This window comes from Salvelinus sp. IW2-2015, linkage group LG15, assembly GCF_002910315.2.
Source record: "Salvelinus sp. IW2-2015 linkage group LG15, ASM291031v2, whole genome shotgun sequence".
NCBI lineage: Eukaryota > Metazoa > Chordata > Actinopteri > Salmoniformes > Salmonidae > Salvelinus > Salvelinus sp. IW2-2015.
In genome coordinates, this window is record NC_036855.1 from 24,037,774 (window position 1) to 24,296,908 (window position 259,135).

General features: G+C 43.3%; 8 protein-coding genes and 2 long non-coding RNA genes across 15 annotated transcripts; 6 read left to right on the top strand and 4 right to left on the bottom strand.

Moving 5' to 3' along the window:
- Positions 1 to 2,682: 2,682 nt before the first annotated feature.
- LOC111974203 (RILP-like protein 2) lies at positions 2,683 to 9,064 on the top strand. Its single transcript, XM_024001853.2, has 4 exons — positions 2,683 to 3,237; positions 3,462 to 3,613; positions 7,489 to 7,617; positions 8,068 to 9,064. The coding sequence occupies exons 1-4, from the start codon at positions 2,833 to 2,835 to the stop codon at positions 8,087 to 8,089; spliced, it is 708 nt and encodes a 235-aa protein (XP_023857621.1). The 5' UTR covers positions 2,683 to 2,832; the 3' UTR covers positions 8,090 to 9,064.
- A 159-nt stretch (positions 9,065 to 9,223) lies between these two features.
- Positions 9,224 to 16,567, bottom strand: LOC111974204 (N-lysine methyltransferase KMT5A). Its single transcript, XM_024001854.2, has 8 exons — positions 16,410 to 16,567; positions 15,771 to 15,871; positions 15,480 to 15,630; positions 12,129 to 12,327; positions 11,895 to 11,982; positions 10,912 to 10,971; positions 10,636 to 10,826; positions 9,224 to 10,173 (listed from the first exon to the last, which is right to left on the bottom strand). The coding sequence occupies exons 1-8, from the start codon at positions 16,417 to 16,419 to the stop codon at positions 9,963 to 9,965; spliced, it is 1,011 nt and encodes a 336-aa protein (XP_023857622.1). The 5' UTR covers positions 16,420 to 16,567; the 3' UTR covers positions 9,224 to 9,962.
- A 1,111-nt stretch (positions 16,568 to 17,678) lies between these two features.
- On the top strand, positions 17,679 to 27,269 carry LOC111974835 (cyclin-dependent kinase 2-associated protein 1). The gene is made up of 4 exons (XM_024002865.2): positions 17,679 to 17,844; positions 18,527 to 18,624; positions 19,753 to 19,879; positions 26,920 to 27,269. The coding sequence occupies exons 1-4, from the start codon at positions 17,778 to 17,780 to the stop codon at positions 26,985 to 26,987; spliced, it is 360 nt and encodes a 119-aa protein (XP_023858633.1). The 5' UTR covers positions 17,679 to 17,777; the 3' UTR covers positions 26,988 to 27,269.
- An 806-nt stretch (positions 27,270 to 28,075) lies between these two features.
- Positions 28,076 to 32,834, bottom strand: LOC111974836 (uncharacterized). 2 transcript variants are annotated; one of them, XR_002878729.2, is made up of 3 exons: positions 32,631 to 32,834; positions 31,724 to 32,363; positions 28,076 to 28,413 (listed from the first exon to the last, which is right to left on the bottom strand). It is a non-coding gene; the product is annotated as an uncharacterized lncRNA (long non-coding RNA). The 2 variants fall into 2 exon arrangements; XR_002878728.2 differs by having other exon boundaries at positions 31,724 to 32,834.
- A 3,416-nt stretch (positions 32,835 to 36,250) lies between these two features.
- LOC111973985 (membrane-associated phosphatidylinositol transfer protein 2) lies at positions 36,251 to 110,925 on the top strand. 5 transcript variants are annotated; one of them, XM_024001465.2, is made up of 26 exons: positions 36,251 to 36,880; positions 84,828 to 85,044; positions 89,600 to 89,814; positions 90,682 to 90,803; positions 91,465 to 91,698; positions 91,957 to 92,295; positions 93,276 to 93,371; positions 96,321 to 96,425; positions 96,569 to 96,633; positions 99,387 to 99,631; positions 99,727 to 99,916; positions 101,192 to 101,311; positions 101,564 to 101,778; positions 102,025 to 102,200; positions 102,371 to 102,541; positions 104,063 to 104,215; positions 105,356 to 105,520; positions 106,605 to 106,907; positions 107,879 to 108,027; positions 108,130 to 108,246; positions 108,353 to 108,469; positions 108,712 to 108,860; positions 109,038 to 109,187; positions 109,317 to 109,497; positions 109,733 to 109,861; positions 109,976 to 110,925. In XM_024001465.2, exons 2-26 carry the CDS (start codon positions 84,967 to 84,969, stop codon positions 110,333 to 110,335), a joined length of 4,344 nt encoding a protein of 1,447 aa, XP_023857233.1. In that variant the 5' UTR covers positions 36,251 to 36,880; positions 84,828 to 84,966; the 3' UTR covers positions 110,336 to 110,925. The 5 variants fall into 5 exon arrangements, with proteins under 5 accessions (XP_023857233.1, XP_023857236.1, XP_023857234.1 ...); XM_024001468.2 differs by lacking the exon at positions 106,605 to 106,907; XM_024001466.2 differs by lacking the exon at positions 104,063 to 104,215.
- A 3,752-nt stretch (positions 110,926 to 114,677) lies between these two features.
- On the bottom strand, positions 114,678 to 120,995 carry LOC111974643 (uncharacterized). The gene is made up of 3 exons (XR_002878711.3): positions 120,639 to 120,995; positions 119,735 to 120,049; positions 114,678 to 119,117 (listed from the first exon to the last, which is right to left on the bottom strand). It is a non-coding gene; the product is annotated as an uncharacterized lncRNA (long non-coding RNA).
- Positions 120,996 to 123,310: 2,315 nt separating this feature from the next.
- LOC111975204 (bifunctional methylenetetrahydrofolate dehydrogenase/cyclohydrolase, mitochondrial) lies at positions 123,311 to 129,064 on the bottom strand. Its single transcript, XM_024003434.2, has 8 exons — positions 128,886 to 129,064; positions 125,296 to 125,480; positions 124,942 to 125,064; positions 124,583 to 124,735; positions 124,369 to 124,476; positions 124,103 to 124,195; positions 123,793 to 123,918; positions 123,311 to 123,671 (listed from the first exon to the last, which is right to left on the bottom strand). Exons 1-8 carry the CDS (start codon positions 128,963 to 128,965, stop codon positions 123,523 to 123,525), a joined length of 1,017 nt encoding a protein of 338 aa, XP_023859202.1. The 5' UTR covers positions 128,966 to 129,064; the 3' UTR covers positions 123,311 to 123,522.
- A 14,786-nt stretch (positions 129,065 to 143,850) lies between these two features.
- LOC111974229 (MOB kinase activator 1A) lies at positions 143,851 to 149,851 on the top strand. Its single transcript, XM_024001885.2, has 6 exons — positions 143,851 to 144,058; positions 144,645 to 144,811; positions 145,070 to 145,163; positions 148,500 to 148,633; positions 148,742 to 148,905; positions 149,167 to 149,851. The coding sequence occupies exons 1-6, from the start codon at positions 144,045 to 144,047 to the stop codon at positions 149,242 to 149,244; spliced, it is 651 nt and encodes a 216-aa protein (XP_023857653.1). The 5' UTR covers positions 143,851 to 144,044; the 3' UTR covers positions 149,245 to 149,851.
- A 1,897-nt stretch (positions 149,852 to 151,748) lies between these two features.
- Positions 151,749 to 161,998, top strand: LOC111974672 (TRAF-type zinc finger domain-containing protein 1). The gene is made up of 12 exons (XM_024002586.2): positions 151,749 to 151,965; positions 152,340 to 152,376; positions 152,475 to 152,610; positions 152,754 to 152,807; positions 152,904 to 153,345; positions 153,542 to 153,841; positions 154,044 to 154,108; positions 158,422 to 158,676; positions 158,943 to 159,081; positions 159,698 to 159,905; positions 161,248 to 161,314; positions 161,406 to 161,998. Exons 2-12 carry the CDS (start codon positions 152,342 to 152,344, stop codon positions 161,442 to 161,444), a joined length of 1,740 nt encoding a protein of 579 aa, XP_023858354.1. The 5' UTR covers positions 151,749 to 151,965; positions 152,340 to 152,341; the 3' UTR covers positions 161,445 to 161,998.
- Positions 161,999 to 164,073: 2,075 nt separating this feature from the next.
- Positions 164,074 to 251,273, top strand: LOC111974013 (smoothelin). Its single transcript, XM_070447043.1, is given in 21 exon segments — positions 164,074 to 164,565; positions 188,778 to 188,941; positions 190,603 to 190,681; positions 190,930 to 191,008; positions 191,574 to 191,653; positions 202,206 to 202,254; positions 202,257 to 202,307; positions 207,223 to 208,088; positions 209,072 to 209,117; positions 215,808 to 216,452; positions 222,326 to 222,399; positions 240,489 to 240,683; positions 240,964 to 241,039; positions 241,407 to 241,439; positions 242,403 to 242,585; positions 242,712 to 242,774; positions 242,895 to 242,964; positions 243,098 to 243,253; positions 243,340 to 243,466; positions 243,751 to 243,902; positions 247,670 to 251,273. Coding segments are annotated over 21 exon segments (3,411 nt in total). The 5' UTR covers positions 164,074 to 164,514; the 3' UTR covers positions 247,842 to 251,273.
- Positions 251,274 to 259,135: the final 7,862 nt, after the last annotated feature.

Consider the following 259,135-nt stretch of genomic DNA (forward strand, 5'->3'; position numbering starts at 1 on the left):
TTGTTGCCGATAAAAATCAGTGCGTGATGACGTAGTGCACACATATTATTATTTTTTGCTTACATTTTAATGTACCAAATACAAATCAAAAGTTCAATGTGTTTATATCGCATTTTCAACTCTACCAATAGTTTTGTCACAAAAACTGTTGTGTTAAATAGCACATGTCTACTCTGGTCTTGGTACATGAGCTCTAGCCAACAGTTGGCAGATACAGTGCGGGTAGGCTAGTCTACATGATGAGATTATTATGGGTAATATTTGTATTTCCCAAACGGCAGTCGTGCAACAATCATGTCACCAGAATAAGACCCTCGATATTTATTGGAAAAGAGCATCAAGCTCATCACCATGCACTTTCACCACCCTGTCAAATTAATTATAATCTATTTAATCTGTAGTTTAAGAGGACCATACGCCATATCATCGCGTGACTCCAAATGTACTTCGATATGATGGTTATTATATCAATATTTGTGCATAAAAGGCGTTTCCACCACAATTTCTTGCATTTTGCACTTAATTTTACCAACACAAAAAGATGCTACTATGTCGAACGAACATATTTTGTGTGTGCATTTATAAAATTGTACCGAAACTTCCTGTTTCCATCACAGCTTTCGTTGTATTTTATTTTTATACTGTATGACTACTCGCATAAAAACTGTGGATGGAAACGTGGTTTCTGACCAGTAAAACAAACTTCGTTTCACCAATGCTTGTTTGGAGTGAACCTGGATGAAGTTTCAGCACCCTTCTGTGACATGACATTTTTCAACTATCATAATCATTTCATGAAGGTAAATAAAAAAGTATTGTAAAGCTCATGAAGGGGAGACAAATTACCTCACTCCACAAACAAATTGTGATGGATGATAATGATTATTTGAGTAGCTTACTTCGTTTTGGTCTGGCTCGCCTACCTCGCCAACCTGAGTGTTGTAAAGAAGTCACATTACACCACAACTCTCAATAGTAATTTCACTTATGTCTCCGTCTGTGCTTCTTTGGACAGGATATTCACTGCAGTAATGCCGATGGTAGCAGCAGGGTTGATTGCAGACGAGCCAACGTTACAGCCAATCAGAATATTATGTCCTTTGTATGAACTTTAATTGTATTTTCTCAAATTTTTTGATGTCATTGTTCTTGAGCCAAGCACCTCCACTGTACCAAAGCACAGTACCTCATGTAATCTCAAATGCAATACTTCCTTGTGATCATGTTTGCATGATGTGTGGTGGGAGTATTCTTATTGGCTGATAATGTGTAGATCTTAATTCAGATCTTTAATCAGCTCATCATAATAAATATTTTCAACTCCTTTGCCAATATACTAATCAAGCAACTCACTATTACTACCTCCATCTTCCATTCATTTTAGAAGGGCACATGTGCCACAAGCCACAAATCCACATGCATGATGTCCTCCCTGGAGAACTCATTGTTCTCACTTCATGAACAATCTTAAGTGTAACCAAAGTATTGCTATTGATCTCAGTAGTAGTATTGGCATGGCTAGGACATTTATTGGCAGGGTGTAACCTGAGTTTTTAATTTCTCTCATTGCACCTCTCCAGGTTCAGCATCTTCTCCGGAGACATGAGGCGACCAGAGGAGGTGCCAGATATGTGGAAGAGAGGAGATTATTTGCACACGAAGCAGGCTCAGGAGGCACTGAAGCATCCATTAGCTGGGACCTATAATGTCCCGTGCTGGTGGTCTCCAAGTACAAACAGTACAGGAATGGGCTTGTGGTCCGTGCACCATCAATTGTCATGGGAGTCCTTGCACCAACAATTGTCATGGGAATGTCCAACAGCCAGTTACCACCAGAGGGTGTAGGGGAGCGCCAGAGGGTGAATTGTTGGAGTACTGGTTGAATACAGTACCAAAAATATGTGCTCAGGCTGGGATAGTCAGATGACTCATATTCAGGGCGTAGTTTGACAGGAGAGCTTGGTGTTTTGAGGCCTAAAGTGAGTAAGATGAACCTATGAAGAAAGTCATAAAAAGCATTATGCCAAGTGGGATTGTCAGGACAAAGTTGTCCTGATGGGACAATGAGAGATTCATTCTGGAGAGAAGAATGTGCTATCTGAGATATCCTGTGCCTTTTCAATAAATATTTTGTTGTACAGATATGGTGCTTTATACTAGCAGTAAGTAGACTGTATTACAAGCTGGCATATTGTTGACTACCTGTGATGTGAATATGATCAGAAGCTATTTTTTCAATAGATATGGTTTTCAACCCAGTTTCAATGTTTGCTCAATTTTCGACACTCAAACATATAGAATTGCAGTGTTTTTAATGTGATGTGACTATGATCAAAGGCTATTTTTTCCAATAGATATTGTTTTCAACCTGTTCTCAGTGTTTGCTCAATTGTTGGACACTCAAACATAAAATTGCACAATGTTTTAATGCCTGTCAGTTCTAGCATATTTGTTTGCCTTGTTAATTCTGATGATTTTATCGCTGCTTTTTCAGGGATCCCTTCAAGCTTTCTGATGCCCACAAGGCCCTCTGGTTGACGGAATGTCAATCTAACTTCAGACATTGAAGTTCCAAGTACAAAGTTGAAAATAACGGGGAAACATCACGTGCTGTTTAGCCGATTATGCGCATGGCTTCACGGTCGCCATGGAAACGTTGCTCTCTTGTTACAAGCGGCGGAACAGGCTATCACTATTGGCTTATTTGTATGTCACTATACTCTGGTCAACCATTGAACATTTTCAAAGAGGATGGTCCATTCAGTTACTAACTTGAAGTGGCTACTGTAGCTCGCATGGAACTACATTTATTACAGTTCATACGTTTATTCTATGTTAAATGTCATAACGGTGGATTTGAGAAATCGGTCCCACCGGTTGAGAAAACATATTCGTGTTTCTTTCAACTCAATTCGGTGCGTTTTTGGAACACGAGAAATGGAAGAGTTGAACGAGTCCAAGTCCTCACCCGCTTCTGCGTTCGAGAAGGACGCATTTGGGCTGACAGTGGAAGATGTTTATGACATTTCATACGTCATTGGCAGAGATTTGTTGAAAATAATTAATACRGGCGAGGAAGTCTCAGATTTGCAATACAAAATTGTTCGTGTTTTGGAGATGTTTGAAACGTTAGTGAATAAGCACAACCTATCGCTGGAGGAGTTGAAAATGGAACGAGACAACTTGAAAAGTGAACTGGATAGAATCGTGAGAGAAAGTTCTGTCGGTCAGGAAGAGGTGAGTTTGATGTTTTCAGACCAGGAATTTTTAACAGTTGTGGACAGAATCGATACATTTAATTTCCCATAACGTGGTCATGTCTAACTGGACTAGGTTCTGTCAGGGTATGTAAAGGTTGTTTTACGTTTCACTGGGTTGYTATACACTCTACTTTGCAACACACAGTTGTGTGGACTCCTTTTTGTTATGAGTTTATCCCTTTAATCAATACCTTCTCTCAGCAAACACTAGGACCAAACAAACTGGTGGTAGACATGAAAGATCCCAACAGACCACGCTTCACAATGCAGGAGCTGAAGGAGGTGCTTCAGGAGAGGAACCAGCTCAAGGCACAGCTATTGGTGGCCCAGGAAGAGTTGCAGCTCTACAAGAGGTAGAATACAGAGCCAGACCTGACCAGTCCCCCCAACCAACATTTACACATATTTAAAGGGGAACTCTGTCTAAGAAGTGCCTAAACCTCAGACTTAAGTGTTGGACTGTGTCAAAGTGCATACCTCACTCAGGGAGAGTGAGGTAGAGCTAGATCACAAAGTTAGATATAACTTTGTGGAATACAGCAAATCTATAGGGAAAAAATAAACGTTCTGTTACAGTGAACATACCAAAGCCCAATCAATTGTGAGATACGACATATACATTTTGTGTGATAGATTTTTTCAAAATACATCACCCAACAAAACAAGCCTTTTACTATAGGCATAATTGTCAGAAACCATTTATTTCTTTCAAGGCCTTTCTCTGTAGCCTAAAGCAAGCAGAAAATGCCGGAGTCCAGTGCAACTTTAGTGCTCGGGAAATGTATACTGAAGCAAACATTTCACCCACCTTTTTATATAAGAAAGTCTAATAATTCCACAGCTTTTGTCTTCATAAACTTTCACTCACATAGCCTACTATGGGATAATCTAGACAGAGATTATCCCATAGACAGAGATACAGTTTCCAAAATAAAGGAAACACTCGAGTTAATGAGGGATACAAAGTATATAGATTTGGTGACTGAGACGGCCATGGCATATGGCTTACATAGTTAGAACTTTCATAAAAGCAATAAGTGACAACTTTACCCTGTGGATGGGGTCATTGTCATTGGAAGATAAATATTTCACCATAGGTTGAAGGTGATCACTCAGAATGGCTGTGTATTTATTGGCTTTTACCTTGCTCTCTAAGGGGTTTATTGGACCTAAGCCATTTCAGGGAAATGCCCCACACAGCCATAACAGAACCACCAGAACCCCTCACCTGCTTTCAATTTACTTTGTATGTCTGTCTAGAACAGGGATGGGCAACTGGCAGCTTTTGTAGGCCCGTGGATCAATTTAACAAGACAAACAAATTTACTCAGTCAGGGTCTCAACTTACTGTTGAGAGTTAGAATAGTAGAATACACAAGGTGCAATTTTGAAATTTGGTTGTGCATCAGCAGTTTTCCTGCTGACCGTCACTCAATTAGCCCATGTCAGCTAACATTTTTTAGATTGATAAGTTAGTCTAGCAGCCAGCTATTTAAACCTGTAGTAATCATGTTCGAATTACTGACTGGGGGGCCCCCATTGACTTTGTTAGTCACTCACTCAGATATCATATTAAAAACTGTAAACATTTCTCTCCACCCTATGGCAAAATTAAAAAGCTCTCACAATCTCACTGTAGAAATAGACGTTTATCCACGTTTCTCCAAACGTCAGATTTTAAAGTGTTTTTGACACCCTGGGTTGCTCCTGCTGCTCTGCATCGTTCCATTTCTCCAAACATCACATTTCTAAGTTAAGTTTATGCACTCATTCCCGAATGGTTAAGGTAAGGGTTGGGATAGGGATAAAAAAAAGTTTTTAAAAAAAGTGTCCACAACTGGGATCAAACACACAACCTTCTGATCCAGAGTCATGGGATTACACCCATCTGCCATCCCCGTAACAAAACTCAAGCCTACTTGATGGTAATAGCACACATTTGCCCCTAGTGGCCGGTTTTGATGGAATTTCCCGACGTCCTCAGGACATGGAAAGACATCCAATTTCAAAGTCAATCTTGAACGATCTCCCTGAGCCAAATGTATAGAATTGCATGGAATGAGTTATAAAATTGCTAAATAGATTTGCAGGAAATTAACTTTAAAACACTGTAGAGAGGAGGGCCRCTAAACTGTTTTGCTCGCAAGGTGGAGGGGAGACCCCAAAACTAAATTTCACTTAAGGCCCCCAAAAGGCTAGGGCCGGTTCTGACCGCACGTGTGGGTATGGATGTGGGTACTCAGACCTGTGAGCCACTGCGGCCCAGTATCATACATTCAGATTTTTTTGTGGCCCCCACCACCATCAGTCGCTCATCCCTGGTCTAGAAACTGGACTAGATTTGCTACCCCATAATAGGCTACGTGAGTGAACGTTTATGAAGACAAGCAGATGGTTGACATGACAGAAAGGTATGCAGAWATATTCTTATCTAAAAAGGTGGGTGAAATGTTTGCTTCTGTATACATTTCTCAAGTGAAAGTTGTGTTGTGTTGCACAGGACTTGCGCATTTTCTGCTTGGTTTAGGCTACAGCGAAAGGCATTGAAAAAAAGAAATAGCTTCTGACAATACGCCTATATTAAAAGGCTTGTTGGGTGATGTGGTAAAGTCTGATGTATTTTGAAAACTGCCGGTGACAGTGTTGTTTTAAGAGTTCCCTCATTCGTGTGTTGTTGTATGTGCAATAAACCCACGGGCTGCTGTTCCCCTCTTGCTTGGCAGAGATCTCAGAAAAGGTCAAAAGTTGTGAACCCGTGAATGTTTGTGGTATATTAATCAATTAGGCTTCCCGAATTTACACTGAACAAAAAAATGCAATATGCAACAATTTCAAGATTTTACTTAGTTACAGTTCATATAAGGAAATCAGTCAATTGAATTAAATTATTTAGGCCCCACTCCTCTTCAATGGCTGTGGGAAGTTGCTGGATTTTGGCGGGAACTGGAATACGCTGTYGTACACGTCGATACAAAGAATCACAAACATGCTCAATCTGTGACATGTCTGGTGAGTATGCAGGTCATGGAAGAACCGGGACATTTTCAGCTTCTAGAAATTGTGTACAGATCTGTGTGACATGGGGCGATGCATCATCATGCTGAAACATGAGGTGATGGCGGCGGATGAATGGCACGACAATGGGCCTCAGGATCTCGTCACGGTATCTCTGTGCATTCAAATTGCCATCAATAAAATGCAATTGTGTTCATTGTCCGTAGCTTATGCCTGCCAATACCATAACCCCATTGCCACCATGGGGCAGTCTGTTCACAACGTAGACATCAGCAAACCACTCGCCCACATGACGCCATACATGCTGTCTGCCACCTGCCCGGTACAGTTGAAACCGGGATTAATCCGTAAAGATTACACTTCTCCAGCATGCCAGTGGGCATCGAAGGTGAGCATTTATCCACTGAAGTCGGTTACGACGGTGAACTGCAGTCAGGTCAAGACGCTGGTGAGGACAATGAGCACGCAGATGAGCATCCTTGAAACAATTTGACAGTTTGTGCAGAAATTCTTCGGTTGTACAAACCCAGTTGTCAGCTGTCCAGGTGGCTGGTCTCAGACAATCCTGCAGGTGAAGAAGCCAGATGTGGAGGTCCTGGGCTGGCATGGTTACATTTGGGCTGCGGTTGTGAGGCTGGTTGGACGCGCTGACAAATTCTCTAAAACAACATTGGAGGCGGCTTATGGTAGTGAAATGAACATTCAATTCTCTGGCAACAGCTCTGGTGGACATTCCTGCAATCAGCATGCCATTTGCATGCTCCCTCAACTTGAGACACTTGTGGCACTGTGTTGTGTAACAAAACTGCACATTTTAGAGTGGCCTTTTGTTCCCAGCACAAGGTTCACCTGTGTAATGATCATGCTGTCTAATCAGCTTCTTGATATGCCACACTTGGTAGGTGGATGGAGTATCTTGGCAAAGGAGAAATGCTCACTAATAGGGGTTTAAACAAATTGAGAGAAATAAGCTTTTAGTGCGTGCAGAACATTTCTGAGATCTTTTATTTCAGCACTTTACATGTTTCATTTATATTTTTGTTCAGTGCATGTTCGCTGACAGAATGTAATTACTGTCAGTAGATTTGCTGTTTTCCTCAGGGGAGAGGCACTTTGAGATAGTCCAACACTAATTCAGAGAAGTTTAGGTAGTGAGACAAATTCCATAAATTTGCTGCTGTTCCCCTTTTAATGAAGTGCTCTGTTCTTGCAGTGGGATGCACTCACAGGGCAAGCATGCCATGGTAAAGGCTGACCTGGAATTTCCATCCCCTTCGGTTCCTGACACAACAGATGAGACTAAAGAAGAGGAACCAAAAGAGGAAAATACCATCAGAAAGCTGTAAGCAATGAGCTTTTTTCACAAATGAAAGTTGCATAACAATTTAACATCCATAGTGAAGTGTGTGAAAAGCATGTAGTTTGAAGAGGTTGATTTACACTCTGAAAAAACATTAAGTATTTCAGAGCCATTCATCATGGTATCACAGGATGGACAACCAGGGGTAGTTTGTTCTCACAGTCCATCTCTGCCTTATAATGACCTGCTTGTGACCGGCTGGCTGTTTGTGCTGATGCTGTGTGATTGAATGAAGAGAGAAAGCAGATGTAACTGTTGCTGACCACTTCGAGGCCAGCTTGGCTGTTGTGGTCAGCATTGTTATGGTCTGCACTCCCCCTTCACCTCCTTTGTAAAGACCAGTAGCTTCTAGGAACCTAAATTGTGTTGGCAAAAAAAGATTGCAGAGCAAGCTTTCTCAAATGCATTCTGAACTAATGTCTTTATTTGTAGGTTTTCATTCAGGCGGAAATGAGGACAACCGGTGTGAGAAGGACCTAAAGCATTAATACTAACTAACGATAAACCAAACATTTTTATGCACACTTTTCCCCCCTATGCTTTCTTTGTATTAGAATAATTTTAMATTTTTTAATGAATTAATGGCATTTTTAAACTCTAGAACAATTACGCCTTTTAAAAGTATCTCGGCATTGTTTTTATAGATTTGTGTCATGTCATTAATAGTTAAGGGAAAATTCCTATTTCTGCACTATAGGTAGATAACATGGTAGATGCACGCCAAACTCATGTTTCCTTGAACTTTGTACAAAAATGAGCTGTAACAGGATTCCTTTTTGGTTGAACATTCGCTATTTGGCTCAAACTCTGGATGAACAGATGGAACCTTGCAAAGACCAACATTCAAGCCGGGGGGTTAGAGACAGGACCTCCAAGACTACATGAGCACCCTACTGCCATTGGAATGTTTTAGCAAATAGTTAATTTTTTGAATGTACACTGAGTATACAAAACATTAACACCTGCTCTTACCACGAGACTGACCAGGTGAAAGCTATGATCCCTTATAGGTGTCAATTGTTAAATCCACTTAATCAGTGTAGATTAAGGGGAGGAGACAGGTTAAAGGATTTTTAAGCCTTGAGACATGGATTGTGTATGGGTACCATTCAGAGAGTGACTGGGCAAGACCAGTACCGTTGAACGGTGTACGGTATTAGGTGCCAAGCGCACCAGTTTGTGTCAAAGAATTGCAACGCTGCTAGKTTTTTTTCCCACTCAACAATTTCTCATGTATATCAAGAATGGTCCACCACCCAAAGGACATCCAGCCAACTTGACAACTGTGGGAAGCATTGGAGTCAATGTGCCAGCACACCTGTGGAACGCTTGACACCATGTAGAGTGTATGACATGACAAATTTAKGCTTTTCTGAGGGCAGGGGGGCACCACAAGGTATAAGAGTCTATATAAAAAGTGTTGACAAAATTGTTCACCCCGAATTTTTTTAATGCAAGTTCTGGACATTTTCTTTGCTTTTTACTGAGTGATTGAACATAACTTTTATACTAGCGCAAAGGGCTTCTGAACTCTACCATTTGACCTCTCAAACAATAGAGCACCTGTAAAGAAAACCATTTAAAAATATTACTGYTAGAAAATCACACCAAATATATTTAATCTGTTGCACGTTGTGAAATACTCATACAAGGATGCTGGACTGTTGCACGTCTGAATATTAATAAGCTTGCCTTTCTATGCTTTGCAAACTGAGCTTCCATGCTAGCCAGATTTATGAAAAGATTTGTCTATGTACACAGTTCATTTATGCTCAAAAAGAGCAACTTACATTGTATTCAAAATTCATTAGGATGTTTCACCCATTGCAACAAAAGCTACATTTTCAAATCAAGTATAAGCTGTTCTCCCCGAAGCCAGGACATTGACGCTCATATGAAAATTGTTGCGTCAACTAGTACCATACATAGCTTGATAAATGAATCACTTATATAAMAGCAACCTAAAAACAATAGCTAGTATGTTAAAAAATATATTTCACACGTCATGGACACACTGGCCTAAATATGTATAAAAACTCCATCCAAATCCAGCAATAAATTGATAGTTTTAAAAACAAATTTAACCCATGTGCAATCTTAAAAGGATGTCCTCTACCTTGTTCATACTGCCACTGTTTTGCCCAAAAGTAAAGCTTGAAAAAGCAGAAGACAGAAAAACATCAGGCGCACTTAATTTGTCTCACCGGAAAGCAGTTTGCACCTTAGGGCCAATGGAATGGATTTTTAAAAAACAAAGAGAACAGGTTCTCTTTTTGAAGAAATTAATGCACCTAGTCATTCTCTTGAGAGAATACTCTGGTGGCACATCAGTATTTGAGCCATGGGTGAGCACATATTGATTCCTTGCTACGGTCTCCGTAGTCATAAACCAGCTCTTCCTCTGCCACAATGTCCCTGGAAGCCACCAGTATGAGATGAGGTATTCCATCCATGTCATGGAGCTTGGTCTGGCAGTTGCCATTTTTACTGTGGTTTAGCAGCCTTCCCAGGCGAGTTGATTCTTTTGTAGCATCAACACTGTAAAGGAAATGAAAGATTTGAAAACATCCATGAGCTAGCTGACAATATTGTGGCAATACATACACCGAGTATACAAAAACATTAACACCTGCTCTTTCCATGACACCAGGTGAAAGCCATGATCCCTTATTGATGTCACTTGTTAAATCTACTTCAAAAATCATTATATATATATTTTTTAAACCCTCTGTGTAGAAAGGGAGGAGACCGGTTGAAGAAGGATTTTTAAGCCTTGAGACATGGATTGTCATCTACATGCCATTCGGAGGGTGAATGGGCAAGACAAGATTTAAGTGCCTTTGAATGGGGTAGGGTAGTAGGTGCCAGGCACACCATTTGTGTGTGTGCGTGTGGGAGTGCAACTCAATATTAGGAAGGTGTTTCTAATGTTTGGTGTACTCCGTGTATGTCAGGGTTACTTAATATAAACTGAAAATTAAGTTTGTGTAGATGACTTACCAGTAGGTTTTGCTGAGATAGTGAAAATAGTACATGTAGCAGCCAGTCCCAGGGTCTTGGGCATACAGAGCCTCTCTCTTCTTGGCATCAGTCAGATGCAACAAGTCACCATGATACTCAATTACAAATTGACCCTTCTTGAAACATCTGACGGCAAACACTCCTCTTCCCTTCCCCTCTATATTTTTTACCTATTGGGGTTTAAGTAGGTAAAAATCAAATTCCAGGTTCAGATGAYCAGGGTCAGTAAAATATGACTTTCATTTCAAAACCAACCTGCAGTCCTTCTTCAACTCCATGTTTTATCAGGTCATCAAGATGTCGGTGTTCTTCGTTCTGTTGGCAGAGTGTGGTTTTTAATGAGTAATTATAGTGACTCAATAAATATTGAGGCTGTCAAACAATACAGATATGTTTTTAATTGACTCTGTAGTTTGAATTTGCGCAAATTAGACCCTAAAGAAAGATTTGTCCATTTTAAAAAGCAGCGCATTGTGTTGCTCGCGAGTGGCGCAGCGGTTCAAGACACTGCATCTCAGTGCAAGGCATCACTACAGTCCCTGGTTCGAATCCAGGCTGTATCACATCCGGMCGTGATTGGGACTCCCATAGGGCGGCGCACAATGGCTCAGCGTCGTCCAGGTTTAGCCAGGGTAGGCAGTGATTGTAAATAGGAATTTRTTCATAACTGACTTGCCTAGTTAAATAAAGGTTACATTTACAGGCATACTATGCTCCGATTGTAAAGGAAGGATCAATGTTCTTGAAGTTTAACACTTGCGTGAACACAAGTACTCTAAGCTTCAGGCGTTCTAAATGATCCTCTCCCAAGTTCGAATTGGAGGGTTTACGATAAGAAAAAACATTTAAACCTGTCCAACAATTATGAATTCCACAGAAGACAATCCCTGATCAGCCAGGTCTGAGTTCATGTATGTAATACAGCTATTAGATGTAGCCTAGGCTACTTATTCATAACCATGTTCTTCAACATTAACTAGTTCAAGCTGCTACTACTAGAATTGAGAGCATTTGCTTAAATTCTGACCCGAGAATTACATTTTTTAAATATATTTTTTTACTAAAAACCACCACACACTAGATGAATGGATGTCCTGTTCTGATTAAAATCATTGTAGGAAGTTTAGCGTTCAAGAGGCATCCATCTACTACACATTATTCAATTCTGAGCAATACTTTTTTGTGGGGGTAGTATGGGTGATCCTAAAGCACAACTCACTTTGGCATTATATACTGACCTTCAATTCAGCTTTGCTTTTTCTGGAACTCTGTCTAATCGGATAATAATCTGTGACCTTCCTGTTTTGGGCAGCACTGCCTTGTGCTCTGGATGAAAAGAGAATACATTAATCCATTCTGAAACAAGCGTATGCGCCAATGGTCAGATGATCTGGTCACGAAGTGCTGGCCTGACCAACAAATACTGTTCTCCATTTAAACAAATATTTTATTGACGTGTCAGCACTACTTACTTTTTGACTTTTTGACTAGCTCCCCCCTTAGATTTGGGCATGGGGACATCTGGCGCACGCCCTGGGTTGGGGTGCGATTTAGGATCCTCCTTGATCTTCAAGGTAGTTGTTTCTCTGGGTCGAAGAGCCAAGCAGGTCCTCACTTTATTCTCCTCTTGCCGAGACACGCCAGCTTGAGAGTTAACTTGATTCTGTCTCACTGAATAGAATAGTTGGGAATGAAGCACAATGTACATCAGACCTGGTTTCATAAGCAAAACATACTGCCTAAATAAACAATTAGTTGTGTCATAAGACATAGGTCAGTGGACACTGCTGCTATGCACACACAGGAAATTATTCTGAAGGTCACTTAACTTCGATCTCCTGACTATCAAAGAATTTAGAGGTAAACAAAACATATGGAGCGAAATCGTTGCATGGCTCGAGGCCCTGGGTATGAACTCCGCCCTGTGCAACTGGGTCCTGGAYTTCCTGATGGGCTGCCGCTCAGGTGGTGAAGGTAGGCAACAGCACCACTACACTGATCCTCAACACAGGTGCCCCACATGGGTGCATATTCCACCCCCTCCTGTACACCCATGACTGCGTGGCCACGCACGATGTCTCCAACTCAATCATCAAGTTTGCAGACGACACAGTGGTAGGCCTTATTACCAACAACGACGGTGAAGTCCCTGGCAGAGTGGTGCCATGAAAATAACCTCTCCCTCAACAAAACAGCTGATTGTGGACTTCAGGAGACAGCACGTGGCCATCGACGTGGCTGCAGTGGAGAAGGTGAAAAGCTTCAAGTTCCTCAGCGTACACATCACTGACMATCTGAAATGGTCCACCCAGACAGGGTGGTGGTGAAGGTGCAACAGCAGCCCATAAGACCCACAAACTTTTACAGATGCATAATTGAGAGCATCCTGTCTGGCTGCATCACCGCTTGGTACGGCAGCTGCACCGTCTGCAACCACCGGGTGGTGCGGTCTGCCCAACGCACCACTAGGGGCACACTGCCTGCCCTCCAGGACGACAACTACAGCACCCGCTGTCACAGGAAGGCCAAGAAGATCAAGGACCTCAGCCACCCAAGCCATAGCCTGTTCACCCCGCTACAATCCAGAAGGCTAGATCAGTACACATGCAGCAAAGCTGGAACCGAGACACTGAAAAACAGCTTCTCTCTCAAGGCCATTAGACTGTTAAAGTCACCACTAGTTGGCCCCTGCCCTGAACTTCTGTCACTAGACGGCTACCACCCGGTTACACTACCATGCACAGTAAAGGCTGTTGCCCTATGTACAGTCATGGAACACTGGTCACATTAAATAATGCTTACAGTACACACTGTTTTACCCACTTCATATGTATACACTGTATTCTAGTCAAGGCCCATCCTATAACTACCGCTGTACATATACTACATATTCTAGCCCTATAGTCTATTCATTCCATCACACGACCAAAAGTATGTGGACACCTGCTCGAACATCTCATTCCAAAATCATGGGCATTCATTTTTTTTTTATTTAACCAGGTAGGCCAGTTGAGAACAAGTTCTCATTTACAACTGCGATCTGGCCAAGATAAAGCAAAGCAACGCAACAAAAACAGAGTTAAACCTACAGTCAATAACRCAATAGAAAAAAAATCTATGTACAGTGTGTGCAAATGTATTAAAGTAGGGAGGTACGGCAATAAATAGGCCAGAGGCAAAATAATAACAATTTAGCATTAACACTGGAGTGAGACACTGGGGTGCAAAAGAGCAAGAAAATAAATAATGTGGTGATGAGGTAGTTGGGTGTGCTATTTACAGATTGGCGGTGTACAGGTACAGTGACCGGTAAGCTGCTCTGACAGCTGATGCTTAAAGCTAGAGAGAGATATGTTTCCAGCTTAAGTGATTTTTGCAATTCGTTCCAGTCATTGGCAGCAGAGAACTGGAAGGAAAGGCGGCCAAAGTAAGTGTTAATATGGAGTTGGTCCCCCCGTTTCTGCTATAACAGCCTCAACTCTTCTGGGAAGGCTTTCCACTAGATGTTGGAACATTTTAGTGGGGACTTGCTTCCATTCAAMCACAAGAGCATTAGTGAGGTCAGGCACAGATGTTGAGTGGTTAGGCCTGGCTCGCAGTCGGCATTCCGATTCATCACAAAGTTGTTCGATGGGGTTGAGGTCAGGGCTCTGTGCAGGCCAGTCAAGTTCTTCCACACCAATTTCGACAAACCATTTCTGTATGGACCTCACTTTTTGTATGGGGGCATTAGCAAGCCTAGCCTGAACCTTGAAAAACAGCCCCAGACCATTATTCCTCCTCCACCAAACTTTAGTTGGCACAATGCATTGGGGAAGGTAGCGTTCTCCTGGCATCCGCCAAACCCAGATTCGTCCGTTGGACTGCGAGATGGTGAAGCGTGATTCATCACTCCAGAGAATGCGTTTCCACTATTCCAGAGTTCAATGGCGTCGAGCTTTACACCACTCCAACCGACACTTGGCATTGATCATGGTGATCTTAGGCTGTGTACGGCTGCTCGGCCACACAAACCCATTTCATGAAGCCCCCGACAAGCAGTTATTGTGCAGATGTTGCGTCCAGAGTTAGTTTGGAACTCAGTGAGTGTTGCAACCGAGGACAGATGATTATTTTACGCGCTTCAGCACTAGGCGGTCCCACTCTGTGAGCTTGTGTGGCCTACCACTATGAGTCTGAGCAGTTGTTGYTCCTAGACGTTTCCACTTCACAATAACAGCACTTACAGTTGACCGGACTGACTTGTTGGAAAGGTGGCATCCTATGATGGTGCCACATTGAAAGTCACTGAGCTCTTCAGTAAGGCATTCTACTGCCAATATTTGTCTATGGAGATTGCATGACTCAATTTTAAACACCTGTCAGCAACAGGTTTGGCTGAAATGCCCAAATCCACTAATTTGAAGTGGTGTCCACATACTTTTGTATATAGTGTAGCAGAAAGTGGGGGGGCAATACCAAATTTAAGGCCCATGATTTTTGAATGAGATGTTTGATGAACAGGTGTCCACATACTTTTGGTCATGTAGTGTATACACACACTGCTCGTTCTAATATTTATATTTCTTAATTCCATGCTTTTACATGTGTGTATTAAGATATTACTGCACTGTTCAAGCTAGGAACACAAAACAAGTATTTTGCTATACCCGCAATAACATCTGCTAAATACGTATACGCGACCAAGAGAATTTTATTTGACATCTGGTGGGTTTTTAAGGTCTTATTCAGACGATAATCAATATTGTATGGTTTAGAAAACGAGATGGTAAAAGTCCATTGTCATTATTGGTGGTGGATGGGAAAAACAAATGGTGGGTTACCTTTCCCTTGCTTTGATTTCTCAGTTTGTAGAGTCAATTTCTCAGGCACATTTTCCTCTTGGCTGAGAGAACTTGAGTTGTTGCAGAGAGGAGATTTAGGTTTGCTGGGACTCCGAAGACTTGGTAACGTGCTCTCACCATTACCTGCATCCTGCAACACATTAATGTTTCCATAATGGGTGAATGTATGCAACATGCAGTGGTGTAACTTAGCTAGCTAACACCTGAAAAGTATTGATGACCAATACCAGCCTGTATTAGTGCTATATTTCCAACACAATAACAAGTTACCCCATTCAATTCTGGTTTATTTTCCTTTGTCTCCTTTTCGACTTGTTTGGGCTGAAGGGTTCCCTCGGGTCCCTTGTTGGTGGTCAGCATTTTTTTCTTCCCTTTGAAGGCAAACATGTCAGGAGGTTAGCTAGGTTGACCTTGATATAGCCTACCATATCCAAAGTTTATTTTAGCTAGCTAGTTAGTCCCCAAAAATTGGGGACAAATATAAACAAGTCGGGCACGAGAGCAGAGCACATAAATACAAAAGCCACCATACAGAAAAATATTAATAAAATGAGGACAGATCGCATTTCATCATACATCAAATATTATTTGTACTGTACAATGCACTGTTACTAGTTATGTAATTTGAGGCAATTTAGTAAAAACTACAAATTAATCGTTACTTGACTGAAGCCTTGAAATCTGGGCATCTTTGAAAATGTACATTTATGAATATATATCTCAAATGTAGCTTGTCAATTTTATCAAAATAAAAAAACATTTAACGTCTCTCTCTAGCTTACTTTTGTCAAATTAGAGACGCAACGTGCTACGACTGTACTAAGTAACGTTAACGTCTTTGGCTAGATACAGTAACGTTGGATAACTAACTAAGTTAACTTCCTCAAAACTCCCTGTTTCGCTACTTACCTTTCGCCATTTCAAATCTCCAACAACTAGACAGTATATGCACGAATTTGCGTTATAGGTTTTGCAGTGTTCCTCGTTACACTAGCTAGAAAACAAACGCATAACCAGAAACCGACTAACCAAGTCACCACCACGCACTGTGCCCACAATAACAACTATTTTAAAAATCTAGCTACTGCGTCCCTGATTGGTTAAACACTACTCTAGTAGCATGTGATTGGCATGGCGCGAAACACACGTCAGAAGCCAAAATGTATCTAGTTTCTATGAGTTGTCTGTCCTTGACTTGATTTTAAAAAAGCACAAATTTGTGCATTGCAAATCTATTCAAAATCTCAGTAAGCAAGTAGGCTACATCATGTTTCGGTTTTCCCAATATGTGTCAATTGATATATATTTTCATCTGATAACGATAAATGTTACCTATGTTACCAATGTTACCTATCTGGTTTTCCCAATATGTGTCAATTGATATATATTTTCATCTGATAACGATAAATGTTACCTATGTTACCAATGTTACCTATCTGGTTTTCCCAATATGTGTCAATTGATATATATTTTCATCTGATAACGATAAATGTTACCTATGTTACCAATGTTAAAATGTCAAGCAAAGTAGTTCAATGCTTGTTATTATTCACATTTTATAAACTGGGTAGTTCGAGCCCTGAATTCTGATTGGATGAAAGCCGTGGTATAAGATATATACCACGGGTATGACAAAATATATATTTTTAATGTTCTAAATATGTTTGTAGCCAGTTTATAATAGCAATAAGGCCAATATACCACACCTCGTAACTAATTGCTTAATAAGTATGTCATGATTATGTAGCGTAAATGACGTAAGAGTAGGCCTACGCCTAGGATATATTTTTTCATTATTAAACATTATACTGTAACAACAATATGTGTAGGATAATACTTATTTAATTGTAATAATATCCTTATTACATTGCATAGCAATATTTTTTGAGTTACGTTATCCGTATTACTAGCACAGGCTACAGGAGCTGTATGGTCAGTCATCAATTTTTTTTATTCAGTCATCCGAGTTTGACATGAACTTTTTTATATTTTGCCTTAAGACTATAACCCAATACACTATAACAAAAAGCTTAAAGAAAAATAATTGAATAAATCGTGTATTTTTTAAAATTAATTTTGTAATAGTTATCGTAAGAAAGTAGTTTTTGGTGTCAAATAAGAATGTATTTGCTATTGTGAGGATATATTGCATTGTGGGTGTCAATATAAAGTGACGGCCATATTTGCCGGTGCTGCTCTGCTGTAAACAAAAAGTGTCTGAGGGAGACAGAGACGCTTCATTGGATTTTAGGACGATTTTTATTTCTTTAATTTACAATGTCTTTAGGAATGTCTTACAAGCCCAACCTCCATCAGCATGTTCTCGGAACTTCCGTGAACCAAGGTGAGGAGGACATTTCAGTTAATGTTTAGTCTTCACTCTGTTTTGTCGGTTGTAAAATTCGATGTTGTAATGAATACCTGGGGGAAGCCCGTGACTGTAGTTTTTGTCCAGTTATATGTATAGGGTCAGATCCTGAGAGCTGATTCATATCCGCCATTATCACTAATCATAAAACCCTTTCCCTCTCGTGCATCCGTAAAGTTTATAATTCGGTTGTTCACTCGTCTACCAAAACAGAACATGCGTACTCTATTGTCAGATTTTCTGTCAGGTTGGATGCTGTAACAGTGTATATTAAATGTATCACTTTGGCTTCTTAATTCTACCCGTACGGCTTCCTCCATGATTGTTTCACCAAGGCTAATGATTGATCTGGATGTGGACCGTTCTTTGACCCTTTGGTGACACCCAGTGTTCTCTGAGCCTCATTGCATCTCCATCTCACCCCTCCATACAGCCTCCATTAGTCTCCATGTATGTCAAGTTAAAATGGACAAAAGTAATGCAACACACTCATTGAAACAATGCCGTAAATAATAAATAAAAAAAGTCTAACGTTTCAGCCACTTATTCCTGGTCAACTTTAAATGATTCATTCCAAATCAATTTAATAATGCATGCATGTATTGCATGTGGCATATAGTATACTGTATATCTTTTAATTTTTTCACTCCTTCAACAGTTGCTGTTGTTCACTCTACTTCAACAAGCATATCAACACTACAATCTTACAGGCCAGTAGTGAATGACTATGGACCACCATCTTTCAGCTTTTCACAGGTAAAGACTGAAATTGTAAAATATGTTTTGGATGATGGCAATGCATTATCTAATGTGATAGATTATACCACACATTTTAAATGTTGCCAAATGTTTTTTTGCAGCACAAAGCATGAATTTCCATAGAATATTTCTGGTATCATTTACAGTCAGTGGCCAGTTATTATATACACCCATCTAGTACTGGGTTGGACCTCCCTTTGGCTCCAGAACAGCCTGAATTCTTCTGGGCATGGAATTGTTGCTCAATTGGTATCAAGGGACCTAACGTGTGCCAGAAAAACATTCCCCACACCATTACGCCACCAGCCTGTACCGTTGACACCAGGCAGGATGGGGACATGGACTCATGCTGCTTACGCCAAATCCTGACTCTGCCATCAGCATGACTCAACAGGAACCTGGGATTCATCGGGCCAGGCGACGTTTGTCTACTTCTCAATATTGTCCAGTGTTGGTGATTGTGTGCCCACTGGAGCAGCTTCTCTCTTTTTTTAAAAAATTATTATTATTTTTTGCTGATGGTGTGGAACCCGGTTTGGTCGTCTGCTGCAATAGCCCATCCGTGTCCAGGACCGACGAGTTGTGCGTTCCGAGATGCCGTTCTGCACACCACTGTTGAACTGCACCGGTATTTGCCTGTTTGTGGCAAATACCGGTGCAGTTAGCTTGCACGATTCTTGCCATTCTCCTTCGACCTCTCATCAACGAGCTGTTTTTGCTCACAGGGCTGCCACTGACTGTATGTTGTTTTGGTTTGTTGCACCATTCTCGGTAAACCCTAGACACTGTCGTGCCTGAATAGCCCAGGAGGCCGGCCGTTTCTGAGATAATGGAACTGCCTGGCATGATAAATAAAGGCAATTTTTTTGGGGAAATACTACACTCTGTCTCTGAGGTCACTCGTTTTGCCGATTCTAACGTTCAATCGAACAGTAACTGGATGCCTGTCTGCCTGCTTTATATAGCAAGCCACGTCCATGTGACTAACTGTCTGTAGGAGCGAACCATTTTCATGAACGGGATTGTGCACCTAATAAACTGGCCACTGAGTGTATGTTGGTGACTAATGTAATTGACATAAGTCACACTGTTTCATTTTCAAACCATTCTTTCATTGTATCACAGAGTTCAAGTGGAAGTCAAGTGCCTCAGAGTAAATATGCAGAACTGCTATCCATTATTGAAGAGCTTGGGAAGGAGATAAGACCAACTTATGCTGGGAGCAAAAGTGCCATGGAGAGACTAAAGCGAGGTATGTGCTTGCCTATTCATGCACTGTAATGCTAGCGCCTTAGTCCGTTCACAAAATTATCTGCCCGTGCGGTGGAAATGCCCAGACACTCTGACAAAATGTTAATCTTCGCTTGCAATATGGTTCAATACCCTCGCTTGCAATACTTTTTTTGACATTTTGAAAATTCAACTTAATTATCATCCAAAAATAACTGAAAGTTGGAATCTGTAGCGTTGAAACTGCCACATCCGTTTGCGATATTACAACAACAAAGATGTTACTTAAAACAACAAATATAGTTTTTCTTCCCTCTGACATCATTGCACACCATTGCACGCATGGTAGAACAGTACAGTATGTATGTACTACAATTTTTTTTTTTTTTTTACCACAATGCAGAATGCACCTCTGCCCCGTTTTCAAAAATATTAACAAATGCGACTGGTGCGACCAATGGCGATGTTTCAACAAATGCAGATCTCCGCTTTAAACGCCAAAGAGCTTATGATTTGCACAACTATTTAAGTCAATAAGTGATCGTTTTAGTCAAAAGTATGATATATTTGGGCTTGAAGTAGGACTGGGACGATACCAGTATTGCGATATTCTTTAGTGTCGTGGCAAGGAAACAAAGCACGAAGCGGATTAAACTTCTTTAGGAAAACGGAAAATGCTGGAAACGAACATCACTATGTTGTCATCCAGTCACATTTATTTATTTTCCAATATATTACATGCAGCAGGTTTTTAAAGGATCAAATAGTTTGGTCTGCTTCATGTTGTAATTTTTGCCATAGAAAAAATATTGCAATACTGGTATCATCACCACTCTAGTTTGAAGTGACAAATCCGAACTGCCCACTTCGTGCAAATCCGTGTGAATGCGGTGTCTTTTCCCATGATATGTAATACAAATTATTTCCAACCTACATCTAATTTCAGGGCTGGGTTTTATTTGAATGTTACCACCCACCAGTGTGGCGTTGTTTATTAATCAGAAACCACTGCAAAGTTAATTCTCTTTGCGACTGAGCCAAACCGTGTCCACTTGGCCGCCTGAGCCATCGAGCAAATTAAAATAGGGGGAGCAAACTTATGTTTTTGCACCTCTTATACATACATATACACACACACACACATAAAATTATAATTTTTATACAGACTAGCTCAAAATTAAGTGAAAATTGACACATTATCCAATGCATTATTATAATTATTCCCCCCCAAAAAGTGGAGGTGCAAAAACATAAGTTTGCTCCCCCTATTTTAATTTGCTCGATGGCTCAGGCGGCCAAGTGGACACGGATTATATACACTGCCTCAAAAAATAAAGGAACACTAAACAACACCAATTAACTCCAAGTCAATCACACTTCTGTGAAATCAAACTGTCCAATTAGGAAGCAACACTGATTGACAATAAATTTCACATGCTGTTGTGCAAATGGAATAGACAAAAGGTGGAATTATAGGCAATTAGCAAGACACCCCAAAAAAGGAGTGTTCTGCAGGTGGTGACCACAGACAACTTCTCAGTTCCTATGCTTCCTGGCTGATGTTTTGGTCATTTTTGAATGCTGGCGTGCTCTCACTCTAGTGGTAGCATGAAGACGGAGTCTACAACCCACACAAGTGGCTCAGGTAGTGCAGTTCATCCAGGATGGCACATCAATGCGAGCTGTGGCAAAAAGGTTTGCTGTGTCTGTTCAGCGTAGTGTCCAGAGCATGGAGCGCTACCAGGAGACAGGCCAGTACATCAGGAGACGTGGAGGAGCCGTAGGAGGGCAACAACCAGCAGCAGGACCACTACCTCGCCTTTGTGCAAGGAGGTTGCACTGCCAGAGCCCTGCAAAATGACCTCCAGCAGGCCACAAAATGTGCCATGTGTCTGCTCAACGGTCATAAATACAAGACTCCAATGAGTGGTATGAGGGCCCGACGCCCCACATGTGGGGTTGTGCTTACAGCCCAGCACCGTGCAGTACGTTGGCATTGCCAGAGAACACCAAGATTGGCAAATTCGCCACTGGCGCCTGTGCTCTTCACAGACTGAAAGCAGGTTTCACACTGGACACATGCAGCACATGTGACAGACGTGACAGAGTACTGGAGAAGCCGGGAGACTGTTCTGCTGCCTGCCAAACATCCTCCAGCATGACCGGTTTTGGCGCGTGGCAGTCATGGTGTGGGGTGCATTCTTTGTGGGGCCGCACAGCCCTCCAATGTGCTCGCAGAGTAGCCGACTTGCCATTAGTCGTGACCGAGATGAGATCCTTCAGACCCCTTGTTGAGACCATATCTGACATATGCACATTTGGCCTGCTGAGTAGGTATTTGCAGGGCTCATGGCAGTGCAAGGCCTCCTTCTGCCACAAAGCGAGTATGTCCTGCTGCCCGGGTTGTTGGCCCTCCTTCGGCCATCCCTCCACGTGCCCCTGATGCTACCTCGCGCCTGTTCTCCTTGTAGCGCAACTCCATGCCTCGGACACCTAACCGTACATGACACAAGCAAAAAACCTTTTTTCCACAAGCTCCGCCATTGATTTGCCCTATCCTGAGATGAAACTGCAACTACCACCTGCACCACTTGTGGGATGTTGTAGACTTCCGTCTCATGCTACCACTAGGGAGTGAGAGCACCGCCAGCATTACAAAATCGTGACCAAACACTATCTCAGCCAGCAAGCATAGGAACTCCGGAGCCAAGCTGCTCTTGTCACCACCTGCAGAACCACTCCTTTTTTGGGGTCTTCTTGCTAAATTGCCTATAAATTTCCACCTTGTTGGTCTATTCCCATTTGCACAACACAGTGAAATTTAGTGTCAATCAGTGTTGCTTCCCTAATTGGACAGTTTGATTTCACAGAAGTGTGATTGACTTGGAGTTAAATTGTGTTGTTTAAGTGTTCCCTTTATTTTTTTGAGCAGTGTATATATAGTGACTTTCTAAAGTATTCAGTCCCCTTGACTTTTTCCACATTTTGTTACGTTACAGCCTTATTCAAAAATGTATTAAATTGTTTTTTCCCCTCATCAATCTACAGACAATACCCCATAATGTCAAAGCAAAAACAGGTTTTATATTTTTGGGGCAAATCTATAAAAAACGGATATTATATTTACATAAGTATTCAGACCCTTTACTCAGTACTTTGTTGAATCACCTTTGGCAGTGATTACAGCATAGAGTCTTCTTGGGTATGACACTACAAGCTTGGGGAGTTTCTCCCATTCTTCTCTGCAGATCCTGTCAAGCTCTGTCAGGTTGGATGGGGAGTGTTGCTGTAGAGCTGTTTTCAGGTCTCTCCAGAGATGTTCAATCAGGTTCAAGTCTGGGCTCTGGCAGGGCCACTCAAGGACATTCAGAGACGTGTCCCGAAGCCACTCCTCGTTGTCTTGGCTGTGTGCTTAGGGTCGTTATCCTGTTGGAAGGTGAACCTTCACCTCAGTCTGAGGTCCTGAGCGCTCTGGAGCAGGTTTTCATCAAGGATCTCGCTGTACTTTGCTCCGTTCATCTTTGCCTCGATCCTGACTGGTCTCCCAGTCCCTGCCTCTAAAAAAACATCCCCACATCATGATGCTGCCACCACCACGCTTCACCGTAGGGATGGTGCCAGGTTTCTTCCAGATGTGACGCTTGGCATTCAGGCCAAAGAGTTCAATCTTGGTTTCATCAGACCAGGGAATCTTGTTTATCATGGTCTGAGAGTCTTTAGGTGCCTTTTGGCAAACTCCAAGCGCGCTGTCATGTGCCTTTTACTGAGGAGTGGCTTCCGACTGGCCACTACCATATAGGCCTGATTGCTGGAGTGCTGCATATATGGTTGTTCTACTGGAAGGATCTCCCATCTCCACAGAGGAACTCTGGAGCTCTGTCAGAGTGACCATCGGGTTCTTGGTCACCTCCCTGACCAAGGCTCTTCTCCCCCTTTTGCTCAGTTTGGCTGGGCGGCCAGCTGTAGGGAGATTCTTGGTAGTTCCAAACTTCTTCCATTTAAGAATGGAGGCCACTGTTCTTGGGGACCTTCAATGCTGCAGACATTTTTTGGTACCCTTCCCCAGATCTGTGCCTCGACACAATCCGGTCTCAGAGCTCTACGAACAATTCCTTCAACCTCAGGGATTGGTTCTTGCTCTGACATGCACTGTCAACTGTGGGACCTTATATAGACTGGTGTGTGCCATTGCAAATCATGTCCAATCAATTCAATTTACCACAGGTGGACTCCAATCAAGTTGTATAAACATCTCAAGGATGTTCAATGGAAACAGGATGCACCTGAGCTCAATTTCAAGTCTCATAGCAAAGGGTTTGAATACTTATGTAAATAAGGAATTTCTGTTTATTTTGATTAAATTTGCTACAATTTCAAAGTACCAGTCAAAAGTTTGGACACACTTACTCATTCCAGGGTTTTTCTTTATTTTTACTATTTTCTACATTGTAGAATAATAGTGAAGACATCAAAACTATGAAATTACACATATTGAATCATGTAGTAACCAAAAAAAGTGTTGAACAAATCAAAATATATTTGAGATTCTTCAAAGTAGCCACCCTTTGTCTTGATGACAGTTTTCCACACTCTTGGCATTCTCTCAACTAACTTCATGAGGTAGACACCCGGAATGCAATTCAATTAACCGGTGTGCCTTGTTAAAAGTTCATTTGTGGAATTTCTTTACTTCTTAATGCTTTTGAGCCAATCCGTTGTGTTGTGACAATGTAGGGGTGGTATACAGAAGATAGCCCTATTTGGTAAAAGACCAAGTCCATATTATGTCAAGAACAGCTCAAATAAGCAAAGAGAAACAACAGTCCATCGTTACTTTAAGATATGAAGGTCAGTCAATCCGGAAAATTTCAAGAACTTTTAAAGTTTCTTCAAGTGCGGTCGCAAAAACCATCAAGTCCTATGATGAAACTGGCTCTCATGAGGACCGCCACAGGAAAGGAAGATCCAGAGTTACCTCTGCTGCAGAGGATAAGTTCATTAGAGTTACCAGCCTCAGAAATTGCAGCCCAAATAAATGCTTCAGAGTTCAAGTAACAGACATCTCAACATCAACTGTTCAGAGGAGACTGAATTAGGCCTTCATGGTTGAATTGATGCAAAGAAACCACTACTAAAGGACATCAATAAGAAGAAGAGACTTGCTTGGGCCAAGAAACACGAGCAATGGACATTAGGCCGGTGGAAATCTGTCCTTTGGTCTGATGAGTCCAAATGTGAGATTTTTGGTCCCAACCGCCATGTCTTTGTGAGATGCAGAATAGGTGAACGGATGATCTCCACGCATGTGTGGTTTCCACCGTGAAGCATGGAGGAGGAGGTGTGATGCTGTGGGGGTGCTTTTCTGGTCAAATCAATGTTTATTTGTCACGTGCACAAAATACAACAGGTAGACCTTACAGTGAAATGCTTACTTACAGGCTCTAATCAATAGTGCAAAAAAGGTATTCGGTGAACAATAGGTGACACTGTCAGTGATTTATTTATAATTCAAGGCACACTTAACCAGCATGGCTACCACAGCATTCTGCAGTGATAAGCCATCCCATCTGGTTTGGGCTTAGTGGGACTATCATTTGTTTTTCAACAAGACAATGACCCAACACACCTCCAGGCCGTGTAAGGGCTATTTGACCAAGAAGGAAAGTGATGGAGTGCTGCTTCAGATGACCTGGCCTCCACAATCACCCGACCTCAATCCAATTGAGATGATTTGGAATGAGTTGGGACTGCAGAGTGAAGGAAAAGCAGTCAACAAGTGCTCAGCATATGTGGGAACTCCTTCAAGACTGTTGGAAAAGCATTCCAGGTGAAGCTGGTTGAGAGAATTTTTGGTTACATGATTCCATGTGTTATTTCATAGTTTTGAGGTCTTCACTATTATTCTACAATGTAGAAAAAAATAAAGAAAAACCCTTGAATGAGTAGGTGTCCAAACCTTTGACTGGTACTGTATATGACCGTTTTATAAATGGTTAAATTGCGTGATATGATAGCAATATGATTGCAAACTCGCTCCACCGTCACGCCAAGATGAATGGTTTTGACCACTAAAGTTTTGCTTCACTACACGCTCCACTGCTTTGATTGGTGTAAAGTTAGCTAGAAACCACAAGTATCTATCCAGATAATGAAAAGTCACCCGTGAAATAAAATTCTAGGAATTATAGTTACATGTAATTTGTGGCATTCATGAGCAAAGTCATTGTAGCCTGTCATTTCACTTCCCCTTTGAGAACCATGAGCATGTGCTGCCTTGGCATTGCTGTACCGCGGCTGAAGCCTGCCAGCAGCCTACCTACCAAAGTTTGGACCGTTACAATGTAGAAAAATGCATATGAGCTATCTTTCAATAGTTATCCATATTACCGGAGCTTCATCTTCTAATTATTTCTATGTCGGATTCGCAGCTGCAATTTATGGAAGATGCCAAAACTTTGGAGATCACAATAGAGGGTGAAGTCAAATATGCAAGTGGTTTCCATCTGTGGCAAAGTTTTCCCCAAATCAATGCTTAAGACAAATCCAGGTCCTTAAAGGTAACCAGTAGAGGTACACTTAGTGTTAGCTCATTTACTACATATTCCCACTGAGATTTTTGGTGTAACACAACTTCAAGCCTTTTTTGGTCCCTCCTGAGTTTTCATTAGCTTATGAAGTGTCGCACAAAATGTGCAACACAAAACACCTGTGGGAATCGGTTTTAAAAAGGAGTACAATAAGTGTATTTTTGGTATTTTCTCTTTTCTCTGTGATGTGAAAGTTCCAAAGGTGTCCATAACGATATCGCAAGCAGGGGTTATTAACATTTCTAAACGTTAAAACAGAGCGTCAGGACTGTAATACATATTGGCCCAGCTGTGGTCCATATGTTTGACTGAGAACCCTAGGGAGGGCTGTATGCCCCCTTTGGTTCTCGAGAGCTAGTGCTTACCTTGTGGAACCTTACAATGCACCATTGGGTTCTGTAAAGTTATAATTTGATGTTTCATGGACTCCAGCAGTTAATTGTGTTTTTACCTTTTCTATTGTTTTTATTTGAAGGTATCATTCATGCCAGGGGGCTTGTACGTGAATGCTTGGCAGAAACAGAGAGAAATGCAAGATCCTAACAGGCAAAGTGCAATGTTATTGAATTTAATTGGACCAACTCTCCATACTGAAGATCTACAAGACTCAAAAGACAAAGCTCTTAGTCAATACTTTTATTGGACCGATTAAAAACTACAAGTTTTTTTTTTTTTACTGCGATGGCACGTTGGGCTTTGACCAAAAAAGTGACCTATGAGCTGTACTTGACATGAATTTCCTGGTTTTATTTGTGCTCCCCTTGGAAATGCCTAATTTCAATATTACTTGTATGAATAAAAAATTATGAAAACAAACAAAATGCATGTTATGTAGCAATGCCCCTATCATTTAATGAAACGTGCATGGATTTTATAGTGTAAGGCATTTTGACAATGGATGAGTTCTACCTATAGCTAATATACTTAGTAGCTACTAACTATATTACTATAGTAAATATAACATATACTATAATAGTTACAGTATCTTTTTACTATAGTAGCTATAGCATCTTTTAAACATATTTAATGAGTAACAGCAAAAGGGATAGGTGCTTTTAGCATGTATTTACATACACGTTGCTTTTAATTGTATTTGGTTGCACAAAAACAGTCCGTGGGAAGCCAGAAGTTATCCATTTCATCTTACTGCCGGTGGGCAGGACTGTTGGTAATTATGGCGGGGGTATTTTGAGACAAACTATCTAATGGATGGTATTATTCAATACACTTTCTGGGGGACTTTTTTTATTTATTTTTTTAAACATGGGGTAAGCAGAGTTAAGTGGGTCTACAACAGACACACGTTTGGAAAGTCTGTTTAATAATACGATTTAGATATTTTGTTTAAACCCCCAAATGACCAAAAGACCAAAAGTCCTGTCCACCGGCACAGTAAGTCTGGCTTCCCACAGACGATTGTTGTGCAACCCAATACAATAGCGTTGCTTTCAAGTGTATGTACAAAAGGAATAGTGCCAACCACACTGTTACACACCACATTATGGATAAACTATTGTACTAAAGTCATTGTTTGCATCTTTGTATTTATTGCTCAGTATAATACAACTTATTTCCATTAAAATGATAGAAAATACTGACATCATTCCTCTTAGACAGATTGAGAAATATAATTGATTTCAATAGGTGCTCTTTATTTACAACACAGATCACAATGAGGTAGGACACATTTGTTGATCAGTCTGAATTTTATGTTCATGCATCCTTTTCATCCTTTCACAGGGTAAAAAAAAAAAGAAAGCCTTTTCATCCCTTGGTTTGGAATCTGCTAACAGTGCCTCTTTGAGCAGTCTTCAACTTCTCTTTTGCCTTTTTCCTCGTCTTGTTTCCTTTGTATTGACTCCTTCTTCAGAAAGTCACGCTCTTCTCCCTTGTAGGTGACCTCAAGATTCTCGCTCATTATCTCCCGAGCTCTTTTCCGGTTTGTGACCACAGATCTGGTTTGATGACACTAAATTAGGAGAAAGGTATGAGAAATAAAAATGACAGATTATGGTACCTCCTAAATGGTACAATTTATGGGGGACATAAAATAACCCCATACATCAGATGCCCATGGCTCAGGAAGGATACTGCTAGGTTTCTCCTTGTTTTCCATATGTAAGATTGGTTGTGTTATGGTCATCATGAACTAATACTGTACTTGCTTGTATACTTTGGAAGTATTGGAATTAGGCCAAGACTGTAGGCCTATATCTAAAAGAAATATCAATGGCGAACTTAATCAAATGTCTTTAGAGGTGTCGGCAGATCTGACAGTTTCTGAAACACAAACAATTGCTAACTGTTGTCGACATGTAAACAGATCGTTTGAATTCAATAATGTTTTGCATTTACTTTCTCCCTAACCTAAAACTGCCTCCGAATTCTGAAATATTGTCTATTCAAAAAAATACAGTAGGCCTACTTAGTGGTAGCCTATACGCTTCAATGCAAAATACTACTGTATGTTATAAACTGCACTCCCCTTCAGATACATAGAGAGAAAAAAAAAAAAAAAAGAATCTAATAGGCCCAATTAAATGAAGGATGCACATGGTAATTTGTTGGTTGTATGGCTACTTTGGGAATATTAACTCATGGCCAAAAAGTTGCAATGGTTATATGTATTATGTTTACAAATGAAATGTCTAGGCTACTCGGGATTTGACATTACAGTATTCGTAGCCTACAAACGTAAAAAGTAAGTCTGTTCTACAGTTAAATTGTGCATCAGATTGGATCACATAGAGCAAAATACTTTAAATACCCATATCTTTTTACTATTATACAATTGGGGGGGGGGGGGTCTGGACTATATCTTGTGGAAGGATGAAATAGTATGAATATATTCATCAACATTTATGGGAATATGTCAATCATTATTTGAATATGTTGGTAACCCTTTGTATAAAAGTGATAATGCCTTTGAAGCCGGTGTTTGGAGGATAATATTGGCACCAAACACCATCTTCTCGGCCATTATCACTTAATTATATGTGTGGGTTTAATCCTGAATGCTGATTGGTTAAAACAGCATTTCCGCCAGTGTCTTATTCCATAAGTTATCACGGGCTAAATCTATGACGTTAAAATGCCTATTTTCCATCTGACTGCGCAATCCACTGTCTCATCAGCCCAGCCAGACAATTTATAAACTTGATCTCCACCATAAAAAGCATCTAGACATCTMACATTTCTGCTGATTCATGATTTCAACGAGCTGAGAAACACTGCCTGTCTGTCTCTTCCTAACAGGTTCATTACTATGGGATAGCTGGAGATCGAATTTGAATATTGAAACAGTGTTGCAAATGTCAGAGACAGACATCAAAGTTTATACAAATCTCTGCTGTTGAAAATTAAATGTTAGTTTAAAATAAATGTGAGCTTTTGTGTTTTATTGATTATGCTGAGCCGCAGGTCATCGGTCTATGGCCCATGAAGTGTCCGTCATTTTGTCAACAAGGTGCATCGTCCAAAAACATCCATATCTTTTCCATAAMATTTTGGAATTTTCAAACTAGTTTTCATTGGGACGGCAGATAAAGCGTTATCAAAAGTAATCACTTTTCCATGTGAACACAATCCTATTCATTACTCCACCTGTTTAATTCTATCACTTGTTTCTACATTACATAATGTATCACATGACACTGTTTGTTTCTATTTGAAGGTTTATTTTCTATCAAAAGGATTGCCTTTTCTCATATAGTTAAAATTTGAAGGAAAATGAAACATTTTCACATTTAATGACTGCAGCTATTTGTATTCTAACACTTCTATTTTAAACTACATTTGAGTAATTTAAATAAACATTGATTATGTTGTCCATCGTGTGGTGGCAGAATTTGGGTGAGCTGTTCTGTAGCCTATTCTGTGTTGGACTGTGATATGCCTTTCATAGACCCATGTTATGTCTGCACCCTAACACAAGGCCATTGTGTTCTGGAACTGTTGCTTGTATAAATAACTTGTGTAACAATAGGATTGTATTATTACTTCTCACTATATAAGGGACATGTAACCATTTACTCTTCGAGTTCTTCCCTGTGAAAGCAGAGATCTCCCCTGCAGCTGCTTGATTAAATATTTTTCTATTATACAATTAAATAATCTACCTGAATCTTTGGATCAAAATTTTCACAACATTAGTAACCAATCAAAATCAGCCAATTGGTCTCATTTWGCTGCGACCACATTTAATAACACTGCAGCAATTTAGAATTACTGGACTAGACAGTTATTCCTCGCGACAGTATCAAGCAGAGGTATAAGGATAACTCAGCCATAAGTAGCAGCACATAGTTCAAAACAGATGCATAAATATCTTGTCCATTGTCTCGATGGCTGCTCTAAGCAGTGTCATATCCTGCTCTGTCAGTGGGCACTCCACTGGTGGGACCACAATTCCCTGGGCATGCTCCTCCGGGAGGCAGGCATTGTCCCCGTCCAAGTTGTTTAAATACTAAACATGGAAAATCATGCTAATTTACAAACAACCACTTTTTTTATTTTATTTTTTAGATAAGACTTAATTACATTTTCATATTAGCTCCTTTAAATCTATACCTCTACATTGCCACGGAAAGTGACAGGATTCTGTGCTTGTCCCATATCCCACAGTTGGTTGGGGGTCAAATTTTGCTCAGTGTGCAGAGAATGTTTATCCCATCCATTGGTAAAGGTGTCTAGCTCTGCTTGGCGGCGCGGGAGGAATACATAGTGCGCACAGAATAGGTGAAGGCTATTTGACGGGTCAAGGGAGCCCTCATCTTCCAAACTGTGTAGAACATTGTAAAATATGTTTGACATGGTCATCCACACATCCCGCCATAACTGTTCAAAGTGGGAGTCGTAGTGGGAGGACCACACAACATACTGTATCATCGTGTGACTTCAAGTTTACTTCGATATGATGGTTATATCAATATTTGTGCATATAAGGCATTTCCACCGCCATTTCTCGCACAATACATTTTACCAGCAAGAAGGTCGCACCATGTCCAACTAACAGTTATGCATGAAACAGCACAGCTTGTCTTCTCTACTCAGTGTAGGGATTAGRATTTAGGCAGGTGGCCTACACCTAACTATACTCTAGAAAGTATAGTACCGGTGAGTATGCCACCAAATATTACAAAGCCATATCTGTTGAAAGACCGTTTTGTATACTTGCCAAATCAGCAATCTTGCAGTAAAATACAACAGATGCAGCATTGTATGGGCTATGAGTTATATGACTAAATGTGTACCACTGAGCTGAAGGGGTCTTAGCTTACCTGATCAACTTGTGGTTGGTGTCCACATGTATGAGTGAAAGACGAACAGAGTATGTTCTTCTGACAACACATCCAAGTTGTGCCATTCTTTCCTGTGCCATTCTTTCCTGTATTCCTGCATCATCTACACGATGCACTGAGTCCCACACTCGGGTCCACTGGACTCGATGACCCAGTGCTTTCAGACGTTAACTCACCATCCTAATTGTGGTGAACTTGTCTTGATTGTGTCCACCAGATTGTCCAGCTCCTCGTCTATCATTTGGCTGTATGTTCCCCTCACCATGATACCRTATTCCTGCATTCTACGTTAGTCAGTTTTTGATGAGATGCCAAGCAGTTGCAAGGTACAGGCAGATCCATTTCAATCACCTGTCGAAGGTGCTGTTCTGACACAATCAGTTTAGGACGTCCCATTTCACCATCCAACTCAACAATTGATGGGGCACATCTTTCTTCCATTTCAGCATTGACTAGACTATATAGGTTGGAAAGCTCTGCACTACCTTTTGAGGCAAGTCTACTTGATTTGCTAGTGATCTGATAGTTATAATCTCAATGATGCTGGCAAACTAATCAAAAACCAGAGGAAGGTGTTGCATTGCCTGCTGCAATCTGTTGAGGAACTTCTCCATAACGCCTGTGAGGACATAAGACACATGCATGTTTCTCTCTCTAAGACACACCTTTCACTACGGCTGGCAGTGGCTAACTGTAACGTTACAGACATGCAGTCTTGCGATTCATTCCACTTGGCTACCTGGTCCGACACCAAAGCCAGCCAACTAAGCTAACGTACTTCAAAAATTGTCAGTCACGGGTCAATAATGTACGGATATTAGATGCCTATCTATCTAATACATTTAATGACAAAACATGTAACTACTTAGGTAAACATATTAATTACCTTTTGCCCAAAGTTCGGCGYAGGTGTTGATAACTGTTTAGTACATGGGGGAAAGATTTGGCGGGTGGTAGTGGAGTCAGGCCGTCTGGTTAAGTAGCCAATAGAAAGAAAATCCTGTATATCATGTTCATTGATTGGGTTAGGATGAACCGTCACTCCAGAACTAGTGGACCAATGGAGACTCATTGTCTACGCCTCCCTCTAAACCCCGCCCTTCACGGAAAAATAATGACACAACTCGGTATTGAAAACACTGGGAGAGAAAGCAAAAAAACAGACATCGAAAGCAAAGATATGAGTAACGTAACCAAAATGTAGTAAATGCAGGCAAGAGCGTAGGCAAAATTGATTCAATATGATTGGTTGTTGGGAAAGTTAAACTGAAAACGATTTTGCATTCATTTTCAAATATTTGTTTTAATCATTTGTCATAAAGCTTAGCTCTCGCTTTAAAATTATTTGCCTGCAAGTTTGGAGGTTTTGCTTTTGATGTCATTATTTTTGTTTACAAATCTATACATTTTGCTTTTAATTATTCGGTTTTTGATTTCAACATCCATTATTTCACCCTTCCTCGAAAATATACTGTTTGCATTTTCAACTTTATTTTTCATGTTTACGATTTATTTTATTTTAAATTCAATACATATGGCGTGAAATTGGCTCCATACTGTTGCGCACTATCGCCACCACCTGGAGTCAGACGGACCAACACATCAGTCAAAGATTTGTATAACTAACCCAAGATAGACCAGAGCCTGTCGTTTCCAACGGGAGCAAATGTATCATAGTGGGCCGAACAAGCAAGGAGGTTGGCAGAACCAAACACGAGCTAGTGAGAGCCTATTGGCGCGTGCTGACATTTATTTGCATATTTCCCTTAGGGGAACGGCTACTCTGTGCGCAATAACTTCTAAACAATTTTTGAAACTTTGGCAAAGGGTACAGTCTACAAAACGCAGTCCACTCGGTTTGTTACAGATTCTAGTTTTGGAAACAGAAAGAAAACTATTCCATCGATGAGAAAAGGTGCAGAATGTTGGCCAAAATCCATCTCGGCCCATTTTTTCCACTAGCGGCCACTGGGCTTCCTCTCATCACCATATTTGGTAGTGGGTGGAAACGCCACCCGGATGCTTCACATTTACACATCTGGTGAAATATCTGGCTCATTGTTCTATCTGTGCCTCAGTGAACGCTATCATGGCTTACATGATTTCCTTTTGCCCCTTAAAAATATTTTATAGAGCATAATCAAATGGTAAACAGGATCTGTTTGGGAAAACAGTAAGACAGCACCCTCCATATGCTAGAATTTGTTGACCTATTCACAATCAAACTTTGGTCTGTGAGGGAAGTAGATCTATCTAGTGTTTTTGTGAATGTGTGATGAACGTATAGATAGTAGTAATAGGCATTATCGCTCACATAATGGACAACAGAGCAGCCTGGGCTTGATGAAGACTACAATGCACATTCCAGATGTTGACGAAGCATATATTTTAGATTCTTCAAAGTAGCCACCCTTTACCTTGTTGAACAGCTTTGCACACGCTTGGCATTCTCTCAACCAGCTTCACCTGGAATGCTTTTCCACACATGCGGCGATCATCCATTCACCTACTCTGCGTCTCACAAAGACACGGCGGTTGGAACTAAAAATCTAAAATTTGGACTCATCAGACCAAAGGGACAGATTTCCACCGGTCTAATGTCCATTGCTCGTGTTTCTTGGCCCAAGTAAGTCTCTTCTTATTATTGCTGTCCTTTAGTAGTGGTTTCTTTGCAGCAATTCGACCACGAAGTCCTGAGTCACGCAGTCTCCTCTGAACAGTGGATGTTGAGATGTGTCTGTTACTTGAACTCTGTGAAGCAATTACTTGAGCTGCAATTTGTGAGGCTGGTAACTCTAATGAACATATCTTCTGCAGCAGAGGTAACTCTGGGTCTTCTTTTCCTGTGGCAGTCCTCGTGAGAGCCAGTTTTAACATAGAGCTTGATGATTTTTGAAACTGCACTTGAAGAAACAAAGTTCTTGATATTGTCCGGATTGACTGAGATTCATGTCTTAAAGTAACGATGGACTGTCATTTCTCTTTGCTTATTTGAGCTGTTCTTGCCATAATATGGACTTTTACAAAATACGGCTATCTTCTGTATACCATCCCTACCTTGTCACAACACAACTGATTGGCTCAAACGCATTAAGAATTAAAGAAATTCCACAAATTAACTTTTAATAAGGCACACCGGTTAATTGAAATGCATTCCAGGTGACTACCTCATGAAGCTGGTTGAGAGAATGCCAACATGTGCAAAGCTGTCATCAAGGCAAAGGCTACTTTGAAGAATCTCAAATATAAAATATATTTTGATTTGTTTAACACTTTTTTGGTTACTACATGATTCCATATGTGTTATTTCATAATTTTGATGTCTCCACTATTATTCTACAATGTAGAAAATAGTTCAAATTAAGAAAAACCCTGGAATGAGTATGTGTGTCCAAACGTTTGACTGGTACTGTATATAAAGGTCTGTCTACAAACAATGCAACAACATCTGGCCGCAAGGCCCTACATTGCTTTAAAGCAGTGATCACCAGCCAACATAGTAAATGTAAATATGTCTCCACCATTTTGCATGATATGTTACGTTTTATATGGCATGTATTAATTTGTGGACGTCCATCATATATTTCAAATGAAACGTTACGAATTACAATTAGTACAAATTTGCTATACAAATGAAGTGATATGTTACGAATTTCAATTACTTGTTGTTAATTGGCTAACGGTTACATTAGCTAGGCTATTATAAGGGTTAGGGGAAGGGTTGACTAACATGCTAAATAGTTGCAAAGTAGCTAAAATGCTAAAGTTGTCCATGATGAGATTAGAACACGAAACATTTGCCGCGTTCGCCTTATATTCTAATAATAACAAAGCAAGTTTATTGGAACACTTTGCTATACTCATTCATTGCAGCTGTAATGCTGGTTGTAAACGTGTGCAGTTTATGGCTTATAAAACGTATAGAACAAAGTGTTGACAGTGGTGCTGACTAACAATTTAAACATGAATGTACACATAAAAACAGCACCTATTTGATGTATTCGTTGAGTCTCTCTCAAGTCATGGTTTGAAAAGTTTTGAAATCCCACAGTATCAACTTTGCTGTGCTTTCGAGGCTTTTAACAGTCTGTGGCTCAAGGAAACTGTGCCGACACCGCGATCTGAGCTATCTGATTGCCCATCGTTAACCTGTAGGTGCACCTGATTTGCTCTCTGGGCCTGCCGGGTAGGCTGAGTACAAGCTTCAGATACATTAAATGGTTCAAAATAGGAAGAATTTGCCTTCCCGGCACTCGGGCTGCTGAATCAAGTGCATCCCCCGCAATGCGTGAAACGAATGAAAAGCAATAGGAACGCAAGGCTTTATCGTTGGGTTTTCTATATTTGGTGATCGGAATGCCTTGAAGATCGACCGGCTGGTGATGTTATGAGTCCAGGTTGATTGTATAGCTATAGCATTACCACTGTCATATGCACAACCTGAAATTTTCCTTGACGTCACTTTATCCTTTCATAAGAATGCATCATATTGCTCTGTTTGCGGAAATGGGTTGTGCACGATCATTTGGCCAACAGGAGGCGCATTCCATTTGACCTGAGCGCGAGAGGGAAGCAAATGCATAGCTGTGGTTCACGAATAGCGAACAAGATTAGACGGCTCTCCGAAGCTCAGGATGGCGAGTCTCTTCACCATATACTCTTGATTCAGGAGGATATACGAACTTCTCTTTTACCAGTGTTTGAATCCGCTGCACTATCTGAGCGTCTCTTTCGCTTGAGGGGGAACTGAAATGAAAGCAGAAGGCAACTCGTGTGTGAATTACTATTGGATACAGTGAAGTCAAGGACGTTCAGTACATGGCTTTTCCGTCGGTGTACTACCATAAAGCTTAGGGCCACCGTAGTTATTTGGTCAAGGAAATGTGAGGACTTGGATGCAGCTCGAGACTGATGATCAGCTGTCCCTAATTCCTGTTTTACATGAAGTCGTTAAACTATCAAACGGCCTCAAGACAAAGGAAAGGAAACTGTCTCAATTAATTGTGGGGTACATTGTAACATTTCAAGCTGGTATTAAATGCCACCCTGTATTGTATTTCTATGTCTGCTGAGTAGAGGAATAAGCACGCGCTCTTGAAAAAACAGAGGGAATGGGCCAATGAACTTTGATTTTGGGTGAGTGCTATAGTATTCTATTTCAGCGTACTGGTGTGCATCCTTTTTATCCAGGGTATGCGCTGAACATTGCAATCCATTAATTTGTGAATATAATGCCGTGATGTTGCTAGGTAACTGACTTGGTGTAAAGATGGTGGGTTTACTTTGGATCACAGTGAAAATCTAGGAACAATGTCAGTCCTTTCCCCCCACAGAGAACAGCAATTCAATATCCAATTGCAAATGAAATGTTCACTATGTTCTCATCATAGCTCATGATCAGATGTAAGTGTGTGCCTAGTAGGTGGATGATGCGATGCGGTAACGGGGAATTAGGGTTTGATTCCGGAGAGGGAGCCTGAGAAACGGCTATCACATCCAAGAAAGGCAGTCAACAAGTCACTATCAACAATGTCTTCATCAGCACACTAAAGAGATCAATTAATGCACGAGAGAACTAATGAACTACTCTGAATTTGTTGAATGCTGTTGAAAAGAGACGCATTATAGCACTTCATTCCCTCAATCTTGTAATTGGTTTGGGGAATGGTTTCATTGTTGCCTCAGCCTGTCACTTGTAGTGGTGCTTGTTATCATCTGAAGATTGTGTAACATGTTGCACATGTGAGGTGTAAATAAATTGGAACACTACCTTTTAATGTCTTGAGAATCTGCAGCTATGGATTCAGTTCTAATTCATCATGCACATGCATAACTTAGCCCAACCTATGCTTATCTCTAGAACAGTGATGGGCAACTTTGGGCCACAATTTTTTTTAAACTCATCCTGAGGGGCTGCTGTGGGTCTGTGTACCCACACATGCAGTCTGAGTCGGCCTGAGCCTTTTGGGGGCCCTAAGTGAATTTGCTACAATTCTACCCGTTTTGCCATGGGGCGTAGTGAAAATGTTGCCGTTTTAAAGCAAGTTTTCTGCAATTCTACACATTTTGCCTAGCCTGACGACTCACAAAAAGTTATGTCGTTTGCTTTATACTTTAGTCTGAGACTGTCATAATTGAAGTCGATTGTGGTGAGGGGCACAAGGGGCATGGTACAAAACGGTGAAATCAGCTATTTGGATCATCTCGAACCAATCGGAGTATCAAAGCCAATGATGAATTTTCAAACTACCGCTTTACCCACGTGGCTCTGGCTCAACCCATCGGTTTCTGGAACAATCAGACGGGCCCGAAATGCGTTCGGTGAGGGGTCAGGGAGGTACTCAGGCTCATTACGGAGAAGGAGCTAATGTCCTTGGGCGTGGCATAGCATTGGCCAGAGCAAGGAGTCTGGGTAGCCAGTCAACATTTTGCTATAAGGCAGAAAGCGAATGTGGAATTTTACAGCAAATTTCCTTTAATTCTACACATTTTGCTATAGGGTGGAGAGAAATGTTTGCAGTTTTTAATGATTTTTGAGAGAGAGTGACAAAATAAATTGGGGGCCCCTGGTCTGCAATTAAGCCATGATTAATACAAGTTTAGATAGCCCATGTCAGCTGCCTAGACTAATTGAGTGACTGACATGACGAGAGAAACTGCTGATGCACAGCCAAACTTTTAAGAATTTTTGGGTAAGATTTTATTTTATGAACAATACAAATGACAACATCATACAAACATCAACTACAGTATGTGACCAAACGTATGTGGACACCTGCTAGTCGAACATCCTCATTCCAAAATTATAGGCATTAATATGGCGTTGGTCCACCCCTTTGCTGCTATAACAGTCTCCACTCTTCTGGGAAGGCTTTCCACTAGATGTTGGAACATTGCTGCGGGGACTTGCTTCCATTCAGCCACAAGCATTAGTGAGGTTGGGCACTGATGTTGGGCGGTTAGGCCTGGCTTGCAGTTGGCATTCCAATTCATCCCAATGGGGTTGAGGTCAGGGCTCTGTGCATGCMAGTCAAGTTCTTCCACACCGATCTCGACAAACCATTTCTGTATGGACCTCACTTTGTACACTGGGGCATTGTCATGCAGAAACAGGAAAGGGCCTTCCCCAAAGCTGGAAGCAYAGAATCGTCTATAATGTCATTATGTCTTTTGTGTTAAGATTTCCCTTCGCTGGAACTAAGGGGCCTAGCCCGAATAATGAAAAACGGCTCCAGACCATTATTCCCGCTCCACCAAACTTTACGGTTGGCGCTATGCATTGGGGCATGTAGCGTTCTCCTGGCATCCGCCAAACCCAGATTCATTCGCCAGACTGCCAGATCACTCTAGAGAACGCGTTTCCACTGCTCCAGAGTCCAATGGCGGCAAGCTTTACACCACTCCAGCCGATGCTTAGCATTGCACATTGTGATCTTAAGTTTATTTGCGGCTGCTTGGCCATGGAAACCCATTCAACAAATCTCCCCAATGAGCAGTTCTTGTGCTGACGTTGCATCCAGTGGCAGTTTGGAACTTGGTAGTGAGTGTTGTAACCTGAGGACAGATGATTTTTACACGCTACGCGCTTCAGCACTCGGCGGTCCAGTTGTGTGAGCTTGTGTGGCCTACCATTTCGCGGCTGAGACATTGTTGCTCCTAGACGTTTCCACTTCACAATAACAGCACTTACAGTTGACCGGGGCAACTAGCAGGGAATAAATTTGATGAACTGACTTGTTGGGAAGGTGGCATCCTATGACGGTGCCATGTTAAAAGTTACTGAGCTTTGCCAGTAGAATGGCCTTACTGAAATGTGTGTCTTTGGAGATTGCATGGATGTGTGCTCGATTTTATACACTTGTCATCAACGGGTGTGGCTGAAATAGCCAAATCTACTAATTTGAAGGGGTGTCCACATACTTTTGTGTATATATAGTGAACACCACAAGTGCACACAACCGTATCTCCAGCGCACGCATCACTTTCTGCCACATGGCCTGAAACTGCACCATTTTGTTTCTCTCTGTAGCCCACACACTTTCAATATTTCAATAATAAATCATTCGATTTTTCCATTGTGTTAAATGATGGTAGATTGATTTCTTAGTTTTTAGTAAATGTTTTTTCAAAATGAGTGATGAAGAGAATAGTCCAACCTATCGTGTATCTACCTACATCCCCATATTCTACTATTCTAACTCTCAACAGTAAGTTAAAACCCCGACTGAGTGGGCGCCGACAGTTTCCCATCCCTGCTCAAGAATATTGAGAGCAGTAGCAGGAAGGCCCTGTTTGTTGACCTTCTGTCTTTTAGGGTGTAAATATTAGTCAGTTATCTCCTGACACCGTGACACATCTTGGTCTCTGTGTTCATATTTTGTCAACTGCTATTTTCACAATGTATTTTACAATATAAGTTGTGCAACTGAACCGTTTATGTTATGAAAAGGAAATAATGATATTGATTAGATCAGTTATACATGGTAGCCTCTTAGACTGATCTTGTGTTTTTCATCCAGGTTTTGTAATGGTCTCATCAGTCTTTTTAATAATTTGAATTATTAAGCTCTGACTGCAGCATCACCTGCATGTTTGTTTCGCTTGATTAGTCTGCCAAACTGAAGAGTGATGTGCTATCCATCAATTTTTGTTAGTACTATGTTGTGAACTCCTGACCATGTCTCTTCATGCAGCTGTCAGTTTGGTTAGGTTCTGTGGGCTTCCATGGTGAGGTGCACTCCCCACTACAGGGTGACTCATTCTCTAGTGCTGAAAGGGGGCTGTGGCCACTGCTGCCCAGATGATGGTTCTGCACTGAAGGGCAGACTTGATGCAATGCCACTGTTCTGATGCTCTACCACAGGGGCACTCAACCCAAGGTTGCCCCTTCTCCCAGTGGCACCGTACTGAAAGCATGCACACTTTTTCAGGAAATGTATGATTGTCGGGCCAAAAGGCGCACGTTTCCCTTTATTTTGTTGACAAAGTAGCTGACCCCCCCCCTACTGTAGCCGGTTGTGAAGACCCTCCAGGCTTGTGCAAAGGGCAACATGGCGTCTCTCAAGCCACACAGCTTCAACACACTGATAGAGCGGATGTTCTCCTCAATGACGTCAACATTGCATGTCTATTGCCAGAAAAGAAAAGAAAGGGATTAAAAATGCTTAAGGGGTCGTTCCATTGGATTTAAGTCACTTTTTGGCTGCACCCATTTTGATTAGAACAGAACTGTCCATACATATTTGCCCATGGTAGAAGTAATCAGAAAGTTACTTTTTGGATGTAAAATGCCAAAACATTCAGGAGAGGTGTGGCATATCAAGAAGCTGATTAAACAGCAAGATCATTACACAGGTGTACATTTTGCTGGGGACAATAAAAGGCCACTCTAAATTGTACAGTTTTGTCACACAACACAAGTTTTGAGGGAGTGTGCAGTTGACATGCTGACTGCAGGAATGTCCACCAGAGCTGTTGCCAGAGAATTGAATACCAATTTCTCTACCATAAGCCGCTTCCAATGTCTTTTTAGAGCATTTGGCAGTACGTCCAACCAGCCTCACAACCGCAGACCACGTGTATGGCTTCGTGTGAGCGAACGGTTTGCTGATGTCAACATTGTGAACAGAGTGCCCCATGGTGGGGTTATGGCAGGTATTCAGTCAGGTGATCTTGTCCAGGGAGAGAGAAACCTCCTGCACATACAGTACCAGTCAAAAGTTTGGACACACCTACTCATTCAAGGGTTTTTCTTTATTTTTACTATTTTCTACATTGTAAAATAATAGTGAAGACAGCAAAACAATGAAATGGCACATATGGAATCATGTAGTAACCAACAAAGTTTTAAACAAATCAAAATAGATTTTAGATTCTTCAAAGTAGCCACCATTTGCCTTGACAGCTTTGCACACTCCTGGCATTCTCTCAACCAGCTTCACATGGAATGCTTTTCCAACAGTCTTGAAGGAGTTCCCACATACTGAGCACTTGTTGGCTGCTTTTCCTTCACTCTGCGGTCCAACTCATCCCAAACCATCTCAATTGGGTTGAGGTCGGGTGATTGTGGAGGCCAGGTCATCTGAAGCAGCACCCCATCACTCTCCTTCTTGGTCAAATAGCCCTTACACAGCCTGGAGGTGTGTTGGGTCATTGTCCTGTTGAAAAACAAATGATAGTCTCACTAAGCGCAAACCAGATGGGATGGCGTATCGCTGCAGAATGCTGTGGTTGCCATGCTGGTTAAGTGTGCCTTGAATTTTAAATAAATCACTGATGGTGTCACCAGCAAAGCACCATCACACCTCATCCATGCATCACGGTGGCAACCACACATGTGGTGTTCATCCATTCACCTACTCTGCTGGAACCAAAAATCTCATATTTGGACTCAAATTAGGACAGATTTCCACTGGCCTAATGTCCATTGCTCGTATTTCTTGGCCCAGACAAGTCTTCTTATTGGTGTCCTTTAGTAGTGGTTTCTTTGCAGCAATTCGACCATGAAGGCCTGACTCACGCAGTCTCCTCTGAACAGTTGTTGTTGAAGTGTGTCTGTTACTTGAACTCTGTGAAGCGTTTATTTGGGCTGCAATTTCTGAGGCTGATAACTCTAATGAACTTATCCTCTGCAGCAGAGGTAACTCTGGGTCTTCCTTTCCTGTGGCGGTCCTCATGAGAGCCAGTTTCATCATAGGGCTTGATGGTTTTTGGTTTGGCGGCCAGCTTGGTGGTCCCAAACTTCTTCCATTTAAGAATGATGGAGGCCACTGTGTTCTTGGGGACATTCAATGCTGCAGAAATTTTTTGGTACCCTTCCCTAGATCTGTGCCTYGACWCAATCCTGTCTYGGAGGTCTACAGACAATTCGTTCGACCTCATGGCTTGGTTTTTGCTCTGACATGCACTGTCAACTGTGGGAACTTTATATAGACAGGTGTGCCTTTCCAAATCATGTCCAATCAATTGATTTTACCCCAAGTGGACTCCAGTAAAGTTGTAGAAACATCTCAAGTTTGATCAATGGAAACGGGATGCACCTGAGCTCAATTTCAAGTCTCATAGCAAAGGGTCTGATTTTAATTTTTTTCTAAATTGGCAAAGTGTCTGTCTTCACTTGTAGTCTGTGAGAAAGACCCGATCACATGATAGAGAGCCATGTGAGTGAGAGGTGCTTCAGAGCACGCAGCATTCAGGGAGAAAGGAACAACAGCCAAAAGGCATGGATTTTTTTAGGGTGCATTACGACCACACACAGGGGATGGTGCCGGGAATTTCGAGGCACTATCAAGTGTTTTTCAAATTGTTTATGAATGACTGATTTAAGTGTGTACAGCCTGCGCAAAAACAAAGCAGAGCTCATTCTTTTCAAGCAACTTTTTTTGAAATCTTCAGTAGTTGCATCATGCAGCCTTAAAATTGATTAAAAATATAGCCCAACATTTGCAGAAACTAAAGTTTGTAACATTAATAACTCTAAATTAAGCATATAGGAGTACCTATTTCTYTGTTAACCGCTTAACGCAGAATAGCCGCATGTGCACACTCCCTCAAATCTTTTGGAGAAAATATCCTTTCTATTTTATTCAGCTTTGTTCAATTGTATTCTTCATACTATCAAATAATATAATGCCACAGAATTGTAACCAAATCTTCTCTGCTAAATGAACTAGTGTAGCCCACAGCCATATGGTATAGCCAGATCAGAGTATGCTATTCTGTTCTTCTGAAATAGACTACATTTTCTCCATATCATGTTTCTTTAGAACTGTCTAAAATAAATAATAGATTTATTGTGAAGATGTAGGCTATGTTACATGGATTTATTAGACTTTTAAAAATGTAGATGTTCCAAAAGGTCTGCATCAGTGGCTTGTAGGCTATGTGTGAAGCCAGGAGATGCTAAATGTGTTTGTTAATTAATGGTCAATTGCCATGAGACCGACAGCTATTTGCTTGAGAATCACCGGCTGATGAAATTTCGTGACAGCCAACAGCCCTAGTTCTCACACAGCAGTYATGCACAGATGTGTAGTGCTAGGATCCTTTCTCCCTCAGGCAGTGTTAGTCTAATCTCGGTTAACCCAGAACTAAAGTTTTGCGTAGTTGGTTAGGTGCTCAATTAAGTTCAGGGTCCATACATGTTAAGACTAGAGATTGAATGAGGATCGGAAACGAAACAAAGAGCTCCACCCTCTCGCTTTGCAAGTTACGGGCAAGTCTATGGGCCAAATGTCCCCTCCCCTTCTAAAATTTGGAAGATGCTAACACCTGCGAAATTGTGATTTATCCAAATAACCAGTGACGAAAAACCCGATCCACGAAACCAATACAAGTCGATCTCACGGATCATGTTGTATTATGACAGTTCTATGGTACCGTTTACGTAGTATGTCCACTAGAGATTAGTGTTTGCCACACCCCTCGGAGGCAGTCTTAACCTTTAAAACTCAAGCCTTTCAAAATCCTGTCTATGCAGTTTCTGTTTTGGAGATGACAGAAGCATGTCTGTTCTTTCTCTATTACGCTGTGTACACTGAACTGACATGCATGATTGTTGATGACACTCCGATGTTCAGATGAAGGGAATGAAATAGTCTAATGCACAGCACAGCGGAGCTTAACTTCTTAACTCAGACAGCGGTGTGTAGTTTGCTGTAGCTGCTGGCAAAGTAATGACTACATCAAGCTTGTGACTCTATGCATTTGCTGTTTGTTTTGGTTGTGTTTCAGATTATTTTGTGCCCAATAGAAATTAGTGGTAAATAATCTATTGTCGTTTTGGAGTCAYTTTTATTGTAAATAAGAATAGAATATGTTTCTGAACACTTCTACATTAATGTGGATGCTACCATGTGGTTAATGATGAGTGAGAAAGTTGCAGATGCGCAAATATTATACCTCCAAGACGTGCTAACCTCTCATTACAATAACAGGGGAGGTTAGCACTTTTGGGGGGGTGGGGGGGTATGATATTTGTGCGTCTTACTTTCTCACTTATCATTATTCAGCCTACAATCAGAACACTTTTTTTCCTCAGAGTGCGGGCGGAGCTGGAGAGAGTGGCTCGCTCATCACAACAGCAGGCCACAGCGAAACAGGCKCATGACAGACAGGTGGAGGGCAGAGACTTTTATTACAGGAATAAGTGTTTGACCAAATCATGGTTTTAGTTTGGAGTGAGGTGACCATGTAGAATGTGCAGCTCGCACCGATGCGACCAATTTAAAAAAAAAAAAAAAAAAATTTTAAAATAAAATTAAACTAGCACAACCATATCAAAGGGTCACAAAATGTGAGTAAATGGTCAGTCTGGAGACACACATACACATACGCACACACAGAGAACAAGTTCGGAGTAAGCAAGGAGTGTGATAGGCCAGTGGTGAGGAGGTTGAAACTTGAGAGCTCCTTCACCCTGAGGTGTGTGTCCAGCGTATCCAGCACAGTGGAGCATCAGGGCCCTGGGTCACAGCATGCCTCTCTTTTTCCACTGCACTGAGTGGGATTCTGGGTGGGAGAGGTGGACAGGAGGCTAATTGTGTGTGCATTCGTGCGTGCTTACAGGAGCTCATCAGACATTTCTCTTTTCTTGTTTTTGTTCCGCCTGCAACAGGGAGCTCATGTTTTCTTAATTTCCTTTCTGGGAGAAACAAACGGAAAGAGCAGAAGCACGTTTGTGTACAACTCATATTCATCATTGACCAGATTTGTTTACACTTCATATTACAGTTACTGTGTGTAATGACTTAAGTTAATCATTCATTATATTATTATTAGCCATTCATTCATCATGACACTTGATGATGTCGATACTTACCATCAGCAATTAGGGATATGTTTGCAGAAAATGACTGGTATCCGGCTGCAACCACTGCCAACATATAATCGTTTTTATCTTTTTAGGGGGGAGATCAGCTTTAATATTGCAGATAGATTGTAGCTTCCATCAATGTAATCACTTTCAATCCCCTTAACCTTTTTTTGCAAATGTGTGTGTAATGTTATATATATATATATATATATATATATATATATATATATATAGTATATATATATATAGATATACTCATTCAAAAATAGAAATGTCCTCTCATTGTCAACTGTGTTTATTTTCGCAAATTTAACATTTGTAAATATTTGTATGAACATAAGATTCAACAACTGAGACAAACTGAACAAGTTCCACAGACATGTGACTAACAGAAATGGAATAATGTGTCCTCTGAAACAAGGGGGAGTCAAAATCAAAATAACAGTCAGTATCTGGTGTGGCCACCAGCTGCATTTAAGTACTGCAGTGCATCTCCTCCTCATGGACTGCACCAGATTTGCCAGTTCTTGCTGTGAGATGTTACCCCACCCTTCCACCAAGGCACCTGCAAGTTCCCGGAATTTCTGGGGGAATGGCCCTAGCCCTCACCCTCCGATCCAACAGGTCCCAGACGTGCACAATGGGATTGAGATCCTGGCTCTTTGCTGGCTATGGCAGAACACTGACATTCCTGTCTTGCGGGAAATCACGCACAGAGCGAGCAGTATGGCTGGTGGCATTGTCATGCTGGAGGGTCATGTCAGGATGAGCTGCAGGAAGGGTACCACATGAGGGATGAGGATGTCTTCCCTGTAACGTAACAGCTTTGAGATTGCCTGCAATGACAACAAGCTCAGTCGATGATGCTGTGACCACCAACCCAGACCATAACGGACCTCCACCTCCAAATCAATCCCGCTCCAGAGTACAGGCCTCGGTGTAACGCTCATTCCTTCGACGATAAACGTAAATCCGACCATCACCCTGGTGAGACAAAACGCAACTCTTCAGCGAAGAGCACTTTGTGCCAGTCCTATCTGTCCAGCGACAGTGGGTTTGTGTCCATAGGCGACGACGTTGCCGGTGATGTCTGGTGAGGACCTGCCTTACAACAGGCCTACAAGCCCTCAGTCCAGCCTCTCTCAGCCTATTGTGGACAGTCTGAGCACTGATGGAGGGATTGTGCTTCCTGGTGTAACTGGGCAGTTGTTGTTGCCATCCTGTACTTGTTCCGCAGGTTTGATGTTCAGATGTACCGATCCTGTGCAGGTGTGTTACATGTGGTCTGCCACTGCGAGGACGATCAGCTGTCCGTCCTGTCTCCCTGTAGCGCTGTCTTCGGGCTCTCACAGTACGGACATTGCAATTTATTCTCCTGGCCTTATCTGCAGTCCTCATGCCTCCTTGCAGCCATGCATAAGGCACATTCACGCAGACGAGCAGGGACCCTGGGCATCTTTCTTTCTGTTTTTTTCAGAGTCCGTAGAAAGGCCTCTTTAGTGTCCTATGTATTCATAACTGTGACCTTAATTGCCTATTGTCTGTAAGCTGTTAGTGTCTTAACGACTGTTCCGCAGGTGCATGTTCATTAATTGTTTATGGGTCATTGAACAAGCATGGGAAACAGTGTTTAAACCCTTTACAATGAAGATCTGTGAAGTTATTGGGATTTTTACAAATTATCTTTGAAAGACAGGGTCATGAAAAGGGACTTAMATTTTTTTGCTGAATTTATATGTATGTATGTATATACAGTTGAAGTCGGAAGTTTACATACACTTAGGTTGGAGTCATTAAAACTMGTTTTTCAACCACTCCACATTTTTTGTTAACAAACTATAGTTTGGGCAAATCGGTTAGGACATCTACTTCGTGCATGACACAAGTAATATTTCCAACATTGTTTACAGACATATTATTTCACTTATAATTCACTGTATCACAATTCCAATGGGTCAGAAGTTTACATACACTAAGTTGACTGTGCCTTTAAACGGCTGGAAAATTCCAGAAAATTATGTCATGGCTTTAGAGGCTTCTCATAGGCTAATTGACATAATTTGAGTCAATTGGAGGTGCACCTGTGGATGTATATCAAGGCCTACCTTCAAACYCAGTGCCTCTTTGCTCGACATCATGGGAAAATCAAAAGAAATCAGCCAAGACCTCAGAAWWRWWWWTTGTAGACCTCCACAAGTCTGGTTCATCCTTGGGTGCAATTTCCAAATRCCAGAAGGTACCACGTTCATCTGTACAAACAATAGTCTGAAAGTATGAACACCATTCGACAGCGCAGCCGTCTTACCGCTCAGTAAGGAGACGTGTTCTGTCTCCTAGAGATGAACGTACTTTGGTGTGAAAAGTGCAAATCAATCCCTGGCATTTGGAACAACAGCAAAGGACCTTGTGAAGATGCTGGAGGAAACCGGTACAAAAGTATCTATATCCACAGTAAAATGAGTCCTATATCTACATAACCTGAAAGGCCGCTCAGCAATGAAGAAGCCACTGCTCCAAAACCGCCATGGGGACAAAGATCGTACTTTTTGGAGAAATGTCCTCTGGTCTGATGAAACAAAAATAGAACTGTTTGGCCATAATGACCATTGTTATGTTTGGAGGAAAAAGGGGGMGGCTTGCAACCCGAAGAACACCATTCCAACCGTGAAGCACGGGGGTCGCAGCATCATGTTGTGGGGGTGCTTTGCTGCAGGAGGGACTGGTGCATGTCTTAAAATAGATGGCATCATGAGAAGGAAAATTGTGGATATATTGAAGCAACATATCAAGACATCAGTTAGGAAGTTAAAGCTTGGTCGCAAATGGGTCTTCCAAATGGACAATGACCCCAAGCATACTTCGAAGTTGTGGCAAAATGGCTTAAGGACAACAAAGTCAAGGTATTGGAGTGGCCATCACAAAGCCCTKAMCTCAATCCYATAGAAMATKTGTGGGCAGAACTGAAAAAGCKTGTGYGAGCAAGGAGGCYTACAMACCTGACTYAGTTACACCAGCTCTGTCAGGAGGAATGGGCCAAAATTCACCCAACTTATTGTGGGAAGCTTGTGGAAGGCTACCTGAAACATTTGACCCAAATTAAACAATTTAAAGGTAATGGTACCAAATACTAATTGAGTGTATTTCATTAAATAGTACCCGCAAAACACCAGTCTCAACGTCAACAGTGAAGAGGCGACTCCGGGATGCTGGCCTTCTAGGCAGAGGTCCAGTGTCTGGTATTTTGCCCATCTTAATATTTTATTTTTATTGGCCAGTTTGAGATGTGGCTTTTTCTTTGCAACTCTGCCTAGAAGTCCAGCAYCCCGGAGTCTCCTCTTCGATGTTGACGTTGAGACTGGTGTTTTGCAGATACTATTCGATGAAGCTGCCGTTGAGGACTTGTGAGGCGTCTGTTTCTCAAACTAGACACTCTAATGTACTTGTCCTCTTGCTCAGTTGTGCAACCGGGGCCTCCCACTCTTTCTATTCTGGTTAGAGCCAGTTTGCGCTGTTCTGTGAARGGAGTAGTACACAGCTTTGTTCAAGATCTTCAGTTTCTTGGCAATTTCTCGCATGCAATAGCCTTCATTTCTCAGAACAAGAATAGACTGACGAGTTTCAGAAGAAAGTTCTTTGTTTCTGGCCATTTTGAGCCTGTAATCGAACCCACAAATGCTGATGCTCCAGATAGACAACTAGTCTAAAAAAGGCCAKTTTTTTTATTGTTTCTTTAAATCAGAACAACAGTTTTCAGCTGTGCTAACATAATTGCARAAGGGTTTTCTAATGATCATTTAGCTTTTTAAAATGATACACTTGGATTAGCTAACACAACGTGCCATTGGAACACAGGAGTGATGGTTGCTGATAATGGGCCTCTGTACGCCTAAGTTGTAATTCCATTAAAAATCACTGTTTCCAGCTRCAATAGTTATTTACAACATTAACAATGTCTACATTGTATTAATGATCAATTTGATGTTATTTTAATGGACAAAAACAAGGCAATTTCTAAGTGACCCCAAAGTTTTGAACAGGTCAGTGCGTGTGTATATATGAGTACGACACACCCACTTATTCAAGGGTTTTTCTTTATTTTTACTATTTTCTACATTGTAGAATAATAGTGAAAACATCAACTAGTAACCAAAAAAGTGTTAAACGAATCAAAATAGATTTGAGATTCTAGWAGCCACCCTTGATGACAGCCTTGATGACAGCTTTGCACACTCTTGGCATTCTCTCCAYCAGCTTCATGAGATAGTCACCTGGAATGCATTTCAATTAACAGGAGTGCCTTGTTAAAAGTTAATTTGTRGAATCAGCTAATCAGCCAATCAGCTGTGTTGCGACAAGTTAGGGGTGGTATACGGAAGATAGCCCTATTTGGTAAAAGACCAAGTCCATATTATGTCAAGAACAGCTCAAATAAGCAAAGAGAAACAACAGTCCATCGTTACTTTAAGATATGAAGGTCAGTCAATCCGGAAAATKTYAAGAACTTTGAAAGTTTCTTCAAGTGCAGTCGCAAAAACCATCATGCCCTATGATGAAACTGGCTCTCATGAGGACYACCACAGGAATGGAAGACCCAGAGTTACMTCTGCTGCAGAGGAGTWATCAGCCTCAGAAATTGCAGGCCAAATAAATGCGTCAGAGTTCAAGCAACCGACACATCTCAACATCAACTGTTCAGAGGAGACTGTGAATCAGGCCTTCATGGTTGAATTGATGCAAAGAAACCACTACTAAAGGACATCAATAAGATGAGACTTGCTTGGGCCAAGAAACACGAGCAATGGACATTAGGCCRGTGGAAATCTGTCCTTTTGGTCTGATGAGTCCAAATTTGAGATTTTTTGGTTCCAGCAGAGTAGGTGAATGGATGATCGCCACGTGTCGTTCCCACAGTGATGCATGGACGAGGTGTGATGGTGCTTTGCTGGTGACAGTCAGTGATTTATTTAAAATTCAAGGCACACTTAACCAGAATGGCAACCACAGCAATTTGTCCTTTGGTCTGAAGTCCAAATTAGAGAATTGGTTCCAACCGCCGTGTCTTTGTGATCTCTGCATGTGTATTTCCCACTAAAGCATGGAGGAGGAGGTGTTATGTTGGGGGGTGCTTTGCTGGTGACACTGTCAGTGATTTATGTAGAATTCAAGGCACTCTTAACCAGTATGGCTACCACAGCATTCTGCAGCGATACGCCATCCCATCTGGTTTGCGCTTAGTGGAACTATAATTTGTTTATCAACAGGASAGTKACCCAACACACCTCCAGGCTGTGTAAGGGCTATTTTCCAAGGAGGAGAGTGATGGAGTGCTGCATCAGATGACCTGGCCTCCACAATCACCTGACCTCAACCCAATTGAGATGGTTTGGGATGAGTTGGACCGCAGAATGAAGGAAAAGCAGCCAACAAGTGCTCAGCATATGTGGGAACTCCTTCAAGACTGTTGGAAAAGCATTCCAGGTGAAGTTGGTTGAGAGAATGCCTAATGTGCAAAGCTTTCATCAAGGCAAAGGGTGGCTATTTGAAGAATCTCAAATATCTATCTATTATAATATCTATTTTGAGTTAACACTATTTTTTKGGGGGGTTGCTACTTGATTCCATATGTGTTATTTTGTCGTTTTGATGTCTTCACTATTATTCTACCATGCAGAAAATGGTCAAATAAATTAAAACCCTTGAATGAGTAGGTTCTAAAACTTTTGACTGGTAGTGTATATATCACTATGGCCAATGCATGTTTACTTAAAGCAATTTGTTATAAGGACCTGTAATAAAACATGGCCAAACAGCATTGTACTTGTATTCACTCCGTTTAGCCTAATAACACAAATAATGTTCATACGCAGTTTATAAGAACACCTTCCAATACAATTATCTGATTGCCTTGTTAAAAGTCATCAACCTAAATTGTTGCCATGCTCATGTTTGAAATAAGCCTTTTGCCTAATTCATTCTACTTTTGTAGCTATAACATAAGTCTACATTCTTGACGTAATTTGAGTCAATTGTAGTCAAAATGCATTAAATATCACTCCCACACTAAGCCTGTCTAGAACACCAGTGTTTTCTACATTACTGGCATAATCAGATTTGCGTTCAGGAAACAAAACAAGACACACTTCCTGTCAGTTGATATTTTCGAGACTTTCAGGGCTGTGCGGTGCTTGTTTTTGTTCCTTTTGAACCTGTATAATTTGAGTTGATTAGATACAAGATACCATGAGATCACTGAGCATGGAGAGCAGAGAGACTGATGAGCATCGATCGCAGTAGATGGCAGAGTGCACAGACTTAACACAAACGAGCTTACAGCCTAAATGCTCCTTCTTGGGGGAAACTCCTTAGATGGTTAATAAGAGGTGCTTCATGTTAAGCGCATCAACCTTATGTACTCTGTATGTGCACAACTGGTGTCAATATTTGTCCTAATTGTACTGAGGTAAAATTGTTAATTGTCTTGACTCGGCGACCTTTTACTGTTCTATGTTCACTTTTTTCATCTGCTTTGGCTTGTCAGAGGCTATCACTGTAACTGAATCATTCTCAAGTAACAACCCCTTCTCAGTCACCAGGTCCACATCAATAACTAACTAGGCTGTGTTTGTGTTCCTGTTTGTTTGTGTGTGTGTAGGTCTGTGTCTTTATTTGCTTGTTGATTTGTGTGTGTTGGGTGTTTCTATGTAGCCAATGGGAGACAGGGTAACCTGGAGTGCCTCTTAATTCCTTGAGTGTATTTCTGGCTTTGACATGTGGAATTTCACCCTAGCACTTATGCAAGTTCTATTTTGTACCGGAGCAAAAGAACGGTGAGAGGGGCAGGAGAGCGTCTTGGCCTGACCATACCATCCTCAGATGACGTGAATTTTAAGGCAGCCCCCCGCACCTCTCTGAGGGTTTAGGTAAAGTGCGGAAAACACATTTCAGTTGAATGCATTGTTGTTCAACTGACTAGGTATCCCCTTTCCCTTTCCTGAGCCCCACCCTCCCCTACTGTCACACTCTCCCATGCTCCGCCACTCCCCCTGGAGGCTGCATTATCTCTATGGGCCAGATAAGATTCAGTGCATAGTCTGAGATATATATACAGGGATTTATGTAGCTAGTTGAACTGAAAGGACCACTATGTCACTTTTATGACCTCTGATGTGTCCACTTTCCATGCATTCCTCGTCAACCTTATTGACCGACGTCTGTGGCTCTATCAATTTTGCATGGTGCTAGTCAGCAAAGATGTTATCTACAAGCAATGATGATGATGATGTCATTGGCACATGGTTCTTCTCTTACCACAGTTCATTATCTGCTGTGTAAGAAATAAAGTGCATTGTTCTACTTGTTATGAGTTGAATGAATATCTGCATGTTCCTCAAGACTTCAGAGACGGGCTGCTTAGTAATGTGATTATGACGATGGACCACAGATTTAGATACAGTTTCTTCCTGTGTACTGTTTCTATATATGTGCTGTTGTAAGTGACATTTGCGTTTGTGCCTCTGAGTACCAGAGTTTATTACAACAAGCCTGCTCGTTTTAATGTAACTTTTACCATGGTTGGTCCTTGAAGTGGTTGTCTTGACAATATTTTAAATGAGCCTTCATCATTTACTTGGCTGCCAAGTCCTGAATGGAACATTGTGCTTCGGCACATTTACCATGGCAATCCCTGTCTACTGTACCCCCCCACAAACTCTGTAACCCCCCCACAAACACAGCCGTTCCCTGCCTGCTCCCTGTCTCACCTCCCTTCAACAGAACAGGCGATGCTGGTCTGGCGCACTCAGCCGATGACGGAGACTATGGTAGTACAACCTGTCCCCACGCATCCCTGATGAGACCACTGATTAATGGCACATCACTGCTAACGCTCCCACAGAGGTGCAGTCTGGGACAGGAAGAAGGTGGGGTGTTGGTGTAGGAGAACACTGTTCTGCCTTCCCCCTCCTGGGTGGTGGTTGTTCCAAAAATGGTGAGACGGGGCTCCTAAACTAAGGARGGCTCTGTTTAGCCAGGTCTCCTTCCCCACTGAGTCTATGGTGGARGGGTGTCATTATTTTTTCATCCTTCACTGTGTAGTCCACATCCTCTCTCCTGGGTCGTTCCATTTCATTTCAATCACTTTTTAACTGCACCCCTTTTGATTTGAACATAACTTTTTAGATTTATATTTGTCCGTGGTAGAAGTGGTCAGAAAGTAACTTTTTGGACCTGAACGCCAAAACATTTAGGAGATGGAAGTGCATAAATTCACCTATTTGCATACCCCACCCTACCATGAGACAATTATAATTTTTGTAATCAAAATTGTCATTTTTTTCACCTTTAAACGTTAGTTATCTAATAACGTGTGTCATGATGTTTTATGGAACCTGTTACAKGTTATCCCAGCTGAAAAAGAAAAGGTTGCAGAGGTATCTGGTGAAAGTGTCCTTTGTTCTGTGAATCCTGCAGTTTGCYTCTCTGTAGTGTTGTTTTGCCCTAAAAGGTATTGAGTGTTAAGTTTGGGAGGTGGGGGTGTGTTTTGCCTTGTCYGACTTTTAGAGGCATCTATGCTTCATGTTTTGTGGGGTAGGTTCTTGTCAAATTTGCAGCCAAATCCTTTGTGGACGTGAAGTGTCTTGTGCAATGAAGCTGTGTTATRTGGTGTCATTCTAAAGGGCTGGTTGGAGAGAGGTGACGAGCCCAGAGACTCTGGGACCCACCATCTCCATCAGGGAAGTGCACAGCTATTAAAGCAGAAAATGCAATTATGCCTGCTCAAACGAAGCAAGGACCTCAATCCCCTGGTAGATGCTGGATTGGCAAATTTAATCAGCAAGTTCCACGCTCTGCTTAAAATTAATGTTGCCGCCCCCCACTCATCACACCGTTCTGTGGTCCTCCTGTGCCAAGGCCTATCTGTCACCTGAGTGTGTTTTATTTGTGAGGCTGTGCGTTAGTGTGAAGTAGGCCTTCACACTAACTCACASCCTCACAAACAAAACACACTCGTATTTTTTTAGATTTGTATATTGGATGTTGTTTATGTATGTGTCCCTCTCTCCTTTACTGTATATGCCTGACTGTGTATGTCTGTCAGTTTGTGTCTGTGTTTTCCCTCTCCCTGTGGAGTGTGCCTGTCGGCGCTCTCTGACTCACAGGGATCATGTCAAATAAGAGCGACAGCGCTGCTTCTTGTCACTTTACCCACGCTCCTCGTTCTTTTCCACTGGCCACAGACACCTGACTTCTATGTAGCTAAAAATAGACAGAACCCACCACCAGCATCTCCTCACCCCTCACCCCGTCCTCCAATATTTTCCCTGTGCGTATGCTGCAGTCGGAAGTGTMCACATTATCCCCTCTCTCCCTGTGCCACAGGGCCCTCTCTAGAGAGTAAACAGTTTGACCACAGCACAGAGGCCCGATGAATTGGAGTTACTGGAGTGGGAGAAATTCCGCACTACACGGAGTAGTACCCTTCTGGGAAGACTGTGACCACATCATTAGTGCATACTGGCACAACGAAGTGCATGAGACATCACTCAGACACACCAATCTCCCATTTGTCCCTCTTTAGTTCTTTGGTGGATGCTGCCTGGAAAATAAGCCATAAGGATTGTTTAAGCATACACCTTKTGAAGGTGAACAGTTTCCTTGTCTGAAATGGCTTATAGTTTCCCAGATGTTAAAATGATTGAAGAACATGGTTCTCCATTTTTAATATTCTACATGCTTGCCAAAACCAGTCCATATTTCTGCCATTACTCTCTGTCTGTGGACCTCTGTGTATCTCTCTGTATCATAGACCTGTGGATACCGGTTTTATTGTTAGACATTTTTTTATTTGAGTTTGTTCAGACATGACTACAATGTAATTTGTAGATGTATGGAGCTGTGTGTCATATAGCCTACACTCAGTCAACCATGGTTTCTATGCAGAATAAGACTGTTTATGTATAGGCCTTTGCCAACTTGCCAAGACTTATCTAACTAGGCCTAAAAGTAAGAGGTTTCTATTCGGGATGCACGATATGTCGGTAAGCATATCGGAATCGGACGATATTAGCTAAAAATGCTAACCTCGGCTTTATGTATTGTTTAATGCCGATGTGGAAAACCGATGTCAAAGGTGACGTGCATACCTGGATAACGTAGGTAGATGACATAATGAAGCCACGAAAAATACAGCGCTACACGTGCAACACAGCATTCCTAACCTAACCCACAATGTCTGCTGTGTGGATCTATTTTGAAGTTTCAAAGGAAGATAACAAAAAGCCATATGCAATGTTTGTGCTGCTATTATTTCCCGAGGAGGGGAGAAAGTGAAATCGTTCAATACCACAAACCTAATTACTCATTTGAAAGTGCATCACCCCCAGACGTTCAGCGACTACTGAGAACAAAAGCAGAAAAAAACTAAGCGCACACTTCCAACAGCTAAACAAGTTCAAGTCCAGCAGTCGTTTGAAAGAGTAAGACAATTTCAGCGAGACAACTCAAAGGCGAAATCCATTAACGGCAAGATAATGGAATTCATTGCCCTTGACAATCAACCGTTCTCTGTTGTGGATGATGTTTGCTTTTGCCGACTCGTCGAGCACCTCGAGCCCCGGTACACACTACCAAGTAGGCGCTAGTTTTCAGATGTTGCCCTACCGGAGTTACACAGTATTGTTGAAATGCACATCCATGAGCTACTTGCTATGGGCGTCACTGCTATTAGCTTCACGCCTGACATTTGGACCAGCGATGTCAGCCCCATGAGCATGTTGAGTCTGACCTCACAGTGCGATGACGAGGAGTTCGTACTGAGGAAAGCCGTATTGCGTGCTCAAGAATATGCTGGTTCTCATACCGCTSCTGCCATTTCAATGGCATTGGAGAACATGTTTGAAACTTGGAAAATCCCCAAGAACAAAGTACACGCTGTGCTACGTGATAATGCACGTAACATGACAATGGCTTTGGAAGAATGCGGAGTCGCCAGTTTGCCATGCATGGCACACACTCCTCAACTGGCTGTGAACGAAGGTGTTTTGGCCCATTGCAGCATATCTGACACAGTGGCAACAGGTAGGAAGATAGTGGGTCATTTTAAACACTCACAGCTAGCATACAGCTGCCTGCAAGAAACAGAGTTTACGTGAAATGTTAGATACAGCTGGACAAGATGGAAACGGACAGTGACAGTGCGCACCATGGAAGAGCACCCACGACAAGAGGACACGGATGGACAGAGCTGAAACGTCACCGCTTGACATGTATGATGAAATCCTGGTTAAGAATGAAATGACTGAACAAATGAACAACGAAACAGCACAGCAAATAAGTGAAAGAAATAGGTTATGTTTTACTGATAATGGGAACATAYGTATATGGCAACAAAATAACCTTTTGGTCAGTGTGTGTGTTTAAAATATTTAACTGTACTAGAATGCTTAAAAGGCTGCTAACATTGTAAAAATCGTTTTTTTGGCAAGGAAAGGATTAAGTATCGGCCAAAAATGTCATATCGGTGCATCCCTAGTTTCTATGTCAAGAAATTGCTTTGCTCATCTCCTGAGGAGACCAAAAATACCCAGGTAGAGATGAGCACTCATTCTCATTCTGTGTGTTGCGTGGAGATGAGCACTCTTTCTCATTCTGTGTGTTGTTCCTTGGTTGAGTATTAATCGGGTGGAGGAGTGTGCTAGCCTGTTGCATAAGTGGCCAGTGGGTTGTTGTGGTGCTGCTGCTGCTGTGTTTTGGTGCAGCAATGCCGCTCCAGAACCTGGGAGCCCAGTGAGGGGAGCAGTGTTTTTAAATAGCCCTGAATAGTGGCACACTGTGGGGAGCTCCGAGCTCAAATCCCTCAGGATGAGGGCTGATTTACTGCTGTAATTTATAAATGAAGAAGTAAAAGAGGCATCTCTCATCTCTATAAATAAACCAGCATCCACCCTCCTCACCCACCCCTTGCTCTCTCTCTTTCTCTGACGGAGGTCTTGGCGTCACGGCAAGATGTGCTCTCCTGTCTTTCTCTTCCTTCCCCTCTCTTTCTCCCCTTATCTGTTTCATTACTTTCTTTTGTCTGCTCTCTCTCTTTCTCGCTATATTCTATTGATTTTTCTGGCATTTCCATCTAAAAAGACTCATGAACACYAACGTGAAGTTCTTAGGAGCATATCAAATTGGGTGTCAAATGAAAGCTAAGAGTCTATTTTTGATCAATTAAGGCATATATACATTTCAACCATTTTCCATCCTAACAATTAGGAATAAGCAAAGGCTTTGATTTCTGGTCAAACAGATGGAAAAGGGKTCTTAGACAACMTCTACGAGAGAAAGTCTTAAAAGAATATTGGAAATACATCAACACAAGATAATGAAATAAAATGTTATTTGTCACATGCGCTGAATACAACAGGTGTAGTAGACCTAACTGTGAAATGCTTACTTACTAGCCCTTAACCAACAATGCATAGTAAGAACATATTTGCTAAATAATCGAAAGTAAAAAAAGTAACACTAATAATAACGAGGCTATATACAGGGGGTACCGGTACCGAGTCAGTGTACGGGTTAGTCGAGGTAATTGAGGTCATATGTACATGTAAGTARACTCGGCAAAAAAAGAAACGTCCCTATTTCAGGACCCTGTCTTTCAAAGATAATTCGTAAAAATCCAAATAACATCACAGATCTTCATTGTAAAGGGTTTAAACACTGTTTCCCATGCTTGTTCAATGAACCATAAACAATTAATGAASATGCACCTGTGGAACGGTCGTTAAGACACTAAGAGCCTACAGACGGTAGGCAATTAATGTCACAGTTATGAATACATAGGACACTAAAGAGGCCTTTCTACGGACTCTGAAAACACCAAAAGAAAGATGCCCAGGATCCCTGCTCGTCTGCGTGAATGTGCCTTAGGCATGCTGCAAGGAGGCATGAGGACTGCAGATGTGGGCAGGGCAAAAAATTGCAATGTCCGTACTGTGAGACGCCTAAGACGGCACTACAGGGAGATGGGACGGACAGCTGATCGTCCTCGCAGTGGCAGACCACGTGTAACAACACCTGCACGGGATCGGTACATCCGAACATCACCTGGGGGACAGGTACAGGATGGCAACAACAACTGCCCGAGTTACACCAGGAACGCACAATCCCTCCAGTGCTCAGACTGTCCGCAATTGGCTGAGAGAGGCTGGACTGAGGGCTTGTAGGCCTGTTGTAAGGCAGGTCCTCACCAGACATCACTGGCAACAACGTCGCCTTATGGGCACAAACCCACCGTCGCTGGACCAGACAGGACGGCAAAAAGTGCTCTCACTGATGAGTCACGGTTTTGTCTCACCAGAGGTGATGGTTGGATTCACGTTTATCTCGAAGGAATGAGCGTTCCACCGAGGCCTGTACTCTGGAGCGGGATTGGAGTGGAGGTCTGTCATGGTCTGGGGCGGTGTGTCACAGCATCATCGGACTGAGCTTGTTGTCATTGCAGGCAATCTCACAACGCTGTGCGTTACAGGGAAGACATCCTCATCCCTCATGTGGTACCCTTCCTGCAGGCTCATCCTGACATGACCCTCCAGCATGACAATGCCACCAGCATACTGCTCGCTCTGTGCGTGATTTCCCGCAAGACAGGAATGTCAGTGTTCTGCCATGGCCAGCAAAGAGCCAGGATCTCAATCCCATTGTGCACGTCTGGGACCTGTTGGATCGGAGGGTGAGGGCTAGGGCCATTCCCCCCAGAAATGTCCGGGAACTTGCAGGTGCCTTGGAAGAGTGGGGTAATATCCCACAGCAAGAACTGGCAAATCTGGTGCAGTCCATGAGGAGGAGATGCACTGCAGTACTTAATACAGCTGGTGGTCACACCAGATACTGACTGTTACTTTTGATTTTGACCACCCCCTTTGTTCAGGGACACATTATTGCATTTCTGTTAGTCACATGTCTGTGGAACTTGTTCAGTGTTTGTCTGTTGTTGAATCTTGTTATGTTCATACAAATATTTACACATGTTAAGTGTGCTGAAAATAAACGCAGTTGACAGAGGACGTTTCTTATTTTTGCTGAATTTAGGATTAAAGTCATTATGCATAGATAATAAACAGCGAGTAGCAGCAGTGTAAAAAAGGTGGTCAATGAAAATCATGATGCATTGACTCAACTAATATCAACTAATATCAATACTTTTATATTTAGTTTTGGAGAGATTTTTTTCCTTCTATAAATGTAAGAAACATTGCCTTGTGCCATTACCAAAAACCCACATCTTTAAGATGTTTTCTCATTTCTYTCCCTCGGGAGGGAAGATAATGAAAGTTCACAGAAGTAACAAGTGAAGTTAGACCTACCAATTTAGTTAGTGTTTTTACTGATATCAAGTTTATGAATTTAAGTGATTATAACTCGTAATTCTGTTACCAAATCGGTAAYGGAATTACATAAATATCACTAACGGAATTACTGCAATTAAATTGGTTACAGTGGGAAATCCTAGTAGTCACAAACCACAGTTGGGTCACTTGCTACTGTCCTCCCTTCCACTAGCTTACTGTTATGTTCAGCTCTTAACTGTTTTGTTTCTCTTTCTGTCATCTGGTGGTCAAACCAAGAGTGTTAAAACAGTCTGGACAATCTCTCTCTCTCTCTTTCTCCTTTCTCTCCAGTTAATGTCACCTTTACCAGCTCTTACTGACACCTACCCTCTTTCCATTTACTGTAACAAGCATCCTCATCCTTTATTAGAATTTTTTTAAATGTACCCCTTTTTCTCCCCAATTTCGTGATATCCAATTGGTAGTTAGTCTTGTCTCATCGCTGCAACTCCCGTACGSACTCGGWAGAGGCGAAGGTCGAGTGCATCCTCCGAAACACAACCCAACCAAGCCAAAATGCTTCTTGAAACAATGCCCACTTAACCCGGAAGCCAGCCGCACCAATGTGTCGGAGGAAACACCGTACACCTGGCGACCGTGTTAGTGTGCACTGCGCCCGGCCCGCTACAGGAGCCCGGCTCGCCACAGCGAGGACAGTAGCAAGGACATCCCTGCCGGGCAAGCCCTCCCCTAACCCGGACAATGCTGGGCCAATTGTGCGCCCGCCCCATGGGTCTCCCGGTCGCAGCTGGCTGCGACARWGYCTGGACTCGAACCAAGAATCTCTAGTGRCACAGCTAGSACTGCGATGCAGTGCCTTAGACCACTGCGCCACTCGGGAGGCCAGGTCGGACCAAATCTGARCCAGTCATAGACTTCTATGTTTCACATGTTTTGACAGCACAGTGGAAGAGTACAGTAAAGAAAAGTAGAGCACACTAGAGTACAGTGTATTGTACGCTACTGTAGAAAACCTATCTACTGTACTGAACTTTACTGCGATGTCCAAACTTGTGAAACCGATGTCAATGATTGTTTCAGATTTAGTCTGGTCCGGAGCTCATTACAATAATAGSCACTGTGTAGAATRCCCAAATATGCAAAAGAAGGATATTGCATATTTCTACCTTTTTTGTACCTATTCAGGATACATCACCATGAAGAGAATGACATTCATATCCATAATTATGCATTTCTGTATTGTACACTTCACGTACTGTAGTTCAATAACCAAAATAATGTTTTTCAAACTCAAGGTGTCATGTCATAGCTGACATCCCATTCTTTCTGCAGACATCTTTGAATCTTAATTCGGAGCAGATATTTAAGAGTTTTTGGAAAACATGGTATAAAAAAACTGAGGGAGATTTTACTGTAATTATGTTAACAAACTTTGCATCTGCACAGTTCTTCCACTACATGTTTGTAAAATGTTCTGTCTACATTTTTCAAAGTAGTCCTTGTGCATAGAGTTTATTGGTTTATTGAACTTTGAAGTCATTTGTTTGTTTRGCATACATTTCAAGGTGAATAATCTGACACAAAGGTATTACCCTCTCCCGTTGCAYACTTTTTTTTCTTGTTCTCTCCCTCTGTCCCCATTGCAGGAGGACAGCCAAACTAACTAACGCTTCACTTTACCCCTTGAGTCTACATCACCATCACAGGCTTTTTTCTCTCTGTCTCTCTGTTTGTGTGTATGCTTAGCATCTGGGGCGGCAGGTAGCCTAGCGGTTAAGAACATTAGGCCAGTAACCAAAATGTTGCTGGTTCGAATCCCCAAATCGACTAGGTGAAAAATCTGTCTATGCCCTTGAGCAAGGCACTTAACCCTAATTGCTTCTGTAAGTCGCTCTGGATAAGAGCATCTGCTAAATGACTGAAATGTGAAGTGGTCAAGGATAACCTATCAGGTTTATGTGCTTACTACGTGTACCAGTGGATGAGATCTATTTGCTTGAAATATTGCTTGAAGTAAGTACTTGCCTACATTCAATTATAACTTATATTTTCAGACAGAGATGGCAGGACATGCTTCCCAACAAGTTACATAATCACCATAAAATCAATCAAGTTATCGGGATCATCCTAGTCGTCTGACTCATACAGTGCCTATCTCTCCACGACGAGAGAGACACCATGGTACGTCTAGTGCAGGGGTTCTCAAACGTTTTAAGGCCAGGGACCCCTTTTGTGATCGAAAATTCATCAGGGGACCCTCCCATAATCAGAAAACTTCTGAGTGAGATAAAAATAGCATATAAGGAGTTCTACTATGATTTTGGCAGTGYATGGCTGGGCAAACCAAGTCCCTGGCGTTGGGAAGAAACATTTTAAAGGCTCGTCTCTTGGCATCGGAGAGAACATTTTAGCAGTTTTCAAGCTAATTTCTTGCAGTTCGACACATTTTGTCATGGGGCAGAGATGTTTTGTTGTTGCACCTTTAAAGCTAATGTCCTGCAATTCTACACATTTTGCTATGAGGCAAATTCTCATAGTTCTGACTAGCTCATGAACGCTGCATAAGAACAAATTGAAGATTCATAATATTACATTCTATTGTATTACACCCTCTAAACTTATTCCACAGATCCCTTGGCCAAAATTGGTTTAATATGTTACATAAACTCCGAAGTTTGAGAATCCCTGGACTAGTKGTTAATATTTTCTATTCTTAATTTTGTACAACAAATAGGCCTACATATATGGTTATATTTGTGAAGTTATTACCATGTTATAAAACACAGAGGGAAATTGCATCGTGTGGATTTACATGATGTGGACTACACTGAGACCAAGACACTGGCTTCATAGCATAGAGGAATGTGAGAATCCTACTGTATACATTTACACAACATAGTAACAAGAGGGAGAGGAAGGAAAAAAGTGGGAGAACATGGGAAAATGGAACTGATGCACTATTAGGAAGAATGGGGAAACATTATATATATATATATATATATAGTGAGGGGTAAATCAAAAAACATTTTATTTGTCACAAGCTTTAGAGGGTAGAGAGGGAGGAAGCTCTGGCAGTCTGGTCTCCACTCTCCTCTCTCTCTGACTGCATCCCAGCAGCCAATCATGACAGAGCCTTCTATGTCTCCATGGTAACCTCCAGTTTAAGCAGTGACTGAGAGGATAGACTGGGTTTAGGGGCTCAATGTAGAGGAGAAGAGCAATACTTCCCGCCTCTTCAAAAACCATTGGCCAAAAATCACACAGAATATGCACGTTGTCTCTCCTCCTCCTACATTGTCTGTATAGTAGTAGATTTCATTGCCAGGACACAGCAGCAATATCATTCACAACATGAGTTAGGCTATAGGTAGCAGAGGACCTCGACTCAAGGCAACAATGAATACATGAGAACTGTGGTAATTCACACACCTTTTGGTGGTAAGTTAGTTTTTTAAGTCTAAATTATGGAGTGAGAGACATTAATTAATATGTAATTCTATGGAAATGGTCTCTCCCAAACCTGAAGGTTTTTGCTTGACTTCATTGTAAGCACATTACGAGGTGTCTAACACTGCTTAGCCGGTTGTTTTTCTTTTCTGTTTTGCTATGATGTACTGCTAAATGACTTGAAGATGTTTGGAACTTTTACCCGTGGGGAGGAATGAGGAAGAGTAGGGATGTTAAATTACAGGCTAAAATACAACTTTGGCATGGGTACAGGGAAACCATTAGCAGGACGAGACCTGGTCTGGTTGGACTTGCAGGGATGAACTGAGGGTCAGAAATGGTGGCAGCAGGGGTGTTTTTCCCCTCCGTCTTTGAGTTACGTAAGGCCGTTCTCTGTTACGCAGAACATTCCAGCTCTTCGAGCAAGCTACCCGAACAGAATGTCACCAATGGGAGTTTTCATTCTACCTCGGCACTTAACTGATCAATTCAAGTGTGATTTACATACAAGGTCACCTCACCTCATCCAGTGTTTCAGGTGGCGGTATGGTGTTGATTTGAGTGACGGGCCGAGTTTAGAAAGAGACCCTGTGGTTTCTGGCCTTAACAAGGCAGGACAATGGCTTGCAGAACATAGCCTAAAACAAATGATGCCCTCTTACTGTAGGCTACTAGTACAGTATTGGYGTGCAGGAGCTCACTGTAATCAATGCCTGCACTCCAACATCTGTTTACTATACACTACACCAATGACAACCTGGCGGCCTGGATGCTGGTCCAATAACTAATCACAGTGGTCTAATCATCAGTGGCTATCCCCTTCCTCCATTGTAAAACAATTTAGTCCTGCACCCTTCTACTTATTCATCCCCTGATGTTTACAGCCGTACTTCATCTAACTAATCAGAGTAAGGTGAGTTTTACATTGGGGTACTGCAGCTGGTTTAGCAACAGGATTTGATGTGCAGTGAGAGATCACGGTCGGTGGATAATTAACAACCTACTTGTTGCTCAACTTGAGCTGCGTATCATGGAAGCGTTCAGTAGCTCAACACGTACACAAAGTTATAGGCGTATCAAGAAGTTATAGGAGTATCAAGAAGTTATAGGAGTAGCAAAATCCAGCTCTGTTTCTTTCTCTCTGATTAAACTAGGGTCAGCTGGAGGAGGAGGTACATGATGGAAGAGATGCTCGGTGGGTGTAGAGTATTTTTAACTCTCTCCTCGTAGCGGAATGATGAGTAGAGGACAGGGCCAGGGCAGGTTGTGCTGTGCATCCCTCCTGCTCAGCTTGTGGAGGGGCACAGGTCAGGGGGAGGCCATGACTGATTGCTCCATGGCACACTGTCTGGACCATGGGAGGCTGCCCTGTGGGGATGGCAAGAGCCCGGCCCCTGGGCTGCCATGGTTGTTAAACAATATTTATACATTTTCCTACTTGTTTTTTTCTAGTCACGGTATGTCCACATCTGTTTTCCTCCTATCTGGTCATGGGAGGTGGGTAGAAATGCTGGCAATTCTTACCACGAGTCACACAGACTATTGGCCTAAGCCTTTGACATTTTAACTGGATTGGGAGATAAGCCCACAGAGCCACTTATGGGGTTCTTACTATACACTGAGCTGTGTTTGGAGTGGTTGTCATGGCTAACGTTGTTCCTGCAACGTCAAGGCGACTGTGTGAAAGTGATATGTGGTATTTTAGGCTGACCAGGGCCCAACATTTTTCACTTGTATTTAAATGAGTTTTAGTATTGGTGCATCATGAGGGAACCCTCCCAACTCTTCCATTACAACCCTCCCCAGCCACTCCCCCTCGTAGCCGTCCTCTCAGAAACGGGGTTATATTTCATTAACAGAGACCGGTAAAATGCCTCCTGTGACTCAGCACCTCCCTCCCAGGATTCCGCATGTCGCCGTGACGACAGCCAGCACCAGCTGTTCCGCACTGCTCCTACTGCCTGTTTGTGAGATGTGTTTATGTACAGTAAATGTTGTGTTCACTATGATACGAATTATGTGAAGAAAGAGGTCAATGTTATTGTTTAGCTTGTTTTACTCGTAGCTTTTGCTGCTATTACGTGAATAGCCCTTCCCTAGTAGGCCTATTCCTCCGTGGGAGTTGAATACCACAGAATAGCCACAGAGCGCTACCTGGAAAAAATAAGTGGGGTGTAGTAGAGGGTGTTAAACGGGAAGATTGTGTGTGTGTGCTGTTACCCATCAGTCAAGATGCACAGATGTTTGTGTGTTTACTGATCCTGTCCTGCTGGTTCCAGTAGTGCTAAGCTTCATGTTATGTGAGGTTTAAGCCCAGGATCTCCAATTGTATTTATCACATGTGCCGAATACAACTGGTKTAGACTTTACAGTGAAATGCTTGCTTACGAACCTTTCCTTATGATGCAGAGTTTAAAATAAAATACACGAGGAATAAAATACACAAAAATGAAACTCTATACAGGGAGTACCAGTACCAGATCAATGTGCAGAGGAACSAGGTACTTGAGGTAGATATGTACATGATACAGGGTAAAGTGACTAGGCAACTGGCTAGATGATGATGATGATAAGAATAAATTAAAGAACAGAGTAGCAGCAGCAAAGGATGAGTGTAAAAATGTGTTTGTGTATGTATGTGTTCTGCGCATGCGTAGTAGTATTTGAATGTGTGTGTGTATTATAAAGTTTAGTGATTGTGCTGTCTCGAAGCCTGTTGGTCTGAGAGCCGATGCTCCGGTACCATTTGCCGGGCAGTAGCAGAGTGAACAGTCTATGGCAATTTTTCAGGCYTTCCTCTGACACTGCCTGATATAGAGGTCCTGGATGGCAGGGAGCTAGTCCCCAGTGATGTACTGGGCTATACGCACCACCCTTTCTAGCGCTTTGCGSTCAAGGGCTGTGCAATTGCCATACCAAGCAGTGATGCAGCCAGTCAAGATGTTATTGATCGTGCAGCTGTATAACATTTTGAGGATCTGAGGGCCCATGCCAAATCTTTTTAGCCTTGTGACTTTTCAACACCTTCACGACTGTGCAGGTGTGTGTGTGTGTGTGGACCATGTTAAGTCCTTAGTGATGTGGACACCAAGGAACTTAAAGCTCGCAACCTGTTCCCCAACAGCCTCGTCGATATGGATGGGGGTGTGCTCTTCCCTCTTTTGTCTTATAGTCCAAGATCTGCTCCTTGGTCTTACTGACATTGAGGGAGAGGTTGTTGTCATGGCACCACACTGCTAAGTCTCTGACCTCCTCCCTGTAGGCTGACTCATCACCATCGGTGATCAGGCCTATCACCCCCGGGGTGGTGTTGAAGTCGTGGGTGAACAGGGAGTACAGGAGGGGACACACCCCTGAGGGCCCCCTGTTTTGAGGGTCAGCGTGGGGAAGGTATTGTTGCCTACACTCACCAACTGAGGCTGACCCTTCAGGATGTCCAGGATCTAGTAGCAGAGGAAGGGGTTCAGTCCCAGGGTCCTTAGCTTGGTGATGAGCTTGGAGGGGACTATGGTGTTGAACGCTGAGCTGTAGTTATTTCCCCCCTTGTCCAGGTGGGAGAGGGCAGTGTGATGTGCAATTGAGATTACGTAATCTGTTGGGGCAGTATGCAAATTTGAGTGGGTCTGGGATGATGGTGTTGATGTGTGTCATGACCAGCCTTTCAAAGCGCTTCATTATTACAGATGTGAGTGCTACAGGGCGATAGTAATTTAGGCAGGTTATCTTGGAGCTTTTGGGGAAAGGGACAATGGTAGTCAGCGTGAAACATGKTGGCATTAAAGACTGGGACAAGGAGAGATCGAAAATATCTGCTTTGAGAACGCGCCCGGTAGCCTTGTGATTGTTAACCTGTTTAAAYGTTTTGCTTACATCGGCCATGGAGAGAGAGATCACACAGTCATCCGGAAAAGCAGGGGCTTTCACGCAAGGTATAGTGTTATATTCCTCGACGAGAGAATAGAAGGCATTTAGCTCGTTTGGGAGTTCTGCGTTACTGGGCAGCTCATGGCTAGGTTTCCCTTTTGTAATTCGTTATCGTCTTCAAGCCCTACCACATACGACCAGTGTCTTGGCCGGTGTAATAGGATTTTACCTTCCTATGTTGTCCTAATGCATGTTGGATGTTTCGTCTGCGGTTATAGCGGGATTTCTTGTATGCGTCCATGTCCGTGTCCCGTTCATTGTAAGCTGTAGCCTTTAGCCGAGCATGCATGTCGGATGAATCCTGTAACACATATCCCAGTCTGTATTAGCAAAACAGTAGCCTCGCATCTGCTTCGTCCGGCCACTTTCGTATTGAGCACATCACTGGTACTTCCTGTTTGAGCTTTTGTTTGTAAACGGGAAGCAGGAGAATGGAGTCATGGTCAGATTTGCCAAAGGGAGGATGAGGGAGGGCATTTCTGTGGATAGAATAAAAGTGGTCTAGAGGTTAGTGGCGCAGGAGACGTGTTGGTAGAAGTGCGGTAGGACGGTTTTAAGTCTTCACGCATTAAGGTCTCCACCCACCAGAAATGCTGCCTCTGGGTGAGCGGTTTCTTGTTTGTTTATGGCCCCATATAGTTTGTTGAGTGCCAGAGTGGTGTTGGCCTGTGGAGGAATGTAGACAGCCATGATAATTACGGATTAGAACTCTGTTGGTAGACAAAAGGATTTGCAGTTTACCATAAGGTGTTCTATATCGGGTGAGCATGAGCTCGAGATTTTCTTCACATTCGAAGCAGCACACCAGTTGTTATTAATGRAAAAAAACACACCGCCTCCTTTCGTTATCCCTGAAGCCGCCGTCTTATCCTGCCACTGCATGGATAATCCACCGAGTACTACGTGCATTGCATCATCATCCAGCCACGTTTCAGTAAGACATATAATAGTGCAGCTTTTCAAATCTCTGGACATATGCTAATAGAACGGAGGGGAGCACCATTCGATTTTCTCTTCGCCTCATTTTCACTAGGACTCAACGTCATGTCCCGCGTTTACGCCTGCAGTGTTTTGGTAGCCCGTGGATCAAAGGAATAGGGTCTGGTATGAACAGCTGAGTTGAAATTCTTTTCGAAGTTGAAATCAAGGTTAGTAACTGTCGATCTGTTATCCAGAAGTGCTTGGCGGTCATATGTGATAATAGTATGAACATTCTGTACAAAAAAAGTTAAGATAAACAAGATAAAAGTCACTATCTAGCAAAATTGGGTTGGAACTCATAAGATGTTGCCTGTCTCCGTCGACGCCATCTTTCATCTCTGGAACCATGGAAAGTTAAATTTAGGGTTGGGCAGTGTCATACCGTCCTTCTCTCATCCCGGGATTCACGGTATTACCAGGTTAGTACACAAAAAACTCAAAGCACATTGGACATCTATTACCAGAATGCTAACAAAATTAGCACTAGTAATAGTAAATTTCCATGGAAGCTGCTAGCTAAATATGCTAACAAGCTCAAAGAAAAATAAATTAATTGCAGAGACAGTCAATCCAGCTCATAAAGTTATACATACACTACATGACCAAAAATACAGTGGGGAGAACAAGTATTTGATACACTGCCGATTTTGCAGGTTTTCCTACTTACAAAGCATGTAGAGGTCTGTAATTTTTATCATAGGTACACTTCAACTGTGAGAGACGGAATCTAAAACAAAAATCCAGAAAATCACGTTGTATGATTTTTAAGTAAATAATTTGCATTTTATTGCATGACATAAGTATTTGATCACCTACCAACCAGTAAGAATTCAGGCTCTCACAGACCTGTTAGTTTTTTCTTAACGAAGCCCTCCTGTTTCTCCACTCATTACTGTATTAACTGCACCTGTTTGAACTCGTTACCTGTATAAAAGACACCTGTCCACAACTCAATCAAACAGATTCCAACCTCTCCACAATGGCCAGAGACCAGAGAGCTGTGTAAGGACATTGAGGATAAAAATTGTAGACCTGCACAAGGCTGGGATGGGCTACAGGACAATAGGCAAGCAGCTTGGGAGAGAGGCACAACTGTTGGCGCAATTATTAGAAAATGGAAGAAGTTCAAGATGATGGTCAATCACCCTCGGTCTGGGGCTCCATGCACAGATCTCACCTCGTGGGGCATCAATGATCATGAGGAAGGTGAGGGATCAGCCCAGTACACCGGCAGGACCTGGTCAATGACCTGAAGAGAGCTGGGACCACAGTCTCAAAGAAAACATTAGTAACACACTACGCCGTCATGGATTAAAATCCTGCAGCGCACGCAAGGCCCTCCTGCTCAAGCCAGCGCATGTCCAGGCCCGTCCTGAAGTTTGCCAATGACCATCTGGATGATCCAGAGGAGGAATGGGAGAAGGTCATGTGGTCTGATGAGACAAAAATAGAGCTTTTTGGTCTAAACTCCACTCGCCGTGTTTGGAAGAAGAAGAAGGTTTAGTACAACCCCAAGAAACACCATCCCCAACGTGAAGCATGGAGGCGGAAACATCATTCTGGGAATGCTTTTCTGCAAAGGGACAGGACGACTGCACCGTATTGAGGGTGGATGGATGGGGCCATGTATCGCGAGATCTTGGCCAACAACCTCCTTCCCTCAGTAAGAGCATTGAAGAATGGGTCGTGGCTGGGTCTTCCAGCATGACAACAACCCGAAACACACAGCCAGGGCAACTAAGGAGTGGCTCCGTAAGAAGCATCTCAAGGTCCTGAGTGGCCTAGCCAGTCTCCAGACCTGAACCCAATAGAAAATCTTTGGAGGGAGCTGAAAGTCCGTATTTGCCAGCGACAAGCCCCGAAACCTGAAGGATCTGGAGAAGGTCTGTATGGAGGAGTGGGCCAAAATCCCTGCTGCAGTGTGTGCAAACCTGGTCAAGAACTACAGGAAACATATGATCTCTGTAATTGCAAACAAAGGTTTCTGTACCAAATATTAAGTTCTGCTTTTCTGATGTATCAAATACTTGTTCTCCCCACTGTATGTGTACAACCTGCTCGTCGAACATCTCATTCCAAAATCATGAGCATTAGTTGTGATACAAACATTAGTGTATAAAAACATATAGCCTAAGGCTGCTCTGTTTCTTGCACAGGCTGCACACACTTCATCAGTCTCTCATTCACATTTTCACAAACACTTGATAATATTATCACCCATCAGACTATTCTCAATTTAATCTGGACATTACATATACAGTGCATTCGGAAAGTATTCAGACCCCTTCCCCTTTTCCACATTTTGTTACCTTACATTAGCAAAAATGTCYAAACTTGTTTTTGCTTGGTCATTATGGGGTATTGTGTGTAGATTGATGAGGAAAACAAACAATTTAATTAATTTTAGAATAAGGCTGTAACGTAACAAAATGTGGAAAAAGTCAAGGGGTGTGAATACTGTAATGAAACAGGCAGGGAGTTCTCAAACCCTCAATCTTCTAGCCCGAAGTCGACTGTGCTCCAAAAGCATGCTCAAGCGGCAGAGTCGATATCCGCGCTTATAAACCCAGGGTCGTTACACAACTCCCTCCTTTCAAAGAGCGTGCCCTCGTGCTAGCTTGCGACTCAACGTCTTATAGGAATGCGCTCACTGGCCAAGCACACGCGCGTTCGTGGATGCAAGGTCCAATCACTTCTGACACCAATGTAATGAAACAGGCTGGTCTCATACCCTCAACCTTTTAGCCCGAAGTCGACAGCCCCAAAAGCATGCTCAAGCGGCAGAGTCGATATTCGCGCTTATAAACCCAGGGCCGTTACATTAGTAGGCTACAGTGCATTCAGAAAGTATTGTATGTGTGGAATCATTTTTGATTTTAGAATGGCACACAAAAAAATGGAATCCGTAGCCTACACTCGAATAGTGATTTAGCTTATAAGAACACATATTTCTGTAGGCTATGAGCTTACCAACCGTGATCCAGGGGTCTTTGGCCTACAGGCCACTTTAGTTGTGATACAAACTGTAAGAAAGGTCATGCCTGTGCACTTGACTTTCCCCACAGTCCTGTTTTCTCCCTTTCTCAGCTGTCTATCACGGTCTCCTGGTTTCAGCCAATCGGTGTGCCTGGATGGACATTTGGACTCTCCCACTCTAGCTCAGAGTAGTTGTCGTCTTCAGCCAATGAGGACAGAAGTTTGGCTGGGGACCAAGTTTTCAGTGTGTTTTCTAGAAAAATGTGTGCGTGCATTTGCAATAACCACAAGATCACTTCTGATGAAAATGTGTGTGTGCAACTGTGTGGTGGTGACTAACAGAATAAAAGTCTGGATATGGACACATCTGCCTGGTTCTTACCGGACCCCCTCTAGTGGGGTCAGAGCAATGTAGAGACTGCTTAAGTAACTAGCGGGTAAGGGCTCAGAAGCCAACTGCTCAGACAGCTCCAGCTAGCCCTTTTTACATGGTCCTTCGTATTGCCGGATTCTGACCTGCTATAGTTGAGGTGCTCCGAAGAAGAGTCTGTGAGTCATGCCAAGAGACGACTGTCACCACCCACCTCAGCCTACACTGTCACACAAAGCCGTCATGCACCTGAGGAAGATGAGCTGCGAGGCGCTACACACCTCTCTCATCTAAGAGACTACCAGCCCTGCTCCAGGCCCTGTCTGTGGTCATGGAGTGACCACACCCTCTCCAGTTGGAAGCTGCAGAGGGAATACRAGGACCTGYGTCATGAGCAGGAAGAGCTCAGGAGGGCGTACTCTAGGCCCTCCTGGCCTGAGTCAGTTTGTTTCCTGCCTACCTGGTAGATGTGAAGTGTTAAGGTTTTGAGTGTCCTTCCCCTTAAGTAGGTTTAGCCTATCCTGCCCCCATGGTAGATCTAGAGTTCCCTGCCTTCCTGGAAGGTTCAGTCTATCCTCCCCCAGTAGGCTCTCGGTTTCTGTCCTTACCTGGCCCTCAGTCTCTGGCCCTAGTTGCAGGCTCACACTGTTCTGGCTTACGTCCCTGGCCTGCTGCATTACTACTAAGGCCCCAGTCCTCTACCATTCTGTCCACAGTCCCTTGCAGTAGTAGCATCTAAGTTTGCTGCTCTGTCAGTCTCTAGGTATCCTACCAAGCTAGGCCCTGCGTTTGCTTTGCTTGCTCGGTTCGCGGGCCCCTGGCTTATCGGGTATGCAGCTCCCTATCCCACCAGGCTTGGAGCCCTCTGCCATGCTAGACCTTAAGTTAGCTGCTCCGTCTGCAGTTTCCTGCCCTGCTTGGATATGGACACATCTGTCTGGTTCTTACCAGACCGTTTCTAGTGGGGTCAGACCAAAGTAGAGTSTGCTCAAGTCACTAGCAGATGAGAGCTCAGAAGTCAATTGCTCAGACGGCTCCAGCTAGCCGTTTTTACACAAACCTTATCAAACATGTAGGTCTATTGGCTAGGCTACATGATGCAAGCATCTGTGATTTAAAAAAATGCATGCACTGTTTCTTGCCCATGCTGGGCATCATTCACAAGTGATAATATTCTCACCCATCAGACTATTCTCAATTTAATCTTGTCTTTACAAATACAAAATAATATGTGTCAAATTAGTTTGGATTTATAATGGGCAGTTATCATGCACCTGTCGGAACAGGGGCAGGGTAAAAAAAATGACGTCATCCGTATGCGCTAGAATAGCGAATGAAGGACGCTTTTCCAACGGTTGATTTTCATGCCAGCCGGGTAGGCTACTCCGGTTATAGAGCGAAGCAATATGCTTAATATTAGGAAAGTTGAGTTAAGCCTAGCCTATAGAAATCTGATGGGATCCTCTTCTTTTTAATAGAGGCCATCAAAACTCTTGTTTTCTCACACAATTGCATAGTCTATAAAATGCTGTGCAACATGGGCTTAAAGGAACACTTATTTAATTCCATGCATCCACCAGCTATGAGGAGCTGGCTCTCACTGAGCAACAGGTGATCCTATTCTGCTCAAACTCTGAATGTCAGGGCTGTCATGAAGTGTTTGATTTGATTTTCGATTGCATTTGCATTGATGTCAGAGTGATTAGAGGGACAATAGAGCGCTGAGTACTTATCAAGTGGTATTTGACTGTGGTTATAACTCCTGTGTGGTGGTAATAAGGTCACCGTAACAGCCCTAGTTTTGAATGACCTCCCTAGGTACCTGGGGCYTCAGGCTAGTAGCGGACATTGAGGTATCAGTCTCATTGCAAACGCAGCCTGTGCTCTTCCATGTCTAACATTATGAAAGGTGTATTCACAGTCAGCAGTGTCATCCAGGATTTTCACAGGTATGTCAGGGGGAAAAGAGATGCTGTGTCAGTACAGTGTCAGGGGTTTTGAGGAGGGTTGTTTGATGTCCTGCTCATACTCTGTCTTGGTTAGCAAGACCTACAGCAAGACCATCCACAAGGCAGAGGTCAGTGTGCCACCTGAGAGGGGAGCAAGTGATGGCACAAACTTGTGCTCAAGCAATCACATGGAGGATTTTCAAGTTAGCAGTACAGAGAGGTTAGCAGGGAGAGATCTGGGTGCAGCACATATCAAGATGTTACACCAGATTTTACTCCCTTGCTGCTGGCCACCACTAATCAATTCATTTGAATTCAAATAACTTTATTTATAAACCCCTGAGAAACCCTTCAGATAACACCCATCCACATTGGTTCAGTAGACTAGTTTTAGTAGAAAATCCTCAGCCCACCAGATAAGTGCTGTGAGGTCGCTGTGTGCTGCTATTGCGTCACTACCAAGGGGGTGGCGGAGACTGTATTTTTAGAAGGGAATGGGCATATTCTAAACTCAGCAAAAAAAGAAACGTCCTCTCACTGTCAACTGAGTTTATTTTAAGCTAACTTAACATGTGTAATTATTTGTATGACCTCGGTGGAACGCTCATTCCTTCAACGATAAACGCGAATCCGACTATCACCCCCTGGTGAGACAAAACCGCGACTCGTCAGTGAAGAGCATTTTTTGCCAGTCCTGTCTGGTCCAGCTACAGTGGGTTTGTGCCCATAGGCGACATTGTTGCCGGTGATGTCTGGTGAGGACCTGCCTTACAACAGGCCTACAAGCCCTCAGTCCAGCCTCTCTCAGCCTATTGCGGACAGTCTGAGAACTTATGGAGGGATTGTGCGTTCCTGGTGTAACTCGGGCAGTTGTTGTTGCCATCCTGTCCGTAGTGCTGAGGTCGGATGTACCGATCCTGTGCAAATGTTGTTACACGTGGGCTGCCACTGCGAGGACGATCAGCTGTCCGTCCTGTCTCCCTGTAGTGCTGTCTTAGGCGTCTCACAGTACGGACATTGCAATTTATTGCCCTGGCCACATCTGCAGTCCTCATGCCTCCTTGCAGCATGCCTAAGGCACGTTCACGCAGATGAGCAGGACCCTGGGCATCTTTCTTTCTGTGTTTTTCAGAGTCGTAGAAAGCCTCTTTAGTGTCCTATGTATTCATAACTGTGACCTTAATTGCCTATTGTCTGTAAGCTGTTAGTGTCTTAACGACTGTTCCGCAGGTGCATGTTCATTAATTGTTTATGGTTCGCATTGAACAAGCATGGGAAACAATGTTTAAACCCTTTACGATGAAGATCTGTGAAGTTATTGGGATTTTTACAAATTATCTTTGAAAGACAGGGTCCTGAAAAAGGGCCATTTAGTTTTTTGCTGAGTTTATGAACGTACTGCGTCAAGCGCTCTGCTCGCTTGAGTATGCTTGGATTATTGTGTCCATTCTATTTTTAGACTTAGTGTGCATGAGAGGGGGTGTTTTTTTTTCTAGGTAAAGCGTGGCGCAAGCGGTCTATGTGAAGGTTGCTGGTGGTACATGAGTGACGGGCATCTGTATAATTGTCAGTTGATTCTAGTTGTTGAAAGATTACCGATTGTTTTCTGTTATGACATTTTCTAGGTAGCATCTTGCAGGAAACTTGCTTCACTCAATCTGGGAAAACTACTAAGCCATTATTAGAAAGATTATGGTGTTCGGTTGAGGAACAGTACTGATTTACACTGTTCAGTAGAAAAGATGGAGTAAAAAAGACTAAGAAGAGTAATCGAAGTAATTACCTGTTTGATGGGGAGGTTTGCTAGGATGCTGTTCTCCGTTCCCCTTAAGTACCTGTGTCAACCATCAGTGCACCAGACTAGAGCTGTGGCGGTCACGAAATCTTGTCACGGTATTTGACCGTTAATTAACAAACACATTTGGCATCTCCTGGCTTCCACACACAGCCTACAAGCTACTGATGCAGACCTTTTGGAACATCTATGTTTTAAAAAGTCTAAATCCATGTAACATAGTCTACATCTTCACAATAAATCCATTCTTTATTTTAGACAGGTCTAAAGAAACATGATATGAAGAAAATGTAGTCTATTTCATAACAGAATAGCATACCATGAGTTGTCCTTCTGTTTGTTCCTGATCTGGCTATGCYATATGTCTGTGGGCTACACTAGTTCATTTAGCAGACAAGATTTGGTTAGAATTCTGTGGCATTATTTTATATTATTTGATAGTATGAAGAATACAATTGAACAAAGCTGAATAAAATAGAAAGGATATTTTCTCCAAAATATTTGAGGGAGTGTGCACATGCAGCTATTCTGTGTTGAGCGGTTAACAAAGAAATAGGTACTCCTATATGYTTAATTTAGAGTTATTAATGTAACTTTAGTTGTTCTACAAACGTTTGGCTACATGTTTAGATTTTTAATACATTGTAAGGCTGCGCGATGCAACTCTGATTTGAAAAAAGTCGCTTGAAAGGCATGAGCTCTGCTTTGTTTTTTGCGCCAGCTGTACACACTTCATCAGTCTGTCATTCACATTTTGAGAAGCACTTGATAATGCCTCGAATTTCCCGGCGGCATCCCCTGCATGTGGCCGTAATGTACCCTAAAAAATGGTATGCCTTCTCCCTAAATGCTGCCCGCTCTGAGGCACCTCTCATCTTACTCACACAGCTCTCCATCAAGTGATTGGGTCTTTCTCACAAGCACTAACCTATGCCAATCTACTATCCCCCATAGTACAAAAGTTGACCTATTCTGTGCAAGAAATAAATATTCCAAACATAGTCTGAGACAGTTGTGGGATGCGATAGATCCCAAATTATTACAACCACAAGCATAAAAAAAAGTTTAAAAGCAATGAGGCTTAGCTTTTAAATGTTGGTAAACTATTATGCTATTTTTTTTACATTATAAGCGCAGCAATGCTCACATGGCAGTAGGCTTTAAGCGCAAATGTTCCATTAGCGGGAAAACAGCATTATCAAAAGTGACCACAAATGCCATTATACATGTAATTATTTTATTATAAAGGTGCATTTTTATGGTGAAAACTATCTTTCCCAAACTTGAAGCTCACGCTCAGTATGCCAGTTAGGCTATACACTCGTCGTAAAGCAGATGAATGTGCTTCATTTAAGAAGTTATTTGGCTACTTTAGTTCTGATACAAACCTTTTATCAAACATATAGGCCTATGGGCTAGGCTACATGAGGTGTGCGACTATGATTACAAAAAGTCACAAACAAAAGGCATTGTTTCTTGCATGTTTCTTGCATGGGCATCATTCACAAGTGATGATATATAATTCACAAGTGATAGGCTAATATTGTCACCCATCAGACTATTCTTGATTTAATATTGTCTTTACATATACTAAATAATATATGTGTGAAATTTGTATTTATTTAGGATGGACCATTATCATGCACCTGTCCCGAAATAAGGGCAGGGGGGAAAATACATCTCATCTCTGCACTTAAATAGTGAATGGAGGATGCTTTTCCTGTGGTTCATTTTCATGCCATTTAGGTAGACTATACTCCTGTTGTTAAGATAAGCAATGTGCTTAATATTAGGAAAGTTGAGAAATAAATATACACTGCTCAAAAAAATAAAGGGAACACTTGCCAAAACATTGTAACTCCAAGTCAATCACACTTCTGTGAAATCAAACTGTCCACTTAGGAAGCAACACGATTGACAATAATTTCACATGCTGTTGTGCAAATGAATAGACAACAGGTGGAAATTATAGGCAATTAGCAAGACACCCCCAATAAAGGAGTGGTTCTGCAGGTGGTGACCACAGACCACTTCTCAGTCCTATGCTTCCTGGCTGATGTTTTGGTCACTTTTGAATGCTGGCGGTTCTTTCACTCTAGTGGTAGCATGAGACGGAGTCTACAACCCACACAAGTGGCTCAGGTAGTGCAGCTCATCCAGGATGGCACATCAATGCGAGCTGTGACAAGAAGGTTTGCTGTGTCTGTCAGCGTAGTGTCCAGAGCATGGAGGCGCTACCAGGAGAACAGGCCAGTACATCAGGAGACGTGGAGGAGGCCGTAGGAGGGCAACAAACCCAGCAGCAGGACCGCTACCTCCGCCTTTGTGCAAGGAGGAGCAGGAGGAGCACTGCCAGAGCCCTGCAAAATGACCTCCAGCAGGCCACAAATGTGCATGTGTCTGCTCAAACGGTCAGAAACAGACTCATGAGGGTGGTATTGAGGGCCCGACTCCACAGGTGGGGGTTGTGCTTACAGCCCAACACCGTGTAGGACGTTTGGCATTGCAGAGAACACCAAGATTGGCAAATTCGCCACTGGCGCCTGTGCTCTTCACAGATGAAGAGCAGGTTCACACTGAGCACATGTGACAGAGTCTGGAGACGCCGTGGAGAACGTTCTGCTGCCTGCACATTCTCCAGCATGACCGGTTTGGCGGTGGGTCAGTGATGGTGTGGGGTGGCATTTCTTTGGGGGGCCGCACAGCCCTCCATGTGCTCGCCAGAGGTAGCCTGACTGCCATTAGGTACCGAGATGAGATCCTCAGACCCCTTGTGAGACCATATGCTGGTGCGGTTGGCCTGGGTTCCTCCTATGCAAGACAATGCTAGACCTTCATGTGGCTGGAGTGTCAGCAGTTCCTGCAAGAGGAAGGCATTGATGCTATGGACTGCCGCCGTTCCCAGACCTGAATCCAATTGAGCACATGGGACATCATGTCTCGCCTCCATCCACCAACGCCACGTTGCACCACAGACTGCCAAGAGTTGCGGATGCTTTAGTCAGGTCTGGAGGAGATCCCTCAGCGAGACCCCGCCACCTCATCAGGAGCATGCCCAGGCGTTGTAGGGAGGTCATACAGGCACGTGGAGGCCAACACCACTACTGAGCCTCATTTTGACTTGTTTTAAGGACATTACATCAAGTTGGATCAGCCTGTAGTGTGGTTTTCCACTTTATTTTTGAGTGTGACTCCAAATCCAGACCTCCATGGGTTGATAAATTTGATTTCCATTGATAATTTTTGTGTGATTTTGTTGTCAGCCATTCAACTATGTAAAGAAAAAAGTATTTAATAAGAATATTTCATTCATTCAGATCTAGGATGTGTTATTTTAGTGTTCCCTTTATTTTTTTGAGCAGTGTAGTAGGCCTAGCCTATAGAAAGCTGATGGGATTCTCCTCTTTTTAATAGAGGCCATCACTCTGTTTTCTCACACAGTTGCATAGCCTATAGAAATGTTGCGCAACATGAGCTGATGGGCTCTCAGGAAGTGTTTGATTAGATTTTTGATTACATTTGCTTTGATGTTAGAGTGATTAGAGGGACAAGAGAGGGCTGAGTACCAGGCAGTTAGCAAGTTTGGTAGGCTACTAATGACCATCAGCAGCATCAGAGCATGGAGAAGCCTAATTACTGTGACTAAAAAGTAACGTGGAATTTGACTGTCTTCATGACTCTTGACTGCCGGTTTGGCGGTAATACGGTCACCGCAACAGCCCTACTCCGGTCTCTCTCCAGCCTGTCTGTTTAATGCACAGAAAGGTTTTAGAGGAGTTTGACCTTACTGGTGTGTTAGTTCGTGAGTGTGTCTTTTGCAGGAGGCTCTGAAAGTTGGGTAGAGACTGAGAGAGCGCCATAAATAGATTATCGAAAGAGACATTGACAGAGGGAGAAGATGGGAAGGGAGCAGAAGAGTAACTGTGATAGAGGAGAGGCTTCCCTCTCCCCCATCTCTGAGTGGTGAARCGAGAGGCTCATGAGTCTTATATGTTGATGGCTGTGTGGCAGACAGTGAGGCGGGCTGGGCCATATTCGCAAGCGTCAGCACAATCCCTTTCTGCAGCGKCATCATTGCTGCCCACAGGCTCCCGTCAGGTCTCCCTGGACAGAGCGACGCCGTGACAGTGCACCGGCGTGTCGGAATCTCTCTATCCATCTCTCTTTCTCTCATACACTCATACACTCATCACTCACTCACTCACTTTTTCTGACTCCAGAGGTCTGTAGGGACAAGGACACAGGGGCCTTTCTCTCCTCTGTCTTGACTGCTGAACAGTCAGCAGTGTGTTTTTGAGCATGGCAGAATACTGTATGTTTCTGTCAGTGTGCGTGTTACAGTATTCAAGACTGCATTAGCATCTGTGGGTGTAAGAGGGTGTGTTTCATAAAATAGCACTAGAGAAGTAGGCCTAAATTTGTCCATTTGGGTGGTGATGCAATTACTTAGGCTGCAGTCCAAACATATTATTTTTACCCCCTCAGCCCTTGCCCATCCACTTTCCCTTGGGGGAATCCCCATCAAAACCGGATGCAGTTTGATTGCCATCTTAAGTGGAGGTCCAATTTACTAACGTTGCCCCCTCAGCCCTCGATTTAGCCCGAGGGAGCGAGTGAACAACTTTGGTCACTTGCGGGGTTAATATGACCCACAGTTCAAATATGACCCACAAACTGTAGTCACATGTCAAACTCTGGTGGCTGCGAAGTGTCAAATTTTATAAAAAAGAATGCATTTTCGGCATGTCAGGAAAAAGTATGAAGCTAGCTTGCTAAAAAAATGTATATATACATTGATTTTAGTGTTGGAAAATTGGCTTAGTCTCATAGTGAGGAGACTATAAAACGTTGCTAGATTCATTGGAATAAATTACCAAACTATAAAACTAGCTAGCCAGCTATGGGTAACTGTATCTATCTACCTGACATGAGTGATAGCTAGATATGTTAGCTTACTAGGTAACATTACATTAATAGCTTTAGGTTGGTTGTTTTTAAGGTCACTTCAAGGACGTTGCCTCTCCGATCATCACTCTCCCTAGCTTGGGCAAGGGACATTTAAGGTACACTCGGATGTGACGATGTAAAACGTAATTCAAGGGCTGAGGGTTTAGAGCCGAGGGCTGTCTACTTTGAGTTTAAAACGCAGCCTAATCTTTCACACACTCTCTCTGTGTAGATTTCCCCCTGTTCCACTTCCCCTAGATAACATCTAAACAGTGTCTGCCTTATTCTGCCTCTAAACAGCAGGAAACAGATTGTACAGTCAACTTTCCTGCCAGTTCTTGACTATGGTGACATCATTTACCAGAATACAGCAGCCACGAATCTTCAACCTCTGGATGCCGTCTACCATAGTGCCCTTTGCTTTATCACAGGGGACAGTTTTAATGAGCATCACTGCATCCTGTATCAAAAGGTTGGCTGGTACTCATTAAAGTCCCATAGATCCCTTCACTGTTACATTTTTGTTTACAAAGTTCTACTACACAAGCTTCTGACTTACCTAACTTTGTTGTTGAAGTATGAAAACATGAGTTACCAAACCTGTTCAACTCTTGAGGTTCCTTGGGTCTGGACTGCATTGGGTAAGTCCGCCTTCAGTTTTAATGACCCCAATTGTTGGAATAACCTGCAGAACTCCCTGCGTCTTGATTCCCTGGTGCCACTAGGGCAATTTAGAGTCTAATTTTGAATTTGTTAAATGAGAATACATTTGTTTTGATCAAATATCAAAATGTATTGTGTTGAAATTGTAGTTTTTAGAAATTGTAACCTGTAGTTTTTTTATTATTGGAATGTTCGTGTTGAATTTGCCCCATTTTGAAAATTAGACCTGGTCTCAATGAGCTACCCTGATTAAAAAATAAATATATATAAAATAAATATTTTTACCAGTATGCACCCTCCCTTGCTATAGGCTATTTAATTAATTATCTTAAACAAATGCTCTCACAACCCCAATCATTATCCCGGCTTGTGCCTGAATTGAATCAGTCCTGCTGCTGCTGTGTTGACCGACATTGATCGCAATGGACCGTTTCATCATTATGAGTTTGACTATAAGAGCACTAGAGCATGGAGTTATGAAAATCGATTTCACAATTTTTGTTTCCACATCAATGCTCAATATTACAAAGCTGCAGGGATTAGATCATGTGTTTTGGCACAGTGGAACCAGGCTAAAGGGTGATTGAAAGGTAGTGTTGGGCAATTCCACAGTAACGGAATTGCGCTGAAACTTTTTGTTTTTATGAGCGCTTATGTCCGCTTTTGCACTTAGATTTTTCACTTTAAAACTTAATGCCAAACAAATAACATTACTTTGAAAGTTTTGGAAGAAGAACTGTGCAGATGCAAAGTTTGGTAACAGAATTTAGGTAAAATCTCCTTCAGTGTGTGACCACGTTTTCCAAAAAACTGTTAAATATCTGCTAAGATTAAAAGATGTCTGTAGAAGGAATGGGGTTTCGGCTATGACATGTSACCTTGACTTAGAGAAAATATATTTTGGTTATTAAACTACCTTAAGTGAAGTGGATTGACACCCAGAATTGTGGTAACAGAATTTCATCATAGGTCTCTGATCTGTACTACASAAAAATGTATAATTATGTATATGAATGTCATTCTCTTCGGTGACGTATCCTATATAGGTACACAAAGGTATACAGTGCCTTCGGGAAGTATTCTGACCCGTTGACCTTTTCCATATTTTGTTATGTTACAGCCTTATTCTAAAATGGATTAAATAAAACAATTTCCTCAGCAATCTACACACAATACCCCATAATGACAAAGCAAAAACTGGTTATTAGAAATTTTAGAGACCTGAAAATAGCTGTGCAGCAACACTCCCCATTCAACCTGACAGAGCTTTAAAGGACTGCAGAGAAGAAGGGGAGAAACTCCCTAAATACAGGTGTGCAACGCTTGTAGTGTCATACCCAAGAAGACTCAAGGCTGTAATCGCTGCCAAAGGTGTTTCAACAAAGTACTGAGTAAAGGGTCTGAATACTTATGTAAATGTAATATTTCAGTTTTTTTTTWAATATATAAATTAGCAAATATTTCAAAAAAATACATTTTTTGCTTTGCATTGTTGAAATTGAAATTAAAGCCGGGGTGGAACGTGCCAAAAAACGACTTTGGATGTTGAAATCAAGGCCAGATGTTTTCTAAGATTCCTTTTTGAGCCGTTTGACCAGAAATCAAAGCCTTTGCTTGTTCCTTAACATTAAGGATAGAAAATGGTGAAAAATGTATGTATGCCTTATCTTCAAAAATATAGATACTCTTAGCTTTTATTTGACACCAGATTTGACATGCTCCTATGGTTCACATGTTGGTGCTATGGGTCCTTTTACATTGAAATGACCTGTTCAGCTTCAGGCGTGTCAGCATGATGAGTGGTGGTCTGTATTCGATTCTCTATCTACAGTAACGTTATCTCTTCTCCAAACAACGTGGGCATGTCCTTCTGCACCCCCCCGGGCTCCCTCCTGTGCCCCTGCCTCCTCTGTAGCCCTCTCTAGCCTACTTTTATCTCCAGTGTTTCCCAGGAGAGTGGTTATTTTAAGCGGAGCACGATGTTCCRCTCTGCTTTTGTGGATGTGTCGTCCCATCTAGAGCAGGCCGCTGTGTGGAGAATAGAAAGAAATAGCGGAGGAGGAAGAGATTTAAAAACTGCACAACTCCACCGCCCTCCCACACTGTTAGCCAGTGTTGCCTGCCTCTCAATCACTGTTAAGTGTTGATGTAGAAGTGTTTATGTCGACCTGGATGGGTCCCCTCCATGTCCTCTGTATTCTAGTGGTGCGTCACTCACCTTTTAACGGGTTAAGTGGAGGGAGGAAGGGGGGGGGGGAGCTCTCGACAGGTCAAGGACCTGAGCGTGGCAGGCGGCGTCACTAGGAGCCTCTCTCAAAGCCAGCCTTTGTTCAGTGGATGAGTGACGCAGTGGGAATATTAGCGTGATTAGATGGAATGGCTGAGAGCCAGAGAGGACCACAGTTGCTGCTATTGGGGGGATTGCTATGGTTATGCAATGCTGGGGTAATCACTAGTGGATGACCGTGGGCTGCCAGTGTCAGGCCTGCACTCTGCTCTGTGCTCTGCTCTCTCTCTCTCCCTAGGTTAGGTTTCAGGAGAATAGGGAAAAGGGATTGGATCAGTGGAAACAATCTAAGGCAGTGAATACAGATCCTGGAGACTAACTGGAGGGTATGATAATACATGATAATGGTATGATAATACAGATCAGTGATTGCATTACATAGACAATTTAGTTACAATTCAGTTGGATTATTGACACATGGTTGGCAGTGAGGACCTGGAATGAGGAAGTGTGTTTTGACCAGAGCTCAGTGTTCTGTTTCTGTGTAGTCATCAGGTGTTGTTCTGCCCTATTGGTCCAGGTAGATACAGTACACTCTGTCTCAGTCTCCGGTCATATTGTTAAAAATTAACATTATGATATGCATAATTCCACATAGTAATGACTGTTAAGCAGCATACATGCATAAGGGGCTCTGAGGAAGTTTTGCAATGCCCCCCACCCCCAGCGGGTGTAATCCTTCTTATGCTGAATGAGCCTCCTATGTGATCGAGCAACAGGTCTGGGAGAGTGGCTGGCTCTTGGCATGTGGTGCTGAGGTGACTGTTGCTGTGGCGTTTAGAGGCTTGGCTGTTCTCCACACTCTGGTMCTGTGTGGCGTTCAGGTGCGTGCCCCCGCCCTCTGGCTCTGGGCTGGGGTATATAAGAACTGAGCCCAGGGTTGGGGGGGCTTTCCTGGGATCTGAGACGTGCAGAAGGACCACTGTTGGATGGAGTGGAGTTTATAATCTCCCTCAAAAAGGAGCTGTGGATCTGAGCGAACGACACCGGAGACTCCATCTTTCCATTCATCCATTTCTGTCTATCTGGGTGTGAGCCAGTTGAGAATGACATTTTATGTACTTAGTTGTGAAAATAGAGGTATTTCACTGCCTAAGGCAAAGGACTGTTTTTGAATACAGGAAAGTTTTGGTTAGGATTTAGAATTTTTGTTCTTTGCAGCCACACTGTTGTAGCCTTGAGGCATGCGGAATGGTTTTGTTATTTGTGGATTAATTCTGTGGAATCTGCTTTAAGAACGTTCCTAGGCCGTGGATTTCATTTTCTTTGTGTTTTAAGAGGTCTGTTTTTCAAGACCCACTGCTGGCTAACTTTACCCACTCTATGACCAACTACCACCTAGAAGCTGTTGATTTTATATTTGAGTAATTTAGCAGACGCTCTTATCCAGGGATAAGCAGACGCTCTTATCCAGACAGTAGTGAGTGCTTACGTTTTCATACTTTTTCGTACTGGTCCCCCGTGGGAATTGAACCCACAACCCTGGCGTTGCAAGCGCCATGCTCTACCAACTGAGCCACACGGGACAAGATCATCAGTTGCTGTTAACTGTTCATCTATGTTACCATTTATGTCTCTCCTTTCATCCACAGGCATCACCGATGAGGACGCCAGCAGTGAATTGACGAGCCACACATAAAGTCCCCCAGTCCCTCCCACCTCCAGCCCCCCTCCCCTCCCTCTGTCCCTCCCCCCTCCTTCTGACCCCTCTCCCCCCACCCCAGACTCACCATGCTGATCAAGGAGTATCGGATCCCAATGCCAATGAGCGTGGACGAGTACCGCATCGCCCAGCTCTACATGATCCAGGTGTGTGGACTTGTACTAGACATGTTTTAATTGGACTTTATCAGAGGAAGGGCTTTGACACTAGCAGGAAGTCAGGCTGATCAGTTATTTCTAACGAATGGGGTTGAGCTCCAGAGCCATTGATTCTGGGCCAGTGCCGTAAGCACATTGTAAACCTCAGCAAAGTGAACAGAGAGGTAAGCCACATGGATGGGTTGTTAACAATCTGAGGCAGGCAGGAAAGGGATGGAGGAGGGATGGAGGAGGGATGGCGTCAAATTGTCCGTTTGGATCAGTGACCCATAGTTACGTGTCCCCCTGACCTCAGCCTTCTCTGTGCTGCCTCGCTCTCTCGCTGGTGTGAAGTTTCCGTGACCATGGTAACCATGACATCAGCAGCGTGCCGGCAGTCAGGTTTTGTTCGAGAGAGAGTTGGAGAGAGTAAGGCGTGAGAGAGAAGAAACAGTGGGGGGAAAACAGGGGAAAAGTAGGAGAGAGATACAGAGGGGGAGAGAAGAGTGAAGAAACGGAGAGAAAAATATTTTGGAGAGAGTAGAAGGCAGTGTGGATACCCTGTCTTCATTAGTGTATGTTGCTAGGACAACCCCAGGCAGCATGCTGGTCCCTGACTCATCCCCAGTGTAAGCATAGTGGCTCAAGCCTGCCTGGGCCTCTCAGTTCAATTTAAACTCTTCTCTGTACTGTATGAGTATCGTCACTCCAGCCGGCCAGACTCCTCCTGACTCCATGTTCCACACTGCTGTCTCTCATTTATCTTCATACCTAATCACGCTGCCTCCTTAATTGATAGTTAATTGTGAGTTCATTATTGCGACTTAAATTTACAAAGATATCACAAATGCAGGGTGTAAGTGAAATTAAGTCGGCACTCTCTCTCGCTCTCTTCCTCCCCCCTCCCGTGTTTAATCACAACCCATCATTTTGCTCTTTCAGAAAAGTGAGAACCTTCTCAGCAGGAATTATGTCTCCCTGATTTGATACCATATGGCATGTACCAGGATATAATGCTGTCCTCCAGTCAATACAGCCAGCCATGTAGTTGTGAGGAAGCTGAACAGAAAGTAGAGCTGAGCGATTTAACCAACATTTCGGTTATTTTTCATTTTTTAAACAACTAATTGACTGATGTCGGTTAAATTATTTGAATTCAATTATTTATTTTTCTTCTGTGAGCTCAATGTGCACACTGGGCTGCAGTTTCTGTAGAGATAAATCCGATCATGCCCGAACTGTGCGATGTAGTAGGGAGCTGTAGTTTCCAACAGGCCAATGTTCTACATAGTTTAGCACAGAAAACGTGATCATTAACTACTATGACCATAATCCATAATCTGCGGCTACATGTCCGGCCTATGTTTATTTTACGCTTGCTACATAAGAGGCAGAAGAATGCGAGATCAAGAGGGGATACGTAGAGAGCAGTTGCTTTGCAAGGTATTGGTATTCAGCAGTCAAAATAGTAGGCTTTATTTACTTTGAAGAACTACTAAAATAGTGATTTTTGTCAGACAGCAGCTCTATGGAGATGAGATGATGACTTGGAATGAAATAATAAAGTTATCAAATACAACAAATACAATATTTTATCAAGGTAGGCCTTCAGTAACATGAATAACTGATGGTTAATAAGTGATAACCAGTCATGGGCAGTCATTACCATCAGGGGACTTTTTAGAATTGTTTTATTCTGTGTTACAGCATTCAACCCACGTAATGCATAGTGCATTTAATGTAAAAATAATTATAATAATACTGAAACTTACATCAAAAAGCACAAATCACTCTGYACCAACAGATAGTTTAATGACAGACTGTCCTCTATATTTAGTCCTTCCTGAATAGCTTCATATAATGTAGCTTCCTTCCTTCCTGAATGTAATTCTTCCTTACATACTCTTTCTGTTTGGGTTTAACTCCTGGAAGCCTGTCAAAACCATGAGGAAAGACACTGAAATAGCAATGAATTACCCCTGCCTGCATTCCCTTCCTCTTCCTTTTGCTTTGTTTCAGTTTTGTTAGAGACCCTTTATGGTTGACACACAGATCCAACCAGAACATTAGGCCTATTTCCACTTGGCACTGACGTCTGTTCAAMGTCTAGTTTTTACATTTGGTTGAACTGTCAACTAATGTGAATTCAACGTCAAATCAACTAAARGATTCACCGTGTCATTGGATTAAGGTAAAAGGTTGGGTGAAAAAAAGACAATTCCCTTATGCAAGTCCAATCAGTTTTCCATGTTGATTCAACGCCATCATATTGAACGTTTCAGTTGAAATGATGTAGAACCCATGTTGATTCAACCTGTTTCTGGTTAATGGGTTCCTTCAGCTTTACATTTCAATTTGAGTCATTTAGCAGACGCTCTTATCCAGAGCAACTTACAGGAGCAATTAGGGTTAGGTGCCTTGCTCAAGGGCACATCGACAGATTTYTCACCTATTCGGCTTCGAACCAGCTCCCTTTCGGTTACTGGCCSAGCGCTCTTAACCGTTAGGCTACCTGGCAGATTTTTTTATCTTCCTGATGGTTTCTTGTGAGATGCAGAGCACCAAGAGCCAACCTCTAGCAGGAGAGCAGGATTGATACTGGCCAGTGGCACACAGGCTCGCAGGCCACAGGCACCTGTCAGCAGGCTAATGAAGTGCCTTGCAAGTGTGTGTGGGTGTATAACACTACAGTATGTCCGTTTGTGTAAGCGTCTGGCTGTGGGCGTGTGTGTGTGCAGCTGTGCGTACATTGGCCTATACTGTATGCTTTGCGGAGTGTTTTTGAGCTTCTGCTTGTTTGTGTGTGTGTGTGTGTGTGTGTGTGTGTGTGTGTGTGTGTGCACTGAGTGTACAAAACATTATGAACACCTTCCTAATATTGAGTTGCACCCCCTGTTGCCCTCAGAACAGCCTCAATTCGTCAGGGTGTGGACTCTACAAGGTGCTGAAAGCGTTCCACAGGGATGTTGACTCCAATGCTTACCTCAGTTGGCTGGATGTCCTTTGGGTGGTGGGCCAGACTTGATACCCATGGAAACCCTGTTCAAAGGCACCTCAATCTTTTGTCTTGCCCAGTCRCCCTCTGAATGGCACACATACATAATCGTTGTCTAAATTGTCTCAACGCTTAAAAATCCTTCTTTAATCTGTCTCCTCCCCTTCATCTACACTGATTGAAGTGGATTTAAGAAGTGACATCAATAAAGGATCATAGCTTTCACCTGGATTCACCTGGTTAGTCTGTCATGGAAAGAGCAGTTGTTCAGTCAGTGTCTGTGGTGCTGTGTCTGTGGTGCTGTGTCTGTGGTGCTGTGTCTGTGGTGCTGTGTCTGTGGTGCTGTGTCTGKGGTGCTGTGTCTGTGGTGCTGTGTCTGCGGTGCTGTGTCTGCGGTGCTGTGTCTGCGGTGCTGTGTCTGCGGTGCTGTGTCTGCGGAGCTGTGTCTGCGGAGCTGTGTCTGGCTGTTGAGAGCAGGGTGGGTGGCTAATGAACGACCTGTCAGAGGTAATGAGGGCCGGAGGGCTGGACACCTCACACACCATCTCATCTCCCCACCACACCACTGATTTACTGCCTGCGCTCCTTCACTATCCTGCTCTCCTTCACTACCCTGGTCTCCTTCACTACCCTGCTCTCCTTCACTATCCTGCTCTCCTTCTCCATGCCGGAAATGCTGTCTGTAATTAGTCAAGTACATGTATCAGAGTTTCAAAGTGAAGAATAGAAGTGGCTCAGGCATTACATTTACATGTTGACTCTATTATTAACTCAGACTCTCTGGAAATGTTGTACTGTAGTCCTTGCCCTTTGCTCCCAAGTTTTCAGCGTCCTCAGCACTTGGACTCTGTTACCTAGTGTACCTTTAGCACTCCTGTTTCCCTCATTTTTACATCATGAAGCCTCTCCCTGGTGGATCTCACTGCGTTCTGTTTGAACAGTAAAGTCATCCAACCATTTAGTCCCCTATGACGTCTCCTTTCAGCCCCCCACTCTCCCCCCCCTTTCTGTGGTGTACCTGGAATGTAAATATGGGAAAGGTGTTTTTCACTGAGCTGGCTGGGTAACTCTCCTGAGTAAGCAGTGTAGGTCATACCTGGATGCAATGGTTATTGTCCACACATGAGTCATGACATGGTGTGTTTACAACTGTCAGCTGTCTGGAACTTTACCAGCAGGGTAGAGTTTGTTCAAACATTAGTTTTATGGCAGAAAACCTTTGTGTCGTCTATGGAACAAGTGAAATAACAGACCTGGTGCTTTCTAGACCTACTAGAAACAGCCTTGAGCCTAATGGAATCAGGTACTCAAGCAACATCATGTCTTGGTGATTCACTGATTTTGTTGATGCTAAATGACCACGTCATCTGTGTTTTAGATTCATAAAAACAACATTTGTAGCAGTTGAATTGTTTTGGGTTTAGGGGGATGCCACACTTGACTTGTTGTCTTTCCAGCAGTGTGCTTCTCCTGACCTCCCTTGTTTAACCTCATTTCAGTCCTCAGTTGACCTTTGACCTATGCTTCCTCACCTAACCCTACACTGAAAATCTATTCTGATCTGAACAGAAAAAGAGCCGGGATGAGACCTGTGGCGAGGGCAGCGGAGTAGAGATCTTGGAGAACAAGCCGTACGATGACGGCCCAGGGGGAATCGGACAGTACACCCACAAGGTTTACCACATCGGCATGCACATCCCCAGCTGGTTCCGCTCCATCCTGCCCAAGGCAGCGCTCCGGGTGGAGGAGGAGTCCTGGAACGCCTACCCCTACACCCGCACAAGGTGTGAGACTACTGCCACCTACAGGAGTACCACCCTTACACCCCCACGCACACAGGCGTACCACCCTTACACCCCACACAGAGAAGTACTACCCTTATACCCCTATACAGTCAGGGCGCCTCCCCCACTTCCACAGGAAAAGCTTAACATGTTGAGACGGCAACCCCTTCAGTATAGTATGATGAGACTGTTTCCCCTAAGCTTATACTCAACGTCAAACCTTATCCATAAGGGAGTGATTGTTTATCCAATCTGTCCCTTCAGGAAAATACTGTTACTAAGAGCCAAATAAAGAGCCAAGCAAATCTCCCAGAGCAGTTGTCAGAACACTGCTGAGCATGCCAACCAAGACATGGACAGTCTTCAGGTCAGCAGCTCTGCTAGCCAGCCTGTCATTAAGAGTTGATGACCCTCCCCAGTCTTAGTGTCTGTCTGTCTGGGGCCTGGGCAGAGCCGCAGGTGTGAGGCTGCTGAAATGAGAAGCGCCCCTTGAAAACACTGTCAAGGTATTGATAGACTGGAGCCATCTGCTGACACATTTATCAAAGCAGTGACAGCTCTGCTGCAGACGACTGAGAGATGGGCAGGGCTAGCACCTCTACACCTCGCCTGGAGCCAGAAACAGAGAGAGAGTGCGGGTGAGAAAGATTGAGAGTGACAGACAGAGACAAAGACAAGCAGTAGCTAACTCTTGCCATGTAGGCATATTTTGGGCCTGCCCATCATTTAACAAAGAACCCACTCAATAACAGAGACATCAAGATGTTTCCACCAGTCATTTCCCTGTGAGTATATAGTGTGGCCAGGTCACCATATTGTGGTTATTTATTACTGTGACCTCTAAGCTTGCTGTCCTTTCTCCCCCAGGTACACCTGTCCCTTTGTTGAGAAGTTCTCCATTGACATTGAGACGTACTACAAGCCAGACACAGGGAACCAGCCAGACGTCTTCAACATGTCTCCAGTCGAGAAGAGGCTAAGGACTCTGGGTAAGAACCTGTGGTGCCAGTCTGGGACAAATAGTGGGAGATTAGAAGGACACTATAGCCTGAGACCATAGTGTTTAAATTGACAGCACTGTTAGATGGTGAAGATTTTTCCTCACAAAATGACAGACCTATGGAATTGGTCTTGTTTTAAATAGTCATGATTAGTATTGAGGGCTTCCTGACGCATGACCTCCACAAGGGTTAGAGGGAAGCTCCTGGGCTCACACAGCAGCCAGTAGAGTAGAGGCCCACTGGTGGCCGTTTGCTACCACTGCAGCTGTTTTCCTGTTGTTGGCGGCAACAGAGAGGCTGTCACGCTGCTCAGATGCTCATGGTTTGAGGGCATGCAGTGACCCAATTTACACAATTCATTGCCAGTGTTCCTGATATGTCATGAATTACATTTTTACCCTGGTTCATCGCAGCTGTGGACCGAAAAGAGAAAAGGTTTATCCTAGAAATACCAAATCCAGTGTGTACTATTAAGTGTCCTAGATTTAATTAACGTGTCAAAATAACTTGGTTGTTAAACAATTTTGTTTTGACCAACAGCCATAAACGACTGGCTATGTTATATAGGAAAATGTGGACACCCCAACAACCCACCTGCTCATATGAACATGTTATGTTTGGCACGTGTTCACATCAGACTCTCTTGCAGACCCCATTGACATTGTCAAAGATCCCATCCCCCCACATGAGTACATGCAAGAGGAGGACCCTCGGATCTACAGGTCAGACAAGACCAAGAGAGGCCCTCTGCAGGAGGACTGGATCGAGGAGTACAACAACAACCCGGGGAAGACGCCCATCATGTGTGCTTACAAACTGTGCAAGGTGGAGTTCCGCTACTGGGGCATGCAGTCCAAGATTGAGCGCTTCATCCATGATGTAGGTGCGTATGAGATGCGATTAGGCGTTGAAAGAGTACTATGAACAGTACCTTAATATATCCCTTCCCCGGTGCTGGCTATATGAGTGCTTGGTCCAAGAGAAGTAGTGTTTCCATACTACAGGCATGCTGCTGCTGACTAGTTTAGCTAGCAAACTTCAGCTGAAATCGTGTCAAGATGCTGGAGGTGGTGGCCAGGTGGGATGCATTTATGTTTTCCAGTGCTGTCTGTCTAAAACAATCTCCCCTCCCCTTCCTCAGGGCTGAGAAAGGTGATGGTGCGGGCCCACCGGCAGGCCTGGTGCTGGCAGGATGAGTGGTACGGCCTGACCATTGAGGACATCAGACAGCTGGAGCTTGAGACCCAGCTGGCCCTGGCCCAGAAGATGGCCCAGTTCAGCCAGGCAGAGGAGGCCACCGAGGCCAATGGTGCTGCTTCATCCCCAGACAAGAACCAGGAGGCCAAAGATACCATTAGCTCCTTAGAAACTGAGGTGGTCAGTGCAGGGGGCGGGGGAGACACGCTCCAAACAAAACGAGCAGGGCTCACCAAGCAGTGGTCCACCTCCTCCAGATCCTCCCGCTCATCCAAGAGAGGAGGTGAGATGTTTGAGCCCAATCATCTGTATCCGTGTGGAGATATTGGACTGTTTAACAAGCAGGTGGTGTACAGACATCATGTGTTATTGAGTACTGTCTCTGCTTTATCCAGATTTTGTTTACCTGCCTGTTCAATATACAGTCTAAGGACAAACCCCTCTCCTACAGACAGTACAACCCCCATCCCCACCTTTACGCACCAATCAGAATCCTGCCTGCCACCTGGAACCTCTCTCTCYGCCAGTCAGCCTCATTTCACCCCTTATTACCTAGGACCGGGAATTGCCAGGGACTTCACAATGCGATATTATCACGATACTTAGGTGCCGGTACGATATGTATTGCTATKTGGTACTGTGATTTTATTGCGATTCAATGTTCCAAACATATTGCTCACCATGTGTCTGCTGCAGAAGTACAAGAGAGAGCCATGAGAAAACGAGTTTTGGTGCAGGTACAGCCAGCTAGCGCAAAAATAATATTGCGTTTTTGTCAATACGTTACGATATATCGTCAAAGATAATATCCCGATATGTAACTGTATAGAATTTTTTTCCCCCATTACTACTATTATCCCCCTCTACTGCACTCTCCTGGGCTATTTATAGCAGCTGTATTGACATCACAGGCTAGAGGAGGCGGACTCTCTTCACACTGACCCTCCGCTCCACCTCTGCTGCTCCCCTCTCTGGGTTGACAGGCACAGCTGCGCTCCCTAGCCCATGAGCATCCAGCATGGGCCAGCCAGGCTTTCAAAGAGACATTTCTGTGTGCTAATTGACTGTCAGTGTGTCTGTGTTATGTTGGACTCCACTCTTCACGCCCCCTCCTGACCACTGAGCAATTGATCTGTGATTAAGTCAAGCATAACAGAGACTGTGCGTGCGTGCGCGTGCGTCAGTAGGAGTGTGCATCAGTGGGAATATGATGCAGTTGGGTCTTAAAATAACAGCAGTACGGTTTGTTCCCCTCTGTTTCAGCGAGCCCATCACGCCACAGCCTCTCTGAATGGAGGATGCAGAGCATAGCACGAGACTCCGAGGACAGCTCAGAAGAGGAGTTCTTTGATGCTCACGGTAAAACCACCATTTTGATATAGTCCTCTTAGAGTCCTAGAGTAGGTTACAGTAGACAACACTAGTAGTGTGTTCCATTCCCGTAACCCTACTGTTGCTTCCTCCTTTGACTCTGCATGCGTCTCTTCAACACAGATCAGTTCTTAAGCTACCCAGATACCCAGCATGCTTTTGGCCTGCGGTTGAAATAGGTGGGTGTAGCTCAACACTTCGGTTCATCTGCTGGGTGAGCCCAGGAGAGGACTCACCCCGGGTTTTGGCTTGTCCTGAAGAAGTGCTGAAATCATCACCCTCTACCTTCACCTGTTCCCCATTGACAAAACTATCTCACCCTGCCGTCCTACACACACACACACAACACACACCTTTACGCCCTTTACGCCCTATTGCACTTATCAGACAGTTCGTAAAGACTAAGTCTGTACTTCATAAAGCTCATCACCTCCCCACATCCACCACACATTGCCTGTTGAGTCAATCATCCCATCATGTCAATCATCCCATCATGTCAATCCACAAAATGTTATATTACCTGTATGTGTGGAAGCATGATTAACTTAGATTTGTTTATATGACATAATAAAGTAAGAAGTAATGAAATAAGAATAATAAAGCGATGCATGTTTCCTTAGCATCAGTATCATTTAAATAAATAGATACAATGTGGATTAAATCTGTATCAACTGTTGAAACTGTTCATGAGATGTCATGAAGTAACTGCATTGTAAATGTGCATTTACCTGCATGTTCAAATACATATAGCTGTATGCTTTTGGTGTTTGTGCCATTATTTATGTTCACAATGAGATGGTAGCTGTTTCTGGTGAATATATAAATTGTTGTTTCATCCCTGGATTCATCTGTTTTTCCACTAACCATCATACAGTGTGGTATGTATATACCATTAAGCACACCCCAGTATGTGGCTATCGGGAGTCTTCAACTTTTCATTGAACACCTGATTAGTAAATTTCAAATCAATTAAAATGTGGAAACTAAATGCTGAAACATAATAAAATAATACTTCACTGTAACTATTTTATTATACAAGCAACCCTACTCAAACTCTTCATGAATTAATCCCTTGATAATGAACTCTGAAAACATTGCCATAATGAGCAAGGATTTCTAGAGCAGCAGTTTGGTGGGGTTTGTAATGTAATAGGACAGTAAGTACTGACATTGGTTCCATGGAATCTTTTCCTCATTACATTTTCCTTGTGAGTAGTACAGTAGCATATCATAAGAGCTGAGAACACCCATGCCTTGTCCCTGTATGAGCCGTTCATTAAGATTACCATGATCAGATGGTGACACAATTTATAGAGATTACAAGGATGACAATAGCATACATACAGGCATATGTAATATGCATAAATATGTCTGTAATTAAATTGACAGAATCAAGTCTGATAGTAGGCATATAGCTGTAACATTCCGTCATCGTAGTGCCACAGTACTTACACTGTATCCATTCATGACCATTGCATGTCAGATCATGGAATGATTAAACCAATGTGACACATGAATGCTACTGCTCTGTAGCATCATTTGAATAAATTCACGCTGAAAAGTATTTGAGCGTACTCTGATAAATGCTCCTGCTCATGTAGCAGTTTTTATACTGCTCAGCTTCTTTACCTGGTCTGAGCTTCTCCCTGATCTGTGCAACTGAGGACCAGCAAAACATTGTTTTGGAGGTTTGAGTGGTGACCTTTCGATAAAGCAGACGTGCATAGGCTACAGGTTGTGTAATGTGATTTCACTGAAAGATCCCAGTGGCTTGGTGATTTGATTGAGGAGGCTATGCTATTCCAAAGCCACTATGGTTTCTAAAGGAACACATACAATTCAGGGTAGTAATTACTTTATCAGTATTAATATTTATCTACAATGATTGGCCACATAATATCCTATGGTAGAGATCAGGGTGTACTGTATGTTTATCTCTATCTGTACTCAGCCAGTACACGGAAGCCCATTTCACATTTGTGAACATATAAATGTCTAAAAAGTTCAGTGTTCCTTGTCACAGAATGTTTGAGAATGATCTGTGACTGGTCATCTGGGCCCAGTTTTTCAAATGTTATCTGGATTTCGCCTCTAGGGTAGGATTAAATGCATAGAAATATAATGAAAAGAACGGATGAATCATTGACTTGAATGGGGACACCCTCATTCTATTTCTATGCATTTAATCCTATCTGATAGGCAAAATCCAGATAGATAACTTTTGAAAAACAGGGCCCTAAATATCAGTGGTGTAAAGTACTTAAGTAAAAATACTTTGAAGTACTATGTTTTGGGGGGTATCTGTACTTTACTATTTATATTTTTGACAACTTTTACTTCACTACATTCCTAAAGACAATATTGTACTTTTTACTCCATACATTTCCCTGACAACCCAAAGTAGTCGTTACATTTTGAATGCTTAGCAAGACAGGAAAATTGTGAAATTCACGCACTTACCAGGAGAACACGTGGTCATCCCTACTGCCTGCCAATGTTCTGGTGGACTCACAAACACATGCATCTTTTGTAAATAATGTCTGAGTGATGGAGTGTGCCCCTGGCTATCCATACATTTTTTAAACAAGAAAATGGTGCAGTCAGCTTTGCTTTATATAAGGAATTTGAAATTATTTCTACTTTTAGTTTTGATACTTAAGTATATTTTAGCAATTACATTTACTTTTGATACTTAAGTATATTTAAAACCAAATACTTTTAAACTTTTACTCAAGTAGTACTTCACTGGGTGACTTTTACTTGAGTAACTTTCTATTAAGGTATCTTTTTACTTTTACTCAAGTATGAAAATTGGGTACTTTTTCCACCACTGCTGAATATATTGTAGATGGGATAAAATGGCACATTGACTGAACAGGTGTTATACTTGGTAATATGGACACCTGGTAAAACAAATCCTGTCCCTTCTCCCCACAGAGGACTTGTCAGATGATGAACAGATTTTCCCCAAGGAGATCGCCAAGTGGAACTCCAATGACCTCATAGACAAGATTGAGGCAGCTGACGCAGAAGACATCCCTGGTATGGAGACGAACGCTGTGTGTTGTATTATGGGAGATAGGCGAGACAGAGGAGATGGAGTTCGTGTCAGTGTCTTTTTTTACCGACAGTGTTATATTACTCTGATTCTCGACGTTAAAGTGTGTCTGTGGATGTTTCTGCAGGAGAGCTGTACAAGGATATGGCAGGGGACTATGAGAGGGCAGCCAGTGAGGAGAGACTAGATGAGGTAGGTACTTGGGAGGGTGAAGGGCTTTTCAACTGAACATTGGTATACCAACAACACCATGACAGCCAGACCCAAAATCCGTAACATGTTACGCACAGTTGAAGTCGGAAGTTTACATACACCTTAGCCAAATACATTGAAACTACATTTTTCACAATTCCTGACATTTAATCGTAGTAAAAATTCCCTGTCATAGGTCAGTTAGGATCACCACTTTTATTTTAAGAACGTGAAATCTCAGAATAATAGTAGAGTGATTTATTTCAGCTTTTATTTCTTTCATCACATTCCCAGTGGGTCAGAAGTTTACATACACTCAATTAGTATTTGGTGGCATTGCCTTTAAATTCTTTAACTTGGGTCAAACGTTTTGGGTAGCCTTCCACAAGCTTCCCACAATAAGTTGGGTGAATTTTGGCCCATTCCTCCTGACAGAGCTGGTGTAACTGAGTCAGGTTTGTAGGCCTTCTTGCTCTCACACGCTTTTTCAGTTCTGCCCACAAATGTTCTATAGGATTGAGTTCAGGGCTTTGTGATGGCCACTCCAATACCTTGACTTTGTTGTCCTTAAGCCATTTTGCCACAACTTCGAAGTATGCTTGGGGTCATTGTCCATTTGGAAGACCCATTTGCGACCAAGCTTTAACTTCCTGACTGATGTCTTGAGATGTTGCTTCAATATATCCACCTAATTTTCCAGTCCCTCCTGCACCAGTCCCTCCTGCAGCAAAGCAATCCCACAACATGATGCTGCTTCACAGTTGGGATGGTGTTCTTCGCTTGCAAGCCTCCCCCTTTTCCCTCCAAACATAACTATGGTCATTATGGCCAAACAGTTCTATTTTTGTTTCATCAGACCAGAGGACATTCCTCCAAAAAGTACGATAATTGTCCCCATGTGCAGTTGCAAACCGTAGTCTGGCTTTTTTATGGCGGTTTTGGAGCAGTGGCTTCTTCCTTGCTGAGCGACCTTTCAGGTTATGTCGATATAGGACTCATTTTACTGTGGCTATATATACTTTTGGACCTGTTTCCTCCAGCATCTTCACAAGGTCCTTTGCTGTTCTGGGATTGATTTGCACTTTTCGCACCAAAGTACGTTCATCTCTCGGAGACTGAAGGCGTCTCCTTCCTGAGTGGTATGACGTCTGTGTGGTTCCATGGTGTTTATACTTTCGTACTATTGTTTGTACAGATGAACGTGGTACCTTCAGACGTTTGGAAATTGCTCCCAAGGATGAACCAGACTTGTGGAGGTCTACAATTTTTTTTTCTGAGGTCTTGGGTGATTGCTTTTGAATTTCCCCATGATGTCAAACAAAGAGGCACTGATTTTGAAGGTCGGCCTTGAAATACATCCACGGGTACACCTCCAATTGATTCAAATTATGGCAATTAGTCTATCAGAAGCTTCTAAAGCCATGACATCATTTTCTGGAATTTTTCAAGCTGTTTAAAGGCACAGTCAACTTAGTGTATGTAAACTTCTGACCCACTGGAATTGTGATACACAGTGAATTGTAAGTGAAATAATCTGTCTGTAAACAATTATTGGAAAAATTACTTGTGTCATGCACAAAGTAGATGTCCTAACCGACTTGCCAAAACGATAGTTGTTAACAAGAAATTTGTGGAGTGGTTGAAAAACTAGTTTTAATGACTCCAACCTAAGTGTATGTAAACTTCCGACTTCAACTGTAGATGCGGTCTGGCTGAGATCATATTCAGACAAAATATTAACATTAAACATGCAGGAGGTATGAGCTAAAAGGAAACTTAAATCCCAGTCACCCAGCCACTAAAGCGCTCAAGCCTAACAGTAGGTGTTGAAGTGAATATTCTGTGTAGGGCTTTAGTGGTGGCAGTCAGAGAGAGGTCCACTCCTTCAGACTCTCTGTCCTCTTGTGTTCAGATGCGTGGCTCTGTTAGCAGCCAAGCCTATAGCTCTACCATTCCCACCATCACCGTAACCAAGCACCAGTCAGTAAGTAAACTTCCTGTCCCATTGCATTATGGGCCAGAGTAGATCCACAGACACCCTAACAGACCCAGTAGTAACCGCCCTGCTCCTGTCTTTGCCCTAGCCCACCCCCTCTACTCCTCAAACCCCCTATCCCTTATGAAATATCCTCTGAACTGTAGCCGTGCCGTGGAGTGTACTGTGTACAGCCTCTGTGAAAAATGTGAGTTTTTGAACACACAAAAACTTCACATTTACGTTTTCCCTTTTTATGTGAGTGTGGTTTTGTATTTGTATACAAATGTGTCTTTGCCCTTGGTTTTTCTTGTTGTTGTAGTGGTTGGCTAAAGTTGGAAGCGTTTGCAGTGTGACCAGCTGGGGTGWAGGTTGATCAGCGTCTCTTAATGATGCTCTGAGTGTGAAGAGGAAAGCTGCACAGGCATGCTGTTGCTTGATAGGGTGTAGTTATCACAAACTGTGTACGCTTCCTGAGTTTCATATCTGAAGGAAGTGGAAGTGCACACTGAACACACAATGAGATGTTTCGCTATATACTAAAGAGGTGTGTGCAACCACAGAGCCTTGTTATTGTCTCAGTGTGGTTTTGTGAGTAAGTCAAGAAGCATGTTGTCAGTGGTCATGATACTTTAGTAGCCAAGCCAGAAGCATGGTTCTATGGTGAATGGCTTCATTTCCCTTGTTTAACAGATCTCTCTAATGTCCCTCATCCTGCCTTTTCTCTTTACCTCCCATTCACTCCATCCATTCCCCCTCCTTTCCTCCCCCATAATAGGACCTGTCCTCCCAGCAGTGTCTGCAGCCTTCTAAGATTCATGTGCTGATCCTGGTGTTACATGGGGGCAACATCCTGGACACGGGTGGAGGGGACCAGACCAGTAAGCAAGGCGACATCAACACTATCAGCACAGCCTTTGACGCAGTGATGCGCGTGCACTATCCCACTGCGCTGGGCCGCATCGCCATCCGTCTGGTTCCCTGTCCCGCCATCTGCGCTGAGGCCTTCTCCCTGGTGACCAAGTGAGGGACACACACACACTACACAACTGTAGATATTGTGTACACAACCAACTACTATTACTAACCTTCSCCTGTGTGCGTATCCCTGGCTTCAGTCTCAGCCCATACAGTTATGATGAGAGCTGTATGTCTAGCAGTCAGGACCACATCCCCCTGGCTGCCCTGCCTCTCCTGGCCACCTCCGCCCCCCARTACCAGGAGGCTGTGGCCACCGTCATCATGAGAGCCAACCAGGTGTACAATGACTTCATCAGGTCCCTGAACGGGGCAACCTTCTCTGGCCAGGTGAGGAGCTGCTACTGGCCTGTCAGCCTCTCCGTTAATACTGGCCTGTCAGCCTCTCCGTTAATACGGGCCTGTCAGCCTCTCCGTTAATACTGGCCTGTCAGCCTCTCCGAACTTACTGGCCTGTCAGCCTCTCCGCGTTAATACGGGCCTGTCAGCCTCTCCGTTAAATACGGGCCTGTCAGCCTCTCCGTTAATACGGGCCTGTCAGGCTCTCCGTTAATACTGGCCTGTCAGCCTCTCCGTTAAACGGCCTGTCAGCCTCTCCGTTAATACGGGCCTGTCAGCCTCTCCGTTAATACGGGCCTGTCAGCCTCTCCGTTGATACGGGCCTGTCAGCCTCTCCATTAATACGGGCCTGTCAGCCTCTCCGTTAATACGGGCCTGTCAGCCTCTCCGTTATACGGGCCTGTCAGCCTCTCCGTTAATACTGGCCTGTCAGCTCTCCGTTAATACGGGCCTGTCAGCCTCTCCGTTGTACGGCTGTCAGCCTCTCCGTTAATACGGGCCTGTCAGCCTCTCCGTTAATACGCCTGTCAGCCTCTCCGTTAATACGGGCCTGTCAGCCTCTCCGTTAATACGGGCCTGTCAGCCTCTCCGTTTATAGGGCCTGTCAGCCTCCGTTAATACGGGCCTGTCAGCCTCTCCGTTGATACGGGGGGCTGTCAGCCTCTCCGTTAATACGGGCTGTCAGCCTCTCCGTTAATACGGCCTGTCAGCCTTCTCAGTTAATACGGGCCTGTCAGCCTCTCCGTTAATACGGGCCTGTCAGCCTCTCCGTTAATACGGGCCTGTCAGCCTCTCCGTTGATACGGGCCTGGCCTGCTCTTTATTTGGAGCTCTAAAATGGCAAGAGCATGTTTCCAAGTCAAAGAGGAGATTTCTTATGAAAAACATAATTTGGATTTGAATCCTTTCAGCACCAAATGAATTATGTGGGTGTTTTCTGTTTCTGAATTATGTAGGCGTTTTCTGTTTCTTTTTAGGTAAGAAAAATGACACTAGCATTCAATATTCAAATTCAACATTCAAAGTTGAATTTAGTATACATTTTTCTAACAAATTGTGAGAGRCTCACATCATTTGAGAGGCTCACATCATTTGACAGATTATTTTGACTTGTGTGCGCCTGCAAATGTGTGTTTGTGGGTGTGTTTGATTATGTGGTTATTACAGCTGATTATTTTAAAAGGGGTTGGAAGCCGTTATCTGCATCCTGTTTGATATCTAATGACCTGATCTGTTTTAGTAAATTGACCTGTGACCTCTGTGTAGGTGTGCCTGATTGGGGACTGTGTGGGAGGGATCCTGGGGTTTGACGCATTGTGCAGCAGCAACCAAACTATTGGTGACAGCCAGAACAGCAGCCGCAGGGGCAGTGTAATCAGCGTACAGGTAAGACCTAAACCTTGATGCTTATTTACTCTCTCTGTTCCTAAGCTTTACATCGTTACGCATACTCCAAATCACAGACACTCACTCACCTAGTAGCTCGAAATAAAAGTTACAACACTACTATTTCACCACCACATTTCTCCGCTGAGAAGGACACTTATCCAGCGTCCAACCTAGGTCTGGTGCCGTTTGCATGTCAGTCAAGTTCAGCATACATTCCCCAACCTCTGCCCCCCCCATCCCTCCCTGCAGGACCAGGACCTTCTCTCCCCAGGCATCATCATAAACAGTGGGCCCGGCTCTGCCTCTCCCACCCTGGAGGGCAGCCGCCACCTGAGCCTCAGCAACATCGACATCCCCCGCTCAGGAGGACCAGAYGACTCCAAGAGACAGCAGCCGCGCAAAAGGAGCGGCGACTCCACATACGAGCTGGACACCATCAAACACCACCAGGCCTTCCTAACCAGGTGTGACGGGATCTATGTTACTACAGTTACATTCCATCATTGAAGTAGCTGATGGATAATAGTTACTGTCACTGTACTGAGAAGGGTATGGCTATGCATGTGATATTGTAGAGTCATGGGTTGCTGTTATCTTTTACCTACATTGATCTCTGTCTTACTGTGTTCTGTGTTTGTGTGTATACATGTGGATGTGTATGTGCTTCCCTCCTTCTGACTCTTGCTGTTTGTCTGTTGTTGTCCCCTCAGCCTACACTCTAGTGTCCTGCGGACCGACCCGTGCTCCCGCAGGTCCAGCAGCAGCACCTTCCAGGATGCAGGCTGTCTGGGGAAGTTTGACTTTGAGGTGGCAGATTTCTTCCTCTTCGGCTCTCCTCTGGGCCTTGTCCTTGCCCTGAGGAAGACTGTCATTCCTGTGCTGGATGGTAATCCCACCTAAACAGAGGGAAAATGAATAAAGTGCTTTAAAAATGTGTTATTTTAATATGTGAACATTTTTGTGCTATGAATCGGGTAGTGAAAACCAAGGTACTGTGGGGTCTTATCTCCTTGAAACCCCCTTCTTTTATGCCTGYCAACGTCTGTCACCCCTTAGTGGCCCAGCTGCGCCCAGCTTGCCAGCAGGTCTACAACCTGTTCCATCCAGCCGACCCCTCGGCCTCGCGCCTGGAGCCCCTCCTGGAGAAGAAGTTCCACCTCCTGCCCCCCTTCAACGTACCCCGCTACACACGATTTCCCCTGGGGGACGGCAACTCCGCTCTACTGGGTGAGCACACTGGAATGAGAGCTGGAAGAGTTCACTCACACACACGCCAGTACCTGTATGAGCATATATCTGTTGTGGAAATATATACAAACAAAAAATGTACTCATTTGTTACATTCATTGGTCATATAGCCCTTGTTTTGATTAACCATTGGGGACTCTGTGTGATGTAGCAGAGTGTGTAGAAACTGACAAATGTGATGGATTATGTTGTTTGTTTTCTGACTTCTTTCCCACACGTGCCGGGAATGTCTCCGAGACCTATTGCCAGTGGTCTGTTGATTGCTATAGAGAGAGGCACCGAAAATAGCTTCAAGTTGAGAAAAATGAAGAAATAAAATGGGGGAACTCTATGCAGTGCATTCAGAAAGTATTCAGACCCCTTCCCTTTTACGTTACAGCTTTATTCTAAAACCTGACAGAGCTTGAAAGGAACTGCAGAGAAGAATGGTTGAAACTCCCCAAATTAAATTTTATTTGTCACATGCGCCGAATACAACAGGTGAAATGCTTACTTACAAGCCCTTAACCAACAATGCAGTTTTAAGAAGAAAAAAAAAAAGTAATTAAAGAGCAGCAGTAAATAACAATAGCAGGGCTATATACAGGGAGTACCGGTACAGAGTCAATGTGCGGGGGGAGGCACAATGCAAATAGTCTGGGTAGCCATTTGATTAGCTGTTCAGGAGTCTTATGACAATATTTTCAGTCTCCTGAGGGGGAATAGGTTTTGTTGTGCCCTCTTCACGACTGTCTTGGTGTGTTTGGACCATGTTAGTTTGTTGGTGATGTGGACACCAAGGAACTTGAAGCTCTCAACCTGCTCCACTACAGCCCCGTCGATGAGAATGAGGGGCGTGCTCGGTCCTCCTTTTCCTGTAGTCCACAATCATATCCTTTGTCTTGATAAAGCTGTGCAAAGCTTATAGTGTCATACCCAAGAAGACTTGAGGCTGTAATCACTGCCAAAGGTGCTTCAACAAAGTACAGAGTAAAGGGTCTGAATACTTATGTAAATGTGATATTTCAGTATTTTTATTTTTAATACATTTGCAAAACTTTCAAAAAACCATTTATTATTATGGGGTATTGTGTGTAGATTGATGAGGGGGGAAAAACGATTTAATCAATTTTAGAATAAGGCTGTAATGTAACAAAATGTGGGAAAAAGTCAAGGGATCTGAATACTTTCCAAATGCACTGTATACTGTATATGGCTTTGGTTAGAACCAACARAGCCTGAATTAGAATCCAAGAACAGCATCATCCTGCTCTCCTTAGCTCTACTACAACCTGTTGTTGCCTTAGTTACTTCTACTGCAGTATTTCCTGTAGCTCTAAGGGCTTGACTCGCAATTCCTGTTTCACATTTCTGTTGTTCTTGTTATTGCTTCATGTTTTCTGTGTCTTCATTGTCTTACTTTCCCCTCTCTCGACCTCCTGCCCCCATCTCTGAAAAAACCTACCCCCTTACCCTGAAAACCCTGCCACCTACCCTCTGATCCCCCACCTCCCCTTTTAGTGGAGACAGTCCAGAGCAACCCTCAGTTCCTGCTCGATAGTGGGACCCCCCTCTCTTTCCGCTGTCAGGAACCTATCAGCGAGACCTGCATCCCTGTGCCCGTGCTAAACTGGCAGGAGGGCTCCCTCAAGGCCACACCTGCTGTTCTAGAGTGTGTGTAGCCTCTCCTCTTCACTTGCATCCCCCCGATGTCTCTCACTCTGTGTCGTACATGTATTTTTGTGTTAGTTGCACCCTCTTTCCACACCAACTTTGTCTGTGTGTGTATGTTTTCACACCCTTACCAATACTGGTGTATTAGAAGGCTTTGGGAATGTTACCCCAGTCAAGAGTTGGGGTCACATTACTGGCTGTTCCAGGTCAATCATGTCCTATATGAGCCCTCGTTCTGCAGGATTCAGTCCATTGCCTTTTATTATAGCTCATTAGCATGGCCCTCGGAATCTCTAAACAACGAGGTGATTTTGCTCATCAAAATGCAATAGTCATTATTGTTGGCATTTTTATGATTTACAGAGACCGCAGTGGGTACCACAGTGAATGAAACCTTGACCTGGAAGAGTCTGTCCTTCTTTCGCTATTACCATAAATGATTTATGTCCTCTGTAATGGTATGAAAATAGCGTGCCACTTCCTGCACTCATTGTTGTGATGTGGTTTCTTTGCTGCTGCAGCATCTCCTCAACATCAAATACAAGAGTTGGGGGTTGTGTTTAAGGTGTTAGGCAAAGGTCTCCATATAAACCATAACACTGTGACTAGAGAACTGTCTTCTGGTGGATTTAGCCAAATCTGAGGCTTGGAAGCTGAACTGACTGTGTTGCTCAGATGTCTGCTTGAATCATGGAACCCTGCCCCTTGCATTGTAATTGTGTATCCTTGTGTTTTTCTGCTTGTGATGGTGGTGAATATAGTATCTCCTGACTTTTTTGTTACAACAACATGTTGATTAGCTTCACATACTAAATGAGACTGTTACCACTTTAGTAATGCATGGTAATAATAATCCAGCTAGTCATTTGACAGATATTAAAAACTTTGAGGCATAGTGCTGTGACAACCAATGGAGTAACATCTCACTTTTAACATGCTGTTGTATTAATCAGTCCACTATCTGATCACTCACTGATTGTCCAAGAAATCTGACGTTGGCATCTGCTGGTTTCTGAAACCATGGTGTGGTCCATCACATTTCTTGGTTGCAACCCCCTCCTTCTCATCCTGTTCCCTCGCTGTTCATCCTCCTCTTGTCTTGTCTATGTCTAATGGGATCTCCTTGTTTCGACTCAATAGCGGATGTTGTTCAGTCTCATGGTGGTGTCTTCATGGACAGTTCGTACCCCTCCTCCCCCGTTACGGGCCCCCACTGCCGGGGCCTGCGCAGGGCCAGTGAGGTCAGCATTGCCAGCCAGGTTTCAGGAATGGCAGACAGTTACACTGCCACCAACATAGCCAACAGTAAGTGTTCTCGTTACCACAAGTATCTCTCTCTCTCAACTCCTCCTTCAGTCAATCTCTTCTCTCTCCTTAGTTCGACCCCCGCTTTTCTTTTCTGTCCTGTTCTATCTTCCTACGCCACCGCACTCCTTCAATCTCCTCTCAATCTTTTCTCTCTCGCTCATTCTAACCGTCCTTACTCAGACTGCACACATCACTCAGTGCACCGGATCCCGAGCGGCTCTGTAGGGACCCAGTTGTGCCTGCATTCACGGAATAACCACATAGTTACCTGCTAGCTAGCTCCAACACATTATGACACCTGTGATGCATTGCACTGCTCTAAGCCCCTTCATCATAGAGGGAGCAAACAGTGAACGTTGTCCATTGTTCAAATACAATGTGCCAGAAGATTATCACTCTACTACTAAAGAAACCAAAGCTCACCTCCTTTCACTGCGTGTCTGTCTTACTCTGACCCATTGTTTGAATATAAATGCAAAGGCTGTGTTCTGCATTTATTTAATGTTTGCCATGCATGTAGAGACCCGTTTAGCTGAATCATTCCTGCATTGTTCGCTCCCTGTCGCACTGTCTGCCTAGGTGACCAAGCTTCTGTTGTGTTTKATGTAAAGATTTTCTCCCAAAGTAGCGGATATGTCCTATATAAGGCCTAATAACACCTACAGAAGTATCACATGACTTTAAAAACATTTACTAACAATGTACTCCGTTGGGAAGTTGCAATAGTGCATTGATGAGATCATTTCTAGTTCATGGTTATTGGAAGAAATGCCATGAAACTTTTTTCACTGTTTAGGAATACAACAAAACTGAGAGTGCACAATATGTTGTGAAAAAAAGTATGAAAATGGGTTTTGTTGAATATATAATTACAACCTTTTTTTCAGTTCATCTGAGGCCCAATCGGACACTCAATTGAATATTTTGTTTTGAAGACATTTTCTGGTTGTAGCAAAAGTACTTGACATGTATGTTTGTAAACTGGAATTAACTGCATTATACTGTATGACACCAATTTCCTTTGTCATTATCCAGCAATCATTTTCACCTGGTTTCTTTCTTTTTGTTTTGTTTCCCATAGCACAACCATGCCAAATTAACCAAACCAAAAAACTCAGCCTTTTGTCCCAAATCGCCCTGACATCACAAACCAAATTCTCCCTGAGAAGCCCCCCTAAATCCCATAGAAAAGAAAGGACTGATCCAGTCCGAGGATCTACTGACACAGACAACGGGCCACAACCAGACCCAGAGGCAGACCCAGACGCTAATAGAGGTGTAAGCCCCTGTGGCTCTGGTCAGTTAGAGAGACACCTGTCAGCTGGCCTGGATTATACCATATATGACCTGGTCTCCCTGGACTCCCAGGCAGAGGTGGATCAAGGTATTCTTCTAAGAGACTGGACCTTATCAACTCTGTACCAAAGCCAGGCTGAGGCTGCTACTGACTCCTATCCTCCTCCTCTTTAAATCCTAATTTATTGTGCAATCAATCTCTTTTCAATATGCTTCTTGTCTACCCTAGACATCTCCCAGCTTGACTCCCTCTCCCTCTCTGTTTCTATGATGAACTCTGCTCTGAAAGGACTGACCCCAACCCTCTTCCCTGGTGGAATATGTCTATTGTATACAATAGTCCCAACAAACTTTACACTTTAAAAGTGTAACATACCCATCATCCAAATGATATAGCGGGAAGGCTACTGGCCCAATTTACCAGTCTCTGCCTCACAGTTAACACCATTGAACATAGGTGAGTTTATGAGCAGTCCACCACCAACAAAATGGAAGATATGTTTACAAAACCATCACACAATTTTACCACTGCCATGTGGTGGAGCCCTATGGACACTGTAACAGATAAGGTTCAATAGAGTGAAACAATAACAAAATGTTATTCAGATATTTTTGTCCCAGCCTGTTCTGGAGGCAAACATTAATTGATCAGTGACAGTCCCAGTGTGAATCCACTTGGTTATGTTTTATTTGGTGTCTTTTTAATCCCATCTTCATGTTTCATATACTAATACAAATAACTACGCTGCTTTAACATTGACTCATGTTTCTTGTACTAACTTTAACAATATAATTATTGCATAAACATTATCTTCCCTCCTATATTTGTTTCAAAGCTTTGTCAGCTGGGAGTAACACTCTTCAACTCCTGTCTTACTTCCCTTCTAGCTGAGGAACTGCTGTGGACTATCTGGGCTTTGATAGTGGTTTATGAATGAATGCAGTCTTGCTTCAAACGGTTCATGTTTTAACCTTTCCAGGGGTGTGTATTGGGATGTTTTTGCCCCTCTGCCCCCATGCCACCCCACCCTTACCCATGTACCCCCTCTCACCGTGCAGTCGCAGCACGTTGGTGGGGAACCAAGCGTATGGACTTTGCCTTGTACTGCCCTGATGCCCTGACAGCCTTCCCCACGGTGGCACTACCGCACCTCTTCCATGCATCCTACTGGGAGTCCACTGATGTAGTGTCCTTCCTGCTGCGACAGGTAAGCTCACCCCCCAAACATCCATGGCCTGTGCTTCTCGCTCTCTTTACACTAGTGTAGGCATGGTGAGTAGGTATGGGGTCATCTATATGTTTCTTTTAGGTGATGAGGCATGAAAACTCCAGCATACTGGAGCTGGATGGTAAGGAGGTGTCAGAGTTCACTCCAACCAAACCTCGGGAGAAGTGGCTCAGGAAGAGAACCCACGTCAAGATCAGGGTACGGTCTGGTCCAATCAGAACAGTGTTGAACACTTGAAGAGATTCATTCTATAGGCTAACACTGTAATTGTCTCAATCTATTCATGAGTGTGTGTCTTTGACAGAATGTGACAGCCAATCATCGTGTGAACGATGCAGTGTTCACAGAAGATGGGCAGCAGATCGTGACTGGCCGCTTCATGTACGGACCTCTTGACATGGTCACATTGACAGGGGAGAAGGTGGGCCCTCTCTCTCGCTCTCTCTCAGCAATCATTATTTTTATTTATCATTACAACAATGAAAACAGTATGTGTGTAACACAAAGGCCTATATACAAATATATATGTACCTCCCATCTTATGTACTAATCCCTCCATCCATGAGTCATATCTGTATTTGTTTTCAATCCAACACACAGCACATGTATGTGCAAATCCTATATGTTTGTGTTCATAGTGGTCGTATATCTCTATGTTTACAGGTGGACATCCACATCATGACCCAGCCCCCTTCTGGAGACTGGATGTACTTTGACACGGAGCTGACCAACAGCAGCGGCCGCGTGTCCTTCATCATCCCAGAGAGCAAACGGCTGGGGGTTGGTGTCTATCCGGTCAAACTGGTGGTCAGGTGAGACTGGCATCTATGGCACGCTATTCTATGGCCTCGTTCAGCCAATCCAGTCCTGAGGCCTGATACGTGGTGACCTTCTCTGATACTTTTTATAATATGTTTCTTAATTTTTTTCCATTTGTATCCGTCTCTCCTCCTCCATCATTAAATTATTTTGTGTCCCATCACTGCCAGGGGGGACCACACATTTGCAGACAGCTACCTGACAGTGCTTCCCCGTGGGACAGAGTTTGTGGTGTTCAGTATAGACGGCTCATTTGCTGCCAGTGTGTCCATCATGGGGAGCGACCCCAAAGTGCGCGCCGGAGCAGTCGACGTGGTCAGGTAATATGCACCTGGCATCACTTGGTGGATAGTCATAACCACCAAAATGATTGATCTCTGTTTTTGTTTCTATAACCCATTGTATTGCACTCTCTCCACTCTTTCTTATACTGTTTGATTTCTTTCCAGGCACTGGCAGGACCTGGGCTATCTGATCGTCTATGTGACAGGGCGTCCAGACATGCAGAAGCAGAGAGTGGTGGCCTGGTTGTCTCAGCATAACTTTCCCCATGGCATCGTGTCCTTCTGTGACGGCCTGGTCCACGACCCACTCAGACACAAGGCCAACTTCCTCAAGTCACTCATGGAGGTCAGGATGGGAGTGGGGGTTGGGTGGTGGGTTTCTGGAGGGGACTGAAGGTGGGTAACAGGCTGGGGGTAGGTTGAGGGCTAAGGGGAATGGTGCAAAATGCATGATGGGGGACAATGAAGGGAGAAGAGATGATTGAGGAGATGGGGCAAACAAAAAGATGAGAGAGACTTTCAAGAAAATAAGTTGTCTTGGTCAGAATTTATAGATGACACTTAATTTGCTGGTTCCACAGGCTCACATGAAGATCTTTGCTGGCTACGGTTCTACCAAAGACATTTCCGTCTACACCTCCATCGGCCTCTCTCCCTCCCAGATCTACATCATTGGCCGACCCTCCAAGAAGATGCAAGCTCAGTGCCAGGTACGATACACATGCACTTCTGACATTTTGAGTTTAGTCCTGGTCCTATAGTTTACTATATGCAGCACACCATTACATTTTATGACTGTCTCTTTCCCCTGCCTGTCCCAACAGTTCATTACTGAGGGCTATGCGACCCACCTCTCTCAGCTGGAGTACAACCAGCGCTCCCGGCCACCAAAGACCAGCAGTGCCCGCATGGTCCTACGGAAAGGCAGCTTTGGTCTGGGTGCAAAAAGCGACTTTCTGCGGAAGCGGAACCACCTGCTGCGCACCATTTCCTCCCAGCCGGCCCCCAGCTCGTCCACCGGCAGCGGCCACAGCAGACCAGAACGCACACAGAGCCAGTCAGACAGCCACAGCCACAGCCAGCACGGCCCGGGACCAGCCCAGCGCAGCATGAGCATGGCAGCAGGCTGCTGGGGCCGCAGTGGCAGCACCAAGCTGGAACCTGGGATTTTCAACCCAAAGTAGGGTTAGAGAGGTAGATAAGAGAGGGAGGATAAGGAGAGTGTGTAAAGTTAGAGAAGAAGAGTATGAAATTGAGAAAGGAGGAAAGCCTGCAAAATAATTAAATAAATTAAAATGACAAGTAATTTCAAGATGGGGGAGAGATGCTGAACGTAGGCTTTCAAGGCTCTAAATATAGAGACAGGAAGTAGAATGAGAGAATACAGCATTGAAAACCTTAGGTGCTACGAACCAGTCTTTGTAAAGCGACACCATCAATATACCTGAATCAACAAAAATCTACGGTCAGAGGCTCTTTTTACTTCAGACAGTGATACAATGGAGAAAAGCCTTTTAAGAAGCATCTTATTTAAGCAAGGAACATGCATGCACAACACACAAACCATTGGCCAATAATAGCAAGAGAGTGCTAAAGAAAAAGTTAAATATTGTTTTAGTGTTTATTTATCAATGTCTGTAATACCATATCAATATACATAGTGTGTCCTGGACTGGGGCTTCAGAGTGGAGCTGGTTCCATTCTGTGGTAATTCAGCGCCCCCATGCTGCAGGTTTGGGTTAAGTCCTGATAAATCAATGTCCCCCATCTTCCACCCTGGGTTATACAGGTGTGTTTTATCCTCCTTGCACCATGGCAGTCTACAGTCTCCAGAACCACACAAATACAGCCAATATAGAATCATGGCATTTCTTCAGCAGCTGCAATACTCCCAGGTTTGTGTACCAATTGCTCTTTGGTTACAGTTGAGAACCCAATTATTGTCTGTGCTATCATACAGAACATGTTACATTAGCTATAGGCTACTGCAATCATTGCCTACACAACAGGTATATTTATAGATATCACTTTCAGGGCAAACCTGTATTACTGTAAGGTGATGTGCCAAAGTAGGCCGTATGAAATTGTATACTATATGTGAAGGGATAAGCTGAATCCAAGATGTCCTTTGAGACAGGCTGAAACTGCTCTGTGGACCTCGTTTGGGATGATTGATTGTATAGTTGAAGATGATCACGGCTTGTCTATAATATTGTATGTTGAGCTGGGGTCAGGTCTACCTAGGGGCCATTATCTAGTATCCTCTTCACACTGAGGAGATACACAATCACATTCAGGATACACTTTTTAATAATTTTTAGATAGATATAAATGTATATATACTTTTTTTTGTGAACTTAAGTGTTTTAGTTCTGTTAACTACATAGTGTTTCGTTTTCTCAAGCAATCATCCGCAGCAGCCAATACACAGCAGAGGTATTTGCCTTGCACAGTATTGTATTTCTACCAGATTGACTGATCATGCAAATCACAAGACTTATATTAATGTATCTGCTATTACTACAGTGCATTCGGAAACTATTCAGACCCCTTTTGCCACATTTTGTTACGTTGTTATTCTAAAATGGATMAAATTAAATGTTTTCCTCATCAATCTACACACACCATAATGACAAAGTGAAAACAGGTTTTTAGAAATGTTTGCAAATGTAAATAATAAAAAAATGTAAAGGACATAAGTATTCAGACCCTTTGCTATCAGCTCAGGTGCATCCTTTTTCCATTGCTCATCCTTGAGATGTTTCTACAACTTGATTGGAGTAAATTAAATTGATTGGACATGATTTGGAAAGGCACATATATAAGTTCCCACAGTGCATGGCAGAGCAAAAACCAAGCCATGAGGTCGAAGGAATTGTCTGTAGAGCTCCGAGACAGGATTGTGTCGAGGCACAAATCTGGGGATGGGTACAAAAAAATGTCTGCAGCATTGAAGGTCCCCAAGAACACAGAGGCCTCCATCATTCTTAAATGGAAGAAGTTTGGAACCACCAAGACACTCCCTAGAGCTGGCCGCCCGGCCAAACTGAGCAATCAAGGGAGAAGGGCCTTGGTCAAGGAGGTGAACAAGAACCCAATGGTCACTCTGACAGAGCTCTAGAGTTCCTCTGTGGAGGTGGGAGAACCTTCTAGAAGGACAACCATCTCTGCAGCACTCCACCAATCAGGCCTTTGTGGTAGAGTGGCCAGATGGAAGCCACTCTTCAGTAAAAAGCACAGGACAGCCTGCTTGGAGTTTGACAAAAGGCACCTAAAGGACTCTTAGACCATGAGAAACAAGATTCCCTGGTCTGATGAAACCAAGATTGAACTCTTTGGCCTAAATGCCAAAGGTCACATCTGAAGGAATCCTGGCACCATCCCTACGGTGAAGAATGGTGGTGGCAGCATCATGCTGTGGGGATGTTTTTCAGCGGCAGGGACTGGGAGACTAGTCAGGATCGAGGGAAAGATGAACGGAGCAAAGTACAGAGAGATCCTTGATGAAAACCTGCTCCAGTGCGCTCAGGACCTCAGATTGGGGTGAAGGTTAACCTTCCAACAGGAGAGACCTGAAGATAGCTGTGCAACAACACTCCCCATCCAACCTGACAGAGCTTGAGAGGATCTGCAGAGAAGAATGGGAGAAACTCACCAAATACAGGTGTGCCAAGCGTGTAGTGCCATACCCAAGAAGACTCAAGGCTGTAGTCGCTGCCAAAGGTGCTTTAACAAAGTACTGAGTAAAGGGTCTGAATACTTGTAAATATATTTCATTTTTTTATTTATAATACATTTGCACACACAACCTGTTTTTGCTTTGTCATTACGGGATATTGTGTGTAGATTGGTGACGAGAAAAAACAATTTATTAAATTTTAGAAAAAGGCTGTAACGTAACAATGTGTAAAAAGTCAAGGGGTCTGAATACTTTCCGAAAGCACAGTACGATATATTTAGAAAATATGAAATACAATCACTTCCTAAGCTGTAAATAAGGCACTGGATGATTATGCACATAGACAATACTATTTAGGTTCAATTGGGAGTCATTTGTTGAAGCCTCCGATGAACAATTTGTAGATTGTAGATAATGTAAAAAATATGCTTTGGAAAGTAGGAACATAGAGTTCAGATTTGTTCAATAATGTTGATTCATAATTTAAGATGATTGACCGTGAGTTTATCATTCAAATTATTTGTACTTGTTTCAAACCAGTGTAGAACTATAACAGTAATCGACCAATGAGAATTGAAATGTTAGTGAAAAGGTTCAATATTACCCACACACATGCCACAGCAGCAGGACAACCATAGAGAAAGAATGCCACAATGCATCGACAATCAGTTAAGCAGGCACATGCAGAAGTAGAGAAACAGAATGTCTTGGTGCCGTGTGATTTGAGACATACGAGTATAAACATAATCATAGAAAATTGTTTAGACAAATGGCATCTTGGTTGAACTGTAATTACATTTCTTGCGTGATCCTGGGAAAATAAGGAAGACTGTGTGAGGGATGTATGGGGAGGGAGGTCCATCATGGTGAAGTGGGGTCGTCTCAATCCAAACAGATTGCTCTGGTAGGGAATGAATGAGGCACCAGACTGTCTATAGCCCTATTTATACTGCTGTATTTACACAGGCAGACCCATTCTGATCTTTTGGCCAATTAAGGGAAAAAGAGCTGATCTAATTGGTCAAAAGACCAATTAGTAAAAAAAGATCAGAAGTGGGCTGCCTGTGCAAACACAGCCAAGCTGGCACTAACATTCACACTTTGTCCTGATCTTGTTCACATTCTGATTGTGATCTGATTGTCATCAGACCTTCCTGATCACCTCCGTAGGTAGTTAGGCACACATTGTGTCTGTATATCAATCAAGGGTAAACAGATCTGGATGGTCAAATAATCGTGTTAAATTATCGTTATAACAGCCTCAAATTATTGACAGGTAGCACGGTTGATTTATGGCATCAGTAATTGTCTTAAAATATATATTTTTATTTTTGAAAGAATAGCTGTCAAATATTTTGCATACAGGGAGGCACCAGCTAATCTGTTCACAATGCGAACACGGTGTCAGGATGAGGCACTTTGGCTGCGTTTAGACAGGCAGCCCAATTCAACAACAAAAAATACACTAATTAGTCTTTTGACCAATGACATCAGATCTTTTTCTGATGTGATTGGTCAAAAGACCAATTAGATGAAAAATATATCAGAATTGGGCTGCCTGTGTAAATGCAGCCATTGATGAGATTCAATTATCTGGCCAGGTTTACAGTTTGCAGTCTGCTCAAAACAGAAGTTTAGCCTAGGCTAGATAAGGCACGTGAAGTAATGAGTAGGATTCTGTGTTTTCGCATGCAAAAGTGATTGCTTTGTGATTGTGATTACCTTCCCAATGAAAACTAGTTTGAAAATTTGAACATATATTTAAGGAAAAAGAGCTGTATGTTTATGATTGATACAGCATGCTTCCTTGTTGACAACATGGCCGAGCTGCGCAGATTACTGTTCAATTTTTAGAAGGGCGCTCCTCCCTCATCGCATTTGCCCGTTCACTTCACGGGCCATAGACCAGTGCACCGAAGCTCAGGTTAACAGAACTCCCTCATTGTAATACAATATCTAGAAGCGACAAACCTTGATCAGATAGTGATTGGATCATATTGATCAAATCATAAAACTCGCATGTTAGCACAAGGTTTGAATTAGGCTATTGTGAACCCAATGTTCTAGAATCCTTAGTTAACCACCAATTAATCTCATACATATATGAGATCATGCTATTCCTGTTCAATTTCTGACTATAGGCACATTCCAGGGTGACTCTGAAAGCATTGCCCCAAATACACAAACATGCAACAGGCATGGTAAATATCCAGTCAGTTGAGCTGGAGGGGCTTATGTGGTAAAGCAATGCAGTTGTAACTGATACTGTAGTAGGCTACAAGTCACTGTTCATATGATATGGTTACCTTTTCTTTAAGTAGCACATAACTCTAAGGGCAACCCACATGGATTTCTCTGTAGATAACACTGAGTCTTTCTGTGCATCCTGACAGTGAAATTGGATAAGACAGTTTAGCACATCCAGCTTAAAGAAAACATGCACCCTTCTAACAATTATTACATGGCTGCTCTTTAAAGCATCATCCTGCTCCAGAGATACTGTATCAGTCAACTGGACATTGACACCTGGAGAATGTAAAGGTAGATCTGTGCAATCATCAGTTAAACTCAGACACCTCTACACAAAGACAATCCCCATAGTTATCCTACTGGCAAATGCAGATATTACCAGAGGCCTTACAGTACATTTCCCTTTTTGCCTTAAATTTGCTGTTTCCCTGTTCTGCCTCTGGAATAATCCTCCAGTAGGATTTGCTGTATGGTCACTGAAAAGGACCATTATTTACCAATGAGACGTTGGTATGACTTTTATGTCTGCTTGGTTGTATCGACAGGGAAATAGTATAAATGTACATAGGAATATATTACAAATAAAACTACTTGCACCCGTATCATATCAAGCCTCCACTCTGCACTTAAAATGTTTTCATCTCACGCTTATTGAAATGGCAATGCTGACTGAATTTGATCACATCAAAATGACCTTACCTGGCTGTAAAAATGTCCCAATACCGTGGCTATATACAGTATCAACATACTTTGTATTACTCTGAAGTTTTAGAGTTATTTTACCCATTCTTTGTGTTTCCATGTACAGTGTATAAAGTAAGTATGAAGAACAGAAATGAAATGTGTGGGTTCTTGTCTCAACATTCTTTTAATTGCAGGTGTAAGATTAGGTTTTTAACCTGTAACTGAAATAGTAAATATCCGATGCACACAGCAATGGTCAAGGATAATTATCCCCCCCAAAAATACTATTATACTGAGCAAAAATATAAACGCAACATGCAATAATTTCAAAGATTTTAATGAGTTAGTTCATAAACTCAGCAAAAAAAAGAAACGTCCTCTCACTGTCAACTGTGTTTATTTTTTATCAAACTTAACATGTGTAAATATTTGTATGAACATAAGATTCAACAACTGAGACATAAACTGAACAAGTTCCACAGATGTGACTAACAGAATTCGAATAATGTGTCCCTGAACAAAGGGGGGGTCAAAATCTAAAGTAACAGTCAGTATCTGGTGTGGCCACCAGCTGCATTAAGTACTGCAGTGCATCTCCTCCTCATGGACTGCACCAGATTTGCCAGTTCTTGCTGTGAGATGTTACCCCACCCTTCCACCAAGGCRCCTGCAAGTTCCCGGATATTTCTGGGGGAAATGGCCCTAGCCCCCACCCTCCGATCCAACAGGTCACAGACGTGCTCAATGAGATTGAGATCCAGGCTCTTCACTGGCCATGGCAGAACACTGACATTCCTGTCTTGCAGGTAATCACGCACAGAATGAGCATTATGGCTGGTGGCATTGTCACGCTGGAGGGTCATGTCAGGATGAGCCTGCAGGAAGGGTACCACACAAGGGAGGAGGATGTCTTCCCTGTAACGCACAGTATTGAGATTGCATGCAATGACAACAAGCTCAGTCCGATGATGCTGTGACACACCGCCCCAGACCATGACGGACCCTCCACCTTGATCCCACTCCAGAGTACAGGCCTCGGTGTAACGCTCATTCCTTCGACGATAAACGCAAATCCAACCATCACCCCTGGTGAGACAAAACCGCAACTCGTCAGTGAAGAACACTTTTTGCCAGTACTGTCTGGTCCAGCGACGGTGGGTTTGTGCCCATAGGCGATGTCGTTGCCGGTGATATCTGGTGAGGACCTGCCTTACAACAGGCCTACAAGCCCTCAGTCCAGCCTCTCTCAGCCAATTGCGGACAGTCTGAGCACTGATGGAGCGATTGTGCGTTCCTGGTGCAACTCGGGCAGTTGTTGTTGCCATCCTGTACCTGTCCCGCAGGTGTGATGTTCCGATGTACCGATCGTGTGCAGGTGTTGTTACACGTGGGCTGCCACTGCGAGGACAATCAGCTGTCCGTCCTGTCTCCCTGTAGCACTGTCTTAGGCGTCTCACAGTACGGACATTGCAATTTATTTCCCTGCCCACATCTGCAGTCCTCATGACCCCTTGCAGCATGCCTAAGGCACATTCACGCAGATGAGCAGGGACCCTGGGCATCTTTCTTTTGGTGTTTTTCAGAGTCAGTAGAAAGGCTTCTTTAGTGTCCTATGTATTCATAACTGTGACCTTAATTGCCTACCGTCTGTAAGCTGTTAGTGTCTTAACGACCGTTCCACAGGTGCATGTTCATTAATTGTTTATGGTTCATTGAACAAGCATGGGAAACAGTGTTTAAACCCTTTACAATGAAGATCTGCGAAGTTATTTGGATTTTTACGAATTATCTTTGAAAGACAGGGTCCTGAAAAAGGGGCGTTYMTTTTTTTGCTGAGTTTATAAGTAAATCAGTCACTTGAAATACATTCTTTAGACTCTAATCTATGGATTTCATATGATTGGGCAGGGGCCCAGCCAATCAGAATGAGTTTTTCCCCACAAAAGTGGCTTTATTACTGACGACCCCACAGGTTAAGAAGCCGGATGTGGCGGTCCTGGGCTGGCATGGTTATATGTGGTCTGCGGTTGTGAGGCTGGTTGGAAGTACTGCCAAATTATCTAAAATGACATTGGAGGCGGCTTATGGTAGAGAAATTAACATTCAATTATCTGGCAACAGTTTTGGTGGACATTCCTGCAGTCAGCAGGCCAATTGCATGCTCCCTCAAAACTGCACATTTTAGAGTGGCCTTTTATTGTTCCCACCTGTGCAATGATCATGCTGTTTAATCAGCTTCTTGATATGCCACACCTGTCAGGTGGATGGATTATCTTGACAACGGATAAAATGCTCACGAACAGGGATGTAATCAAATTTTTGCATAACATTTGAGCGAAATAAGCTTTTTGTGCATATGGACCATTTTGGGGATCTTGTATTTCAGCACATGAAACACAGGACCAGTACTTTACATGTTGCATTTATATTTTTGTTCAGTGTACATGGTAAAAAACTATAACGTAAACAGCATTACACAGCTGACTTGGGTTTTTGGGTTCAGTTTGAATGCATGTATAATGGAATTGAATAATAAAACATTGACAGTCAGGCCGTCATGGCCGTTCTGGTGCATTCAGAGAAAGTCCAAAGTGAATTGTGATGAAAGGATGCTGGTCAAGTAAAATCTAAATGTTATTACATTTAATTTGAGCAATTAAATGTAAAGTCTGGCCAAACTTAATTTAAAGTGTGACCAAACATCATATGATTGAGTCACAGTACAGTCATAGATATGCACAGAAAGGGTTGTTTTTCACTTTCATTTTGGAGACACATAGTGATCATGTCACAGCCAAACATTCACTGGAGTTTTATTCTACTGTCCTATCTAGACAGAATAGTATAAATGGCTCCTTTCTACCATAACCTTGGCATCAGGGGTGATCCTCTACATGTTCAATCCTAGTTTCTTCTGAAAGGAGTTTCCGTCTCCCTTTGTGGCTTGCTGTGACAAGATTGGAGGGTGAATGTTAGGTAGGCATTTTTGGGGGGTAGAGGACAACATATTTTAACCCCCAAAAGCACACACAGCTACGTGGCCTTTGATTGATTTCCATTTACTTTGTTGATCTCTTTGTGTCTCTCTTTACTGACAATCTCCTCAATGATCTCTCCTTCTCCCCTTACACAAGGAATAAAAACCAGCACAAACCCAGCCCATATAGGAATAGAGAGAAACTACTGAGCCATAGATGCCTTGGGAACATTCATGTTGTCTATAGCGTTGGTGTACCTGGTGCGTCCAGTCTCAGGATCTACCACCCTGCGGATGACACTCTGCTTAGCCTCATACTCCTCCTTCGTTAGGGGCCTCTTGGTGGATAGCCTGGCTTTCTGCTCACCTGTCATTGCTAAAGAATGGACAAAACAAAAGATCCATCTGCTCAGCTTTATGTCTGGTTTCATTTTCCATTCCTTGTTGAGCTAGGTAACAAAGAAACATCCAATCATTGACAACATAAGACAAAATTCTATTGCTCGCCTGAGGTAGTGTGGTCTATAGCTGTTTACATACCACCGCAGACGGAGGCTGGCACTATGACAGCCTTGAGGCTTCTTAACAGCTTCTACCCCCAAGCCATAAGACTCCTGAACATCTAGTCAAATGGCTACCCAGACTAGTTGCATTGCCCCCCCCCCCCCCCCGTTACACCACTGCTACTCTCTGTTTAATAACATACATGTACATATTACCTCAACCAACCGGTGCGCACCCCCCCTGTATAAATAGTCTCGCTATTGTTATTTTACTGCTGCTCTTTAATTACTTGTTACTTTTATTTCTTATTCTTATCCGTATTTTTTGAAACGGCATTGTTGGTTAGGGGCTCGTAAGTAAGCATTTCACTGTAAGGTCTACACCTGTTCTATTCGGCGCATGTGATTCATAAAATTCGAACACGTGAGACAGCTACAAGTGTAAACTCAACTGCTGGCGCAAATTCCAAAATGATTTCATTGACCATACCTGGTTCGTGATCTTCTGTGCTATCACCACTCTGCCACAACTCCAGGAAGGGCTGGGGGGCACTGCCTAGAGGCTGGGGGGGGGCTGGAGGGGGCATCAAATCTACAAGCAGGGATGCTCTTCTTTCTTCCAATTGCTTTAACTTATTTTTTTTCTCCTCCAATTTCATCTTTCTTCAACTTTCTTTTCTCTAACTTCTTATTTTTTCCTTTTTTCCTTCCTCTTGGCCTTTTCATCACTTGAGGATGATGAGGATGAAGAAGAGCTTGACAAGGAAGATGAGGAACTTTTCTTTTTTTCCCTTCCTTTTCCCATCTGAAGCAAAGGTATAACAAAGGTACATTGTCGGCATTGATAATAAAATGCATTTCATTACCATATTCTCTGACACATTAGATAATAGATATGTCTGTGTGAGGATGTGCATTGTCTGAAGCACTACACATTGTTGAACACGAAGTTGAATTGCATTGAATTCTACGTCGGTTAGAAATTAGCGTTTGTAGACCCACTTCCTCGCTTCATACCTCATTCAAAATAAAGTCCTGTACGTGCGCAATAAATGGTATAACTTGTGGGGTACTTTTATTTTGACATCAGGTAAGCAGAGAGGAAGTGGGTCTACAACATACCGACGTTTGGAAAGTCCGTTTAATAATACGTTCCTTTAGATAGTTTGACTAAAATTCCCCCATTTTAATGACCAACCGTCCTAGTAAGTTGAAATGGAATTGTATTCAACTTCTGGCTTCCCACGGACTGTTTTTGAACAACCCAATACAAAAAGAAGCCACTCTGTAGTGTATCAGTGTTGCTAATAGCAGCTATACACATTCCAGTGTGACTGTTTAACGTTACATGCCTACTACTACTAATGATGATTTAATAATCGAGTGACGAAAACCTTGGCTCTTGCTGAGGGAATGTGAGGCTTTCTTTAAAGGGGTCGGACTTGCACTGCTGCTGGACGAGGATGAAGAGGAACGTCTTCGCTTTTTCTTTTTGGATGTTTTTTTCTCTCTGCCTTGGCTGTTCGTGCTCGTATCGGCGGAACTGTCGCGCGATCTACTGCGCCCCATAGTCGAAAATGTACGCGGTGTATGTTAACGTTAGGTCAATCAATTAGTCGTATGTCTCTAAAGAATTGCCGATGTTTCTAGAAATAAATGGAGAAATACAAAACATGTCCACTCCCAAAAAAATTGTATTGTGCCACTGTTTTTATTCCACGATGCTTTTCCGGAACTTTGGTAAGTATGTCTGCTTCCGATTACGGTCCTCCTGCACACTGATCATATAATTTTATGAGCCTCCTATAATATGGACAGAGTAATCATTGTCAGAATATTGTTATTTTTTTCTTATTAATAGGACTGATATAAAATAAAGATTTATATCATACTCAAAACTATCACCTCCTCTAAGGGTTGAAATAGAGGGTTACAATTATTGGATGATGTGATATTTTGGAAATATAACGGCCTACCTGTAAATCTTTACAATAGAGATGACCTATCATAGTAAGACTGATGTGTGTCTGTTGCAGAGCTATGCTATAAGCACCTGTTCACCCCCAAAAAAACAACCACAACATGGCAATGCAGTAATGAAGTCCATCCATTTGCAATAACATTTTATTTAAAAATTATATTTACAAAGGTCTTTTTGAAACACTGTAAATGTCAAGCTTATGGTGTGTTTAACAGACTCGTTTTTTTCGGACATTTCATAACTCTAGCCCTTAATCCTCTTAACTCACAGTGCTTGTGTGATCTAAAGGGTATTGTGGAGATAGACATAACTGCCTTTCTTGCCGGTCTCTCTTGCACTTTTGAATGCTTTTAACATATTTGACAAATGAACGCAGAGAAATAAATAAACAGGTAGTTCAAATTCACCTAAAACCAAAAGGTCTCATAGAAAGTACATTAAAAAAATAATACAGTGGCTTGCGAAAGTATTTATCCCCTTGGCATTTTCCTATTTTTGTTGCCTTACAACCTGGAATTATTTTTTTKGGGGGGGGTGGTTTGTATCATTTGATTTACACAACATGCCTACCATTTTGAAGATGCAAAATATTTTTTTKTTGTTGAAACGAACAAGAAATAAGACCAAAAAAACAAACAGAACTTGAGCAAGCATAACTGGTCACCCCCCCAAAGTCAATACTTTGTAGAGCCACCTTTTGCAGCAATTACAGCTGCAAGTCTCTTGGGGTATGTCTCTATAAGCTTGGCACATCTAGCCACTGGGATTTTTGCCCATTCTTCAAGGCAAAACTTCAAGTTGGATGGGTTCCACTGGTGTACAGCAATCTTTAATTCATACCACAGATTCTCAATTGGATTGAGGTCTGGGCTTTGACTAGGCCACTCCAAGACATTTAAATGTTTCCCCTTAAACCACTTGAGTGTTGCTTTAGCAGTATGCTTAGGGTCATTGTCCTGCTGGAAGGTGAACCTCCGTCCCAGTCTCAAATCTCTGGAAGACTGAAACAGGTTTCCCTCGAATTTCCCTGCATTTAGTGCCATCCATCATTCCTTCAATTCTGACCAGTTTCCCAGTCCTTGCCGATGGAAAAACATCCCCACAACATGATGCTGCCACCACCATGCTTCACTGTGGGGATGGTGTTCTCGGGGTTATGAGAGGTGTTGGGTTTGCGCCAGACAAACCATTTTCCTTGATGGCCAAAAAGCAACATTTTAGTCTCATCTGACCAGAGTACCTTCTTCCATATCTTTAGGGAGTCTCCCACATGCCTTTTGGCAAACACCTAACGTGTTTGCTTATTTTTTTCTTTAAACAATGGCTTTTCTCTGGCCACTCTTCCATAAAGTCCAGCTCTGTGGAGTGTACGGCTTTAAGTGGACTGATACTCCAATCTCCGCTGTGGAGCTTTGCAGCTCCTTCGGGGTTATCTTTGGTCTCTTTGTTGCCTCTCTGATTAATGCCCTCCTGTCCTGGTCTGTGAGTTTTGGTGGGCGGCCCTCTCTTGGCAGGTTTGTTGTGGTGCCATATTCGTTCAATTTTTTAATAATGGATTTTATGGTGCTCCTTGGGATGTTCAATGTTTCAGACATGTTTTATAACACAACCCTGATCTGTACTTCTCAACAACTTTGTCCCTGACCTGTTCGGAGCGCTCCTTGGTCTTCATAGTGCCGCTTGCTTGGTGGTATGCCTTGCTTAGTGGTGTTGCAGACTCTGGGGCCTTTCAGAACAGGTGTATATATACTGAGATCATGTGACAGATCATGTGACACTTAGATTGCACACAGGTGGACTTTATTTAACTAATTATGTGACTTCTGAAGGTAATTGGTAGCACCAGATCTTATTTAGGTGCTTCATAGCAGAGGGGGTGAATACATACGCATACACCACTTTTCCGTTTTTAATTCATTAGAATTTTTTTAAACAAGTTAKTTTTAAAATTTCATTTTACCATATTTGGACTATTTTGTGTATGTCCATTACATGAAATCCAAATAAATATCCATTTAAATTACAGGTTGTAATGCAACAAAATAGGAAAAACGCCAAGGGGGATGAATACTTTTGTAAGGCGTATAGCTTGTGTGTAGCTGAATGGCTGAAATGGTAATTGTCTGAAATGGCAGGTGGAGATTATGAAAGTGGAAGGTACCAGCAAGTTGAGAATCCTAAAGCAATCATGTTTCGATCTGTGTCTGTGTGCAGTGGAGTTCGCCGAGTTGCTCAGAGTAAAAAGGGAAGGGGTGGCGGGATGGAATGTGTCACTTGATGGAGTCAGGTATGGCCTGTTATGAAGAGGCTACCATGCGGATCCTCTCAGCGGGAGTCAGCAGGAGGTTCTTAGCTGCCTTGATTGTGTTCTTCATAAGCATGGCCACTGTCATGGGTCCTACTCCTCCAGGCACTGGGGTAATGAAGCTAGCCTTTTGTCTCACACCTACACATGGAGAGATAAAGGGTGAGTGTTGGAAAGAAAATGTGTGTGAGAACACAGTAGGTGTCAGGATAAATGTAAAATAAGACAAATTGTGAAGTCTGTYTAGATTAGAAACTCCTACCTTCAAAATCCACGTCCCCTACAAGTCTGTCCTTGCCAGTCACATGGTCATGCACTCTGTTTATTCCAACATCAATAACGACTGCTCCTTCTTTGATCATGTCTGCGGTGATGAGGTTTGGAATCCCTAAGATTAGGAGAGGGTTTAGAGTGAGATCAGTTTATAAGAGACCCACCCAAGGCAACCTCCTCAAGAGATACAAAAATAGCTCTATAAACTTACAGGAATATGTTTACAAATATGCAGAATAAGAGAGACAGGTATTAGACAAGGTAAAGATATATCTTCAGTAGGAGGAGAGGATCCATACCTGCAGCAGCAACAATGATGTCTGCAATTCTTGTGTGCTGACGGAGCTGTTCCTTTGGTGTGTAACGGTGAGAGATAGTGACCGTGGCATCACCTGCGGAACCAAAAAATAAGTAAATGCCAGGGCCATGATCCACAAATTCCCTTTCAACTTCAATATTTAAACTTTAAGAGAAAACCCTGTATTGTCTCTATTAACCATTGTTAATCTACCTTTACATACACCCTATTACTGTTGGCCCTAGTTATCCTGACATCATTACTCACCCCCTGGCCTCTCATGGCGTCCATCCGAGTGCAGCAACATGGCAATGGGCATGCCCACATTCTTGGAGCGTCCCGCTACCACAACATTCTTTCCAAGGGTAGGAATTCCTGGGAACCGGAGATAAACAGTCAGTGACAGAGTTGACATTGCTCCCCATAACAGTCTAATTCCATTCATATAACAGAGGGTGAGAGATTCCTCCCACTACCTCACCTGTGCGTTTGATGATTTCCCAGACTCCCCAGGGAGTGGCGGGCAGCATGCTGGACTGGTCCAGGCACATGCGGCCTACATTGACCACATGGAAGCCGTCCACATCCTTGTCGGGGGACACAGCATTACAGATGCGCCGCTCGTCAATGTGTTCTGTGAGAAGACAATGAGAGTGATGGTTACCAGTCAGCATATACATGGATGTTGTCCAGTAAATAGGCCAAATCATTCAAGGATATGCCCATAATAGCCATAAATACTCAAAACAACAGCTTCAAACTGTCATTCCTTCTATGTCCCTTTCCATAGGCCCTTTCCAAAGCAATGCCTCGCCACCTCGCTCTAAAGCCACTACTTACCTGGCAGAGGCAGCTGCACCAGCAGGCCATCCACCCGGTGGTCTGTGTTGAGTTTGTAGATCAGGTCCATGAGTTCATCCTCAGCGATACAGGAGGGCTTCAGGATGGTCTCACTGCTGATACCTGCAGAGAAGAAAAAGAGAAAAGGAATTATGAGCCCATTATATCCCCAACGAATATGAGCAGTGCCATAGATGAATGGTGACCAGGAAGAAAAAGGGAATTAGAAAGCCACACTGAAGAGTCATAGAACTCATAAAATAGTTTCAAAGTCAAGCTGATGTATGTACACTGCTGTGTAGAGTTCAGCTTCAGCACAGGTAAGTAAAGTATTGASTGTGTGTGTTTACATACCAACATCAGCTGCAGCCCGGGTCTTATTCAGGACGTAGGAGTGACTGGCTACATTATCTCCTACAAGGACCACGCTCAGGTGGGGTCTCCTGTTGCCAGTGGAGACCCACTGTTCTACATCGGCCCTGGCCTCCTCCCGGATCTGACGGGCCAACTTCCTGCCTGAGATGACCACAGCTTCCTGTCTTTAGAATCGGAGGCAGATGTTAAAGGACAGCAGAACATGTAAACAGTCAGGGGAAAGTATACACTGTGGTGGGTACGTGACTTATAGTCCTGCAGACTAGTTGTCGATACCAAAGTGAGAGTGCATGGCATTCAACCAGCAAGGAGTGCCGCCATAAGCCAGCGATGGCCAAGTACAGTCACACCAAGTACAGGGCTCCTGGGTTACCCATGTATGAGGAGTATGGCGGCTAAACATAGCAAGACATGAGTTACAATGTGGTTCAGGCTATTTAAGAAACTTATTGGAAACCCCGGGCTTCAAGTCAACTGGTTGGCCTTAGGGTGGAGTGCAGAGTGGGTGAATATGAAACCTGAATGCTGCTCTATTCACATTCATGTCCAATGTGTTAAACTAGATAGCAGTGCTTATGTAATAGCATGCACACAGAGGAGTAATAACTGAGGAGTAATGAGCCGTCCAAAGTGATGTAACCATCCCTTGATTCTGCCACTAGTAATTAAAGACCCATAGACACATTCAAATCTTCTATGGGGGCAGGATAGCAGGTCTTGGAGGAGACTCCACTAGGGCATGACATTTGGCAACAACACCCCCACTGCCCAGCTTCCAACACGCACACAGAGCATGAACATAATGTTTTAGACTAAGTATTTTTGGACAACCTTATTGGAAATGTGTTGAGTTCTCAGCAAACAGTTGACAACTGACAATGTTAATGAGTTGTTAACCTCTGACAGGATAAAGTACATGAGTGGTCATCACAAGCAATTGGAGAACTGCAAATGCAGAGCGGACTCAATAGGCCTTAACTTCTACCCAAAGAATACACCTTTCACAAAAATGCATATACTTTTCTCACTTAGCTGCCTTTCCTCCCAGACCAGTTCTACTTCACATAGTACCAGTACCATGATAGGGAAAGGATTTTCAGCAGCCCCAAATAATTAAGATTGTTATCTTTGAACTAGAAGCCAAGCCAATGTGTTTTAACATGTTTCCCAGTTATGGATGGATCAGCAAGGCTGTGCAAACTCTGTTCCCAAGTATTTWTTTTTATTTTTTTTATTTATTTATTTAACCTTTATTTAACCAGGTAGGCAAATTGAGAACACGTTCTCATTTACAATTGCGACCTGGCCAAGATAAAGCAAAGCAGTTCGACACATACAACAACACATAGTTACACATGGAGTAAAACAAACATATAGTCAATGATACAGTGAAAAAAAATAAGTCTATATACAATGTGAGCAAGTGAGGTGAGATAAGGGAGGTGAAGGCAAACAAATATATGTATAAATAAATAAAAATATAAAAGCGCCCAATGAGTGAGCGAAAGAATAAATACAACACAGCAAGTAAAATAAAACTTATAAACACTGGAATGTTGGTTTGCAGTGGAAGAAAGCGCAAAGTAGAGACAGAAATAATGGGGTGCAAAGGAGCAAAATAAATAAATAAATACAGTAGGTAAAGAGGTAGTTGTTGGGCTAAATTATAGATGGGCTATTACAGGTGCAGTAATCTATGAGCTGCTCTGACAGCTGGTGCTTAAAGCTAGTGAGGGAGATAAGTGTTCCAGTTTCAGAGATTTTTGTAGTTCGTTCCAGTCATTGGCAGCAGAGAACTGGAAGGAGAGGCGGCCAAAGGAAGAATTGGTTTTGGGTGACCAGAGAGATAAACCTGCTGGAGCGCGTGCTACAGGTAGGTGTTGCTATGGTGACCAGCGAGCTGAGATAAGGGGACCTTACCTAGCAGGGTCTTGTAGATGACCTGGAACCAGTGGGTTTGGCGACGAGTATGAAGCGAGGGCCAGCCAACAGAGTGTACAGGTCGCAGTGGTGGGTAGTATATGGGCTTTGGTGACAAAACGGATGCACTGTGATAGACTGCATCCAATTTATTGAGTAGGGTTTTGGAGGCTATTTTGTAAATGACATCACCGAAGTCGAGGATTGGTAGGATGGTCAGTTTTACAAGGGTATGTTTGGCAGCATGAGTGAAGGATGCTTTGTTGCGGAATAGGAAGCCAATTCTAGATTTTCAACTTGGATTGGAGATGTTTGATGTGAGTCTGGAAGGAGAGTTTACAGTCTAACCAGACACCTAGGTATTTGTAGTTGTCCACATATTCTAGGTCAGAGCCGTCCAGAGTAGTGATGTTGGACAGGCGGGCAGGTGCAGGCAGCGATCGGTTGAAGAGCATGCATTTAGTTTTACTTGTATTTAAGAGCAATTGGAGGCCACGGAAGGAGAGTTGTATGGCATTGAAGCTCGCCTGGAGGGTTGTTAACACAGTGTCAAAAGAAGGGCCAGAAGTATACAGAATAGTGTCGTCTGCGTAGAGGTGGAAGTATGGGATTTGTCTTAATGCAAGTTTGAAATGTAGCCCCTACAGCCCTCAAACTCAACGCTGCATGTTTTCATTGTTCCCCTCTAGTCAGTGACTGATATAGACCTGTGACACCAGGTGTGTGCAATTCATTATCAGGTAGAACAGAAAACCAGCAGGCTCCAGACCTCTAGGGTAAGAGTTGAGTATCCTTGCCCAACAGGTTTGCCTTCATATAACTTGTAGTATACATGTAACTCAAGTATACATGGTCTGTGTTGTTATGGTTTTATAAACTAGTGTAAGTTTTTTTTTTTAAATACTGTCCTATGTTGACCATAACTTACTACTCAAATGCATCATGCATTTGCATGCTCCAAAAGAGACTCATCTCCTGCTAGATTAAAAGGGGCTAAATCAGTTGTGATGTAAATCATGTGCATAGTCACACGTGGTTTATGTTTCTGGGTGACTGTGTGGAACATTACTTTGCCATAAGGAACGTGCTGCATTAAGGCATGCCTCAAATAAAACAGGGTTTCTTGGAATTAATCGAATACATTTAGGCAAACAGTTACAGCACAGAATAGTCTGCAAAAGCCTGTTTTAAACAAACAGGACATGAGAATACTGATCACTTTGGTTGGTGACAACGTTCCCCCATTGGGAACTTGCCTGCCTACAATACACACAATGCAAGTGCTCTGTGCGATTTCATCAGCCATGCAGAATTGCAGTGATACCGGCATAACGTTAGGGGGCGCATTACGAAGATCATTGCTTCAATATCGCTCTTCGCTACAATGTATCATTTAAAATGTTACATAACGTTGTCATCAAAGCACAACCAGAAACGTTGTATCCGCAGAGACATCGGGTAACAGTGTACAGGATAGAAAACAAACATAAGGGAAAGTGTCGAGCGTTAAATATCATTGACAAGGAGAAAATACCGGATAGGCTACCTTCCAAAAAGAAGAAGCATTTTTCATATCGAAAGAAAGTAACCTATCATAGTCCTCCAAGACAGATAAACAATCTATTTGATATCTCAATGTTAATACATACCTTGATGCGGACATATGTAGACTGCACACTTGATGCTTAGATTGCTGGCAGAATTTTCTCAGAGCTCTCAGCGTTGCCATGTTTACTGATCTAGATAAGTAATCCAACAATGAGTTAAGGAAGAGAGAAGCGAGGGAGACTGGAGGAAGTAAAACCGGTCTGAAAGAGCACCGCCTGTAAGGAAGTTAGAGAGGGCTCGAGATGTTTTATAGGCTCATGTCCCCCTCCAGCGCTGGCTGCTGGCACTGAGCACATTCTCAATACGTCAGTTTCTAGGMATGGGCCACACCTCTAAATGGGTCCTTCTATTAACTAGGGTACCAGTGAGCATTTTTTTGTCGTGGACAACTGTTTGGATCGTTACAAAGTGATTGATAATAGGCACATTTTTGTCATGTGAGTACATTAGATAAGTGTTTGTTACCCGAGAGAGAGAGAGGTCATGAGCAGATGAGCTCTCACATTGTTCAGCATGTTTTWAAAAATAGATTTAGAGTTAGACAAACTTAGATTTTTTGGGGGGGGCATATTCAGGATGCTACCCTAAACAACATAACCTTCACTCCAAATCGAAACTCCAAACCTACAACCTGATTTTTGGATGGAATTTAGTTGGAATGCTTCCTACACTCAATGATTATTATTCACAAACTATACATCAAATCCTCTGGCAAACAAGCAAAGAGCTGAAAACACCATCCCACCTGTAGCTGAGTGAGTAATGCTTAGTCTGAAGCATTTTTTTTTAACTTTCAAAAGCCAATTACAATGATATATTTTACTTAATAAGGACTGAATGCTCAGGTTAAGAAGCTTTGCAAGGACAAAGAGTTCAACTTCAATTAGGCTTGAGTGTGAAGCGAGAGGTGTCGAAGCCTTTGAGCCCAACAAATGCCAGGCTACCCCACCCAGATCCAGAGGCCTTGAAGCCCCCTCCTGCTGTTCAAGACCATCCACTGGCATTTTCTTAAAGAAATCTGCCTCCAGAAATAAAAGCTTCTCCCAAGTGGGTGACACCTACTCCCATTGCCTGCTGCACTGCTGCTTGGATTCCACGTGGCAATCTGCCCTGGCCTGTCTCCCCCTTGCTATTTTGCTATTTGCCTCATGACTCTTGCATGCTTTGTTGACTACGAACTTTCTTTACCCAACCGTGTGACAGACTGTTTGTTCCTACACTCGGGACTCTGACTCTCTATTAAATACACAGAATTTGGCCTCCCATCCTATTCTAAACACCTGATGAAATTGATGTACAATATGATCTTGTTGCCATCTGATGAACATTCAGATGTCATACATCAGCACTGCAGAGCTCTCTCCCTGTCCTATGCGATGCCTTGTTTCTATTACTGTTGATGATATCTGGAAATGTGCATGTACACCCTGGCCCATCCTCTGTTGCTAGCCCCAATTCTGACTTGTCCTCTGATATCTGCTTCACTRATTTCTGCTCCCGTAAAAGCCTGGGTTTTCTGCACGTTAACACTAGAAGCTTATTACCTAAAATGGATCAATTGAAAGTGTGGGTCCACAGCTCCAATCCAGATGTGTTGGTCGTTACTGAGACGTGGTTAAGGAAGAGTGTTTTGAATACTGATGTTAACCTTTCTGGTTATAACCTTTTTCGGCAAGATAGATCTTCCAAAGGTGGGGGAGTGGCAATCTTTACGAAGGATCACCTTCAGTGCTTGGTTGTCTCCACCAAGTCTGTCCCAAAACAATTTGATTTGCTGGTTTTAAGTATTAAACTTTAAAATAGCTCTTTGTTGACTGTTGCTGGGTGCTATCGTCCTCCATCAGCACCGGCCTGTACCCTACCTGCCCTTAAGCTCTCTCCTGGCCCCCTATACCAAGTCTTCCGGAATAGCTGGTGTTCTCATGCATGTTTCAATGTTATTTGCCTCGAAGCGAGAATTGAAGTAGTTTAGCTCATCTGGTAGGCTCATGTCAAAATCAATCAAATCAAATTTTATTGGTCACATACACATGGTTAGCAGATGTTAATGTGAGTGTTGCGAAATGCTCGTGCTTCTAGTTCCGATAGTGCAGTAATATCTAACAAGTAATCTAACAATTTCACAACAACTAAATATTCACACAAGGGTAAAGGGATGAATAAGAATATGTACATATAAATATATGGATGAGCGATGGCCATGCGGCATAGGCAAGATGGTATAGAGTACAGTATATACATATGAGATGAGTAATGTAGGGTATGTAAACATTATATAAAGTGGCATTGTTAAAAGTGACTAGTGATACATTTATTACATCCAATTATTAAAGTGGCTAGAGATTTGAGTCTGTATGTTGGCAGCAGCCACTCAATGTTAGTGATGGCTGTTTAACAGTCTGATTGCCTTGAGATAGAATCTGTTTTTAAGTCTCTCGGCCCCAGCTTTGATGCACCTGTACTGACCTCACCTTCTGGATGATTGCAGGGTGAACAGGCAGTGGCTCGGGTGGTTGTTGTCCTTGATGATCTTTTTGACCTTCCCGTGACAGGGTGATGTAGGTGTCCTGGAGGGCAGGTAGTTTGCCTTATGGTTGTGGGCGGAGCAGTTGCCGTACCAGGCTGTGATACAGCTTGACAGGATGCTCTCGATTGTGCATCTGTAAAAGTTTGTGAGTGTTTTCGGTGACAAGCCAAATTTCCTCAGCCTCCTGAGGTTGAAGAGGCGCTGTTACGCCATCTTCACCACGCTGACTGTGTGGGTGGACCATTTCAGTTTGTCCGTGATTTGTACACCGAGGAACTTAAATCTTTCCACCTTCTCCACTAATGTCCCGTGAATGGGGATGGGGGGTGCTCCCTCTGCTGTTTTCTCAAGTCCACGATCATCTCCTTTGTTTTGTTGAGTGTGAGGTTATTTTCCTGACACCACACTCCGGGGGCCCTCACCTCCTCCCTGTAGGCCGTCTCGTCGTTATTGGTAATCAAGCCTACCACTGTAGTGTCGTCTGCAAACTTGATGATTGATTTGGAGGCGTGCATGGGCACGCAGTCATGGGTGAACAGGGAGTACAGGAGAGGTCTGAGAACGCACCCTTGTGGGGCCTCAGTGTTGAAGATCAGCAGGGTGGAAATGTTGTTTCCTACCCTCACCACCTGGGGGTGGCCCGTCAGAAAGTAACCTTTCGGTTACAGGCCCAAYGCTCTAACCAGTAGGCTACCTGCCGCCCCATTTGCCAAAAGGAGAGTGGGGGAGGGCTTTGTATGCGTCGCGGAAGTTAGAGTAGCAATGATCCAGAATGCTGCCAGCTCGAGTCGCGTATACACCTCCGCCCTTCTTCTTACCAGAGAGATGTTTGTTTCTGTCGGCGCGATGCATGAAGAAACTGGGTGGCTGTACCGACTCTGATAACATATCCCGAGTGAGCCATGTTTCTGTGAAACAGAGAATGTTTCAATCTCTGATGTCTCTCTGGAAGGCAACCCTTGCTCGAATTTCGTCGACCTTGTTGTCAAGAGACTGGACATTGGCGAGTAGTATACTCGGGAGCGGTGAGCGATGTGCACATCTATGGAGCCTGACCAGGAGGCCGCTCCATCTGCCCCTTCTGCGGCGCCGTTGTTTTGGTTCGGTTACTGGGATTAAATCCATTGTCCTGGGTCCAAAAAGAAGATCCGCTTCGGGAAAGTCGTATTCCTGGTCGTGATGTTGGTAAATTGACGTTGCTCTTATATCCAATAGTTCTTCCTCGCTGTATGTAATAAGACTTAAGATGGGGTAACAATGTAAGAAATAATACATAAAAAAACTAAATACTGCATAGTTTCCTAAGAACGCGAAGCGAGGCGACCGTCTCCGTCGGCTCCATCTTGGCTGTGCTTCCCTTTGTAGTCTGTAATGGTTTGCAAGCCCTGCCATATCCGACGGGCGTCAGAGCCGGTGTAATACGATTCGATCTTAGTCCTGTATTGATGCTTTGCCTGTTTGATGGTTCATCGGAGGGCATAGCGGGATTTCTTATGAGTTTCCGGGTTAGCGTCCCGCTCCTTGAAAGCGGCAGCTCTAGCCTTTAGCTCAGTGTCGGATGTTGCCTGTAATCCATGGCTTCTGGTTGGGGTATGTACGTATGGTCACTGTGGGGACGACGTCATCGATGCACTTTTTAATTTATTTTAATTTTAATTTTATTTCACCTTTATTTAACCAGGTAGGCTAGTTGAGAACAAGTTCTCATTTACAACTGCGACCTGGCCAAGATAAAGCAAAGCAGTGCGACACAAACAACAACACAGAGTTACACATGGAATAAACAAGCGTACAGTTAGTAACACAATTGAAAAAAGAAAGTCCATATACGGTGTGTGCAAATGGCGTGAGGAGGTAAGGCTATAAATAGGCCATAGTAGCGAAGTAATTAAAATTTAGCAAATTAACACTGGAGTGATAGATATGCAGATGATGATGTGCAAGTAGAAATACTGGTGTGCAAAAGAGTAGAAAAGTAAATAAAAACAATATGGGGATGAGGTAGGTAGATTGGATGGGCTATTTACAGATAGGCTATGTACAGCTGCAGCGATCGGTTAGCTGCTAAGATAGCTGATGTTTAAAGTTAGTGAGGGAAATATAAGTCTCCAGCTTCAGCGATTTTTGCAATTCRTTCCAGTCATTGGCAGCAGAGAACTGGAAGGAAAGACGGCCAAAGGGGTGAGATATAGTGAGATATACCTGCTAGAGCGCGTGCTACGGGTGGGTGTTGTTATCGTGACCAGTGAGCTGAGATAAGGCGGAGCTTTACCTAGCATAGTTTTATAGATGACCTGGAGCCAGTGTGTCTGGCGACGAATAGGTAGCGAGGGCCAGCCGACTAAAGCATACAGGTCACAGTGGTGGGTGGTATATGGGGCTTTGGTGACAAAACGGATGGCACTGTGATAGACTGCATCCAGTTTGCTGAGTAGAGTGTTGGAGGCTATTTTGTAAATGACATCGCCGAAGTCGAGGATCGGTAGGATAGTCAGTTTTACGAGGGTATGTTTGGCGGCATGAGTGAAGGAGGCTTTGTTGCGAAATAGGATGCTGATTCTAGATTTTATTTTGGATTGGAGATGTTTAATATGAGTCTGGAAGGAGAGTTTACAGTCTAGCCAGACACCTAGGTATTTGTAGTTGTCCACATATTCTAAGTCAGAACCGTCCAGAGTAGTGATGCTAGTCGGGCGGGCGGGTGCGGGCAGCGAATGGTTGAAAATAATGAATTTAGTTTTAGTAGCGTTTAAGAGCAGTTGGAGGCCACGGAAGGAGTGTTGTATGGCATTGAAGCTCGTTTGGAGGTTTGTTAACACAGTGTCCAAAGAAGGGCCAAATGTATACAGAATGGTGTCGTCTGCATAGAGGTGGATCAGGGAATCACACGCAGCAAGAGCGACATCGTTGATATATACAGAGAAAAGAGTCGGCCCAAGAATTGAACCCTGTGGTACCCCCATAGAGACTGCCAGAGGTCCGGACAACAGGCCCTCCGATTTGACACACTGAACTCTATCTGAAAAGTAGTTGGTGAACCAGGCGAGGCAGTCATTTGAGAAACCAAGGCTGCACAGTACTGTCTTTTATCTATGGCAGTTATGATATCGTTTAGTACCTTGAGCGTGACTGAGGTGCACCCGTGACCAGCTCGGAAACCGGATTGCACAGCGGAGAAGGTACGGTGGGATTCGAAATGGTCAGTGATCTGTTTATTAACTTGGCTTTTGAAGACTTTAGAAAGGCAGGGCAGGATGGATATAGGTCTATAACAGTTTGGGTCTAGAGTGTCACCCCCTTTGAAGAGGGGGATGACCGCGGCAGCTTTCCAATCTTTAGGAATCTCGGACGATACGAAAGAGAAGTTGAACATACTGGTAATAGGGGTTGCAACAATGGCGGCAGATCATTTTAGAAACAGAGGGTCCAGGTTGTCTAGCCCAGCTGATTTGTACGGGTCCAGGTTTTGCAGCTCTGTCAGAACATCTGCGATCTGGATTTGGGTGAAGGAGAAGCCGGGGAGGCTTGGGCAAGTAGCTGCGGGGGGTGCGGAGCTGTGGGCCAAGGTTGGGGTAGCCAGGAGGAAAGCATGGCCAGCCGTAGAGAAATGCTTATTGAAATTCTCGATTATCGTGGATTTATCGGTGGTGACAGTGTTACCTTTCCTCAGTGCAGTGGGCAGCTGGGAGGAGGTGCTCTTATTCTCCATGGACTCCATGGTCTCCATGGTCCCAAAACTTTTTGGAGTTAGAGCTACAGGATGCAAATTTCTGCTTGAAAAAGCTGGCCTTTGCTCTCCTGACTGACTCCTGACTGACTTTTCCCTGAAAAGTTGAATATCCCGGGGACTATTCGATGCTAGTGCAGTCCGCCACAGGATGTTTTTGTGCTGGTCGAGGGCAGTCAGGTCTGGAGTGAACCAAGGGCTATATCTGTTCTTAGTTCTACATTTTTTTGAAAGTGGCATGCTTATTTATTTTTTTATTTTTTTTATATATATATTTTTAAATTTTAGCCCCATTTCTCCCCAATTCTCGTGGTATCCAATCGCTAGTAATTGCTATCTTGTCTCATCGCTACAACTCCCGTACGGGCTCGGGAGAGACGAAGGTCGAAAGCCATGTGTCCTCCGAAGCACAACCCAACCAAGCCGCACTGCTTCTTAACACAGCGCGCCTCCAACCCGGAAGCCAGCCGCACCAATGTGTCGGAGGAAACACTGTGCACCTGGCCCCCTCGGTTAGCGTGCACTGCGCCCGGCCCGCCACAGGAGTCGCTGGAGCGCGATGAGACAAGGATATCCCTACCGGCCAAACCCTCCCTAACCCGGACGACGCTATGCCAATTGTGCGTCGCCCCACGGACCTCCCGGTCGCGGCCGGCTGCGGCAGAGCCTGGGCGCGAACCCAGAGACTCTGGTGGCGCAGTTAGCACTGCGATGCAGTGCCCTAGACCACTGCGCCACCCAGGAGGCCCTAATAGTTTATATAATGATTTAATACAATAATATAATACAATGTGTTCTGTCAGTAAAATCATTGACAATAATAACCAATAATGAAATAATTATAATCAGTAACCTCTTCAAGCAGTGTCCAGAAAATAACCCTTGTCCCTAGACACTCGTCTAGAATGAAGGGTTCTTCTTCATCTTCTTCTTCTTCTTCTTCTATGATATGATGACGGTCCGTAAACCAACGTTAAAGGTGCATGCCGCCACCCTACTAGCTTCTAATAGACCCTCCCCAAACCCCCAAATCCCTTCCAAACCCCCTCAACCCCATCCAACCTCAATGATCCTACACTTCAATTTTCCCCTATATTCAACATACTTACAACAATATAACAACACATGCTCCACCATTTCATCGACCATACACTCTAGACACAAACCATTCACATGTTAGCCAACCAGATGTAATGAGGTGTTCAATGTACAATGTCCTAAACACAATCAAGCAAGTACCACCTCTTCCTTCCTAATCTGACTTTTTAATCTTGGTCCACTGACCTTTTTTTGGAGGGCATATAAATGCCAGCCCTTGGGCTCAGAGTCCCATCTCTTCTGCCACACATCTATCAAATTGTCTCTGATCTTACATTTGGCCTCACCTCTACCCAGTGGAACATTAATATTAATTATATCTCATTTCAAAGCTCTTTTGGCTAACTGGTCTACAATTTCATTCCCTTCCACACCCGAATGTGCTGGGACCCAGCAGGATCTCACTAATACACATATTCTCTAAATGTTTCATAATAACATGAATACCTCCAATAGGAGGTCACTCCTATTAGATTTACCAGATGATAAACTATTCATTACAGACAGAGAATCTGAGCATACTATAATTCTAACAGGTTGTATGTCCTCTACCCACTGGAGGGCAACTATTATCGGCAACAGTTCAACTGAGTATACTGAAAGTTCATCTGTTAGTCTTCTACGTATCTGCACATCAAATTCAGGAACGTAAATGCCTGCTTCTGTGCGCCCACTCTCTGGGTCCTTGGATCCATCTGTGAAAAGCAGTAAAAAAGCATAAAAACTTATACCAATGTAATTGTCAACCTGTGTCCCTATTTCACTGACTTGACCAATCTGACCAAGGAGATCTGAGAAAATTGAACAGGGGTAAGCAATACCACCAAAATCCCACCAAGCCTATCGGAGGGTAAGGTGGAGCTCTCACCATGCCACCATCCCTCAACCCCTCTCAGATCTCCACAACTGTCTAGGCTCTGGGCAGTAGGGGCTAGGGGTTGTTTCTGCACATGCCATGGGTATTATGGTAGTCAGTCAGTCTGGCACTGTCAAAAAATGTTAATAACGGTCAAATACTTACTTCCTCTGTCCTTGGGAGAYTCTCAAATGCATTTCCTTGATTCGTTGCATCCTCTCTCCTCGTCTCTTTCTCAAAACCCATTGGATGAGGTCAGAGGTCCCTCCCCTCTCACCTTCTTATCCAATGGGTTTTGAGAATTAGGCGAGGAGAGAGGACTTGAGGAACGAAAGAAATGCAAAGCACATTTTGGGAGAGGAGGGAAGGTTCCTTCCCTCAGGGTCCAATGCCCTTTCAAGGAGTGGAGGAAACCAGGACAGAGGAGACAAGAATGTGATGTCTAGTTTTCACACACACACACGCACGCACGCACGCACGCACGCACGCACGCACGCACGCACGCACGCACGCACRCGCACACACACACACACACACACACACACACACACACACACACACACACTGCTTGAAGAGGTTACTGATTATAATTATTTAATTATTGGTTATTATTGTCAATGATTTTACTGACAGAACACATTGTATTATATTATTGTATTAAATTATTATATAAACTATTAAACATACAGAAATGCTGTTTATCTTTTTCATTCTTCTAGAAGGTTTAACATGGCTCTAAATGATAGAGAAGTTGACTAAAGCACAAACAGACCTGGCTACCATGACAATGAAACATGCGGTGTCCATGTTCCATGCGACATTTTGAATGACATGAAGATGTTTTGTTGTTGATAGGAGTTATGGTCTGATTGTGCCAATATATACTCTTATTCCTGTAACTACATATGTGAAGCTGCAAGAAAATCATGTTTAAATGTGTATCTAACCAATTTGAAATGTTGACCCTGATGCCACACATTGGCCCCTTTATTTATAGAAAAACCCAAATGCAAAGCTGCCCAACCCGGTGGCAGCAATACTTTACTTTAACTTAATGCSCTAGATAATGTCCTGAAAAACAATATTTTCTTAGTTTGAGTTCAACACTGAAAACCATAGAAAAGTAAAATTGCATGTTTTATTGTAAATGCCCATGTGGTTTGGGTTACAATTGCGTATTTATTGCTACACACTTGTGACTGGTGAAACCATCCAAACTCAGGCACTGTGGAGCCCATAGTCATTGAGAAAGTGCCTCTGCCATAAAAGTTGGGGTGCATCCGCCAGTCAATGATTATTTGACACATTACGGCAGCAGACGATCTCCTACTTCCGAATAAACCTAACCAATTTTACTGCAGATTTGACTCACAAAGCCCCTTCAATCACCAGGACACCACCCTCCCTTTACACTTTCCCCGCTCACCTTTCTACCCTGTCCCTACATCTCCCATTCCTCTCCTCTCCAGGCTCCTCTCTCCTCTACTCCTCTGCCATCCCCAGTAACCCAGAACTGAACAAGAACCTGACACCCAAAGCACACAGGGGGACAAACATCTACCTGGACGTGACAGCATTCCCTTTCCAATATGCCCCCCATAGACACAACTACGATAAAAAAAATAAAAAAATGTGTCACCACTCTGTCRTACACTGGGTCTGTACATAGTCAATGGTAGGCTTCGAGGGGACTCCTACGGTAGGTACACCTACAGCTCATATCAGGGCAGCAGTAGTGTARACTACTTTATCACCGACCTCAACCCAGTCTCTCAGAACATTCACGGTCAGCCCACTGACACCTCTATCAGATCAGAGCAAATTCACAGCCTACTTGAACAGACCAGAGCTCCATCATGAAGCATCAAAGCCGAACAAACTGCATACTATTAAGAAATGGTATAAATGGAAGTAGTGTAGAAACTTACCAGAAAACAATTAGCCAAAATTAAATTCAATCCCTTTTAGACAACTTCCTGGACAAAACATTTCAGGTGTAACTTGGCAATAGAAAGCATAAATAGTATATTTGACCTCTCAGATCTAAACATTTCAACCAGACAAAATAAGAAAATTAACAACAATGACAAGGTGGGCCTCCTGAGTGGTGCAGTGGTCTAAGGCACTGTATCGTGGTGCTAGCTGTGCCACTAGAGATCCTGTTTTGAGTTCAGGCTCTGTCGCAGCCGGTCGCGACGGGGAGACCCATGGGGCAGCGCACAATTGGCCCAGCGTCGTCCGGGTTAGAGGAGGGTTTGGTCGGCAGGGATGTTCTTGTCCCATCGCACTCTAGCGACTCCTGTGGCGGGCTGGGCGCAATGCACTCTGACACGGTTGCCAGGTGAACAGTGTCTCCTCCGACACATTGGTGCGGTTGGTTTCCGGGTTAAGCGGGCATTGTGTCAAGAAGCAGTGCGGCTTGGCTGGGTTGTGTTTTGGAGGACGCACGGCTCTCGATTACATTGAATGAACCACAGGACAAAATAACAAACCTTCAACACAAAAAGACCTGTGGTGTTGATGGTTTTCTAAGTTAAATTATCAAATATACCCCAATAACTACCGTGGAGTATGCGGCAACAGCAACCTTGGGAAAATCCTCTGCATTATCATTAACGACAGACTCCTACATTTCCTCAGTGAAAACAATTTCCTGAGCAAATGTCAAATTGTCTTTTTACCAAATTATCGTACGACAGACCATGTATTCACCCTGCACACCYTTATTGGCAAAAACTAACAATAAAAATCTAAATCTTCTCTTGCTTTGTTGATTTCAAAAAAGCTTTTGCTCAATTTGGCATGAGGGTCTGTTATATAAATTGATGGAAAGTGTTGTTGGCGGGAAACATATGACACTATAAAATCAGTGTACAAAAACAAGAAGTGTGTGGTTAAAATTGGCAAAAAACACACAGAGCCCCATCCTCTTCAACATACTGTATATATCAATGAATTGGCGAGGGCACTAGAACAGTCTGAAGCACCCAGCCTCGCCCTACTAGACTCTGAAGTGAAATGTTTACTGTGTGTAGATGATCTGGTGCTTCTGTCTCAAACCAAGGATGGCCTACAGCAGCACCTAGATATTCTGCACAGATTCTGTCAGACGTGGGCCCTGACAGTTAATCTCAGTAAAACAAAAATAATGGTGTTCCAAAAAATACAAATTCTACCTAGACATTGTTGCCCTRGGGCACACAAAAAACTAGACCTACCTCAGCCTAAACATCATCACCACATTTAACCACAAAGCTGTGAACGATCTGAGAGGCAAGGCAAGAAGTGCCTTCTACGCCATCAAAGGGAACATACAATTTGACATCCCAATTAGGTTCTGGTAAAAAATACTTGAATCAGTTATAGAACCCATTCCCCTTTATGGTTGTGAGGTCTGGGGTCCACTCAGCAACCAAGAATTCACAAAATGGAACAAACACCAAATTGAGACTCTGCATGCAGAATTCTGCAAAAGAATCCTCTGTGTACAATGTAAAACACCAAATAATGCATGCAGAGCACAATTAGGACAATTCCTACTAATTATCAAAATCCAGAAAAGAGCAATTAAATTCTACAAGCACCTAAAAATAAACGATTATCAAACCTTCCATAACAAAGCCCTCACCTACAGAGAGATGGATCTGGAGAAGAGTCCCCTCAGCCAGCTGGTACGGTGGCTCTGTTCACAAACAGAAACAAACCCCACAGAGCCCAGGACAGAAGCACAATTAGACCCAACCAAATTATAAGAAATCAAAAAGATAATTACTTGACACATTGAAAAGAATCAACAAAAAACTGAGCATAGAGTACACAGTAACAGAATACCTGACCACTGTGGTGATTGACCAGAAATTAAGTAAAGCTTTGACTATGTACAGACTCAGTGAGCATAGCTTTGTTATTGAGAGAGGCCGCCATCGGCAGACCTGGCTCTCAGGGGAATGAAGGCTGTGGGCCCACTGCCCACAAAATGAGGTGGAAACCGAGCTGCACTTCCTAACCTCCTGACAAATTTAGGACCATATTAGAGACACATATTTCCCTCAGATTACACAGACCCACAAAGAATTTGAAAACAAATCCAATCTTGATAAACTCCCATATCTATTAGGTGAAATTCCACATTGTGCCACCACAGCAGCAAGATTTGTAACCTGAAGCCACAAGAAAATAGCAACCAGTGGAGCACAAACACCATTGTAAATGCAGCCTATATTTATCTGTTTATTTATTTTCCCTCTCATACTTCAGCTATTTGCACATTGTTACAACACTGTACATAGCCAATAATATAACTGTGAAATGTCTATTTTATTTTAAGACTTTTGTGAGTGTAATGTTTACTGTTCATTTATCATTGTTTACTTCCCTTGTTTTTTCCCCTTTTGTTTATTCTCTATTCCACTTGCTTTTGGCAATGTAAACACACGTTCCCCATGCCAATAAAGCCCTTTGAATTGAAGCAGTTCTGCAACATCTTTAATTGAGCCTCTCATATCCCTTTATTTCTCTTTTATAAATAGCCCCTAAATAGCAGCTAAATATGGTAGGCTACAGTATATAGCTATAGATAGTAGGCTACCCTGCATAATGAAACAATCCCTGGTGAGCTAGTGTTTGGAGGGTGTATTGCTGAATAATTCGGCATTAATAGACTGGTTTTACGCACAACAACTTTCTATCCAAGCTGGGAGAGAGCACGAGACCTTGCAGGGGTCCATAGAAACTGCTTTACGCCAGTGGCCTCCACTACATCCTCAAACACCTTGACAACCCAAAGACATATGCAAGGCAAGGATATTGTTTGTGGACTTTAGCTGTGCGTTCAATACCATCATCCCAGAAATGCTACAAGACAAACTCTCCCAGCTGAACGTGTCCAGCTCCATCTGTCAGTGGATCACTGACTTCTGACCAATAGGAGCAAAACACGTGAAGCTGGATGCATGCTCTCACCTCTACTCGACTCACTTCATACCATTGACTTCAACTCCAACAATGCATCTGTCAAACTATTCAAGCTGAATCATTCAAATTCCTGGGGACCATCATCTCCCACAACCTCAAAGTGGGAGGACAACATCACAGCGGTCACCAAGAAGGCACACCAGCGGATGTATTACTTGCGGCCCACTCCAAGGGCAAATTGYAACGCACTGTCCAGTCTGCAGAGAGGATCATCGGCTGCCACCTGCCCTCCATCGAGGTCCTGCACAACTCCAGGGCAAGGAAGTGTGCAGGAAAGATCATCGCCTCCCACCCTGGTCACAGCCTTTTCCAAGAACTCTCCTCTGGCACGGGATTCAGGTCAATCATGACCAAAAAAACACCCGCTAACTGAATAGTTTCTTTCCCTGTGCTGTGTCCCTGACCAACCAGCAATCTGGCCAATAGAGCCTAAAGTACTATGCACTCTATGCTGCAAACATCATCAATCCTTCTCTGAACTGTACACAAAATAACTGCACTATACTGCAGTTGTGCACTCTGTTCATCTCATTGTATCTGTCTGCATTTAGATATATTTATACTGATATTGTACATTTGTACATTCACTGGATATCAACTGTATATCCACTGTATATTTGTACTGTATATCCACTACTCATTATTTTATAGCTCTATGTTCACTCTACCTATTTGTATATAATGAATGTAAACTTCTGTCTCTAAATATTGTCTATCAGTAGCAGCATCATATCACCAAGTCAAACTCTGAGTATATGTAAATGTACTTGGTGAATAAAATTGATTCAGACTACAGAAATATTTTTTCTTTTGAGTCCAGATGAGGGTGACATCATGCATGTCAACCAGAGCCATATAAACTGAGTATACMAAACATTAGGAACATCTTCCTAATATTGAGTTACATTTTACATTTATGTCATTTAGCAGATGCTCTTATCAAGTGCATACATTTTCATACTGGTCCCAGGTGGAAATCGAACCCACAATGCTGGTGTTGCAAGCGCCATGCTCTACCAACTCAGTTACACAGGACCTGCACCTGTACTGTTCCCCCGTGGGAATCGATCCCACAACCCTGGCGATGCACGCAAAATGAGCAGATTTGCATGAAATTAGTTATAAAATTGCTAAACTTCTCTCCGCCCCATTGTGAAATTAGTAGAATTGCATGAAATTAACTTTAAAACTGAAAATGTTCTCTCAGCTGTCAAGAGGGGGACCACTAAAATGTTTTGCGCGTGACGTGGGGCGGCCCCCAATCATATCTCGCTTAGGGCCCGCAAAAGGCTAGGGCTGGCCCTGCCCATAAGTCTTCAATTGGGTTGAGATCTGGTGAATGAGATGCCATGGCATATGGTTTACATCGTTTTCATGCTCATCAATACATTCAGTGACCACTCTTTCTCTGTGGATGGGTTCATTGTCATCCTATGGGGGTATAGCAGTGGTAGCCAAAATAATGGCCTGTCCAGCATTTTTATACATTTAAAATATATATATATATTTTACGTTTATTTAACTAGGCAAGTCAGTTAAGAACAAATTCTTATTTTCAATGACGGCCTAGGAACAGTGGGTTAACTGCCTTGTTCAGGGGCAGAGCAACATGATCCTAAGCCTGATGGGATGTTAATTGCATAATTAACTTAGGAACCACACCTGTGTGGAAGCATTTGCTTTCAATACACTTTATATCTATAATTGACTCAAGTGCTTCTATTATTTTGGCAGTTGCCAGTATACTGCTCTGGCGTCAACATGCCGAGGAAGATTCTCGCGAGAGAAAATGTTGCGCTATCTACGTAGTTACGTACAATTTTTCTTTCTTTTCCGTACATCTTGCACGACGACAACACACTGACAAGTGAGAGAAGATTTGCAAACTTCGGAGAATTTTCACCAGGGCAGTGGAAACTAGAAACACTGTATTTTAACCAAAAAGCAGTGAAACCTTGGAAAAGACAGTTTTCCTTAGATCTACGATATTCTTTGGTCTGCACACGGGGTTTTCAACGATGAGCTTCCTATTGTAAGTAACGTTTGCTAGTTAGCAAACGCGTTAGCTTTGTTGGGTTGTGYTCGTAGCTAGTTAGCTAATTAGCCAGCTATGCTGTTAGCTATATTCGCATAATTTAGGATTCAGATGAAGACTAGCTAGAAATGCTGTAACCACAGATTATCATAATATTTGTTTAAACTATTGATCATTTTAGGTAACGGTAGCTAGCTTGTGACTGACTAGCCACTGACGTAACGTTCCTAGCTGGGTTGAGAAAAACTCTGCTAATTTAGCCACCTAACATTAGCTAAATAACAACAAGATTGTTATCTAGCTAGCTATGTGTCACATATCAGGGGAACTGATAATTTACTTTTTTTTTTACCATGTAGCTAACTAATAAACAAGTCAGTGGCAAGCAATTTATAGACAGCCTGTGTGCCTTCCTGTTTTGTTACAGTCAGCTACTCAGAGGAAAGTGTTAAACAGGAAGGTTCACACAGTATGGTTTCATATCTTGAGTAGTGAGCACATAGTTACCATCTATTCATCACAGTAGCCACAACTTGGAATATCACAGTTGATATTACTCTTTCCCCCTCATCCCTTGATCCAGTGGCAGTCGTTCCTCTAAAACCTTCAAGCCGAAGAAGAACATCCCAGAGGGCTCCCACCAGTATGAGTTGTTGAAGCATGCAGAGGCAACACTGGGGAGTGGGAACCTGAGGCAGGCTGTCATGCTGCCAGAGGGGGAAGATCTCAATGAGTGGATTGCTGTTAATAGTGAGTGAAAGGGGTGATTGAGGGAGGAGAGCACTGGAGATTGAAAGGACACATCTTCTTAATAACAGCCTTCAGGTCCTATAGGCTGTAGCACAGTGTCTATATATGTGGCCTGAGAGGAGATTTGAGTCTGACTATTCAGTCTATGTGGTAATTGCCTCTTTCATATCAAGTACTTTGTCATTGGGAATTTAGTTGCCTGTTCAGTTGTGCTTTTACATGAAATAATATGGGCCTTTGGTCTGCTCTCCGTTTCAGCTGTGGACTTCTTCAATCAGATCAACATGCTCTACGGCACCATTACTGAGTTCTGCACTGAGACCAGCTGCTCTGTGATGTCTGCCGGGCCCAGGTAAGACAGACAATTCAAATGGAAAAGGAAGCTGCACGCTCATCTATCTTTGCTGTGGATTTATTTGACCAATGTTTTGGCTAAAGAACCTTCATCAGGGTAACATACAGACAGACATTTGATACATGTGCCCTCTATTTCAATTCTAGTATTCTCTGAAATTACCTGAAAAGATTGATGAAAATGTTAAACTTTAATATGTTTATTTATCCATAAGCTACTGCTATGGTCAGCCCAGCGCAGACTCTCCCCACATACACATAGAAATGTTTTATTTTGGTCCCTAGTTTTAAACTTTGGTTGAGTGTGTTGGTTTCACTTCATGTTTTTACAATGTAAGTGCAGTACAAAACAAATAGTTTCTGGAGGAGGCTCGTATTCACAAAGCATCTCAGGAGTGCTGATCTAATCATGCAAACTTATTCGTTATGATATTAAAGGGGATACTGATCCTAGATCAGCAGTCCTTCTCTGATGTGCTTTGTGAATACTGATTCCTCTGTCAACTGAATCCACTTAAGTACTGTCATTAGTTTAGTGGTATCTAGTTTAGGCACTTCCTCAGTTCCTTCCCCGGCTCTATTTTTGGTCTCTAATCAGGGGGAAGAGACCCGTGCCAAATACCTGCCAAAATGGCCATGATCGAGGTCACTGTAGCATTTGACCTAGTCTCATCTGCTCCTTTCCAGCTCCAGAAACTTACTCTAGCATACTCTGTACTAATAATTTATGGTCAATAATTTAAAGTAACTGATTTTAATGCTATAAGTGTGTAATAGGACAACGTTTTGACCCCAACTGGCTCTTGCCAAAGTCTTCTTTAACACTAGAATCCCTGGGCCTCTCGGGACCCCCATTCAAACTAATGAGCAGTCATTCTGGCTGCAACATTCTAACATTGTAATTAATACATTTCATATATTCTATCACAAAATAATCATTTGGTTGTGTATATGAAGGTCTTAAGTAACAACAATTGAATTTTCATTCGTTTGTTACTGTAGACCAGGGGTTCCCACGCTTTTTTGGCCCACGGCCCATTTTTGATATCTGAAAATTATCGCGACCTCAACTATGTGAGAAAAAAATCTATGACAGTCAATTGCAAGATAGGACATCATGCTAGACTAAATCTCACTACCACTAATGAGATTGGTTTGCTTGATGCATGTCGGGGCGTGGTCGATGGTGCACACGTCATCTCTGCTGTCACATCCAACCTGGATTGATACTGTATTTGGTTTTAATGCAGTCGAGAATCCAGTTTCACGCAGATATGAGCTGGCAAGGGGAGCCTACCATGAATTTATGGTGCTTTCCATACAACTGGGAGGTCAAATCATGACGTCAGTGATCTTTAGGTCGGAGTCTCTAGAATGATCTTTAGGTCGGGTCTCTAGAAAGAGACCCGAGTTGGAATTCTGAATTGGATGACCATTCAAAACGTATTTTCTCAATCTAAACCCATTTTTTTCTGAGTTCCAAGTTGTTTTGAATGCGGCATTAATGCTCAGAGGGAGACGGCAGAGTATTCAGCTGTTCGATCAGACTTGCCGGCATGTCAACTGAGCCAGGATCACGGTCAAACGGATTGGGAAGTAGGACGCAAAGTGCTCTTCCAAGCCTTGGAGTTGGGCAGTCATCACTGGTGTGGGACACCTACTGATGCTGTTTTCTGTTCTTTTCTTTTCATTACACAGAAAGTCAACCAAGTCTTTTTTTATTTTATCTTTTATATAAACATTTCCTCAATGTGAAAAATCCAATAGTCCCCCTTGATAACAACCAAGCCTTGGTGTGAAATAGAACATTGTCATGCTCTGATCCCATATATCCACTTCGTTTTGAGAACAGGAGTGGGCACAGTGGATGTGGTTTGATGTAGTTTACAGTCCAAGTTACCTGCTGCAGTATTTCTCAAGAGTTTTGTGCTCAGCTCTTTTGCTGCCAGTTGCGCTCGGTGTATCATACAATGAATGTGTCCATATAGCAGAGGGTGATGCATTCATAACTAGAGTGCAGAGGCCTGCCTGCCATAGATGGAGCCCCATCTGTGCAAAAGACTACCATTTTGATCCCGAATGAAATCTGTTTTTCGGCAATATAGCCACGCAGAACACTGAACATCCCCTATGTCGTTTCATGCTTGGAAATCGTGAGCCAGAACAATATATCCTCGTGAATAGCATCCCCCGACATGTATAGGGAACAAAAATCAATGCATGGCCGTCTCGGCCCTCACAGCTAACGTCAATTTAGAGAGCAAAAGCTGGGGAGTTTTTGAGTCGTTCAGTCAGAGCATAAATTATTTTACAGTCTTATCTGACAAAGGTATTGATGTGAGTTTCTGTGCCTCTGCCTTGCCACACATTGTTTTCACCATATCAATTGTGGCCCGTAACATCAAAGTCTCTGCAATAGTGTGTGGTTTCATAGCATAGCGGGCCTAGCCACTCATCGTGGGAATGATTCAAGTGCTGCCTTTTCCCATGATCAAAGGGTGCACTCTGGTTGAATTTTGTCTTTTAGATTTGAATTATTTTCATTTAGATTTTTAAGGTTAATAACATTACAGTGATTTTGAGATACAAATACGATATTGTTCAATACATTTTATTTGTGGAGTGCCTTTGGTACAACTATGAAACAGGAAGCATATGTGTTGGAATGCGGTAACAGCTTATTTTTATGACAAAATAAATAAAATACCCCAACCACCAAGATGCACGGTCAAATGATAACATCCGTAGCCTCAACATCATTATAAGCGCCAAGTGTGCGTGATAGTGAAAATCAGCACACAAGCAATAATGGAATTATAATTAATGTGTCGATATGACAGCAGTCAATTGCCATCTTGTGCTTACATGGTGTGCATCTTCACGCAATGGCATCAGTTGGAGCATGTCCATGTCACATAAACAACTCAAGCTGGTGAGTGCGTTGCTGATGTTGATTTTTGCTTGAGATGTAGGGCCCGCTCTCTGTGATGACATTTTGTGCTCCCAATCGGCCCGGAGCATTGTCACCGGCTTGTTCTATCCAAACTGTGCTCTCCCTTCTCTCCCGTTTCACTGTTTTCATTTGGTGGTGGCGCGGGCACCTACTCAATGCGTACCATTCTGGCTTTTTTGCGCTTAGGCCTCGGTGGTGTAGGTTCAGGTTGAGGCTCAGAAGAATAATCATCAGAGATGTCATGATTAATTTCTTCTGCTTTAGCAGGTCTAGTATTAAGCCAAGTGTGACATTGTCCAACAAACAGTGATGTTGAATTGTGCCAAAAACAGAGGAAGTCAGAATTGCATGTTATTAAAATTCCATCTCACYTCCYTCAAGGTATGAATACCACTGGGCTGATGGCACCAACATCAAAAAGCCCATCAAGTGCTCTGCTCCCAAGTACATAGACTACCTGATGACCTGGGTGCAGGACCAGCTGGATGATGAGACACTCTTTCCCTCCAAGATAGGTCAGTTGACATTTCACATTTGTGCAGATGAATTTTAAACCTTCACAACCTTAGCCTAGACCTTTGGCTTTGAGACAATGATAGAACTCCCCTGCTCTGTCTCCCCAGGAGTGCCCTTTCCTAAGAACTTCATGTCTGTGGCCAAGACAATTTTGAAGCGCCTGTTCAGAGTCTATGCCCACATCTACCATCAGCATTTTGACTCTGTGATGCAGCTGCAGGAGGAGGCCCACCTCAATACCTCCTTCAAACACTTCATCTTCTTTGTCCAGGTGACACTGCTAATACATTCGAAATATCAAATATTCTCTTTTATTGGTGTTTAGAAATGATTGTCATGATTCTATCACAGGGGTTCTTCATGTTTCCATGGATGTAGTAAATAGTATTATATTCCCATTGATGCATTGCGCAATTATTATTCAGTTAACAGGCGTAATTGTTACTATCCTGTGTAAATATAGCAGGAACCTTGATTTTATGTTCTATCACGGTCACGTATGGTCTTTTACCTTGGTTGTGTGTATGTTTAGGAGTTCAACCTCATTGATCGTCGTGAGCTGGCCCCCCTGCAGGACCTCATTGAGAAGCTGGGCTCCAAGGACAGATAAACTCCTTCCTCCCTCTCTTTTTCCTCCTCCCTCTCTCTATCTTGCTCTCTCTGTGCCTACCACCTCTCTGGGTTTTGATAATTGTCCACTCTTTCACTTTGTGCCTTTTTTCTTTCTCCCTCCATTCATTACCTGTATGTTTTTTTTGTTCTGTTCCAGTTTCTTGCTCTCTCTCTCGTTGTCTGTCCGCATTGTTTCAGAGCTTGTATTGTTAGAGTGAGCTCTATCTAGTCTTTAAGGTAAGATACCAGAGTGTAGTATATAAAAGGTGTATTTTGTAATTTTGGTAAACAAGTTATATAATTGGGACCTACTGACCTGTACTGTGGACCAAGATGTTTAAAGAGTTGAAATGGACACCAGCGTTTCTTTCCTATAAGATTTGGGTCAGTTTAAAGTATATCTATATTCTAAAACAGTTTTACATGCTTTTTAAAATATGTTTTAACTCTCACGTTTTCAGTTGAAGTTTTGGTCAATAATGTACTAGAATACAGTTTTTTGGATCTGTATCTGACACAGTTTTAGATTTGTAGATTTTTTTTTCTTCTCTTAGGGTGAAAGAAGTTGCAAAAGCCAGGGAATGATCAATAAATATTTGCTGTGACACTTGATATACTTGTGAAATAGATAATCCTCCATAGTTCATAAACAATCAGTGATCATATTTGTATGCTTTACTTGACTACTTAGACATTTATAATATATGGTATTTTATGAGAAAGCAATCAAAGTATCAGAGGATACATTTGAAAATGTATATGAAATGTCAAAAATGAAATGTAGTATAATGTGAATATTTTGATCTTACTCATTCTGTCATTTCACTCAAATAGCACAAATGTGCCTCTGATGTTTTAACTGTGTCAAATTCCTTGGATATCTTTGTCCTACATGCTGGTACTTAATTTTAATATCAGTATCAAGTCAAACATTGTTTTATTGTTTATTAAACAATTTTACTTTACTCATGTATGCAAAATGCAATAATAGCAATAGTGCTTGCACCGATACATGACAAGGGTCAATGTACAGGATATTATTTTTTTTAGGTTATATTTTCTGTTATTTGTCTTATCTGAGTGTGACATGTTAATTCACCCAAGTCATTATCTATGTTCAATCTTGGCACACAGGGCTAAAGCAGCAGGGCTGTTTGTTGTGCCACCTTGACACATGCAATTTTGATCACCAAAATGGAATCTTAGGCAATGTAAATACATGTTACACTGCTTATCTCTCTTTTGGCCCCCAGTTTGGAAAATACATCCTTGTAGAAATATGGTCTACTAGTCAACATTAAGCAGTTGTGAGATTGGCGTGTCTTTTCAAAACCCCAGCATGTTTGTGATATTCATCTTTCCTAAWATGTGCTCATATGTTTGATCTGTCTGGATAAAGTGACCTAATATACCGCCGGTATGTGTACTTAATGATTTTATTGCATTCAACATTGTAATTTTGAATCTGGAGTTAGTCCCTATAGGTAATGAGCTGTTGGGAATAATAAGACCATACACACTCCATATGTTTCTGGAATATATCAGGTGTAGTTTTCTTAATTTTGGGTGGAAAAGATGCGTACTTATGTTTCTTATTTTGATCTCATATGATTTATTTGACAGATTTACTTCATTTTGTCTACCTTTTTCTCCCATATATCCAATGCCATAGATTTGGAGTTCAATTTAATCTTTTATTTTTATTGCTGTAAAATTAATTGTAACTTTGAGTAAAGAATTCGAAAAGGGTTAGATTTTTTTATATATATATATTTAGATGGTTATAGACCTTTGAGGTAGCCTAATTTGTGGGAAATGAATGTTACAACTGTGAGTCCAATACTCTGCTGTAAATAAGATAATTTACAGTACATTTTGTGAACAAAACTGTGCCTTAGAAAAGAGAAAATAATGTGTCTGAAATTACAGTATTGATGGCACAATAGTTTGATAAACATTAAAAGGAATTTGTGGAGATTGCATGTGTCTGTTTTGAAAGTATTTTAAATGTGTATGAGAGCCTCACAAAACATTTAATTGGTTGCTCAAAGGATCAAAAAGAGTAGGGAAACTAAATTACACCTTTCTTGATAATAACTTTGCCTGGTGTAAGATCGCATCTACTATTTTTAACAACCACTCCCATCCATTATGTCCTAGGCTATTGGTTATTTATATCAACATTCTGTCAATTTAAATGTTTTTCTGAAGACAACATATTCACAAAGACAATATTCATTTTGTCAAAGTCTTTGCTAGGCAGGACCTTGGGACGTCGGAACTCGGAAGTTATCCCATTGAAGTTTACATTTACAAGGGTTAATGAAGGTTAGGTATGGGTTAAGGATTTAGGATATGGACGTCCCAATGATCAAATGAGAAAATTCCACTCGGGTGATCTCATTGGTCAACTGTCTTTCGATGACTAGCTAATCAGAGTTGTRCGTCAATAGTACTTTCAAGAAACGCTCTCACTTCGCTAGCTAGCACCCTAAAAATGGCTTGCATAAACAAGCTTGGAAAGTAGCTAGCTAGGGTCAAAATCATACAAAGTTAGCAGCAGAAGAGCGTTATTTTYACCCCGGAAGTTTACTCTGACATTTAGCTATTCAAAACGGGGATTTAAAGCCGCCCTCCATATTTAACTAGCGTCTAGAGATACCTAAAGTTACGTTAGCCAAGTACAGTAAACAAACAAGGGACTGAACTCACAGCACAGGTAGCTATGTGACTTTCTCATWTATAGATACCGGTACAATCTGGTAAATCGAAACTACCAGCATCGAACTGAAACAATAGCTAGTTACGTTCAATGTTCGCTTGGTCATTGTCAGCCAAATGACGATAGTAGCTAAATGGGAACGTTTTCTAGCTARCTAACGTTACTATTTATTTTGGGCAGATTGCTAGCTAGCGATAATGTGGGTCGTGGGTCATTGTAACGTTATCTGTACATTCTGTAGCAAACTAACTATAAAAGGCGATATTTGATGCCACATACTTTTTCGGGGGATTGTTTGCCACCAGAGTTTTTCAAATGCCTATTGACAATTTCAACCTATTTTTCTTTCCCTCTTTTTATGTCAATGCAAGCCATGGCAGATGAAAGCACAACGTTCTGTGCCAATTGGTAAGTATGAATATTCAGGGARGTTGAGGGACAATGTGGATAAATGGACATTAGGGCTCTTAATCTGTCWAATTTTTTCTTTCTCTCCCACTCTCTAGTCAGCATGACATTCCAGAGGCTAATTTCACTACTCATGAGATTCACTGTTGCCGGAACATTGCTCTGTGTGAGGTGTGCCAAGAGCCAGTGCCCCGTTCAGATCTTAAGCAGCACAAGGAGCAGGAGCATATGCAGGTACAGTGCTAAACACGGAGAGGGCGGGAGCCGGGAGGTGGTTAGGCTAGTCATAAGTTAGCATATTCAAAGCTAGGGAGACAACCCTAAGTTGCTGTACAGTTGTTGCAAAGGAGGCTTCAAACTTTTTCTTTAAATTTCAGGTGAAATGTAAGTGTGGTTTAAAGGTTGAGAAAAGCCATATCGAATCCCACCAGGTATGTGAAACTTGTATCAGGATGGAGACTTCATCTACCTGACATGTGATGGTCATGTATTATACATTACATTATCTGACCTCCTCTCTTTTCCAGAGCTCTGACTGCAATCAGCGGATGGTGCCGTGTCAGTACTGTGACCTGGAGCTGGTTTTCAGTCAGTCTAAGGAGCATGAGGATTATTGTGGTACGCGCACAGAGCCCTGTCCATTCTGCATGTGCAATGTAATGTTGAGGGAGCAGGCTGTCCACCCAGCCTGGTGTGGTAGCCTCACGCCTCCTCAAGAGAGGAACAACAGCCGGGCAAGTCACAGCCCAGCAGAACCCCAGTCCCCAGGAGCCTGGTTTGAAGCCTACTCCATCCGTAACCTGTTGAGGGCCAAGGAGGGAGGAGGCCACAAGAACAACAACGCCATTTCATCTGACCGCAGGGCCCTACCACGGCCCCTGGAGGCCAGAGTGCACAACAGCACCCGGGGGCAAGTGGGCCTGGGAGGAAGGGGGGACATTGCCCTGAGGAATACAGACTTCAGCCACTGTACGTCAGCCAATGGCTCATACAACGTGTTCAAGTTTTTCTTGTCCCTTTAAATTATCTAAAAAACATCTATTAGAATTTATATTCTGGTATTGACAAACTTCCCTGGCCTATATTAAAGTGGAACATTGCTTAAATGGAATATTTYTTGTGTGATTTGTAAAAACATATTTCACTTGTGGTTTCACCTCCCCAGTGCTGGAACAGGAAGCATCAGTGGTGGGCAACAACAATTACAGCATGGCATCATTGGTATGGCCTGCAGGCCAATCACTGGGAGAGGACTCTGCCAACCTGGACTACCTGCTGGCCCTCAGCCTGCAGAGTGATGGGGACACTGGGGATCTAGGGGGAGGAGAGGGGGCCTTGTGGACGGATGTCTGGGACCACAAACTTGGAAGGATGTCCAACACCGGCTCCCTCATCTCTCCCATCTCTCCCCCGAACAACTACCAACATATCACCACAGGCACCAATACAGACCTTGACCAGACAGGTGAGATACTATACAAAATACCACTTATTGTCCCAGTTTGTTTTCATGTGAGAATTATTTTCTGTTACAGTATGTTGCCCTCCTCTGCCTTTTACATTTTGTTGTTTCCACCCCTTTTTACATTCAACCCTGTGATGTTTCTAAATAAATCTTGTGTTTTCTACTGTACCCATTATTCCTCTGCTCTTTTTCTCCTATGTAGACACCATGTTGCCCTGTGAGTTCTGTGAGGATCTGTTTCCTGAAGTGGACCTCATTTTACACCAGGTTAGAAGGATCTTTTGACTCTTAGCCTACAAGTCAGGCTAACTCAGGCTAACTGAGTCTGACGAGACCTGGGAATACATTTCCTTTATAGGCTGCATCAGTTAGTTTTAAACTCAGGCCCTCTCCTCCCCCTTATTTCCTTCCTGTGGATGTTGTTTTTCTTTTGTTCACTCCCTCTGGTCTAATTTCTTAGTTTTCCCTCCTGATAACAGTTCATACTTGGTCACCGTTCATTTTGTGTCCTGCACTTGGTATTAGGATTGGGCGATGTCAACCTTTGTCCTATCGTGATTATGTACGTATAAAACGTGATGTACGATGGTATTTCTCCCTTTTGATTCAGAGGGGTTGTGTTAAATGGGGATAACACCTTTCAGTTSAATGCATTCAGTTGTGCAACTGACTAGGCATCCGCTTTGCCCCCCCAAAATACATTCTACAAAAATAAAAACMGCTAAGACCACAGTAATGCTATAGCGTGAAATCACATGCTACAACTGGATGAATCAGGAAGAAAGATAATGTTGTTGAAAGCCTTGGCAGAGGCGAAGTGCAGGCAAATCTTTTCTAATATTCCTTTCTGGTAGAACGTGTGTGTCTGTCTCACGCACAATGGAGCAAAGTGACAGTCAACTGATAATGCACAGGCTGTCTTACCTTAGTGTGTTAGGTTATAGTCCATGAGCCAGGGCGTCGGTCGGGCTGACGATGTCTCAGGGATTTCTTTGAAGGTCTATGTCTCTAGAGGTGGACAATGTGTGATAGCAGTGCAGCAATAGTAGCTCTCTTTGTGCTATCACTCTTTCTTTCATCACGCCATCAGATACGTTTTTTYCCATAGGKATTTTACCCTATGACAAACAGTCAGTATACAACAAGCTATTGCTCACTTATACACTTTAGTCATATCATTGTAAAGCTTAGATTCACTGCTATCTATCAGACACATTTTTCAGAACTTTGACCTCTGTTAAATATCATAATGACCTGGTATAAATGGCTTTTAAAAAGCAAACCATGATACATTTTAAACTTTGTTTGACAAGTGGAAATTATGTAWATATACACTACCATTCAAAAGTTTGGGGGTCACAGAAATGTCCTTGTTTTTAAAGAAAAACATTTTTTTTTGTTAATTTAAAATAACATCAAATTGAACAGAAATACAGTGTAGATGTTGTAAATTACTATTGTAGCTGGAAACGGCTGATTTTTWATGGAATATCTACATAGGCATGCAGAGGCCCATTATCAGCAACCATCACTCCTGTGTTCCAATGGCACGTTGTGTTAGCTAATCCAAGTTTATAATTTTATAAGGCTAATTGATCATTAGAAAACCCTTTTGCAATTATTTTAGCTCAGCTGAAAATTTGTGCTGATTGAAGAAGCAATGAAACTGGCCTTCTTTAGACTAGTTGAGTATCTGGAGCATCGGCATTTGTGGGTTCGATTACAGGCTCAAAATGGCGGGAAACAAATAACTTTCTTCTGAAACTCGTCAGTCTATTCTTGTTCTGAGAAATGAAGGCTATTCCATGTGAGAAATTGGCAAGAAACTGAATATCTCGTACAACGCTGTGTACTACTCCCTTCACAGAACAGCGCAAACTGGCTTTAACCAGAATAGAAAGAGTGCACAACTGAGCAAGAGGACAAGGACAAGCCTTAATTTCTCATCATAGTGATGTAGAATACACAACCATGTGTGCCAGATATATAAAGATTATTCACAGAAATGTGGTAATGTTCCCAAAAAGCTCTCTGAATCACTGATTTCTGAAGATGCTAAGATCAATAATTGCAATATTTAATCTTCAACCATGGTAAATKAATAGGTACATGTGAATAGGCATGGATGTGATCTGATTAAAATGATATACGATGTTATCCAAGTAGTTGTTTTCATTATGAGGACTATACCGTGCATTCGGAAAGTATTCAGACCCCTTCACTTTTTCCACATTTTGTTACGTTACAGCCTTATTCTAATATGGATAAAAAATCTAAAAAATATTAATCAATCTATACACAATACCCCTTAATAACAAACTGAAAACAGGTTTTTTGATATTTTTTCAAATGTATTAAAAATTACAAATACAGACCCTTTACTGTGAAACTCAAAATTGAGCTCCGGCACATCCTGTTTCCATTGATCATCCTTGAGATGTTTCTWCAACTTGATTGGAGTCCACCTGTAGTAAATTCAATTGACTGGACATGATTTGGAAAGGCGCACACCAGTCTATATAAGGTCCCACAGTTGACAGTGGATGTCAGAGCCAAAACTAAGCCATGAGGTCGAAGGAATTGTTAGTAGAGCTCCGAGACAGGATTGTGTTGAGGCACAGATCTGAGGAAGGGTACCAAAACATTTSTGCAGCATTGAAGGTCCCCAAGAACAGTGGCCTCCATTCTTAATGTGAAGAAGTTTGGATCCACCAAGACTCTTCCTAGAGCTGGCAGTGCGGCCAAACTGAGCAATTGGGGGAGAAGGGCCTTGGTCAAGGAAGTGACCAAGAACCCGATGGTCACTCTGACAGAGTTAGTCTGTGTAGAWGGTTGTCCTTCTGGAAGGTTCTCCCATCTCTGCAGCACTCCACCAATCAGGCCTTTATGATAGAGTGGCCCGACGGAAGCCACTCAGTAAAAGGCATGTGACAGCCTGCTTGGAGTTTGCCAAAAGGCGCCTACAGGACACTCAGACCATGAGCAACAAGATTCTCYGGTCTAAGGTAACCAAGATKAAACTCTTTGGCCTGAATGCCAAGCGTCACRKCTGGAGGAAACCTGGCACCCCTCATCACCTGGCCAATACCATCCCTACAGTGAAGCATGGTGGTGGTAGCATCATGCTGTGGGGATGTTTTTCAGTGGCAGGATCAAGGCAAAGATGAACGGAGCAAAGTAYWGAGATCCTTGATGAAAACCTGCTCCAGAGCACTGAAGACCTCAGACTGGGTCTAAGGTTCACCTTCCCACAGGATAACAACCCTGAGCACACAGCCAAGACAACACAGGAGTGCCTTTGGGACAAGTCTCTGAATGTCCTTGAGTGGCCCAGCCAGAGCCTGGACTTGAACCCGATCRGACATCCTCTGGAGAGAGCTGAAAATTGCTATGCAGTGACACTCCCATCCAACCTGACAGAGCTTGAGATGATCTGCAGAGAAGAATGGGAGGAACTCCCCAAATACAGGTGTGCCAAGCTTGTAGCGTCATACCCAAGAAGACTCAAGGCTGTAATCACTGCCAAATGTGCTTCAACAAAGGTACTGAGTGAAGGTTCTGAATACTTATGTTAATGAACTACATATAATAGTTTGCTGCTCACATCAGGTGAAAACGAATTGGCATTCCAATGGAATTTTACGTTGTAATGTATTTAGCAAGTGTCTAGTACTCTACTACCGTTGCTGCACTGCTATCACACATTTTCCAACTCTATGGACATAAAACAAATTGTGGGCCCAAGTGAGCCTGAGAACACAAGTTTGGGGGTTTGGCTCATCGACTATTATATATCATGGTCTGGATAGAAGCAAAGTCTACCGTCTTCAGAACTGGATAATTGCTTTGCATCATCCTCTTCTCTTAAGGGAGAATTTACCCAAAATCAAAACTCCAAAGTGATTTCATACATTGAAACTATTTCAGTGGAGTTTGCCCTCTCTCTCCCTGTAGTGCTGTATTGAAATGGCTGCAAAAACGTATGCGAAGTTTTAAAATCAAGTTATTCTGACAAGTGATTGAATTCAAATGGATTGTGTCTGTTCTAAAACAGATTCTCGGTTTCAGCTATAAGGCCCATGCACCCGAGAGAGAGAAACAATATTTTCTGACTGGACATTTTGCGCCTCCCTGTCTAGCCTACATTCCTCTGTTCTGTAGGCCTATATAACATGTGCTATTTATTGAAATAGGACTAGGTAGATTACTCAGAATGTCACTTGTGTGCTGCCCTTGCCAGTCAAGTTCAAATAGGACAAACCATCGTTCGTCACATCACGATGTCSTCACCATCGACGATGCYTGTCAATCATCGTCGATAGATGATMCTACCGTAATATCACCCAACTCTACTTGGTATCCCACCCCCGCACCTTTTAAATTCACAATTATGTAACGTCGGTAGTTATGGTGGGATGCCACAATATGTAAATGTTTATAACTGTTAGAAAATGACTATCTGAGGGCTGATTTGATAGGTAATTACCACATGATCCACACTGAGGGTAGGTAGCTAGCCACCTGATCTATCTGGTGAGCAGAAATACATTTTCCCCCTCATGGCTGTTTTTGTCTTTCAGACTGGCTGTAGTCCAGCCTCAGCCTTTGCATCTTTCAGCAAGCGTCCTCCATCTCCACGCTATGATGACAGGATTGCTAGGGGTGCTGTTGGTCTTCTGCACATTCCACCTGACACCCCTAGCTTCCCCACCTTGCCCCGTTCAGTCTCCCCGCTCTCCTACAGTTCACCTGCCAGTCCACTAGAGGGGGACGTGGTCATTCCCTGTGAGTTCTGTGGAGTGGCCTTGGCGGAGGCCGTTGTCTTTCACCACCAGGTAGGCCTATGTTATTTGCTGTGCAAGATGTTGTACTGTAAGAACTAACGATCATATTCAAAGAGTGTATTCCAATAATTTAAAAAAGTCCTTAGTCACAATACAAATGAGGGAGAAAAGTCCTTTTGATGGGTAGAAAATCTGGTAACTTTGCTCCTATACCTGTGTATTAACATTGTAATTACTCAAGTATTGTTATTGCACTAACATGTTGCTCCATAGTAATTTCCTAGTAATCGAGTAGAGCATGACACTTTTTTTTACAGGATAAGTGTGACCTCCGACCCTGCTCTGTTCACTCAGTGGATAAGGTCAGCAAAGTGTCCTTTCAGAAACCATCTCTTCCTCCAAAAGAGAGCTGTGGACAGAACTCCCCTGAGGTGCAGAGGAGACTCAAGCACCAATGTAAGACACTGAACCCCATGTTCACCAATGCTCAATAATTTTTAACAAAGTCAATGTTGCTTGTGTTACATCTATCCACCTATGTTTTATTAAACCCTTATTTTACAAGGTAGGTTGATTGAAAACACATTCTCATTTACAGCAACGACATGGGGAATAGTTACAGGGGAAAAGGGGGGAGATGAATAAGCCAATTGGAAGCTGGGGATGATAAGGCGGCTATGATGGTATGAGGGCCAGAKTGGGAATTTAGCCAGGACACCGGGGTTAACAYCCSTTCTCTTACTATAAATGCCATGGGATCTTTAGTGACCACAGAGAGTCRGGACACCTGTTTAACATCCCATCCAAAAGACTGCACCCTACACAGGGTTATGTCCCCAATTACTGCAATAGGTTATTGGGATATATTTTTTTAGATCATAGGAACGAGTGCCTCCTACTGGCCCTCCAACACCACTTCCAGCAGCATCTGGTCTCCCATATCGGGACCAACTCTGCTTCGCTTCAGACAAGGCAGCAGTGGGATGCAGGGTGGTATGCTGCTGTGTATAATTTGTACATCAAATTCAGAGAGACTGACTMATTTTGTGTGTGTACTCGCTTGCATCTAAAGTGGACTCCTTGAGTGGGCTGGACAGAGAGAGGCCCCCGGTGCGAAGCCCAAAYGAATGGCAGAGAGACCACAGTGGGCTGCCCATTACAGGGAAGATCTCAAACTGTGATCCCCAGGTGAAGAACAGACTCCAGCATGGCAGAGAGGCAGATGGGGGCCACTCACTTTTCAGTGAAGGCCACAAATCCAACTCTGCAGCAGCTGTGGGGTAAGAACAATGACATACCTTCCATAATGTAAATTTAACAAACAATTTGTTTTGGTACAAAAACTTAATTTAAAATTGTTTGGATACCTAATATCTGGATTATGTTTTGTGTTACAGAATTAGTGTTAAAAGTTTTCATTAGTATAATATAGTGATGATAATTAAAGGATGTAACGATTAACCAATACACATCGATCCCTGGTTCAAATGTTTAATATATGAGTGTACATGTGGGAGCCCAAACCGATCCAAATTAAGCATTAGGAAAAAATGACTCAAATGTTACAAATCGCCTGTTTACCAATGTGTTTTACTCATATTGTTTTATTCCAAAAATACCTCTTATCTSTTGTGACTGAATTGATGCCGCCTTCAGTTCAGTAGCCTATYGAACTTTTATGCATGTTTTGCATATGACTGTCAGATAACAACTGTGCTCAATGTGCAGGAGACACAGCTGCTCGCGCAAACGAGAGGTGGACCTATCCCCTGTTCTAATATCTGGCACTTCAGCATTCAGATGCTTGTACAATGGCTTTCACAATGTCAAATGATAGGCTTTATTAGTTACAACCTATGTAGTTTGCTGGATCATTGTTACCGAATGCACAGTAGAAAGTTGTTTTACCRGAGTTGTGTAGTCTACCAGAGTGGATGCAACTCACATCCAACTGCTGATTGGGGTTTTAAATAATTCTGATTTTATTTAGATTGTTCAGGTTCACCATAAATCATTTTGGTAGTTTTGCTTTAAACAGTTAGTGTATTTGGTCATTTTTACATGAACATGGTAATTTCATAAAGGACAGCAATCATTTCGCATTCGTTGGTTAAAGCGGTAAAAACGGTCTTAACCATTCGCTTTCAAAAGGGGGGTAAAATCCAAAACTACATTGTTAAATGGCTAAATGAAATGCTAATATCGAAATATAAATTGACATAGTACTAGCTCAGCATTTTCAATCTGTTAAAATGACAAGTTAATCAGTGGGTGATGGTGATCTCAGGTAAAAAATGGGGGGGGACCGGACCAAAAGCATACATTTACCCCACCCCTAATCTGATAGTGGGATTGTAGATGCTCAGGCTGCCCATTGGCTCGGCTCAGGTGTCTACACACACTAACAGAGGGCCTCTCAGTTTAGGGAAGTAATCTCAGACAGATCCACCTCCTAATCAAACCGAATTGCACCAAATCATTTCAAACTAAAAAGTAGCGTTCCTGTATCATATTGGAGCCAATGCATCTAGATAGGTGTCGAATCGTTCATGAAAGGAGAGATGCACGTCCCTAATGATAATGCTTCCAAATGAAATTCAATATTTTTCCTCTATCCACCAGACCACCCCTAAGAGAAAATAATGGGGGAAGAAGGAATAAGTTACTAAGGAATGCAGGGCCATCAAAGGTAAACAAACAATCCTTGTTTCTTTAGAGCTTCTATGGGGGTCATCTTTTAAGTAAATTTGAATGTTTTATGTGACCACATTCATTTTTAGGTGCCTAAGAAGCTAAACAAAGAACAGGACGAGGAGTGAGGTCGAGACTGTCGATGGAAAGAGCAGCAGGCAATCACCAAATGCTTTTGTGTGAGCTGTGGTCTGTCACTCTAAAAGTGGTGTTCCTGGCTGACAACATTGAAGACACCTCTGAGGTCTCACCATGCTTAAATTGGTGTTTAACACTGATGCCCAACTGCGCAGCAGATTACGTGGTGCGCAACCAGTGGTTGATGCAATCCAATATAGTTGGCCTGGAACACGACCAGTCTCTTATACATATTGCCTGTGTGTGGGTCGGTATGTATCAGTCGCTCTACCTTTAAAAAAAAAAAAAGTATAAACAGTCGAACTGACATTTTTGTGATTCCAATATTTTGTTATAACTTTAAGCTTCTTATTGTAATCCTTTCAGTTTTAAACTTTTAATATAAATTGTATAGAATTGAAAACCCACCTTAATATACTCTTGAAAAAACAATGTAAAAAATATTTTGTTTATATGTAAGACATTTTGAAGCGCCACAAAGTAATTGTACTGTTCTCTGAATAATGGAAAATCAATGACAAATAAATGCATTATCTAAGCATTATTTGTATTTCGGACTGCACCTATACRTAAAAAGAAAAATGCTTTGATGTCATCTTCATACTTTTAATAAATCCTAGTATTGATGCATAGGTGCTTGTGGATTACTCTTAATGTAAAATAATGTCCTAAATACAAAGTATTTATTCATCACATGGCCATCCTAGAATTGTAATATGCTAAAATGCTTTGAAACCTACACATATCACATTGGTTACTGCAGTATGACCAGAGAGTGAGATTTGCAGAGATTCAAAATTAGTACTTGGTCAATGGTCCTCTATTTTCCCCACCTGTAAAAGTATAGTTTGCAGACCATTGACATTCATTTCTTCAGTTCAGTGTTGGCTGTATCCCTCATTTAATAGGTTAAACATCATCTGAATTATACTGAACAAAAATATAATATAACATGCAACTATTTCAAAGATTTGAGTGAGTTAGAGTTCATAAGGAAATCAGTCAGTTTAAATAAATTCATTAGGCCCTAATCTATGGATTTCACATGACTGGGAATACAGATATGCACCTGTTGGCCACAGATATCTTAACAAAAAAAAGGGTAGGGGCATGGATCAGAACCAGTCATTATCTGGTGTGACCACCATTTGCCTCATGCAGTACATCTGCTTCGCGTAGTGTTGATCAGGCTGTTGATTGTGGCCTGTGGAATGTTGTCCCACTCTTCAATGGCTGTGCGAAGTTGCTGGAAATTGGTGGGAACTGGAAAACGCTGTCGATCCAGAGCATCCCAAACATACTCTATGGGTGACATGTCTGGTGAGTATGCAGGCCATGGAAGAAGTGGAATTGTGTACAGATCCTTGKGGCCATGCATCACGATGAAACATGAGGTGAKGACAGATGAATGGCACGACAATGGGCCTCAGGATCTCGTCACGGTATCTCTCTGCATTCAAATTGACATTGATAAAATGCAATTGTGTTCGTTGTCCGTAGCTTATGCCTGCTAATACCATAACCCCACCTACACGAATGGGCACTGTAGCCTAGTGGTTAGAGCGTTAGGCCAGTAACCAAAAAGCTGTCGTTCTGCCCCTGAGCAAGGCAGTCATTCCACTGTTCCCCGGGCGCCGAAGATGTGGATGTCGATTAAGGCAGCTCCCCGCACCTCTGATTGAGAGGTTGGGTTAAATGCGGAAGACACATTTCAGTTGAAGGCATTGTTGTACAACTGACTAGGTATCCCCCTTTCACACGATGCCAGACACATGGTCTGCGGTTGTGAGGCCGGTTGGACGTAGTGCTAAATTCCCTAAAATGACGGAGGCGGCATATGGTAGATAAATGAACATTCTATTCTCAGGCAACAGCTCTGGTGAACATTTCCACAGTCAGCAAGCCAATTGCACGCTCCCTCAACTTTAGACATCTGAGGCATTGTGCTGTTTAATCAGCTTCTTGATATGCCACACCTGTCAAGTGGATGGATTATTTTGGCAAAGAAATGCTCACTAACAGGGATGTAAATATTTGTGTGAAAAATTTGAGAAATAAGCTTTTAGTGCATATGGATCATTTCTAGGATATTTTWGTTCATCTCATGAAACATGGGACCAACACTTTACATATTGTGTTTATATTTTTGTTCAGTGTAAGTCAAAAGTTAAGCGTTGCCTGCTGGTAGTTCACATATTGTTCACTGGTGGGCAGAGTCTACTCATCTATTTCTGCCATTCAGCACCTGAATGTTTACGAAAGAGGTTCATGAGGTTCACATGATATCTAGCCAACGATTCCATCACGTTTAGGCGAAACAATATTTTCCAAGCCAAATATATTATAGCCTACTTTATTGACCATATCTAGTAGATATTGGATTTCAAAATTATTAGATAATATTTATTAAATACATTGTATCTAATAAAGGAAACATAATGATACTGTTTATCTAAATATTTTTGTCCTCTAGCCCTAGTTTTTTTCAGAACGTAATTACGTTTATTACTTATTGATTGTAATAAATACATCTTGACTACCCACGAAGGGCCGCGGTTTTGAATAAGTTATTCAATTGGTCGATGAGTCTTTCAGGGGCGGGGCAGACATCAAATCTAGTGGGATTCCGTATTCAAACTCCTCAAACTCTGGTTCGCTTATTCTAAAAATGTTAGGAGTGAGAGAAAAGTGAAGGAAGCCAGATAGAGTTGAGGTTTTTAAATATGTTTTCCATCTCTAAATCACTCCAATCTTTTTTTATTGACATAATCCAAAAGTTATTTTGAGGCAGGGATTTTCATTGTGATCAGACTCTCATAAATTATTTGTAAAGTTGCTTTGAAGAAACTCCGATTCGAGCAGGTGGAGCATCAATTCGGACTTGGATCTTCTTTTGGGATATAACTGTTTCCAGCATTTCTATGCTACTGGTCTACGTTATTACATTGATAGGTCAGTTATTTGTTTGAAGGACGTTTCCAAAACAAAAGCCTGCYTTTTGTTCGTCGTTGAGTTAGAGCTTTTTACCTTTCACCTGTYATTGTAGCCTAAAGACTGAAAATGTCTGCTGAAAGATATTCAACTTTGGATGAACCGTCGCTTCGGAATCTGGTGAGTATGGTGTGAAATACAAACTGCTTTATTTATCTTGTCTACCTCGGCTCATATAATAACACTTTACTAGAGGCTAATATGAACGTTTTAATTTTTTACACACCTGAGTATAATTGGGCATGGAATCTCAGGTTCTCCCCCAGTACCTATGAAAAGGGAGCCACAATGATTAGCCACAATAGTGGAATCTGCGATTTGCCTTCAAAATAAAAGTCWCGCATTAAGTGATGCAAACGGATACAAATAGTGTAATCATGCCGTATTTGGACTAGAATTATAAATTGGAATGTTACATAATTTAAAATGGAATCCAATTCATTTTACAATAAACAGAACTTTGAAGTCACACTGTGGATGTATTAGACTGCATAATTGTATTGGGGGAATAATTACAGTGTCAGAAAGCATTTACRCCCGTTTACTTTTTCCACATTTTGTTGTTACAGGCTGAATTTAAAATGGATTACATTTAGATTTTGTGCCACTGGCCTACACACACTACCTCCATACTATGAAAGTGCAATTATGAAAACATTTTTATTAGTTAAGTCACAAGTTGCATGGACACACTGTGTGCAATAATGGTGTTTTAACATGATTTTTGAATAACTACCTCATCTATGTACCACACAAATACAGTAAATTGTAAGGTCCCTCAGTCAAGCAGTGCATTTTAAACACAGATTAATCCACAAAGAAAAGGGAGGTTTTACATTGCCTCGCAAAGAAGGGCACCTATTGGTAAAAAAAAAGAGAGAAAGATTTTGAATATCACTTTGAGCAAGGGGAAGTTAACAATACACCCAGTCACTACAAAGATACATGCGTCCTTCCCAGAGTAAGGAAACCACTCARGGATTTCACCATGTAGCCAATGGTGACTTTAAAACAGAGTAGCAGGAGAAGAACCTAAAACACAAGGCTGGAGTTTCTGAGTGGCCTAGTTACAGTTTTGACTTAAATCGTCTTGACAATCAACAGCGATACTTGAAAATGGCTGCCTAGCAATGATCAACATCCAACTCGACAGAGCGTGAATCATTTTTAAAAGAATAATGTGCAAATATTGTACAATCCAGGTGTGCAAAGCTCTTACAGACTTAGCCAGAAAGACTTCCACCTGTAATCACTACTAAAGGTGAGTCTAACATGTATTGCCTCAGGGGTGTGAATACTTATCTAAATGAGATTTGTATATTTAATTTGCAATACATTTACAAAAATGTCTAAAAACAAGTTTTCACTTTCGTTATGGAGTATTGTGTGTAGCTGGGTGATAAATTATATTTAATCCATTTTGAATTCACGCTGTAACACAACAAAATGTGGAATAAGTCAAGGGGTATGAATACTTGCTGAAGGCACCGTCTATGCACTGTACAGCCTTACTCCGTTTCATTGACTCACACTCCATAGGTTTCAGCTTACTCGGTGACACCCACAGAACAACTCTGAAGAGTGTACACAAGTATTAGCGTCGTAGCTCTTATTGCAGGACTTTGACACCACGCTAACCAGTCAGCCTATTATATGTATTGAACATTCATATTGGACTGTACTGCTTTACCTATGGAGTGTGCACCAATGACTATATACAGTTGAAGTTTGAATTTTACATACACCTTAGCCAAATACATTTAAACTCAGTTTCACAATTCCTGACATTTAATCCTAGTGAAAATTCCCTGTCTTAGGTCAGTTAGGATCACCACTTTATTTTAATAATGTGAAATGTCAGAATAATAGTAGAGAGAATGATTTGTTTCAGCTTTTATTTCTTTCATCACATTCCCAGTGGGTCAGAGGTTTACATACACTCAGTTAGTATTTGGTAGCATTGCCTTTAAATTGTTTAACTTGGGTCAAATGTTTCGGGTAGCCTTCCACAAGCTTCCCACAATAAGTTGGGTGAATTTTGTCCCATTCCTCCTGACAGAGCTGGTGTAACTGAGTCAGGTTTGTAGGCCTCCTTGCTTGCACATGCTTTTTCAGTTCTGCCCACAATTCTTTTTATAGGATTGAGGTAAGGGCTTTGTGATGGCCACTCCAATACCTTGACTTTGTTGTCCTTAAGCCATTTTGCCACAACTTTGGAAGTATGCTTGTTCATTGTCCATTTGGAAGACCCATTTGAGACCAAGCTTTAACTTCCTGACTGATGTCTTGATGTTGCTTCAATATATCCACATCATTTTACTTCCTCATGACGCCATCTATTTTGTGAAGTGCACCAGTCCCTCCTGCAGCAAAGCACCCCCACATGATGCTGCCACCCCTGTGCTTCACGGTTGGGATGGTGTTCTTCGGCTTGCAAGCATCCCCCTGTTTCCTCCAAACATAACAATGGTCATTATAGCCAAACAGTTGTATTTTTGTTTCATCAGACCAGAGGACATTAATCCAAAAAGTAAGGTCTGTGTCCCCATCTGCAGTTGCAAACCGTAGTCTGGCTTTTTTATGACAGTTTTGGAGCAGTGGCTTCTTCCTTGCTGAGCGGCCTTTCAGCTTATGTCGATATAGGACTCGTTTTACTGTGGATATAGATACTTTTGTACCTGTTTCCTCCAGCATYTTCACAAGGTCCTTTGCTGYTGTTCTGGGATTGATTTGCACTTTTCRCACCAAAGTACGTTAATCTCTAGGAAACAGAACGAGTCTCCTTCCTGAGTGGTATGATGGCTGCGTGGTCCCATGTTGTTTATACTTGGGTACTATTGTTTATACAGATGAACGTGGTACCTTCAGGCATTTGGAAATTGCTCCCAAGGATGAACCAGACTTGTGGAGGTCTACAATTGTTTTTCCTGAGGTCTTGGCTGATTTTTTTCCCCCCATGATGTCAAGCAAAGAGGCACTGAGTAGGAAGGTAGGCCTTGAAATACATCCACAGGTACCCCTCCAATTGACTACAATGATGGCAATTAGCCTAACCGCAACTTCTAAAGCCATGACAAAGTTTTCTGGAATTTTCCAAGCTGTTTAAAGGCACAGTCAACTTAGTGGTACATAAACTTCTGACTCACTGGAATTGTGATACAGTGAATTATAAGTTAAATAATCTGTCTGTAAACAATTGTTGGAAAAGTTACTTGTGTCATGCACAAAGTAGATGTCCTAACCGACTTGCCAAAACTATAGTTTGTTCACAAGAAATTTGTCGAGGGGTTGAAAAATGAGTTTTAATGACTCCAACCTAAGTGTATGTAAACTTCCGACTTCAACTGTATCCCTCGAACTCAACCCTGGACCTCGAAGCCAGTTCCACTCTAATCAGGGACTGATTTAGACTTGGGACACCAGGTGGGTGCAATTTAATTAACAGGTAGAATAGAAAACCAGTAGGATCTGGACCTCGTAGGGTAAGAGTTGAATACCCCTAGTATATATGAATGGACAATGCCATCAATCACGTGACACCAATTATTGCTATGTGAAGACTCAATAGCGCATTGAAACCAAATTAAGTCGGTTTAGTTGGCGTCTCATTGACTCCAGCCACCCAATCCCATAGACTGTTCTCTCTGCTCCGCAAGCGGTACCGGAGCCGCCTGATACCAAGAGGCTCCTGAACAGCTTTCTATCCCCAAGCCACAAGACTGCTAAAAAGCTAACAAAATGGCTAAACTCACGGTCTGCATTGACCCTCTGTTTTTTGCTCTGACCATACATATTTAACCCTACCACTCCAGTATCCCGGCACATTGTAAATATGGTATTGGCATTGTCCCTGTATATAGCTAGCTTACATTCTCATGTTCTTATTTATATTTATTGTGTTTTTGTTCTTCTTTACTTATTTTATTTTTTATAATACTATAAATTACAGTGTTGAGAAATAGCAAGCAAGAATGACATTTCACTGTGCACGTGACAATTGAAACATAACATGCACAGTTTTAGCTACTCCAGGAAGTTACGTTGCAGGCTAGCTAGTATAAGATGGTGCTGCTGTGGATAGCAGCCGTTTTATTCTATTTAAAAAATAAGAATTTACGCTGAGCCGTACTTTTTTTTTGAACATAATGTCCCCGCCATCATTTCCTATGACCAAAAACAGCTTCTGGACATCAGAACAGTGATCACTAACCTCGATTTGGATGACAATTTCTACGAGTCGTCAGCTCTGGACGTTCTGCTTATTCCGGACCAGGCCCTAATACCCAAGACTCTAAAGAGGAAACAACGGCGCAAGAGATGCAAATGAGCCGGCATCCTGATGTGACTATGTTGGCGAGCAAATAAACTGCCTCTACCCACTGTTCTATTGGCGAACGTACCATCATTAGAGGACTAACTGGACGAGCTCTGCTTGAGACTATCCTGTCAACAGGTCCTGAAGAACTGTAATATTCTGTTTTTCTGAGTTGTGGCTGAACAAGGACATGGATAATATACATCCCTGTTTTTTTTTTCATGCCTTGTCTAGACCGGACAGAAGCCTCTGGGAGGGGTGTATCTCTTTGTTAACAGCTGGTGCGCAATCTAATGTTAAGGAAGTCTTGAGTTTTTGCTCGCCTAAGTTAGAATACCTCATGATAAGCTGCAGACCATACTATTTACCAAGAATTGTCATATGTTTTTGTAGCTGTCTATTTACCTCGCATGTCAAACTCATTCCACGGAGGGGCGAGCGTTTGCAGGTTTTCGCTCCACCCTTGTACTTGATTGATTGATTGAATTAAGGTTATTAATTAGTAAGGAACTCCCCTCCCCGGGTTGTTTAACCCGCAGACACTCGGCCCTCTGTGAAATTAGTTTGACACCYCTGATTTACCACCACAAATCGATGTTGAGCACACACATTCCTCAATGCACCCCTTGACCCCTTAGGATGCATGTATTTGTAGCAGTTTGAGCTACTGGTTCTAGAGTCTAGACACCCATTTAGAAGTATTTTAGCCAAATTGGTATTGCCTTGCTGAACACTAACAGACAGTACCTTTTTAAAAATCCCAGTTGCGGTAGAGGTGACATGACAGACAATGTTGCTCAACAGGCTTAGTCATAAAAGCTTCCAGACAGAAATGCTGATGGACAGGACACCGAGAGACGGGCCTTAATGGTGTTTACTTAAAGGCCCAGAGCAGTCAGCATTCAGTTTTCCTGTGTTTCATATGATATTGTACAACAGCTGATGACACCAACTGTCAAAGTGTGTTATTTGCTGATAATTGCTGGTTAAAAATACAATCTRYRYAGATTGTATCAGCAGGTTTGCATGGGGGAGAGTTCTGGCTTTTCATGGTGACATCACCATGCGATAAATTGGTTAATAGACCAATAAGAAAGAGTTCCAAACCTCTCTCCYAATAGTTTTCAGCTTTCCCCTCCCCACTCAAACCACCCCGACATTCCTTGCAAATGTCTTGCTTGAAAAAGTGTTTTGCTAAAAAGCCATTTTTGCCAATCTTTTTAAAATGGAAATCTGTTACAGTAAAGTACTTCATTTTTTCCCAGAAAATATGTRATATTGATATAAAAATYGCTGCATTGGGCCTTTAAGAAAACTGCCGTAACATTAGTGTCTTATGCCTCATAACACCTGTCTGTGTGTGATCATTGGAGATGTATTAGGCACCTGGGCCTTATCAGACACTCTTACTCTCTGTATCTCCCACACACATACAACCACACACATACAACCATAAAACCAACTACTGTACACACTTCTACACTTCCACACTCAAGGGTTGTTGAGGACCATTACACCTTGGAATGAGGAAGGTATAACTGCTCTATTTCCAGCATGTATTTGAGGAACACAATATTACATCAGTCATATCAGTATTTAAGTCACAGGTAATAATCCCCCAGTGACATCTGATACTGCTGAAAAAGAGAGAATCCCTGCCTTGTCTAGTGCTGTTCTATGCTGCTATGCTGGTAAAACACTTAACATCTGGGCTAGCTGAGGTCAGTTTGATTAGCTGGCCAGCTATCAGATGGGGCTCAAGTTCTCCTTTTGTGGCAAGAAATAATGCTCAGGGTTGTTATCATTATAGGCCACTTTCCCAAGAATTGGTGTTCCGATACAAACACAGTCTGTCTACACGAAAAAGCAAAAAGGCCATCTTAAAATAACGTTATGATTTGCACTGTTAAAATTGCTCATTTTGGTAGAGGAATGCAAGCTGTTTGTGCAGAGGCGGATAGGGGTGTGATGATTTGTTGACCTGCTGAGGCTTATTTGATATATTTTCCTGGATACCATGACTCATGAATCCCCTTCAGAAATATCAGATGGGAGKTATTGTCTGGGCAGGGACAGTGTTACTTTATCCTCGTAAATCTCGAGAGGGCAAACTTTTACCACAGGCAGGAATCTGACAGAGTGTAAASAGTACTAACGTAATATTCCCTCTCATGACTTTCTTTAATGTCCTCAGCTTGAAAAKGATCTGAATTCAGTATGGACTATATATGGAATAGTTAGGCACGGGAATATGCACATCTGTAGCTTTAATCGTTTTTCCTCTTCGCACTTCCACACTTCSCGCGCCTTTGTTCTTGACTGATTATATTTCCCAAATGAAAGGTGTATGTATTTTCCAGGATGGGAAGAAGATTGGAGGTTTACAAAATGTTGATCACAACACAGCAGAGGAGGAATTGGAGGAACCTTTCTATACAAATGTAAACCCATGAGCCAGTAGAACAAAAGTAGACTGACAGTGAAGGAAAATATACCTTAAGGAATATACAATATCGACTGAACAAAAATTTAAACGCAACAGGTAAAGTGCTGGTCCCATGTTTCATGAGCTGAAATAAAATATCCCACAAATGTTCCATACGCACAAAAAGTTAATTTCTCTCAAATGTGCACAAGTTTGTTAGTGAGWATTTCTCCTTTGCCAAGATAACCCATCCACCTGACAGGTGTGGCATATCAACAAGCTGATTAAACAGAATGATCATTACACAGGTGCACCTTGTGCTGGGGACAATAAAAGGCCACTAAAATGTGCAGTTTTGTCACACAGCACAATCCCACAGATGTCTCAAGTTTTGAGGTAGTGTGGAATTGGCATGCTGACTTCAGGAATGTGCACCAGAGCTTTTGCCATATAATGTAATGTTAATTTATCAACCATAAGCTGCCTCCAACATTGTTTTAGAAAATTTGGCAGTACGTTCAACCCGGCCCCACGTGTAACCACGCCAGCCCAGGACCTCCACATCCGGCTTCTTCACCTGCTGGAACATCTGAGACCAGCCACCTGGACAGTTGATAAAACTGTGGGCTTGCAAAACAGAAGAATTTTGGCACAAACTGTCATAAACCGTCTAAGGGAAGCTCATCTGCGTGCTCGTCGTACTCACCAGGGTCTTGACCTGACTGCAGTTCTGTGTCGTAACCAACTTCAGTGGGCAAATGCTAACCTCCGATGGCCACTGGCATGCTGAAGTGTGCTCTTCATGGATGAAGAGCACACTTCAGCATGCCNCACTTCAGCATGCCAGTGGGCACACGTCGTGTGGGCGTCGTGTGGGCGAGCAGTTTTCCGATGTCAACGTTGTGAACAGAGTGTCCCATGGTGGCTTTGGTGTTATGGAATGGGCATAAGCTACGGACAACGAACACAATTGCATTTTATCGATGGCAATTTGAATGCACAGAGATACCGTGATGAGATCCTGAGGCCCATTGTTATGCCATTCATCCACTGTCATCACCTTATGTTCCAGCATGATAATGCACGGCCCCATGTCGCAAGGATCTGTACACAATTCCTAGAAGCTGAAAATGTCCCAGTTCTTCCATGGCCTGCATACTCACCAGACATGTCACCCATTGAGCATGTTTGGGATGCTCTAGAATGACGTGTGCGCCAGTACGTTCCAGTTCCCACCAATATCCAGCAACTTTGCACAGACATTGAAGAGGAGTGGGACAATATTCCACAGGCCACAATCAACAGCCTGATCAACTCTATGCGAAGGAGATGTTGCATGAGGCAAATGGTGATACCTTTCTTTAAGGTATGCATCTGTTGGTGACAGATCTGTATTCCTAGTGAATTTATTTCAATTTGAATGATTTCATTATATGAACTTTAACTCAGTAAAATATTTGAAATTGTTGCATTTATGTTTTTGTTCAGTGTAGTAGATACATTTGGTGTATTTAGGCAGATAATGGCCATTATAATCACATAATAATAGACCCCAGTGCAGTATGTATGGGGCTGAGTTAGGCCTTCACTGGTGCCTAGCTCCCGCTGCCCCCCCCCCCCATCTTGGTTGTGACCACAAACAAGGGTCGCAGAGCTCCCAGACCCCCCCTGAGCTCTACAAAGACGCTTGATGTTTTAAGTGTCACTTTTTTCCATGGAAGAATCATCTCCAAAGGAAACAAAAGGCTGTCTGGGGCTTATTGCTCCAGTTGAGTTGGTTATATGGAGGTCTGATCTGATTTGGCCCTGCTGCTGGAGAGAAGGATGAATGGCGCCAAATGTTTTTTTTTTTTTTTTCAGCTGAATTTTTTTCTCTCCCAATAAAAGATGGCCCACAGCATCCAAAGGTCTGTTTTTAAAAAGACTCCAGCAGCAGGGTAGCAGTTTGTAAACATAGGATTTGTAACATGTTGCTACTCAGGAAGATGGTAAAAAAAGCCATTGACAAGAATTTAACGGTAGAACTGTGATTGGCCTATATTTACAACAGGCACTGTGGAGTGCGGGGTGTGGTTGATACAAAAACACATTTGGAATAACCTCACACACACACACTAACGGTACTTATCTCATGAATACTCTTGCATTCAGTTCACTGCCAGCTGCCTGCCTGCTGGTATAGTGCTCATTTGTTCCCCTCCACAGCAACCAGGAATAAACTTTTCAGTTGGACTCAGCTCCTTGAACACACACACAATCAGTTGGTGTCCTCTCTGGCTTTTTGACACCAAACTACTGGAGGCTGATTCTGAGAGCTTAACTACATCTGTCTAGTGTGAAATGCAGAAAAGAAGGCCATGGTCACAGAGCAGTGACAATTGCTAGGGTCAAGATTCCTTTGAAAACATGTCCCCTAATACTCATAAATGAACATGGTTTCCTTGCGATTTTTCATTTGTGACCTGAGTGTTTGTGCTGATCTGAAATATTTATGAAAGCAGTAGGGGGGAAACGCTAAACTTGTTATTGCTATATCTTTCATAATTAGCTGCCCCAAAGGAAAGAAAAAAGGAAGCTGTTTAAGAAAGTTGGGAAACAGACATGTTTTTTTCCGCCAATAGTCCCCATAGAGCCATTTTCTGATTACAAGCAAGTGTCACTTTCGAGTGATGTGCACATCCCGGCACCAAAAAGCTCTGTAGCAGGATAGCTAATGCTAAAGTCAGGACCTTGATAAACTTAAAGATCCACTATGCAAAAATTGCTCCGCCATTTCCTAGTTGCAAAAATTTGAATAGTTCACATAATTTCAGTTTTCTGTGACCAAAACAAGCAAGTATAGTGTAGAGAATCATTGTACCATTTTAAACCACTGTGAAAAATATTTTTCATAATCCAAAATATTGCAATTTGAGCTGTTTGAAGCTGGTGTACAAACACAAAAACTAAACTTAAGAAAGGGAAGCATAGACATAGTGGATATAAAACAGATCAACTGCTTCTTAGACTTTCTTTTTTAAATGTAACCTTTATTTAACTAGGCAAGTCAGTTAAGATCAAATTCTTATTTACAATGATGGCCTACCAGGGAACGGTGGGTTAACTGCCTTGTTCAGGGGCAGAACGACAGAGTTTTACCTTGTCAGCTCGTGGATTCGATCCAGCAACCTTTCGGTTACTGGACCAACACTCTAACCACTGAGCTACCTGCCACCCCAAAGAGAATGATAGATCTAATACACCCATTTCTATGTTAATTTGCATAAGCTGCAATTTGAAGTTGCGTTTGATCGTATCAAAACAAAGATGTTTCTGATGACAACTTTTCATTTGAACCTTTCCACGCGGCTGGGAATATAATAACCCATGATATTAAATAARCAGTGACCCAGTTTTTCAGTTAAGCTGGTTACTAGCTAGCTGTGTATGATTATTAGTCATTATGCTCTAAGCTGTGAGCCAATGTGACAGACCTGTAGGATGGGCCAGCCCACGGGTGTTTTAGACAGGGGTACTATCAGTGCTGTGATCCCCTCCCTCTTGCCAGGGGCTGCTTTGTCACACCAGCACAGGAGGCAGGGCGCACCTGCTCACTCACATGAGATTGACAGTCTGACAGATCCCTGGCGTCAAGCAGCCTTCCCACCCTCTCTGCGATGCTTTGACCCTGCAGCGGTTACTCTCTCCCTCCTTCCTTCTGTGCTCTAGCCTGTGTGCAGGTGATCATCTGACCACTTAGTTAACAAACCTTTTATATCTTATCTCTGAAGTTCGGCTAATTAGCTTAAGATAGTGTACAAGCTTGGGCATTGAGCTCAACTTTCCCTTTGAACTGATGTTGGTGTTAAGATGGCACTTTCTGTGTCTCTAGTGCCAGATTTACAATACAGGGCTATTAGATTTTCTTTTCACATTGTCCTTGCCAGCATAAATCCAGCAACTATGGGATACGCCTAACCAGGCCAGTCCAGTGCAGCTCGGTTCTGTTTTGCTCAGTGGCGTGAAAAGCGTATTAATCTGTATTGTGTTTTGTGACCGTGATGCATTTTTCGTCACTGGATAAAGGGAAGGAGGATACCTAGTCAGTTGTACAACTGAATGCATTCATCTGAAATGTGTCTTCCTCATTTAACCCCACCCCTCTGATAGACATGATTGATATGAGGTCTCTCTGTCCCAGGCGCCATGTGGGCYGGTCAGCCGTGTAGGATGTCCTGCATGGTGATTTGTGACTGGGCTTGCAGGCTCTGTGACCCACCATTTCTCTCCAGCGAGAGATTCACATGTTAAAAATAGAGTAATTACACTGTGTGGTTCAGGTCCGGCGATATATGGGACCCCTGGGCTGGAGGTTTATGGCTCTCTGGGCCTTTCTCTGTGTTGACAGGGGCTTGGGAGGTAAAGAGTGGAGAGAAGGAATGGGTTTGTTTTGGAGACTCACACACCAGTCCCATGTCCTCAGGTCCCAAGAGGCCTGCTCGGGAAATGCCAGCTCCATCATCAGAGAAAATTGGAAGAATTACACAGAATTATAAAGTCAGTCTTTATTTATATATGTTTTAGATAAAAGTGGGTATTCTGTTTTCATGTTTGTCTTTCGCAGTAAGTCTGTTACATCCAGAGGCCAAGATTTTGGTTACAGCACACTGGCATTGGAAGGATAGAAATTCATTTTTGACTGAAGCCAACCTTTTGAGGCATCAAGAAAACCAGCCCTGCCCTGGTTTCCCTTCTGAGGGGCTGTAAGAGGCTGAGGGAAGATGGTGTAGTTAATACTCACGTGTTTTCCAAGTAGGCTCCGGATTCAAGCTGCTGCATGCCTTACAGATACTCTCACAGCTCCAGGCTGACACGCACGCGTGCGCGGATAGGATTCCAGGTAGTGTCCGAGCAGAAACCATCGAGTCTTAGTTTACACCAACCCAGTAAACTGCTGATTAGTAGCTGAAATTACCTTTGACCTCTATGGCTGTTTAGAACGTTTTATGGCTGGTGTTTTCCTCACCCAGAGTGAGCAAAGCTGTAAATTATGTGAGCAGAGTTCAGACGGCAGACGTGATTCTCCACTGGACCTGTTGTCATTCTCAGGCGTTACTAGTCACTTTATGTTGGACAGAGCGCCTCTATTATTATTCCGATTCTCAAGTAGAACAAATGTATTCTCTACCTAGTGACCACTGTCTTACATCAGACAATGCCCAATGACTGTGTTGTCATTGGACTTGTGTGTGACAGCCACAATGCTTTGTCCCACTACTTAACTGACAACAGTGTATCACGTCATTGACTGACAGCAGTGTGGTGGTGGTGTCGTACATACGCTCTGACTATAACGTTAGAACACACTGGAACCAGAGCCAGCGAGATAAGGCAGAGCATATTTATTTGTTAAGATGGGACATTTCTGTCTCTGACAAGTGCTTAAAATAGTATTTTTGGCCCAGAAGTGGTGAGAAAAAATGCAATGAACTTTGAGATGGGCTATATTTATAGTAAGGGTTATTTTTAGTCCATTGTATTGCACAATGTTTTTGATACAAGAACAATCGCTTTGAGTAAATATAGTATGGATGTTTAGTTTCATTTATTAAATATACTATGTGCTGTAGACTTATGTATTAATTGAAACAAAATACCATGATATTCAGTCAAATATAKTCTATTTGTAAATCGTGACTCCTTGAAAACCATAAGTGTACATGAAGTTCTTTGTATATTGGCAACAGAATAAGTTCTGTTACCCATTTGTCCTGCAGTTCCTGGAGCGGTAACAGGAAAAGACCAGGCTTGAGTGATAAATTGAGGCTTTGGTCCCTTTCACTACCTGTCTCTCGGTGCTCTGGATATCTGTGTGTATGTGTGCCTCCCAGTCTGACTATGCTTGCTGCAGTTCGGTGCAGTGTTGACAGACTAAAGGGAGGACATCCAGAAAGCTGCAGGTTGAAAAGCAAGAGAGACCTCTACACAGCTGGTCTCTTCTGCAAGACTCTTAACCTGAACCACATCTGTAAGTGGCCAATGCATAACGGCATGTAATAATAAAACATATGTATAATCCCTCTTGAGAGAGGGGTGTCAGACAAGCTCTTAAATCCTAATTGATAGGTTAGTTAGCACTAGATCTTAGAGATATTCCACTGTCAGGGCTCAGCCCTGGTCTGGTCTGGCTCTATAAAGTGAAGCAGCAGGCAGGACTTTGGGGGCTGCTCCCTGCTTGTCTGCAGCAACACCCAGTCAAACGGAAAGCTCTGGATAAGGGATTTTCTTCTCCTAGACGGATGGATAGGGACCTGGTTTGGCCCAGTGTTCCCAGTCTGACTTCATGCTTTGGGGGTGTTGAGTTTGGAAAAAAATGTCTGTCTTCTGCTTCCTCTGGCAAATACCTGCRTCAGATTCATGGAGCAGGTGTTGTGATCCCAGTGGGGACATTMAACAGATATTTAGAGTCCTGTGTGACAACCCTCAGCCAGCCGTTGTCAGTGACTGCTGGTCCCCCAGCTGCCCTCTCCCTTCAGCCTGGCCATGACAGCCCTGACACTCCATGCCCAGCCAGCCTGGAAACTTATTGCATTTGTGGGGGGAAATGATGATGGATGCAGAACTCTCCCCTGTCCTCTATTACAATATCTTKTCTCTTTTCATCACTTCTAGGATCATCTTTGGCTATAGCTCCTTAGCAGCTCTCCTCTCTTCCACCAGGAGCTGTATATCAGACAGGCCTGTAAAGATCATCTCCAGGTGTAAGATGGGGATTTGCAGACCCCTTGTGACACACCACACACATAGTGATGTCATGGTCTCTACCCTCACTTGCCATAACCAATGTCAAGCATAACTTATTAACATGAAAAAACTTTTGCAAAAGAAGCCATCGTCAAAACTAAAAACAAACCGGACAGACAGGCTAGTTATTTACAGACAGGGAGAGAGTGAAAGCACATAACTGTGGTTTTAGCCTTCCTGTCTGGAATCCCTCAGGATAGAGGCATTTCCTGAGATCCACCAAAGATGTCCTCGAGCGGATGTTGATATTTTCCTTTCCTTGTTACAGTGTTTAAAATGGTGGCGCTCCCTAAATAAACACAGCTGATTTGTAGATTGTGTTTTTTTTTCGGTCTGCCTGCCACTCTCTGCTCCTATCCATGTTGCGGTGGAGGAGAGGAGGAGGCTGGACTCACTGGGTTTATGGATCCAGCTGATCACCATGTTCCAGTTCTAGAACCTTCCAGTGTGCTACAATCACTGTGTTCCATCCCATGGTACTTGCCTCCGTGATTACGACAAACAAGTCATTCATGCAGAGCAACCCATCAGTTGGTCCAAGTTGCCGTGCTCTGGGACTTTAGAGTGGACAACGTCAGCAAGAGTTAAGAACCAGGCCAGCTTAGAAAGCTAATGTGACATGGTGTACAATGACGTTCTTTACAAAGATGAGGGGTCCTTTCCCTTTCTTTTGTGCCTGTTCACTCCTCTAATGTAAAGCCATGATGACAACATTAATACGTTGCTCTAAGCTGCGTGTAGTTGTGAACTTGGCAATACGTTTAAGATCACGTCGTCATGAACTCCCATCTCATGTGCTGCACAATACGTTTAAGATCAGGTATGGAGATAATGGTCAGAAGAAAACGATATCAACAAAGCAAATGGAAACYGAGAACATGGTGATTTTGAGTGGGAGGCAGAAGATTGACGCCGGTGAAGATGAATAGATATCGAAGACAAACTAGGCAGGTCTGAAATGTCTTTACTTGGATTGGATAAGGATATATAGAGGATATTGGACTGGACAATGAATGCTAGTTTGATATTTGAGGGAGGAAAATTAACATGAGATATCAAGATTTTATGTTAAAAACAAAGAGATGGTTGAAATCACTGAGGGAGGTGCAGAAGACTGAGGGAGAGGACAGTGAATGTGAAAATGTCTGAGCGTTGTAGGGATGGGGATATGGCATGGAATAGAACCGTGTATCCTTGAACTCTCTTAGTTTGCCTGTAYACCAGAGGAGGCTGGTGAAAGGAGCCATCCTTTTTAGAGAGTTGGTCCAGATCACGTGAACCATGTTTTCATTGGACATACATTATTTAGAAAGTCTATACCCCCCTTGGATTTCTTCACATTTTGTGTTACAAAGTGGTATTAAAATGGATTTAATTGTCTTTTTTTTGGTCAACTATCTACACAGAATACTCATGTCAAAGTGGAAGACAAATTCTATAATTAGAATATGAATWAAAAAAATTAACTAATATACACTACATGACAAAGTGTGTGGACAAATGCTTGTCGAACATCTCATTCCAAAATCATGGGCATTAATGTGCAGTTGGTCTCTCCTTTGCTGCTATAACAGCTTCCACTCTTTTGGGAAGGCTTTCCATGAGATTTTGGAACATTGCTGCGGGCACATAGGCCTGGCTAGCAGTCGGCATTCCAATTAATCCCAAAGGTGTTCGATGGGGTTGAGGTCAGGGCTCTGTGCATGCCAGTTAAGTTTTTCCACACCGATCTTGACAAACCATTTCTGTATGGACCTCGCTTTGTGCATGGGGGCATTGTCATGCTGAAACAGGAAAGGCCTTCCCCAAACTGTTGCCACAAATTTGGAAGCACAGAATCGTCTAGAATGTCATTGTACGCTGTAGCGTCAAGATTTCCCTTCACTGGAACTAAGGGGCCTAGTCCGATCCATGAAAAACAGACCCAGACCATTATTCCTCCTCCACCAAACTTTACAGTTGGCACTATGCCTTGGGGCAGGTATTCGTCCGTCGGACTGCCAGATAGTGAAGCGTGTTTCATCACTCCAGAGATCGCATTTCCACTGCTCCAGAGTCCAATGGTGGCAAGCTTTACAGCACTCCAGTCGACGCGTGGCATTGCACATGTTGATCTTAGGCTTGTGTGCGGCTGCTCGGCCATGGAAACCCATTTCATGAAGCTCCAGACGAACAGTTCTTGTGCAGACGTTGCTTCCTGAGGCAGTTTGCAACTCGATAGTGAGTGTTGCAACCGAGGACAGACTTGTTACGTGCTACAAACTTCAGCACTTCAGTCCCATTCTGTGAGCTTGTGTGGTCTACCACTTTGCGACTGAGCTGTTGTTGCTCCTAGATGTTTCCACTTCACAATAACAACACTTACAGTTGACCGGGGCAGCTCTAGCAGGGCAGAAATTTGATGAACTGACTTGTTGAAAAGGTGGCATCTTATGATGGTGCCATGTTGAAAGTCACTGAGCTCTTCTGTAAGGCCATTCTACTGCCAATGTTTGTCTATGGAGATTGCATTACTGTGTGCTCGATTTTATACACCTGTCAGCAACGGGTGTGGCTGAAATAGCCAAATCCACTCATTTGAAGAGGTGTCCACGTACTTTTGTGTATATATAACTCCCTGAGTCAAAACGTTATAAACACCTTAGGCAGCATTTACAGCAGAGTCTTCTTGTGTAAGTCTCATGAGAGATTAGCACACCTGTATTGTGCAATATTTGCCTATTTTCTTTTCAAAATTCTACAAGCTCTGTCAAGGTGTTGGGGATCATGGCTGAACAGCAATTTTCATATCTTGCCATATACTATATGTTTAAGCAGATTTAAGTCAAAACTGTAACTCGGCTAATTAGGAACATTCACTGTCTTCTTGGTAAGCAACTCCAGTGTAGATTTGGCTTTGTGTTGTAGGTTATTGTCCTGCTGAATGGAGAATTCCTCTCCCAGTGACTGGTGTAAAGCACACTTAAGCAGGTTTTCCTATAGGATTTTGCCTGTGCTTAGCTCCATCCATTTCTTTCATCCCCAAAAACTTTGCCGATGTCAAGCATACCCATACCATGATGCAGCCACTACCATGCTTGAAAATAAGGAGACAGTTACTCAGTGATGTGTTGGATTTGCCCCAAACATAAGGCTTTGCATTTAGGCCAAAAAGTGTATTCCTTTGCCATGTTTTATTTGCAGTATTACTTTAGCGCCTTGTTGCTTGCATGTTTTGCCATGCATGTTTTKGAAMWTTTTTATTCTGTATATTTGTAGTCTTCTTTTCACTCTGTCATTATTGTGGAGTCACTACAATGTTGTTGATCCATCCTCAGTTTTCCCTAAGCGGATACCTTTCTGTCCTGTAGCTCAGTTCAAACAGACTACTGCATCATGTGTCTGGGTGGTTTAATACATCATCCACAGCATCATTATTAACTTGACCATGCTTAAAGATGTATTCAATGTCTGATTTGTTATTGTTACCCATCTACCAATCACTGCTCTTCTTTGAGGCTTTCGAAAGCTCCCTGGTCTGTGCTTGAAATTCAATACTTGACTAACATCCTTACAGATGTTGTATGTACATGTATGGGGGACAATCCCTATTATTTCACACTGAGTGAGTCCATATGACATATGTGATTTGTTAAGCCAAATTATACTTTAATTTAGGGTTTGCCTAAACAAAGGAGGTGAATACTAATGCAACAACTATATTTTAGGTAATTATTTTGGATTCTTTTTTTCTTTTTTTTCTTTTCACTTTGACATTATGCAGTGTTTTGTGTAGATCAATGGCAATAAATGACAATGTAATCTATTTCAATGCCACTTTGTAACACAAGAAACAGTTCAAGGGGGTGTAGACTTTCTATTGGAAGGGTTGCATTGGACCCTTGAAAATGCCCTCGCTGTAGGACTGAACCTACAGTGCAGCTGGGGGCACTGACCTCACGTCAACACTCATGTCGATGTGCCTCGCTAATGATTGACTACCTGCACATGCAACACTACCAGAACGTGTGACTGTACTTTGGACTCTAACACACCCAGCATGATCAGGCCCGATTACAGATCACACAATAGCATGAGTTCTCCAATCCTCTCTCAGTGCGTCATTACTCTCCCGTAGGGCTTTCCTTCATATCCTGTACTCTCCTCTGACACACACACACACACACACACACACACACACACACACACATTCCTATATCTACCATATCTTTATTCATGCTCACCAGAGTGGAAAGAGGGACACTGTTCCTCCTGGCCTGGTCCTCTGACTGTCCTGCCATGTAACTCTGAGGTGGGATAATTTCCTGCTTGCGTGGAACGTCCCTGACAACACAGGCCTGCATGAAGAGGATTCGTTTTCCCTCCCTCTTTCATATCTCATCTCTCTTTCTTGCTCTGTCTTCCCCCTCTCCAGACAATGGCTGCACAGTATAGTGAGGTGCAATCTGACCCTGGATTCTTCAGTACATATTAGAGGCCTTTGTTTTGGGTGTGGTACTGTATGTATGACTTGCGTTGTTTGCTAGGGGCACCAGGGAATGGTTCATAAGGTTTTACCTGTCTTTTATGATGGACTTTGTTCTCTTTTATGACCGTCGATGGCTAGTGGAGGGATGCCAAGGTAATAACATGATGTTGGAGAGCAGGACACCAAGGCCCTCCAGTTATATATGTTGTTTATCTCTGTTGTCTCGATCACTCTCTCCTCTGTTTGTTTGTTTGTTTGTTTGTTTGTTTCTGTCTATCTCTTGGCTTGTGCCAGGCTGGCTTCCTCAGTGGCAGCTGGTAATCTGCTCAGGCTCTGACTCGCTTCGAGTGTCCTGTGACCTTATAAGGACAAACTGATTCTGGGCTAACACTGGATTCTAAAGCAATGATCCGATCTGCTGCTTTGGCTGCACTCTAACCCCCATGCTGGAAATTATTACACCCCCTCCACCATACACACAAACACCCGCACACATTTTTCATCATTTGTTTTTAATGTTTTTTTCAGCCGTATTCACTTGAGCTCTTGCTGGCTGCCCGTCAGGGTTCCCACCCTAAACACTCATTTTGATATACCTGTCAAATGATCTAGGTAAAAACAGTTGAACTGTAAATGAGAAATACTTTTTCATTTACAAACACCCGCTGTCAGTCAAAAGGTTAACGACACAGCCTGAGGGTCTGTTGTGCTCTGAGACYGTTGTGGGAGGAGGAGAGGGGGATTCCTGCCAGACGTAGGCTGTGATGTAGCTAGAGACTGGAGTGGAGCAGCAGCATGACGTTGCTCAGGCCGTGTGATTGTGAGTCACTCAGTACCATGGAGAGGCTGGTGGCTGGTCCTCCTCTGCCCTGACTCACAGCAGTGAGACACTGTGTCTTTGTCGGTTTGTTTGCCTGGCCGTCAGCCTACAGGGAGAGGGACCAGAGCAGGGCTATATGTCTTTTGGTTAAGACACAGACTGTACTGAACATAAGTGTAGAACACTACAGAACATTCAGTCCTGACTATGTCTTACACGTTGTGGTGGTATGTAGACGCTCTGGTTTGTTTTCCCTACTGTAGTGTTTCACCACAGGCACGCAGAGACTGGCATGGGCTGGGTGCTGGGCATCCTCAGGAACCTTTCCCCAGCTGGTGGGCATTATGAGCGGGCTCTGGTGCACCATAATCACCCTCTATTTGACCGTTATTGATTGAGCTACAGCTGAATGCCTTTATGGACAATTTGGGAGTTTTAATTCCATGGAGATTTATTTATTTGGTGTGCTGTTAATCTACAGGAAGTTGACTCAGAGGGCTGCGTGCCTTAACGAGGTTTCTTATGAAAAAGTAGGATTGTCTGTTTTTTTATCCTCGTGTTTACCACAGTATATTTACAGAGACATTTGACAGGTTTCCTGTGGGCCATTCAAACAGGGTTCCCAGCTTTGCTCATAACTTCAGAGGTTTGATGGAGGAAATGAAAAGTGTTGAAATGTCATTTGTTTGCTACTTCAATAACCTGACTTCGAGGCTGAATGGTAGAATCCACTGGCTATCACATGATTGGCTTCCTGCCCATCTTCCTCACCCTCTTCTCTCCTGTCTGCGGGACCCCCCCCCCCCCTCCGTCCTGTTTCCTAACGCATCACTCTTCGTGCCCCAACCCTACCCCTAACCACCTGAATCAGGAAACTCCATCAAGGCCAGAGTTCAGTTTCCTGACAGACTGGTTGTGTCATAACATGTCTCTCTCTGTTGTGACTCAGCATGCTCACGTTCTAATGATGTTTACTGTAGCTTTCTACTGTGTGTGACCCATTGCTAATCTCTTGTACTTGACTCATGCACATTTCCTCCAGATGTCGTGAACTGTGACATAGCATTTTGGCTTCCTTCCTTCCCACCAGTGTCACGGTGCTCAGGACAGAACAATCCGGTAGAGCGGAGTGCTCTTGGTCCAGCAGAGAGCTCAGTACTGGCTACAGAACATTCAGTCCTGTGAGCATAGGGCCTTGGCTCAGGAAACGCTGCCTTCTCCATCAGTATTGTTTGGTTTGACCAAAGTGACGGTTGGTAATCCGGGAGCAACAGTGGTTCAGTTTGATAAATGCACGTTGGAGCAGGTTCTGAACTGTGGACCTGTTCAATACTTTCCTTCTTTGAATCTCCCTTCTCTCCTGCCATATTCCACTACAGTGGGTTCCCTGTATATGGGTTATACACCTCTAGGGGTCAAAAGTCAAAGAACTCTGTGTGTGTTTCCGTGTCTAGTTCTGCAACAGTTATTTTGTGTTTTTCTTGGCAGACGCCCAAGTGAAAGGTGTGTTTTATTTGCTTTATCATTACTCAACCTTCCTGTACCGGCCCAGTCATTGGCCTGCTGCCAACAGACAGTAATATCCTCGCCCCCRCATGTCTGGACCAATCAGCGTTGACGTTAGGTTAAGCTTTTTCAATTTACTGGCCAGTTGGAGGCTGTTTGGAACCCACCTGATGCTGTTAGTTGGTAAAGTGCTGTGGGCATGGGGGAAAGGTCAAAGTCCTGATGATCACAAGTTGTGGATTATGTTTCATCTTGTACCATCACCTTGTGATCTTAATCCCTGTCTGTCTGTTTGTGTTGGGCAGGATTGGGGTAATTCATCTGGGCAGCTGGTAATGCCAGCCAGACCACTGTCAATCTGCAGTCCATCGCATTCTCTGTTCATCGGATTAATAAMGTTTTTTTATGGCTTTCTTCATATTGGACTTGTTTTTTTAAACTGATCATCAACAGAAATTGATGTAATTTGGAAGTATTTGATGACCTCCCTCCCACACAGGCAGCGTGTGGTGGAGGACTTGGTGTGCTTGATTCATGCTCTAGCTAGACTACCTCTCACCTTTTGTCTCTCATTTTTCTCTCAGGCTCCAGGTGCTTTCTCTGTTATCTGAAACATGTATAAATACATCTCTAATCACTAGAAATAGATCACAAAATCCTGGTTAACAACTTGGCARCATATTGGGACATGTAATCAAATTAAGGCATTCATGCAGCAATAAGCTCAATTGTGCAGAAAGGGAGAGCTGTCTGTGGTGTAAGTGTGTGAGAGAGAAACAGAGTGGAAGTGAGAGTGTGTTTTTCATTTACTCCTCTTCCTTCTGCACCCTCGACCCTCTCCTACTCTGGCCATGCTTCCAGCCCATGTGTCATYTGTGTAGGTCTGCCTGCCTGCCTGTCTGTCGGTCTGCCTGTCTGTCCCAGTGCCTGTCTGTAGCTGATTTCTCTCTCCTCCTGAGTCAGCAGGAATGTGAGGAATGACTGAACCTTTCCCACCCTACTCTTGTCTGCCCMTTTTTAGGCATGACCGACTCTCTCTTTTTGCTTCATTCCTCTCTCTCCCTCTGTCATCCTATCCCACCATTAACTACTAATGTATTTTGCCTCCCACCTCTCCTTCCCTCCCCGTCATTTATATCCTTTCTCTTCTCTTAACCTCTCTGTCTCTACTCCCCTTACACATTTTCTCCTCGGCCAGCTCAACACTCCAAATTTCTCCAAATTACATGCGAGCCCCCTTGAGAGGCGCTTGGCTCTATATTCTACCAAACCGCAGAGAGGCCTCGAATCCAGCGACCCCCGTCCCGTCCCGYCCCTCCCCATGAAGAGTACTGTACCTCCTCTGGTTCCTCCTTTACGATTACAGGGCTGTTCATGGGTGGTCTGTTTGATCTCCGGTTGTAAGTTAGTACACCATTATGACGTGGCTGGGCCATGTGGGCTGGTCCAGGAAAGTGTTAAGTCTCCCAGTGCAGTCTGTCTGCCAGAGGAAATGGAGCTGTTCATCCCTCGTGCGTTTGTTGACAGGTTTCTGCAGTCAATGCTGGAGTAGAGCTCTGCTACCTGTCATACCTGACAGAGAACTGCTCCCTCTCCTCCCTTTTCTCTCCCTACTCCCTCCCTCACTTTGTGCTGCTATCACTCACATTAATGCAGGCAGGTTGATTGGGATGAATCGTGTCCTGGAGACAAAGCGGAGCAATTTCCACTACATGGGCCAGCTGCAAAGTCAAAATTGACTATATATCCTAAGAATTCATGAATACAAAAATGTGCTTTTTGGTCTTAATTTAAGGTTAGGGTTAGGTATAAGGTTAACAGTGTGGTTAGGGTTAGGTTTAAAATCAGATTTTATGACTTTGTGGCTGTGCCGGCTAGTGACTACCCTGCAGAGCTGCCTCCAGTACATGAGTCATCCCAATRAATCTAGAAATCTAGAATTGGCTTCCTATTCCGCAACAAAGCATCCTTCACTCATGCTGCCAAACATACCCTTGTAAAACTGACCATCCTACCAATCCTCGACTTTGGCGATGTCATTTACAAAATAGCCTCCAATACCCTACTCAATAAATTGGGTGCAGTCTATCACAGTGCCATCCGTTTCCTATTCCGCAACAAAGCATCCTTCACTCATGCTGCCAAACATACCCTTGTAAAACTGACCATCCTACCAATCCTCGACTTTGGCGATGTCATTTACAAAATAGCCTCCAATACCTACTCAATAAATTGGTGCAGTCTATCACAGTGCCATCCGTTTGTCACCAAAGCCCATATACGACCCACCACTGTGACGCCAAACCCACTGGCTCCAGGTCATCTACAAGACCTGCTAGGTAAAGTCCCCCCTTATCTCAGCTCGCTGGTCACCATATGCAGCACCACCTGTAGCACGCGCTCCAGCAGGTATATCTCTCTGGTCACCCCCAAAACCAATTCTTCCTTTGGCCGACTCTCCTTCCAGTTCTCTGCTGCCAATGCTGGAACGAACTACAAAAATCTCTGAAACTGGAACACTTATCTCCCTCACTAGCTTTAAGCACCAGCTGTCAGAGCAGCTCACAGATTACTGCACCTGTACAAAACCCATCTATAATTTAGCCCAAACAACTACCTCTTTCCCTACTGTATTTTATTTATTTTGCTCCTTTGCACCCCATTATTTCTATCTCTACTTTGCACATTCTTCCACTGCAAATCAACCATTCCAGTGTTTACTTGCTACTTCGCCACCAATGCCTTTTTTTGCCTTCACCTCCCTTATCTCACCTCACTTGCTCACATTGTATATAGACTTATTTTTCTACTGTATTTTGACTGTATGTTTGTTTTACTCCATGTGTAACTCTGTGTTGTGTATGTGTCAAACTGCTTTGCTTTATCTTGGCCAGGTTGCAATTGTAAATGAGAGTTCTCAACTTGCCTACCTGGTTAAATAAAGGTGAAAATTAAAATAAATGCCAACCTGCTTAATTAATGCAGTTGGCTTTCATGGCTTCTGTGTGTGCCTGCACACATACAGACACATGCACACATGTACACTTCCTGTCTCTGTATAATAAATACCTCTAACAGATGGAGCAACTTGAGGATGGGCACACAAACATTTTTCTCGAGGCAAGTCGAAGTTGATAGCCGAAGTCTCCACCCCTTCGTCGGTGATTGTTCAAAAGTAGGGATTCTTTAATGACGTGTTTTGTTATTTAACAAGAGACTAATTGTTTTCATGCACATTTTTCACTTGGGAAATACTGCACTAAACATCTTATTTAGATGTAAAATTGCGCGACAAAGATCTCCATGGCAAAAATRTAAAAAATGTATGACAGATTTCTTGAGTTATCTTAGATTAACTCGGACTATGGGGGAGGCTGGCCCAGCCTCCCTCCTACAGCCCAGTAAGTTTACAGTCAGCCTGGCCCAGCCTCCCTCCTACAGCCCAGTAAGTTTACAGTCAGCCTGGCCCAGCCTCCCTCGTAATGCCCAGTAAGTTTACAGTCAGCCTGGCCCAGCCTCCCTCCTACAGCCCAGTAAGTTTACAGTCAGCCTGGCCCAGCCTCCCTCCTACAGCCCATTAGCTCAGCAGCAGCTGGGAAGCTGTGGTCCTCACTCTGTGCTTTATTGAAGTTAAATCACTTGTCACCAAACTATAAAAGCTCATGTAAGCCCCACTGACCCCAGAGGGCTACCAGGCTGGGGAGAAGAGAAGAGGGTAGGGCCTGTTTCCCATGGAGAGACTGGGATGAACTTGAAGAGGCTGTTCCAGAGGGGCTTCGACTGCCCTGCCTGCCACAGTGGTTTGACTTWACAGGGCAGAGGACACGGCGTGATATAAGCAGAATTCAATATAATTCCAATGCAAGAACTGCCCCCAAAATTGTGCCCCCGCACTGATTTCAACTGCCCCCTTAGTAACTTTATCCTGGTGCTGAGTCTGTCTCTTAGATGTGTGTGTCCCTATGTGCTTGCTCTCCATTGCTGACACTCCTACTCTTCCCCTCTGTGTGTGTAGCTGGATGGGACGATGGACCTGGATGAGCGGCGGCTGATCCGTTCAGCCATCAGAGAGCTGAGGAGGAGAGAGATAGAGGACATGGAGGCAACCCTGGCCAGCAAACGCTTCCGGCACAAACGCCTCAACCAGAATGACGACAAAGAGAACCAGCTCACAAATAGGTGAGCCGCCTGAATCTGAATACACACACACACACACACACACACGCGCTCTTGCACACAGACCCTTTATCCATGACAGATTGTAGCAGTCCAGATGAGCTGCCTGGAAACTCTGAGACAACAAGCACACAAACCCAGATGCAGCACTCCCTCTCCTTCTCCAGGGAGGCCTTCTGGGAAGTTGGGCCACAACACTGCAGATCTGGAAAAACCATGACAGGGAGTCCATAAAAACAGGGGAGGTAGAAGAACTCATATGCAATTTTTCGTTATGCAAATACACACCTGTGTAGGCATAACGTTTAATAAGTTGTGTGTACTGTATATATTCTCATACATTTACTCATACCTTTTAATTTCATATTCCTAACAGTATCACTGTCATGTAGCCTACAGACGAATCCACACACATTCTATTAGGCGGCTACCAGCCATATCCCTGGTGGTAAAGACGTCAATACAGTCGTTTACGTGTATTTTATTTCTTTTGTATTTCATTAGTCTTTATTGACCCGTTACAGCAGGCTTGAACGTTTTACCGGTTCAGCGATGCGCGGCCGCCAGAACCCGTCACGCCGCGCAGCCATAGCAGACGGAAAAACTGACGAGTCTGCAGTCGTTGCCTCCTGTCATCTGTTTTTTACACCCATTTGTTTTTCATTAGAACCCAATCAGAAACAGGACTAACAAGACAACAACATCCCTTCGTGTGCCAATCATCATCACCATTGTACTTTTTACTGGTTTTCATTTGGMTGTAATGGTAGTGAGTGAGTTCAGGCTGGAGTGTCTAGGCTGAACCCTGTGGGCCATGCTGGTTTGCTGCTCCTCTCTGCTAATTCATGACTGGCTCTACTACAGCAGCTCAACTAGGAGCAGCAGACAACTGCTCCAAGTTGACTCGTGTTCTGGGCTGCAGATCCACAACATGAGGAGGACGCTGGCCCTCCTACATCTCTGCTCCTACTGGATCATATTAGGGACAATGACTGTTAAATGGGATCCGTTTGCTGGGTAGTTGGATTACTTGGGTTACATAAATAACAGAGGTTCCCCTTTTTAAAGCTGGAAGAATATGTCTATTCACCACATGCATGCACGTGTCCATACAGGCTTGCGAGCGAGTGAGCGAGCGCGTGCACACACACACACACACACACACACACACACACACACAGCCTCCTGAAAGCAATATTATCCTTTTCTACTCACTGCGGGAATGTCAAATATTCTATTCCAAGTTCCACACATCCTCCAATCCCAATGAGGAGAGGGGGAAAGAGTCCGAGAGGAAGAAAAAAGAGGCAGAGAAATGGAGAGCTATATGAGGATAGAGAGGAGGAAGACGTTTTTGCCTGGCAATGTGCTTCTCTCTCCTTTACATGTCTATCATGCTGTCACTTTTTCTAGGCTGGATTTGTGAATCTTTTTCTCAGAAAAAAAAATGTTTTCTTCCCGGCCAAGAAAARCTGTCTGGCGTCTTGATTTACTCCAGGAGTGGAGCCAGTGAGGCCAACAACACTGCAGGATGCCTCTGAATGTGGATTACACTGCCCTTCTGGCCACCTTAACACATGAGCAGGGTCAAGCATCACCAACTACCATGAAAGCAGCACTCTGATGTGTCAGTGTGTGTTTCTGTTTGTGTGTCTGTATCTCAGGTCAGATTTGGGTGACTCCCTAAACATCCTCTCTGTGAAACTACAAGCCATCCAGGACATTGAGGAACTGTCTGGACTGGTGAGAACAGTGATGTACACCACACACATTACTTGTGAATTTACAGTTAGACATCATCAATATCAATCTTCCACAAACCTCTATGCACATACTGCCCTAGATTAGTAAATCAATTACAAGTCAGCCAGTCTCACTCATCTGTTTCTTTATCTCTCTCTGTGGCCCTCTGAGTTTGTCTCCCCATCCACATGAATGATTCTGAGCATCACTCTCCCTGTGCTGATGGCTGTCCTGCCTGTGTATTCCAGCTGCGTGGGGCCACTGAGTATGAGGAGAGGAAACTGATCAGAGCTGCCATCCGCCGCCTCCGAGACGAGGAGCAGGAGGGTGAGTACAGAGGAGGAGGAGAAGGAACAGAGATGGAGGTAGAGAAGGAGAAGGAACATAAATGGAGGTAGAGGAGGAGGAGGAGGAGAAGGAGAAGGAACATAAATGGAGGTAGAGGAGGAGGAGGAGAAGGAACAGAGATGGAGGTAGAGGAGGAGAAGGAACAGAGATGGAGGAGGAGGAGAGGGAACAGAGATGAGGAGGAAGAGGAGAACACTTACAGTACACACATCTCTCCAGGGGGGCAGGCATACAGCACTCCCCTGCTACCTGATAAGTTGAAGGACATGTTAGGATACTACTCTCTAATAATCCTATCCCCTGTTGCCCAGAGGTTCTCCCTTTCTCTTTTCCTCTCTCTATTTCCACCCTCTTGTTCTCTGTCCTTCTCACCCTCTCTGGCTTGTTCATTTAGTAGTAAGCCCCTGTCTTGACAAATAAACAACTTTAGCTTCTCTTCTCCGTACGTGTGTCTCCTCAGCTCCCATTTGAGATTTGATAGGTTTGTATTGTCTCCCCCCTCATCAGTCAGTGTGTAACCAGTTGGATGTGGTGTGTGTTTCAGGTACAGGGCAGAAAGGGAGAACCACCGACCGATGTCTGGAATCTGAGGGCCTGGATCTCCAAAACAGCCTGGGAGCAGGGGTGAGTTAAGAGATAGAGAGAGAAGGGGTGAGTACAGACAGACAGACAGAGAGAGAGAGAAGGGGTGAGTACAGACAGACAGACAGACAAACAGAGAGAGAGAGAGAAGGGGTGAGTACAGACAGACAGACAGACAAACAGAGAGAGAGAGAGAAGGGGTGAGTACATAGTGGAAGAGGAGGTGGCAAACAGGTTTGATTATGACAGCTGTATGAAATATAGATAAACGGGAAGGTGATGAACTGATTAGGGCTGTGATCTGACTGGCTGTCAATGCCTCAAACTTTTTTATATGAAGAGAGATCATGTTGCAACTTACACGTCAACTTTAATTAGCAGCACAGACTCAGTTGTGGGTGTTGAGTATATGTTTGCAGAGAACAGTGACCATTTAGGTTTTGTGCTGCCACAATGAAGAATGCAGACAACAACAACACCCAGGCATGTGACTCCGTCAGACACTGTCTGTCTCATGACTGTGTCTTCTCTTCACCATGTTCCAAACACATAAACTGACAGACACGCAGACAAGCTTGCGCCAAAGTGGCTGCCACGACGCAAGGAATGTATTTTCATTCTTCATACCTCATTCATTTCTGGCTAAGTACACCCAGAGACTGAGAGGAGATGTGCTCAGGCTCTGGTGTTTGGTATAGGCAGTAAATCCTTGGTGATAAGAACACCCTGCGAGCCAGGCCTGTCATTCTACACACTACTAGTTACCCAGGCTGTCACTCTCCAAACTCTCACATCACACTGAAGGGAAATGATTATGTTTTGATTATGTGTGGCAACCAGAACTTGGGCGTGTTGTGCGTGCCTATCTGTCCATCTGTCTGTCGGAGATTGGAAGGGAAGAGTGATGGTAGTCTCTCTCCCATTCTATATTCCTCCTTCTCTCCTCTTTGGTTTTCTCTTTCCCCCTTTCAGACTTGAGGCTTTGCATGTCAAATCTCTTTACACATTTGGTTAGGAGAGGCCCCCTTGTGGTCAGTGAAGTGAACTACTGTATTCATAACCCTAATAGCTACAGTTATATTCAATATGACTGTTTCCTGTGAAAGCATTGCAGATTGACTGATGAGTTTATGTGCTGAAAATGCTGAAAGACGTAATAGTAACAACGTAATAATTGCCTGGGGCTAGATGCTATCTTATCACTGTTGCTTGATCAGTTTGTCTGTACTCCCTGCTCTGTTTTCTGAAGACAGGATCTCTGTTGGGTGAAGTTAATTCCTATTGTATGCCGTCATACCTGTAAGAATTGGGTTGGTGATGCGGGTTAGGCTGTATGCTCAGCCGGGAAGCTGTACCAACATGAAAAAAATACGACAGTTTACTATAGAATACGACAGTACTTATTATAGAATCCTATAGTAAACTGTAGTATACTCTAGAATACTATACTACAAATTGTAGTATCCCTCGATCATGTGTAGTACTTAATATAGAATTTGAATGCTACAGTATTATCTGCAAAAAAGCACTGTTGTAAATACTATAGTAATGTCCAAAAAAMCACTACAGTCCGTAAAAACACGACACTTTTAGTAGTGCTGAGCGATTAGTGCTTATTTTAGGTCGGTTCGATTTCAGTTTGATTATTAAAACTTGAATAAAAATGTCAGTTGTTTTGTATCAGACCTCAGGATAAGACTCAGATACAGACATTTCGAAAGTAACACAAGTTTATTACTAGAACAGGGGGCAGGCAAATGACAGGTCAAGGGCAGACAGAGGTTCAATTGAAGGTACAGAACGGCAGGCAGGCTCAGGTTCAGGGCAGGCAGAGGTCAGTAATTCAGAGCAGAGTCTGAAAGGTACAGAACGGCAGGCAGGCAAGGTCAGGGCAGGCAGAATGGTCAAAACCAGGAAAACTAGAAAACAGGGACTAGAGAGAAAAACAGGAGTATGGGGAAAAACGCTGGTRGGCTTGACGAGACAAGACGAACTGGCAACAGACAAACAGAAAACACAGGAATAAATGCACAGGGGATAATGGGGAAAATGGGTAACACCTCGAGGTGGGTGGAGACAAGCACAAGACAGGTGAAACTGATCAGGGTGTGACAGTTTTGTATATTACATTTATTTTATTTGATGACTTTATTATTTAATTCCAAGTCATCATCTCATCTCTCTGCCTATGCTGTCTGACAAAATCACTATTTTGTAGTTCTTCAAAGTAAATAAGGMATACTTCTATGACTGCTGAATACCAACTATCAATCAAAGATCATGTATTTTCATTTTAGAGATACCTCACAAAGCAACTGTTTTTCTATCCCTCTCGATTGCTCTTTCTCACGTCTCTCAGTGTCTGCTCCACACAGACTGGACAAGTAGGCGGGCGCACAATGGATTATGGCCATTGTAGGTAATTACCACGGTTTCTGCGCYAAACTATTTAGAATATTGGCCTGTTGGAATCTACAACTCCCTACTACATTGCACAGTTTGGGCTTGATCTGATTTATCTCTAGAGAAACTGCGCATCGAGCCCCCCCCCAAAACAAACAAAATGGAATTCACCGACGTTGGTCAATTCCTTGTTGAAAAAAGAACAGACATTTTGGTTAATCGCTCAGCACTAAATTATAGTAAATACTTAAGTATTGAATTTGCATATACCCTGCCTATTTCTCTCCCCCATACTCCAATTTGTGCCACCCATAAATTAGAAACCTACATGCCAAGTATAGACCATATATTGTGTTCCCTGCAGGTTATAGAAAAGAGCAGAAGCTCTGAACTCTCTGTTCAGACCCCAGTCCTACCTTCCTACAGGTTATAGAAAATGTGCTATTTTAGTATTTCTGTGGTAGGTTTCCTGATAGGCCTCCACTTCTATGTCAAAGATAATAAAACACAAATACTACAGTAAATACTACAGGGATGTCTGCAATAACAATAGAGTAAACACTACAGTATACTACATTTTGCTAAAACAATACATTACAATAGTATTTAGGGGCTCCCGAGTGCCACAGCGGTCTAAGTCACTGCATCTCAGTGCTAAAGGTGTCACTACAGACACCCTGGTTCGAATCCAGGCTGTATCACAACCGACCGTGATTGGGAGTCCCATAAGGCGGCGCACAATTGGCCCAGTGTCGTCCRGGTTTGGCCGGTGTAGGCCGTCATTGTAAATAAGAATTTGTTCTTAACTTTTTTTTGTATATGCTAGTTTTCCTTTACTACAGTATTTAAACTATAGGTAATTGTAAATACTACAGTGTACTACAGTAAATACTACAGTAAAAATACAGTAAAGTCTGCAWAAACACTACAGTGAATACTGTAGTATTTATACCATATATTATTTATTCCATAGTATACTATAGTACAGGGAAAAAAGTATGGAAATGTATGAACTCAGTACTGTAAGTTGCTCTGGATAAGAGTGACTGCTAAATGACTGAAATCTTAATGTAAAATGTAAAGTACTTGTGGCTATACAGTAACTACGATGTAGCAATGCTTAACGCTCTAGTAGTCTTGTGTTGCTTCCTAACAAAAGGCTTTAAGATTAGTTAGTCACCTTTTGCTCCTTCGTAAACTGTATTTCCTTTAGGTCTGGTTTTGTTTGTCATATATTTTGGCAACATATACTGGATTTAGTATTGTATGCAATTATTGTATGCAACTATGCAATTGTAAGATGTTGGAGGTAACAATTCAGACCACACATCTAGCAGATAAGAATGATTGGTTAGAACAATCTAGAAAGGTTCTATGGTATACTCTGTATGTGGCTGTTCTTGTTCTTGGCTGTCTAGTTGTCAATGTTGGAGTGGGTCCCATATGCATTGGATATCTGAGCCAGTGTCTGTATGTTTGGAGTCTGGCGTTCTAGTCAGGAAGAAGCAATAGCTTTTTTCAGGTCATGGGGTACAATGCCTGCATCCTCTCAGGTGGAGGGGCTGACATGGCCCTCGTGCTGTCAGAGAGGGGCTACAGGTGTGGGTGGATGGGGTGAGGTGATGGGGGCAGACAGACATATCCAGCYCACCAGCTGTGCTCCAGCAGTCTGTCTTGAGTCAGTCTGCTCTGTCTGTAATGGAGCTGTAGCCAACAACAACAGCAGCAACTGGCAGCAGGGCTCCTTCCATACATCACAGGAGCGGATCTCTTTGAGCTGCGCTCAATTGTCCCCAGGCAGATGGAGGCCCCAGATAATGGTCTATAGTTCACATAGRTATACAGTACCAGTCAAAAGTTTGGTCAAACCTACTCATTCCAGGGTTTTTCTTTATTTCTACTATTTACTACATTGTAGAATAATAGTAAAGACATCAAAACTATGAAATAACACATATGGAATCATGTAGTAACCAAAAAAGTGTTAAACAAATCCAAATCTATTTTATATTTGAGATTCTTCAAAGTTGCCACCCTTTGCCTTGATGACAGCTTTGCACACTCTTGGCATTTTCTCAACCAGCTTCATGGGGTAGTCACCTGGAATTTCAATTAACAGGTGTACCTTGTTAAAAGTTAATTTGTGGAATTTATTTCCTTCTTAATGCGTTTCAGCCAATCAGTTGTGTTGTGACAAGGTAGGGGTGGTATACAGAAGATAGCCTTATTTGGTAAAAGACCAAGTCCATATTATGGCAAGATCAACTCAAATAAGCAAAGAGAAATGACAGTCCATCATTACTTTAAGACATGAAGGCCAGTAAAACCTGAAAATGTCAAGAACTTTGAAAGTTTCTTCAAGTGCAGTCGCAAAAACCATCAAGCGCTATGATGAAACTGGCTCTGTGGACCGCCACAGGAAAGGAGACTCAGAGTTACCTCTGCTGCAGAGGATAAGTTCATTAGAGTTATCAGCCTCAGAAATTGCAGCCCAAATAAATGCTTCACAGAGTTCAAGTAACAGACACATCTCAACATCAACTGTTCATAGGAGACTGCGTGATTCCGGCCTTCATGGTCGAATTGCTGCAAAGAAACCACTACTAAAGGACACCAATAATAAGAAGAGACATGCTTGGGCCAAGAAACACAAGCAATGGACATTACACAGGTGGAAATCTGTCCTTTGGTCTGATGAGTCCAAGTTTGAGATTTTTGGTTCCAACAGCCGYGTCTTTGTGAGACGCAGAGTAAGTGAACGGATGATCTCTGCATGTGTGGTTCCCACCGTGAAGCATGGAGGAGGAGGTGTGATGGTGTGGGGGTGCTTTGCTGTTGACACCATCAGTGATTTATTTAGAATTCAAGGCATACTTAAACAGCATGGCTACGTCAGCATTCTGCAGAAATACACCATCCCATCTGGTTTGTGCTTAGTGGGAGTGTCATTTGTTTTTCAACAGGACAATGACCCAACACACCTCCAGGGTGTTTAAGGGCTATTTTACCAAGAAGGAGAGTGATGGATCAGATGACCTGGCCTCCACAATCCCCCGACCTCAACCAAATTGAGATGGTTTGGGATGAGTCAGACCGCAGAGTGAAGTAAAAGCATGGGAATTCCTTCAAGACTGTTGGAAAAGCATTCCAGGTGAAGCTGGTTGAGAGAATGCCAAGAGTGKGTAAAGCTGTTATCAAGGCAAAGGGTGGCTACTTTGAAGAATCTAAAATACAAAATATATTTTGATTTGTTTAACACTTTTTTGGTTACTACATGATTTCATATGTGTTATTTCATAGTTATTATTCTACATGTTAGAAAATAAGTAAAATAAAGAAAACCTGAAACTGATGTAGTGTGTGGTCCGAAACTTTTGACTGGTAACTGTGGTGTGTGTGTGTGTGTGTGTGTGTGTACATATATACAGTGTGTGTATACATATATACTGTGTGTGTGTATATGTATACAGTACACACACACACAGAGCGAGAGAGAAAAGGTCTACGGCAGCAAACTATAGACACACGGAGTGTAGTGATCAGCTGCTGACACATAGTGTATGTCAAAGCAGTGTAGCTCCTTCAAATCTCACATTCAAATTAGAAATATGTATATACATGTTCAAGAATGGAGGGAGTTTTTATTTTATTTCGACTGTTGATGTATGCTTAGTTTTTTGCCAGACACCAGTAGGCCTGCTAGTGGTTATTGATGACTATGTTTATAATGAATGTGCTTGAATTGAGAGAGGATAGCTGAGGTAACCGTTTCCATATGGTAAGGAAAGAGAAGTTTGCACACCTAGCAGCTCAAAAATGTAATTGCATGTATGGGTGAAGGAATGTTGGCAAGAAAAAACTACTTTTGTGGGACAAAAAAATATATATACATTTTTTGGGAGGGGGATTCAGCTGTGCAGCTGTTTCATGCTAAATGTATCTTTTGTCTGAAGTAACATGCCAATTAAGGCAGACTCAGTCATCACAAAAACAATGGAGTATGCCTTGGTCAAAAGAGTGTGTCAAAAGTTAACTTGTCAACCAGGCAACCTGCTAACCTGTAAAGCCTGTCGGATGTTTCCAGTCGAAACTGCATATTTTGGGATGTTTTTGTTCATTTTGGTGTTCGGCAGACTGCGACCTCCTCCGCAAAAAACGTAAAAWTTTTATACAGATTTCTTGATTTATCTTAGCTTAATTCTGACTATTTTGAAGAAGTGTTACTGGCTATGTTGTTGCTACAGTGGCTCAAGGGGGACCAACAACAGTAATAGTGCCATTTTTCAATTGAAGGTCTTTAGGGAGTATGCCTAGAGTTCTTCTAGGTGCAAACCGAACCTATGTATGCGGACGTCTTAAGGGTTGCGATATCGAGAGGAAGGAGAGGGGGAGGGAGAAGGAGGCTTAGAAGGAGCCCTGTGGAGACAGAAGGGGAGGGTGAGGGAAGTGAAGGGAGTGGCCTGTTGGTGGGTGTGTGTGGTATGTAGGATTGTGTGTGGTGACTGAGGGAGTGGAGAGGTAGAGTAGAGGATGTCATGACTACTAGAGTGCGAGCAGAGCGAGAGAGAGAAGACAGACAGACAGACAGACAGGTAGCAGGGCCAGGGAAAGAAGGTAAATGACACATTCTAGTTCTTCCACTCTCACAGACCTAGTTCTCTCTGAATACTTGTCCTTTTTTCAGACTTTTTTCCTCCTTATCAAATTCCATCTACTTCTCTTTACACAATTTGTGCCTGTTTCTTTTTGTTTCTCATTGCGCTGAGACCCGAGGAGCTGCCTCTAAGGTTTAACTGAGGTTTCATTTTGGGATAATTGGGCAGTCATTTAGACCGTTTCTATCAGTTGGTTTCATAAATCCATAGTTAATAGTATACAGGTGTGTMTTTTTTGGTACATTGTTGCAACTTTACAAAATGGTAATGTATCAGATCTGTCTCCATGGCCAGGTGTGTGTTGAATGGAGCAGGTGAGGTAGACCAGACTGAGGGCAGAGACGCTGTTTGTTTACTAATCTGATATGATCATAAACCTGTAACAAACTGATACTAGCAGTTTATGATGACAAGTATAATGGTAAGTAAGATCTGCTGTAGTGAGAGGATGGATGATGGAGAAAGGGGAAAAGAAACCGACACGCAAAGGGAGATAGATGGCAAAAATTGAGAGTTGGAGGGAGGGAGAAACGGCTTTAACTGGACTGTGAATGATGTGTTAGTAAGTGAAAAACGGGAATGAGGCTTATGGGTGAATTCTCTGAGTGTGTGTGATGCAGAAAGGATTGCTACTTCATTCCTGCTAATGTACTTCACTTACTGGAGGTCGGCCGAGTGTGTGGTTCCTCAGGTTTTGCCATGAAGTCATGGAAAAGGACCCTGTCAGACTTCCCTCAGAGAGCCATGCAGAGGAGAGCCTGACCTCATTGCGTTCTGATCTCATTTGCACAATAATGGATTCTGCTTCCTTGGAAAATGTGTCCATTCTAACCCAGGTAGCTGAARTAATCCCTGGTTTAGTTGAGCTGCCTCTGCTCTGCTCTACTCTGGGTGGTGCAGTAATCCGTAGTAGTCTGCCTCTGCTCCGTGCCTGTTTGTTCCGCCTCATTGTTGTTTCTGTGGCTCTGAGGGTTCAGATGAGTCCAGATGGCCCACGCCTTGGCTGTGGTCAGGCCAAAGGACAGTTGTCATGTTTGTGCATTTACGGGCCAGAGCTTTCACAATTAAAATCCTGACCGACCCAAACAGACTCGTGAACCCGTATGATGAGGCCACGAGCACCACAGGAGAGGAGCTCAGCTCTGATTCTGAGGCCTAAGAGCTGATGAGGCCAGGGTGCTGCAGTGGGACTGCCTCGGTTCCACTCTGTCAGGTCTGCACTGTCAGTCTGGGCCAGAGGCCAGTGATGACAGCGTGGGATTGGCAACAGGTCCTGGGATGGGATTATCTTGGGTGTATTCATTAGGTGCAGACCATTGCAAAATGTTTGGTCTGTTTCATGTTTTACAACGGAGACCGTTTACCTCTTGCTAACAGAAGCAAACGGAATAAAACGGAACAAAACGCGGAGGCTCCTATCTGAATTTGTCCAATAGAAACGCAAAACGTTTTCCGTTTGGAGTAAACAGTTTCCGTTACAAAACATTTTGCAACAGACCAAACATTTTGCAAAAATCTGCAACTAATGAATAYACCCCTGCTCTCTCTCTTTCTCTCTCAAACACCACTATCAATGTTTTCCTTCTTTCTGCCTCTGTGAGAAGTATGTTCCCTGTGGTATAAGGGAGCTGTGAAATGATCACTGTCTGGGTGTTTGTCTCCTGTTTGTGGCAGCTGAGGGGAGGAAAGTGAAGAAGAGGGGTAGATGGGGGGGGGGTTATTTCCAGCTCAAACGTCATTATTTCCCCTCAGCTTCTTTGAATGAAGAACCTTCCTCAGGGAGAGAGTATTTTAAAGCAACTTCTCTCATTCTTCTACATTTTTCTCTCTGAGACTTTCTCTGGATTAGCTATTCAGTTTTTTTGGTTTTTGTTGCTATAGTCACATTCTGGTCCTGGCTCATCAGACACAGGCTAACAAGTGATTAAGCTCTCTATCCCTCTCTCCCTCCCTCTATCGCTCAGGTGTGTTTGTGTTGTACCAGGCTTTGTGTTTGTTCACTCCCTCACCTGACACTCTCTCACTTCTCTCTGATCACAGCCTGATTTGATTGACTCTACTCACAAGGCTGTGATTTTTAACCTCCTCAAACTCCTGACACCTTTATCAGCCCCAGGATAACGTACATTAAGCAAATGTGCCGTGTTTGTTTAAAGATGGTGGATTTGAATCAAGTATGCTCCAGGCCTGTGTCTTGTAATTCAGGTGTGTCCCTCCGTAACCACCACCACCACCTGTGTGTGTGTGTGTGTGTGTGTGTGGTGTGTGTTGTGTGTGTGTGTGTGTGTGTGTGTGTGTGTGTGTGTGTGTGTGTGTGTGTTTCGTTACACTAGGTATACATGTATTAGTAGTGGCACTCTGCTGTAATTCTGGCATTATGTCGTTTCAGGGCAGAGTATTTCTCATGATACCCGTTTATAGACCAGTGAACCAGACACAGATCTGGTTTGACTATTCTTGGATGCAATATGCCAAATACCTTGTGGTTATGAAGAAAAACTGGGAAGTTATTTATATATTTCTTAATAAGCGTGTGTAGAAAGCCCATAAAACCACCCAATCCTTTTCCACACAGATGCACTTCAGTGGAGAGGTTTGGGGTGCACTGGAGGGAGAGTGTGGTCGTGTGTAGGAGGGAGAGTGTGGTTGTGTGTGTGTCCGTGCGTGTGTTGGCCTTGGTGTTTGTACAGCTGCTCCTCCTGTAGAGTCTCTCAAGGTCAGGCAGCAGGGGCCTACAGCAGTGGTAGCCTCTACATTGCTCCCTTTCTCTCTCCTTCTGTCTCCACCTCCCATTTCCTTTCCATATGCCGAAACGTTGTGCTCTCGATTCTACCGTCTCCCTCCTACTGTGTCTTTCCTCTCTCATGGCAGATTTTGAGGCCCTGTGTGTTTCTCATGTCTGGGCTGGCTGTGCAGTGTGTACTGCTCTGTCTGTACTAAGGACCAGATGTTACTAACACGGCAGCCCAAGGTGGAGGAGTGAGGAGTGAGGGGTCAGAGAGGTCAGGCAGATGCTAACCCAACCCAGCACAGTTTAATCATTACCCCCAACAGAAGGCCAAGTCCATACAGCTGGCTCACTAACTCCCTTGGTGTATTATGGGATGGTTGGTTGGTTGATTTACCTGCCTGGCTCTCAAGTGTGTTGTGCTGCGCTGTGTCTCTCCCGGGGTGAACAGGGACAGGGTAGAGGCAGCCAACAGCTGTCTTATCATCTCATCCGTAGGCAGGGCCTCATCATGGCCTCTCTTTTGATGAGCGTTTGACCCTGACACACAACACTGTTCTGATTGGCCTATACAGACAGAGAACTTTGTGCACCTGATGGTACAACATATCTTCTGATCAGACCACTGAGAGGGATGGGATGGGTTCAGCTCACTGTTGTAGCTGGGCTGACTGACTGTGTTCTGTCTATGTCATACTGCCTGTGAAAAGAACTAAATGCCCTCGTCTCGACTCCGTTGTCTCTGCATTGATGCGATGATGTATTGAAAAGCACCGAGTGTCTCTGATTTACTGTGTTGTTTCTGCAGGACACAGAGAGGGAGAGCTTTGGCGAGCGAGAGAGAATCAAGTCACAGATCCGGAGCTGCGCAGCCACCAGACGCAGCAGGGCAGAGAGCTACATAGGACAGGTGAGCAACGTCAAAGACCATCTGAATGAGTGGTTGACTGTTCCTTTCTCTCAGCCTGTCCATAGGTCACACAACACACACACACACACACACAACACACACACACACACACACACACACACACACACACACACACAACACACACACACACACACACACACACACACACACACACACACACAGAGGTGCACTCAGAGACATACAGTTTATATGCTTCCTGCCATTTAAATCTCTGTTATATATATGACATGCTTTTATGATCATGTTTGCATTAGTTTAAGGGTCAAGTTTGGATAGGCAATTCTACTTAAACACAACATTGATTGAAATAATTTCCAGTATTTCCACACTTATGCGCTTAGATGCAATTTCCTCTGGCCTCCAAGTGAAAATAGCCAGCCAATAGAGCCATTCTGCTGTAGGGGATGGGAGTGGAGCTGAGGCGGTCGGTCGGTCACATTGGTTTAGCTCCTCCTTTTTATTTTGAGGTTAGAGGCACCACGGTCATGGGACTAACACTGGTTTTGGGTGTGTAGTCATTTCATTAACCACTGTTAGCAAACACAGTGAATGCTTTACTGTAGGTGTGCTATTTTCATCCATGACCTTTTGACTTGTACACCCACTCCCTACACAAAGTGATCGAAATGTAAATGTTTAAATGAGAAAGGACCGATAAAAGGGCTAGAGTGAAAGAGCAGGATATAGGAGAGAGGAATAGTTGAGTGAAGCATGCAGTAGAATAGATCATTTGTTTACGCCCATACTGATTTGAATACCTGAATGTAAAGTGAGTATTTGTTGAACAAATATACCCGCCTCTAATACTTAAATCATTGTATGCGTCCCAAATAGCACCATATTCCCTATATAGTGCACTACTTTTGACCAGAGCCATACGAGCCTATGAGAATAGGGTGCCATTTGGGACGCACACCGTGTGGTCTGGCCTGCCCTTGGACCTCAGCATCCCACTCATCAGCCAGTGTCTGGTAGTAGTGGGGTTATGAGACGGAAAAGGAATATCATCTGTTCAAGGGGGAACCCACAGCCAGTAGTGATACCTCTGTTATTTAAACCACATACCAGAACTAGAACAGAATCCTTTCTTGACATGGACCAGAAACACCCAGCTCTCCTTGCTCTGCCCTCGCCCTACAATTTGTACCGGGTTGAAGTCAGGGCCAGCAGCTGGCAGGAGCAGACCTCCACAGAGCAGAAGGATTGAGGGTAGGAGCTGTTTGAAATGGACGCTGATACACAAAGACACAGGAAGTTAGAGGCTGGGAACAAACAGGATAGGGTGGGGTGGGTTCGGCCAGTGGCAAGGGGGGTGAGATGTCCTTTTTAACAGAGAGAAGTGGCTAGAAAGAGAGAACTAAACTTTGAGTGACAGGGAGCCAGACTCCTCAAATTTGAACTTGACACTGAAAAGACTGCTTTTGTTGTTGTTGCTATTTAAAGAAGGGTTAGTGCTCTCTGCATTATGCACTAGTGTGGTTATTTAAAACCATTCTCCAAGAGCAGTAGGGGTTTTCCGAGAAACCCTCACAACAGGGAACAATGGACTGGACACAATGATTTACAAACATCATCCCTTTAACTATAGTTCTCTTTTCATTGGAGTTGACTGGGGCCTTCATTAGATCACGTGGTCTATTTTATAGGGCCTCGTGAGAAAGGCAGCCATGTTGTGACTTTTGAAGTGAATGCATATAATAAGCACGTTTCTTATTCAGACCCCAGTCTATAACTATTTAATCAATCAATCAAGTGAACCTCATCCTGCTCCTGGCTCTGGGAGGCCTTTCGAGGGTCTTGAAAAGGCTGCGGAGGCTGTGGCGTCTTAGGCCAGAATGGGGCTTTCCCTCACTAATTTGGTTTGTAAATGACAGACCTGCACGCTTTGTGAACTCTGGATCGGACACATAGCTAGGGTATGCAGAGATGTGTTATCATACAATGATGTGTCTCTTGTAAGGACACTGTGATTTTCCACTCTGTCGGTGTCTTTTATGCAGCTTGTCTGTGGTCCCTGTACAGCCACCCAGAGTTAAAGGCACTGAGCAGTGAGCATCACAGGGTATGAGGTAGGTTGGGAGAGCAAGAGACGGAGCGAGGTAATCTGGATCTTGGAGGGGGAGGATGTGGGCACTGCAGTGTTGTTTGGAGTGTGGTTTCCTGATGAATGGAGGAGGAATGGAGGATGTTGGATAGGGACCGGGGGAGGGGAAGTACTTATCCTAGTCTCTATTTCACCCCCCCACTTCCCCCTACACTTCCTACTGCTCGGTTACCACCTACTGTTGTGACGCTTTCTCTCTCACATACGAACACGCACACGTAGACATCTGGTCCAGGAATTGAGTCAGACCTGGAGGAAATGCCTCCATCCTATTATGTCTCCATGTGTCTCCTCTCGTATACACAGTGACGCTCACGTCTCTCCCACGCTCTTGGGGATTTGGCATATGCAGAAACCTTTCATATCCATCAGCAATCCACAAGTTCTTCAGCAACCAACCTCTCACGTGACCCCACATTCCATATTTTTTTATGTTCGGTCAGAGAAACAAAAAAAATGCAAGAACAGAATTGTACAGAGCAGAGTTGTATTTCCATAGTGTTCCTCTGCACTATAATCAAATTACATTTTATTGGTCACATACATATGGTTAGCAGATGTTAATGCGACTGTAGCGAAATGCTTGTGCTTCTAGTTCCGACAGTGCAGTACAGGAGAGGGCTGAGAATGCACCCTTGTGGGGCCCCAGTGTTGAGGATCAGCGGGGTGGAGATTTTGTTTCCTACCTTCACCATCTGGGGGCGGCCGTCAGAAAGTCCAGGACCCAGTTGCACAGGGCGGTGTCGAGACCCAGGGTCTTGAGCTTAATGACGAGTTTGGAGGATTCTATGGTGTTGAATGTGAAGTTGTAGTCAATGAACAGCATTCTTTCATAAGTATTCCTCTTGTCCAGATGGGAAAGGGAAGTGTGATTTGCAATTGCGTTGTCTGTGGACCTATTGGGGCGGTAAGCAAATTGGAGTGGGTCTAGGGTGTCAGGTAGGGTGGAGGTTATATGATCCTTGACTAGTCTCTCAAAGCACTTCATGATTACAGAAGTGAGTGCTACGCGGCGATAGTCATTTAGTTCAGTTACCTTAGCTTTCTTGGGAACAGGAACAATGGTGGCCATCTTGAAGAATGTGGGGACAACAGACTGGGATAGGGATCGATTGAAAATGTCCGTAAACACACCAGCCAGCTGGTCTGCGCATGCTCTGAGGACGCGGCTAGGGATGCCGTCTGGGATGGCAGCCTTGCGAGGGTTAACACGTTTAAATGTTTTACTCACGTTGGCCATGGAGAAGGAGTGCCCACAGGCTTTGGTAGCAGGCTGTGTCAGTGGCACTGTATTGTCCTCAAAGTGAGCAAAGAAGTAGTTTAATTTGTCTTGGAGCATGACGTCGATGTCTGTGACGGAGCTGATTTTATTTTTGAAATCCGTGATTGTCTGTAGACCCTGCCACATACGTCTCGTGTTTGAGCCGTTGAATTGCAACTCTACTTTGTCTCTATACTGAAGCTTTGGTTGTTTGATTGCCTTGCAGAGGGAAAAACTACACTGTTTGTATTCGGTCATGTTTCCAGTTGCCTCGCCATGATTAAAAGCGGTAGTTTGCGCTTTCAGCTTTGCGTGAATGCTGCCATCAATCCACGGTTTCTGGTTAGGGAAGGTTTTAATAGTCACAGTGGGTACAACATCTCCGATGCACTTGCTAATAAACTCACTCACCGAGTCAGCCTATACGTCAATGTTATTGTCTGAGGCTACCCAGAACATATCCCAGTCCACGTGATCGAAGCAATCTTGAAGCGTGGAATCCGATTGGTCAGACCAGCGTTGGATAGACCTGAGCACCGGCATTTCCTGTTTTAGTTTCTGCCTATAGGATGGGAGCAACGAAATGGAGTCATGGTCAAATTTGCTGAAGGGAGGGCGGGGGAGGGCTTTATATGCATCGCATTCAATATGCTGATAGAATTTAGGAAGCCTTGTTCTCAGATTAGCTTTGTAAAATCCTCAGCTACAATAAATGCATCCTCAAGATATATGGTTTCCAGTTTACATAGAGTCCAGTTCTTTCAGGGCCGTCAAGGTATCTGCTTGGGGGGGGGGGGGTATGCACGGCTGTGACTATAATCGAAGAGAATTCTCCCAATGTGGACAGCATTTGATTGTATGGAATTCTAAGGTCAGGTGTTGTTATGATTACACCATGAGTTGTTACTAATAAGGCATACACCCCCGCCCTTCTTACCAGAGAGATGTTTGTTTCTGTTGGCGCAATGCATGAAGAAACCTGGTGGCTGTACCGACTCTGACAACATGTCCCGAGTGAGCCATGTTTCCGTGAAACAGAGAATGTTACAATCTCTGATGTCTCTCTGGAAGGCAACTCGTGCCATATTTTCATCCACCTTGTTTTCTAGAGATTGGACATTGGCGAATAATATACTCGAAAGCGGTGGATGGTGTGCTCGCCTTCTAAGTCTGACCAGTAGGCCGCTCCGTCTGCTTCTCCTGCGGCGACCGCGTTGTTTTGGGTCGGTCTCTGAGATTAGATTCCATGTCCAGAGTGGAAGTCCGAACAAAGGACCCGCTTCGGGAAAGTCRTATTCCTGGTCGTAATGTTGGTAAATTGACGTCRCTTTTATATCCAATAGTTCTTCCTGGCTGTATGTAATAACACTTGAGATTTTCTGGGCTAACAATGTAACAAATTACTGCATAGTTTCCTAAGGACCTGAAGCGAGGTGACCATCTCTGTCGGCGCCATCTTGCACTCCAACTAGATCATGGGTATGTACCACTGTGTCCACTCACTGTATTGTGGTGGTTGTGTTCCGTAGGCTCCAACTCAGGCATGGTTCTGGTTCTGGACCCCCTGGTGAGGAAAGAGGTCTCCAGCCCTCTGCTGAACCATCCAAAGAGCTGGGACCCTGTGACATCATCAGAGCTGGATGTGGTCCTGTCCCACCGCCAGTGCTCTGATTCGACATCCTCGGACCACACCCTGGCCTCCAGGCCCCGTCTCGACTCAGGAGCCTCAGAGAAGAGCCTGGGTCTGGGCTCAGCCTTCAGAACCAGGGTAGACTCAGGAGCGTCAGAAAAGAGCCTGGGTCTGGGCTCAGCCTTCAGAACCAGGGTAGACTCAGGAGCGTCAGAAAAGAGCCTGGGTCTGGGCTCAGCCTTCAGGACCAGGGTGGACTCAGGAGCATCAGAAAAGAGCCTGGGTCTGGGCTCAGCCTTCAGGACCAGGGTGGACTCAGGATCGTCAGACAGAAGCCAGTGTTCAGTCCACAGAGGCAGACTGGACTCTGGGGCCTCCGAGTCCCGCTTCAGACCGAGACTAGACTCTGGCACGTCAGACTCCAGCACGGAACCGCCAGCCCCTCTAGGCTCTGAGACCTCTGACAGCACAGGGCTGCTGTCACGGAAACGACGGGACTCTGGGACTTCTGACCTGAGCGTGGGTGGGTCTTCTGTTGAGCGGGGCCGTGTGGAAGAGCCAGAGGTGACCATGAGTAGCTCCTCCTCCAGCACAGATTCAGAGGCTGAGAGCACCAACCACCATTCAGCCCAACCCCGCCAAGACCGCTCCACTACCAACTGTGATCAGCCTGATGGGGCCGTCCTATCCAGGAAAGCCTCAGACTCCCACAGTACCCTGCTCAATGGCAGTTCCAAGGGAAGAGGAGACATCCAGGAACAGAAGGTACACTCTTGTTTAATCTTCCAGGGTGATGCTTGCTGGTCTGATCTGCTGTGTCTCTAGGTAGAACAGGAGAATATATATAGGTATATGTACACCACTAGAGGGGGATGTTGAGCAATGATGATGAGGCTACAATGTTCGCTCACTCTCCTAGTGTACCTCTCCTACACCTCTCTGATTCAGAGGGCTTGGGTTAAATGTGGATGACACATTTCAGTTGAATGCATTCAGTTGTGCGACTGACTAGGTATCCCGTTTCCCTTTCCTTCCATCCCTCCCTCTATTTTGAAACACCAGTTCTCAGTACCTTCATCATGTCGGCAACTATAAACATCTCATCTTTCTCTGTATGTCTTTAATAGCTTTGATAAGCTATGGTTAATTTGCTACACAAATAAACTCAGCACTTCAGAGCCGGGACCAAGTCCTTTGTTGTGCTCAACTGGTTCTGGTTCCCCTCAGATCTCTGTCTCCCTCACCTGCTGTCAGAGGGAGAGCCGCCGGGGCTGGCTAGAAACAGCCAAACACACAGGCAGGGGAATGCTGCAGCATTCTGAGTCTCTCTCTATTGTTTGCTCAAAGCCCTCATCAGGGACTTGGGTCACCATGACACCACGTAGTCGCCCTTATCGGGAGTGTTTACCCAACACAGGCTACAGGCTCTTTTATAGGGCCCTGCAATATAATATGCTTGTCTTCTGTATGTTTACATTACGCTGTGGAAGTTCAGGCACATCGTGGCCCCATGGCCCCTTGATCAGCCCAAAAAAGAACAGAGACACAAACTTGTCTCCCTCGCTCGAAACACTGTTACATAATGCAAACACTACCCTGGTCACCTGTATGTGTGTTCACGTGGTTGTCACCATGACCAGTCTGATCCTCCCTGCCCCCAGTGCCTTGCCATCCCATGGATCTGCACTATTGCCCTGTGATGTTTTACTGTGTTTTATTTTCATCTAAACTCTCTCTCTCATTTTCAGGTCAGAGATACTTTATTCACTACTCTCAGCAAAGCAAGCGATGCAGGTGAGCATGTTTACAGATAAAAAAAACGAATCTATGTGTGTACAGTGCCTTTAGAAATGGATCAAATATATTGTTGTCACCCATTTACACACAATACCCCATCATGCCAAAGTGAAAAGATGTTTTTAGAAATATTTGCTTTTTGAAAATGAAATACAGAAATATCTAATTTACATACTGTACCTATTCACACGCCTTTGCTATGACAGTCCAAATTGAGCTGCATCCAATTTCCTTTGATCATCCTTGAGATGTCACTACAACTTGAGTCCACTTTTGTCCAATTCACTTGTTTGGACATGATTTAGAAAGAAACACACCTGTCTATATAACGTCCCACTGTTGACAGTGCATGTCAGAGCAGAAACTATACCATGAAGTCCAAATAACTGTCCATAGAGCTCCAAGATATTATTGTGATGAGGCATATATCTGGGGAAGGGTATAAATCAATTTCTAGAGTGTTGACAGTTTCCAAGAGCACAGTGGTCTCCAGCATTGGGAAATTGAAAAAATACGGAGCTACTAGACTATGCCTAGAGCTGGCTGTCCGACCAATCTGAGAAACCGGGAAAGAATGACCTTTTTCAGGGAGGTGACCAAGAACCCAATGACCTCTGTTGTAGTCAGTTTCTATATTTCTTTGGTTATGCAAATATTTGTTTATTATACAACGGGTGGGTCTAATCCTAAATGCGGAATGGTTTAAACCGCATTCCAGCCGGTGTCTATTCCACAAGTTACCACTGGATAAATCTATGACGTTTAAAATGCTTATTTACTCTGTTCCATCTGACTGCGCAATAAACTGTTTTATCAGCCCAGACAGGCAATTTATAAACTTGATCTCCACCATAAAAACCATCTAGACATTATCTCACATTTTTTTAGGCTAACATTTAGTTTTCAACAGCGGAGATTTGTATAAACCTTGCTGTCTGTCCCTCCGACATTTGCAACATTCTTTCAATATTCTAATTAGATCTCCAGCTTTCGCACAGTAGTAATAAACATGTCGAGAGTCGGGATGAGACAGACAGGCAGGCAGCTTTTCTCAGCCAGGCGAAATCATGAATTGGCCACATTTTTATGGATATATACAAAGAAATATCAATAGAAAACAGGTCAAATGAAACAAAGTGCAGCTAGTTTGCAGTCTTTGTAGCTTTAGTTTTAAGTGATTTTGTTAGCTGGTTTGTTTGGTAGATCCTCTTAAAAACCGTGTCCCGACGAGACAGCCCATTTTCTATGCCAGGTGAAATCATGCCTCATTATCTCATTGTTATGGATCTATCCAAATAAATGTCACTAGAAAACAGATTATGCAAATGTGGCTACTTTGTTGTTCTGGCTGCACTGTTTGACGTGACTGTAAATTAGCCGTAGTTGGCTAGCTAGCGAGGGATAAGAACGTTGCCAGCCAGTAACGTTATGCCAATAGAACATTTAGAATTAACGGCTGGGTCGCGTCCATATGTAAATCATTATTTTAATATGTTGGTAACCCGTTGTAATAAAAGTGATAATGCCCTCAAAGCTGGTGTTTGGAGGATAGATACCTTCATAGGATGCCACCTTTCCAACAAGTCAGTTCGTCAAATTTCTGCCCTTCTAGAGCTGCCCTTGTCAACTGTAAATTATGTTATTGTGCAGTGGAAACGTCTAGGAGCAACAACGGCTCAGCCGCGAAGTGGTAGGCCACACAAGCTCGCATAATTGGACTGCTAAGTGCTAAAGCCCGTAGCGCATTCATTTTTTTGTCCTCGGTGGCAGCACTCACTRCCGAGTTCAAAACTGCTCATCTGGAGCTTCATGAAATGGGTTTCCATGGCCGAGCACACAATCCTAAGATCACCATGTGCATTGCCAATCGTCGGCTAGAGTGGTGTAAAGCTTGCCCAACATTGGACTCTGGAACATTGGAAATGCATTCTCTGGAGTGATGAATCACGCTTCACCATCTGGCAGTCCGATGGACAAATCTGGGTTTGGAGGTTGCCAGGAGAATGCTCCTTGCCCAAATGCATAGTGCCAACTGTAAAGTTTGGTGGAGGAGGAATAATGGCAGGACAGAGTTTGGGAAACCCTGCTTTAGAGACCTTCACCAATCTGGGCTTTATGGTAGAGTGGCCAGATGGAAGCCACTCTTGAGAAAAAGGCACAAGTTTGCAAAAAGGCACATGAAAGACTTTGAGAGCATAAGGCAAAAGATTATGTGGTCTGATGAGAAATGTTATTCTTGGGCCTGAATGCAAAGCGCTATGTCTGGAGAAAACCAGGCACAGCTTATCACACGTCTAACACCATCCCTACCGTGAAGCATGGTGGTGGCAGCATCATGCTATGGGGATGCTTTTCAGCGGTAGGGACTGGGAGACTGGTAAGAAGAGAGGGAACAATGAATTGATGAGAACCTGCTTCAGCGTGCAAACAACCATAGACTGTGGCAAAGATTTATGTTCCAACAGGACAATGACCCCAAGCATACAGCCATAGCAACGCTGGAATGGCTCCAGAACAATAATGTGAAAGATCTTGAGTGGCCCAGCCAAAGCCCAGACTTGAATCCCATTGAAAATCTGTGGAGAGACTTGAAGATTGCTGTTCACTGCCGCTCCCCATCTAATTTAACAGAGCTTGAGGAATTCTGCAAGGAAGAATGGGAGAAAATCCCCAAATCCAGACATGCAAAGCTGATACAAACATACTCAAGACGACTCAAAGCTGTAATCGACGCCAAATATTATTCTACAAAGTATTGACTCAGGGGTGTGAGTACTTATGTAAATGAGATATTTATGTATTTCATTTTAAATATATTTGCAACAATTTCTAAAAACATGTTTTCACTTTGTCATGGGGTATTGTGTGTAGATGTGTGATTTCTTTTTTCTCATGAATTTTGAATTCAGGCTGTAACACAACAACATTTGGAATAAGTCAAGGGGTATGAATACTTTCTGAAGGCAYTGCAAGATCATGGATTTTTTGTCCTGTATACTTTGTAAATTAATCGTTAGGGTGAAATTGGTGGACAATGTGCACAATTATCGATATATTTTATACTAGTTATCGTACAAATAATTATTTAAAGTCCCACCCATGGCTGCACCTCTGCCCAGTCATGGGGAATCCATAGGTTAGGGCCTAATGATTTATTTAAATTGACTGATTTCCTTATATGAACTGTAACTCAGTAAAATCTTTGAAATTGTTGCATGTGGTGTTTATTTTTTATCAGTACCTGACCAAATTCACATAGAAATGTGTGTTATATATATACACTGCTCAAAAAAATAAAGGGAACACTTAAACAACACAATGTAACTCCAAGTCAATCACACTTCTGTGAAATTAAACTGTCCACTTAGGAAGCAACACTGATTGACAATAAATTTCACATGCTGTTGTGCAAATGGAATAGACAACAGGTGGAAATTATAGGCAATTAGCAAGACACCCCCAATAAAGGAGTGGTTCTGCAGGTGGTGACCACAGACCACTTCTCAGTTCCTATGCTTCCTGGCTGATGTTTTGGTCACTTTTGAATGCTGGCGGTGCTTTCACTCTAGTGGTAGCATGAGACGGAGTCTACAACCCACACAAGTGGCTCAGGTAGTGCAGTTCATCCAGGATGGCACATCAATGCGAGCTGCGGCAAGAAGGTTTGCTGTGTCTGTCAGCGTAGTGTCCAGAGCATGGAGGCGCTACCAGGAGACAGGCCAGTACATCAGGAGACGTGGAGGAGGCCGTAGGAGGGCAACAACCCAGCAGCAGGACCGCTACCTCCGCCTTTGTGCAAGGAGGAGCACTGCCAGAGCCCTGCAAAATGACCTCCAGCAGGCCACAAATGTGCATGTGTCTGCTCAAACGGTCAGAAACAGACTCCATGAGGGTGGTATGAGGGCCCGACGTCCACAGGTGAGGGTTGTGCTTACAGCCCAACACCGTGCAGGACGTTTGGCATTTGCCAGAGAACACCAAGATTGGCAAATTCGCCACTGGCGCCCTGTGCTCTTCACAGATGAAAGCAGGTTTACACTGAGCACATGAGCACATGTGACAGAGTCTGGAGACGCCGTGGAGAACGTTCTGCTGCCTGCAACATCCTCCAGCATGACCGGTTTGGCGGTGGGTCAGTCATGGTGTGGGGTGGCATTTCTTTGGGGGGCCGCACAGCCCTCCATGTGCTCGCCAGAGGTAGCCTGACTGCCATTAGGTACCGAGATGAGATCCTCAGACCCCCTGTGAGACCATATGCTGGTGCGGTTGGCCCTGGGTTCCTCCTAATGCAAGACAATGCTAGACCTCATGTGGCTGGAGTGTGTCAGCAGTTCCTGCAAGAGGAAGGCATTGATGCTATGGACTGGCCCGCCCGTTCCCCAGACCTGAATCCAATTGAGCACATCTGGGACATCATGTCTCGCTCCATCCACCAACGCCACGTTGCACCACAGACTGTCCAGGAGTTGGCGGATGCTTTAGTCCAGGTCTGGGAGGAGATCCCTCAGGAGACCATCCGCCACCTCATCAGGAGCATGCCCAGGCGTTGTGCACACACACTACTGAGCCTCATTTTGACTTGTTTTAAGGACATTACATCAAAGTTGGATCAGCCTGTAGTGTGGTTTTCCACTTTAATTTTGAGTGTGACTCCAAATCCAGACCTCCATGGGTTGATAAATTTGATTTCCATTGATAATTTTTGTGTGATTTTGTTGTCAGCACATTCAACTATGTAAAGAAAAAAGTATTTAATAAGAATATTTCATTCATTCAGATCTAGGATGTTATTTTAGTGTTCCCTTAATTTTTTTGAGCAGTATATGTCATTCTTATCTAAGAAGCGGTAGATCTGTTTTATGTGCGCTATTTCTATACTTACCGTTCTTACATTTTTGTTTTTGCCTTTCAATTCTGGTTTTGGACACCAGCTTCAATCAAAATACAATATTTTTGGTTATAGAAAATATATTTCAGTGGTTTAGATGGTACAATGATTCTCTACACTGTACTTGCTTGTTTTGCCACAGAAACTGAAATTAAGCRAACTATTAGAATTTTAGCCACCAGGAAATGGCAGAGCGATTTCTGCATAGTGCGTCTTTAAAATATTTCTGAGATATGTGATGTAGTTGTTTATTTTCTCAAGCCTAAATGGTCAACAATGTTTTTTTTGTGTGTGTGTACTCTTATAATTTATTGGACTGTACAAAATGTTCTGTACATTGTGCCGCAGTAAAAGGGGTGTCCATTCTACTCAGGAGCACTTCTAGTTTCCAAATCCACAGAGTTTACACCCCAGTCATCGCTGCTAATTTTGCGGCCCGTAAAGCCCCCATGCAGTCTTTTTAATTGTWTTTTTAAATGATCACTCTGTCTAATAAATCATTCTGTGTGTTTATTTCATGAAAACAACTCCAATATATATATTTTTATCATTTATTTCCCTTAGCCTCTTTTGGCCATTGGAATGCTCAGTCTGATCATGTGGGAGTTAGGAAACTAATTTGAAGATATTTACATACTCAGCCCTGATTTTGTCATTATGGGGTATTGTTTGTAGATGGGTGAGAAACTAAATCTATTTAATCCATTTTGAATTCAGTTTGTAACAAAACAAAATGTGGATTGAGTCAAGGGTTATGAAATACTTTCTGAAGGCACTATAGATGTAATAACCTAACATTTAAAGTGGGAGCCAGCCAGGATCTGTGCCTCATTACTTGTGCTTTACTGTTAAACTCAACCGGCAGTGTTGATAACATCACACCAGAGGACCTGTGAGCTGGAAGCCCTTAGTGCTGCTGAGTTATAGCTGTTCCTCTAATATCAAGACGCCCTGCTCCCTAAGTCCTATCAGTTGAATGGCTTCCTTTCGAAGGAGCCTTCCAGGGCCAGCATGGCCGTATAGGGCCTTTCATACAGGGGAGGGTGAGGGTGCACCACTAGAGGACTGGATAGAGATAGAATATGGAAGATACGAGTGCACAGGATCGTCTGTGTGTGTGTGTGTGTGTGCACGTTTGTCTTTTAACTCTCTATCCCGTGTAAACTGGTCTGTGTCCGCAAATGTTTTGCCTCCATAAGGGAGACGTTGTCTTTCGCTCCCTAGTGCTTCTTTATAATCTCCTCTCTGTGGCCCCACTGCTCCTAAAAGCTTGTGATTCTCAAGCACACTAAATCGAGATTATTAAGCGGGAGGGAACTTCCCTAAATGAGTGTGGAGCTTTTCCCTATATGTGATGAAAGCAGACCATCATTTTACTGTACATAAAGTAGCAGGAATCCAGAAACACTCAGGCAACCTAGACATCTGTCAGCTTATGGCCAAAGCTGATGCACTAAAAAAAGAGGGAGAATGAGGGAGGGCGAGTGAAGAAAAGGAGGGGGGCTGGAAAAAGGAAGATAGAGAGAGGGAGTGTGAGAGAAGGGAAATAAAATAAAGGGATTTGCAGAGAGCTTTAGGATGAGGAGACAAAGGCAGTGAGTGTGCTGCTTTGAGTTTTGGGGATTTTAGTCATGTTGCCCTGCTGAAGACTTTGAAATGTTTCCAGCCTTTGTGTGTAAGCTGTACCGGGGAGCTGGGTAATTAACTACTGACTTTGTATTACTTGACTGTGTCTGGTCCTCTGTTATTTGCTACTGTGTGTAAGTAATTTACACTAATGTGTWGTCTGTGTTTTGCAGTGCCTGAAAAGGAGCCGGTTGTCTTGGCCCCGTTTGGCCGGGCTAACTCTGTGCGGGACCGTATGCGTAAGTTCACAGAGCCCAGCCCAAGCCCCAGTGTCCCGTTCCTGAAGAGGGGCTCTCAGTCTCTAAGGAATGGGACAGCCCCCAGTGCCCGAGTCCTAGGCAGAGCCACCGAGCTGAGTGAGGGACGAGCAGCAGCGCCAGTCAACCAAACAGCAATGACCACAGCAGTATCCATCAGATCCCTTACAGACAGGCACGGGAGACCCCATGTAGGTTCTACATCGTACTCTTCATCCTCCTCCTCCTCAGAGAACCTTGTCCAATGCCAGGGCACAATTCAGCCAGGGGGCGTGGCCACCAAAGATCTGCAAACCGCTGCTCCATCCATGAGCACTGTAGGCGGGGCGAAGCAGCCGGCTAAAAAGCTGCAGCACTCCTCGGGCATCTCAAAGGAAGACAAGACCCTAGGGAACCAGGGAGAGGCAGACCCCGACATGAAGACCTTCCTAACTATCGAGATCAAAGATGGACACACCATCACCACCTCCTCCTCCTCCTGCTCCTCCTCCTCTTCCTCTAGAGGCAACCTGGCCTCCATGGCCCCACGCATCACCACCAACTCCATGGGACAGAGAGCAGGTAGGAGCACTGCCTAATGGATGCTAGATAGACTTCTGGTTCCAGATTCTTTATATGTACAGACCATAGCTTTTGATAGATTTGTGTTAAATCCAAAAACAGAAGTTGATATTTGAAATGATGCGTTACCAGTGGTACCAGGCGGACTGAGTGCCTTGAGCCTACTTCAGTCATAGACTTGCCTTTAAATATTTTTCTCCCTTTTAAATCTTAGAATAGATCAGCAAACATTAACAGTGGAGCCATTTTTCATCCCTTCAGCCCAGTGTACTGCAGCAGATCATAGGAACTGTGTCTGTTTGTGGAGACAGATTGTGTAGATACTGGATGTTTCCTGTTCTGTCCCAGCTCCACCTCTGCATGCTAATATCAGCCTTGAGATCAGGGACAGGGTTCAGTCCATAGAAAATAGATACGGCAGATTTCTAAGGTAGCCGTGTAACCTAAGTCAGCTGGGCTGAACCCCGGGCTGGGGTCAGACCAGGGCAGGGTTAGGGCCAGGGAGTGTGTGGTGGTGTGTGGGGGGGGGGGGAGCAGGGTTCTGCTTGTGGACGAGCAGCATTTCTCTGATGATGCAGGCACGCTGTGTGGAGGTGGAGGGGGGATGGAGGGTGGTAAGGGATCAAGGACACACAACAATGGGCAATTATTGAGTAAACTGTATGGTCTAACAGCACAATACACTGTAGTCTTTCTGTTGCATTCCTGCAGAGTTGGCAACATCCACAACAGACTATGATCTGTATACCACTCTGTAAATGTCATACAAACACTCACACTGTACTCTAGTACTCGGGCATACGTTGTCAACACAAACGTTGAAAACAGGTGTTATCGCTAAATGTAACTTTATCCTACTCCTGAGGGGTATCCTACGAAGCAGGTTTTGAGAAGTTGGCAAGGTAACGTAAGTCAACTCTCAGTTCAACTTGGGATAACCAGTCATATGAAAGTGGCTCACCTTTTAGCCAGGTACATTTCTATGGCAAGAAATCCTTCAGAACTAACCTGCTCCGGGGCAGGCTAACTCGTGGCTAACTCCACTTACCCTGAATGAAATGACTGATCCAAGAGTTGAGGACCAATGAAATCGGATTCCTTCCCTCTTGCAAAGATCTCTTAATAAGGAAGACAGCTGATTAAATATTTTATTAATAAAAATGTTTTGTTTTTTATATGTTAAAATATATCACTTTACACATTTAGTAAACTTCACACAATGTAACACTTTCTTATGACTTAATAAAAATATATATTGATATGAGTGGGGGAAAAGGTGTTTGTGCATTGATAAGCACACCAAAGACTGTATTAACGATAATAATAAGTAATAAAATAAAGACTGTATTAACGATAATAATAAGTAATAAAATAAAGACTGTATTAACGAATAATAATAAGTAATAAAAAACAAAGACTGTGTTTAACGATAATAATAAGTAATAAAATAGACTGTATTACGATTAATAAGTAATAAAACACAAAGACTGTATTAACGATAATAATAAGTAATAAAATAAAGACTGTATTAACGATAATAATAAGTAAATAAATAAAGACTGTATTAACGATAATAATAAGTAATTTTATTTATTTACTTTTCTGCTCTTTTGCACACCAGTATCTCTATTTGCACATGATCATCTGATGATTTAATCATTCCAGTGTTAATCTGCTAAATTGTAATTATTCGATTTATTGCCTACCTCCTCATGCTTTTGCACACATTGTATATAGATTCTCTTTTTTCTACCATGTTATTGACTTGTTTATTGTTTACTCCATGTGTAACTCTGTGTTGTTGTCTGTTCACACTGCTATGCTTTATCTTGGCCAGGTCGCAGTTGCAAATGAGAACTTGTTCTCAACTAGCCTACCTGGTTAAATAAAGGTGAAAAAAAAAAAAAAAAAATTTTTCTTCGTTAATACAGTCTTTATTTTATTACTTATTATTATCGTTAATACCGTCTTTATTTTATTATTTATTATTACGATAATAATAAGTAATAAAAAAGACTGTATTAACGATGATAATAATAAGTAATAAAAAAGACTGTATTAACGATGATAATAATAAGTAATAAAAAATAGGCTGTATTAACGATGATAATAATAAGTAATAAAATAAAGACTGTATTAACGATAATAATAAGTAATAAAATAAAGACTGTATTAACAATAATAATAAGTTAAAGAAATAAAGACTATTAACGATAATAATAAGTAATAAAATAAAGACTGTATTAACGATAATAATAAGTTTAAAAAATAAAGACTATTAACGATAAWAATAAGCAATAAAATAAAGACTGTATTAACGATAATAATAAGCAATAAAATAAAGACTGCACTTCTAAAAGCCTATTTCACACCATGAATTTGCAAAATAACATTTCCATCATTTTGTTTTCGGCACAAATTAAAATATGATGTTTCAGCATTATCTCAGTTAAGATTTTCGACGTTCAACTAGCCATCTGCGACATGCATGCACAATTACAGACAAGCAATATCCACCTTCCTAATACGTACAGTATGAAGTCTGAGCTGGAATGTGGAGCTAACTGGAGCTGGGTAGCTTCAGAAAACCCTGAGTAGATCTACCTTTCTTCATAGGGTACCCCTCTGGACACCTACTTGTCTGGTTATGTTTCTGTTCATCTTTCTGTGTATGTGGATGTTAGTGTTTTGGTGTGTCTCAGAAGCGGCCTGTTCACAGCTGCTGTGGACATCTGTCCAAACAACCAGTCTTGTGCTCCAGCACTTTCCAACCACCAGGACCTCCAACCCAAACAGTTTACTTAAGACCCTGCCTGGAGCAGGACTATTACAGCACCCAGTCAGACTCTGATTAGCCCCCTCGTCTCATCTCCCTCCTCCCAGACCCTCTGACAGCTCCACTGGGCTTCTTCAAGAGGCCGGCTTTAAGCCCAATTTTGCTCTAATGCCTTTGGGTTCCTTTTTTGGAAGCTCCCTGCCACTGACTGAAGACCGGTTTGGAGAATGTCTTGTGTTCACCCAGCAGCTCCTAACAACAGTCCTGAGTGTACAGTACAGAACACTGGAACGGATCAAACAGGCACTTCTGTTTTACAGATGTGGTTAAACTGACATAGCTGCTGTCTTATGTAGGGATTTGTCTGCTATTGAAATCCTAAGAGAAAGCCTAAGAGTTTCAGGAAGCCTAAGTCCAAACAGTGTAAAAATATATACAGTGCATTCGGGAAGTATTCAGACCCCTTGACTTTTACGTTACAGCCTTATTCTAAAATTGATTAAATTCATTGTTTTCCTCATCAATCTACAGACAAAACCCCATAATGACAAAGAGAAAAAAATGGTTTTTAGACATTTTTGCAAATGTATTAAAATAAAAAAATTACGGAAATACCTTATTTACATAAGTATTCAGACCCTTTGCTAAGAGACTCAAAATTGAGCTCAGGTGCATCCTGTTTCCATTGATCATCCTTGATGTTTCTACAACTTGATTGCAGTCTACCTGTGGTAAATTAAATTGATTGGACATGATTTGCAAAGGCACTCACCTGTCTATATAAGGTCCCACAGTTGACAGTGTATGTCAGAGCAAAAATCAAGACAGAAGCTACTCCTCACTAAAAGCAGGTAGCCTAGTGGTTAGAGCATTGGGCCAGTAAACGAAAAGTTGCTGCATTGAATCCCCGAGCTGACAAGGTACAAATCTGTCGTTCTGCCCCTGAGCAAGGCAGTTAACCCACTGTTCCCTGCGCGCCGAAGACGTGGATGTCGATTATGGCAGCCCCCCGCACCTCTCTGATTCAGAGGGGTTGGGTTAAATGCGGAAGACCCATTTAATTTGAATGCATTCAGTTGTACAACTGACTAGGTATCCCCCTTTTGCTAACCCTAAAAGGCACATAACAGCCCACATGGAGTTTGCCAAAAGGCACCGAAAGACTCTCAAACCATGAGAAACAAGATTCTCTGGTCTGATGAAACCAAGATTGAAGTCTTTGGCCTGAATGCCAAGYGTCACGTCTGGAGGAAACCTGGTACCATCCCTACGGTGAAGCATGGTGGTGGCAGCATCATGCTGTGGGGATRTTTTTCAGTGGCAGGGACTGGAAGACTAGTCAGGATTGAGAGAAAGATGAACGGTGCAAAGTACAGAGAGATCCTTGATGAAAACCTGCTCCAGAGCGCTTAGGACCTCAGACTGGGACGAAGGTTCACCTTCCAACAGGACAATGACCCTAAGCACACAGGTTCACCTTCCAACAGGACAACAACAAAGGTTCACCTTCTAACATGAAAACAACCCTAAGCACACAGCCAAGACAACGCAGGAGTTGCTTCAAGACAAGTCTCTGAGTGGGCCAGCCAGAGCCCGAACTTGAACCCTATCTAACATATCTGGAGAGACCTGAAAATAGCTGTGCCTCGACGCTCCCTATCCAACCTGACAGAGCTTGAGAGGATCTGCAGAGAAGAATGGGAGAAACTCCCCAAATACAGGTGTGCCAAGCTTGTAGCATCGTTCCCAAGAAGACGCGAGGCTGTAATCGCTGCCAAAGGTGCTTTTAACAAAGTACCGAGTAAAGGTTCTGAATACCTATGTAAATGTGTTATTTCATTTGTTCCTTTTTTATAACTTTGCAAAAATGTCGAAAAACCATTTTTTTCTTTGTCGTTATGGGGTATTGTGTGTAGATTGTTGGGTGAGAAAAAACAATTGAATCAATTTTAGAATAAGGCTGCAACGTAACAAAATGTTGTTACGTTCGGAATATTTTCCGAATGCACTGTATATTTTTTTWAATTCATTTTCAGAATGGAAAAACGCTTAATGAACTTATCTATATATTGTTTAATAATCTAATATTTGAATACTATCAATCACCTAAATAAAAGCTAGACAGTCAGGGAGAATTGAAAATTGCCAAAACAATGAATTTAGCAGTATTGATTTGATTATGTTTGAACAAAGGAACACAGCATTAGCCATGTCAAAATGCATAGAATTGCAGGAAATTAGCTTTAAAATGGCTAAATGTTCTCTCTGCTCTATGAGAAAATGTGTAGGATTGCAGAAAATGCTTTAAAACTGAAACATGAAACAATTCCTCTTCATCTTCATGGAGAGATTTTGAGAATTGCAGGTTATTGGCTTAAATATTAAAGCATTTCCCTACACTGCCAAGGTGGAGGACTCTAAAATGTTCTCCACCGGGCTGACCGTGCCCATTACCACGCCCCCCTGCCACTCCCCTTGCCACGCCCAACCACCTAAGCCCCTTTTTGATCCAGAAAAAAACGTATTATGTTGGTCCCCAGTTTACTGTGTGTGTGTTGGTACACAGGTCACATGACATTGTATGTGTGCAGAGAAAGATGGAATATGGGTGTTTGTATTAGCGGTGGCAGGGCCCATAGTGTGACTCACTACCATCCTTTATGACACCATTTAAAGTTGTTTTTAGTCATATGCTCAGGATACACATGGTATACCCCGTCCAAAGAAATGCTTACTCGCAGGTTCCTTCTCAACAATGCAACAACAATAAGAAATAATACAAGGTATGAATATTATATAAAGTAAATGGCTCAGTAGAATATTTTTTGGTTTGTTGCATAAGTATAATACAGGAAGGCACCATGACGGCTTATGTAAGTGAGTGATGGTCCCCTCATGGACACTCAGAGCCATAGGCACATCATCATGTACAATATACAAAAYGAATACTGTATGCTTTGGGGACTTGAGTCCATTTAACATGTAACTATTTATGGTTAAACACTGGTGGTGTGCTGTGACATTGTTTTATAGAGCTTTTGACACGTCAGCTCCATGTAAGTCTCTCACTGTATGGCTCTCTCTCTCTCCCTGGCAGAGTTGACCATGGGTCTGAGAGCGACCCCCTTCAAGACCTCCTCCTCCAGCCTCACTTCTGGATCCTCTTTCAAGGTACTGTAACACTCCACTCCTCCTGTCCTGGCAGAAACGCAGGGTTAAAGACACACTACAGCAATTTTTTGACTTTTCCAATTGAAAAACAGTATTCCAAGTATAAATACAGTAATGTGTACACACTGAAGGGTAAAAATATATATATTTTCAGCAAATCATTTTTTTTGACACAAYTGCAAACTTCAAGGAATAGGGCATTTAAGTAGATGGTCTGATGTGATGTCATCGGCCTCCCCTCTTGCTTGACCAACAATAGAGGAGCAATAGAGAACAAAAGAGGAAAGCCCCCCCCCCACTTGTGCCATGACATGTCATACCTGGACCACCTATTGAGGTGTGCCTTTTGTTAAGTAAATCAGATGTTAAATGAGGTGAAAAGGAGACTGGAGTAGGACTTTAAATGACTGTAACGTGTCAAACCTGAGTTATGCATGTGATGCCTTTAAAAGCTATCAATAAATGTTGGACTATAAGTTGAACAGTCATGGTTTACCTCTTGCCTTAAAATGTCATACTTATTTCTATTCTATTCTTAATTCCCCAAAAAATGTATCATCGTTGTCACAAAGCACTTGCTTTGCCCCTGAAAGCAAGTGCCTCATGCGCCTTATAAGAGCGAGAGAGAGAGGGATGGAGAGAGAGCGAGCGAGCAGGGCGGACTTGGTTGTTTATCAAACAAAGAGTGTCCTTGTAGGGTATGAGAAACAGACAGGGAGGGAGCTGCACTGGGCACTTCATTCTGTCTATGCCCCATCCCTCCTGAGATTTATCTCTGCACCTCCCTACAGTCCATGCCACCTCCCTACAGTCCATGCCACCTCCCTAGAGTCCATGCCACCTCCCTACAGTCTATGCCACCTCTCTACAGTCTATGCCACCTCCCTACAGTCTATGCCACCTCCCTACAGTCTATGCCACCTCTCTACAGTCTATGCCACCCCTCCCTACAGTCTGCTTGCCACCTCTCTACACTCTATGCCACCTCCCACACTCCCATGCAACTCTCTACACTCCATGCCACCTCCCTACACTCCATGCCAACTCCATACACTCCATGCCAACTCCATACACTCCATGCCACCTCAAACTCCCAAATCCATACACTCCATGCCACCTCCTACACTCCATGCCACCTCCCTACACTCCATGCCACCTCCCTACACTCCATGCCACCTCCTACACTCCACACCTCCCATACACTCCATGCCAACTCCATACACTCCATCCACCTCCCTACAGTCCCATGCCAACTCCATACACTCCAGCCACCTCCTACAGTCCCATGCCACCTCCCTACAGTCCCATGCCACCCCCCTACAGTCTATGTACCTCTCTACAGCCATGCTACCTCCCTACAGTCTATGCTTCCTCCCTACACTCCATGCCATCCTCCCTACAGTCCATGCCATCCTCCCTACATCCATGCACCTCCAAAACTCCATGCATCTCCATACACTCCATGCCAAACTCCATACACTCATGCCACCTCCCTACACTCCATGCCACCCCCCTACACTCCAGCCACCTCCCCACCTCCATGCCACTCCCTACATCCATCCACTCCATACACTCCTGCCACCTCCCTACAGTCCCATGCCACCTTCCCTACAGTCCCATGCCACCTCCCTACAGTCATGCTACCTCCCTACATCCATGCTACCTCCCTACAGTATGCCTCCCTACACGTCCATCCACCTCCCTACAGTCCCTGCTATCTCCCTACAGTCCATGCTCTCCCTACAGTCCATGCCCCTCCCACAGTCCCATCCACCCCTACAGTCCAGCCGACCTCCCTACAGTCCATGCTACCCCTCTCAGTCCATGCTACCTCCCTACAGTCCAACTCACCTCCCTACAGTTCCATGCCATCTCCCTACGTGCCATGCTACCTCCTACAGCTGATCCCCATCGCCACCTCCCTACAGTCCCATGCCACCTCCCTACAGTCCCCATGCCAACTCCCTACGTCCATGCCACCTCCCTACAGTCCATGCCCCTCCCACAGTCCCATGCCACCTCCCTACAGTCCATGCCACCCCCTACAGCCAGCACCTCCCTCAGTCCCATGCTACCTCCCACAGTCCATGACCTCCCTACAGTCCCATGCTACCTCCCTACAGTCCCATGCTACTCCCACAGTCCCATGCTACTCCCTACAGTCCATCCCATCTCCCTACAGTCCATGCCACCTCCCTACAGTCCATGCCACCTCCCTACAGTCCCATGCCACTCCCTACAGTCCCATGCCACCTCCCTACAGTCCCATGCTACCTCCCTACAGTCCCATGCTACCTCCCTACAGTCCCATGCTACCTCCCTACAGTCCCATGCTACCTCCCTCAGTCCATGCTACCTCCCTACAGTCCATGCCACCTCCTACAGCCCATGCCACCTCCCTACAGTCCCATGCCACCCCCTACAGTCCCATGCCACCTCCTACAGTCCCATGCTACCTCCCTACAGTCCATGCTACCTCCTACAGTCCATGCCACCTCCCTACAGTCCCATGTACCTCCCTACAGTCTATGCATCTCCCTACAGTCCATGCTACCTCCCTACAGTCCATGCTACCTCCCTACAGTCCCATGTCACCTCCCTACAGTCCATGCTACCTCCCTACAGTCCCTGCTCCCCGGCCCCACCTCCCTACAGTCCCATCACCTCCCTACAGTCCCATGACCTCCCTACAGCCCATGCTACCTCCCCTACAGTCCCATGCTACCTCCCTACAGTCCCATGCTACCTCCCTACAGTCCCATGCTACCTCCCTACAGTCCCATGCTAACTCCCTACAGTCCCATGCCATCTCCCTACAGTCCCATGCCACCTCCCTACAGTCCCATGCCACCTCCCTACAGTCCCTGACCTCCCTATCAGTCCATGCCACCTCCTACAGCCCATGCCACCTCCCTACAGTCCATGCTATCCCACATTCCATCACCTCCCTACCAGTCCCATCTACCTCCCTACAGTCCCATGCTACCTCCCTACAGTCCCATGCTACCTCCCTACAGTCCATGCTACCTCCTACTGTCCATGCCACCTCCCTACAGCCCATGCCACCTCCTACAGTCCCATGCACCTCCTACAGTCCATGCCACCTCCCTACAGTCCCATGCTACTCCCTACATCCATGCTACCTCCCTACAGTCCATGCCACCTCCCTACAGTCCATGCTCACCTCCCTACAGTCCTATGCTATCTCCCTACAGTCCATGCTACTCCCTACAGTCCAGCTACCTCCCTACAGTCCATGTCACCTCCCTCAGTCCAGGCTACTCCTACATCCATGCTACCTCCCTACAAGTCCCATGCTACCTCCCTACAGTCCCCATGCTAGCCTTCCCTACAGTCCCATGCTATCTCCCTACAGTCCCATGCTATCTCCCTACAGTCCAATGCTACCTCCCTACAGTCCCATGCTACCTCCCTACAGTCCCATGCTACCCCCCTACAGTCCCATGCCACCTCCCTACAGTCCCATGCCAACTCCCTACAGTCTATGCCACCTCCCTAAAGTCCTAGCCACTCAACTAGACGATGACACAGGGATTGTTCCACAAAATAGGTGCCTTTTGCGTACCTATGATATTTTTCAGTAGAAATTGTGCACCAATATGGTATTTTAAAAGCCTGTTATATAAATTAAGTGACCTTTTATATAGACCACATAGAGAATTCAATACATCTGCAAAATTCAGCAAATTCACAAGTCCCTCCTTCAACCCTGTGTCATTTCTAGGAAGATTTGAACCCACTTAATTCCAACATTTCTCCAAGTTTCACCATCATTGTAAAGCCCTAGATGCTCTGACAGTCATTTCTGAAGATGATTATTTGTTTCATGTGATTATTGATTCATCTACGTCTGTCCCTCATTTTAAGGTAATTCTGTCATGTGAACTAAACTCTTGTTTTAATGTGCTGAATCTATTCCTTACAAAATATATATTTTAAAAAGAAACTTTGAACCTAACATTGAATCCAATAGTCAAATCATATAGTAAAAGCATGTGAGCTGGTTCTACTCTATTTGGCCATTTCCTGGTGTTTTGTGGTGGGAAACTGAGTGGGTATGATCATAACATGTCAATCATGTTACCCATACATTTTTTTCTCAATTGCCACTCCCTGTTGCACACAACAAGCTTCATTTCCCCCTGTCACAAGGGGATTTATGTCTGACTTAAGAAATAACCCTGTTACTTTGCGGCACCTACTGTAATAGGCACCTACTATAGTCTTTTTGACATTTTTTATATGAAAACGTGTTATTTGCTATACATTTGAACATGCACTGTTAATGACAGAATGTTACAATTTAGATCAAAGTTACACTTCTTAAACGGCTCTTCTTAAAAGGAAAAAGCTCTGTCATGAGTGAAGGAAGGGAAGCGAATGTAGGGTAAGGGAAAAGTGTAGTCTAGTTTCCTCACTCCTTAATGGTTTTCTATTCCACCCCCCATGTAGAGCGGAGCAGTAATCTGGTTAGGGGATCAGGGCTGGGCTGGGAGGACGCTGCCTGGGATTGGGGCTGGGAGGTGCGGGGGGGGGGGGATTAAAGATGTTGCATAGAGACTGTCTCTATCAGTTAACCCTGCAGTTACACACATCCAGACGGATACAGACACCGATAGGTGGCTCTTACACACAGACAGACTGAGCGAGATGAAGGGGTAAGAAGACATGTATTCATTCTGCAGAAGATGAGGTGTATGCTTGACCCGTGCTAGGCATAATAGGTAACTATGGTCGAGAGGCTTGCATGTCTGTGTATGTGATGTGTTACAATTTAATTGAAAACATTTCCCATTTTCAGTGGTAAACTTTGGTGGCTCGTTGTGAAAGTCATGGATACGGCCATTGGATTCTTTTGATGTCCTTTTTGTAAGGATTTACACCAAGACAGTTGCGCTACATATGTGCACTTGTCCTTGTTTCCAGGTACTGAGACCATGTGTTGAGGTTTAGAATGTGTTTGTGAATAAGAGCACAAGACGTGCTCCTTGTTGTGTAGGCAAACAGGGGACACTTTTTCAGCCCAAGCCACCAGCATGGTATATCAGCCGGGCTTATTCAGGTTATTAGACACACGTGGAAATAACTCTGCTAATGAGATTTGTGAAGGGAAGCTGGCAGATGCTATTCTCGCTCTAGGTTAGCATCAAGCAGGGCTGCTGCACTGTACCTCTGTCCTGGGTCTAGGCCCCACCACCTGTCCCACATAGTCTCTCAGGCCCATGGAAGTTCAAGGGTGCGTGATAATGATGGACGATGGATTTGTCTGGATTGGCTTCCAGTCCCACCGTTAACAGGCATTGACATTGATCCTCATTCACATTCCTCTGTCCTCTATAGGATCGTAGGGTTGTATACACACTGATGGAAGAGTCCTATTATGGAGGTCTTGCAATCTAAGCTGTGTGATAAGAGGGTTGTTTTGGATGAGTTAGTCTTTATTGGTGTTTGGTAAAGGAGAAGCCATGGGGTACACAGACTGTTTGTGATCTGTGTGGGTGGTCCTCTGCTCCTCTCTGGTGGTATGTACTCAAACCTTATCATCGTTATCACCCCTATACACAACCAGTTACTTAATGACGGCTCAGGTTCAGATAGGCTTTTAGACTGGGATAATGCAGATAAGGTAGCATTGAATCTTACAATGTGCAGAATAATAAAAACGCATCAACTCTGAAGAAAGCGAGCAAGAAGCGGGTTAGGGAGAGATGATAAATAATGGTAATGAGAAGGACAGAAAAGGTGGGAGCGTTAAGGATGGAAATGGAGGGTAAGATCAACAAACAGGTGAAAGGTGGAACGGAGACTTAAGCTAAGTGAGAGTGAGAAAGAGGGAGTGCTGTTGGAATAGCTCTGGGTGTGTGTAGCAGATGGGACCGGCCGTTGGTGTTATTGATGCCCACGTCGGCCCTGGATTAAGTACCCTCACCTGTGCCCACTCATCTCTGCCACCCGTCCAGGCTGTCTGCTGACCCGTGCCCTCGGGCGTAAATAATGCCGTCGTTCTATCTCTGCGGCGACGACGGACAAGCAGTGGCTCTCCTGCGGGCATGGAGATTACAGCAGAGCCCTGGGTCACGCTGGTAACGCTGGACAGGGGTTTATGGCCACGGTCCCACAGTGAATGATCAACTGTCAGTCCTGGCCACTCACTGTCATACAGCACACTAATCTCCCTATTGTCAGCACAGCCTGAACAAACACTGAGCACGGGTTACCCAACCAGCACACATGTTCCCTAGTATATGGCCCCTGTACAGGGCTTTTATGGAGGACAGGAGAAAGGGAGAGAGAGATGAGGTCTCTGACTATTTTGGAGATGATCCTGGTCTGTGGATTTTGTTAGTGGAGCCGTAAGTCAGATGCAGTGTGTTACTGTTTTATCCCTGGAGTTTTATGGCTATATGACTTAAAGCTGTGGCCTAAGATCATTTATCTCACTGTGCTGTTCTTCTCTGGAGGGGGGCCAGGGTGAAGTCCCAGATGAATTTTATTGGTGTGTTCTGGATAAAGCTGCTGACTATTTTTAGACACTCTCTTGTAAATAACTGCAGCGGGGTCACAACTAGAGGTCGACCAATTATGATTTTTCAACGCCGAAACCGCTTATTGGAGGACCAAAAAAAGCCGATACCGATTAATCGGCCGATTTTTATATATATTTTTGTAATAAATGACAATTACAACAATACTGAATGAACAATGAACACTTATTTTAACTTGATGTTCAATTTGGTTAAAATAATGCAAAAAAACAGTGTTGTAGAAGAAATTAAAAGTGCAATATGTGCCATGTAAAAAAAGCTAACTTTAAGTTCCTTGCTCAGAACATGAGAACATATGAAAGCTGGTGGTTCCTTTTAACATGAGTCTTCAATATTCCCAGGTAAGAAGTTTTAGGTTGTAGTTATTATAGGAATTATAGGACTATTTCTCTCTATACCATTTGTATTTCATATACCTTTGACTATTGGATGTTCTTATAGGCACTTTAGTATTGCCAGCCTAATCTCAGGAGTTGATAGGCTTGAAATCATAAACAGAGCTGTGCATCCCAGCATTGCTAAGAGCTGCTGTTTGAATGAACCCTGCTTCTGCCTACCACCGCTCAGTCAGAGTGCTCTATCAAATATTAAATCATATACTTAATTTTAATATAATAAACACAGAAATACGAGCCTTTGGTCATTAATATGGTCAAATCCGTAAACTCTCATTTCGAAAACAAAACGTTTTTTCTTTCAGTGAAATAGGGAACCGTTACCTATTTTATCGAACGGGTGGCAACCCAAAGTCTAAATATTACTGTTTGTTACATTGCGCAACCTTCAATGTTATGTCATAATTATTTAAAATTCTGGCAAATTAATTACGGTCTTTGTTAGGAATAAATGGCCTTTCAACAGTTCGCAACGAGCCAGGCGGCCCAAACTGCTGCATATACCTTGACTCTGCTTGCACTAAACGCAAGAGAAGTGACACAATTTTCCTAGTTAATATTGCCTGCTAACATGAATTTATTTTAACTACATAACAGGTTTAAAAAATATAATTGTGTACTGATTTTAAGAAAGGCATTGATGTTTATGGTTAGGTACATTATTGCAACGATTGTGCTTTTTTCGCGAATGCGCTTTTGTTAAATCATCAAGTTGAAGTAGGCTGTGATTCGATGATAAAATTAACAGGCACCGCATTGATTATATGCAACGCAGGACAAACTAGTTAACCTAGTAATATCATCAACCATGTGTAGTTAACTAGTGATTATGTGAAGATTGATTGTTTTTTATAAGATACATTTAATGCTAGCTAGCAATTTACCTTGGCTCCTTGCAGCCACAAGGTCCTTTTGATGCTGCACTCGCGTAGCAGGTGGTCAGCCTGGCACGCAGTCTCCTCGTGGATTGCAATGTAATCGGCCATAATCGATGTCCAAAAAGGCTGATTACCGATTGTTATGAAAACTTGAAATAAGCCATGTTGATTAATCGGTCAACCTCTAGTCACAACGATCAAAGACATTGTCACTTCTCTGAGACGGAGGCAATTAATGTCTATCTGATTTACACAGGAATGCCTTAGGGCATAAATACAGTCACTTGCTTATTATACAGATACATAACATTTAGAGATATAGAGAACATTCACACGCACAACACATGCTCTCTCTGTCTCTATTTGTCCCTCTGCCTCTTTCTCGCTCTCCCTCTCCAACACACATGCTCAAATATGCACAAACAAAACAGACTGTGTTTTGACAGACAGACACACACACACACACACACACACACACACACACACACACACACACACACACACACACACACACACACACATACACAAACCTTGTTGCAGTGTTCAGATGTGCGTGTGTGTGCGTGTGTGTGTGTGTGTGTGCACCAGACTAAAGTGATGTCCTTGATGGGGTCTGACCCACTTCTCCTGGCCTGCCTGGCCACAGTCTCTCTGGCCTGCTCCCCGTTCCTGGAAGCCGTTCTGCTGTCCTCTAAATCCCAGGATCCGATGCTCAGTTACACACTCAATATCAATATTAAGGAATGCCTAGGGGTTTGATGAAATCACCAGGGTTGGGGTCAATTCCATTTAAATTCCAGTCAATTCAGGAAGTACAATGATATTCCATTTCTAATTCTCATCAATGCTTTTCAATTAGGAACATTTTGAATTAGAATTAGAATTTTGTTTACGTTCTGAATTGAAATGTAACTGAACCCAACCCTGGAAACCACCATGCCAAATAACTACAAAAATGCTGCCTTTTCAGTGAACACAGTTTTAGCTATATTGCTTAGGCACCATTAGTCAAGCACTATTTAGGTGTGTGTACCAGAGATTAAGAACAACATTACGTGCTAAGAGGGCTTGCTTGTATTGCGCTGACCTTGTTCACCTGATATCACTGTAGATCACTGTAGTTTGAGTTCAAATTATTTGATTCATGCAGACCTACAGTGCTATAATTTTCTAAAATTGGAATGGTTATAACCATTCCATACATATACACAAATGCATGCTGGAGGCACACATTCATATAGACACAGACTGTTCAACACTCTCTCAAAGCATTCAACTTGACACACAAAGCACTTGAAGAATGCACACGTAACAGCAGCTGGTCAGACCACTGTGATATTATATTCTATCAGCAAGTTCCAAAGCAAGCACACGGCAGAGAGCAGCTGGCCTTCAACAAGAGCCTTCCCCACGGCCAGGGTCAACCAGAACCAGGTTCAGGTTGTCAATAGCCCACCACATTAACCACCCTCTGTCTCTCACAGCTCGGTGTGCTTCTTAGGTTCTCCTAACCTCTGGTGACCTGTCCTCTGACCTGACCCATGCAGCTCAACTGACTCATAATGTCAAGCCTGAGAGGCTGCAGTTTGTCAAACACTTTAAGTAAAATTCTGTCGGCCCTCTCAGTCGGCCAGACACAGACACAGCCCATCCAAACCCCAGTCGCCTGCCAATCGAGGTGTGAAGGTCAAGGGTTCTAAATAAAAGGGGAGTTGAGAGGGGGGGGGAGGGATCTATGAATTGTTGTCACCCGTATTTCCCCTCCGGCCCCCCACCAGACACCCAGGCCCTGACTGGCTCAGTGGAATAATAGATGTGGCTAGTGATAAATACACATGTCTATGGCACCTGAGGGAAAAAAAGGGGTGGGGGCCTCTGCTGCCTTGGAAACGGGATTCCGTGAATGCTCATTGGCTGTCTGGGGTTTGTGGGGGGTATAAAGAACTAGAGTTGTTTTGGAGGGTCTCTATAAACAGGCAGACTGAGAGAGAGCCTACTGTCCTCTTCTCCCAGGGGATACGTACTGAAAACTCATCAAACCTCGCTCTTGGATTGTTTAACTCTTAGAGCTCGATTTGGTTCCTAGCGCTTAGTTGAAAGAGAGGGACTTTGCATCTCATTGTAACGAGATCCGACCTTCGGTGTGACTTTTGATATTGAGAGCAGTTACCCACCATGCCTGGAGTGAACCTGGACTTCCTGTCGGCCTCAGAGGCTCCACAGCCCCTGGTGGGCAATCCAGACAGCCTGTGTGCTGAGTCTGGTTTGGAGGAGGTGATTGGTGACCTGCTAGCCCAAGATCAGGTTGAGGAGGAGGAGAGTGAGGGTGGTGAGTGTGGGCTGGAGCTGACACTGCGCTGTGCCGTGGGGGAGATCCACAGTGACCTGCAGGCCTTTGGGAAGCGGGTGGATGCACGGCTCGAGGAGGCTGCGGCGCGTGTGGCTCCTCTGTCTACAGCTTTGGCAGCTCTGCAGGAGGAGAACTTGAGGCTGCGTATCCAGCAGGAGAGGCTGGCCCGCCAGGTGGAGGCTCTGTGTCAGGCCCTGGGCCTGCCTGAACCACCACCTTACACAGCCTTCGTCCCGGAGCCATCACCCAGTACTCCCAATGACCTCCAACTTTCATCCAGCACACCCCTCAGCCCTAAAACACCCGATGGACCAGATTGTGAACCTGAGGCCACACCAGTCCCACACTGTCCCACCTTTGCCACACGTCGTTCTTCCTCCACCTCCTCACTGATAGGACTAGGAGGCATCTCGCACAGCAACAGCATGGTATGCCTCTCTCTCTATGCCTGTATGGATCCCCTCCTGACAAAATATTTAGAATCAGTTCCAGCCTTTTATTCTTTACTGACACTCTCTTCCCTATCCCTCTTTGATGCCTAGATTTTCCTCTAATCTTGGATGACAGGTTTTCACATCTATAAAGAGCATCTGATCAGTCTAGGTTAGTTTCTGGTTTTAGTGTTCAGCTTGACAGCTGATTAGAGCACATTGTCAGTACAGATGGCTGGTTACATCTCAGGGTTAGGGGTATCATTGTGAAAAAGGGGATTTAACCGTAACCAATCAACTCGCCAGCTTTATCTGCATGCCTTTCTGTAGCCCCTCCTTCTCCCCTGCTGTCTTTTCCCACCCTCTACTTATGAGGACAGTTCCAACAGGATCTCTATCATCCCACATCATCCCCTCCCATCCACATCATCCCCTCCCATCCACAAAGCATGACCTTTTCTCTCTTCCCTCACTGTTTCGTGCCAGCCCCTCTCTCATTGTCTGTGAGTGTGTGACACCTGCGTTTGTCACTGATATGCATTAATCCCATTGGGTGGATGTTGGGGTTTGTGGAGGTGCCCTCACTGCCCTGAGTGTTTGTGCAGGTTTTCTTGTTTGTTTCCGTGTTCTGTCAGGGGACACACATCCTGCGGTGGGAGGAAGTATCCTGTTTGCTGTCATTTAATCTTCTGAGTAACCGCCTGGTCATGATGAAAGCCTCTGGTCTACTGCCCAAACACTGGGCTCCTAAGATCTCTGTGGCACTCTCCTCCTAAAATAGGTCCCTAACATTGTGTTGGACTTGGACTACCCTTCAGTCTTTTAGGAACTCCTCACCTCTCTTTGACATTACCATTTGATTTGGGATACGTGGCTCAGAGTTCACACTTCACACACAGTGATCCTGGTCAGATACTGAACCATACCCTTCTCTGTGGCCAAATGATGGTTCACAGCCTGGGTGCTCTCTCTGATTACATCTCAGGTGTGTGACACACCAATGGCACTCCATCAGCCCTCCCCACGTGGTCCAGACCCTTTGTGATTAGACGACTCTAGGGATTGGACCTGATGTGCTCCTCAGCCTTCTAGAGGCAGTCAGGCTGCTCTTGAACCCTGCAGCCTGCTGTAGTCCAGGTCAAGAAGGTCAGCTCTGCTCTGTGTTTTGACTGGGGTAAAGGGAACCCAGCCAAGGAGCTGGCAATGTAGAGGCTCTCTCTCTGTCCTATATTATTTACCTTCTAATTACTCTGATGGTATTAGTCTGGTATTATGTACATATTCGTATTCATTCCTTTACACTTCTGTGTATAAAGTAGTTGTGAAATTGTTGGATTACTTGTTAGATATTACTGCATGGTCGGAACTAGAAGCACAAGCATTTCACGACACTTACATTAACATCGGCTAACCATGTGTATGTGACAAATAAAATTTGATTTGATTTTGATTTGAACACCGGTACCGCTAACACTGACACAGATAGGCTCTGAAACCTGTTGACCTCTCTGCTCTGTTGGTTGGGAAATCAGACTGTATGTTTCTGTAGATTGGTGTGTGTGAAGGTTTGCCAAGTATGTTATTCCTAATAATGTAATGTATTCTGAGCTGCTCTGAGTGACAGAGCATCCTGGCTCTATAGTGTATGTTTATTGTTGTATGTTGATGACATTTTGAGGGATATTGAAGGGAATTGATGTGGTATTATTCAGCTGGACAGGGTCCTTAGCCCAGTAATGCTCCCAGACCAGCTGGTCCTGTCCGTCAGGACTCTCCCACCCAGAGGGAAGCTGTTCTCCTTTAGTTCAGTCATGTCACAGACTGGAAGCTGATCTTACCCGACCCCTACGCTTCACAATGCCGTACTATATAGATCCGCTTCTGCTTCAACACCTCTTACATGACCGAGTCCTGTAGGTCTAGAGTGTACGGACACTCTTCAATGGCGTGTGTTAGACTCAACCGGACACCCTTAGCACAATGTCCACTCTCATGCCCATGAAGAAGATAAGAAAGCCTGTCTCTTTCCAATCATCAATGAATTAGAGATGCGGTTCTGTTTTCCCAGCTCTTATATACCCAGTGCTAAAGGGTTACGGACACGTTAAACATGGCCATAGTGTTAGGCACACCAGCCACTCTTAACCTATGTCCACTCTCACAGAAGAAAATAACCCCATCTCTCGCCCTAGGGTACTATAAACTGGTACCCTAATCACTAATTAATTATATAAAAGCCATTTAAAGTGGATCTGTCCTCTCCCTACCCCTAACCCCACAATGCCCACACATGTCCAAGCATCTGTTCCAGTGAGGCCCTGTTTGTTTTGGTGTTTTGTTGCAGGGCTGTGTCCAATAACATTCCACTGCGGTCAAGTGGCCTCACTCTGACCTGTCCCATGGGTCGACCCCTGAGTCTCAGTCCAGACCTCCAGAACCAGAGGCCACCCTGGATCACACAGCTCTGTCTGCGCTGGGCTGGGTGGGCACCCTCTCCCTGGCTGGTCTCTCTGGGAGGAGAGGGGGGGGGGGGGGGCGCACCCAGCGCGCTAGGCGGGCAGGCGATGATCGAGGGGAGTCTTAGATGTCCTGTCGTGGTTGCGCTTTGGACGTGGACATCTACAACAAAAGCATTAAAGTCTAGCAGACCAGCCCAGCCTCTATAGTCTGCAAAAGGCACGTGACACCATATGAAAATCTATTTAAGAGGTGTTATCTATAGGCTTCATGGCCTCTTAAAAGAAATGGTTACAAAGCCAGTTGTATCTTAATGGAAGACTGTGCTGTGTTTATGTCCATGTCTCATTTCCTTTCTTCGTCTGTCAGCAGTGGGAGCACACAAAAAGCCTACATCTCTCCTGTCTGTAACAGCACTGACTGAGGTGCACCATCTGCTCCTGGACAATGTGCTTGTGCTTTTACAGTACTGTAGTGTGTATACTACTATAGGAGTAAAGCTGGCTTCAATCCTACACAGTTTACATTATTGCACCTCTACAGGCCCATAGCCAAAGTAGTGCTTTACTCCTGTCACATGACATGAGCCCTCTGTTCCTCATCATACTGCTTAGACAGACTGAGAGGGCCAATGATGGGGGAGCTAACTGTTGCTTGGCAGGGACGTCGAACCGCTGTATCTCTCTGCCCAATAATAATCCTCACGCTCTGTGGCAAGGCAGGAAGACCGAGGAGCTGGAGGGCCTGGGGAATCATGAGGGGTGCGAAGGTGTACATCAAGTTTCCCCAACTGGTGGCCCGCAGGCTGAATTTGAGCAACAAAAAAATATATATACAGTGCCTTCGGAAAGTATTCAGACCCCTTGAATTTTTCMAAATTTTGTTAGGTTACAGCCTTATTTTAAAATGGATTAAAATGTTTTTCCCCTCATCAATCTATACACAATAGCCCATAATGACAAAGCAAAAACAGGTTATTATTTTTGCTAATAAAWAAATAAAATGAATAGTGAAATATCATATTTGCATAAGTATTCAGACCCTTTACTCAGTACTTTGTTGAAGCACCTTTGGCAGCTATTATAGCCTTGAGTCTTCTTGGGTATGACGCTACAAGCTTATCACACCTGTATTTGGGGAGTTTCTCCCATTCTTCTCTGCAGATCCTCTCAAGCTCTGTCAACACACCCTCCAGAGTGTTGCCGCACAACGATTTTCAGGTCTCTCCAGAGATGTTCGGTCGGTTTCATGTCCAGGCTCTGGCTGGGCCACTCAAAGGCATTCAGAGACTTGTCCTGAAGCCACTCTTGCATTGTCTTGGCTGTGTGCTTAGGGTTGTTGTCCTGTTGGAAGGTGAACCTTCAACCCAGTCTTAGGTCCTGAGCGCTCTGGAGCAGGTTTTCATCAAGGATCTCTCTGTACTTGCTCCGTTCATATTTCCCTCGATCCTGACTRGTCTCCCAGTCCCTGCCGCTGAAAAACATCCCCACAGCATGATGCTGCCACCACCATGCTTCACCATAGGGATGGTGCCAGCTTTCCTCCAGACGTGGCGCTTGGCAATCAAATCAAATGTTATTTGTCATGCGTCGAATACAACAGTGAAATGTTTACTTACAAGCCCTTAACCAACAATGCAGTTTTAAGAAAATACCTAAARAATATTTTTTTTWAATTMAAAAAGTAAGAGATAAGAATAACAAATAATAATAGTAAAGATTAGCAGTAAATAACAATAGCGGGGCTATATACAGGGGGTACCGTTACAGAGTCAATGTCAATATGCAGGGGCACTGGTGTCGAGATATTTGTGGTAATATGTACATGTACAGTAGGTAGGGTTATTAAAGTGACTATGCATAGATAATAACAGAGCAGCGTTCCAGAGGGGGGTAGCCAAAGACTTCAATCTTGGTTTCATCAGACCAGATAATCTTATTTCTCATGGTCTGAGAGTCTTTAGGTGTCTTTTGGTAAACTCCAAGCGGGCTGTCATGCGTTTTACGGAGAAGTTGCTTCTGTCTGGCCACTTTACCATAAAGGCCTGATTGGTGGAGTGCTGCAGAGATGGTTGTTCTTCTGAAAGGTTCTCCCATCTCCACAGATGGTGACCATCGGGTTCTTGTTCACCTCCCTGACCAAGGCCCTTCTTCCCCCGATTGCTCAGTTTGGCCGGGCGGCCAGCTCTAGGAAGAGTCTTGGTGGTTCCTAACTTCTTCTATTAAAGAATGATGGAGGCCTCTGTGTTCTGGGGGACCTTCTTTATTTTTTTATTTCACCTTTATTTAACCAGGTCGGCTAGTTGAGAACAAGTTCTCATTTACAACTGCGACCTGGCCAAGATAAAGCAAAGCAGTGTGACACAGACAACAACACAGAGTTACACATGGAATAAACAATAAACAAGCCAATAACACAATAAACAAGTCAATGACACAGTAGAAAAAAATTATGTATATATACAGTGTGTGCAAAAGGCACGAGGAGGTAGGCAATAAATAGGCCATAGTAGTGAAGAATTACAATTTAGCAGATTAACACTGGAGTGATAAATGAGCAGATGGTGATGTGCAAGTAGAGATACTGGTGTGCAAAAGAGCAGAAAAGTAAATAAAAACAGTATGGGGATGAGGTAGGTAGATTGGGTGGGCTATTTACAGATGGACTATGTACAGCTGCAGCTATCGATCGGTTAGCTGCTCAGATAGCTGATGTTTAAAGTTGGTGAGGGAAATAAAAGTCTCCAGCTTCAGCGATTTTTGCAATTCGTTCCAGTCACTGGCAGCAGAGAACTGGAAGGAAAGACGGCCAAATGAGGTATTGGCTTTGGGGAGGATTAGTGAGATATACCTGCTGGAACGTGTGCTACGGGTGGGTGTTGTTATTGTGACCAGTGAACTGAGATAAGGCGGAGCTTTACCTAGCATAGACTTATAGATGACCTGGAGCCAGTGGGTCTGGCGACGAATATGTAGCGAGGGCCAGCCGACTAGAGCATACAGGTCGCAGTGGTGGGTGGTATAAGGTGATTTGGTAACAAAACGGATGGCACTGTGATAGACWGCATCCAGTTTGCTGAGTAGAGTATTGGAAGCTATTTTGTAGATGACATCGCCAAAGTTGAGGATCGGCAGGATAGTCAGTTTTACGAGGGTATGTTTGGCGGCGTGAGTGAAGGAGGCTTTGTTGTGAAATAGAAAGCCGATTCTAGACGATAGGGGACATTCAATACTGCGGAAATGTTTTRGTACCCTTCCCCAGATCTGTGCCTCGCCACAATCCTGTTTCTGAGCTCTACAGAGAACTCCTTCGACCTCATGGCTTGGTTTTTGCTCTGACTTGCACTGTCAACTGTGGGACCTTATATAGACAGGTGTGTGCCTTTCCAAATCATGTCCAATGAATAGAATTTTCCACAGGTGGACTCCAATGAAGTTGTAGGAGCATCTCAAGGATGATCAATGGAAACAGGATGCATCTGAGCTCAATTTCAAGTCTCATAGCAAAGGGTCTGAACTTTTTTTTCTGTTTTTTTTTTTAATACATTTTCAAAAAAATCTAAAAACCTGTTTTCGCTTTGTCATTATGGGGTATTGTGGGTAGATTGCTGAGGATTTTAAATTTTTATTTTTATTTTAGATTAAGTCTGTAATGTAACAAAATGTGTGTGTGTACTACCGTTCAAAAGTTTGGGGTCACTTAGAAATGTCCTTGTTTTTGAAAGAAATGCAATTTTTTTGTCAATTAAAATAACATAAAATTGATCAGAAATACAGGGTAGACATTGTTAATGTTGTAAATGACTATTGTTGCTGGAAATGGCTGATTTTTAATGGAATATCTACATAGTCGTACAGAGGCCCATTATCAGCAACCATCACTCCTGTGTTCCAATGGTATGTTGTGTTAGCTAATCCAAGTTTATCATTTTATAAGGCTAATTGATCATTWGAAAACCCTTTTGCAATTATGTTAGCACAGCTGAAAACTGTTGTTCTGATTTAAAGAGGCAATAAAACTGGCCTTTAGACTAGTTGAGTATCTGGAGCGTCAGCTTTTGTGGGTTCGATTACATGCTCAAAATGACGGGAAACAAATAACTTTCTTCTGAAACTCTTCAGTCTATTCTTGTTCTGAGAARTGAAGGCTATTCCATGCAAGAAATTGCCAAGAAACTGAAGATSTCGTACAACGCTGTGTACTACTCCCTTCACAGAACAGCGCAAACTGGCTTTAACCAGAATAGAAAGAGTGGGAGGCACCGGTGCACAACTGAGCAAGAGGACAAGTACATTAGAGTGTCTGGTTTGAGAAACAGATGCCTCACAAGTCCTCAAATGTCCTTCTTTTTCATTGTTGCAAGTATAAAACACCAGGAAATCAACTTCAAGTGATTTAATTTTGGAAATCTGTTCCGAAGTATTACCACGCATAGACACGTGATCAAATACAAATGTAAACAAGGTTTGAAATGGTTATGTTTTAGTCAAATATTATCTGTTTGGCCTTCTTGCGGTCAATTTGCAGCCTACAACTTATTTATAATTATKTTCCGGCTCCCCGACCATCCACTCAAGAACAAATCATCCCGCGGCTGAGTCTAGTTGATCCCTGGTGTACATGCTCCCCCTCCCACCTCCAAAAGTTCCAGGAAGTTTTCCTGAAATCCTCCAGTGCTCATTCCATCCTAAATGTCAGCAAGCCTCTGTGTCTTTTCTGTAAACACAGCTGTAGGGGTTGACGGATCAGAAGCCTCCCTTTTCTGTCCCTCCCCTGGCCTTGTGTGTCCTGGTCCCATGGTTTCTCACCAGCTGGAGAATGGTCTTTGAGTATGATCGACCACCTTTTGTATCTGTTTATGTCTGTGCTGCCACTAACATTGACCCTCAGCTGAGGATAAAACATTATTAACACTCACAGTCTAAAATGGATACCAATCCTGATTTAAAAAGCTGTATAACCTGAAAATAACCCATCATTCCCTCGCCCTCTCTCTCTATCTGTCGGTGTAGATGGAGACAGAGCCTGTGATGGCCTCAGAGCCAGTGTTTGCAGTGGAGCCCTCGGTGCAGGTGGCATGCTGTCAGGCCCCGGCTACTGTACCCAACGGCTCTTCTGCAGCTCGGGCCAAAGTCGAAGAACGCTCCGGAAAACTGACTGCAGAACAGCTGGCCGCCATCGACGACGAGGAGCTCCTGGATAAAATGGTACCTCCCCCTCCCCCATATCACACATGCTTACAGTCCTCAAATCCTCAAACGTAAATGTGTTGCAATGTGGTGTTGTTGTTTTTGTGTATTAGTGAAGAGTTTAATCTGATCTGCTGAGAGAACTTATATTTGGGAAAGTCATACCTTTACATTTCAGTGTGTGTCTGTGGGTCTGTGTGTGTACACTACACTCTGTGTGTATTTGGAGCTATATGACTGAGTTTGTCTGAAGACCGACCCCTCTCATTCCTTCCGTCTGTCCTGTTCTTTCCGACAGCTGGATGAGTCCAGGGACTTTGAGGAGAGGAAGATGATCCGACAAGCCATGAGAGATCTGCGTAAGAGGAAGAGAGGTGAGAGACCACAGCCAGACTAACCAACCTCGTGTCCCTTCCCTCTCTCCAACCTCTAACACCTTTCCATTTTTCACTCTCTGTACTTACTTGACCACTCTATACCTCAACCTCATTTCTTTATTTACCTCCATTTTTTTCTTCCTTATCCATCTCTGTGTTATTTTCCCCCTCTGGTTTCATATTTGTAGCTGTTGTCTTTTCTCCATCGTTGTCTTATTTTAATTATGATATTAACTGCTGGGTCTTTCTGCTGGTAGTTTGACCTTCATCAAATCTAGTCTGCATTATGTACCTGCCTCATCTCTCGCCATTTTCCATCCTTATTTTCGGATCTTATTTTCACGTTCTCCCATCCTGCTCTCAGAGGCCGTACTGGGATGTACACAGGAGGAAATAGGTAGGAACATCCTGTGTGTTTGCGGACTATGTTAATACAGTATATGCATCCGTGTTAGTCATTTATCAATGTCCCACTTGGCTGTATCCCCTCATTGTCAACCATACTGTCCCACCAGTGCTGTTTCGAGCTTGTCACTTGAGTTTTCTCAATGATACACATTGATCATGAACTGACCAGCAGCAACCATGAACATGCGGAACCTGTATGGTGGACGATGAGGGAACGCATGAGTCTTCATGTTTTCTGTAGATGTTGGAGTGACTACCCAGCACTCACCACAGTGCCATATGTGATCTATCAGGATGATGCGGGACTTTATGATTCACTGACTGTCTCAGGGCAAACACACCTCATGTTGTTCCACATATGGATGGCTGGGTGCAAAGTGCTGACTGTTTGTTGAGACTCCAGACAGGACTCGGAACTCTGTATCAGACGTAGCTAGCCACCCAGTTAATCCCTGTATTACCCTTAACCCTAGCCAATCTGTTGAAACAGTAAGTGAGAGACCGGAGGTATTTAGTTCCATTATAATGAGCGCTTAACTGTGTCTCTGGGGATTAGGAAGGTATATGGACAGGTAAGACTGCTAGAGCTCCCAGGCATCGGGTAWCAGTAGTGTTGGACAGTGTTCAGTAGCCTTTCTATGCCAGTGTCTCACTGGTCTGACGTGACGTTCAGGGTCTCTGTTTGCACTCTTTGATGTTTGTTCAGCACATGCCCCACCACAGCACAGCCTGGGGTTGCTTCTGTTTGTCTTTCACCTGTGGGTGGCTGTTTGTGTTCCAAGGCATTTGATGGTGCTTTGGAAAGAATCTTGAAATGTACCGCCGCAAACATTCAACCCATGTTTAGTTTGGCTTTGTAGCAGATGAGATGCTGTCAACTTGTTGAGTGCCTCTTCTCCCTCTTTTTCCACTGACCTTTTCCTCCTGCCATCCCTCCTCTCCTCTATCTCAGACCAGAGAGAAAAGGAGAGAGAGGTTCGTCTTGTGGAGCTTCGGCAGCAGAGAGAAGAGCGCGCTCAGAAGGGTCGTACGGGAGGAGGAGGAGCTGAAGAGGTCGTGATGAGGAAGGTGGAGAAGTCAGCTGATGGCTCCACCCTCAGCCAAGTCACCAAGACAAACCACTTCGCCCAGTCTGGTAGGCCAATCATACACCATGTCTTAGGCTGACAACATGGCTGATACATTTGGGCAGTACACTAGCTCCTGCATGATCTTCCCAGGTCAGTTGAAATGGTTCTAATGTGTGTGTTTGTGTGTCTAGGGGATGGCAGCAGGACAGCTCACAGCACCATCATGGAGGCCAGTTATGTGAAGAAAACAGACAGTGAGTCATCAATGCATCTTCCTCCTCATTTAAATCATCATCATCATTTGATTGCTATCTGTTCTCATCCATATATTGTGTTGTGTGATCTCACCACCACCACCTCCCTGTGTTCTCTAGTGGGGACAGTTCAGTCGAAGTCCTACAGCTACTCGTCTACCTCTTCCAGCTCCGCCAGGAAAGTGGGCAGGTGAGAACTGAACCCATATAATACTGTGCTGTATTGAATTCTGTGCCTAAACCCTCCTCCTCTGCAACCCCTATAGGATTAACGGACATTGTGTTGAACTGTCATTTACCCCTTCTCTATCTTCCTCCATCAGTGTGTTTGACCGTGAGGATGACTCGGCGTCCCGTGCTGCGGAGCGCCGGCAGGCAGAGAAGCGTAAGGAGCTGATGAGAGCCCAGAGTCTGCCCAAGACGTCCGCCGCACAGTCCCGCAAAGCCATGATCGAGAAGTTGGAGAAGGAGAGCGGAGGGTAAGGATAGAAAGAACTGAGAATAGCAAAGAATGAGAAGAGTTTAAACAGGTCTATACTAACATAAACCAATCCCCCTTCTTCAGTCCAGGGAATAAAGCGGTTGCCAAGGTGAACATGGTCCAGCGCTCCGCTAGCTGTGTGGTGCCCAATGCCAACTCCATCAAGCAGATGCTGCTGGACTGGTGCCGCGCCAAGACACGCTCATACGAGGTGAGTCAACCCACCATGGCACTATGCTGAGTGTCCAGTCTCCTTAAAGATCTGAGGCATTCACACTTCACACTAGTTCATCCTGCTATGAGGCTTAGGCCTTTATATAACCCCTCTACTGCAATCAAAACCTGCCACCATGTCTTCTCTGTCAGCAATGCTGTGTTCTCTCACATACACTTGAGTCTAGTCTATGAGGTGACTAATGACATTTGGAAGTATTGGTTAATGCTTTGTGATTGAATATAGTATTCCTCTCCTCTTCTTCTTCTTTCCTCCTGCAGAATGTGGACATCCAGAACTTCTCGTCCAGTTGGAGTGATGGCATGGCGTTCTGTGCCCTGGTCCATAACTTCTTCCCAGAGGCCTTTGACTACTCCTCTCTCACCGCTGCCAACCGCAGACACAACTTTGAGGTGGCCTTCAGCACTGCAGAGTGAGTACACACATACACTTGTAAACTGTACATCATGCGTGCGCTCATAGACGTACTGAATGTGATGAAGTATGACATGCAGMCAGAACTTCAGCCCTGGGTTAAATGGAAGCTTCACTCTTGGAGTTGTTCCATGGCCATTTACAGCAGAATGGACCAGGGTCTGAGTGAACCATCCTCCGTCCCAAAGACCATCAATCGTCTGACCACCCCAAGGTTCTGTACATGGGAAATTAGATCCACTGTAGCTGTCTAGCTAAACCCCCCCCCCCCCCAATTGAACTCAAAATCCATCAAACATCTTGAGAACCAGAACTTCCCTCGCCTTTCTCTGCCCCAGACCCCCACACTCCTCTTTCTCTGCCCCAGACCCCCACACTCCTCTTTCTCTGCCCCAGACCCCCACACTCCTCTTTCTCTGCCCCAGACCCCCACACTCCTCTTTCTCTGAACAGATATGATCCCTCTATTGGGTATGTTTGTTTGACCTCTGTAAAATCAACACTGAGCTGCCAGTCTATGGATTCCTCAGGCTCAGCAGGACAGGACCTCTGGGTTCTCACCATCACCTAACCACCTAACTACCCATTCATGTACAGTAAGAATGCCTGCCTGAGGAAGGAAAAGAATGTGAATCCACAGGATACAGCCTTTGGATTCAGCTATTGGACTCAACTCACTGTTTCCAGAGGCCCTACAGTAAGAGGGTTGGGGTGGGCCTGGGCCCAGTGCTCTTTTGTTTTATCCCTCGTCTCTCTCATGTCTGTACAGTCAGCTCCTGGATCTGTTACCACTACTACTACTACTACTACTATCTCCTGTACCTTTAAACCTCCACTCTCCATCCACTCTCTCCTCTCAGAGACGTTCTCCTCAGTAACCGCTGTGTGATGTGACCCTCCATCCACCAACCCTGATCTAAACCAGGAAACTCCTGAGACTGACCCCTCCCCAAACAACAACCACCAGGTTACTACAGTACAGGAAGAGCACTCGAGTAACTTCCTCCCAGACCCCTCTCCTTCCCTCTCTCCTTTAATCTGTCCCTCTCCTCCTCCTCCTCCTCTTCCTCACTCCACCTCTGTCATCTCCTCTTTTGATGAGGTCATGTACTGCCGACCTCTGTCCTGTCACCCACCAGTGTCTGCTGTGTTCACCTGTCCTTAGAGCCACTGTGATGATGCTGCTCATGACGAGGACCATGATGACGTAAACACCGGATTGTCAAACACGTTTTCCTCCTAGCTAGACCCCCAACCCCCTCTTTGCCACTGTGCTGCACTGTCACTCCCTTACCAACCTCACCCCCCGCCACTGTGCCTCATCTGGAACCCTCTCTCACACCCCTCCAACACAAACACACCACCCTGTGCACCACCAGTGTGTTTCTCTTCTAGGTTCACCCTGTGGTCCATGTCTTTATGTCAGTGTAGGATTCTTCTTGTTTTTTCCTTGTCTCTTGTTTTTGTACTGGACAAAACAAAGCCAATGTTCTACCGTTGATGTCTCTATAACCCCATGCCCAAGTCTTTTGTCTCAGTGCACAGAAAAATAGAACAAAACAAACAAAAAGGCAAAATGGACGTCGCCTGACGCTTCATTTGCCATTTTGTTGTGTCTGCGTGTGTGCACATATTTGTCATGTTGTTCATGAAGCATGTCAACTCATGGATATGTTTGTCAACACAGGGAATGTAATGTTATGGTGTGTTTTTGTGTCTTCTCTCTCCCTCTCTCCACACCCTGGCTATTCCTCTCATTTGGCTGCTCACTGCTCACTCTCTCATCCTCCTTCCTTCTGTCTCCCTCACTTTACTTCTACCTGTTCACTTTTCATATATCTGTATTTTCTCTATTTTCGGCTTTCCTCCCTCTTCTCTTTCTCTCCCCCTACCTCACCCCCCCTCTCTCCCCCTGCTCCCTCTCCGGGGTGCGGGTGCAGGAAGCTGGCTGACTGTCCCGAGCTGTTGGACGTAGAGGACATGGTGCGGATGCGTGAGCCAGATTGGAAGTGTGTGTACACGTACCTGCAGGAGTTCTACAGGGGCCTGGTGACCAAGGGCCTGGTTAAAACCAAAAACTCCTCCTAGAGTCACACCCCTAGGACCCCAAATGCACTCATGGTGAGAGAGGGAACAGGCCCACGGAGGAACCTCACGCTGGTGCTGGGGGTTTATGGGGTGGGATTGGTGTGAGTGGGAGATTCTCAATTGAGGGAAAGTCTATACTCTACTCGTGTCCTCCGTCCTCTTCTCCGCCATGACCCAGAAACCAATAAGTGGTTGCCATATGTAGGATAATTCATTAATTGGTTAACCGAGGAGTTTCCTCATCTCCTAGATTGCCTCATCCAGCGGAGGATACCAGAGTTTTTCCCTCAAACCCTTGAATCAGCTGTTGTTTACTCTGAGAATAAAAACATACACACATTTGAAACAATACGCTACTTATACATTTATCCATAAAATGTCTAGCACAACTAGCTAAATGTATTTTTACCACTTTACACATGACATTTGCCTGATGACCAGCTAGTTGCGAAGGAGAGTCTTATTTCATACATGAGCATTTGTTTCCACGTTTCCTCTCCTCGATGACTCCTATCCTCGATTACCACTGACCTTTTTCAAAAGGAGGCGAGGAGAGGACAGAGAAGAGGACGTGAGGAATTGAACAAATCCAATTGAGATTCTCCCAGTGTGTGACTGTGGGTGTAGGAGTGCGTGTTGTCGGGGGGGCAGGATCAACAACAGTGCCACCAGTTCCATCATATTATGATGGTGAAGTCAGACAGGAGAAGAGTGAGCCATCCATTAATACAATCAAGATCATTATCCTGCAGGAAGTCATATGAAGTTGTAGGAAGCGTACTCTTAGTGTAGGTCAGAGCTCAGTTTTCTCCGCCCTGTGAGCCAGTGCTGGGGTCCAGAGGCCCAAACATGGACTGTGAGTGTGTGACTGCAGTCAGAGCCAGGTTCCAGGCTCCAGCCAGGCAGAGGGCCAGCCATCAGCACACCCCATCTGCAGCTCCACACTTTAAAAGGAGCTGCCGCAACACAACACTGGAGTGGAAACAGAGATTGGAAACAAAGTGGAGAGGAAAAAGAGATGTCAGACCTGTGCTGTGTGAAGCATGTGTATCATCTCCCCTCATTTAGTGACTTCAGAATTACTGATGTTTTTCTACTTGAAGTGTATAAAGCCCGGTCAGTTTATATCAGCCATCGCTGAATGACATAAATAGACTTATCTCCTTAGTATCGAACACAACAAAGAAAAACTTCATACAGAGTTTTACAGGGTTGACATTTGTGTTTGTCTTTGAGGGGCTAGGTTACTATCTGCTGGTATAGTAGCTGTGCTCTCTCTGACTCCCTCCCACCTTGCAGCTGTTTCCCAGAGCTCTCCCTCTCCTCCTGCTCTGCGCTCCTGGTTGGGCAGCTCACACTGCCATACTGTTGTCTTTGTCAGTCAACTACAGTACTTTTAGGATTTAGTAGTCAAGTGTGCCTCCATGTGGTTATATGCATGCATTGCACATAGATTATTTGGTTTACCAAATGGCAGAATATGTTTGGAACAAATACTTTGTAGTGTCTCCCTCTTGCCTGGTTAGGTTGGGTGGATAAAAAAGCTTTTGTGAGAGCGGTGTTTGTGGAGAGAATGTCATATTTTATCCTTACCATCACTCTGTTCATCTCTCTCTTTCGCCATCTCCCCACCTTTCCCTTTCTCCATCTCACCATCTCTCCATCTCCGTTCCTTAGGGAATGTGCCAACTGCATGCCCCTACTGGAGGTGGAGGACATGATGATCATGGGGAGGAAGCCTGACTCCAAGTGTGTGTTCACCTACGTGCAGTCACTGGTCAACCACCTGCGCAGGCACGAGATGAATCTCGCCAAGGCCTTTGCCAAACTCCAGGCCACCGACTTCTGATCTGCCCCTGAGCTCACAGTGTGTCCTCTCCCATCACACCACTATACTGTACCCCTCCTGTCCTCCTGAGCCCTGTCCCTCAACACCACCCCTGTCCCAACAGGCTGACAGCAGCCCAGACTCTGAGTGAGGGGTGTTACTGATTTGCACATCTCTGATGGCCAACGACAGAAGAGTGTTTGTGTAGGAGTGTCTATCTCTGATGATTATCTTTGTTGACAGTGGTGGCATGTCAGACAGAAATTCCCCTCCTCTGGACACACATTTGTTCAGGCTGTGCGAACCTTCCCAAAGGAAAACTCCAACGTTTTCATTATAGAGAATCTTTTTAAGCTTTAATTGATACGTTATACTGAAATGTAGTTGTAGTCCATCAGTAGGCAATTCTATTCATGCTTTGGAAGTCCTAGGTTTATGGCACCAACAAAACCCTGCATGAAATGAACATGAGAAAAATATGCATTTTATTGTACTCACTCACCTTAATGCCTACATTTTTTTTTCTGTGATAATTGTAAGATGTTACTCAAGCTGTTGGTGATGATGAAGAAAAATAATATGCATCTGTTTTATATTCCTTCAGTCCCCACTCTGGTTCTGTTTAAGGTGTTAACAAATCTGCTTGCTTTTTAAAACACATCTACTTGAATTGTTTTAAATAGTCCTTATTATTCCTATTTTGTTGTTAATAATTATCATTATTACTATTTAAGTTTATTCATAAGCACTGGTATGGAGGGATGTTATTCAGTCATTGTGTTATATAGTAGTTAGCATTATGACATTGGTGGATCTGTTTGTACAGCCCTATGCTGGGTAAGAACCATATCTGAATCTACAAAACCAGATGACGTTAAAGCCAGACTAGGTTGTAATAGCCTTTTTCTAATACTGAAATGTTATGAAAGTAGTTGTGTAACTATAATTAATTGTGTATTTACACCACTCATATTTACATAATTTTGGTCAGAGTGGAGAAACACCCGTGTTGAAAAGTAGGTTCCCAAGTGCTTCTCAAACAGGTAAAATCACACATTGGTGTTGTTTCTAGATTATCATGTCTTTATTTCAGCTTTTCTCCCTGTCCTTACCTCAGTTTGTTACATTGGGTCATCAAAAGAATCAGCATAGGGTTGTCACATTCATGTTTGAGATGCCAGCAAGAATAAGGCTGTGACCTCAACGATTTCCCTTCAAAATAAAAGTCCAGCAATGAAGATGGTAGAAAAATAATACAAATGGTCGAACCTCGTAACATTTTATTAGGACATTTTCTTTCCTAATAACATTTTTTTATTTTGTTTAACAATATTAAAAAAAAAAAAAGGAAAATAGTTTCCCAACGCCCATACGATCAGACTGAGCATTCCAATGGCCAAAATAGGCGCAGGGAAATAAATTATAAAAAATGTTTTTGAGTTATTTTCTTTAAATAAACACACAGACTGATTTATTAGACAGAGTAATGATTTAAAAATACAATTAAAAAGACTGCATGGGGGCTTTAAGGGCCACAAAATTAGCAGCGATAACTGGGGTGTAAACTCTGTGGATTTGGAAACTAGAAGTGCTCTTGAGTAGAATGGACACCCCTTTTACTGCGGCACAATGTACAGAACATTTTGTACAGTCCAATAAATTATAGAACATACACAAAAAAACATTGTTGACCATTTACGCCTGAAAAAAAAGACATATCATAGAAATAATTAAAATAATTATTTGTTTGATAATGTATAAAATATATTGATAATTGTGCACATTTTCCATAATTTTCTCCCTAATTATTAATATACAAAGTATACAGGACAGGACTCAAAATCCGTGACCTGGAAGTGCTTAGTTATTTTTGCCAGCTTCACAATGGTATCACATTCACACTGCCAGCACCATATGCTTTGAAGTTTTGTTTCATGAGTGTTTCTTTTCTATGAATCAAACCTATAGCCAGAACAAAGTTTATGGTAATGTAATTATTTGATTGAATATGAAAGGTTTGTTGGCGAGGCCAACTTCTCTTCTCTACATCCTTTGGCCCAATGAAGGCTGGCTTTCAGCTCAGTTGATTCTATGACCGATGAACAGGAGAGTATTACTGATAAAGGCTAAATGTACTTTATTTCCAATGTATATTTTCTGAACTTAAGTGAAGAAAAAAWATATATATATTCCATTATATATTATGATTTATTTATCAAGAATTGTAATACTTTTCAGTTAGATTTAGAACTGGTTTTGATGTAATTAACTRCTTTGTTATCTGTAATTGAGACTTGAGAAAGTTACACTTTTTCGATATTCCGCTCCTGCCAATTTGGCAACCAGAGAGAGCTTTCTCAAACTAGTGAATCCTGTACTGTACATGCAGTGCATTCAGAAAGTATTCAGACCCCTTCACTTTTCCCACATTTTGTTATGTTACAGCCTTATTCTAAAATTGATTAAATAAATACAAATCCTCAGCAATCTACACACAATACCCCATAATGACAAAGCGAAAACAGGTTGGTAGAAATTTTAGCAAATGTATAAAAAGAAGAAACATAAGTATTCAGATCTTTTGCTATGAGACTCGAAATTGAGCTCAGGTGCATCCTGTTTCCATTGATCATCCTTGAAATGTCAGGATCGAGGGAAAGATGAACTGAGCAAAGTACAAAGAGATCCTTGATGAAAACCTGCTCCAGAGCGCTCAGGACCTCAGACTAGGGCGAAGGTTCACCTTCCAACAGGACAACAACCCTAAGCACACAGCCAAGACAACGCAGTAGTGGCTTCGGGACAAGTCTCTGAATGAGTGGCCCAGCCAGAGCCCAGACTTGAACCCAGTCAAACATCTCTGGAGAGACCTGAAAATAGCTGTGCAGCGATTCTCCCCGTCCAACCTGACCGAGCTTGAGCGGATCTGCAGAGAAGAATGGGAGAAACTCCCCAAATACAGGTGTGTTATGCTTGTAGCGTCATACCAAAGAAGACTCAAGGCTGTAATCGCTGCCAAAGGTGCTTCAACAAAGTACTGAGTAAAGGGTCTGAATAAATTTGCAGAAATTTCTATAAACCTGTTTTTGCTTTGTCATTATGGGGTATTGTGTGTAGATTTMATATATTTTAGAATAAGGGTGTAACGTAACAAAATGTGAATGCACTGTACATGCTTGGACACATTGTTATAATTCCTTGTTTTTGTAGAAGAGTACTGGCCACCCCTCAGAGCCTGGTTCCTCTCTAGGTTTCTTCCGAGGTTCCTGCCTTTCAAGGGAGTTTTTCCTAGCCACTGTGCTTCTACATCTGCATTGCTTGCTATTTGGGGTTTTAGGCTGGGATTCTGTATAAGATCTTTGTGACATCTGCTGATGTAAAAAGGGCTTTATAAATTCATTTGTACTCCACAATTAAATGTAAATTAACAATTAAAACCAATTTAACACAAAATATTTGTTGTTGATTGTTTGTCTTTAAATTGTCTGTTACTGTAAACATTTTTCTTTTACAACTATTTGTCATCCCCTTCACTTTAATCCCCTTGTGCCTAAGCCCCACACACCAGGACACGTTACATCAGCCCCAAGCCAATCAGGAGATTTTACAGCTAGAGGCGTCATTCAGTTCCACAGTGTACAGGAAATCATTTTACACACGAGATCAGCAGAGAGACCCCATACTTGACACTTTGTGGTAAACCAACACATCACCAGAAATAAATGGACAAACAGCAGAAAAAAATGTACATGCAATTTTAGTGTGACCTTCAAAACCTTTGCTGATGCTACAGAGACTGTTCCCCCAAGTGCAAATCCAGGACCTGCTTGTCATTCTGATCCAAAACATTTCTGTTATGAGATGCAGAAACAAACTGGTCTTGGACCAGACCTGGGGGAGAGTAGCCCTGTCTGTCCAGGTCCACACTCCTCTTTACTGCTGTGAGGGTTATAGGTCAGAGTGTTTGGCCTCTCCGTCGGACTCTGAGGAAGCGTTGTCTGTGGGGGCTGAGGGGGAGGACTGGGACTTGGGGGTGCCTTTGAAGGGGCTGTTCTTGGCGGGGGAGAAGCAGAACTCCACTGGGACCTCATCCTCAGGCTGAGCCTTCTTGTAGAAGCCCAACTTCTCCAGCAGATCGCTGATCTCAGAGCAGGCCATGTCAGACAGGGCGATGCACTGAACAGGGCAGTCATACAGGTGAGACGCATATCCTCACAAGAACTCTCTATACCCTATTCTTTCACAAGATATATCATTGCACAAATAGGGTTTTCATACAATTTCTGTGCAATAGTAGGCCCACCCTTTACATGCTTGCATCTCTATGACAAATATTTTATAACCATTATAACTCACTAGTGAGAACCTACAAACAGCACAGAAAAGTATTAACACCAGAGATGTGATAAAGATACAGTAAAACTTCAGGGTGTTTCAGCAGCTCACTTATGTCCAGCTCTTCGTAGTAGTGGTTAAGGAGGACAAGCTCAGGTTCGGCCCCAGGGATGTGCTACATTACCAGGTTATGGCTGGGGTGGCATGGGTCAGGGGTCACAAACATAAAAAGAAGGCAAACAGGGAAATGCAATGCCCGTGGACAGGCTTCTGACACCCCAGTCCAGAACAACTTCCTTCAAGCCCTAGTGCCCTGCYGGCTGTCTTGTCAGACTAGCTATACTGAGCAAAACTATTAACGCAGCATGTAAAGTGTTGATCCCATGTTTCATGAGCTGAATATATATAAGATCCCAGAATGTTCCATGCACACACAAAGCTTATTTCGCTCAAAAGTTGTGCACAAATTGGTTTACCTCCATGCTAGTGAGCATTTCTCATTTGCCAAGATAGTCCATCCACGTGACAGGTGTRGCWTATCAAGAAGCTGATTAAGCTGCATGTTCATTACACAGGTGCAYCWTGTGTTAGGGACAATAAAAAGCCACTCTAAAATGTGCAGTTGCCACAGATGTCTCAAGTTTTGAGGTAGCATGCAATTGGAATGCTGACTGCAGGAATGTCCACCAGAGCTACTGCCAGAGAATTTCATGTTTATTTCTCTACCATAAGCTGCATCCAATGTCGTTATAGAGAATTTGGCAGTACGTCCAACCGGCTTCACAACCGCATACCACATGTAACCACGCCAGCCCAGGACCTCCACATCCAGCTTCTTCACCTGCGGGATCATCTGAGACCACCCACCCGGATAGCTGATGAAACTGTGGGTTTGCACAAGTGAAGAATTTCTGCACTAACTGTCAGAAACCGTCTCAGGGAAGCTCATCTGCGTGCTCGTCGCCCACACCATTGTCTTGACCTGACTGCAGTTCGGTATCGTAACTGACTTCAGTGGGCAAATTCTCCCCTTCGATGGCCACTGGCACGCTGGAGAAGTGTGTTTTTCACGGATGAATCCCAGTTTCAACTGTACAGGGCAGATGTCAGACATCTGCCCTGTACAGTTGAAACTAGGATTCATCCGTGAAAAACACACTTCTCCAGCGTGCCAGCGTGTCAGTATGGCATCGTGTGGGCGAGTGGTTTGCTGATGTCAACGTTGTGAACAGAGTGCCCATAGTGGCAGTGGGGTTATGGTATGGGCAGGCATAAGCTATGGACAACGAACACAATTGCATTTTATCAATGGCAATTTGAATGCAAAGAGATACCGTGATGAGATCCCGAGGCCCATTGTTTTGCCATTCATCCGCCGCCCTCACCTCATGTTTCAGCATGATAACACACAGCCCCATGTTGTACATAATTCCTGGAAGCTGAAAATGTACCAGTTCTTCCATGGCCTGCATACTCACCAGACATGTCACCCATTGGGCATGTTTGGGATGCTCTAGATTAACGTGTACGACAGCGTGTTCCAGTTCCCACCAATATCCAGCAACTATCCACAGCCATTGAAGAGGTGTGGGACAACATTCCACAGGCCACAATCAACAGCCTGATCAACTCTATGCGAAGGAGATGTGTCACACTGCATGAGGCAAATGATGGTCACACCAGATACTGACTGGTTTTCAGATCCACGCTCCTACCTTTTTTTAAGGTACCTGTGACCAACAGATGCATTTTTGCATTCCCAGTCATGTGAAATCCATTGATTAGGGCCTAATGAATGTATTTTATTTGGCTGATTTCCTTATATGAACTGTAACTCAGTAAAATCTTAGAAATTGTTGCATGTTGCGTTTATATTTTTGTTCAGGTAGTAGGAAGGTGTTTCATGTGAGGTTTGGACATTGTGCTCCATACAGGACAGGGATCCTGAAGTGTCAGCACAAGAACTGTTCTTCGGGAGCTTCATGAAATGGGTTTCCATGGTCGAACAAGCCTAAGATCACCATGCGCAATGACAAGTGTTGGTTGGAGTGGTGTAAAGCTTGCTGCCATTGGACTCTGGAGCAGTGGAAAATGCGTTCTCTGGAGTGATGAATCACGCTTCGCCATCTGGCAGTCGGACAGACAAATCTGGGTTTGGCGTATGCCAGGAGAATGCTACCTACCCCAATGCATAGTGCCAACTGTAAAGTTTGTTGGAGGAGGAATAACGGTTGGGCTGTTTTTCATGGTTCGGGTTAGGCCCCTTAGTTCCATTGAAGGGAAATCTTAACGCTAAAGCAAACAATGACATGCTAGACGATTCTGTGCTTCCAACTTTGTAGCAGCAGTTTGGGGAAGGCCCTTTCCTGTTTCAGCATGACAATGCCCCAGTGTACAAAGCGAGGTCAATACAGAAATGGTTTATCGGTGTGGAAGAACTTGACTGGCCTGCACAGAGCCCTGACCTCAACCCCATCAAACACCTTTGGGATGAATTAAAACGCTGACTGCGAGCCAGGCCTAATCGCCCCAACATCAGTGCCGACCCATTAATACTCTTGTGGCTGAATGGAAGCAAGTCCACGCAGCAATGTTACAACATCTAGTGGAAAGCCTTCCCAGAAGAGTGGAAGCTGTTATAGCAGCAAAGGAGGGACCAACTCCACATTAAATCCCATGTTTTTGGAATGAGATGTTCGACGAACAGGTGTCCACATACTTTTGGTCATGTAGTGTAGTTTATAAATCAGTGAAAAGGCTGTTAATGATTTATTCTAAGGTGGCTAAATCAGATATAAACATGGTCAACAAGTTAATCCAGACCTTATCCAGTGCATGGCTTCCATATCACGGCAGAGCCCCTACCTACCACATCTCTGCACGTCTGCCATCACAAGCACCAAAATGAAAAATATTCTAAAGAGGAATATCCTGTATCACAAAGGCTTTGACCTGAGGGAAGAAGAGTGTATGATTAGTGTATCTCTGCTTTTTTGGGCAAACCGCTATACATTTTACAAATCCTTCGGCACTTGCAATACATCAATCAACAAACCTATACAATGTTGGCTGGAGTAGTGTAAAGCTCGCCGCCATTGGACTCTTGAGCAGTGGAAACGTATTCTCTGGAGTGATGAATCACGCTTCACCATCTCGCAGTCGGACAGACAAATCTGGGTTTGGCGGATGCCAGGAGAATGCTACCCTCCCCTATGCATAGTGCCAACTGTAAAGTTTGGTGGAGGAGGAATAATGGTCTGGGGCTGTTTTTAATTTGTAATTTGTTTACAATAACCATATAATAGATTAGAATATATGAACACAACTGCATACGATATCCTACCTCTAGCTTTGCTTCTGCGAGACCATCCAGTTTCTTCAGATCTACATCATAAACCGACACACAGTGAAGTAAGCTGGCAAAAATGAACAAAAACATAATTTCCTTTGATTCCTGCGCGACGAGTAGATTCGTGCAGAGCAGACGGTCTTGCTCATTCGGATTCGTGCCGAGCAGATGGTCTTGCTCATTCGGATTCGTGTCGAGCAGACTGTCTTGCTCATTTGGTCTCGTGTCGAGCAGACTGTCTTGCTCATTTGGTCTTGCAGCAGGTACTCTTGAAAAACACAATGTGCTGCTAATGTTCAACTACTGTCTACTCCGGACCCTTTGCCACGTCAATCGCATTCCTGGGCCACATTCAGTTGCAAAACGTTTTTGAACGTTGCAGATAGAAATCCCATGAATAGAGTTGCAGTGATTCCTTATTCTACATGTTGGAGTGGCATGTTTGTTCTACATAGCACATTTACAGTGCATTTGGAAAGTATTCACACCCCTTGACTTTTTCCACATTTTGTTACGTTACAGCCTTATTCTAAAAAGGATTAAATAATTTTCCCCCCTTATCAATCTACACAAAATACTCCATCATGACAAAGTGAAAACAGGTTTTTAGAAATTTTTCAAATGTATTTAAAATCAAAAACAGATTACATAAGTATTCAGACCCTTTGCTATGAGACTTGAAATTGAGCTCAGGTGAATCCTGTTTCCATTGATCATCCTTGAGATGTTTCTTCAACTTGATAAATTCAATCGATTGGACATAATTTGGAAAGACACACACTTGTCTATATAACGTTCCACAGTTGACAGTGCATGTCAGAGCAAAACCCAAGCCACGAGGTTGAAGGAATTTGTCTTAGAGCTCCGTGACAGGATTGTGTCGAGGCACAGATCTGGGGAAGGGTACCAAAAAATGTCTGCAGCATTGAAGGTCCCCAAGAACACAGTGGCCTCCATCATTCATAAATGGAAGAAGTTTGGAACTACAAAGACTCTTCCTGAAGCTGGCCGCCCGGCCAAACTGGGGGAGAAGGGCCTTGGTCAGGGAGGTGACCAAGAACTTGATGGTCACTCTGACAGAGCTCCAGAGTTCCTCTGTGGAGATGGGAGAACCTTCCAGAAGGACAACCATCTCTGCAGCACTCCGCCAATTAGGCCTTTGTGGTAGAGTGGCCAGACGGAAGCCACTCCTCAGTAAAAGGCAAATGACAGCCCGCTTGAAGTTTGACAAAAGGCACCTAAAGGACTCTCAGAACATGAGAAACAAGATTCTCTGGTCTGATGAAACCAAGATTGAAGTCTTTGGCCTGAATGCCAAGCGTCACATCTGGAGGAAACCTGGCACCATCCTTACGGTTAAGCATGGTGGTGGCAGCATCATGCTGTGGGTATGTTTTTCAGCGGCAGGGACTGGTAGACTAGTCAGGATCGAGGGAAAAATGGAGAATGGGAAAAGTCTCTGAATGCCTTTGAGTGCCCCAGCCAGAGCCCAGAGTTGAAACCGATCGAACATCTCTGGAGTGACCTGAAAATAGCTGTGCAGCAACATTCCCCATCCAACCTGACAGAGCTTGAGATGATCTGCAGAGAAGAATGGGAGAAACTCCCCAAAAAGAGGTGTGCCAAGCTTGTAGCGTCATACCCAAGAAGACTCAAGGCTGTTATCGCTGCTGTACTGAATAAAGGGTCTGAATACTTATGTAAATGTGATATTTCAGTTTTACATTTTTTATACATTTGCACACATTTCTAAAAACCTGTTTTTGCTTTGTCATTATGGGGTATTGTGTGTAGATTGATGAGGTAAAAAAAACAACTATTTAACAAATTTTTGAATAAGGCTGTAACAAAGATTGTAGCCTAGAGCCGTTGCTCAATTCCTCATGTACATTTTACTACACCACTTTTAGAGGGGACCAAGGTTGACCAAGGTTGATTACGAATAAGACACAGTAATAAATACAAGTCATAGATCCCACAGTCACACACACACACACACACACACACACACACACTCACTGGCTAGACTTACAGTGCATTCGGAAAGTATTCAGACCCCTTGACTTCCTCCACATTTTGTTTACGTTACAGCCTTATTCTAAAATTAATTAAATAAATTTTTTCCTCAGCAATCTACACACAATACCCCATAATGACAAAATGAAAAACTGTTTTTTTGAAATGTTTGCACATTTATTTAAAATAATAAACAGAAATACCTTATTTATGTAAGTATTCAGACCCTTTGCTATGAGACTCAAAATTGAGCTCAGATGTGAGCTCAGTGTTTCTACAACTTGATTGGATGCCACCTGTGGTAAATTACATTGATTGGACATGATTTGGAAAGGCAAACACCTGTATATATAAGGTCCCACAGTAGATAGAACATGTCAGAGCAAAAACCAAGCCATGATGTCGAAGGAATTGTCCGTAGAGTTCCAAGACAGGATTGTGTCGAGGCACAGATCTGGGGAAGGGTACCAAAAAATGTCTGCAGCATTGAAGGTCCCCAAGAACACAGTGGCGCTCCACCAATCAGGCCTTTATGGTAGAGTGGCCAGATGGAAGCCACTCCTCAGTAAAAAGCACATGACAGCCCGCTTGGAGTTTGCCAACAGGGACCTCTCAGACCATGAGAAACAAGATTCTCTGGTCTGATGAAACCAAGATTGAACTCTTTGACCTGAATGCCAAGCGTCACGACTGGAGGAAAATTTATAAAAACCTGTTTTTGCTTTGTCATTATGCGGTATTGTGTTTAGATTAATGAGGGGGGAAAACAATTTAATACATTTTAGAATAAGGCTGTAACATAACTAAATGTGGAAAAAGTCAAGGGGTCTGAATACTTTCGGAATGTACTGTATACATGGAGAACACACAAATCATTAGCAGCAGGGAGCAGGGTGGGATAAATAAAGCATTATGCACACTCTTTAAGATGAACACACGATGATTAAACACTCTTGATATGATAGCACGCTGATGCAATACTTTTGTGGATAACATACTTGTGGTAATTAGCATGCAGGCACCCACTTGAATACATCACACTGGGCACACACTGGTTGAATCAATGTTGTTTCCACATAATTTTAACAAAATTACGTTGAACCAACGTGGAATAGATGTTGAATTGATTGTCTGTGCCCACTGGGATAGGACTCGCCTCTGCTCTCCAATCAAATAGCTTTCTCTGAAGAAAAGCCTGATGTAATGGACACAAAGTAAACCTGATAGTAAGAGCAGCAAAGGCTTCTCTGAAGCTCTGACAAATACAAACATAATTATACCCCGGCTCATTTACAAAATAGCAATACCAAAACTTTTATACTTTATTAAATACACAACATTATCAAATAGACTCAATTCACATTATAATGTTACAAGCAATGCTGGTAGGCTATACTTTCCCGGCCTACACAATCAACAAAACGGTGTCAATACCACATCTTGCAGACAGCGTTGATCATGTCACTGAAACACAAATCATTGTTTTACATGATGGCTGTCATATACTTTAGCAAGCGGTATAACATTCACAGAACCAGAAACCAAAGTTATCTTACCCAAAGTTCGACAAACTTTCATAAACACAGTCAAAAGGTGTGAACAGGGAATGTGCACC

Bases quoted from the DNA above. Each gene is read 5' to 3' on its own strand.
- LOC111974835 (XM_024002865.2), top strand. From the start codon at position 17,778: ATGTCTTTAGGAATGTCTTACAAGCCCAACCTCCATCAGCATGTTCTC. The intron at 17,845-18,526 runs GTGAGGAGGACA...CTCCTTCAACAG, and splicing joins CGGAACTTCCGTGAACCAAG to TTGCTGTTGTTCACTCTACT. The intron at 18,625-19,752 runs GTAAAGACTGAA...ATTGTATCACAG, and splicing joins CATCTTTCAGCTTTTCACAG to AGTTCAAGTGGAAGTCAAGT.
- LOC111974204 (XM_024001854.2), bottom strand. The intron at 12,328-15,479 runs GTAACCCACCAT...TATTCTATTCAG, and splicing joins GAAATCAAAGCAAGGGAAAG to TGAGACAGAATCAAGTTAAC. The intron at 10,827-10,911 runs GTTGGTTTTGAA...AAACCCCAATAG, and splicing joins GAGTTGAAGAAGGACTGCAG to GTAAAAAATATAGAGGGGAA.
- LOC111974229 (XM_024001885.2), top strand. The intron at 144,812-145,069 runs GTGAGTGAAAGG...TCTCCGTTTCAG, and splicing joins TGAGTGGATTGCTGTTAATA to CTGTGGACTTCTTCAATCAG. The intron at 148,906-149,166 runs GTGACACTGCTA...GTGTATGTTTAG, and splicing joins ACTTCATCTTCTTTGTCCAG to GAGTTCAACCTCATTGATCG.
- LOC111975204 (XM_024003434.2), bottom strand. From the start codon at position 128,965: ATGGCAACGCTGAGAGCTCTGAGAAAATTCTGCCAGCAATCTAAGCAT. The intron at 125,481-128,885 runs GTATGTATTAAC...CCGATTCTAAAG, and splicing joins CTACATATGTCCGCATCAAG to ACAGGAAGCTGTGGTCATCT. The intron at 124,736-124,941 runs GTAAGTAGTGGC...GTCTTCTCACAG, and splicing joins GGTGCAGCTGCCTCTGCCAG to AACACATTGACGAGCGGCGC.